The following is a 265,199-nucleotide window of genomic DNA, read 5'->3' on the forward strand; positions in this document are numbered from 1 at the left end:
GAATTGTTATAATAGCTGAATATAGTACTAAGGGTGTCTGCATGGTTTAACAATGATTGATGTATGGGATATATAGAAATTTTAGTGCATCCATGTCATGTTATAGAGACTCATTGCTTTCTTCATTCTGTCATGATGTATTGCAGTGACTACATTATTCTGCATGAAGGTCACATCAGTACAGTATGAGATGTTTTGCTTTCAGTTAATGAGGTAACGATTTCCTAACACTGCTTTGTACCAAAATATCCTGTTGCATTACAGGTGGTCAGTTGGTGGATTTTCTGTGCAAGGATGCAACACTGCCCTGTGATCAGGTCCTGCAGATATGCTATCAGACCTGTAAGGCTGTGCAGCACATGCATAAGCAGAACCCACCCATTATACACAGGGATCTCAAAGTAAGCTTATATACACACACACATATTAAATATTAAATTTACCATGTTTACAGAATTTAAATGTATGCTTACTGTATTAAGCTTAAGCAGTGATTGTTTGGAATGCAGAAGATAAAGTATTGTCTCAATGCTTTCAAAAAAGTTGTTGTTGTTGTTGTTGTAGGGTTTAACGCCATTTTTCAGCACAAGATAGGCTAGACATGGCGGCCAGTATAATTGGTGGAGGAAGAACCCTGGAAAACCCCGGGAAGAACCACCGACCCACGAGAAGCTACTGGCAGGCTTTCTCATGTACCAGCGCTAGCCGAGGCTGAGACTTGAACTCACGCAGACAGAGGTGAGATGACAGTGATCTGTAATGGCGAGCGCTTTAAACCACTCGGCCACTCGGGGCCCCTCAAAAAAGTTATGAGAATTATTTGATACAGTATGTATGTAGGTATATACATTAAAACTATACACATGGAATGTGGGCTTATGATAGTCCCATAGGTTTAGATTATGCCAACACTTTTTGGGGGTGGAAGTTAGAGTGATTTTTACATACAATATTTATTCTAATAGAAGCCCCCTTTTTCTAATAAATGCCCCCCCCCCCATTTTTCCACCAAAAAAAGAAGAAATTCCTATCTTATTTATGCTTATAGATCCGTATATCTGCATTATGATATGTCCAAATCATTAAAACAGTGCATGAGTAGTCCAGCGACTGTCAGAAAAACCAAAACAACTAAATTTACAAACATTTTCAGTAAAGGAATGGTGTATAGTATTAAAAAAATAAACAAAATCAATACATTCCCCTCATTGAAAATTGCACTGCCCTCAGGGCATCTATTAGAATAACTATGGTAAATTTTTTTTACAAAAACTCCTGAATCATATGTCTTACGTGCCTGTGAAATAATTTCTTGGAAACTATTGAGATCCGTTATAACCATGTATATACTTACAGCACTGACAAGGCAAATTTATATATGCAAATGTAATGTTCCCTTGGGTCCATTTTTGCCCCTAGACTCTCAACTTGTCTGTCAAGGCTTGAAAACTATCAAGATTCCCTTTTCATAAAATGTACATACTTGATGGGCATGCAGAAAATGCACATCTGAAGTTTTACTCATGATTTGGACCTTGCCTAATGGGCATGAGGTCCAAACTTTGGGTTTTTGATCAAAATGGGGAAACACAGAGACACATTTTACAAATGCAGAATTCTGATTTCTATGCATGCCAGTTAAGTGGGAGCTAAGTGCCTTTCACAAGGATATATAGGGTCAGCTGCCTTGGTGTTAAATGGGAAAGGCATTTAGCATTCAGCTTGATGTAACCAATAATGTGTTAAAAAGTTATGTTTACCCACCCTATCCCCATATAACATATTTGTACTTTAATACCCCTCCCTCATTTGAAAAGCATTTGAACATAAAAGGTAAGTAAACCGTATTTTCTACATAATAATGTCATAAAGATTTGTTGTGTTTTTCTGACCTTTTTATTATATTTAATTTTTTTAATAAAAATTGTTAGCAAATTCTGTGTTCTTGTGGCTCATTTTGTAGTAAAGTGTGATAATACTGAATGACATGTACATATTGGTTTATTCATATTTGTTATTCTCAGGAGAAGACAACAGTTAAGTGATCTTGTCCATTCTTTGTCCAAGCAATCTTCATGGGTGTGTACATCTCATATTGGATTGTATCTTCACTTGTGTTATCTTTGAAATAGACTTGAACATTTTTAATTGTTCTATTGGAATGTGGTTGTAGATTAGCCCAAGGGTACCAAAAGATAGGCTTGAACATGTCCTCTGTGAGATAAGGTGGGGGGATGTATGTAAGGATGGTGTAATAGCAGTCCTGCCAACCCTTACGATTTTACCTTAAAACTTGCAGAAAGGGCCTTTATATTACAGACTTACAGAAAAGTTTTAGCCTAATATATGAAGTTGCAGAAATTTAAGCCAAATCTGGATATGGACTTAACAGTGTTTTATCTATAGATCCAGATTTTTTAATTGGGGGGTGGGTCAGGAAACCAAACTAACTTGGCAATAGGTACCTCACATGCTTTCATTTGCCTGTGTTGTTTATGCAGAATACCTGGATAGATCAAGCTTTTGCTTTTTCATTTTAGCATTATCTGGAAATGTCATCCAGCATATGAAAAACCTTGTAGATGATAGAATACATCAGCCTCTTGAAATGTCCAATCAGTTTGAACAGAAGTATTAAAAAAAATATTTGAATACTTGGCCGTGCTTGAGAAATAAAAAAAATAGGAAAGGTGGTAATTTCATTTATCGAATATTGTATCACTTCAGTTTCAGTATTGCCTGTGGCAGGATAAATGATTGCCATCATCACATGAATAATAAGAGAGAAAAATAAAGGTTGTATTGAGTTGAGAGGTCCAACAAGATGTAATAAACTTTCAGGGGATTGGGACAACAGTTTCTGAACTGAACTGGAGGTCATTGTGACCCAACTGTTCTTTACAAACTTTTTTGTTGACCATAATTTTACCATAATTAATTCAGACCCCATTTATAAACTTTTCAAGTGGATGATTTCCAGTCAACAATAGCAGTACATATTTCAGTGCACCTTACTGAAAATTGGACTAACATGTGACAAAAAATGACTGCATTACTGAGGTCTTTTTATTGGCAGGTTTGCACAGGAAGAGATTAAATACAGAAAAAATGCATTTCTTTAGTGTAATATGTCCTGGCATATCAGCGCAATACTGGCAGTATAGTGCAGATTAAAAGTGGTGTTCCATATACATAAAGGTACAAAATTTAAAATTTAGGAAGATATGCCTGTCCAAATAACATAAACATGTAAAAGGTTCTCTTTTAATGATTTCTGTTTCAAGGATGTCTTTTTCGTTAGAGCATTTCATATTTCTTACTGTTCAAATGTGCATGAAATTTGTGTATAATGATAAAGTCTTGCACCTATTTTTAGGTTGAGAACTTGCTGATTAGTGGTAAGGGTGCCATAAAATTGTGTGACTTCGGCAGTGCCACAACCACCACCTACAACCCAGACAACTCATGGTCAGCTATCAAACGCAGTCTCCTAGAGGATGAAGTAAGATGAGATTATTTGATTAGCTTCATTTATTTTAGATATAGTTAATGGTTGAAAGAAACATGATCACCAGTCTAAAAAAACACATTCCACAAGTAAAGAAAGAGAGGAGAATAATATTTTCATGAACTCTTGTTACAAACCACATTAATTTTATATTTAGCAAGAAGCTGAGAATGGAACTCTTTGCATCACTACTGGCATGTGATCACCACTCCAAAATGCTGTCCAGTGATGTAGGTAAATAATGCCAGTACCTGCAAAGACCATATGACCCTGGGGTCAGTCTCAGTTTAAGTTATCATTTCTGTCATATTTATGTTGTATTTTGGCCAAAAAAGATATAAAAAATTAACTATACAAGTACTAGTGTTGCTTATTTTCTGTTGTGAATCCAATGAAAAATTACATAAAAACAAGAGCATTTGACTGAACATGGTTCTGTTTGACAGAAAATGAACCATGTGTCAGGCAGGTGCTTACAGTAATGCTGAAATAAAAAAGTAAGCATCTTCTAGACTTATACTAATCAACATCAGTTAGTGTTTTAGGGCACAGCAACACAAGTAGGTTATTTAGTGCTTGGGGAATTATTGTTGTTGATTTGGTGCAATCTTATTGGATGAATTTTCACTGATGGAATACAGTAATAAATTATAGTACTTTTATAAAAGACTTTTTGAAAATCTAATTTTGTAGGCTGCAATTCCTGTACAATTGAATAGCAAAAGATTGCTTTTGACTTTTGTTTGGAAACTCCTGCAGATAAAAGCACATAACTAAACTAGATATATAAAAGTTGTTGCTTGAAAAAATATAATGCCAAGTGCTTGAATAGTTTGATCTAAGACAAGATGCAGTTCTAAAGTTTAGATCGATTTTTAATATTAAAATAATGGTTAAGTACAGTTCAATATCAAGCACATGCATGCAACTCAATCAGTGTTTTCCCATGGTTCCACCCTTCTGCCTTTTTCCCTGTAAAAATTTGAAAGGGTAAAATATGGGTAAAGTGCTTTAAATACACAAAAATAATCTTCATCATCATTTGCTGTCTTGTGCTCTGTGTCCCAACTATTAGGCAGTTCACTTCCATCAGAGGGTATTATTTTTATCACTTGGCCAATGTAACAAGCTTCTCAGCTCTGACAGAACACTTAAAATTATAAAGAATTAAAGAATGTCTTGCTTTTTCATGCTAAATACTCGTAGTTAAAGGCAATAATGACTGATGGTCTTATATAAATGCAAGTACTATGAATTGAAAGATTGTTTTAAAAAAAACAATGGATATGAAATTACTGATAATGAGAGTGTGGATTTTCCCCCAGCATTTGATAGCACTACTGAAAATGGTAATTTTGACAAAAAGGCATGAAGAATGCACGCGAAAATGGAGTAATCATGCTGCTAATATCTGTTATTAAAAGATTGGCTTCAAAATGACCTTTTATCAAAAAAAAGATTTAATTTTGTTAACAACTCTGTGGTACTGTAAAATAAAACACCCATAACAGCTACTGTGTTATTATTTTTTCACCACTGATGTATCCATAGTGTAGAAATCGCTTATTGAATAAGAACATGTAAATAATTTAAAAAATATGCAGTCCCCTGAAATTGCAAATGTACTTTATCAAGGGGACCTTTATAGACCCTTCTCTTAGATAACTTTAGAAAACTCTGCCAAGTCCAATTAATTTTATTTCAGCTTGCTAAACACACCACTCCAATGTACAGAGCACCAGAAATGTTAGATCTATACCAGAACTACCCTGTAAATGAAGCTGGGGATATATGGGTAAGATTTTCTTACATTTAATTTATAAGATTAAAAGGAACTGTAAATAGAAAAGCAGGTAGGTAAATGGATAGATAAGCAAACAGATGTGAGATGTACATGTTATTAAATAAGAGTTTCTTCAATTGTATTTTGCCAGATGGAAGAAAGAGCGTACAAGTTCAAACCTACACATGTTTCAAGATGATCTTAATATTGTAAAAGTAAAAAAATTTGAAAATTAGTAATTATTCTGAGTCAGCATGTCATTTGAAGAATTGTCCAAAAGTACAGAAATATCAGGATCATAAAAATCTGCAATAAAATACAGTAATTGGGAGACTAAAGCTCTCGAGTTTTTTCAAGAAAATTGGTTATATATTTCTCCTGTCAGGTAGAGGCTCACCGAATGCATTTAATATTTCTGTTTAAATATTGACTGGCTATTTTAATTCTGATCCATAAACATTATACATGTTTCAGGCTCTTGGCTGTGTGTTATACTTGCTGTGTTTTGGAGTACATCCATTTGAAGACTCTGCAAAACTTAGAATTATTAATGGGAACTACAGCATTCCAGAGAATGATACAGAATACAGAGTTTTTCATGATCTTATACGTAAGGACATATTTTTACACAATAAATCCTGTTTTCATGTAAGTCATACTGTCCCTGAATTTTTAGGTCTGAAAAAGTGCAGTTGAAATTTAAAACTTGAGGCAGTTTAAGGGATTTTCTACTGTTTATGAACATGAATACTTGTTAAGAATCTATATACAACATCATTATTTGCCCCATATTTAGTTAAGAAGCATGGGATCCACAAGTTATAAATATTCAAGAAACAGCTGCCACTCAATAAATCCATTTTTCTAAAAAAAAAGCTGTTGCTATGTCCTTTGTGTTGTTTTAGCCAAAAAGTGTTAAAATTCAACTGCTTGCTGAAGTGAAGGTGCTTCCACCCCTCCCAGTGTTTGATGCCAGATCTGTTCATTTGTCAGTCACAGCATATGCTCATGCCTTGTCAGTACAGTCTCAGAAACTCACAAATTCCAAATTTATTTATGCTTTCTTGTCGTTGAGCATTTCTTTGTAATTTGTTTATCACAAGAGAGTATAGTGCAGCTGTTTCTCCTTTATATATATTCCCCAATCACAGTGACATTAGGAAGAAGCTCCACTGTCTCTCAAATTTAGTATTAAAAAAAGGATAAAAATTTCCTCGTTACTATCTATACGGTTAAACCTGTCTTGAACGACCTCTGCTATGACCAACCACATGTCAACCACAATTGTAATGCATGCATTGATTTTATTGTATAAACACACTGTTATGAGCTACCACCTGCTGAATGCAACCAGTGACCACGATGTCTTGGCAGAATATGCATTTTGACACTGCTATGAACAACTGCATCGCAAAAATATAGATACCATCACTGACCTTTATTTAATAATTTATAACTATGACTCCTTAGACTGTTCTAAATAAAACCACATAGGTTGGCTACCAATTGTGAAATTTTGTAGGTCATATATGTAGTATTTTATATTGTAGATTGGAAACCAGACTAAAGTACATGCTGATTGTTCCAGCACTATGAATGTCCATATCGCAAAAACACAAACACCACTGACCTAATTTATTCCCTTGTAACCATGATCACTTGAAAAGTAAAAACTTATGATTTTAAAAAATGAGAAAAAATAGAAGAGAAAGCAAAACAAAAGAAAAAGTAGCCTGTCCACTTTTTGTAATTTGGCAGGTCAAGCATTTAGTCTCATATGTTACAGACTAAAGAACATGTCACAAACTGCCATAATAGTGCCAAAGTCAAGGTAGTGGTTGTGTACATTGTTTGTATTTGGAGTTAGTCCATATTGCCTGGGGTGAATTGGGTCTTTGTCTATTAAACAACCATAGGAGTTCCAATCAACTATTGTACAGAAAGGTTTCATCAACATTTAGTTGATTACATGACTCATGTCCAGAAGTCATTCCTCTACTGAAGGCCATACTATAAGGTCAAAAGCTAAGGAGTCATAAGCTATTATTCTACAGAAAGGTACCTATTCTTAGTTTCATAGACTTCACATGGCTGTAGCAGGTAACAATATTCATTCAAGAATACTCTAGCTTTTACCTCAAGAGACATTTCATCCTAAAGGACTCAGTTGCACCTGTATGGATCAGTTGTTGGCAGCAGAACAGGCTGTCTTCCCAGTTTGTTGAGTAACTGCTGAATTTACAAAAGTAAAAAGAAATTTTTTAAATCTGGTCCATGCACAAACCATGCGTTAAGATGAGTTTGTATCTGGTATGACTCACAGCTGCTTCGTGTTATTAGGAGACTAGAGACAGTGCCATCTTAGGGGTAATGGGATGCAAGTGTCTTCTTAAAATATTTTAAGAAGAAACCAAGTTTCTGAGTTTAAAAGAATGTTTTTGCCAATGTTTATTCAGTAATAATAAAAATATTGGATGATCTCTAAAAAGCTGCGTTTGCAACACCTAAATTTTTAAAAATAGAGTGTAATTATTTATCATTTTCAATTCAAACCTTGTTATTCTCCAGCTTCAGATGGTTTTTGTGACTTGATGTACATGAATTTATTGGTGTATCTGTTGGATCTCCTGTCAAGAGTTTTGCTCATAGTTCTCCACCAAAATGTTTAATGGTGTGGCAGTAAAGTTACATTCAGTCAGTGTGTTATTATCACTGCAAAAGTGTTTAGTTTACAATTTATATATTTTTATTCAAGCTATATATATTTTATGGAAAAAAGTGAAAATATTTAAGGAATACAGTTATCGATGAAAGTGATCACATTCATAAAGTCAGGTCAGGCTTATTTAACATTGATTAAAAAATATATATTTTATGAATAAAAAGCAGGATATCTTATGACCTTTTGTATCCTTAAACTTTAGCTTTGAATGTGTATTGCAGGTGGAATGCTGAAAGTGAACCCTGTGGAGAGATTGACAATATCTGATATAGTGGACAGACTTCAGCAGATTGCAGCTGCCAGGAATGTCACTCTGAAAAACTGCCTCCAGTTTGGAGAAATGCCTCCATCACAACCAGGTATGAAGATATTCACCACCCACATATGCTACATTTAATATGTGTAATCTAGACTTGGAGTGTTCATAGTGTCTGTCCAGATCAGCTGAAAATTGAGGCAGTTCATGCCTGCATTAGCAGATATACCGAGAATAAGCTTTTTTAGAAGAGGCAACAACATAGTTTGTCAGCTTTAAAATTATGTGTAAAATTTGTTTTGAATTTGTATATGCCTGCCTTAAGGCAGAGGGTATACTGATTATTATAATAAGCAATAATTCAAGTTCTCCTGCATCTACTGTTACCATACTTGGTAATTTGCATTTGGGCAAGGTGAAAACATTGGTTTCTCGCTCAAAGAGCCATAAAGAAAGATCACAGTAACTGAAAAAATGAAATGTTTCTACACAATAATATGACTTAGATACTTCATATCTTTCAAAAAAAAATTGAATGGCTTGCATTTGAGATAAGAAAAACACATTGATTTTGGAATCAGTGTTTAAGGTCAAGGTGATTTTAAGATAAAACATCATTTTTGCACACTATCTTTAATTTTTGTCTCCTACTTTCTGTGTTCAGTCCTTTTGGTTCCTACAAAACAAATACAAAGTTTGGATGGAATCATATAATTTTTTCTTGTATTGCTTTTTGAATTTGGCATTTTAGTCATTTTGTTATCTTTGGTATTTTGTATGTGAGCTAGTTTCATTGTTCCACACCATTGAGTATGTGGTTTTCTTTACTGATGTTATGTTACAGAGTTTGCCTGTGAATGAAAAATATGTGCAGGTTAGAAAAAACGCAAAAAATTTAACTTTAGTATCAGTAATGACAATAGCAGTTTGTTTTCTTCTTCATACCATTATAATATGAAGTACATTATTTTTTTCATACCTTGGCCAGTATACTACAAAGTACTTTTTTTTTTCATACCTTGGCCAGTATAATACAAAGTACATTGTTTTTTTCATACCTTGGCCAGTATACTACAAAGTACATTATTTTTCTCATACCTTGGCCAGTATACTACAAAATACATTTATTTTTTTCATGCCTTGGCCAGTATACTACAAAATACATTATTTTTTTCATACCTTGGCCAGTATACTACAAAGTACATTATTTTTCTCATACCTTGGCCAGTATACTACAAAATACATTATTTTTTTCATACCTTGGCCAGTATACTACAAAGTACATTATTTTTTTCATACCTTGGCCAAGTACATTTGTTAAGTTATAGCAGACTTGAAACTTTTCATCTTTTTGTACATTTAGTCTACAAAACTGAATTGTATATGGCCCCTTCTGACATCAGTGATTAGAATTGAATATAATTTTGCATGTCAGAAATAAGATTCTAACAGTTGTAATATTTCATCTCTAAGGCTCGAAATGAATATTGTTTGAATGATTCTAATGAAGAGTTACAGTGACAGTCTACAACAAAAACTTGGAATTTGTATTTTTTTAATGCTGTCACCAATCTACATTTATTCAAATGTTGTGGATGTCTTGCTTGTGGAGTAAGGAATAAGCTTTAAAGATTAATTAGAAGAATGAGCAAGTTCAACTGTGGCTGAAAAATAAAATTAGTTTACAGTTACATTAGTTCCACATCACAGACCTTGACCAAAATTTGAATTTCTCGTGTATTCTATGTATTTTGGATCAACATGTCACTGTTGCACAAAAAAAAAAAAGGGTTTTGCTGAGAACATTTGTTGTAGATTAAGTTCATTGACCTTCACCAAAGTTTATGGATGGCATGCATGTTTGGTATGAAATGGATCCTTTGAATTTGGGGTCCAAAAGACAAAGACTATGAAAGAAGAAAGTGGTTTTTGCAGAACTTTAGTTCTTGACCACGTACATTGAACAATGTTTATTGGATGCATGCACTTAAGGTATGGAAGAAGCTTAATGAGATTTCATTTTTGCATATGATGGATTCTCTTTTTCCAGGGATGAGTTTTCCACGAATTCATGGATTTCCAACATTTTCATGGTCATCTGGGTCATTTCTGAGATCGGTGTAAATTTATTGAGAAAATTGTGGGGGGGGGTAGGATCAACTGATTCAGTGTTGATTTACTGGATGGTTCCATGTCTGGCCAAGTCTTAGACATATTATCAGTTGTGCATTTCCTAGTAATGAATTTCTTATACGAGTCTAATCTAATCAAAATAACTTTGTTTTTTCGACGATTTAGACATATTAGTTACACGAATGGCTTGACAATTTAAAAAAAATTTGTTTCCTGATAATGAATATTCAATATCAGTCTAAAGTAATTGGAATCACTTTGTTTTCTCTTATAATATCAGTTAATAACATGGCTGACAAAAAAAATGTTCTTTGTAACTCTGATTGCATCAAATGATGCCAGGATTAGGGAAGTGGACGTTAATGTGAAAAACAAGTTTTCATATGTTTGGTTGGATTGATATGTTGTTAGCTTAATAAATCACAAAGTGAAGCCATTCAAGTTGTCAGATGGATTTAGTTGAAGTTTGAGACTTATCTTTGTTTTTGCTTGACTGCTCTCTAATTAAGTACTGAAGTCATACAATATTAGTTCTATTTTAATAATTTCCCCCACCACCACCCAGTTAATAATTCCCTAGTCTATCCATCCGTTCATCTTCCTGTCTTCTGTCCATCCTGACCTGACACAAATCGGATGGTATATCTTTGCTAGTCAAGGTTCCAATGTGTTAACCCAATCTACACCTTGGTGGACCATTCAGATATTTCAGAGCTTTATCAAAGCAACATCTATTGGTTTTTTTCTCATAGTATGTAATCCGAACTAACCAATGGCTTGCAACAGTGGTGCATGGTACGTCTGCCAAAAATGGTGGAGGCAATTCACTTTCAAAAGGATACTTTGTAAGTTTAACATCAAATATATGACTGTATTCCAGAGAGAAGCCATTACAGGTGTATTTGAGGGAAAGGATGTATTTGTACAAACACGGACTGGCAGTGAAAAATTGCCTATTTATGAATCCATTCCATTTGTGTACTCCCCTTGTCTTGATCTTGTAGGAGCAGTGTTCAAATTTGAACAGCTTGGTTTTGATTGCATACATTGAATGAAATTCTCAGCTAGCAAATATGTGGATCGTAGTACATTTCAATGTATAAACACACTTAAAGGATATTAAAAGACCAATTTACCGATGTAAGTGACATCGACCTTGGGGTCCACTCCTACCACCAGGGACTTAATTCCTAGGTCACAACTTGGAAACTTGAGACCTGCACCCATTGACCATTGTACACTTGCTGGGCATGAAAATACAAAGACTAGACTTGTACATGTCACTGACATTGGGTTGAAGGTCCATCCATAATGTGCCTAATGGACAATGCCTCTGGGTCATCACTTGGAAACAGCCGTGATCTCCATCTTATTACCACATACATACTGGGCAGGACTAACACCCACATTAAACTGACATTTGCCAATGGGGCAGTTCTCACCCAAGAGGATCTAACTTTGGGGTGAATGGGGAAGCATGGGGATGTGTTTTACAAACACAAAATTCTGACTTTGATATTTTTTGAGGAATCGTGTCTTGTTATGAAAATCAGTGTTCTGATGTCAAAAGAACAAAGATAGTGTAATAAGCATGGCTATAATCCGTAGAATATATATATAAATAGCAATTTACACACACTAAAAATGATCTTAATGAAGACATCTCTGCTGCATTGTGCTAATGAATGTATTTCTTTGCAGTTTTGAACAACAGCCCAATGAGAGAGCCACAGGTACGAGAAGCACAGAATGATTACAGTGGTTACAGAGACGTTTCATCAGCCAATCAGGCTTCTTCCACTGCCAGTGCCATTTTTAGTTCCTTTAAGATAGGAGCCAGCTCTCTTATGAAAAATGTCAAAGATGCCTCAGCCAAAGTGATAGAAACTGTCTCCTCGTATGTATAAAGAAATGTTTAATGTTTCATATATAATAGGGAGGAAAATGCAGTGATCAATTTATGAATATATGATGATAAGTTTTGTATAACCTTTTATGACAAAGCTTTACTATTGCTGCTTACACTTCTCTTTTAAAGGCAATGAATAGTGTTTTGTAAAACAGATACTTCTTGTTGACCTTTATTTGTACTGATATGTCACTAAACATGTGGAAGAATCATATTGGAAAGGGATGTGTGTAATACAGAAATATGAGGTAAATGAATAAAGACAGTTTTTTAAAAAATAGAAAAAAAATTCAGTTAAATATAAATAGAAAAATGCCTTGTTCATTTCTTCCGAAAGATTATATATTTTTGCTATGCAGAATTTGGAGGAAAATTCCTCACCAGCCTGCAGAAATAAGATCTTTCAAAGGGTCCAGCATTAAGATATGGGACCCCAGCAGTAATTAACAATTCTGTCAGTCCAGCTCTCTGCCCATCATTAACTCTTGTAGTCCTGAAAGCTTTGCAAATATCAGACATACTTGGATACCATTTGATAGTCTAATTGCCAGTCACATTTAGATATGCTTTTAAATTTTCATCTTTTCAGCCCAATTTTGATGGAGTTATTGCCCAGTCTCCACTAAAGCAGTTCCTTTAACTAGCATAACATGGGAATCATTCAACATATCCTGTTGCCATTTTAGGATTCACATTGTGTCAAGTGCCTTTTATGGATTTTTCCTTTATTTAGAAGCATGATGGTCGCTGAATTGCTGTCCTGATTTTAAATTGGTTCACAGTAGTGGGGCCTATTAAAATGCACTCACTGCTGATAACTCAACTTACATATTTTAATTTTCATGTGTAAATGCTCGTGTTCCTACACAGTTGAAACCTATTCTTTTGTTTGGCTGTTATGCCTTTGACATTTTTAAAAAAAATATATTCTGCAATCACTTAACAATAGGAAAATTAACTCCACTACTTCCTGAATAAGACGAAAGAATTATATATGTTAAATTTATTAGTTTTGGATTAGATCAATAATTATTTAATAATTTATTCATGTTGACAGCATGTATTTTCATTTGTTGAAGTAATGAGTGTGGTTATTGTCCTATTTTGAGAAATGTGCCAAGTGCAAGAATTTAAATCAGCACAGACACACTTGATATGTGTTTCTCTTGCTCAAAGTGTTTTCTACTGTTGGTATTGCTAGTAAGAACACTTTTAGGTTGTTACTGCCAATGTTTTGTCATTTGTGTCATTTCAGATTAATAATCTTTTAGGTCAGAATCAACAAGGATATGTATACGGTCAAGGTTTCAGTGGGTCTGGAACACAAGGATGTATATCCCTCCTTCTGTTTACTGCCACATTTGGTGACAATAAAGGAAATATCAGACCCTCATTCTGACAAGATATGTGAACCAGGCAAATCTAAGGCATTCCTTTCTGAAAGCAATCTACCAGTGATAACCTCATCAAGTTAGTGTCAAACAAGCTGGAGTTGTTCAGATACTTGCCACTGAGCTTCTGACATTCAATAACAACATAATGGTGGTGAATTTGATGACCCTGCTGTTTTGCAAGGTAGATAAGAATGCGTTCCATGCCACCTCTAAGTTGATGAATAACTTTGTAGCAACATCTTCCATGTTAGATCTAGTATTGCTAGCCATCTTTTAACTTGCTAAAAATTCTGGCGGCAATAATGCATGGGAGTACCTTTAGTGATTGTCACTAAAGGCACATTATTTCTTGGCTTTCTTTGCTGCATTGTTCGGGTTGTTGTTACTACTTGACAGTAGAATAGAAGATGCACATAGGCAGGCAGCACATGAACTGTCTCTCCAATTTGCCTTCCCTGCATCGCATTCAGACCAAATCAGGGTCAGCCTCAATGGAGTGATTGTCATTGGCAAAGAGATAAGAGGCTGAATACTTCCCAAAACAACAGTTGAAATCTCTTAAATTTCAAATGGCATCAGGCCCATCAATACAGGAGGCTGTTCAATAAAAGGTACAATAAGTAAGGTTTCTCTTTCTGCAAGTTTTGCAACAGCTGTTATTGACATGCCATGCAGATAGCCTAAGACCAGACTCCTTCATTTTCACTAATATTGGATCAAACTACTTTTGCAAAAATATCTGAGTTATCAGATTTGTTTCAGAGGAGCTTCAGATTTAATTTATCCAGTACTATTTCCTTCTATCTTCTTTTCAAGATGAAGTCTGTCATATTTGTAGGAAGTAAACCTTTGCAGATCTGGATGTTACTTGACAGACGGATGCATTTTACTCCATAATTGTTCTACTGCACAAAGCCAGTAGTAAACTCTGGCAAGTTATAGACCTAAGTTGATTCAATAAATACATTGACATGCTGAAGTTAAAAATGGTTTCCATTAAAAAGATGAAATTGCGGTCAGCTTAGACATACAGTCGAACCCACTTATCTCGACCTCGGTTAACTCGCCAACCCTATTAAGTCGACGTTTTTGAAGTGGAACCGCCAAATTCTCTCTTTGTCTTAGCATTTTCTCATCGGTTATGTCGATTCTTTTATGTCGCCTAACCCTAATATCTCGAGCACAAAAGAGGGCCAAATTTGCCACTTAACGTCAGTTATCTCGATCCCCATGACCAATCACCAAGCAGACTGTTAAAGGCAAAAAGCAACAAAGCATTTTAGACTTTGTAAAGAAACCATAGTAACCGCGTGTACAATACTTTTCAGAGCTGTGTCAGAGTGAAATGACTCACGAATTTAATTTTGACACTGGTTAGCTTTTTGTAAAAACGAACTACACCCCGCACGTTTTTTGTGATTTTGTGAGCGATCTTTGTGTTTGCAATGTTGGAGAATATAATAAAGGTTTGTATCGAGAATCGACGGTGGTTTGTATTGTATACTGGTAAATCTCTGCTGTTAGTTGGTGCACATATGCCTTTTGTTGTTAGCAAACATGTATGTACATTTTTATAGCATGCCAATCGCTTCATCAAACAAATCGCGGCGACGCTGTTGTGTAAAAAAACCTCCAAAAACATGTGCATGTACGTTCTCATTTAGTAACACACATCATGTACATAAAGAAATGTCAATTTTAATATATTGCTGCCATATTGGTTTTCGTTTATCTCGATCATCTGTTATCTCGACGCTTTTTGGCAAACCCCTAGGCCGGTGACATAACCGGGTTCAACTGTAATTGATGCACATTTTCACATCCCTATTCACCCAGCTTCACACAAATTTCTTTGCTTTGCCTCACAAGGAAAATGTTCCACTTTGTGCATTCACAATTGTTCTCAACAATGGCAGTCACAAAAATCAACTCTTTCATCACTCTGTTCAGACAACTTCATTAACAGTGACTGTGGTGTGTCTGGACAAATATCTTCCAGTACCATTACAATGATAATTTTAATTCAGTGTTGGAGAAGGGAAGGAATTTAGGGCTGTTCCATTTAAACATACATGGTACCCAGGGAAGGCAGTTTTAAAAAATATATGCCAGGGTACTTTGATTTCACAGAGTTCATATTAAAATTATAAGAAAATTCTAAATTGCATCTATGGGTGAGTACCCCACTTTAAAAGTGCCTTCGCTGGGTCCCATGTATGTTTTAATGGAACAGCCCTTAGATTATACAGGCTTTTTAGTGAACTGGGAAAAGTCAGATCTCAACCCATTCCAGCATTGTGTCCACCTGAGCATGGAGTTGCAGACCAGTTGCAATCTTGTCAGTGTCCCTTGTGTAAGTTTGGCACAGATTATAGAACTCATGAACGGATTTCAGTAAGATACATTTCAATCCTGGCTGACTCACTGCCTAGAAAGATCCATATCCTTCACAACAAGTGGTGTGTTGATTAGTTGGTCTTTCATTTGTGCATTTTGGGAGCATCCATTGATAGACCAGGAAGAATCACAAAGTGCCTACCTTTGGCTCTCCAGTCCTGGACCCAGAAGCCTGTGCTGTGGATGCACAATATGTTACCACCCACCTACCCCAGTTTATGGTACAGAAAATAATATAGAAAATTAGCAGTCAGAACTATAAAGTGATTCAAATAAGCCCTCTCAGATGGGACAAGTCCCGGATGAATGAGTTTTGATAGACCTTTCCAGGAAAGTCCCAGCTCAGACTGCTGCAGTCACAGGTGTTTCATTCCTGCCCAGACAGACTTCTTCCATGCCTGGCTGTTGTGAGGAGAGTGTTGTGAAGAAAGGAATTTCAGCTTTTAGCTGTGGAGAGAATCTCATGAGCTAGAAAGTTCTCCATTTTGAAGGCTATAAAGGGAAAGTTGTACACTTTCAGTTATTGTTGCAAGGTCAGCAGCATCATCCCATTGAATAGAGCAGGCCTGCAGTTGGCTGACTTTTTTTTTTCTGGCTCTTTCAGGAAAGTTAGTTAGCTCCAATTACTGTCAAAGGCCACAGGCACTTTCAGTCATCATGGCAGAGGAGATACTGGGGTAGAATAAATTGTCTGCGAGCTTGAGACAACTAAAAATTCATGCAGGGCATCTATTTTTGCCAATTTGAAAACCCAGTTGGCAACTGAAAGTGTTATTGAAAAGTGAAGAAGTTGAACATTATTTTGAACCTTTATATATTTTTCAGCAGCAAACATTCAGTCATTTTATTGTCCCTTTAGGTAGGAGGATGCCCAAATATCCCCATAAATTTCTATAGTTGAATGTTGCTGATGGCTGTCAGTAATAGGCCACACTAATCCTTATGTCAGGATCCATCGAAAAGCCAACAAACAAACATATGGTAGTGGTATCATTCATCTTTGGTGTGACATGATTGATACCTATGATCTGGCATTATGGTTCCTTTTTAAGGTGTTGAAAATATGGGCACCCTCTGTGACACCTGCTGCTTTTGGTTAATTTTAGCTAAAGGAATATCACAAGTTGAAATAGTCAAACCAATCACAATTGTTGTTGCAATGGTTAAACAATAATCTAATATGGATAGTTTATAGATCCCTGACAGTCTTGACACAGGAATAATAGTATTGTATTAAAGATAACAAGAACTGTAAGGATGTAATTTCATTATTTTCTTGTTATCTGTGTATTGTTGTCACAGGTTATTTGACCATTGGTTATGCTGCTTTCATGTTAGTAATGTGGATTTTATCCCTCATATTTGGAATCCAGCCATTCTTCCCCTGAAGGATACCTATGGTAGATGTATGCTAAAACTTTTCTCATCCTGTTACCATTTCTAATAAAATTAATGTGATCAATGAATTTATTTAGGATTACATTAAAAATAAAACCCTTCTTCACTGTCTTGCAAATGAGTGGAGTGACCTGGCAGTGTTATGGGGAGGTAATCGGTAAGAGTTTCTTCTCAGGGTCTAGATGGTACATAGATGGAAGAGACAAATTTCTCATCTTTTCGGGATTGCTGGATTCAGGAGGTAGTGGATTTTATTTTTCTAAGGCTATTAAATCAGGTAAATATGCTTGGAGAAACAGAATATTTAAAAATTCACCTTTTCTTTGGTTCAGAAATGTAATATACAAGTTAGAATTCACTCGTATGTCAACTTGAAAAACATGATTTTCATTTTCAGAACAATGGGTAAAGCAGATTTGGACTTAAACTATATAACTTCAAGAATAGCTGGTAAGTTATGCATGTGACATCAATATATTTGAGTTATGCATGTACAGTTGACATTTAGTTATTCATATACAGTTGATGTATTCCAGTTATACATGCACAGTTGTCATATTTAGTTATTCATATACAATCAGTATATTTAAATTATGCATGCACACTCGACATTTAGCTGTACATTTGTTTGAGTCTATGCTCTTAAAATAATTAACAGAAAATAGTGAAATTCAACAGACTTTGAAAAATTCAACAAATAATTTATTTCCCTAGAATACAAAGGGATGAATAAAATAAAAATCTTAAAAACAAAATAATCCTAGAATTACAGACACAAGGCCTAATAATAAAAGTTCTAGATAAATCTTAGTGGAAATCCAAATTAAGTCCAATGCTGAAAGTGTTGATGTGCCTGTAATGGCTTGTAAAGTTTTGATGTGCCAACTGGCTTTTGTTGGACCACAATAGTACAATCCAAGACTTAAACCCTTGTTTCAAATTTCAGTGGTAAATTCAGGTCTCTACTTCCAAGAATGTTATCAAGGCACTTTTGCATTTCCAGAGAAGAAGTAATCTGAATAATTCCAAATCAAATACTGTACACAACAGTAACTTGATTCTGCTTGGATGTTAAAACAAGAATGAATAATGTTTCCAGTGACAAGCTTTATAGTCCTCTACTTGACCTCAGGTCACAGTTAATATTTTCTATATGTAAAAAACTAGAATATAACCTTCTCAAAACCTCTAAATGTTTACACAATAAAATGTTAGTTAGAAAGTCCATCACCAAAGTTACAATAAAACATATAACAGTCATCATGTTGGTCTAACTAAAAAATATGTCAAGGTCAGCCACTAGATGCAATGTTTCATAACCCACAGCATAAAATGAAACAAAGAAAAGATATTTTTGTGGAAATCCAAATTAAGTCCGATTATAAAAGTGTTAATGTGCCTGTGACAGCTCGTAACAAACAATTTAAATTAAATATACATAACACATTTACAATTGGTACATTTTGTCAGTCATGAAAAACTGATGATTACTCAGCAACAAAGTGGGTAGAAGAGTTATGCCCTCGAAACTCTTAGTGTATTATATATTTTCTTTTTTTTAAGATATGGGGACTGAAGTCTTGAAGAAAAGAAATAAAAAATATTTCTACCTAAACCCCCCACAAGTCTTAAGATTTTGACCAGTAATCATTTATTTTTATTTTTTTAAACCACAAAACCTGATATTCATAATTTTTATTAGAAATCATTTGATAAAAAGTAATTTGTTTTATTTGTCTGCCTTTAAAATGAAACCAGCATCTTTCCCTTATAGGTGTATAGACCCTGAAATAAGTACTGTTACCAAATCTACATTTCATTTGCATTCCATTCCTGTTTGCAATTCTGCAACCATTTCATCAGCTTTTTATGGTATCAGATTGTATTTGACTTTTGGAAATATTGCTTCCATTCATAATTTCCTTCCATTTTCTTTAATTGGAGTGCATTTACCACCAAATGCATAATTTACATATTCAGTAGAATTAACTGGAACTGTTGCTTTTGCTTCTTGTCATAATAACACAGAAAATGTATAAAAGTCAAAAGATGGCATTGAAATATAACTGCATTTGGAATAAATTTAAAATTATTTTGGTAGAATATTTGTCAGGAAATTTTGTTTTTTTATTTTATTTTGTTTGAATAAACAATGTACAGATACAACTAGTGAATTATTATGCAAAATGTCTTCTGACCATGGAAATATTTCTACATTTCACTTGTGTTTATTCTGTAGTTCATTTTGCATTCTTTTTGCATTTTGTTTCCATACCTTTTTCATTATACTGGTAACATTGATTAGAGTATGTAAGTCAGGAATCAGATTATGATTCGTACTGATAAACTAAAGAATGAAATTAACATCATGTTTCTCCATTATTTAAAATCCTGACTCACTTTCTTTCAGTGATGTCCTTCCCAGCTGAAGGAGTGGAATCAGCCTTTAAAAATAACATAGATATTGTTCACAACTATCTTGAAAGTCGGCATAAAGGGTCTTATGCAGTATACAACTTGTCACAACGTACCTACAATCATCTGAAATTTGAAAAAAGAGTAAGTGCCTTGGTTTTGGTGCCCTTTTCATATAAAAACCATCTTGTAGCATTGATTTTGGTGCCTTTGTCATAGAAAAACCATCTTATAGCAAGATTTAACTCCATGCACATATATATGTGCTTAGTACTATTATAGAACTAAAGTATAAATCTTGTTTTAATGATAGTAATACATTATATGCTATTATTACATTGCTATTTCTTTTCCTGGTGCTAGTCTCCATTCCAAGGTTAAAATTCCCTCCTCCAAGAATTAAACCGGGGTCTAGAACAAAACCAACAAAGTCCCAGTTAGATGCCTTTGTTATTCTGTTCATTTGGACTTGTTGATAAAACATGTCTTGGGATGCTCAGGATTTTCATTAATCTGAGTGTCTTTTACCATTATTTCATTCAGTTGCAGCCATTTCTGTATTGCATTTGACCTTTTATTGCCTCTGCTTTGGACTCTGTTTGACAATCTTTGTAGCTTTAACAGGTCCTTAAATGGTCGCTGGTTACTGGTTCGAGCCACCAGGCACCGGGCAATGTGAGAGATGCTGGTTACTGAGCACATGTCACTGGTCAAAGTAACACCACCTAACTTAGTGGGTGAATCAAATATCAGTCACTAGCATTTGTTGTAAGTATTCCACCTCTTCTGAGGACCGGGTCGATACCCAACTTCCCCCCTTTGCCTTTGTTTACCTTTAGTCCCAGTGGAACATGGTGACTCCCACCACTAGGTAGTCAGTCTGTCTCTTTTCCAAATATTGCCCCAGGAACTATGTCCACAACCTTCCAGGTCTTTAAACATGAGAATTCTCTCTTGTTAGAGACACTCTCAGGGCTACAAAAAATAGCCTGTCTTCTGTTGATTCCCCATTCTGTGATGGTAAGTTGTATTGCACAGAGACTGGCACTAAGCCAAGAGGCATCAAGACAATATAGGGTTTGTGGTCAGTTCTCTTCATCACTCTATAGCCACTGATTTCAGTGGGTAGTTGCAAGGCTCACTGACTCACTTGGCCACTTAAGCCTTTTGACCTGGATTCAGGGGTGTCTCAAGTTGGGATGTCCATGGGGACCTGGCTCATAAGTTAAGATGCTTGGAGCTATGGAACTTAAGTCACAGACGTTAGTTACCATATGAGGAGCCTTTTAGGGAAGAGACATTATCAACATTTGCCTTTCCTGAACTCCCTTTCACCTTGGATTCTGTTAGGGCCCAAATTTTTCATCACCGCAGATGTAGAATCATTCAGGATAGGTGTCTGGCCAGAGTTCCAATATATGTCCCAGAACGTCACTTCCTCCTGTATATCAACGCCACAGATACTAGCTGGGGCACTTGCCTTGAACCAGATAGGATAGTTCATCAGTTTCTTTCATCCAGGTTCTCAAGGCAAGGATATACAGCCCAGACACATAGATCCTTGTTTCATTCAGTAGCAGAGTCTCTTAATTGGTCCAAGTTGTATGAGGATATTTGAAATGAATTAAAGTGACAAAGGCATCTGATGAATTGAAGATGATAATTTTAACCTTGGACTGGCTCTAGTGCCAGGTTAAAAGATAGCAGTGGAATAATAGCTGGTAAATATTACTTAATAAAAAAAATTATATCCAATAAAACTACATTTTAATAGCAGTAATACATTTTCTTGGTAGCCATTTGCTCATGTATCTGGTGTGGTCTTTTTTTGTCTGGTGTGGTTTTACCTTGTGTGGTTTGGTTTTTAAACAAAAAGAAGCTCATGCATAAAAACATCACAGATAAAAATGAAACATATATTGTTGGAGAAAAGGGATAGTTTTGGAGATATATTACAGTGACAACAGAGATGCATATGAAAAATTAATCATTTCATTTTTGCATGCCCACCCTTTGACTGATCATATTATGCAGTGACCCTATATGTCTCTCCATTTGTCCATCAACTTTACTGCATGATAACTAAAGTTCTATAGCACATACCTTCACCAAACTTTGTGGTTTGCTTGCTCTGGAAGTAAGGGTAAAGACTATCAGTTTTAAGGATAAAATGCCAAATGTTTAAGTCACCAACTAAAGAAGTAATATAGTTTCTGTAAAGTAAAAATACAGTTGTGGACCAAACATTGTCAATAACTTGCACTTGGTGCAAGGAAGAAGCCTATTGATTTTTGGGTTCAAAGATTAAGGTCGCTGACTTAGAGAAAACAGTACAGACAGGGTCTGAAAATTATGGTGGTCTGAGGGCAGGGACCAATGTTATTTTAGTGGAGCAGTCCTATATAAGCATCTCTAGCCCATCAGACCTTTACTATTTCATTTTTGTTCCTATAAATTAAAAAAATGTGCTTTTTAACCCTTAAAAGATCTGAAAAAAGCCATTAGAGTGCACTAATACAAGCAGTAGTTATTCAATAGTGACTGGTAGCATAAAATTTGAATGGAAATTTTCAAATTTAACATATCCACTGATCACCAAACCTTGAGTTGCATAAATCAAATGTTTGTCTGTTCTCAGCCATAGCTAAAACTAAGAATCCAAAGTGTCAGATTACTATATGTTATAGGTGTATGAGTTTGTTTAAGCATGATTGAAGGCAAGAATCAGCCACAGAGAATTGTCTGCTACAAGACAAGTTGCACTGCAGGGTTTGAAACATCCCAAGTCTGAAAGAATGGAAATTAGGATAAAAATAAACCTGTTTGGACTTTCCATGATTACTGTATAAAGGCTTGCACATGGGTTGAAAATGGTGACAAGAGGTCATTTACTCAGCGTGTATGACATACCCAGCATAAGCCAATCATAAATATTTGCCTGTCATACTTTGCAGTTCAACAGGTGCTTGGCTGATTTGAACCGGGGCAATTTAGGGTCATACAGCTCCTTAATCAATGAGTCAAAAGTGAAATTTTCAGGCCCTGACAGATCTGAACCAAACTTTGTTGGTAGCTTGCACATGGGGTAAGGAAGAAGTCAGTCATTTTGGGGGACAGAAAGGGGGAAAATCATAGTCAATGTGAATGAAAGAAGAAACAAGTTCCGGCAAAAAAGACTGAAAAAGAATAATGGTTTCCACACAATAACTTTTGTTCAACATCACAGTCCTGGACCTTGACCAAAACTTTGTGGATAACTTGCATACATGGGATAAGGAAAAAGACTATTGATTTGTGGGAATCAATGTTCAAAGACCAAGATCACTGTGACTGAAAGAAGAAAAATTTAAGTAGAACAAACAACACAGACCCTGATCTGCAGGTGCAGTATGCTATGGCAGATTGGAATCTTTTTTTGTTTACAGTTTAACTCAACTTATAAGCTAGTATATATGGTATAGGGCAGGAATATAATGTGCAGTACACAGTATTTGTATTACGTCATACTGTCTTATATTCTCCTTCTGTGTAACTAAGGACCTACCTGACCTTCATATGGACGTTTTGATTTTTTGTTTCTGTTTTCTTTCCACAGGTATCGGATTGTGGATGGGATCCAAGAAAAGCCCCATCACTTGTCACACTCTTTGCTATATGTAAAAATATGCATCTATGGTTAAAACTGAATCGCAAAAATATTTGTGTTGTTCATTGCCTGGTAAGTTTATTTTAATATTTGTGTAGTTCATTGCCAATAAGTTTATTTTAATGTTTGTGTAGTTCATTGCCTGGTAAGTTTATTTTAATAATTTCAATTAAATTAGCACCATTGTAAAATTTTATTCATGATGAATTTATTGACTTTATTTCATAAAGTGTAAAGGAGTATTGATTATCCTTTGAACTAAATTCTGAGAACTCATCACAACATCAAAACGTTGCCTTGCTTTGAAAACATGGCATCATACGTGACAACATTTTGCTATACACACACACATGTTAAAAATATGAAATGAATGAAGGAAATGTCATTGATTTTGTTAGATAATATAATTAAACTCTAAAGTTGTAAATGATAAATATAGACAGATGATCATTGCTGAATGTTTGATGGTGTGCCTGTAATAATTATTACATTTATTTCTGTTCAGGTTTTGTTTTTGGTTTATGGTTTAATTATTGGTAGTAATTTGAAATCAGATGTGAGCATTTAATTTGTGTTAAATTTGTGTTAAATTGGAGCTTATTCTCATTTGTTGTCTGGAAAAAATGCTGAAATTTAATTTAGACTTGGAAGTAGTTTGATTCATCAAAACTTACGGCTTAATATGTTAGAAAGGACATATCAGGGTTGGAAGGCCTGTAACAAAGAGTCTCGATTTTCCAGTAATTCTCATCACATAAATGAGTACCTTCTGCATAAAAACAACAATCCATAGATATTATTTAGGCATGCCATCCAACCCTGTTACATCATTTTATATAAGGGTCCTGTTTAATTGTAATTTGATAAGAATTATTTTTTTTAACAATGCTTAATATTCTTAAAAGATTTTGAAAGTCTCAAAATTTGCATATGCATTGATGGATGTATGTGACTGAAACTTTGATAAAATGTGATGTATCTCTTAAGACTACCCTGATATACATTAATTCCTGTCTGACTCACAGAAGGCATCATCATTATAACAGCATTTATAGATCAGTGTTCACAAGAACAATTGCTTGATAAATATAACAGTCGTATATTATGTTTTATAACAGCATTTACAGATCAGACAGACCGCTCTGGTGGCCTAGTGGTTAGATTGTCCACCTTGGATGCAGGAGGTCGTGTGTTCAACCCAGTCCGAGTCATACCAAAGACTTATAAAAACTGTACTAAGAGCTGCCTCGCTTGGCGCTCAGCATTAATAGGTTAGTGTTAGGACCGGTCGGCCTGGTGTCCGGATAATGTGACTGGGTGGGACATCATGTTACATGTCTGCGGTATGATGCCTCAGTGCTAGACATCACTATAAACTGCCACATCATAGTGATCTGACTGAAAAATTGTTAAAGCTGCATTAAAAATCCAAATCACACACACACACACCCAGATCAGTGTTCACAAGAACAATTGCTTGATAAACATAAGTCTCATGTCATGTATCGATTTCTTTTTATATATTGCCAGAAATTGGATGGATTTTTAATGTTCACACAACATTAAATATATATATGCTAACACTTTGAATAATCATAACAGTGTAATGAACAGAGCTTTTGTTGCATAATTAAGAAAACCTTGCCATTAAGAAAAATTTCTGTAAAATATTATTCCCAGCAACGAAATGAAACTTCCTAATGAATGAAAACTTACTTAATGTCTTGTCTATGAATGATGAAGACATATATTTTCACCTCTCTGGATGTAATGGCAGTATGAAAAATGGTATGGTCCCAAGTTAAATTGTTTCAGAATCATATGTCTTTTACAACTAATTCTGTATTCGGTTGATATCTTGGTACAGTATTACTTTATGCCTAAGGTTTTATACTGATATTGTCTCTAACAGAAAGTTAATCATTATAATGACTTTCACATACAAGACACCATTTTCAGTGGAAGCCACATTTGCATTATTCATTTGTTTCAATTTTAGGATGGCAAGGCTGCATCCGCTACAGTTGTTAGTGCTTTCTTGGTATTTTGCCGCCTGTTTGAGTCCCCACAACAAGCTATACACATGTTTAGTAGTAGACGATGTTCACCAGGTGTGCTGACATCCCAAAGAAGGTCAGTTTGAACTTTCCCCGTTATAAAATTTACCACAGTTGTCAATAGATATATATATATATATAGTAGATATATATATAATACTATAGAAGTTCTAAGGTAAGAAATTGAGGTCACTGGACTTTTTCCTCTTGGCCACCCACACAGGCAGTTTTTCTTTTGTTGGATGGTTAGGTTATGCTTTAGTTATATTCCTTCAGATGACATAGCCTAAACTGTGAAAACTTTGTTTAGTTCTTTATGCATAATTGGAATTAGGTCTTTTAATTTTGTTCTCAACTAAATGAAATCACAAAACATATTCCTTTTACATGACTCCATTGGTGTAATATGTGGGTGCAGTGCACAGTCATTACGTCTTCAGTTTTATACATTCCTTTACCTTTTGTTTCATTAAATATTTGCCTATTTATTTCTTCTGCAAATACATTTTCCAAACATAATACCTTGGGATTACTACCTCATCCATGCAAATCCAGCCTTCGTAGCTAAAATTTTTGACTGTGGGAATTAAATGTCTGGTCACATATGTGGCAGTCCGACAGAGTTATCTCCCCATGAGTGTTGGCATGAATCCTGCATATTCCTCACCTACTGTTTTTAGTTGTGCACTCTCTCCTGTTGAGAGACCTCACAATCGATCTTCAAGAAAATTTGAAGGTATTTAACATTAGAGCAAGTTGGAGGTGTTTCTCTTAGGGAAGTGAACTAAATCTGTATTTCCAACTCCTCCTTGCTCCTTTCTTTGACAGATAAAGTAATTCTATCTGTCTTAACTTTCCCATGAGTGTGTATAGCTGCAAGGCAGCCAAGGTTTGGATTTGGAGTTTTCCTTCTCCTAGATGAGCTACCATCCAAGGTTTACGAGTCCCATCTACCTGAAGTGACTGGTTTTAAGGCGCCAGTGTCCCATCTTCACCCCTTCTCCTGTTAGTGGAAAACATGGTCCACCTGATTTCGAAGCCAAGCCACTCGTGAAGGCCAGGAGCTGGATTTTAGTTGACAGAGGTGATAAAAGATGCAAGCCATTTGGGGCATTTCTGGAGGAGTGGGGCGCTTGTCTCCCACTCCCACCCCGGCAATGTCAGCCTTGGACCACAAAGTTAAAACAGATAAAACTTTGTCATTAACATAATTGCCCTTCCGTACTTATCTGTATGGGTCTCTGGTGTGACCTCTTGGTTTGGGGCATTCATATAAATAATAGCATTATTGTGTAGTGCAGGTAATGTTTGTGCTTAGAAAGCTATGGATTGTATAGGTTATTTAAGTTAATTCTGGATGCTGTTTAATTCCCTACATTGGTCAGATACCTGCTGGTAAGTTTTCTTAAGAGAAGATGTAGTCATAGCATCTACTTCATAATTATTAAAACTAACACTTTGTTGACATTACCTGTATGAACAATCACTTGAGACCTTTCTTACAGGTAAGTTTACACCACATATTTTACATAATAACATCCACTTAGTAGTTGCTGTTGTTGCTGAAAGTGATGCTTCTCTCTTGTTACTTGTATATGTATTAGCCCTCACAGGTAAATTTACACAGTATTATGTATTAGCCCTCACAGGTAAATTTACACAGTATTATGTATTAGCCCTCACAGGTAAATTTACACAGTATTATGTATTAACCCTCACAGGTAAATTTACACATTATTATGTATTAGCCCTCACAGGTAAATTTACACAGTATTATGCATTAGCCCTCACAGGTAAATTTACACAATATTAGGTATTAGCCCAGTAACATCCATTTTATTGTTACAGATTTTGACCAAGTGCAAACAGTGTAAGTAGTGGAAAGATGTGGATGACAGCAATAGGACATGTCTAGCATATGTGGGTTGCCACTTTGGGAACACATCATATATGCTTGGGCTGAATTGAAAGTCGTTTACCCTAGTACTTTTAGCTCAGTGAAAACAGAAAGGGAAAAATGCAGCAGTGTGCTTTGAGAGAGGCCGCAATTATTATTCATGCTGAATTCAAGTCAATCACTGATTTCCTGTTGGTTGAATGTTGCACTTAGAGGGCCTCCCAGACAAGGATATCCCTTTTGATGACAGCTACAGCACCAGCTCCATCTTTACTGCCTCAACCCAACAAGCCTGTTTCTGGTGGAACCAGTAGATCTGTTATTATTCAACAGCCAGTCATCTCTAAAAGCTACATATAAATAAATAAGATTAAGATCAAATATCAAGCTTACTGAGATTAAAATCTAATCAAGCTTACTGAGATTAAGATCAAATCAAGCTTACTGAAATTAAGATCAAATCAAGCTTACTGAGATTAGGATCAAATCAAGCTTACTGAGATTAAGATCAAATTAAGCTTGCTGAGATTAATATCAAATCAAGCTTACTGAGATTAAAATCAAATCAAGCTTTCTGAGATTAAGATCAAATCAAGCTTGTCTCACACCCTGCAAGTAAGGAATGGTTCTGTGGATTAAATATCCCCTAACCCATCCCACCATAAAGAACTAAACAGCATCATGGAAGATAAAATGTCATACAGTTCAGATCACAACCAGTCAACACCACAGTTGATCTTACCCTTGAAGTCAAAGGTGGGAATGTTTTAGTCCAGTTTATCTATTCAACACCAGAACACCAGCACTGTTATGGATCATCATACCCACTTGAACACAATGTGTCATTCGTAAAATATGATTTTTTACTCCCAAACCCCTTGACACTGTTGTGTTTGAAAAAAGATGATTTTCAGTAATCTTCAGCTAATTTGAAAATCCTATTTTCACTGAAGAATATCAGAGATGGTTTCAAGAATGAGCAGTTTTAAAGGATAAATGGTCTTATCTTATATTCATTGGAAATTCTTTTTGCACAGTTGAGCATCAAGAGACTGTCCTTATTCCTAAAAGTTAGTGGCACTCTTGTAGACCTAAGAGTTTTCTGACATTTCATCCATGCACCATGGTTCATAATGTAAAGTTGGCAGATTTTAAATGCTGCTCAGGAGGGTGACTTTTCTCTTAGTGTATATCTGCAAAATATCTGGAAGAAAGTTCCTGCTGTTTGCCTTGAGGGAGTCAGTTTACCAGTTCAGGGCACTCCCTTTCAGACTCAACATCAGTTGCTGGATCCTCACAACATATTTTGGAGAGTAATAGCTCACTTCATGACCATCTCCGTGTCTGTCACTTCCATTGAGACCGCTCCAGTGGCCTAGTGGTTAGAGCATCCGCAACAGATGTGGGAGGTCGTGGGTTCGATCCCCGGCTGAGTCATACCAAAAGCTTACAAAAATGGTACTAACAGCTGCCTTGCTTGGCGCTCAGCGTTAAGAGGTTAGTGTTAGGACTTGTTGGTCTGGTATCAGGATAATGTGACTGGGTGGGGACATCATGCTACATGTCTGCAGCATGATGCCCCAGTGCTATAAACTGCCACACTGCAGACATCGTAGCGATATGGCTGAATTTATTTTAAAGTTACGTTAAAAATCCAAATCACACACACACTCATTTTTCAAAATGTATTGAGGCTCTCCACCATAATTGCAGTGCTTATGCATTAATAAGAAGTCAGTTGTGGGTTTTTAAAGCAAAATTGACACTATGCCGAGGAATAAGCTAAGCACAAGTCTTTGAAATTCTATCACCATGGTAAGAACATGCTGGAATATCTGAAGAATTGTTTTCAAAACTTTGGATTATATATATCTAAATAGGAATTTATTTTTTTTAAATTCAGATATTCAGATATGATCCTAATACCATGAAAGAGTTTCAAGGGCACGAGAGCTATTGTCTGAAATAATAAATAAGCTTATAACTTGATGGAGGGAGTCCTCTATTTATATTTAGTTTGCAAGGGCTCTTTGAAGTGGAATGACATGAGACAAAGAAGAATATTTACCAGCTGAGCAAACTGAATCCCCCTCTTAAGAAAATTTCTGCCAGCATCTCTGCATATGATTCTGTATATTATAATTATTATTATTATTATTATTATTATTATTATTATTATTTACTTGTTTCTGTTCCAGATACATTGAGTATATATCGAAGATGGTGGCTGATACCCCTATGATTCCTCACAGTAGAGCAGTCCTCATTAAGAACATCATTCTCTCCCCTGTTCCACTCTTCAATAAATTGAAGTGAGTCAGCATTTGAGACTTTTGTCTACTATAAACATTGTGTATGATTTGACAAAAGTAGTTTTGCAGTATATAACACTAAATGCTGAGCTGTGATATCTTGATGATTTGAACATTTGGTATTAGCACTGAAGCTCATGATATTACAATATATAACACTAAATGCTGAGCTGTGATATCTTGATTTGAACATTTGGTATTAGCACTGAAGCTCATGATATTACAGTATATAACACTAAATGCTGAGCTGTGATATCTTGATTTGAACATTTGCTATTAGCACTGAAGTTCATATATTACATATCTTACAGGATTTTCATAGTGTTCGGTTCTGACGGTTTATGATGCAGTTGAAATGTTTAAATAATAAGTATCACCAAGAAACTTCATTTACGTTTTTCATCCATTTCTAACCAGGGTGCCTGGGTGGCCCAGTGGTCTAAGGCACTCAACTTTATCAGTCACTGCAGTATCACCTCTGTACGTGTGGGTTCGAGTCTCTGATGCGGATAATGTGGGCATGTGAGAAAGCTGTCAGTAGCTTCCCGTGGGTTGGTGTTCTTAAACGGGTTTTTCTGGATTCTTCCTCCACCAGCCATGTATAGTCTATTTTGAACTTAGTCTTACAATGTAAGACATCGACCTTAATATTTATGATTTGGGGGTTTAGGTCTTACTGCATAAATAACAGCTCTGTGTAGCATGTTTCATTGTGGACTGACACTGGAACAAGAAGTCAAATTTTCAGGAGCACCTTACACACTTGCAGTCCATATTTACACTTTTCTACAAATTGTCGCAATGTTTTAGTTAGACTTTACTTACTGCGATGTCTTTTTTTTTATAAAGTCAGATTGTCATGTTCTGTTGACCTAAATTTCAATTGGCTGGAATGTGATGGAAGCTGGAAATGCTGAAATTGGTTAAAAGTATGATAAGTGTCTTGAATCAAACAAAGTTATCGAAACACCTTCTTCAATATTAATATATATTTATTCATTTCATTAAAGAAACATACTTCAACTTAATCCAATTTTGGCTTTCCCAGCTTCCATCGCAACCCAGCTAAGTGTGTGAGATATTCTTGAAAATCTGACTCTTCTTTCTGATGTTTGTAATTTAGGCAATAAGACTTGACCCCCAAAACAAATATCAGAAATAATGTCTTACATTGTACAACCGTCTTGAACTGATAAATGGCTTTAAAACCAACACAACAACAGTTTCTCAGCACATTCATTAAATGGAAATATCATAAGAGCTTACTTTTGGACTATAGTTGGGATAATAGAGCTTTATTGTCCCCTCAACCAAAAGAGAGGAGATAAAGTGATAACAGGTTGATTTGTCTGTCCATTCATTTAAGGACAAGCTGGTTACCACAACAATTTCAGTTGGGTGCAATCTTTTTTTTCTTCTTCTCAAACCTGTTATGTGGCTTACCCATGGTTAGAAAAACAAGCCTTTCAACATTGGCACTGTAAAGTGAGGGACAAGTTTCCTCTGCCTAATTTTCATTAAACTCGATAGTTATGCTGCATTTGAGTAAGGATAGTTGCCTTTACCTATTGATTCTGAGGCAGAGGGGTAAATGGGCAAGTTAACTGGGGCCTACATTGTAGTCTTTGGGTTTTCCATTTGATAAGTCAGATTTCTAGGTCCCTGTTTTCATCAAATTACATCAGTAGTCTAAACTTTGGCAGAGATACCATCATATTGATTCTTGAGCACAGAGGTTAGAGGTCAAGGTCACATAAGCTACAATTGCTGTTTGGGGTTCCTCACAATAAAACTAGTTTCTATATGCTTCCTGCACCCATTCTTTTTTTTTATCTGCTTGAGCTGTTCATTGTTCCATTACAGTGAAGGTCCATCACAAAAACCACTCCAGCAACCTAGTGGTTAGAGTGTCTGCCTCGGATGCGGGAGGTCGTGGGTTTGATCCCCAGCCGAGTCATACCAAAGACTTACAAAAATGGTACTAACAGCTGCCTCCTTTGGCGCTCAGCATTAAGAGGTTAGTGTTAGGACTGGTCGGCCTGTGTAAGGATAATGTGACTGGGTGGGACATCATACTACATGTCTGTGGCATGATGCCCCAGTTCTTGACACCACTATAAGCTGCCACACTGCAGACATCGTAGCGATATGACTGAAAAATTGTTAAAGCTACGTTAAAAATCCAAATCACACACACATATGTTCCATTACATTTGAGTTAGGGCATCTGCCTTTTGAATCTTTAATCAAGAGGTCAGAGGCCAAGATTATTGAATGTGAAATTGCAGAATTGTGTAAATCTATAGTCATTTGGGGTATTAGCCATTATTATAATGGCAGTTGTTACTCTGCCTGTCAAAGTTTGTGCAGATTTGAGTTTCCCAAAGTAAACAAACTTTGCCATCATGCCTCCTTATTTGGCAGAAATAATTGGAGAACATAATTATAGTTTCTTGGTGGTATGTGATATGTCATAAGTGCTTTCCTCTTAGACTCTTCCAAATCTGGGAATCTTGGAAGATTTTATTACATCATTTACCTTTAAACCCATTTTAAAGTCAAAATCAGGAAGTGAAAGATCAGCTCTATATACATTTGATTATGTCTGTGTTTTACAGTGAATGTCCAGCAAGTTTTTTTCAGTTTTAGTATAACAATCTTCAGATGAGATATAACTTCACTGGGGGGGGGGGGGGACATGGACATGAAGGAAACCTTAGTTGTCAGAAAAAGGACTAACCTAATAATACACAAAACACTAGTATGAATGAAGTGCAGTTTATTACTTAGATTTGTGAAGAAAATGCTTAAATTTTATTGCTAAAGAAAATCTTGATATAAAGGTTTTATGGTACTTAGCCTGTTGTGACTCTCATTTGTATATACAGTTCACAAAGATTAGAAGGAACTTAGCCTGTTGTGACTATCATTTGTTTGGTACTTAGCCTGTTGTGACTATCATTTGTATGGTACTTAGCCTGTTGTGACTATCATTTGTATGGTACTTAGCCTGTTGTGACTATCATTTGTATGGTACTTAGCCTGTTGTGACTATCATTTGTACATACAGTTCACAAAGATTAGTATGAACTTAGCCTGTTGTGACTATCATTTGTGTATACAGTTCACAAAGATTAGTATGAACTTAGCCTTTTGTGATTATCATTTGTATATACAGTTCACAAAGATTAGTATGAACTTAGCCTTTTGTGACTGTCATTTGTATATACAGTTCACAAAGATTAGTATGAACTGAGCCTGTTGTGACTATCATTTGTATATACAGTTCACAAAGATTAGTATGAACCTAGCCTGTTGTGACTATCATTTGTATATACAGTTCACAAAGATTAGTATGAACTTAGCCTGTTGTGACTATCATTTGTGTATACAGTTCACAAAGATTAGTATGAACTTAGCCTTTTGTGATTATCATTTGTATATACAGTTCACAAAGATTAGTATGAACTTAGCCTTTTGTGACTATCATTTGTATATACAGTTCACAAAGATTAGTATGAACTTAGCCTTTTGTGACTATCATTTGTATGTACAATTCACAAAGATTAGTATGAACTTAGCCTGTTGTGACTATCATTTGTATATACAGTTCACAAAGATTAGTATGAACCTAGCCTGTTGTGACTATCATTTGTATATACAGTTCACAAAGATTAGTATGAACCTAGCCTGTTGTGACTATCATTTGTATATACAGTTCACAAAGATTAGTATGAACTGAGCCTGTTGTGACTATCATTTGTATATACAGTTCACAAAGATTAGTATGAACAAAAATGTTTTGCATGGTTGTGTATCAGCACTGTAATATTCATTCATTTTGAAAGAAAATAGTTTACGTAAACAATTTAACTCTTTCAGCACTAAATAACTATAAAGGAAAGACTACCATTCAAACATTAAATGACTTTCAAGCTGTTTAATATATGTAGGTGACATATTTTTAATGACTTGTACCAATTTGATTTCTTGTAATAGAATAAATATTTGGTACTACTGAAAAGATTCAGGTGCCTGATAATATGTGCATAAACAAATTGTCTTGAGTTGTGATAATTCAGCTCTGTTTCCCATCTGTCCATTAACATAAGCATCTTATCGTTACTCCTAATAAACTATTTGGAGTGTTGCTGTGAAACTTTACACACACATTTATCTCATGGCCTAGTTGGTCCCAAATGAAAATGTTGCTATTTGGACATCCATTATGGCCACCATGGTAGCCATCTTGAAAATCATGTTATCACTACTCCTCTCAAATGAATGATCATATCAAAATGTGATTTTCACAAAATCTTATAAATTCTTGTAAATCTTATTGCATTTCCTCCTGAACAGATAGTTATATTAACATGGGGTTTTCACTGAAAGACTTCATATAATGTCCTTTTGGCCTTAGATAACCATGGTGCCAATCTGACATACAGTATGGCTGCCACAAACTGGACTTCATGAAAATCTTGTTATTGCTACTCATTTACCATCTTTGCTTTGCAGAAATGGTTGCACACCTTTTGCAGAAATTTTTGTCGGAGAAGAAAGAATCCTAACAACATCTCAAGAATACGAAAAAATGAGGTTTGTTTCTTCACTTTGTCATTTAACTCCCATAGGTCTTTTCATTCTAACCAGGATCTGAATTTTGTTTTGAAGGGTACTATATATACGATTCTGTTAGATATCCAATTACTGGGTATTATACATACAATTCTGTTAGATACCCAATTACTGGGTATTATATATACGATTCTGTTAGATATCCAATTACTGGGTATTATATATACGATTCTGTTAGATACCCAATTACTGGGTATTATATATATGATTCTGTTAGATACCCAATTACTGGGTATTATATATACGATTCTGTTAGATATCCAATTACTGGGTATTATATATACGATTCTGTTAGATACCCAATTACTGGGTATTATATATGCAATTCTGTTAGATTCCTAATTACTGTAACCAGCTTTAAGATTTTTGTGTGTGCATTACTTTTAGAACTGCACTATCCTTTGCAATCTAAGTCAGGTGCAGTGTTTTGAAGTCAGATACAACTTTGAGGTTTGCATTCAGATCATAAACATATTGAATATACCAACTGTAATTGTTAATGTGTTTTGAAAGAGTATTGAATTATGTGACCTCATCTTTTTATGATCAGATGGACATTTTTCACATATTTATTTGTAGTGTCTCAGTGCTTACTGTGCAACTCAGAATGGTGTGATCATTACATGATGTCACTTTTTACTGAGGTGTATTGTAGCACTGTGAACACTGATAGAGATGAAATGTAAAATGACATGATTGCAATTTTTGTCTCTTCATAAAAAATGAAAAGAAAAATTATTGTACAATTTTTATGACAGTGACAACAGTAGTCATGTGGGAACAAATGAAGTCAACAAAAAGTATGAGAACTTGGAAAACTTATGTAGTTTATGAACTGCTGTCAATTGGCTGCTTAGGTTTTCTGTTGCAGAAAACTCATTCAGCTATAATTTTATAGGCAATATGACATGGTACTTCCCCCCCATACTCTACTGAGTATTCTCCCTTACTTGATCCATATTCAACTAAATGTAGAACAGGAATATGCATGCCAGTGTACAAGTCATTTTTAATGAGGTTTTTTTCGGGAGGGGGGGACATAAGTTGTCAGGATTTTACATGTTCCCCTACATCACCACCTGACCAGGTGTATGATGCATTACCTTTTGATTATTTTCCATCCTTATCTATTTTATTCTTTAATGCTTATGTTGAAAAAAGGAATAAATGATAAGAACACAAGGTTAGTTTCTTTCTTTTTATTATCAATTAGGCGTTTTATTTAGCAATTTTATTGCAGTGTGCGGTGGAGGGCAAGCACAAATGCAATACAAATTTTTTTCAGTTCTTAAGTCTTGGGACATACGACTAAAGTGAAAAAAATGTTTCACCATAAGTTCAGGGACAGGAAAAAAATAATTATTTTATTGTAAATACAGTAATCAGTTTTGTGTCTTTTGTATAAAGTTCAGCCAAAACAGAACAGTCGGCCCATTCATTTATACCAATTACACACCCTAGTTGTCTGGATCAAGTTTCATATTTACCATTTGGCTTTTGTATCTTGGTTTTGATTAGATCTTTATAAAAAAATATATTCTTTGCTTTTACCCTAAGGAGTGAAGTTTTGTTGAGTATTACATGGAGAGTATTTCCACTTTCTATATGGGGTGGAGTATTTGAACACAGCAGCATAAAGATAAATACATTTTGGCAAAATCTAGGATTTTATCAAAGTAATTTTCCAATAAGGGATAAATTTCTTCTGCTCCACCAGCCAAGCAATTTCTTTACTTCCTTCAACTTTGTCAGATAATTAAGTTTCAGCCATATCTTCCAAATTCATAGAGAAATCTACTCAGAGTAATCCAAAACTGGCAACTGACCAGTTAAAATCAATTTCAAGACATGCATATTCTTTAGAATTTTTTAAAATTTTCAATCCGGTATCTTTTGATTTAAAAACATTGCAGTGCAGACTTCATGCCAAGGCAAAGTCATTTACCATTTGCATGGTTGTCTTCAAGGACAAAGGTGAACTGTCTAATAATAAAAAAGCATCATCAGTGTACTGCTCTAATTTGAACTCCATTTTATTATAGAAAATGCCTGTAATATTTGTGTTCTTACTTAGTTCTTTTGCAAGCAGCTCAATTCTTATTATAAATAAGTAGGGTGCTAAAGACTCCCTGGTGACAACCTCTCTCCAAATAGAAACAAATAATGTTCATTATTAATAACACAACTTTTTGACTTCATTGCAAAATACTTTATGCCATTGACAAACATTCCCCATAGTTAAAGGATTTCAGGGCATTCTCCACAGAGTCCCTTTCAACCGAGTTGAAACATTTTCAAAGACTATCGGCAAGAGAAGATCAGACTAATTTTTTTCCTAAGGATACTACATCAGGTGATACAAAATTCTTGTATTTTCACCAATAAATCTCCCTTCCATGAAACCCATTTGATTGTCAGCAATAATAAAAGGGAGGACTTTCCTCACCCTAGAAGTAAATGATGCTGAATAGTCTTGTAATCTACATTAAATAGCGAAATTGGTCTCCAATTTTTGATGAATCTTTTGACTTTATTTTCCTTTGGAATGCAAGTAATAATATTTGAATGATTTTGGATTTTAAAATTTTATATTTAAAAAGAATTTAAATACTCCAACATTTCAGAAGTCATTATTCTTAAATAGCAATCCATGTGTTCTTGATATTTAGAACATATGGGAGTCTTAAGTATAATTTGTTTTCTAGATGTTGAAATAGTATTCTTCCTTTTTTGTTTCAGAGGTTTCACAATAGAAGATGGTAAGGCTGTCATTCCTGTAAATGTATCAGTCACAGGAGATATCACTGTTGTGGTGTATCATGCCAGATCAACATTCGGGGGGAAAATTCAGGGAAAGGTAAGTCTTAAAACTTATTCAGGTAAACCATATAAGTTTCTGTTGGAAAAGGCAACGACATCTGGATAGTAGCAATTACATTAAAGATGCATTCTTTCAACAAGAAAAAAAATTCAAAATTGAGATGATGAGATAGCATGAATCTCTCTCTCTCTTTCACGCGCACGTGAAATTATACATGTGGGTGAAGAAAAAATGGGTATCCAAACAGAGGCCTCATTGTTGAGCAAATGAAATATGTAAATAAGCCAGGGTTATATCCAGTACATTGTTTGTTATGCATGCATGTCACTGTTGTTGTTGTTGTTGTAGGGTTTAACGCCATTTTTCAGCACACGATAGGCTATACATATCAGCCAGTATTAATGGTGGAGGAAAAACCCGGGAAAACACTGGAAAGAACCACTGACCCTCGGGAAGCTACTGGCAAGCTTTCTCACATACCCACATTGGCCGAATTCAAGACTCGAACCTACACAGATAGAGGTGAGATGGCAGTGATCTGTAACAGAGAGCGCTTTAGACCACTCGGCCACTCGGGGCCCCCGCATATCACTGTATACACCACTGAAATGGTCATCATGCTGCATACAACTGTACACAGCCCATTCATTATTAATTCAAGGGATAGCAGAGCCAAGTGTAAAGCATGTGCTTTCGCCATCCAAGTGTCACTACCAAATGATTTGTGATCAATCTAAAATCAGAACTTCCTCAGGAAGTTTATAAGACTAAAATGCCCAAACAACATAATTAAATAAGGACAGTGCACGTGTACAATCTATAGAAAATAAGTCCTTTTTTTTCTCTTCAGATACATTACCCAATCATTATACATCAGGAGGATGTCCACTGTCATGCAAATCCAGCCCTTCAAACCCAGAAAGATGTAACTGCTCTGGTGGCTTAAGTGGTTAGAGCATCCACCTTCGATGCAGGAGATTGTTGTTGTTGTTGTAGGGTTTAATGCCATTTTTCAGCACAAGATTGGCTATAAATGGTGGCCAGTATAAATGGTGGAGAAAGATCCGGGGAAAACCCTAGAAAGAACCACCATCCCACGAGAAGCTACTGCCAAGCTTTTTCACATACCCACATTGGCCAAACCCGAGACTCAAACCCACTCAGACAGGTGAGATGGCAGTGATCAATAACAGCAGACGCTTTATTTATACCACTTGGCCACTCGGGGCCCATGTAGACATCATAGCGATATGACTGAAAAATTGTTAAAGCTATGTTAAAATTCCAAATCACACACACACACTTTACAGATTAGCAAGACCTCAGTTGGAGAGGAATACCTTATTATAGTTACACTTAAAATCCATAGAAGAATCTTTCTGAAACTTACAGATTTTTACAAGCTCCTTTATATAGCCTGTCTGTCTTTAATTAATAGGGAGATAATTTTCTTTCTTAGTGCATCCATTTTGTGGAATGTCATGATCTTTCATCAAGTTTTCCATGAATTTTATGCGGATTTGAGTTACAGTGATGGGCAAATCAGAAGCACAGTAATAAACTAACATAACTGGAAGTATTGTCAACGCTTACCATTCAGGCAAATAGTGACAATTTCTCAGGACCAGTGATCATTCAAAACACCTCGTTTTTCTGCAAACAGCAACACTTCAGATGTGATTGTCCAAAGTCCAAACTACTTAGTTAATAGGTTGTGGTGATTTATTTGTGATTTAATACACTGAATGCCACCATTTTCTTCCATTATATATGCAGGCTGATTATCAGAGTTTATAGTGGAGATGTACGTTATTTATATAAACCTTGTGAACATTCTAACATTATGCAGAAGATGTTTAAAATTATTACTTCTGACATCATGTCATTGTCATACATGCCAACCATTACGCTTTTGGCGTAATCATCATGCTTTTTGTCACTAAATTACGCCTCACGTGTAAATGTATTCATATTATGTGTTTTCTGTATTACCCCCTTCCAAAATTATTAATGTTTTCTCATTTTTATTAACATCCCGTTAATCCTACAAACCATATTGTAGAAAAGATGGCTTCTGTGTAACTATGACATAAGAGTACGCTTGTCCGTAAACTTGCATGCACTTTCCTAACAGCATTATGTTCTATTTATAGCAGCTGCCCTGTTTCCAAGAAACAGCTTTCAAACTTTTGACCTTGGTTTCTATTTATAGCAGCTGTATGGGTTAGTTAGGAGAGAACAGACTGGTTTTCTAACTTTTGATCTTTGCTCTCAGATTCTTTGTCCTAATTCATATCTGGTACAGAACCAGTCTGGAGGTATTTGGTGCTAAAAATCAAGCTAGATTATTCTAGTCTATGCGTGTGTTGGGCCATTTAGTATTGCAACAGACAGGAGTAGTGATTTTGATGACAAAATGTTGTACCCAGTCTGTGTAAGAGACAACAAAAAAGGGCACAGTCAGAGTTCTGTTCTTTCATTACCAGAATTAACAGTAGATTCCACTGGAGAAAACATTTTTTTATTTGCTTGATAAAGCTTTGAATAAGCATAAGTTGGCAGAACTGTATGGGGTTTTCAGCTGATACTTCATCAGTGATGACTGGAATTCTAAAGGAGTTTCATTCTATATTTTGAAAAATGTCTCAATCATTGTACATGCCAGGTTGTCTTTGTCATATGATGCACCATGCTGCAGGAAAGGCAGCTGAGAAATTAGAAGGAGAACTCCTGAAGTATCAAGTTGGCACTCTACCTGACAATGTACTTCATGTGGACAGAGTTGATTTTTTTTCATCTTATTTCCCAGCTAAAAGACCCAATAACTGGAAGATATAAATGTCCTCTTCTTTGTCAGGTTATGAAAGGAATATTGGTTCTTTACCATTCTAATGCTGACTGTGAGAGATTGTTCTGTATTGTTAACAAAAATAAAACTGAATTCAGATCCAAGCTCAGTACCCCAGCACTTAGTGCTATACTGGTGTGCAAAATGTTCATAGTCTCAGCTGATACAAAGTGTTTTGAAATGCAGTATGAGAGTCTGTTGCTTTTTAAAGCTCAAAGTGTCATATATGAAAACTTGAAGCAGTAATTGATGTTAAAAGTCCAGAGGGATAAATAAATCATTTTGTACATATGCTCATTAAATTTTTATCATGTTATATGTAGATTACTCTTTTCCTGCTCAGATTACTGTTTTTGTCCACTTGGATTACACTTTTTCCTTGCATGCATTATGCAGTTGTTTTGAATCTAATACAGTATCAAAACTCCATTGCTGTAGTTTACATACACAAACTTTCACAACCTTTATCATAAACTCTTGTTGTAGTGTTCACATTTTGCAACCATATCTTGACGATATATGTTCTTAGCATAGTGTTCATTTTTCACAACCATACCTTGACAATATATGTTCTTAGCATAGTGTCCATTTTTCACAACCATATATTGACGATATATGTTCTTAGCATAGTGTTCATTTTTCACAACCATATCTTGGCGATATATGTTCTTAGCATAGTGTTCATTTTCACAACCATATCTTGACGATATATGTTCTTATTGTATAACACTGCTGAGGGTATTCAGATAGCTGTTTTTTATGCTTATCCAACAACAACATCAGAGGTAGCTATTTTTTATGCTTATCCCAACAACAACATCAGAGGTAGCTGTTTTTATATGCATATCTCAACAACCACATCAGAGGTAGATGTTTCTATATGCTTATCCCAACAACCACATCAGAGGTAGCTGTTTTTACATGCTTATCCCAACAACCACATTAGAGGTAGCTGTTTTTATATGTTTATCCCAACAATCACATCTGAGGTAGCTGTTTTTACATGCTCATCCCAACAACCACATTAGAGGTAGCTGTTTTCATATGCATATCTCAACAACCACATCAGAGGTAGATGTTTTTACATGCTTATCCCAACAACCACATTAGAGGTAGCTGTTTTTACATGCTCATCCCAACAACCACATCAGAGGTAGATGTTTCTATATGCTTATCCCAACAACCACATCAGAGGTAGCTGTTTTTACATGCTTATCCCAACAACCACATTAGAGGTAGCTGTTTTTATATGCTTATCCCAACAACCAAATCAGAGGTAGCTGTTTTTACATTCTCATCCCAGCAAACACATTAGAGGTATTTGTTTTTATATGCATATCTCAACAACCACATCAGAGGTATCTGTTTTACATGTTTATCCCAACAACCACATTAGAGGTAGCTGTTTTTATATGCGTATGCCAACAACCACATTAGAGGTAGCTGTTTTTATATGCATATCCCAACAACCACATCAGAGGTACATTTGGCCACAAGAGAAAACCCAAAGTTGTTCCAAATGGGCTAATGATGTATCATTTTCCAAACAAATATTTTTCCTTCAGATAACCTCCATCAAGATGTTGCAGCTACAGTTCTATGGTGGTTTTGTAGCTCCTGAGAAGACAAACATGAAGTTTACTCAGTAAGTGATGTTTTAGGGGATTGCATTGGTGCATGGACCTTATTTATTGTGACCCTAGCTTAATTAAGGATACTTAATAAATAAAGAACATACACTGTATTTAAAGATACTGACTGTACATTTTATTTATTTAAATCAAAGAATAACAAAAATCAAATTTGTTTCTATTTCAGCTCTTGTTAGACATCATAGCAATGTTAGCTTTGTTCTTTCTGAATATTAAACAGCCATAATCTCATCACATTGTTATTCAGTTCGATATGTACCAAAAATCTGTCAGACAAGTAGTCATTTGTTGTTGTTGTTGTTGTTGTTGTAGGGTTTAATGCCATTTTGCAGCACATGATAGGCTATACATGGCGGCCAGTATTAATGGTGGAGGAAGAACCTGGGAGAACCCCGGAAAGAACCACTGACCCACGAGAAGCTACTGGCAAACTTTCTCACATACCCACATTAGCCGAATCCAAGACTCGAACCCACGCAGACAGGTGAGATGGCAGTGATCTGTAACAGAGAGCGCTTTAGACCACTCAGCCACTTGGGGCCCCTAGTCATTTGTAATCACAATTTAAAAATATCACAATAAATACTGTATATACTTCTTTATCAGATGAGTCAAACCGCAAAATGCAGAGGCATATCTGGGTCTATGAAGTTTGTTAGGAGTAATCAGTAGAACAAACAGCATAGACCCTGATGTGCTAGTGCATATTGCAATTTAACCATCTCTTAGCCCAAGTTTGTTTGCTGGACTCATCCTAAACTACTTGGAGGATTGCCATGAAACTTTAGACATATTTGTCACATGGTCTAGTTGGTCCTAAATAAAAATGGGGGTTGCTTGGGACATTCAGTATGGCTGCCACAGTGGCCATCTTGAATATTTTGTTTCAGTTCTCCTTCTGAAAGGATAGGCATATCAACATGTTTTCAACACAAGACTTCTTATGATGTCTAGTTGGTCCTAAACAAAAATGGTACTAATCTGATGTCCAGTATGGCATCCATGGTAGCCATCTTGAAAACTTATTGCAACTCTTCATGAACAGAAAGTCATATTGACATAGGAGTTTCAAAAGACTTTGTATGATGTCCAGGTGATCTTAAATGCGAATGGTGCGGATCTGACACTCAGTATGCCCACCGCACAGTGGATGTCTTGAAAACGATATTCTAACTACTCAACCTGAATGAATGGTGGTATCATCATGAGGTTTTCTTTAAAAGACTCCTTATATCTGGTATCATCATGAGGTTTTCTTTAAAAGACTCCTTATATCTGGTATCATCACGAGGTTTTCTTTAAAAGACTCCTTATATCTGGTTGGTCCTAAATGAAAATGCTGCTGACATGATGTCCAATATGGTCATCAGAGCAGCCATCTTGAAATTCTTGTTATTGTTATCACTACTCCTCCTGAATGGATGATCACATCAACAAAGAGGTGTTCAGTAAAGACTGCTTATGATGTATATTTGTCCTAAATGAAATGGTATTAGTGAGATGTCTATTTCTGGCCACCATATCAGCTGTATTGAAAATGTTCCTATCATTACTTCTCCTGACTGGAAAATCATATTGACATGGTGCATTCACCAAATGCCACTCAAGGCATATAAATCTTGTGTGCTACTCCAGTTCCATTCCATTGCCTTTTTTGATGTGTTATAATTCAGCAGACATTGTCATGAGGTGAACTTGTGCATATTGCTTGTTTTTTTCATCAGGGTGTAATATGTTTTTCAGAACTTATGCAACTTCAAAGTAATAATTATGTATAAAGTGTGGGATAATTCTTATGTATGCAGCATGTCCCATGGCATTGCATGAATTGCCCTGAAACTTGATAGAGAGTTGCTATTTCAGCTTCTCATAAACCACCAGTCCAGTTACACCCAAACTTAGCACAGAGTATCATTGCATAAAGGCTTTTGAAGTTTATACAAGTAATACTGATCTGCTGTCAATATAGACACTATTTCTAAAAGTAGAAATATCTTTTAAGTTTATACAAACAATGTGTTGATATGCTGTCAAATATAGACACTGTTATTAAATGTAGAAATATCTTGGAAGTTGATACAAATAATGTTAATCTGCTGTCAAATATAGACACTGTTATTAAATGTAGAAATATCTTGGAAGTTGATACAAATAATGTTAATCTGCTGTCAAATATAGACACTGTTATTAAAAGTAGAAATATCTTTGAAGTTTACACAAATAATGTTAATCTGCTGTCAAATATAGACAATGTTATTAAAAGTAGAAAAATATTGGAAGTTTATACAAATAATATTAATCTGCTGTCCAGTATAGACACTATTTCTGAAAGTAGAAATATCTTTGAAGTTTATACAAACAATGTTGATGTGCTGTCAAATATAGACTGTTATTAAAAGTAGAAATATCTTGGAAGTTTATACAAATAATGTTAATCTGCTGTTGAATATAGACACTATTTCTGAAAGTAGAAATATCTTTGAAGTTTATACAAACAATGTTGATATGCTGTTAAATATAGACTGTTATTAAAAGAAGAAATATCTTTGAAGTTTACACAAATAATGTTAATCTGCTGCCAAATATAGACTGTTATTAAAAGTAGAATAACCTTTTAAGTCACTACTTCACTCAATAGAATGTGACCAAACTTTTGAGAAAGCACGCTTGCATAAAGGCATTCTAAACTTGTACCAGTGATGGAAATCTACGATCAGATATGATTGTTATTACTAACAATATTTTCAAAACCTTGAAATAACTTCTCAGAAACTACTCAGCAGAAATTGATCAAATTCAACAGAATTCTGGTAATAAGGGCTTTCAAATTGAAACATATGATGCTGATTTGCCATCAAATATAGCCACTGTTACTAAGAATGGACAATCCTTTAAATGATGAATTTGTAAAAAAAAGTAAACAAAAGATTACAAAATTTTACAGTAAGATTTCTGGTATAAAGGACTAAGTTTGTACAAATAACGCTAGACTGCCATCAAATATGACTCAGGTTTCTAAAAATATATCTTTTTTCATGACTTGTTCTAATAGAAACACCGAACAGACTTTGATCAAATTTGGCAGGTTGTGTCCTTGCTTGAATGCATTTCACATGTATACAAAATGATCCTGTTCCACCATCAAATATGGCTACCATTACTAAAACAAGAAAAATATTTCTATAACTAGAGAAACCTAAAACAGCATTGCAAGAAATTTCAACAGAATGTATCATACTGACCCAAATTTCTTGACCAACTTCTTTTGCTTATGAGGCAGATCTCAGCCAGGTAAGCAATCTCATGCCAATTTATTCATGTTCAAACTGTTATTGTAGGTTTGATTTAGACCAGTTAGACACACCAGACAAATACCCTGAGATGTTCAATGTCACCATGGATCTCCAGGTGGCAAGGACTGAGAGAAGTGACCAGAACTACCCCTGGGACAAGTTTGACACCCAGAAGCTCACTCCCAAGACTCTCTTCTCCACTAGAGAGGAAATGCATCAGATTTGCTCAGAATTTGGTAAGAGTTTTTGTTATATATCAGGGATCGTTTTGCTATATTAGGGACACCTGGCAGCTCCAGTTTCCACTGGCAGCCCTAGAATTTTTATTTTGAAATGTCCCAGTTGAAAGTTGGTTAAACTAGCATGCCAAACTTTTTCCCTTATTCCATTCATATGTTACTGGATTCTCCAAAATATGTGTATCATCAAAGACATTATTGCAGAATGCTCCTCCATTTTTGTAGTGATGAATATGTATTCCTGAATTAAATGGAATGACTTTGAATAGTTGTCAGTACATAATGGTAATGACATTTTATGCTTTTAATGAAGTCAGGGCTTGAGATTGATCTGCCAGTGTATGCTTGGAGTCCTATGGTCTGACAGGAAACGCTAAATGACCTTTTCGACTACTTTACTTCTGATGAACAGAATTGTGTTCTCTTATGAAATTCTATTTTATTCTTTTTTTTAAAAAAAAATAGGACTGGAGTTTTTAAGTGTTCAACATCCTAGTTTTGTATGTTGAATTGTGCCTGCTTGGTAAATTTCCCACAAAAGATTCCTATCCTTCAGAAGAGAACAATTTTAATTGAGTGTTAAACTGACTAAAGATGCCATATGAGCATGGAACAAATGTGAGAAACAAGCAGAATTATTATAATGCAGACTAAGTTTATATTATATAAATTAGAGCTAATTAGTTGGCTGCAGATATTCAGTATCATATTAAAGTCTGTTTTAAGCAGTGTATCTGCTAGGGGTGCAAGATTGAGTGTCAGAAATCCCATTGGCTTCATAGCTAGGTATTCAGATTGAGTAACAAACAAATTTTATATCAAAACTGGGGCGTCAAATTAAAATTCAGCGATCTCTGAAACACAAATGAGGGTAGAGGGAACAATAAATGTGTTTATAGATACTCAGTCTCGTATTAAAGTCAGTTTTAAGATAGCTGTATTTATAGAACAGAACAAGTGTAAGACTATTACTGCTAGAACAGCGCATCTCTATGAAAAGAGAAACAAAATTACATAACTATTTTTGGTTGACATTATACACAGACCTTTAAAATAATAATTTTTTAGACTGTTATAAATATGAATCTGAAAAAAAGTGAGTGATGAAGGTTAGGAGATCAGAAATAGAATCTTTTGTGTTAAATCTTTCCAGGTACTCATTCTGCAGTAATAATTCCCAAATTCAGGGGATGAGGGCCCCAGATTTGTATTGCTGGAATCAACCCTGTTTATGAATATTTTCACTTACTTGCTAAGGTAGCTTGTGTTAAAAATACACTTTTGTTATTGTGATATTCCACAGTCAAAAGATTACATGTACTCCTTCCAGTTTCTCCTTCAAGTCACATTAAATTAGGGAATATTCGCCTGCTACCTAATCACATTACACTAGGGAATATTCACCTGCTACCTAATCACATTACATTAGGGAATATTTGCCTGCTACCTAATCACATTACATTAGGGAATATTCACCTACTTTCTAATCACATTACATTAGGGAATATTCACCTGCTACCTAATCAAATTACACCAGCGAATATTTGCCTGCTACCTAATCACATTACACTAGGGAATATTCACCTGCTACCTAATCACATTACATTAGGGAATATTTGCCTGCTACCTAATCACATTACATTAGGGAATATTTGCCTGCTACCTAATCACATTACATTAGGGAATATTCACCTGCTACTTAACCACATTACATTAGGGAATATTTGCCTGCTACCTTATCACATTACATTAGGGAATATTCACCTACTTTCTGACAACATTACATTAGGGAATATTCGCCTGCTACCTAATCACATTACATTAGGGAATATTCGCTTGCTACCTAATCACATTACATTTGGGAAATTTGCCTGCTACCTCACAATTACAGCCCTACTAAAAGACCAAAATTATCTTTTTCTATTTCAATAGACAAAGGGCAATAACTCTTTTCAGTTATCTCCTCTTGACACCGCCAGGTTTTTGCTAGCTTTTTGCTTCACTGCTGTGCTGCAAACATCAGTGTAGATGGGAGGCAACAGCTGGGATTGCTAGGGTCTTTGACCAGGGCTGCTTACCATACCATGGTCAATACTTTGATGGCTTTGGCCAATTTACAACCTGATATGCATCATGTGTCTGCAATCTACATTGCCCAAACTTTGCCATACCCTCCCTTTCTAGATGACCCTGTCTTGGTGACCATTGCTTTTACTGGAAGAACAGGAAGTTCGGAAGCATGCAGCATAGGAACTGCCCCTCCTCCTTACTACCCAACCCACACAGGCTTTTGGAACCACTCAGCCTCTGCCAGTGTGAAGGAATATTAAACGGCTTCAGGACGGGGGATCATCTCAGTCACACCTGCACCAATATCTATCCATAGGAGGTAATCATACAGAGGGAGTAAGAAACTGAATTTGGAGCTCACTGGATCTCCCTATTCCCCAGAAACAAGGGGAGGGGTTCGATACAGGTCATTTATGAGGGGTTTCAGATTTTGTTCATCAACAACACCTCCCCTCTCCTTCTGCACCACACATCATGGATGCACCATTGAGTCAGGAGAAGGAAACCCTTCTACAACAAGATACAGGGCCACTCATCGCAAAGAAAAGAGCTTGTGCAAAGACCACAATCCTGGTTTTTTTATTTAAGGCTGTTAATTATTTGGAAAGCAGACGGCAAGTTGAAACCCATCATTGACTTGAATCTTTTCAAGCAAATGATTGTGCCTCCAATACTTAGATATGGTGACGGCAAGATCGATCTGCCTTTCTGTTTAAGAGGTTGAGTATGCCATCAATCAAGAGCTGACCAATGCATATTTTCATGCCCCTATCCACCCCTTATCACGAAATTTTTTCACAGCACAGTTTATCAGTTTAAAAAAATCTCCCCTTGGGGTTCAACATCAGCCCTTGGGTTTTTACCAAGATTATTGTGTTGTCACCTTGTTCCAGTCGGCGTTGTCTACTCCTCAGTTTATTCAATCTGGCAGCAGACTTGATCCTGATGGCTGTTTTTCTGCACCCCTTACCAATGACATTGGGAGCACAATGGCACCCTTTTCAAGTCCTCATGATGAAACAGTCATGATCACACCTGAGATTTGATCATTCCTGCGTCAGTGGTTCAGCCCAGGTTGGCTGACCATGGAGATCCCACTGGAGAAGCCCCAAGCATAAATAATTTTATGTACTGACGCCAGTGTGCATGGTTGCCAGACTTCACTTCCATCATCTGCACATGAGAGCCAGGGGAATGGCCTTTACACATCAACATCCTAGAAATGACAGCTGTCATCAATGCTTTTCACTTCTGAAATGATCTGCTCTCAGGCAAAAACAGTCCTCGATCTGGCAATAGATCTGCTTGGGAAGTCGATCTAGCAATAGATCTGCCTGTGAAGTCGATCTAGCAATAGATCTGCCTGGGAAGTCGATCTAGCAATAGATCTGCCTGGGAAATCAATCTAGCAATAGATCTGCCTGGGAAGTCTATCTAGCAATAGATCTGCCTGGGAATTCTATCTAGCAATAGATGTGCCTGGGAAGTCGATCTAGCAATAGATGTGCCTGGGAAGTCGATCTAGCAATAGATCTGCCTGGGAAGTCGATCTAACAATAGATGTGCCTGGGAAGTCAATCTAGCAATAGATGTGCCTGGGAAGTCGATCTAGCAATAGATCTGCCTGGGAAATCGATCTAGCAATAGATCTGCCTGGGAAGTTTCCAGTCAACTGAATCTTGTCAAGCAACCACAGTCATGGGTGTTCCATTCCTGCCGTATTGTCCTCTTCGCCACGATTATCTCTTGTCAGCACAGCCTTGTGAGACAGAAAATTTAAACCTCCTATTGTGGAGAGAATCTTGAAAGAAGAAGGCCCTCCACTCTGAAGGTTATGAGGGAATGTGACATGTTTTCAGGGATTTGTGCCAGACCAATAAGATTGTCTCTTTGGTGTCTCCATTCATCAACTGGCCAGCTTTTTACACTGGCTCTTTGAGGAGCAATGGCTGGCCTCAATGTCTATCAAAGGCTACCACCCCATGATATTGGGCATATTCCGACATCGTGGCAGACATGATTTTGGGCATGATACAGACCTATCAGATCTTTTAGCTCTTTTTGGTCTCAATCAACCAAAATCCCTCACTCTGTGTCCAAATGGAACCAGTCCTGGGTTTTAACCTGGCTCATTTGATTCTGTTTGTGCTTCCAGTCCACAAATTGCTGAAGTTTCTATCATGCAAGACATGTTTCCTGATAGCTTTAGCTTCTGCATGCAGGGGTAGTGAATTGCATGCCATTTTTGTCAACCATCACTCTCTTCAGTTCAGATTGGATGGTTCAGGCGTTCTCGGGACAACAGCAGGATTTGTAGTCAAAATCGGCTACTGTCCATTGGTCATCAAAGAATCATCACTCACTTGCTCTCTTCCATAATCAGGTCAAGAAGAGCAGCCATGCAAGATCCTGTTTGCGCTCTTAAGCACTACTTGAAACAGAGAGAGACAAAGTCATGGCACATGCAGATGCCTCTCTCTTCCGATGAGAGCCATGACATAGGATATCACCCCTCAAACCTATGCTTTGTGGCTAGAGTGGATTGTTTATTTTGTGTGCTCTAACACCTCACCAGATCAGAGTGACCTCACAACGATCACAACCTTGAGCCATCTCAGTGAACCTCGTGTTCAAAACATAACATTTGATCCCAGATATAATAGAAGCTGTTGGCTGGCATGCAGAGTCAATCATCTTGAGTTTTTATCTCAAAGATTAGCGTCACAGAGGAAAACCTTACATCTGGTCAGTCCAGTGGTGGCAGCACAGATGGCCGCCAGATCCATCTAGATCAATCAACACAGCTTGTTAGCTTTATTTGTAGGTAAGAAAATTTCAGTATTTGTCTTCTTAACCATATGTTAGGGTCACAGGTCAAGTGACTCCAGGCTGTCTTGCTTATGTAATTAGAAGATCAGGTTATTGTTCACATGGGGAATCCAGCTATTCTTCCCTATTTGGATACCCGAGGTAGATGTCGGATGTTCAGCATCCCCTTCTCCTATTATTCTCCTTACGTAATGTGATTGGGGAACATTTTCAAAGGAAGAAGCCAATTTTTTAAAGTAAATTATGTTTCTTAGAGAAAATCTTACCCAATCACATCACTTAAAAACCCTCCCAACCACCCCATCATGCAAATATCTTCATCAGTATCTCACTGACCTAAAATGTAGCAACACCTGGCAGTGCCAAGGGGAGGTAATGGGCAAGAGCTATTGCCGTTTGCCTAACAAAATAGACAGGAAACGATTTTTGTCTTTTAGTAAGCTAGATTCACAAGGTAGTCGGATAATATTCCAAACATAATGCGATTGGATAAGTATTCTCGGAGAAACATAAATTACTGAAAAAATTTGCTTTCAGTAAGAGATTGTACACAGTAAATGTACTCATTTGAATTTTATTGTTTTGTGTTCATAATTTTTTTTCAACAGGCGATTTTATACAGTACATGTTACTCCTTTAAATTTCATTGTGTTTTGTTTTCATCAAACTCCTTTGAACAAAGGATTGTTAACATACCTTCCATCCATCTAAATGTATCCTTTTGGGTCCATATGGATGTTGGTTATAATACAAAATTTGTAGTGAAACCTTTTGTTACGTGTAACACAAGAAAGAGTGAAAACACCAGGCTTTGAAAACTATAACAAATTATTTATTAATTTCCCTGGAAAAATACTGTAAAAATAAAAAATATGAACTTAGTGTTTTAAGAATCAAATCCAAAAATAATCCAAGAATAATCCACGAATAAAAATTTTAAAGTCCTAATTTGAAATGTTCTAATGATTCCAAGTTCGAGTCCCGACAAAGAATCCAAGATGGAAGACGATGACATATGCTGTAGCCTGTATTGTGTTGACGTCTAAAGTTCCTTGTAGAAACATAATAATTAATCCTCTGGTTTCTTGGAAATCCCAAGTAAAATTTTCAAGAAATGTCCTTGTTCAAGAATTCTATCTGAATACAGTAATATTTCCAGAGAAACGAATTAATCTTCAAATAGACAAATAATCTGAAGAAAAATTAACGTATAACTCAAAAACTCAAAAATTCAATACTGGTTACAACAGAAGAAAACAAATTGACATCAAGTGTTTAAAAGCCCGCACTCTCCCATCTCTCAATCTCTCTCTCTCTCTCTAAACATCACTATTAATACTAAGTATTTTGCAATTTTGGAAATGCCTAATTGCAAAATAGAGGATCACATGATCATGTTTACATGTAAAAGTCACATAGCTCCTGTTTGTCCTTGATAAGAACCAATAAATTTTACTCCGAGAAAAAAATTGTTTACTTGACCCTCAATCAAAGCCATGAGCTATGTCAAAAATAGAAAGAAGTGTTTCTGTTGTTAGTTATCTAAGGAAAAATAGGTCAAACTGAATTTTCTGGAAAATATCAAATTCCTGGGCAAACAAAATTACATTGCACTGACATGTAAAGAAAATAAAAAGACTCCAGAACCCACAAACAATCAAATCAAATCAAACACAACTTAAATTAAATATAAATTAAATATATGTAACACTTCTTCCATTAAGAAAAAGAAAGCTTTATATGATAAAGCTTTCTTTTTACCACAGATTAAAGAAAAACATAAGAATAACTCTCATGAATTACACACAGTGTACATGAAATAATACATTGTTATATCTGGGAGAGTGCATCTGCTATTAAATTATCTTCTCCCTTGACGTGCCTGATGCCAGTATCATATTCCTGTAACAACAAACTTCACCTTAGCAGTCTTTGATTTTTATTTTTCATCTTGCCGATGAAAGTAAGGGGGTTGTGGTCACTAACCACAACAATTGAAGAAGGGGCTGAATTAAGGTAAACTTCAAAGTGCTGTAATGCTAATATCAGAGCCAAACATTCCTTCTCGATTGTAGAATAATTTCTTTGGTGCTTATTTAATTTCTTGGGAAAATAGCATACTGGATTGATCAATACCACTTTCGTCTTCTTGAATTAAAACTGCTCCAACCCCAACATCACTTGCATCAACAGACAATTTAAATGATTGGTTGAAATTTGTATCTGTAAGAACTGGAGCCCTTTTAAGTATGGCTTTCAACTTGTCAAAAGTCTCCTAACATTTTTCAGTCCAAAGGAACTTGTTTTTCTTACTCAGTAAATTTGTCAGGGGTTCAGCAATTATAGAAAAATTGGAACCAAATTTTCGATAATATCCGGCCATACCCAAAAATCGCATCAGTTGCTTTTTATTTACAGGCACACGGAATTCAGAGATAGTCTTGACCATAGCATCTATATGTTTAACTTGTCCATGTCCCACGATGTGTCCTAGAAAAGTTAAACTAGCACAGCAGAACTCACTTTTAGATATATTCATTTTCAAACATGTATCTGTGAGTCTTTCAAAGAATTTTTGAATTGTTGCTAAATGTTCTTTCCAGGTGTCATTGTAGATGATGACATCATCGATGTAAGCATCACAGTTGTCTAGACCAGAGATAATCATATTCATGAGACGTTGAAATATATTTGGCAACCCTTTCATCCCAAACGACATTACTTTATATTGGTAAAGTCCATCTGGAGTCATGAATGCCAAAATTTCCTTTGCTCTTTCTGTTAGTGGAATTTGCCAAAATCCTCTCAGAAGGTCAAGTTTGGTGACATGCTTGGCACTCCCAATCTTATCAATACAATCATCGGTTCTTGGTAATGGGAATGGGTCTGTTTTTGTCACACTGTTCACCTTCCTATATAATCAGTACACATACGGAAAGTTTTATCTGGTTTTGGAACAAGTATGCATGGTGAACTCCAGTCACTTTTACTGGGCTCTATAAAATCATTCTCCAGCAAATATTGAATTTCCTTTTACAAGTATTCCTGTTTGAGAGGGTTCATCCTATACGGGTGTTGTATCTCAGGTTTGGAATTTACAATTTCAGCGTCATGGAAAATTTTGTTTGTTCTTGTAGGAACATCTGGAAATAAGTGTTCATATTCAAATGATAACTGTTCAAGTTCATTTCTTTCTTGCTCTTGAAAATGTAAATGTTTCTGGTCTCAGATCTTTCATAATTTCTGAATTCTGAAGATTTGTCACTCCACTATCAGTAGAATCCGATGATATTCCTTCACATAAATCTTCACTGAGTGGGACAGGTACAACTAAATTAATTGTATGTTTAACCTGGCTATCTCTTTCAATATACTCTTTTAGCATGTTTATGTGACAGAGTTGCTTTTGTATACATCTTCCAGGAGTATTTATGATGTAATTTAAATCACTTATTTTCCTGTCAACTGTGTAGGGACCATAATACATGTACTTGGCCTGAAGAGGATTTTGTGGTATGGGCAAGAGAGCAGAATTCTATCACCAGGCTGAAAGCTCCTTTCCTTAGTGTTTTTATCATATCTTCATTTTGGATTGAGTAAAGTGCAGATTTGCTCTTGCATCCTCACAAGCCTTTGGCAACTTACACTTAAAATTAGAACCATAATCAAGAAGATTAATTTCAGAATCTTCATTAGAAAAAAGTTTCTCTTTCAATAACTTCAATGGACACATGCACAGTGTGTCCAAAAACCAGTTCATAGTGACTGAAACCAAAAGATTCTTGAACTGATTCCCTAATGGCAAACAATAGTAAATGAATGCCTTCATCCCAATCTTTACCCATATCAAAACAATATGATCAAATCATATTTTTCAAATCTGGAATCTTTCTAATGTCCCTTGGCTCTCAGGGTGATGGGCAGAACATTTGAATTGTTGGATGCCTAATTCATACATAAGTTGCTGGAAAATTCCAGATATGAAATTTGAGCCTTGATCAGACTGGACAGACTTGGGAAGGCCAAATTGAGTAAAAAACATTATCAAAGCCTTTACTATTGTTTTAGATTTTATATTCCTCAAAGGAATTGCCTCAGGAAACCTTGTTGATGCACACATAATGGTCTACAGGTATTGGTTACCTGACTTGGTCTTAGGTAAGGGAGAGACACAATCTACCATTATTCTGCTAAATGGTTCGTCAAAGGCAGGAATAGGTTGCAGATGAGCCATGGGAATTTTCTGATTTGGTTTTCCTACCATTTGACAGCTATGACAAGATCTACAGTATTTACTAACATCACTTTTGATTTTTGGCCAATAGAAGTGAGTTAAGATCTTGTGATAAATTTTATTGATCCTTAAATGACCAGCCAATGGAGTTTCATGGGCCAGACTAGTATTTCCTGTCTGTAAGGTTTTGGAACTACAGTTTGATAGTTCATTGACCATTCATCGCCAGCATGTTTTCCAGGTTAATAATACTTTTTTTTCTCAGGCAGTGATGTTTATACATCAATTTAGTGGAGGGAATATACACAGATTTCCACATATGTATGTCCATATAGTATATTTATCTTTTTTCACCGTGGAACATGGCATTGAAATGTGGCTTGTGTGGAATATCTAGCATGACTTATAAAATTGAGAAACTACAGGTGCCCAATGATCCTAGTACGGGATACAGAAGCAGATTATGTCCTTCATGGATTATGTGTGTCCATTCATCTCACTTTCATTTCTAAAGTAAAACTCCAAAATCACTATATATCTGTATGGAACTTGGTACTTATTTTGGACTTACAGTTTAGATGTGCCTTTTGCTTTTCACACAAATTCAAATTCAGTATTATTAATGCTTTCAGCCACTTATCCAACCATTATCTGTTTTATCCGTTATCCATTATCCGGGGCAAAACTTCGCTTTTTTTTATACACATATTAGACTAGCAGCATAGATTAACCTTTTGCTATTCATAATTCAGCATTTTCAATATTTTAGCATTTTCATCCATTTGTTCTTCCATCCATCAATCCATCACTTACACTTTCGTTAAAAATTCAAATCACACCAACACACACAAACACACACTTTTGTTTTCAGGGCATAACTCCAAACCCATTCAAACATATCTCTATGAAATCTGCTTCACATGTTAATCTAGCAGTCCAGTTGTGTCTCCTGATATTAACAGTTCTTCAGTTTTAGTATTTTTAATGGTTTTATTCATTTATCCATCCATCTATCCATCCGTCATCAACATTTCATTTCTAGGTAAAATTCTCCAAAACTGTTCAAGATATTTCTATGAAATTTGGTACACATATAAGACTAGTGGTTGAGAAATGCCATTTGCTATTTGTAATTCTTCTGCTGTGCAATAAAACACCAGATCAAACCATTTTGCCTGTTTATCCATCCATCCATCTTTCACACTTTCATTTCCAGGGCAAAACTCCAAAACATTTAAAATATCTCTAAAAAATTTGGTTCATATTTTAAACTAGTGGTGTGCATGTGATTTTTGCTATTCATGATTCTTCATTTTCAGTATTTTTTAATGTTTTCATTCATTTGTCTATTTATCCACCATTCATTTTTTTCTGGAGTAAAATTCATGATGCCTTTCACTTCCATGTATAATTTGCAATATGAACTTCTGATATATATAATCTTTGGCAAATTCTTGATTTCTTAGTGGACATATTGGCATGGCATGGAATATAGATGATTTTTCCATCTTGTTTAATTTGAACAGTATTAGCCAATTAACAATCTTTGTTTTATGCTATTAAAGGTATATCAGAAGCAGCACGCAATAGATTGAGTAGATCATCTAGTCAGAGCTCTAATGAAAGCCCTCAACATGTACCAAAGTCAGACATATCTTCAGAAAGTAGTGAAAAGAAGAGCATTAATCAGTTGGGTTCAAAAAACAGCTTTTTTGACACTTTAGACTGGCAAGAAGATTCTGATAATTCAACAAGAAAAACTATTGAACCCCCAAAAGAAGAGAAGAATCTGCCTCAGTCAAAAAGTGGAAATTTCTTGGACACTTTATACTGGGAGGAGGGTGCAAATAAATCATCTGTTAATAGAGATAAACCCACAATAGGACAGAAGGCAAAGAGCCAAAGCACTTTCTTTGACATGAATTTTGAGGACAATTCTTCAGGAAATACTGCCTCAGACAAGGTCCCTGAAGCCAAACCTCAAGGGGAATCGGAGGTTGGCTTGTTAGATGATACAAGCGATGCTGAGGATGACTTTGCTGCATTATCAGCACAGAGAGCTCAAGGAGATAACACGACAGATGGAAAACAGTTAAAATCTGAAGAGCTGATTTTGACAGATGTTGGAAATGCTCCAACACAGATAAGAATTAGCACACCTGACTTCTTTAGCAGTGATTCTCAATCAGGCAACGGTGTTTATAATCAAGAAGCAGACTTACTTAATATAGATGGAAATAGTAGTAGCACATCAGTTAACAATCTGGCCAAAAATATTGACCTATTGGGTTTCAATAGTGAGCCATCTAATTTTGATCTCCTTAGTGGTACAACTCTGACTGGAACAAGTGCATCTCAGACGATAAATAGTGATTCATTTGATCCATTTGCAAATTTTGATTCAGCAAGCACAGCCAAGACAGCACAACCAGTTGGAGCTAGTCAAATGTCAAAGAAGTCTTATAATTCATTTGATCCATTCCAAAACAATGATGACTTGTTAGGATTTGCAGAAAATCGTCCAAAGTCAGAATCCCCTAATCCACAGGCCAAAATCACCAAAATTGGTGTCTCTTCAAGTCCTAATGTTTCTAGAAACAGCTCTTCCACAAATCTTAGTGCTGGGTTCCAAATGGGAAATGGAAACATTCCCAGGAATAACAGTGGAACATTCCAGACCACAAACATGAGTCAGGGTCAGGGTGGATTTGGTCCCACACGAGGAGGAAGCCCTGCTTTTGGAATGTCTCAGATGGGAGGGATGGGACAACCTGCAGGGATGACCTCCAGTAAGAAATCAGACCCATTCGCTGATCTAGGTGAGTTGTAGCTTCTCAAGTTTTTTTTAAGTGACATATAATGTTATCAATAAAAGGGAAACAATTCAGTATCTCTCTCTTTGGTCATCTTTATTTTTCTATGTAATTTGAGGTTTTGATGATAGAATATAAAATATAAATAGGTTAGTTTTACAGCATTTATCATGGTCCATGCTTAGGGGTGTTTCAAGGTTAAACAGCCACCTATAAATCATCCTTCTCATCTGAACACATCCAAAAAGTGAAATTTCCTTACCTTTATTTCACACCATTATCCCAACCTCCATTTGTTTCAATACATTACATTTATAATCAAAGCAAACTGTCAGCTTTTATATCAATGTTACCTTGCAAGAGGAAGGTGGAAAGTTAGAAACAGATATTGTATGCTCTGTAGTCAATTCTGGCATTAATCATAAATACCAAAAATTACTTCGCTATACATGTTTATAGAATTCCCACAAAAAAACCTTAACAAGATCCTTTAAAAAAAAATAGTAAAAAATCAAATGTTTATAGTCTAATTGGATGGAAATTATGACTGTGATAATATCCCAAACCATTTATTAATACAGTTAATCATTGTATCCAATATTGTGCCCTGTAAACATATAACTTAAGTTCTACTTTGGAAACAGTTACTAATTTTCTACTCTGACCTGTTTTCAAGGTTGTTGTTTTATACTGTAACTGTTATACAGCAACTGGGGTCAAGCAAAAAACCCATTTTTAATGTTTTTATAAAGGTTTAACAACCTTTCATCAATATTTTAATCATCTGTCTTGCAAATATGCAAGAACAGAAGTTGAAAGTGAACATTTTGAACATTATAAATTCTGAACTCTATATACTCTTCTGTCCCAACTTTTGACCAATTCTGGCTGGAGAGAATTAATTTGCTTAAATATCAGTCCAGCATGGACCTGGCATTATAGATTGGTTAGGTCAGAGCTTTTTAACTTCAGAATTGCCTGTTACAAAATAGTTTCCCTTTTACACTGTACACAATAAATGTCACATCACAGATTAAACCATTTTGATTATGCCTAATTTATTCTGACATGAACAGGACATTGTCATTTACTAAAGTTTGAAAATTATTATGGAATATAAAGCAAAGAAAATAATTTTTCATACATAAATTTGGGGCATTGTTTTAACAAAAAGAAATATAGGACACAAAAAATTCATGTAATTTGAATTTGGTATCCACTTTTAATTTTCAGATTGAACAGCTCAGTAACAAATTTAGGTTTTTACTTTTTAAGAAACTAAAAGAATGACCTATCCATGAAAATTTAAGCAGATATTATTGTATTGTCTGCAGGGAGTATTAGTGGAATAAAGGTAGGAACTGGAGCCCAGAACAAACAGCCTCAGCAGCAGCAGCAACAACAAAAACAGCCATGGCAACAACAGCAGTCATACGGTTACTTATTTTTTCAACTTCAATATTATTTATTTATTTATTTATTTATTATTATTTTTATTTTATTATTATTATGATTATTGTTATTATTATTATTATTGATGTAGCAGGCAGATCTTTGAAGTCATTACACAGTTACATCTGTTTACTTTATCGTGCTGCTTCAACATCAAGATCAATTTTTATCTCCCTTGCCTATATTGCATGTCTTTGAGATTATTGAAGTTGGTAGGTCAACAAGCTATGACACAAGTTGGATATTAGATAAAATTGATTCAAATGGGTAATATCTTTTAATTACTTGATAGTTGGACTGCGTTTCCTTTCTGTTAGTTCCATTTCTGAATCAAGTCATGATGAAACTTGGTGAATCAGCTAATATTGAGAAGATTTCAAGATGATAATTCATGTTATGTATTATGCATAGAAAACTTTGGTCAGATATTCAGGATGAACAAGTTCTTTGACACAAGACTATAATGATATCTTTTTTTATATATTATTTACACTGGCAATTCATTGTCACACATTAGATTATTGATGTTACAAAATACGTAATTTGTATGCTCTAGTTTTTATAGCTTGGGAAAAATTAATTTTCAAATTCTAATAAAGTGAATGTATGTGTAAATAATGGGAAAAACAATGTTAAATTGTTTACAGGTGCACAGCAGCGTGGAGCATCACCCCAACCCTCCCAATCACAGCCCCAGGGTCAGCAGAACCCAGCTGCTCCTTCCCAATCACAGCAGAAACCCAACTACAACAGCAGTGTGTTTGGGACCAGAGATGAAAGGGGAGTCAGAAAACCATTTGGTAAGTCATTGGCACGTTCATATAAATACCTATTATCATTCCTACACCATTCATTCATATATATATTTAGAGCATTCGAAACTGCATGCATGTATATTTCATTGGAGACAGTGCCTTGTATCAGATATAAAAGAAGTTCAGCTTTCACAATCTGCATACAACTTGATAAACATTGTCATGTCTACAGACAGCAAACAATGGGTACACAAAGGAGTGGTTGGAGTTGATTTTCATCATCCATGCTATTGTGACAGTATAACTATAACAACTAAAATTTATAGAATTTTAGAATGTTCACTATAATGGGAATTAAGAGCTCAAAAGTGGGTACTTAGTGTCATGGCAGTTGAGCAAGATAATAGTGACAGGCAAGTATTACATTTTTAGAATTAATTTTAATGCCTCCCCCCTACTTCACCCGCACAGTACATTTTAAGATCAGTAGATACAGTTACTGGTAGCTGGGATTTCCCAGATGGAAATTAAAATGTATGTCATTGTGGTTAAGTGATCCCATTTACTCAAATATGGTTCTAAAATTGAATACTAATATAGTTTCAGCAAAGTCTGTACGGTCATGATTATAGAATGCTCTGCATCTTAAATGTATATAAAAACCTTTGGGACAAAAAGTATTGATCACTGATGACTTTTACAATGGTATCCAGTAATACAGTTTGCGTGGCATTGCAATTATGTTAATATTATGTACAGATTTGATTTAGCATTATATCTATTGCATGATCTTTGTTAGAACTAGGAAATATTTGTAATCAGCTGATAATGATGTAGATAAATCACCGCCTCTCCTTGAACCTCTAAAGAGCATGCTTACAGGGGTCATACAAAGTATACCATTTGATAGAGACAATGTCCATTTTGTGATGGTCATTCACAACAACTCTGCAAGCAGCGGGTGTGCAGAGCTGCCACGGCAACTCCTCCAGGATGCTTGGAGAGATGGTGTGGATGTTTGTTTCTTTTCTTAATCCTCTCCACTATCTCTCCAGCCCACCGTAATGCCAGGGGTTATTAAATTAAACGTGTGCTGTACTGTAAATATGTGTAATTGTATAAGAGACATAACCAGCATCTATTCACACAATTGTTACAAGTTCATGAAAGAATAAAAGCTAAAATTCAGAATATAGACTAAGATCATCGATCTATTTTAATTTTGTGTTTTTGGCTTAACAAAATCATAATTATCCAAACATTGGAAAGCTGAGTGTTTTGGCATCACCTTTGTTTGTAATTGGCAAATATGTCTTGTTTTCTGACAGCAGTCCAGACCAGTTAATCATTTAAACCCTGAATCTGGCTTGGTTGAAGAGGAAATTTTGTCCATAGCTATGCCAATACTTTGATGTTTAATTGCCTTTAACTCCATACTGTTAGCATGGTTACTGAAGCTGTGTAAATGTGGGTTTAAGATCATTTACACCAAATCAGACTGCAGCTGAGTGTTTACAGTATTACAATTATTATGTAAATATGCTCACTAAATGCAAGCATTGAACCAGTCACTATTGTTGTCATACTAGAATCACATTTTAATGAGTTAGGTATTTAAACTTCATGGCAAAATAAAAACATAATCACTGATGCATTGATACAAAATTCTAATGTAACAAGGCATAAACAATAATTAAGTATAGAGTCAAAAGGGAGAGGTTAGGCCTGTTGTTACAGCAACTAAATTCTTGTCATTTTCCAATCAAATTATACGCAAATCTGAATTAAGTAGAAATAATAAGTAAAGAGATGAAAATTAAATAAATTTATTGACAAAGTTGAAACAAATTATGTTAACTATATTAATATTTTCATGTAATAATTCATGATGATAGTCCCTTAACCATGACTTCATTTTTTTTTGTCGCATTACAATAGATAAAATACATTGATCAGTAAGTAGGAAACAATATCATTGGTATCCCAAGACTTGTACTACATAAAACAATATCATTGGTATCCCAAGACTTGTACTGCATAAAACAATATCATTGGTATCCCAAGACTTGTACTACATAAAACAATTTATATAATTTTGTGTTCCAACATTTATAGGTCTTTAAAAAGTTACTTTTCAAAATAATTTGGGGTGTCCAAGACTTAAGTGTCAGAAGATTTACACAGTCATTATGGTAGTTCTGGGAACTTTCTTCTCTGATAAGGATGCCCATGTGGTTTCACCAATTGAATCTGGTGCATTTAAAGGAAGAGGTGCATTCCTTGTTCCCAAAAAAGTGTGAGAAGTTCTGTCTTATTATTGTCCTTCCCATTCTAAAAATCTTTTTGCAGGAGGAACCTTTTATGATGAGATCAGTGCCTACCTACATCCAAAATGCCATATAGTCTGGCAACTGGGCAGTCTCCATCTATCTTCAGGATGCATACTTCCACATCCCAGTCTTTCCTCCTTACAGGCAGTACTTCCAGTTTTGCTTGGAAAGAGAAATTTTGGCCTAGGTTCCACACCCATTTAATTTACCACAGTCACAGGAGTAGTTGGCATCCACCTAAGGTCATCAGGGATCCCTATCCTCCAGTATTTCAGTGACTAGTTGATCCAGAATGGCTGATTAGAGTCCCTCAGACAAGATGACTCTTGTTTGGTCTGTAGTGACCAGACGGAGCCTTTTTCCCATTGTATTGAAATCAGGGCTGGTTTAAGATTTCTTTTGCACGAGGATGAATTTCCTCATGAACAGGGTAGTCCATATCCCATGCAACAGTAAATGAGATTCTGACCCTGTTAGAGGTGCACAGAGCCCAGACCACATTGTTGGCTCATCTATTTCTTTCTCCTCTGGGGACCTTGTACTCCAGAGCAGACCTGGTTCCCCTTGACAGACTGCACTGCACCTCCAGTTTCTCCTTCTGGCAAACTGGAAATTGCACAGGGATTGCTCTGATTTCTCTCTGTCATGATTGCTATCATCACCTGATTTAGGGTTCAAATTGGGACCTGATCCTGGCTGGAGTCCCTATGCATGTCCTGAACCCCACTTCTGTTTGTAGACTTATCAGATTCAGGGTTGGTCAGTGATTTGGAGCCTGAAGAATTGATCATTCAGGGTTAGTGGAAGAATCTGCCATCCACATCAACAATTTGTAAATAAAGGCACTGTTTTTAGCCCTTCAGAGTATGTCTATAAAATATCAGGTCGTTGCATGGTAGTTTCCCTGTGACAACACTTCAGTGGTAGCATACCTCAGAAGACAATGAGGCACATTTGCATCTCTCTGCATGGAGGTTTGGAACTTACCTTCTGAGTTTGCCCCATTAGGACCTCCACTGCTAAGATAGCCCCTCTGTGGCCCCAGTGATCATGATCCAGTGATCTTCTTGATCAGCTGGTAGACCAGCCTATTACACTACCCCAGAGGAGGGACATTCTGTCACAGCACAGGGTTCTCACCTAAGCAACAGTCCACAGATTCTCCACCTTCATGCTTGGTTCATCTCAAATGATCTCTCCACCGGAATGGTTTTTTTTAGCAAAGTTACTGAATGTATCATTTTAGCCAGGAGACACTCTACATCCCAGGTCTATGATGCCAGTTGGAGAATCCTTTACAATTGGTGCATTTGAAATTGTATTAATCCTAGCTATCCATCTATGAGTGCAGTGGCTGATTTTTCTTCTCATACTTTTTGAAGAGAAACAATACTTGGATTCAACCATCAATGCTTTAGGGCAGCCCTTTTCAACACACTCAGATCTTCTAATGGTCCTGCCATTGGTTTGAATTCTCAAAACATCAACTTCAATTAGGTATTTTGAGTTAGAGATACTGTTGTCTTGCTGTAGACGATTAGATGAAAGCTGTCATGTGTCTTGTTACTAACAAAATTCCCTTTGAAACTTTTAATGAATCTTCTTTTGAAAACCTTACCGTGAAGATGGTTTTCCTGACCTTCTTGGTGTCAACAATATAAAGTAGCAAGCTTTATGGCCTATTCTTAGAAACACTCTCTCAGCAAGCGAGTGGCGACTATGAATTGGTTCCTTTCCTTTACCAACCAGGCTTTCAGCAAAAGCCAGCTTCATCTGGTTGTTAACTTCCTTCACATGTCCCCGGTCTCAGCTGTATCTGTGTGGGGATGATCAAGATTGACTTTTTTATGCCCTGTGGGGACTTTACATTTTTTTTTGCAGTCTTGAAAGGGAGAAGAAAGGGTTGGAAGTGTAATTTTTTCTGTTGTAAGGATTCAGCTGATACTTCAGCTTCCACTGTCTCAAGATGGATTGCATTAGCTATCAAAGGTTTGTCATTCCCTTAGCAAGATGGACTTTTCCTTCATAAGCCTTCACTGGTTACCCTTCAGCAGAATGGTGTCCCTGTCCAGGACATTCATGCACTGTCGTTATTATTCTTGACAGTCTGTGAGCAACTGCATACAAACAGTAACATTCATTATAAGGTATCCTGTACATCTTGTTTTTCAGGTCCCAAGCCCAATTTGGCAGAGGATACATTTGAAGATCTTCTGGGAAACCATAGTTTTAGTGGCAAGAAAAATGAACCACAAAAGCTAGGAGACTTGAAAAAGAAACAAATGGTTGAAGAAATGGATCCAGATAAATTAAAAGTAATATTTTAATTTTGACTAATGAATAATTCAGATCTTGCAGGTCATGTTAAATTTTTTTATGTAAATAGTTTTTCACTTTTCTTTTAAAAATCAAATGTAATCCAAGATCTTATTTGGCAGAATATTTCAAATACAGGCCAATTCAAGAGGAACCATTGCAAACCTTTTACAGTTGCAGAATGTGTACAAGTTTAGAAAAGGATTATAAGTTGGGGTTCTTCCATGTGTCTTTTCTTTGTCAAAACAGAAATGTTAAAGCAATGAGCTGAATTCTGCTCATGATTATAGTATTTTTTTATGCATGTGGTTCAGTATCCATTGGTAATATTCTCTTTTGAGTATTGAGATTTGTTCACATGTTTACTAAACAACATGTGCTATTTATTTTCAAATATGGACTCAGTGTGTACAGATATGGCTTAAATATTTGTTATTGCTTTTAATGCCAGAAATTCGTTATGGTCTACTTCACAGTTTTGTAATTACCACCAAATTCCTGACTTGATGCATTAGACTTAAATGTTAGTTAAAGTCTTAAATTTTCGGTGACAGAACAGTCTCATTAGGGATTTACATTATTGGCAGGCAATTAGCAAATTACATTAGTATCATGCATTCTCTAACAGTTCTGTTGACATATAGAATCTCATGCATGAGTAGGATAGTGCAGTTTAGCTCTCACAGAGAAGATATGTCTCAAACAAATCTTTCTGAGTCTCTAATGCAAGTCCTATCCCTGAAGGTTAGTTTTCTACATGCTGTCACTACACGTTAGAAATAAGGTTCATATAGTCTCTATGCAAGTCCTATCCCTGAAGGTTAGTTTTCTATATGCTGTCCATACAAAGGTTAGTTTTCTATATGCTGTCCATACACGTTAGAAATAAGGTTCATATAGTCTCTATGCAAGTCCTATCCCTGAAGGTTAGTTTTCTATATACTGTCCATACATGTTAGAAATAAGGTTCATATAGTCTCAATGCAAGTCCTATCCCTGAAGGTTAGTTTTCTATATGCTGTCCATACACATTAGAAATAAGGTTCATATAGTCTCTATGCAAGTCCTATCCCTGAAGGTTAGTTTTCTATATACTGTCCATACACATTAGAAATAAGGTTCATATAGTCTCTATGCAAGTCCTATCCCTGAAGGTTAGTTTTCTATATGCTGTCCATACAAAGGTTAGTTTTCTATATGCTGTCCATACACGTTAGAAATAAGGTTCATATAGTCTCAATGCAAGTCCTATCCCTGAAGGTTAGTTTTCTATATGCTGTCCATACATGTTAGAAATAAGGTTCACATAGTCTCTATGCAAGTCCTATCCCTGAAGGTTAGTTTTCTATATACTGTCTATACAAAGGTTAGTTTTCTATATGCTGTCCATACACATTAGAAATAAGGTTCATACAGTCTCTATGCAAGTCCTATCCCTGAAGGTTAGTTTTCTATATGCTGTCCATACAAAGGTTAGTTTTCTATATGCTGTCCATACAAAGGTTAGTTTTCTATATGCTGTCCATACACATTAGAAATAAGGTTCATATAGTCTCTATGCAAGTCCTATCCCTGAAGGTTAGTTTTCTATATGCTGTCCATACACATTAGAAATAAGGTTCATATAGTCTCAATGCAAGTCCTATCCCTGAAGGTTAGTTTTCTATATACTGTCCATACACATTAGAAATAAGGTTCATATAGTCTCTATGCAAGTCCTATCCCTGAAGGTTAGTTTTCTATATACTGTCCATACACGTTAGAAATAAGGTTCATATAGTCTCAATGCAAATCCTATCCCTGAATAGTTTTCTATATGATGTCCATACACATTTGAAATAAGGTTCATATAGTCTCAATGCAAGTCCTATCCCTGAATAGTTTTCTATATGCTGTCCATACACATTTGAAATAAGGTTCATATAGTCTCAATGCAAGTCCTATCCCTGAATAGTTTTCTATATGCTGTCCATACACATTTGAAATAAGGTTTATATAGTCTCAATGCAAGTCCTATCTCTGAAGGTTAGTTTTCTATATGCTGTCCATATCTATCCATTTTGTTGAATTGGGAAATAAGTTTGTTTTCTTGGCAACATACACTATTTTATGCCGAATTTCATTTTTAAAATAAGCTTGTTGATATCTTTTAAGTTTCAGTAGGTGCATGAAAAACACAGTATAAGCAATATTTATCTAATGAAGGGTAACCTATGTGCAGTGGGTAAAAAAGATTGCTGTAAATCCAGATCTTTTTGTTCCAATAAAAGGCAGAAAATGGCTTTGTAATGTTCAGTGTTTTAAGTGATAACATATCTGTTTATATGTGATGTCATTCCAAGTAGAGTTTGCAGTATTATAATATAGCTTACACTGTATCATCATGTTTTGAATTCTTTCTGCCAATATTTCAATGTTTAACCAAACAGCTTATATTTGAATCAAACAGGTATTGGAATGGACCAAAGGAAAGGAAAAGAACATCCGTGGTTTGTTGTGTTCTATGCACACTGTCCTGTGGGATGAGGAAAATCGCTGGAAGCCTTGTAGTATGGCAGAACTTATCACTGCTGATCAGGTTAAGAAAATGTACAGAAAGGCTGTTCTCTCCGTTCATCCTGATAAGGTATACTATTTATGTTCTCATACTTGTCCACCTGTTGGATGAAATTATTTTTCTGCTTAAGTATAAATTATTACTATAGGCATCCTACCCATTCTTATCACTTTTCTTGAAAAGTAATCATTTTGTAATTTATATTGTGTGTTGTCTCCATCATCAGTTACTTTCATAGTAAGTTTGAAGAGATACAACCAACAGTAACTTGCAAATACCTTTATTCAGAAAAGCAGATTTGAATAGCAAAGAATCCATCTTGTTTACATTACTTTGCTTGGTAAAACATGTACAATAGGGGACCAATAAGGGGAAATAATCACAGACCATTATTTATTACATTATGTATTTGTATTGTGGACAAATAAATAAATGTACACTTTTAAGATATAAATGAGAGATAAATAATGCATAGGATTTCTTTATTTAATTTATAATGTCAACTTGACATTATTTTGAGATCTATCTGCTCAGAAAGATTTAGACGGCCATTGGCGAAGGTTGCAGTGTCATTTGTAGATCAACAGTGCATCTTGAAATGATTATCTCTATCAAGGTGTTAGATATAAAGATGTAAAAGGAAATGAACTTATGACAAAAACAAATCAGGTGAGTATAGTACAGTGCTGTAAAGACAATAGTTGAGAACAGATTAATAAGTGCAAGGACCTCTGCTCCAGTAGAGCTATTTTTGAAAAGTGGCTTATACTGCAAACTATTTGCAATTAAATGATTTAGTTTATTGTAGAGATAAAAGTAAATTAATTTTAATGTGGGTATTGTACTGGAAACCATCTTCAAAAAGTGAGAATTTTTTTTACTTTACTGATGAGAATTGGTAGGATGTCAGTAAGAGGACATATTTCTTCTTCTAATATGCTACTCGACCATAATAACTTAGGAGTATTGACCACTACTACCTTACAAATCTGCCTGTATGGAGCTAGTTTTTAACAATGAAGAAGCTAAAATCATCTGTCCAGATAGATGGGTGTCAGAAAAGTGATTTCTCCTTGGATAGATGAATTGGTGCTGAATCTTGTCTTGTCCAAACTTAAGTTACTACTTTACCCATGCTTGGAAGGAAACTGCCTTTTAGAGATGTCAAAAACCTGTTTTAATTTGGTGCCTTTTTCAGGTTTTGAGGAGGTTTTTCCATGTTGGGAAATAACTCCATCAATATTTCTATCCATTTCTTACTCTTTTCTATCCAAGATGAATTTTCAAGCTTTACTGGTCTAACTTCAATGTGCAATATACATGTTGGTGCCATTTAGATGACCTGCCCTAAGGTTGATAGTACGTTCATTCAAATAATGTGTACTTGTCCTAGTATATAAATTCTATAACAAATTGTCTAATACTGCAAACCAGATAACAAGATCATGCATATAATTCTTATAGACATTTGTGATGTTCATGTTCTCCTCTTTACAGTAAGTTTACAAGACTGGTTTCACAGGCATAGGCTATTGTTATGATATATGTATTTACGGGTATAGATAGATGCAAATACCTACCTGAGGATAACCAAGCTACATGCCTGAAATGTATGGGTTACGATTCATGTTGTACCTGCTACATTTAAACTATTTGGACAGAAAATCTGATGAGACGGTAAAGAAATGCACCAAACAGAGATGAGGATGCCATTAGCATTGTCACTGACAGCTTTCTTCCGGCAGATTTTTTCAAATGGATCGAAAGACTCTCAAGCAAACCATTTTAGCATAGCACAGTTCTAACTCAACCAAAATAAATCTTTGCCATGTACCATTTAGGACCAATTATAGATAGGTATTGCAGCCTATCTGGACCAGCAATGGTATTTGATACTGATTGGCAGCATTTGATACCAGCTTCAACGCAGCCTCAACTGATGCAGGAAGGGAAAAGTTACATTGATGTAATATCCTCATAACTGTCCCAGCATCATGAAGCCAGTACCAGAATGAAGGAATGAATGGCCCTGCTCTGTCATGAGTGGACTCTGCTCTGAGATCTGGATCAGTTACATTTAACACTACATTCTTTATGTATGCTTGAGGGGGCAGGTTATTGTGATCCAGTATCATGTGTCCTATTCCAGTGTCATAACAATGGTATCAGTATCATGTGTCCCATTCCAGTGTCATAACAATGGTATCAGTATCATGTGTCCCATTCCAGTGTCATAACAATGGTATCAGTATCATGTGTCCCATTCCAGTGTCATAACAATGGTATCAGTATCATGTGTCCCATTCCAGTGTCATAACAATGGTATCAGTATCATGTGTCCCATTCCAGTGTCATAACAATGGTATCAGTATCAAGGAGTGCAAGGCCTCTCAAGAATAGTGCCACAATAGACTAATGTCAGTAGAGTGCCATGGTATCCAGGTGCCAATACAGACACAGGTCAGTCCATAGCCATGATATGGTCCATGGCCATTAATAATCCATGTAGGTCCATTGCTGTCATGGAGTCATATTGATCCAGTGCCATGATATATCCTGATCGTTATGGCCCAAGTCAGTTTATTGCCATCATGGACATCTACTGGAGAGCTCCACCATAGTCTGTCACATCTTATTAGCCCAGCACTGGCTACATTGATGATCTTGTCCCAGATATCCAGTACCATTTTCAGACCATCAATGGTTTACACAAGGAACACTGGACAGCTTCGGCTCTGTCAATTCTCATCACAGCTTACCAATCAGGGACCAACTAGTGTGACAATACAGTCTTGGATCCCTGGTACCATCCCTGGATCATCATTTAGAGATCATTGAATCCTAGTATGGCCAGACTTGCAGTCTAGTTCACTGTCCATCAGGCTTCCCCAACTTTGTCACATATACTGAATAAGGTATCTATGTCACTCAGTTCTTCATTGTGCTTAGGTATGCTCACAAGCTTTATCTTCTTTCATCAGTAAGGTTATCTCTAGTAAAGAATTGGCCTTTCACTCATCAGTCAAGGAAGTTTTCTTGTTGTTGCTTCTGAATTTTGCATACCGCCTCCTGATCCTTTAGTAGAAGTGTACAAGTTTCTGCATACTTAGATCTTTTGGCCAAGAAAGACTACTCACCATTCAGCAATGAACACAGACTGGTCAAGTAGCTGACTTGTTACATTGATTAGAGAGGCCACTTCAAGACCCAAGTGTCTACAGGCATTTCTTCTCACAGCACAGTTCCCATGCATATGCCTGTTGTCCATACTGAGGTCTCAGCCATCAGCAGAGACACTGCAGCCTTGGGTCTGTCTAAACCTGCATCAGTTCGTATGGACCCTAAGTCCTTTCTCAAGATGCAACTACTGATTCAGAAAGTAACTGCAGTAGGATCTATGCTTGACCTGGAATCCATGACTATATTTCAGCAATCTCATCAGTCTAGCCTTGTCAATAGAGATCTCAGAAGGCAACAACTGATTTGATAAGTACTAGGACACTCGTTCCATGGATTTTTTTTCCAGCAATCCTGTGTTGACTGTTTTTGTTGTTGTTGTTTTTTTTAGACCACCACTGAGGAGTCAGTCTTGTCTTGTGCAGCATCATTGCAGCTGAACACTTACTTACCTAAATAAGAAATGCATTTCTCTCAATACCCTTTGTCCAGGCAATTATCATAAGATCAATTTTAGATCTCATGAAGCCACTTAAGAGGCAAAATTCATGGGCAAGCAATCCAGAGCCATGTCGTCATTTCCATGGAGAAATTTTAAAAAAAAACAGGAACTAGCATAACTTTGGACATACCTTCCAACATTTTTTATTCCATACCATGATTACACTTTCTTTCTAACATCCCATTTGGAGGAATTCAACTTTTCCATATAACAAGAGACAGTGCCCTGCTGTTCCATGGGTGAAAATAAAGATTGTTTTGGAGGGTAGTCAGACCTCTGTGCCCCTACCCCATATAACATTAATCATCATTATAGATGTCCTAAGAGGCCTGACAAAGCACACCTTGCAGCATAATCAACATTGGGCTTTTACTCAAACTGGCTCTTGCTGCAAAAGGCCAATGAGATGCCTTAGATAGTCATAGATCCAGCTCACAACCTTTTCATCTGGGTACCATGATTTAAAATGGAAATACCAAGATAGGTTGTCAGGGAGATTTCCCATTCAGGGACATGATATACCATTTTGGAACACTCCATTTTGTTGTGAAAATAACTGGGTCTTCATGAGAATTATGGACAGAGCTATAATGCTTTTCAGAGCATCCTTCATGTTGGTGACTGCCAACTACCTGGTTAATGTTCTGCAAAAGTGCCAAGTATGTGATAATCAAGGCATGAATCCCTTGCTTCACTTCTTCTCTGCCTTGGAGTCCTTGCCAACAAGGACAAATCCACTAGGGTACCACCTCAGCATTTTGCCCACTGTATTATGGAGATCCAACTCATGTGAATAGGATGTCTCTACCCCAAGAAAGTTCCTTGAATGATCTTGAGGGCCTTTTCTTTTGCCTCTGAGAATTGCATCACTCATGTTATTTCTTTGCATATTCGGTCTTTTCAGTGCAACAAGGGATGCCATCATCATGAGCCTCCTATATGTGAGACCACTGTAGGAATTATCTTGTCTCATGGACAACCAAAGATCTGCCGACATAATCAAGAGATCCTTGTTTAGGGATATTGATGTTCCGATACTATAAATCACTTTAAATTCTTGCAATACCTATTTACAGGGTTTATGCGGGTAAACTCGACCATGAAGTTAGTCACAATGAAATGTGTACCAAGCTGATATTAAAAGCACTTGCGTACCCCATATCTTCAGATAGTAAAGCATCACTAGATTGTGTGCTTCTTTCAATGCTGTGGTATTTATAGTGCTGGGAATCTGAAAGAACATGTATCCTTTGATGATAATTAATACTAAAACTTTATGCAGTCAAATAAAATTAGCAAACATCTGAGAAATGTGACAGTATTCAAGTTCCAGAAAATTAAGTGGCAATCAGAGCTTGCCAATTTTACAAGCACTTGTATTTCTTGACTTAAATTAGTATATTATTCCATGAAGATTTCCAACATACTGTATGAATCACAAAGCACTGTAAAGTTCCATATTTTAATATATATATATATATATATATATATATATATATATATATATATATATATATATATATATATATATATATACACATACATACATACATACAGTGGACATTTTATGTTCTGATAGTAGTCTTTAAGAACAGTGAATAAATTAACTGCAGGTCATAATATAAGTACATGCATGCAAATGGTTGTCTGCACCTTAATTTAGCTCTCTGAATTCATGCTATGTATTAGCAGTGAATAAAAGGCCTAATTAACCCAATTACTGCAGTAGACACCAAACTTGTTTGCATGAAAATGCATGGAACTCAATGTCTGTATTATCTTTCATAGAAATATATATTGTAACTCAATATTTTGCATTTTTATCCCGCAAATGATACTATTAAATTAAGCACCCACATCTATGCATTTTCTAACCAGATCACAAATTGGGAAAGCCTCATGGTTTATGGCAAGTGTTCCCATGCATATTCAACCTCCAGGAATTTTGATCTGTATAAATGCTAGCATTGTGAACTGAGGTACCTACCCTCTGCCCTCATTTTGGGAGGTTAATGATGCTTGGCCCCTTCAGAAGCATTTGTCACCTCATAATCTACTGGAGATGAATGCCATAGTCAATGCATTTCAATCTTGGCAGGAGACATTTTCAGGAAAGAGCTTTCTCATTCTTCCAGTGCATATATCCCAGATAAAATCAATGCAGTTCAAAAGAGTTCTTACAAATTTGAAATAAAGAAGCTCTCATGACTTTCTAAGTTTTAAATTCAAAGTTCATTTAACGTATAACCTTTTCCATGTTTCTGTTATTATTTCCTGTATATGCATATGTGAAGACAGGTTTTCATAAGGTGTTAAGCCCAAATGTTTATGAAAACTGATGTGTAATAACCATATCATTGATTAAAAGTGTGGATGATGTTATTTTTTTAGATTTTCTGGATATGATAATTAATTCAGTTTATTTGAATTAAAATAAAGTGACATTGATCAGCCCACCAATTGACTTTGTATTTCATTGTTGAGAACACCAGTAGCCAGGATTGGGTTCTCAACAGCTATTTGCCACAAAATATAATAACAAACAGTCCTCGTTTGGACTGTTTGTTATTATATTTTACCAGTCCTCTAGTGGTCCAAGTATCGATCACTGAGACACACCAGCCTCAGCATGTTGGTCTGAGTTACAACCATCTATAAGAACATTTTGCATTCTGTTTGAAAAATAAATTCTACACCATTCCAGTAGTATATCACTAATCCCAGTATTTCTTAGTTTATAAATTAAACCTTTATGCCAGACTTTGTCAATAGGCTTACTAACATAATAAAATGCCACTCTAATTTCCTTGCTTTCATCTACTGCCTTGAAAAATTATTATATGTATCACAAAATTGTGAAACAGCAGAATCATTTTGGGTGAAACCAGATTGAAGATAACTAATTAGGTTGATGGCTTTAAGATAGCTATAGAGATCCTTCATGACATTTTTCAAATATTTTACCCATACGGCTTTCTTGAGAAATAGGTCTTTAAGTTGAAATGACATTTTGTGCCTTTTTTTTAGAAAAGGAGTAACATTAGCTGTTGGAAAATATGAAGCTTGCTGAAAATTGTTGAAAAGTTCTGAAAAATATTTTGATTATATAAGAGTGCCTTCCTTAAGTAGCTTAAGGTAGATCTCATCAGAAGCCCTCAGCCTTACTAATGCTGATGTCAGGATCCCCAGCCTTGCTAATGTTTGCATCAAGATCCCCAGCCTTGCTAATATTTACATCAGGACCCCCAGCCTTGCTAGTGTTGACATCAGGACCCCCAGCCTTGATAATGCTAACATCAGGAGTCCCAGCCTTGGTAATGTTTGCATCAAGATCCCCAGCCTAGCTAATATTTGCATCAGGACCCCCAGCCTTGCTAATGTTGACATCAGGACCCCCAGCCTTGATAATGCTGACATCAGGAGTCCCAGCCTTGCTAATATTAACATCAGGATCCCCAGCCTTGCTAATGCTGACATCAGGAGTCCCAGCCTTACATTAGATGTGCGTACAAAGGATCATGTGGAAAATACTTATTAAATAAATTTGCTTTATCAAGACTAGTGGAAATAATGGTTGTTGATTTTCTTTTTTGCTTCCGAAATGTGGTGACTGTATTCCACCAGACCTTTGGCCCAGTATTGACATCTTAGAGTTGATTAGCTAATTTGTTAAAATACTCAAGTTTGGTGCTTCTTATAGTGCTTTTAATGAGGTTCATAATATTTCTGCATTAGAAAGCACAAAAGAAATTAATAATGGCATGTGCTTAATATTTATGTCTGAAAGAACTTAAATTTTTTTACAGAATATAATAAAAGATAACACTTGAGAAATTGTAGAGATTCACAGGGCAAAGTCAAATTAATTGTCATTCAGAATTATCTTTATCTCAGAACTTTGAAATTGATTCTTTTATATCAATATTAGTGTTTATTTGTGCTTCAAGAGTGTATTGTGGAACTGCTGAATCACAAATTTATAAATCCTGGTGTTCATTATATTGATATTTTTAAAACAATTTATTCACAACTGAAATTAATAATTTGATAAGATATTTTAGATTTATTGTTGAGTAAATATTTTCATTGAATCAGTGTAAGACAGTTTCTGATAGGACAATGTGACGATTTTGGACAGCAAACAGATTTTGCAGTCTGGCTGCTTATTGAAAATGTTTCCACCACAGGTGAAAGTCACATATTTCATGCAATCTCTGCATCTTTAATTTACAAAACTGTGGATAAATTAGAATTAAAAATTAAGGCAAAGTTATGAATACCACACACAAAAACAAAATCGGGTCACTGCCATACATTACAATGGCAGCACCTGGTGGTCAGGTTAGGGGAAATAATTTTTAATGGCTGAATGGAGCATTTTGAAAGAACTGTAGTCTAGAATGTTAATGTGTGACATTAATCATTCTGTCAAAGATAGACTTTACTGGTTAATTAAAGATTTGTTATTGTTTATTACTTGTTCAAATTTTTCTTATAGAAACTTGAGTTCCTTGAAACTTATGTTGCTCAGATTACCACTAGCATGAAATTTATGTTGAAGTTTTAGGTTAGTAAAGTTCTTAAAACTCATTTGCCTGAGACCTATATTTATGCCTAACCACAAATGTGAATATGGTGTTATTGATACATGACCACCATCTTTAAATTTTACATACTCTGGTCCAGTTTTTTTGTTCAGGTCATTTCCTCATGGACATTGGCTAGATGGCCATGCAACTTTGTGGCTGTCTCTAAGGGAATGCACCTCCTTACACCAAAAAAGCAGGTCACTTAGACTTATACTTAAAGCATCTGTGAGTATGGTTAAGTTTTGCATTGAAGTCACTTTCCCATCCATACATTTACGTATGCAAGATTGTGCAGTTGTTTGTAAGTCTTGATGAGTACAGTACTCTTATATTGCAAATGAGAGTAATCCAGGATATTCAAGTTCTGAAATTACACATCTAGCATAAATCAGTAAATATTAACTATATACAAGCATATTATTTGCCTCATGAAAGTTATTCAAGTTTGGCAGTTTTATTTTGTTTTATGATTAAATATATAAATGTTATTTCTTATAGTTGACTGAGTCTCCACACCTGCCCATTGCTAGACTGATCTTCATAGAGCTTAATGATGCTTGGGCCCAGTTTGAAGAGGAAGGAATGAAGTCACTGTACTAGAGATGCACTGAACAGGGATTTGCTGTACGGGAGGAGAAATATTAAAATCTCTTCATTGCTTGAGTGTTGGATTTAACTGTTATAATCCTAACTCTGTGAAAAAAGACTTGAATTCTAGCTCTCTCTTTCCCAGCATGCTCTGATTGCAGTTATTGCATAAGATTATATTTAGTGTATCAGCATTTGAAATTGAAGTCTCATGAATGAATTAGTATGTTGTTCACTTTTGTTTAGCTGATTTTAGTTTAAGTACAGACATTGCTTATTAAATTTGCATACATGCCAACCATTACGCTTTTGGCGTAATCATTACGCTTTTTTTTCACTAAATTGCGCCTTACACGTAAACGTGAATGGATTATGCTTTTTCGGTATATCCACCTTCCCCAAAAAATCAATTGTTTGTTTTCTCGTTTTTATTATCATCCCGTTAATCCCACAGACTGTATTTTAGAAAAGATGGCTTCTACGTAACTACACTATAAGAGTACGTTTCTCCGTGCACTTTCCTAACAGAATTATGTTCTATTTATAGCAACTATCCTATTACCCAGAAACATGCTGGTTCTACTTTCAAACTTTCGACCTTGTATTCTATTTATAGCAGCTGTATGGCTTAGTGAGGAGAGAACAGACTGGTTTTCTAATTTTTAATCTTTACTCGCAGATTTTTTCTTCTTCTAATTTATATTTAGTACAGAACCAGTCTATAGGTATTTGGCGCTAAAAAGTATAATTTATTTTAGTCGATGCGTGTATGAGAGCAAAAATATTTCCTTTCAGATAATTTCACAGATGGATTAGAAAAAGGCCAATAATAAACGAAACATAAAATAACGGAATCCTCCAAAGATGAGGTCAGCATAAGTGACGTCTATTGCAGGCCGTGTGGAAATAATTGTACTATTTGGCGCTAAAATTCTCGTCGTTGTTTGTATTAGAGCACATATATTTTTTCCAAGAATTTCACAGGTGGATCAGAAAAAGACACAAAAAAACTAAACAACAAATCCTTCAGAGATGAATACATGAATGACATAATACATCATTCCATTCTGTGGCACAGGGGCTCGCATCGTTGCTTAAAATTGACCTGTTATACATGTACTACACGACAGGTCAGTTTTAAGCAATGATACAAGTCCCTGTATTCTAGGGCAGCATCAAGCTCATTTTAATATTGGGCATGGTGGTTAATTTTAGGTGGAGAAACACTTGAAAACAAAGAAACATAGAATTAGCCTCGTCTTACGAACTCCAATACTAAGGTAACTTCTTATCTACAGCAGAACTAAATTGCGGACATGAATGTTATAAATGCAAAGGTGTTATTTACCGAGTTCTAGATAATGAAGATTTTGCTATTGGTGCAGAAGCAAGAGAATTAATAGAACACAATTCTACTCTAGTTGTGAAGGTGTTTGATGATAATGTTAGAGATTATTATGCTGCAGCCTGTGATTACATGCTCCAGAAATTCCCCTAAGGAGATGAAGTGCTTTTAAATGCTTCAGTTGCTGATGTACATGAGGGACAGTCAAAAAGCTTCAAAAGTGTTAGATTCTTTGTCAAGAGATATCCCTTTCTATTACCATCTTTGCCTACCTTGGCTCATCTGGAAGGAGAATTCCTGCAGTATAAAGTTGGGATTCTACCTGACAATATACTTAATGCAGATAAATTTGATGTGCAGTGGCACCTTATTTCCCAGCTAAAAGACACAATCATTGGAAGATATAAATTACCTCTTTTTTCGTCAGGTTATGAAAGGAATATTGGTTCTTTACCATTCTAATGCTGACTGAGAGATTGTTCAGTATTGTTAACAAAAATAAAAGTGAATTCAGATCCAGGCTCTGTAACCCAGCACTTGGTGCTCTACTGGTGTGCAAAACATTCATGGTCTCAGCTGGTACAAAGTGTTTTAAAATGCAACATGAAAATCTGTTGCTTTCGAAAGCTAAAAGTGCTACATATGAAAACTTTAAGCAGTAAATGATGTTAAAAGACGAGAGGGGCAAATAAATCATTGTGTATTGAATTTTTAGCATGTTATTTGTGGATTCCTCTTTTTCTGCTTGGATTCCTCTTTTTGTCCACTTGGATTACACTTTTTCCTCGTCAGGGGTTGGCATGTATGAATTTGGGACCAAGGCCTGTTTCTGGGAGACTGAGTTGAGAACATTTTGCTGTTGTTGCTTTTGATGATTCTAGAACTATAACAGGAAAAAATTCCTAAAGTTACTAATACCTATTTTGATGTAAAATAAACAATTAAGGAACATTCAATGTCGTGCTGCTGATACTTGCTTGGAACCTCAGGCTTGGCCAATATGGATATGTGAGAAAGTTTGCCAATAGCTTCCTGTGGGGTTGGTGGTTCTTCCCGAGGTTTTTGCAGGTACTTCCTCCACCAGATATACTGGTGCCTGGTATAGCCTATCAAGTGCTGAAAATGTTAAACCCACATCAACAAGAATTTATTTTCTTGAGTGGTTAAATGAAAAGATGAATTAAAAGTAAAATTTCCTTTGTTTGTTTAAAAATCTAATGTTATAGGGAATGATATTGAATTTATTAAACATGTGGAAGATATAGTACAATCTGTATAAATTCAGTGTTTAAATTTGGCCTAGGTAGGTTGATATATAGTGATGGTAAATGAAGTTGTCATTGCTGATGAGGCTCTAGTCACCATAGTTCCACTGATTTAGAATCTTCACGATACTCAAAGTTTCAACATAGTTTCTTTATTATCTTATTTATTACTTTTGAAGAAGAAAACAGAAACCTACATCAAAGCATACTGTGATGAATTTAGAAGTTGAATTTATATGCAAGTATCTAAACCACACCTACATCGCAAGGTGCTGCAGCATATAAACTGCACAATTTGACATTTATGTCTTTACAAAATGTGATTTCTCAGAACATTGCAATGGCATAGTTTACAAATAATGGTACTAATATCATGGACATTGCCATGGCATAGTCTACAAATTATGGCACTAATGTCAAGGACTTTGCCATGGCATAGTTTACAAATCATGGTCCAAATGTCAAGGACATTTCTATGGCATAGTCTACAAATTATGGCACTAATGTCAAGGACTTTGCCATGGCATAGTTTACAAGTCATGGTACAAATATCAAGGGCATTTCCATGGCATAGTCTACAAATTATGGCACTAATGTCAAGGACTTTGCCATGGCATAGTTTACAAATCATAGTACAAATGTCAAGGACATTTCCATGGCATAGTCTACAAATTATGGCACTAATGTCAAGGACTTTGCCATGGCATAGTTCATAAATTATGGCACTGCTGTCATATTTTGTTTGCCTGATTTAAACAATCTTGAATCACAGTTTATTTGCTTTGGCAATAATACTCTTTTCTGTTAATTCATTAATACAAGTTTATCTTGTTATTATAAGGTGGGTTTTCAAATATGTATACCTGATTATTATTGAAATTTTGAAATCTTTCCTATCTTTGTTCTCTAGAGTACATTTTGCAAGCAAAGAAACAAAATGAGATTATGCTTCTGTCATATTAAAGAAAAATATGTCAGAGATCTCATTTGTCTAGTATTTATGGTGTGAGTATACAAGAATCAATGTTTCTGATTTACTTCAGCTGATATTTGTTTTAATGAAATAAATGCACTGATTGTTAGATTCATGATTTTGTGTTTTAATATATTTGGTATCTATTGTGTAGTGTTCTAAACAAAAGCAGAAGGTTCACACACAGCACATATATTGTTTTCATATCCAACGGTTTTTGTCAAAAGTGTTATGGGAAGCTGCCATATCATTGAGAAGAAAATATCTTTTTGAAGGAAAAGCGAACTTTCGTTTATCATATAGAACAGGTGCTTTTGAAACCTTTCATAATTTTAAAGATCAGGCTTATTTGTGACTTGCAGTTGATTGTATTCCCATATATGAGATTTCTGTCTCATTACAGAAGCGGTTCCCAAGCCCCAGGTCACAACCCAAATCACTGTCGTGAGGACGTTCTGGAGGGTCTTGTAGGGTCACCAGGATTTTGTTTGAGGGTGGAAAAACTAATAACAATGTGGAAACGAGGTCATAAGGTTCAGAAAAACTTTTTTTTTAGGGTCGCTGACATAAAAGGTTGGGAACTACTGTGTTACATACCATTATAACATGTCATTTGAAATGACATGGTACTGTTATATTACAACATGTAAGACTAGTGTTATGTATATTTAATGTGTATTGTTTGTTAGGTTTTTAAAAAATTCATTTATATGCTTTGGATAATTGTATTTTGTACTTGACCTTGTCCAAAATCAAGTTTGCTGTGTTCCTGATTAGAAGCACTGATGATGTTTTTAATTTGGTAAACAAATAATACATAGCTAATATTTTTAAATATGTGTGGGTTACAGATTAGGATCATTATCAATAGAATAAATATATTTATTTGGGTCTGGGTCATGGTTATTGGAATTGCCCATAAAAATATGTAGCCCACCTGATACTTACCACATTCTGTCTTATGATTTTAGTAACAGATTGTTCTAGAATGGAAGTTTCCATTAAGGAATAGTTTTTTTTATATATAGAAAATGCCAATTGTGATCTAGGTCACATACATTACTTTATAACCTTGTTTAAGTAGAAATTATTCATTCCTGCAATAACATCTGAAACAGAAATCAGTCTTATTGCTGTGTTCAGTATTTCATTTGGGCTGGAATTATTTATTTGAATTATTATTTTCTGGAGTTACAATGTGCTCATTGATATTCTTGGACAGACATTAACTGGGAATCATAGTGAATTCAGACTATGACATCTTGGATTATCGTTACACTTAAGGACATTGGTTCATTAGTACATTTGAGACTACTTGCACATCAAGATTTTCAGTGTTCGATCTTATTTGGAATATGACTAGAATTTAATTAGAGCTCTATTCATTAGGACTGGTGATGAAACTTGTTGGACTATTTGGAATTTAATTTGCATTACTGTTAGTTGTTTTTTTATTATTTCACTATATACAAAACTTGTTGGTTTTCACTTGTTTCTGTTACTTAGTTTAATAGTCCTAATAGTAGATGAAAGTGAGTGACATTTTATGTGAGTTATCAATTTCACCTACCTGATAACTTATAAACTTAGTTGAATTTAGAGTCATATTTAGAGCTAGATTCAGTTCATGCTAAGATTTGTAGTCTTAAGTCGGCATAATGTAGTTTTTTATTTGTAAAATGCTTATTAGGGACATTCATGTAAAACTCATTCTGATTAGTGTGTTAATGGAATACAGTTGTAAGTGCAATATTTTTTATCAGATCATTAATATGCTGAATTTTGAATTGTAGATTAATATTTCATATTTGATAAAACAACTTTACATGAGGTAGAGCATATTCTGTTTTGATGGCGAATCATCTGTTCCCCCACTTCATTTCTGCACAATTGCTAGAAATCTGCTGACACTAAACTTTGTAAGCAGCATGCATTTAGGTCAAGAAAATAAAACAGTATGGATTCAAAAGCTCAAAGGTCAAAGAAGATGAAAGTGGGAAAACTGTTTCCATATAATAACTTACCATACATTTTGACCAGACTTTCATAATGGCTTGTATTTTTGATAAGATTTTGTGGTCTAGGTCACAATGACTGCAAGAAGAAACATTATTTCCACACAATATGTGAAGTTCTTTATTACTTATATATTGATATAATTTTGTGGATGTCTTGAATATGAGATAAGGAAGATTGATTTTAGGGTTAAAATGTCTGAAGGTCAAGGTTACAGTCACTGAGAGAAAGATAAATTATTTCCTCAAATCCTACTTAAGAAGGAACATTATGACCTATCATGTGCTGAAAAATGCTGTTAAACATACAACAACAACTTAAGTATTGCACCACTTACCTTGATTTAACTTTGAAGATGGCATGCATTTGAGAATAGGAATTGACATTAATTTGGGGGGTTAAATGTTTGAAAGGTCATAATCAGGAATTCCATGAAGGAAAGCAGTTTCCACAAGATACCTTGAGCCCATGACAAGACTTTGTTGATCGCTTGCATTTGAGGCAGCAAAGGCATCTGTTAATTTTGGGGTCAATATGTCAAAGTTCAATGTTACTGAAACTAAAAGAAGACAAATCATTTCAGCAAGATACCTTTGGTTAAATCACAAATCTCAGAATCTTACATAAATGTAGGAAAAATGCACACCCTCCCACTTACTGCAGGACACCTTTAAGTCTAGCACATGCCATGACATGACTGTGAAAACATTAGCTGATGTCATTAGCCATTCAGATATCTTGTTTTACTTTGTATTGTGTGGCTCTATCACTAAGCAATGGTGGCAAAAGTTAAACAGATACTACATCTTTCAGTACTTGAATATCCTACCAATGAAAACAGATTTTAGATAAAAGAAGTAAAATAAGGTGATGTCTGTTATGCATGTTGTATTTGAATTAATTATTGTATCCAATATTGTATTAAATAATCATGTTAATATATAGTTATTTGAGTAATGATGTTCATATATAATTATTTGAATAATCATATGAATATATATTTATTTGAATAATCAAGTGAATATTTATTTATTTTTTTGAATAATCAAGTGAATATATATTTATTTGAATAACTCTATCACTGGCAGGTCAGTAAGGTTGCATTTAGCTTTTATAGGCATGCAGTTTTAGACTCATGCTAAATAGAACTTCGTAAAATGACATTGAAGAAAATGGTTTCACTGCCCTTTATTTTTTCTGCCATATTTTATATTTTCCTTGCACATGCAGAGGCATGGGGGTTGCAGCCCCCACCATATAAAGATGTAAAATAAAGTGAATTTACTGCCATACTGCACAAGATTATCTAGACTGTCATCCAGACCCAGTCCTGTATTAACAATATTATCTAGACTGTCATCCAGACCCAGTCCTATATTAACAAGATTATCTAGACTGTCATCCAGACCCAGTCCTATATTAACAAGATTATCTAGACTGTCATCCAGACCCAGTCCTATATTAACAAGATTATATATACTGTCATCTATACACAGTCCTATATTAACAAGATTATCTAGACTGTCATCGATACACAGTCCTATATTAACAAGATTATCTAGACTGTCATCCATACCCAGTCCTATATTAACAAGATTATATATACTGTCATCCATACCTAGTCCTATATTAACAAGATTATCTAGACTGTCATCCAGACCCATTCCTATGTTAGTTTAAGGCTGCATTCACTAAACTACTAAGAACCATGACATTATGTTATATGCAGTTTGCGCTGAATACATTTAGCCAATGAAATCTTTTCTTCTATTTTCTGTAGAAAAAAAACTTTAAACTTGTCAAGATTCTTATTGAGTTTGAAATAAAATGAGATGATTTTTTAAAAAGTCTGGTTGATAATACTAGGCACACAAAGTGTAATTTTCTCTGAGTACTACTTAACTCATTTTAGTATGTTTACCGGTAGTCAGTGCTACCTTTAGAAAGCAGTCATCTTATCTGGGTATCATTTTTTATATGTTGCCCTGACACCTAATTTTAATCAAGCTAAGCCTGTTAGTCACTGTTGTTTGCAAGTTTAGTTGTAATTTCTTCTTATAATTCACAAGGTGTTCATGTGAATAAAATAGTGATACTAAATAAACCAAGTGTGGATTTGTTGCAAGTGGTCCAGTTGTTAAAGTAACAGTATTTACAGTTTGTATGCCATCAATACTGTGTGTTAAATCTGTTCTTTTTTTAGCTATATACTGGTCTTGGATCAGGAGGGCTTATGGGATGGTCTGTTGTCCATCATGCATCTGTCAGTTAGCACAAGTTTGTTATTGCTACTTCTCAGAAACCACTTACATGATTGCACTTAAACTTTACACACACACACACACACACGTTCATCATATGGTCCAGTTGGTCTCAGTGAAAATGGTGCTGTTCAGACATCTAATATGGATGCCACTTCAGCCATTTTGAAAATCTTTATGTCACTACTTGTTCTAAATAGATGGTCAAATTCATTAAAAGACCTTTCTATAATGTCTACTTGTTTATAATTAAAAATGGTGCTGGTCTGATGTTCAGTATGGCCACAACAGCAGCCATCTTGAAAATCATGTTAAAACTACTTTTGATGAGTGGATGATCTTATCGACATCAGGTTTGCACTGAAAGACTTCTTATAATATGTAGCTGATCCAAAATGAAAATGGTATCACTAGCACTACCAAAATGTCCAACCAAGCTGCCATCTTAAAACCTTGTTATCATTACATCTCCTGAATTTATGGTTGTATCAACCTGGGGATTTTACTGAAAGACATCTTATGATGTCTGATTGGTCCTAAATAAAATGGTGCCACTCATGCATCCAATTTGACCATCTTGTAAAAAAATGTATCCTTTTCTTAAATGAATGGTCATATTAACATGGGATATGTCACAGTCTTAGAAAATTTCCTTTAAGGTCTTAGTTAAAGCTTCTGATTTCCTAAAACTTGATAGATTCTCATATTTGGCATGAATCATTATAAAGCTAAAATAGTTAAGAACTGTATGATATGCTTGCTCACCCCTGTGACATTGTAGTCAAGGTCACAATCAGAAAATGTGCTTTACGGTTTTGGAAAAAGATTTTCCATTTTATTTATATCTACTAACATCTTGATCAATTATCCTCCTATTTGGGATGAATCACTCTGAAGACAGTTTGTTCTGTGACATGCACTTTCAACCATTTGACCTTGGCATTAAGGTCATTTGTTTTAAAGCAATGTTTTGATGATGGGCTTAACCTGTTAGGGCCTGGTCTTGTTCATAGATTGAAGGAAAAAAATGCCATGCTGAAACATACCCTCAGAAGTTCTTTATTTTCAGCTTAATCATCCTGCTTTTGTTACTGTTTGTAGAGGAAAACTTGTACAGCATATAGCAAATAAGTCTGCTATAAGGTACTGACCATTTAATTGGTGGGGGGCTCAGCAGTTTTCTTTCTTGCTATCTTATTTTCTTTTTTCTTAAGATAATTCTTTTTTTCTTAAAATAATGTAATGGTTATAACATGGTGTTATTTTGTAGTAAATCAGAGCAAGATTTTTCCAGCTACGTGAGAGCTGAACATTTTTTTTAAAAAGAATGCCAGGCCTCTGCCCCATAAAATCTAAATTGATAACTGGAAATTATAATGAAATAAACTAACTTGCTTTTGGCTAGAAATTCATTATTTTGATAAGATTTGGCAATATCATGTACAAGAGTATCTATTAATGAGAACATATTTATTGGATCTAGGATTCGATTGCCAATTCACCATTTTATAAGTGGCTATTTTATGTTGAATCATTCATTCATTTTTTCCTGTTTAGATTGTTATTCAAGTGTCATTTCATGTTCCTTTGGATATAGTATTTCAGTTATGTTGAATGGATTTGTAAAATAGTTTTGTAAAAAGTTAAGTATTTATTGTAGCCTTGTCAGTACTTGAAGCAGCTCAAGGTATGCATATGTAGTTTTATGTAGGAAAGAAAATGGACTGATAATAAGATGAGGGAAATTTAAACATAATTTCACCTAGCCTGTACACCAGGAATCACGAACATCTGATGGCTCTTGTCAGACATTTTTTTAAAAATTTATATGGTGGACAGATATTTGTGAAATTTAACATAAAAACATTCAAAGGAGGTATAAAAAGTTGTTAGAAATAAGAAAGCATTGATATACATAATTATTTAATGTACATGAAAATGTGTCATTTTCTGTTCCAGATTGTGCTGTTGATATATTTATTGCAATATCCGTACATATTTCACTAGTTTTCTTTCTTTCAAACTCTCGTTAGAATTATTTTCAGAAAACCATGCTATTGAATTTCAAGCAGCAACCGGTTTTTATGCCACTTAATGCTTTTAAAAATTATTTATTTTTGGACAAGAAGATCTACTACATAAAATATATGTAACATCTAATTGATGGGCATTACTGGTCAAATCCAATGGTAAATTTTATGTAGTCAGGTCCTTGGAAGATTTTCAGAATATGAAAATGAAGGTTAGTTGTTGCTAGTATCATTTTTAGCTAACAGCTTATGGGATGGCTCTTTGTCATCTATTGTCCATCTATCCATTATCACAAGTTTGTTGTAACTCCTCTGCTTAAGCTACATGCAGGATTGCCATGAAGCATGACACACATGCACATTCATCCCATGGTCTAGTTGGTCCTAATGAAATTAGGTACCATTCAGTCATCCAATATCACCACACAGTGGCCATCCTGAAAACCTTATCACTGCTTCTGTATTGATGGTCTTATCAACATGGATTTTCACTGATAGAATTCTTATGATGTATAGATGGTCCTAAATGAAAATAGGACTGATCTCATTACCAATACAGCCGCCACAATTGCCATCTTTAAAATCTTGTTATCATTACTCCTGGAATAAAGACACTTTGAAATGGAATTTGTACCAGAATTGTGATGTCTAACTGGTCATAAATGAAAATGGTGTGAATCTGATATCCAGTATGGCCATCAGAGTGACCATCTTAAAGATCTTGTTAATGCTATCCCTCCTGAATAAACAGTCATATTCAGCACTGGGTTTTCACAAAAAAAAACTTCCAATGATGTCAAATTGGTCGTAAATGAAAATGATGCACTCTGATTTCCACCACACTGCTCATCTGAAAAGAAAGTCAGATTGACATGGGGTTTTCACAAGAAGGCTTCTTATGATGTCTGGTTGGTCCTAAATGAAAATGGTGCTGATCTGATGTCCAGTATGGCTGCCACTATTTCTTCTGAATGAAAGATCATATCAGTTTGGGTAATTTTCTGAAAAACTTACTATAATGTTTAGTTGGTCATGATGACAGTCTGACTTCTAATAAGAGATCTTGAAAATCATGTCATCACTTCTACCTACTGGCTGGTCACATCGACATTGTGCTTTCAACAAAGTCTTTCTTTTTATGTTTTCTTAGTACTGAATAGATGTAGAACCATTCTGATATCAAATATGGACACCATGGCAGTCATCTTGAAAATCTTTTGTTATCATTGCTTTTCCATAACTAAAATTCATATCAATATGGGGTTTCCACCAGAAGACTTCTAATGATGTCTTTGTGGTACTTAATGACAATTGTGTCAAGTTGAGATTCAATATGTCCTTCACAGCAGCTATTTTGAAAATCCTCTTGTTGCTGAAGAATATCAATTATGGTATTAACACTGCACAGTCAAAAGGAAGAAATTTTCTAATCTTGAAATTCAGGAAATTTATTTCAACTTGTAGTGTGTCACTCCTTTCATGGGAATCTTGCTTTTTTCAGTTAAGGCCTAGGCTGTACATGTTTTGCTTTTAAAGGTCTGAGCTGTAGCTAGCACACTGTCACATTGATATACATACATGCATGGTGTGAGGGGCTTATTAAAGTCTGTTATCTATCTGAAATGGTCTAAAGTGCTCAACTCCGTTGATCACTGCCATCTTACTTCTGTCTCCATGGGTTCAAGTCTTGGGCTTGGCCAGTGTGGGTATGTCAGAAAGCTTTCCAGTAACTTCCTGTGGATCAATGGTTCTTACTGGGGTTTTCCAAAATTCATCCATTCACCAGTTATGCTGGCCACCATGTATAGCCTATTGTCTGTTAATAAATGGTGTTAAACTCGCAACAGTAACATTCATTCAAATGGTAAGTTTTAAATCTTTATTCTGTGAAAATAGGGTAGAAATTGTTTTTCCCAAAAGTTCTTGTTTCTTGATGTCCTTATGTTTGATGAGCCAAAATGCTCGACACATGTATAATGTTATGAATTTGAATTATCTAAGTACATGTTGCAAACTTGGATATGCACAGCAGTAAGCCTTTTGTTTAAAACAAAATTGTTATTGTTGAAACAAGAATGATTTATCTCTATGTGTAATTGTTCACTAGATGTAGATATTTCCTCTGCACTGTCCACAAACATAAATTGTATTATGTGTGTGTGTGTGTGTGTGTGTGTGTGTGTTGATTATAACCCATTTTAAAGTCACTTAGATAACAGATTAACTTGAAAATTTACCACACATATGAACATCTACCAAACCGAATATAAAAGTGACTGAAAATTTAACTGAAAGTTGAAACCTTTCACATTTCATTTGAAAATCTCACTGCACTGACACTGGAAGAGAGAATTTACCCAGGATATGATTTTTATAGTGCCTTGTATGGTATACACAGATCTGATGGTACATGCTGGTTCTTCACAAATGTGCCTACCATGTTTGATCCTGTATAAGTCTGGTAGACTGCAAACAAGATAAACCCTAATATGCTGTCACATAATACACTGGCATATCAGTGTATGTGTTTGTTCTGTTGATTACTTCCAACAGACTGCACAGTCTCAGTTCTACAGCATTATGTGACAGCAGATCTAGGGTCTATATTGTTTGTAAAGCAAGTATTGGCAGTATATCACCAAAACATGAATGCTCCAGAAACAAGATAATCAGTTGTCATAATACAGTACAACTTTGCACTGTGCATCTATACAGACCCAGGCTTCGCTGTTTGTAAGAGGCTCCTTAAGAGCAGCTTGCAATAGCAGTTTTTTCACTGTAAATCCTCAATCTCTCATGGGCTTATTCAGGTTTGGTGTGAAATTGGAACTATTGTGAAAACTAAATATCTGTATATTCCATGTTAAGAATAAGAAAGATTACATACAAGTGTACAGTGTTAACGTTATTTTGCAGATTAAGATCTGACTTTTAAGTCAGATAGTAATGTAAAATGATAGTATTGTAAATGCAATTCTTTCTGACATTTTCTTTACTGTTATTCAATTGCCTTGATGTAGTTGAGAACATTTACCAAAAATGTATATGGAGTGGGAGCTAATATAAAGACACAGGGAAACCCAAATGGTACCATGTGACCATATTATGAAAGCTTTGACTGTATTAGTATTTTGTAAGTATATAAAAAAATATTTACTTTTATTGACTTGTATAGAACAGTTATGTAATTTATTATAACATTTGTCAAGGCATTACAGGTATTTTTTGTAGCAAAAATGGGGCATGGCACTAATAGTTGTTCCTATATGTATAATTTAGTTCCAGGAGTTTTATGTATATTTAAGCATACAAATTTGTGTAGTTAGCAGCACCATTTTCTTGACCGATTCTGCCGTGTGGATCATAGGATTGTAAGCACCTTAGTGACCTGCATGTTACTGTTGGCAGGAGATAACGGGCAGAATTAATTAAATTAAATCAAGTATTAACAGCTGAATTGCCTTTTTTATGATATACTTGTTATGCACCCATTGTAAAGCAGATTGATTAGTGTTAGGATATCTCTCTATTCATCCATTTATCTAGGGAGCCACAATGTTAATGGTGTATCTCACTTCATCCATCTAGGGAGTCTCTTTGTTACGATGTCTCTCGCTTCATCCACCTTTCTAGGGAGTCACAGTGTTAATGGTGTTTCTCACTTCATCCATTGATCTAGGGAGCCACTGTGTTACAGTGTCTCTCACTTCATCCACCATTCTAGGGAGCCACAGTGTTAATGTTGTCTCTTACTTCTTCCATCTATATAGGGAGCCACTGTGTTATGGTGTCTCTTGCTTCATCCAACTGTCTAGGGAGGAACTTTGTTAAGGTGTCTCTCGCATCATCCATCTATATAGGAAGCCATTTCATTATGGTGTCTCTCGCTTCATCCAAGTGTCTAGGGAGCCACTTTGTTACGGTGTCTCTTGCATCATCCACCTATATAGGAAGCCACTTTCTATATGGTTTCTCTCGCTTCACCCAGCTGTCTAGGGAGCCACTTCATTATGGTGTCTCTTGCTTCATCCAACTGTCTAGGGAGCCACTTTGTTACGGTGTCTCTCGCATCATCCAACTGTCTAGGGAGCCACTTCATTATGGTGTCTCTCACTTCATCCAGCTATCTAGGGAGCCACTTTGTTACAGTGTCTCTCGCATCATCCAACTGTCTAAGGAGCCACTTCATTATGGTGTCTCTTGCTTCATCCAACTGTCTAGGGAGCCACTTTGTTATGGTGTCTCTTGCATCATCCAACTGTCTAGGGAGCCATTTTGTTATGGTGTCTCTCACTTCATCCAACTGTCTAGGGAGCCACTTCGTTATGGTGTCTCTCGCTTCATCAACTGTCTAGGGAGCCATGGTAACTCAGTTGGTGGAGCATCAGACTTGTAATCCAAGAGTTGTGAAATTTATACCAAGGCTACCTCGGGTCAACTACCTCAGTATGTCCTTGGGGAAGGCATTTAGCTGCCATGATATAGCCAGTATTAAAATTGCCATTGAAGCAAACAAACCATTGAACTCAGTCACCCATCTGTCCAGGGGCAGGGATGTGTAATAATTCATGCATCTTTTCTTCCATCCAGCACTTGTTAGTGCAACAAGTACCATAGTTTTTGTTTGATTGTCATGACATCGTAATTATTATGCTCGTTATCAGAAGAAATGAGTGTTAGCAAAGCACTTTGCTCCTGCATTTTCTGTTAGTCATGCCGTTTTTGATGGATTGCAAGGAAATTTGGTTAGTGTTATCTTATTCACATCAAGATGCACAAATCAACAAATCACTTTGCTGCTGCAATTTTTGTTTGACTTTTGGTCCTTTTTGTTGGTGGCTTAATGCAGCATATGACAATCTTGTCCTCCAAGTTTTGATGGATTGCAATGCAAACTTGGTAAATATTAGTGAAGATGCTCATAAAAAAAATCCATTTTGCTCCCACAATTTTTTTAGCTCTACTATCATAGTCTAGAAGTACATATGGAATGGTCCGTTGTCCAGCATCCATCCAGTGTCATCTGATGTCCATCCATCCATTAGCTCAAGTTTGTTACCATCATTCAGCCAAAACTGCTTGTAGGTTTGACATCAAGCTTTACACTCTTATTCATCCCATGGTCTAGGTGGTTCAAAATAAAAATGGTGTTGCTCACGCATCCAATATGACCAAAATAGCACCCATTTTGAAAATGTCATTACTACTCCTCCTACATAGATTATCATATCAGCATGGGATTTGATCTAAAAGACTTCGTATCAAAATATAGATGGTCTGAAACAAAAATGGTGCCAAAATCTGGCAGCCATATTGAAAATCTGCTGCTGCTCTTCTAAATGGATGGTCATATAAACATGGAGTTTTCACTAGAAGACATCTTGTGATGTCTACTTGGTCCTACATGAAAATGCTACTAATCGGAAGTCTAATATGGTTATCATGGCAGCCATCTTGAAAATCTTGTTATTGCTACAACTCCTGATTGGATGGTCGTATCAACATGGAGTTATTGCTAAAAAACTTCTTATGATGTCTAGTTGGTTCTTGGTGAAAATGTTGTTGATCTGGGGTTCAGTATGACCACCACAGCAGCCATCTTGAAAATCTTGAAAATGACTTTTAATCCTCCTACATGTATGATAATATCAACATGGGAACGTAAATAAAAATTATGCCAGTCTGACATCCAGTATGGATGCTGTGACAGCCATCTTGAAAATTTTTTTATCGCTACTACTCCTACATGGATCATCATATCAACATATATATTTCACTAAAAGACTTTTTATGAAGTCTACTTGTTCCTAAATAAATTATTATGGCTTTCACAGCAACCATCTTGAAAAGTTTGGTTTTGCTACTTGTTGTTGTTGTTGTTGTATGGTTTAACACCATTTTTCAGCATAAGATAGGCTATACATGGTCTACTTGGTCCTAACTGAAAATGGTGCATTTCTTACATCCAATATGGCCTCCACATAAGCCATCTAGAAAATCATTTTTATCGCTACTCCTAAATGTAAAGTCATATTGACATGTTGTTTACACCTAAAGACTTCTTCCTATATCTACTGGATCCTAAATGAAAAAAATAAGTGGGTCTAATATGGCTGCTGCAGTGGCCAGCTTGAAAATTTTGTTATCCCTACTTCAGAATGAATGGTCAAATCATTATAAAGTTTTCACAAAAATACTTCTTATAATGTTTTGTTGATCTTAAATTCAGATGGTGCAGATCTGACATCCAGCATGTGGCCATCTTGAAAATCTTATTTTAGCTACTCCTCTTAAAAGGAAAGTCATTTGGTATGCGGTTTTCATCATTAGAATTCTTATCGTATCTACTTGGACCTAATGGAAATGACTAACCCTCAGTATGGCCATCATGGCGGTTATGACATGGGATGGGGTTTTGACCAAATGACTGATAGCGATGTCTACTTTGTCCTTGTCTTATTATCACTGAAGAATATCAGAAATGGTTTCAGCACTCAGCAGTTTAAAGGAAGAAATGATCTTAAATTCCTGGAAAGTTTTTGCTTGCAGTAGAACATCAGTATCTTCAAGGGACTTTTGTTCTTAGAATTATTGCCCCTTTTTGTCTTCTAGCTTAATGCAGTGTATGACAGTCTTGCTAGCCCAACTAGTTCCAGTTTGTCTTCCATATTTTTGGACCACTGAGAAATGTTGTACATACAATGGTCATTATCAAAAGATGCACATATTGACATATCTTTGTGTTTCCATGATATTTCTAAGAGTTATTGCCCTTTTTTACTCATAGCTGGATGCAGTGTATGACAGAATTTTGTGAATGAAACTACCTTTGCAGCTTTCAGTGGATTGCTGTGAACCTTGGTACATATTATGGTCAATAAGATATGGATATCAACAAATTATTGTACTCTCTTTACAAAATAGATGTTCTTTTTTTTACTGTCCATCTCCATAATTGAGGTTGGGGTTGCAGGAATATATTTACATGAGCAAATTTCTCACAATTCCTCTAGTTTCCACACAATAACTTTAGTTTTTGTTCACAGTCCATGACAAACTTAAGAAAGAAGCTTTTTGATTTTGGGATCAAAATGAACTTGGGATTAGAAAGAAGATTTAACATTAATTTTGGAGTCGATGGTCGATGTTTTTGTGACTAACGGACAAATGAATAGTTTCTGCACAATAACTTTAGTTGTACGTATATCAGACTTTGAAGATGGGCTTACACTTGAAATAAGAAAGAAGACCATTATTTTTTGGGGTTCCAAGTATGTCATGCGCTGACTTTTGGTAAGGAAGAAGCCTACTGACGTTTTGGTTTGAAAGCTCGAACGTTATGGTTACTGTGTCTGAAAGATGAATAATGGCCGCACAATAAATTTAGAGCTTAACCAAAGAACTCAACCAAAATAAGCTAGCAGTTGGAATAAGGAAAAACGCAAAGTTTTGGGCTTCCAAAGGTCCAAGAACAAGGTTATAGCGATTTGAATCAGTTGCAAGTAGTGACCAATAATTAACCAAATCAGTAAATGAGATAAGTAGATTCTTCTTTTTTACATCTTTCTTACATCTTCAAGATTGTCACAGCCGTCAATCATAAATAACGTGTACACTGATACAAATCAATCAGCAACTCTAACCACTGTCAACTTTATGCTCAGGACTTATAAAAAATAACATTTTAATCTATGAATAACCACTTTATTAACATAGGTCTTGTACAGAACACTGATGAAATTATCAGGATGTAATAATTTTTATTTTGTTTCTTCAGTCTCTATCAGATTTAGTGCATTGTCACGGTCAAAATGTATTTATATCGTTTGTTCAGTTTTTCATATGATTGCATTTAAAGTATGTCTGCCTGCCACTGATCATCCAAGTGACTTGAATTCATGTTTTTTAGGGAAACCATTTCTCTTGCTTGTGTAATGTGTAGGTAGATTGTTCGGTTAATCATTCTTTTCGTCTCTTTTCATTTGTTCCCAAAGACAAAAGATATTGGCGGAAGCAACTAGACGTTTACAATTTACTGCTCTGCTTCAGTCATTTAAAATAAAACATCCAGATAATACTTTATGCTCGATATCTTGTCTTGGGGTTTTATGTCCAATTTACCAATCATATGGTTGAGTCTTAAACACCTGCTTCATATACTGAGTAACCATGCGCTTCTTCAAATCAAATTTTGTTCTTCATAAACTCTGTCAATTGTAAACTCTACCAGTTGGGTTATTTTATCGTTGTAGGCTGACTTTGCCAATTTTTCGATATCTTCAGGTTGTGCATTGAACTCAGACGAATACAAATCTGTTTATTTACCCACATGAAATACATAATATGCTTCATATTATAGTGTTTTAACCTTGTTTATGCTTATCGTTATTATGAGCAATCTGAAAATGTACCTTTTTTGAAATAATGAAGTCTGAATTTTTTTAATGTTTGATAAGACAAAATGGCATTTTTATTCGCTGGAATTTTATTCTTTAATACACCCAATGAAGCAAAGGAAGTTGTGGACCACTCTGATATGAACAGGGCAGATGGTATCAGCTCTGAGTACGATGTTGACATTTTAGTTTCCTGGTACATCCCATACAAGGCTTGAAATTAGTTTTTTTTTTATTGTATTATTTATTAGAGGAAAGGCAGATCAACTGCGCTTTATTGACAGGTGCAACTACGTTGACCTCTCTGCAATCGCTTCAGGCCTATGAATATTACGCTGCGCTGGAAAATGTATATATCACAAGGCCTGCGTTTTCTGACAGGCGAGATACTACTTGTGGGCACCCTCGCTGGGGTCGTGAAATTTTTGTACGGCGCGGTCCGCAGCGCGAACGCACTCGTGGCACTCTATGCGTTCAAGTTGGTGCTCGGCCTCCTCCTATTGTACCTCCTCCAACGCCTTCTGTAGCAGATGCGCTCCCCTTTCGCACCAGTATGTGTTACAGCTGAAAACGGGAAGTCCAGCTGAAAGTGAGGACGTTAACAACTATGGCCTCTTCGGCCATTCAGGCAACGATTATATTCAGGCGGCCTTTGTTATATTAGCGATAATTATTATCTGCTAAACCAGGATATCACGAGTCCAATGGCCAATGACCATTTCAAGGATAGCCTTGCCGATTTCCTCTAAGTGCAGCCTCTACCAGCCTCGATTTTAGAAGGCGCTTGGCCAACATTCTGTAGCCGATCACTAGCCTGCCTTCCACAAGACCGTGGTAAATTAGGTTGCTACGGCGCGACACTAGCTTTATTAATCCGTGTAAAAAGGGTGAATTTATGTTTTATTATTAATGCTGCCGGCACTGTGGGGGCATGGGTTACAGAGCCTGAGGAATGCGAGTTTTGCCATCGTCACCACCGATATTGGCAACGCCGTCGAAACTGCTATCTTTTAGTATGGATAAGATACTCATACTTTCTCAGAGAAAACAAAAACAAATACCCATTGCGTTGGTTACTAAGTGTGTGCGTTGGTCACTGATAACAGCCTGAAAATGTGTTTTATATATATATATATATATATATATATATATATATATATAAACATTTTAAACATTGTTTCATAATTAAAATAAAACTTAATTTGTCAAAATATTTTTCATTATTATCTAACGTATAATCTAGTTACTTTATTGTTCGCAAAAAAAATTAAATTTTTCAGTTATAATTGTTGGACAGTTTTTAAAACGCTACGTTAAAAAAGCGTTTTCATTTTGGGGGAAATTGCTTTGTAATCGACACTAAATTCCCTTTTAGTTCGACCATATTTTAAATTTACATTTTTCCAGTCTCTGCTCAAGTTCGCATGAGGTTCGGAATTTTATAATTATTTTTGTTTCGGCCAGTTTCATTTTACATTTTTTTTCTTAGGATTAGTTTGAGTGTCCGCTAAAGACTGGTACAATATTAGAATCTTAGTGCTACATTTCGTCTTGGTCAATTTTCGTTTTAAAAAAATTCGTATTTTTTCCAATTTGCGCTAAAGACTCATGTGCTTCGGAATTTCAGTAGAACTGTGTCTATGCCATTTTTGTTTTTTCCTTAGGGTGCGCTCTACAGATATGAACTTTTAAGAGAGTAACAGGTATAAGGTGAAGTTGTTTGCAATTGCAACATGCACAATGGAGAGACTGTTGGCATACCTCTTTATTACTTTCATGTACTGTGGCTGAACTTTCTTTGAATTTTGTGGAAACTGTACATAATCTTAACTCACCGTTAACCAAAATGGCCTGCCCTGTGCTCGAAAAATCAGCTTAAATTAGTGTACAGTACGTTACATTTAGCAGATATTAAAATAGGGAAAGCGAATTTTGAGAAATTAGAAACACCAGTTTGTGAGAGTGCAATGAATGAATTACAAAATGTATAAATGTGAACAAAGTTATCGGCTTTTTGGGGTGGGGGTGGGGTGACAATTTAGCTCCGAAGTCCAGGAAGCGAAAATGACCAAGCGGAGCTAACTGTTTTTTTTTTTTTGATAGATAACATCAGAAGTAAGGCCAAGCTGTATACTCTATAACCCAAATTACACCCGTCATTCATGCACCATAATAAAGAGAAAAGATCTTTAAACAATACTTAAGATATACGTGGTCTTTTTAAAAAGCCAGTTTTATCAGTGAGAAAACCTAGGAAATTATTTTTTTGTTTTTAAATCTAACCTTGTACATAACCATATTTTTGGGGACTTTTTCAGTCTCCGCTACAGTCCGGAACAATCATGAATTGTATTACTACTTTTAGACTAGGTCATTATTTTATATATGAAAAATTCTCGGTCATTCGACTATAATGTTGAGAATGTTTCTCAGTCTTTTCTAGAGTAAGAGACATTTTCATGCTAGTACAACTTTCAATCTGAATCAGTGTAATCTAATAGTAAGGGATTTTGTTTTAGTTTTTCTTAACCTTGAGACAGTTTATTCATTTTTAGCGTTACTTCTAGTCACATCCATTTAAGTTTTATTATGAGTTGGTTTCCTTGATTATAGCTATTTATAGCATCTGTACCATACGTGCAAATTTTCCAACATCGCCAACATAATTTGTGCAGTGTTATATATATTTAATTTATATTGTTTGTTAGGTTTTTTCATGATTATATCATCTATATTGTATTTTGGACTTGACCTTGTCCAAAATCATGTTTATTGTCTAACTGACCAGTAACTTTCATTTTGGTAAACAAATAATGCAAAGCTAATATTTTTATAGGAGTATGGGTTAAATACTATGATAATTATCTTGGTCTGGGGGAAGTACATTATGTTTGCCTTGATTTTACTAACAGATTTTATCTTGTAAACAGCCCAGAGTGTTCTAGAATGGAGAATTCCACTAAATTGACATAGTATTTTAAAAAATGCTAATTATGATTCGGGTCAGGTAGAGGGGTTTATAATCTTGTAAACTTTAGAAATTACTCGTACATGTGATAACCATTTGAAACAGAAATAATTTTTATTGTTGTGTTCAGGTTTTGATTTGGATGAAATTATTTATATATATGATTAGTCTCTGGAAATACAAATTGCTCGTAAATAATATTCTTGGACAGAAACAATAATTTGGAATTATAGTGAATTCTAACAAGGCCATCTCGGACTTTGTTATTGTGAGCAAATGGAAGACTGTTAGTACATGATCACACTTCAGGCTACTGGTACATTAGTACATTAAAGACTACATACGCATGAACGCCTTCAGCGCTGGATCTTAATTCGAATACCACTGGAATTTAATTAGAACTTTATTAATTAGGACTGGTGATAGAAGTGTTTGGACTGTTTGGGATTTAATTCTTAAGACTGTAAGTCCTTTTGAAATTTTAACGTTTATTATAGCTAAATAAAATATTTCTTGAATTTTACAAACCTTGTTGGTTTCATTCTTTTCTTTTACTTAGTTTAAGACCATAGAATCATAATATGAATAGGTTTTTCATTATATACAAAAATCGGATATATTTTTATAGCCACGAAGTAGCCGGTACTTACACGGCATGTTGGATAGTATGTGTGCCACCTCGTTTCAATCTCTTTTAACAATGTTTCAGTGTAGCCATAATATCAAATTTCCTTTCTGACCCCATAGTGCCATCTCAGTGTTACGTTCTCGTTAGACCTCGTAACTTGAGGTGAACTACTTCTAACAATTTGACCATTTACCCCAAGTACCACCATATTAAAAATATGCAAAAAATATGCATCATTTTAATACAGGATTTTCCGTTCGAGGCCATATCGTCTTCTGCATGTTAACCTATAGCGTAATGTTAATTCCCTTTTGAGACCCAATCCCCTCGTATAACGTCCCTGGGATATTAGTAAGCAGCAGTGCCGGATTACCAAATAGGCAGAGTAGGCACCGGCCTAGGGACCCCGCGACAACGGGTCAAAATAATATTGATAAAACGTATTAGGAGATAATTTGCGGCGGGGGGGGGGGGGGAGGGACAAGATTTCGACTGCCTAAGGGCCTCCACATGGTTTAATCTGGCACTGGTAAGCATGTATGCCTACAAGGTTATTCACGATTTTGAACATCATGATCAACTGGACCTTAATTCACCTGGACATTAGCTATCCCACTGGAGATGATCCAGCATAGCTACTAGTGTTCCTATATCTGTTACTACTGTATCTATCAGCCGTCCCTTGAAGGATCTCTGTCAGTGACCTTAGCAAACGCGGGATCCGATTTGGATCATTTTGGCTGCCCCCACCCCACCTCCCACCCCAGATTTACACGTGGGGCCCCCCGACATTTGGAAATAAACTTTTAAACACGTTTTATGTGAGATTGAACGTAACATTTTCTTCCATCGCTTTGAAATTACTTTCTCTCTTTAGATATATTTTTACAAATTACTAACGCGCGGGGCTTCTGTGTGCGCGGGTCCCGGTTGGGCCAAATCGGTCGAATCGTCCTAAGGCCAGCCCTGATCTTTGTCTTGTGTTTCTGGTCCTGATTTATGCTGGTTACACACAGTCGGGAACTACTCGAGGCCAGGCCGTAGAAGTGACAAGTTGGCCGAGCTTTTTACTTCCTCGTTGCTGACTAACAGGTTGCGCTGCAGAAATCAGTGGTGTTGTTCTATTTCATCACCATCATGTCTTTGTAGCATTGTAGCATTTCCAAGGGAGTTCTTTTGAGAGTTCCATCCGAAAATAATTTGTTTCATCCCCTGTGGCTATCTATGCCCCTGGAGTGTGTAGTCGGCCAGGATTAAAGACTTATTTCAGTAAACTCTAAGAATGATACATTTCCTTAGGTAGAAGTACATATCCCAGGTGTTTCCAAAAGAGCCATTCGATCCAGGTTTTGTTGCAGGATCTTGCATCCTTGGGACCCTTGATTTTCCCGGTACACTGTATAGTCGTCTGCAATTAGCTCTGTGTTGCACTCGACGCTAGATGGTATGTCATTGGTTAATACTGGGAAGAGGGTGGGACCCAAACACACCCATGAGTCAATCCACTAGCAACAAGTGACGAGTCCAATGTTGCTCCATCTACGACAAAACTCTGGGATCTGTCAGAAACTCTGTGATCCATTTCAGAGCATTACCCCTGCTGCCATAGCGATCCAACTTACAAAGGAATCGTGCGTTGGAGATACGGCCAAAGGAATTACTAAAGTCGAGGACTGCAAGACTGTGCTGCATTCCTCAGTCTAAGAATCTGGAAAACTCATCCACAAGGATTACCAATTGTGTTTCGAGAGTTTGTCTGATGGCAGACTGTTAGGATGATGAAATTATCCAGATGACGCATCATGTTGCTGACTATCTTGTATTCGAGAATTTTGGATCAGCTGCTTCCAAAGGAGAGGGGTTGATAGTTAATGTTAATTTGCTTATGTGCCCATATTACTCCTATTGTTTTTCATTTACGTTTTCGAGGGAAATAAGCGCAGCCATTTTAAAGTTTAGTTTGCAAGAAGAAGATAAACAAGTGTAGACTATTTTACTCAGTATTCATATTTGCTTTCATCTTCCCAGCACTACTTAGGAATATACCGATGGTAACAATAACCACGGTAGCTTCGCCAACGTCAGTCAAATCAACAACTCTTCCAATCATAGTTGCAGCCCTCTTCCGAAAATCCTTTTTGAAAAATCATTCTCCTCAGTCAAAGAGTGACTCTGAACAATTTTATTTAACATTATCCTGTGATACTTCTGTGAATGTGTTTCTCAGCAAACATTATATTGTTCCACATCGAAATTTCTTCCGACCATGTAACTGGATCAGAAAGATCATTCGGGAGTAGCTTTGGTTGAAATCCTTTAACCCACTCAAGTAAAAAAAAAAATGTGATTGGAGATCAAATCACTTTTCTCGTCGAAATATTTGACGAACAAGTCAAAGTTCACTTGGATAAAAATGATCATCTCATTTATGAACCCAAAACACCATCACTAGCGAATCCGCATTTCAGTATCTATTTCATGAGACCTTGATTTTGGAAATGGTGTCAACTTCATTTGTGTCTTGTTGGATCTACAATTTCTTTTTTCGGAATTATTTTGGAACTACCATCATTGTGATTACCATTCATTCTTATTAGGCAATTTATGATTTGTAAAATTATCTTGAAAGGCACTGAACACAATTGACGAAATTTTTTACTGCACATCCCAAAATGTCCTTGTCTGAATTCACTGTAATTCCAAATTAATGTTCCAATCCAAGAATATTATAGATAAGCACTTTGCATTTCATGCGGATAATAATTTGAATAAAGAAATCTACTCATATGAAAAGCAGAACACAACAATCACACTGATTCAGCTTCAAGGTGATAAGGCAAGAATGAGCAATTTTTCGAGTAAACAATGTTATATAAAAGACACAATAATAGAACCCTGATGTACGTCAGCCTACTCTAAAACGTTCAAAGTTGTCAACAAGTTTATGAATGTCTAATTGGAAATATGTTGTCCTAGACACGACCCAAATAAAAATGTTTATTTTCATTGATAATGATCTGAATATTTAATCCACACTCATAGAGAAATGTTATCTCGGTCTGATTAAATCAGATCTCCACTATCCTAAGTGAAGATCTGACACAGCGACCGCTACGGGGTCATGTTCTGGGGACCTATGTTATTAATATAATCACTAATTTTATTAGCCAATCGGATAAAGTCTGATACATTGTGTGTGTATATATATATATATATATATATATATATATATATATATATATATATATATATATATATATTGTCACGTGCATGATACGGTATAATTTCTAATACCGGAGGTGGACAATTAAAATTTAAATAGCTCCGAGCCCCCAGTCAGCAATGCTGATGACGGTCTATTTGTGTAAATAACTCAGGGTGAAAGGTATAACAATTTAATAAAATTTATCAAACGTATTAAATAATTCCATCGACAAATTACTCAATCGCTATTTCTTTCGAACAAACACAAGCAATGACCTATTCACAGTTGCCACTTCCGGTACTCTCTAGTTATTATGTACTTTTGAGAGAGTGACGTATGTAAGGTGAAGTTGTTTACATACTATACTTATGGAAATTGTACGTGATCTAAGCAGACTGCTAACTAAAATGACTGCTCCCTTATGCAAACAAAAATCAGCCTGAATTAGTCTACAGTATCTTTAGCACCTATTAAAACTGGGGAAATTAATTTTTCCCAACTAGACAATACCAGCTCCTGAAGGTTCAGTGGATGAATTACTACATATATAAAATGTAATTAAAAAAAAATTATCGGCTCTTTTTTGACAATTTACCTCTGAAGTCCAGGAAGTGAAAATGACCAAGAGAAGCTAGCACTTTTTTGAAAGGTGCACAACTGGAGTAAGGCCAAGCTGTATATACTATAACCCATATTACACCCACCAATCATACAGCAAAATAAAGGTAATTAAAGATTCTTTGAACAATACCCAAGACATACAATGTCTTGTTTAAATAGACAGTATAACCAGTGAAAACACCAGGGGAAAGTCTTTCTCTTTAAAATTCTAACTATGCAAAATACGAAACTGTAGAGCGACACCCTATCAGGTGGTTCTTCCGGCATTGCGCCTCCACACAAACTGCTGACGTCACATTAACGCATACAACGTGCTCTCCACGGGCTTTCCCTGTCTCCGATCCTCGGATGTCGACTCTAACACCCACCCCGAATGCTTCCTTTAGAATTATAAGGGACGTATATTCTTGTCTCTTTACCCTAATCTCAGGAGAATTAACCACACTCCGAGAGACTTTTCATCAGAATAATGGCGAATAAGTTATTAGGTCAGCTCACGCACTCACATCTAAATATTCCATACGCGCTATGTTCTATAATAATTATGCTACAACAATAATACTATTATTAACGAGTTCTAATACTAATAATTCTGTATGCACATCCCTAATTGTTAACTTTTCGAGATAGTAAACTATCATCTTCAATAACAATCATACGTATTTTCTACCCTATGAGTTACAAATGACACATAGGCCCTACAAATATACAAGGGGCCCCGAGTGGCCGAGTGGTCTAAAGCGCTCTCTGTTACGGATCACTGCCATCTCACCTCTGTCTACGTGGGTTCGAGTCTAGGATTCGGCTAATGTGGGTATGTGAGAAAGCTTGCCAGTAGCTTCTCGTGGGTCGGTGGTTGTTTCCGTGGTTTTCCACCATTAATACTGGCCGCCATGTATAGCCTATCGTGTGCTGAAAAATGGCGTTAAACCCTACAACAACAACAACAACAACAAATACCTAATTATGTGTGCATACGTCCAATAATGACTAACTCTGTATAATTTACAATCTATATATTCATATACTGTTAAAGAAAGTACAATTTCTAACAATCCTCTAATAAATGCAGTTATGCAACATAGTAGCAAATTACACAATCCACCAATCTACATACGTTAATCTTGCATGTTAATAATTCGCTATACGCTACGTTATGATATGTCGATAAATCAGCTATACATGGAAGATTCCATATCTAATAAATGAAATGTACATAACAATGCATCAATCTTACAACACCTAGTGATGAAAGTAAGACAAATTCGGGCGAAGAAATGTTACTTAAAGATGCCTTTGTTCGCAAATTCTAACCTAAAATTTCACTAGAATTCCTTCCCGCCTTATAATTTTTTATGTGAGGGTGTTCTCTCCTGTTTCCACTTTTGCAGATCAGTTAGGGATGGCCCTCCTGCCCTAATGTTAAATGTTGTGCTATATTTTATGAGTTGTTGTTCTTTATTCTTATAAAAGTATATATCTGTAATTTATTTTTCTCTTATGCACTTGTATATGTATATTGCAAACATTCATCTTCTGCTAGTAGGTATTCTTCAGCCATCCTCTCATCTTCTTCTCTCTTTCATCTTCTTGTTTCTCTCTTCCTGATACTGTCTTCTTTTTAAAAAAAATTATATTTTCGTCAGATACTTTGGTGACAAGTCATTTGGTTTTATCCCTCATGTTGTTGTTGTCTTGGGTACTCGTTTTTCCTTATGTTATTACCCTCGTGGATTTATCTCTTGTACTTTTGTTTGCTTTTTCATTTGCTGCTTCTTTTGTCTCTCTATTCTCTGTTACTGTTTGTCCTACTGTTTTTGTTGTTTTAGTTCTTGCCGGTGGGTTCCCTTTTGTTGTTTAGTTCTGATTATATCCTGCCTTTGTTGATGTTGGTTCTAACTGAATATTTTGTTGTTGCGGTCCCTGTTGTTGTTGTTGGTGGTGGTGCTTATACTTTCTGGTTCTTTTTCCCTTGCTGAGAGATTTCTTGCCCTTTTGTGTGTTTCTGTTTGGTTTCCTTTTGCTGTTGTTTTTGTTGTTTCTGTTTATCTTGTTGTTGTTGTTGTTGTTGTTAGATTAAGTGTTCCTGTCTAACTTGTATTTGTTCTTCTCTCTGATGTTGCTTCGGGATTTGCGTATCTTCGTCTAGTTTCATTTTTATGGAGTGGGTGGGTGTTTTCGTTTCGCCGTCAATATTCTCTGTTCATTATTCCCCTCTCTGTTCTCTGTTGGGGTCTCTTGGTTTTTAGGGCATTTATGTGGAGTGTGCCTGGTCTGTTCACGTCTTTTGCATTTTCTGCGGTAAACCACGATTTAGCATAAAACCCGTGTAGAAAAAACGCTCGTTTCACATCTATTAATTTTCTCTTTTCTATCTCTAAAATCCTTGTTCCTTTGTAGACTGATGTCAAGGGAATTGTTGCTAATCTTGATTAAATCACCTTTTTATTCAATTCAGTCTCGAACTTTTCGACCGTTGCTTCTAGAGGGATCTTAAGTGGTACGTCAGAAAGGTGTAATTCTCTAGTTTGTTTCTTTATTCTGCGCAACATGGGTTTGGGTTCTTTAACTGTAACTGTTTCACCTGCAATATTTAATTCTCCAAATGGTAGTACGGGCTGAGTTCCTCTAGGGCATACAATGTACCCTTGATACCCCGTTGGGTTGATTGAGTATATCCGTTGCAAGTATTCCGGTTGTTTTTACACTTTTATTGCAACCATCACAGCTGTCATCTCTGGAATTCTTTCTCTTGGTATTCCTGACATATCAAGTTCCTGTGTCCCTTTTCTGTATGTGCATTACAGGAAGGATCCTTCGTTCGTTTCTATCCGTCTTGTCTTAAAGTATTTTTCTAGTTATTTGACTTCTCTATTTGCTTTGTTGGCCGCCATTTTTCCTCGTGGGTCTCGTGTAACCTGTGCGTCATTTTCAATGTTCATTCTTTTGTAATTTTTCTGTCTTAATTTTGTATTCTTTTCGTTTCATATGATTCTTAACTCATCCTTTTTTTGCTGTATCATCGAAAGTGCATTGCTTGGTTCCTGTTTCAGAATCCGGTGGACTTTCTTGCTGTTTGCTTTGTACGTGCCATTGCCAATGATAAAGAAACGCTTTACTTCTCAAGAAAGAGTATGAGAATGCGTTTGGTGATTCACCTTTTAAGCACAACTCAGAGTAGTCTAATGCCTCTCAAATTTTCTATGAACCACTCCTGGCGAGGTTCACACATGTACTGATTGAAAAATGGATTTGGTCCGAACATATGCTGCTGCTTATTTAGACTCCGCCCTATATTTGAATATCTCAGTTTTGATTGGATACTGTCTGATCTCTGGAGTAATTTATTACTTACATGAAGCATCAGCAAATTTTTCCCACAACGTGAGATGTGTGTGTGTGTGTGTGTGACCTGTGACTGCTCTGGTGTCCTAAGTGCTTGGAGCTTCTTCCTCGGATCCGGGATGTCGGTGGATCGAATCCCAACCGAGTCATACCATAGACTATAAAAAATGGGTCTTGCAGTTGCCTCGCTTGGCGCTCAGCATTCAGAGGATATTGTTTGGACTTGTCGGCCTGGTCTCAAGATAATGTGGTTGGGTGAGACATGATGCTGCGGCATGAGGCCCCAGTGCTAGACATCACTATAAACTGCCTCACTAAAAGCATCGTCGTGATATGAATGAATTTTTTTGTACAAACTACGTTAAAAATCCAAGTCTCTCTCTCTCTCTCTCTCTCTCTCTCTCTCTCTCTCACACACACACACACACACACAGAGGCTATCAAACTTAAAACAGTATAAAAATATTGGGCACTGTTATGTAAATAAAATCATTTTGCATTAATTCTCTCCTTATTAATGTACAGATACACGCGCGCACACGCACACACACACACACACACACAGGCCTCACAGGTGCCCGACGCGAGCGTGATGTTGAGAAAGAAAAACAATAATCTGAAGGGGAAAAATCGTACAGTGACAAAAAATACCTTAGACTCGTTCTGAATTAGAACCCTCCATCATAATATATATATATATATATATATATATATATATATATATATATATATATATATATATATATATATATATATATAATGATAGAGAGGGTCCTAATTCAGAATGGGTCATGGCGGTAATCTAAGATATTTTTTGTCACTCCGTATGATTTTTTTCCTTCAGATTATTATTTTTTTTCTTTTTCATCTCAACATCAAGCTCGCGTCGAGCACCTGTGACAGGCCTGTGGTATTCCTCATAAGTTTGATTGCGCAATACTGCTTGCGCTATCTGTTTAGTTTGATACAGACTATAAAATTAACGAAAACGAGGCAGTTTGTTACTGTTTGGTATCCGCCATATTGCGATAGGGAGTAAGTGTCAAAAAGCACCGTGTATGTGTGGCGTAAATACGTTTCGTCTGTGTATTTTCAGTTACTCTTCGTTTATAGAGGAGAACAGAGAAGGTAATCAAAAATTCATATTGCACTAAATCATGGCATTTGTACCAAAAGATGTAAAGTTCAGTATTCAATCCATGGGGCGTGTGATTCATAAGCTCTGAATTCCCTCAATTTTGACTTCAGAACTTAAACTGGTTATTACTCAGCAAAGATTTTTATAATTTATCTTTGACATTTTTATGATTTATTATGCCTGTATAATACTGCATTTTTTTCTGTCTTGTTTTTTATGTTGAGAAACGGATCCACTAGCTCAAGTGGGTGGGGTTAATGTTCCACTTCCGTTTTTTTGGTTGCTACAGCTTCCTTTTCGAAATAAGAAACACCCCAGTCACATATAATTATAGGGTTTATAATCATGCTGTTTTTAAATTTGTATAATTTTGAACCAGGATTTCAGTATATAGATCAAAATATCGATCACTACACATGATTAGACCAACCAGTAGATCTCCCCTTCCTTGTTTTATTACTTGACTGGTAACGGAGACCAACCGTGGTTCGCTACAAAGAAAATTAGGCGTCTAACCTGCAACAATATAACAAAAGGGAAGACACGAGTCCGCACCCCGCAGTAGTTCAAACCTTGCTAGTTTATCCTAAATGCATCTGCTAATTTCCAACTTATACCAGTTGTAATCAGGAATAGTTAAATTTTCAAAACAGCTTGACACACTTCGTTCAGCTTGTGACATATTGAAGAAAATGCAACAATTGTTCGCCGATTTTGACATATGGACAAGAATTGGTCCAGCAGTGCCATTTGCATTCGGATAGTCTTGGGTTTCACCATTGACCGAAAGGTAATATTAGAACAACTTCAAGTCTGTTGTTCAACGCTAAATACAAGCAGACAGTAGCACGAAATTAAATGGATAATGTTATCGTGCCATGGTAAAATAATCATAGTGGCTCAGATAATGCTAATTATCAAAATGTTAAAATATGTTCTAAATTTTCCAAAAACAATATTTGTGTTTGCCACCAAAATTATAATGCATCACAATGTACATTAATGATATTTACTGCAGGGTTGGAACTACTGAGGGGTGCGGACTCGTGTCTTCACTTGTTTTATTGTTATAGGTTAGACTTCTAATTTTCTTTGTAATGAACCCCTGAAGTGAGGACTGTATCAATAGGAACTGACTAATGCTTGCAACAGAACTATGGTTAAGTCGTACCGTTACTCATGAATTGGAGTGATGCTCTTTTTCACCCGTGTGTCAGCAATTTTAAAAAGGTCAGTAAATGATACACACAGGTGCTTTCATAGAGATTAATAACTAAAACAGTTAGTGTTCTGAAAGATTTACTGGCATTGGTCAAAATAAGTGGGATTTTACTTAACATTTGCATTTTATGTCAGTCAAATTATATTATTACTATCAAGTGTCTCATAGAACTGATTGGAAGGGGAAACCTTCATGGTTGATCTCTGCTACCAGTAATGTCGGGGGAAAAAACCAGAAATCTACTTGTTTATCTCACAACATGATATGCTATTTGTTTTAATTTTAATCAGCGCAGCTTTAATCCATGTTTGCTCAAACCTTGTTCACACACCACATGTGTAAGATTGTGTTTTCCAGATTATGAATACTTGTGTAGGGTTACTCATTCATATCTCGCATAACTTTATCCTGACTTGTAAACTATTTTGACCTTGTACTGCACAAAATAAGAAAAAAAACTTGATTTCCATTATCACTTCAATACATTTGACTGTAGGCTAGTCCTACAGTGTTTTGGGGGTCGAGTTCTTGCTGCCTAATTAATGTCACAGCAAAGTCTGTTTTGATGTTTTCTGACGTCAGAGCAAGAAACCAAATGTTCGGGAATACTCACACACTTGGCAGCCCATATTGTTAGTTTTCTACAAATGAAATTCATAATGTTTTAGTCCGACTTTACTTACTCTGCCCTTTTTTTCTTCTAATAAATTCAAATTCACGCACAAGCAAAATGACATGTTTTCAAGTTCTGTTGGCCTATCTTTCAATTGGCTGGAATGTGCTGTACGCCAGGAATGCCAGAATTAGATTAAGTTGAAGTATTTGGGCTTCTGCAGATCCAGGAATTCTGGAGAAGTTTTGGAATTTAAAAAATAAATTTCAGGTGATTGAAAAGTCATGGAATTTCTCATTTGAGTTACCAAGTGACCTCCAGTTAAAAAGAAATTGATTTGAACACCACACAGTTAGGATCAATAATGCAAAATATTATGGTCCTTGAGTTTTGTAAAATGGCCATGGAAAAGTCATGGAATTTGTTTTTGTTAAGTCTACAAGAACCCTGAAGTATGTTTCTTTAACAAAATGAATAAAAAAATATATTAATATTGAAGAAATTGTTTAGATAGCTTTGTTTCTTTCAGGATACTTATCCGTTTAAGTGATTTCAGCATTCCCAGCTTCCATCGTATTCCAGCCAACTGATTTAGGTCAACAGAACGAAAAAAGATGTCCATTTGTTTGTGTGAGAATTTGAATTTATTATAAAAAAACAATATCAGAGAGTGAGTAAAGTCTGACTAAAATGTACGCACATTTATTTGTATAAGGCACATAACCATCATAATTTACATATTCACAAAGAGTGGTAATAATAAAGGCTAAAATTCTCATAGCGATCAATTAAGATCAACATCAATCAATTTTAGTTTTGTGTTTTAGCTGAACAAACATAACTTTCCACACAATGGAAAGCTTGATGTTTTGGAGTCTCCTATGTTGATAGTTAGTGAATTTGTCTTTCGAAATTTGTCTTTCGTTTTGCAACAGCAGTACAGGCCATTTAATCATTAAAACCCTGAAACTGGCTTTTGATAAGAGGGAATTTTGACCAGTAACTATACCAGTTTAACATTGGTATATATGGTATAAAAATGCCAGGTGTTCATTAGTGCAAGTTTCTTTTGTGGGAATGGAGCTATAGCAAATGGAAGTTAGAGCATTCGTAGTGATCATTCTTGGGATTTAAATTAATTGTGGACGATTTTATTGTTGTGGTTTATCTTTTTGTTCTGGTTTATTTTATTTTTGTATTATTGTAGAGGTAAAAATATATCATTAATTTACATGAATAATGTTCAAACTTAATATTCTATTTAGTGAAGAAGCGAATGTTTTATACGAAAATAATTATTTCATCACAACAATAATTCACAGGTGATACAACAGAGCATGTAGTACTTTTCTTGTTTAGAAGAAATGAAAATCGAAGACATAATGTAATAATCAGGAGTTCTCTACAAAAATCGGAAATATTATGAAATCGGGAGGTATACGTGAAGCGACCCCACAAATTGGGAGTTTGTATTCCTCCTGGCGTGAAAGTTGACAGGTATGGTGTAAGGTCGCTTACATCAAAACAAACTACAACTCTGCTTTTACGGTATTAGCATAATTTTTTGAAGCATTATTTCCGAAACTTTATAAGAAAACAAAATTAAATAAACTACTTTTAAAACAAGTTTATACCATTTCTTTTTAACAATCATGCATGCCAACCTTGAGATAATTATACATGTAATTTTTTTAAGTACATGTTTGACTAAATAAATGCATTTAGAGCTTGTGCATCTTGAGATGCCTCAGAGTTGCAAAAGTTGGCTTATATGCGGGTCATGCACTTTTTAGTGTTTATACCTGTTCAGTTCGGTGGTCATCTTATAGATGTACGGGCTTATATGTGAGTATATATGGTAATCAGACATACAAGCTTGTGTTAATGAGTTTATTTAAGATGTTTGATGATTTGTCTTTTGGTTGCTTTCAGTTTAAATTGAATGCACTCTAAACAGACCGGTTTTCAAAACTCTCACCAAAACAAGTTGACAATGTTCACTTATTTTTATAACAGATTCTTTTATGGAAGTTTTCTCTATGCCTTGGATTGGACCTGTTTATTTGTGTTTGATAGACTAATGCCACTTTAATTTCATGTGAAGTAAGTGCATGCATATGCTTGTATCTTTTGGTCATAATATCCTATAATTTTGTGGGGGGGGGGGCAGGGTTAAAGCTACTAAGGTTATGCCTGTTTATAAAAGGGTTCAAAATCAAATCCAGATAACTATAGACCAGTATCTTTTCTGCCAGCCAAATCCAAACTGTCTGAAAGACATTTCCAAACACCTGTTTACCCATCAAAATACCATTTAATTCATCCATCCCAATCTCGATTTAGATGAAACTGCTCTTGTCATTCTGCACTAACCAAACTTGTTGATGAATAGTTGCTTGCAGTGGACAATGGAGAATTGGCAGGAACCATATATCTTGATTTTAAGAAGGCCTTTGATGTAGTTGATCATAATATACTTGCATGGAAACTTGAAATGTACAAATGTTCTCACCTATCACTTTTTCGACCATTCCGGTGGCCTAAATGGTTAGAATGTCCACCTCAGATGTAGGAGGTAGCGGGTTTGAAACACAGCCGAATCTTACCAAAGACTTTTAAAATGGTACTTGCAACTTCCTCACATGGCGCTCAACATTAAGAAGTTAGTGTTAAGGACTGGTCGGTCTAGTGTCAGGATCATGTGACTGGGTGGGAACATGATACTACATGTATGTTGCATGATGCCCCAGTGCTAGATATCACTATAAACTGCCACACAGCAGATATCTTAGTAATATGACTAAAAAATTGTTAAAAGGCTAATTTCAAAATCCAAATCAGACACACACTTATATAACTGATTTATATGTTGTTGAGACTATTTTGCACAAGTCTTGATAATTCTAACTTTATAACAGTGAATAAAAAAACGAGGATTTAAATCAAGTTGAATACTGGTGCTCACTGAATAACATCTATCAATCACCTAAAAACCAATGCAATGTTAATTGAAACTAAGCAAAGATTATCAGTGAACAGAAATTCAAATCTTGAGCTTTATAAGTTTATATCTCCAATAATGAGATTGAAAATGTTGACACAGAAGAATTTGTGGGAGATAACATTGATAAGAATCTAGACCAGTGTAAGCATGTGAACCACATTTGTTCTGCATTTAATTCAAGAATTTACCTTTGACAGAGGATACAATGTTATCTACCACTCAGCTATTAGAAATTAATTTACAATGCATTCATTCTTTGTCCTTTGGACTACTGCTTTACAATTTGAGGAAATACATTTGAAAATAATATTAAAACAATCCATAAATGTCAAAAAATGGCAGCTAGAATTATCCACAATTTGCTGTTTGATTCACCATGCAAAAATCTAAAAAATTAAAATTGCTCAATCTTGAATACAGATTAGCCTACTGAAAGTCCATATTAGTGTTCAAAGTCAAGAATTAACTTTGTTCAGAATATCTGAATGGTATGTTTCATTTTAAGTTAGAAAAACAGTACCAAGGACCTAAATTGAGATCAGTTACAAATGATCTTAGCTGAATGCCATTTCCAGAAACAAATTCTTGTATAAATAAAAAGATATGTTTACTCTGCTGCTATTCTTTTGAAATCAACCTAAATGTGTTCAAAACTAAAACGTACAGCTACAATCTTGAAAGATAGTTTTCACTGTAAATATTGAAATACATTCACTCCAGTTTATTCTGTTGATGCATTTCGTGTACACTTTGTGCTTTCAAACTTCCTGTTTTTAGGCATGCTTTACTATTATTTTTTTCACATGTACTTAACGATTACTTTCTTCATCTGGAGGGCCTCAGGAGAGAATAGTATATTCAATGAGTTATCCTCATCAAATAAAGTATTTATTATTTTGCTTCAGAGAAATTTAACGTGTGATGAAAGAAAAACAATGGTTCTGTGAAAAATGAACATTCAAGCCCCATTGGCCTCATAATTCAACTAGTTTAAACTTTGGATAAAACTCACTGCAACCAACAGGTAGTCTGTTTGAAAGTATTGTTGATATCTTCTCATCAGTGAGAATTGCATATAAATATATGATAACTATATGTCTATCTGTAGTCTGCATACTGGATATAAACCAAGAATGTCAACATACATGAAAGGGCACCACCTACCTTCCAAAGATGGAAAGACCTTTAAGTTCATATGTGTATCGTTTCACCCCTACTGGCTAATAAAAATAAAACTTGGGGATTATCTCTCGTGTCCTACTTGGAAACTTTCTCTTCAGGATGAACTTTGCCTTGGAGGAACATTGAGAGCTGTCATCAACCTTAAAAACCCAGTCTTAGGAAAATGAAGATTGAGCTTTTTTTTGTCATTGCCACATTTGAATGCTGATATAGAGAAGATATTCTCCACTCTTCACAAAATAAGTGACCAGAGGGGAAATACAGTTGATAAGTTATAAGAAATCATAAGCATCAGTTTGCTCCATGAATAAGGAACAATCCCAGCTATGAGATCATGACTTGGAAACAAAGACTCTTGAGACAAGTTTTGATTCTCAAGATTTTCATTCTTACTCAGGAGATTTTGGTATCAAGGGTCAAATGACACTTCAGGTTTGAAATCTGTTGAGAACCCTGTTCGTGCATGGCATTGGTTCAAAAATCAAGTCTCAAGGGTGAATCTACATTGAGGTCAATTGTGTACAAAGGCCAGTTTGTGTTTTTTCTCCATAGGTGACACCTTTTCAAAGGTTTGAATGCATTTAATAAATCTGCTTATCCTTTTCAGGCATGCAGGTTTGATACCATGCTATGTAAATTGCTTCACTGAGTACAGTGCTAAAAAAAAAATTGGATACCCCATATGTTTGGAAATAATTTAATTCTAGATCTGGGTCCCTCCCTTTTTTAAATTTAATTTTCCTGTGAAAACCCAAGGAATGAAATATGTTTATTATGGACTTCCTGCTAAACACTGGTAAATATTAATATTTATCTTTGGTAGGATTCCATTCTTAAGGACCTCACCCATAAGGAGATCCCACATATTTGTAAATAGATCTACAAACTCTGCAAAGCAAAGCATGTGACACATCAATAGGGAATAATGCTATTTCTGTTTGCTGTATTCATTTGTCACCTCTTGGTAGATATATTGCTTATATTGGGTGCCACCATGTTTTTATCATCTTTATGGCAGATAATTTGTTTAATTAGTTTGAATGGACATAAAGTATTAATAAATCAATTCATTACAACGGAACAAGTTTCAATCATCATTTGAAATTGATTGCTAACCATGACAGTAATCCAGGTTATAATAAAGATAACACAGGTACTAAGTGGAGCGAGTTCTACTATTGTGATTGTTTCCTTGTGTAAAGTTTGTATGTATCACTAAAATTATATACATGTACTGCCATTCAGATTATATTGCCTTGATAGATTAGCCTTATTTCATTTACAAGTGCTTGAAATCAACTTGATATGTACATGGTACAAGATATTTGGTCCCAAAAGAAAGAGATGACATTAATTGAGATAGGTATGTTATGCTTAGGCGTTTCAATTTTTTATTATGTAAGAAAGGTAGTAGTGTAATGCACTTAACAGTTGTGAACGAACATAAAGGTAGAATGCAACTCTTTGTCTTTTTCAGATTTGATTGTGAAAATTGGATTTTCATCTTTGCCAGAAGAGGATTGAGAGCTTCAACCTGTCATTTACAGCTAGCTGCTCCTAATTTAGAAGGTGGTAAGAAAAATGGACATGCAGTGTTGTACTTAATAAGACTGAAGAATATTGTCTCCATTTTAAAAGTTTTGTTCGATTGCAATTGATCTATTGACAGCTGTGAATTAATTGATGCTTGTTAGTGATCCAAGGGGATCAATGACCAGTTATAATGTGTGCTGTGTGTGCAATAATTGCATCCTCATTTATTTTTCCTTAAGCCCTGGAACATGGAACTGGCACACTCAGGTAGATTTCAAAATAGAAGAGGCAAAAATATATTTGTTATACCTTAGAAAGTGCCTAGTGGCAGAATTTTTATCAATCCCTTTAAAGTGATTTTGAAAATAAAGTATGCAGATATTTTCAGAAAATGCATTGATTTTAAAATTTGTATGCTGTTGGGTTGATTGGTCTATAGATCAAAGGCAAGAAACATATCAGCATCTAAAATCTGTGCTGATAGTAGGTTGAATGTTTAGCGTGCATGAGCTTGAAAACATCTTTCCGGATTAATTTTCTGAGTTATCATTAGGCATGTACAGATCTTGTTGCACATCAAGATACTAATTACCTGTACATATTTGGTTTCGTTCTCCATTGTTAGTCAAACTCTGTTTTCATGAAATAGTGTAATCAGTCCAAGTTTTAAAATTTTGATCGAAGTCCAAAGTTTAACTCTAGGTTTGATTGAAAATCCATTCCCTGCTGTTCTGCCTTGTGGTGCAGGCTTATTTTTAATGGCTAGTGAATATTTTAGTTTTTCTGAAGACTAAAGTGTTTCCCCAGGACTTTATATGAGTACGTTTGTTGTACTCAATAGAGGGGACTTCAAATGTGTATCTCATGGTCAAAGGGGTATGTTATTTATTATTATTATTATTATTATATTGTGGTGGTTAAATTGAAAGATAAGCTTCTTAGAAAATTCATTTTGCTGCTGCAATTTTATTTTTTTTAGTTGTTAGCCTTTGTGCTGTAGTAGTATATGGCTCAAACAAACTTGTTAGTGCAACTAGTACCATATTTTTTATTCCATGACTGTGAAACTTAGTAAATATTGTGGTTATCACTTGAAAATGTGTTATGTTTACTTTTCTTTTACTTTTGATTCATTAGAGGTTGAATATAGAAGAGACTGGAGTATATTTAAATTTGTGCATTGCTAACCATTCTTGTAGTTGAGCGCTTTCCTCAGTATTAGATACATGCATCATTAATGCTTTGAAGATTAATATAATGTGTGAGTAGAGACGGTAACAAAATGAAAACCAGTAATAATTATCATCAGTTTTTATTAGACCTTATTTCATTTTTCTTCTTTCATGAATCATTTAAATTCATTGCATGAATCATAATTCAGTTTATTGAAGTGAAGTGTGTTTATATGTTCAGTAGATATGCCATGTTGAGCGCATGCTAGAACCCGTCAGTAGCATTTGTAATCTTTCGATTTTGCCCTCCAAGAAAGGAATAATACTACAGAAAAATGGCAGTGAAGATTTTCCATTTCATTTTCAGCTTTGATTTTCAGCTTTAATTTAGAGCAATAACATAATAAAAATCATTCAGTAAAGCTGTCAACATTTTGGAAAAAGTCACATGAGTACCCGTCAGTCTTGATGGTTACCTGGGTACCCAGTGAAAGGGAAATTGTATTAAATGTGAACCTGAACTGCTTTGTTGTAGGTTCACACATGCCAACCCTCAGAAGAGGTATAAACGTAATTTATTACTAATATAAGTGTCAGAAAGCGTAATCTGAGCATAAAAGAGTAATCTATATATTACATGCCATAATTACAGAAAACTGTATGAAAAATGTACATATTTATTGTATTTAACATAGATTTATTTTTGCAACTTACCTTTATCTGCAGTAAAATATTTTGTTACAAATCGGCTAAATCCATGTGGATTAGTTGTTAATACAAGAGTATAGATACAAAAGAATTACAGTAACTTTTGCGAATAGCCATAAAGTCTACAAATGATGACTATTGTATCCTCGACCTGCCATGGTTGGTCCCTTAACAATGGTCAGGTGCAACATGTTTTTAAGTTAAACAAAATCCCTCTCCTCTAACATTTTTCAGTCATATAACATCCAAGAATCACATCGATACAGCCCATTTTTTATGATATCAAGTGATATTTGTTTTCAGTTTAGACTGGCCTGCTTTGTATGTAGTATAAAAAAAGAATATATGACAAGTGGTTTCACATTCAAGAATCCCGTCTGTTTTCTTGAAACTGTTTCAAGTAAAATTAAAGCAAATAATTACCATATTTACACACATGGTTAATTTTTATTAGCTTTTTTCCCATGCTATTAAATAGCAAAGATTTCCCTTGTATTGAAATATTTCATTCTGGTATAAAAGTGCATGTACTGTAACCAGGTTGTTGTGTTGCCTTTGTCATGACAAATATATCTGCCTTGGGTTTCCCACTAATAAAAAAAAAAAAAAAAAGAGTCCAGTAAAAAAAGAGTCCAGTAAACAAACGTGTGAACAGCGGCCCTGATTTAAACAGCTAATAGTCACTCCAGGGCCACAAACTTAAGGCAAAAATGGCATTAGTTAAACCAGACATTTATTTTGTGCTTGCTTTTTTTTAATAATTGTGTTACATGTACTATTTGTAATTTTATTTTGTTGAATATTTCTTAACCAGAACTTACTGTCACTGTTGATGTGAGGTACAGTGTGACCCACACTATAACACCATAGAACCTGACTGTGTTATAAAATGAACTGTGTTATAAGTAACCTGGTCAGTTAGCTGAAGAAAATGATGTATGTACCCAAAAATAATGGGGGGGGGTTAAGTAATAGATGCGGGCAGTAAAATATGTGCTTCATTGGCACAGTTACCATCTTTAATCGATGCATATCAAATGGGAAGTACACCTGTAGTGAAAACAGAGAAGGCATATAATATTTTACTTTACTTAGAGAACCACGGATTGGTACATATACATGTACACTGTTCATATATACATGTCTTATGTATAGCATGAATAGAGTATCAACATCATGTACTCACCCGCAAATCTCATCACATACATTGAATCCACAATACAAGTAATTCCATCGAAAAAATGCACACAGATTTAAAATATTCCATAATTTTATCACAGGTCATTTAGGCCTGAATTAAGTGGAAAAACAGCACAGTCACGTAACGAATGATGAAGCACATTTACTTTTCATTATGTCCCAAGTTGGTAAAAGTTAGTTTGCATTTTACGCCACCATTGGTAGCATTCGTAAGCACAAACTTTTTCCCAGCAAAAAGGAAATTTTCATGGGACAGTAAACGTGTTCAGTCACATTGGAAAATGAAAAAAATCCATGAGATTCCATTGCTTTTATTTAAGTTTGGTACTGACTTCTTTGAAGAAATGTTCTTTTGTTTTTATTGAATATTGTATTCAGCTTTCTTTGATGAAAGGTGCATGTGTTATTGAAGTCACCGCTAAAGGCCTGCTTTGGAGAACCAAACAAATGCCTGTTTCTTATTGTGGCAGCAACATCAAATAATTGTATTGCATGATTGAGACTGATTTTGTTTTCTCCATTTGCTTAGTACATTTTCATAAAAGTTGGTGCTTCAAAGGTAATGTTTTCTTTGAAATTTCAGCAAATTATTTTATCTGGGTACATTTTTAAAAAAGGAATTTGCCGTCGTTTGGTTGATTCTAGTTACAGTTCCTCCCTGCCTGTTGAATTGACTAACAAGTCAGAATTTTTTCTTTGTTATTTTTACTTTTGTGGTGGCAGAGTGATGCTGCCTTCCAATTGTACATCAGAAATTTAACAAAAGAGTCAGCGGACAGTAGAGATGCAGGTGTTCTGGTCTCATGACAAGGATTAGTACGGAAAATGTGGGTGTTCTGAAGGATTTAATTCTGAGTGGAAAGAAGAGGAAATTTACTTAGCATCCACACACAAATGTCAGTTTATGTAGTCAAATATCCGACGAAAGATAGATCATGAGATAATGCATTGTCGAGTTGATCTCTGCTACCAGAAATGTCAACAACAAAAAAAGCCGATATCTCACAACATAGAGTACTCATCCTCGATGTCAACATAATCGAATTATGATATAACAGTGCACTGTTAAGATCGTTTGTTAATATGGACAAGGAAAGTGTTTATGTAACAATAGATAAATTTCAGTGGATTTTATATACTGTTTGCAGCTTCCTTTCATGGGGCCTTTGAATTTCTCCACTCCAAACCAAAAAAGGGTGCACGTACAGGCATGAAGTTAAGATGGTCTAGCTTTAAATATCAGCATTTATTCTAAAATAGGTCATGCAAGACAGGAGAGAAGTATCCTTCTTGTATTATTATATAGTACATGTATGACGAGTAAGCATCCATACGAGCCCCTGTGATGATGAATAAATGTGGACATGACATGAGCCACGAACTGTAATCTTTATTCTGTGTCTTGGTATGAACGTGGAATACAACGGGTACCCAGTTCTTCATTTTATTACCCAGGTTAATATTAACTGGGAGGGGTACCAGAGTAACCAGGTACCCATTGGCATCTATAATTTATAGTATTTTCAACCTGTATTTTATTGACTTCATAATATATGCTGATTGAAAACTGTTTCTCTCCAATTCACCCACAGCAAAACTGATTTTAGTAGATCATGTCAGTTTCAATAATATATTTACATCTCAGTTTTCTGTTAATATCAGACACATAACTAAAGTCCCAAATTTCAGCTCTGTAGGACAGAACAAGCAGTATCTTAAATATTATCAATTTCAAACATTAATGTATCTCTGGTTATCATTTTCTAAACCTAAACAATTTGTCTTTGAGATAATATCTTAGATGCCTGTTCAGGCAGGACTTTTTGGGCATTTATACCAAACACCACTTGACTGCTTCAGTGGCCTAGTGGTTAGAGCATCTGCCTTGGATGAGGGAGGTCACAGGTTTGAACCCTGGCCAAGTCATACCAGAGACTTATACAAATGGTACTTACATTGGTTAGTCTTTCGACTGATTGGCCGGTGTCGACATAATTTGACTCGACGGGACATCATGCTACATGTCTGCAGCATGATGCCCCAGTGCTAGACATCACTTTATACTGCCACAATGCTGACATCATAGCAATAGGACTGAAACGTTGTTAAAGCTATGTTAAAAATCTAAATCACATACACGCCCAAACACCACATGAAGAGAATACCAGCCCAAGATATTTATAATATGAAGCCACTTTTAATTTGTGATTCCAAAAATAGTTTTTTGTGCTTTTGTAGCTTCTTTCCTTTGCAGGAAAGAACCTTTAATCCCATTAAAAACAATAAGATTCAAGCTGATTAAGTTAACGCTGCATCTCTCAGCAAATGTAACTAGATCATCAGCAGATAGCATAACAGTGTTAATATGTCCACACCATAGCTGTCATTGGATAATACACTTTGATGGATCATCAGCAGATAGCACAACTGTATTAATATGCCATTAATGTCCACACCATAGCTGTCATTGGACAATACACTTTGATGGATCATCAGCAGATAGCACAACCATATTAATATTCCATTAATGTCCACACCATAGCTGTCATTGGACAACACACTTTGATGGATCATCAGCAGCTAGCACAACAGTATTAATATGCCATTAATGTCCACACCATAGCTGTCATTGGAGAAAACACTTTGATGGATCATCAGCAGATAGCACAACCGTATTAATATTCCATTAATGTCCACACCATAGCTGTCATTGGACAACACACTTTGATGGATCATCAGCAGATAGCACAACCGTATTAATATGCCATTAATGTCCACACCATAGCTGTCATTGGATGACACACTTTGCAGGAAATAACCTTTAATTTCATTAAACACAATAAGGTTTAAGTTGATAAGTTAACGCTGCATCTCTCAGCAAAAGTAACTGGATCATCAGCAGATAGCACAACAGTATTAATATGCCATTAATGTCCACACCATAGCTGTCATTGAACTACACACTTTGATGGATCATGAGCAGATAGGATAACAATATTAATATGCTATTAATGTCCACACCATAGCTGTCATTGGACTACACACTTTGATGGATCATCAGCAGATAGCATAAAAGTATTAATATGCCATAAATGTCCACACCATAGCTGTCATTGGACTACACACTTTGATGGATCATCAGCAGATAGCATAACAGTATTAATATGCCATAAATGTCCACACCATAGCTGTCATTGGACAACACACTTTGATGGATCATCAGCAGATAGCACAACCATATTAATACGCCATTAATGTCCACACCATAGCTTTCATTGGACAACACACTTTGATGGATCATCAGCAGATAGCACAACAGTATTAATATGCCTTTAATGTCCACACCATAGCTGTCATTGGACTACACATTTTGATGGATCATCAGCAGATAGGATAACAGTATTAATATACCATAAATGTCCACACCATAGCTGTCATTGGACAACAGTATTAATATGCCATTAATAATTAACAGTATTAATTAATATGATAGATTATCAGCAGATAGCATAAAAGTATTAATATGCCATAAATGTCCACACCATAGCTGTCATTGGACTACACACTTTGATGGATCATCAGCAGATAGCATAACAGTATTAATATGCCATAAATCTCCACACCATAGCTGTCATTGGACAATACACTTTGATGGATCATCAGCAGATAGCACAACCATATTAATATGCCATTGATGTCCACACCATAGCTTTCATTGGACAACACACTTTGATGGATCATCAGCAGATAGCATAACAGTATTAATATGCCATAAATGTCCACACCATAGCTGTCATTGGACAATACACTTTGATGGTCATATGAAAATATAAAAAATATAATGGTTACAGGATGCAGCTTTGATGTACCCCAAACAGACTAATTTAAGACTTCTGTCTGCCCGTTTCTGGTCCCTACATAGGCTTTTATAGCCATGTGTTGCATTAGGCATATATATTATTTTGCTGCTCATTTTCAGTTTATGAAGTTTATGCCATAAAGCATGTGTATTTATTCTGTCAGATTCTTTATCAAAATCTCTTAATTTTTAATAGAATGTGTCACTGTATCTTATTTTTGAAATATTTTCATATGAGTGTGTGTAAAACAAATAAATTATCTGTTGTACAGTATTCTTTTCTAAAATTTGTTCATCACCAGTTAAATTTCTTTGTTCAGACCGTTCTGTAAACCTCTTGTTGAGGATTGATGTGAAGACCTTAATTAGTTCAGGTAGCAGAGGGGCTTTCTTTGTCTCCTTGTTTTAATGCAGTGTTATAATTATTGCTGTTCACCAGTCCTTAGGGAAGTACCATGTATATATTCACTTATAAGTTGAGACCAGCTGCAAACTGCACAGACCCAGATCTGCCATCGCATAATGCGCTTACAGATGTGGGTCTACACCATTTGTTCCGAGTAGTCGGTAGAACAAACAACATAGACCCACATCTGCTGGCACATTTTGCTGCTGCAAACCAGGATCTTTGTTCGTTGCAATTTGTCTGGACTTACAAGTGAGTATAATATATACAGTAAGAGGCTTGACAAATTGCATTCAACACACAAGTCAACAGAAGTGCAAGATGATATTCAGCCGCTTTAACTCATTAACCCCTGGAGGTTTTTGTCATTTGCTCCTGAAATGCGAGTAGGAAAGACATTTTGGGGACTCTTTCTGAAAACATCCTAATACATGACTTCCAAGAGATTTCCCATTAACCTAATGCCTAGTTGTGTTAGAAACATCCAGACACAAAATCAGATTCCGACCATGGTCAATTTTTGAGTGGAAAAAAATATTAGGTTTATCCCACTGTATTTTGTAGTGCAACTAGAACGTCCAGATTATTTGGTATCATTGTAGAGCTACATCTGTCTACCTTTCTATAATACCACCCACTTCAGTGTATCCTACATGACCTTGATGCTACAGAGCTCAGCAGTAGGCTGCTACCTCCTGATGTGTAAACATGGTGATAGGGGTTATTGAGTTAACAAGGATTTAGGAAAAATTTTACAAATTGTAATGGAATGGCTAAATTTGTAATTTATGTGCAATGTTGATGCGCAAGTGAATAAATACCCAAGGATTGCACATGAACAGAAGGGTAAAAGTTGGAGATCTTTTTTTCTTTTTTTTTTTTACTTAACGGATCCATCATTTTTATATCGAGACCACTCTTTATTCCAAATGCCCATCTTATCCTACTTTTTGCAAAGGTTCGCCTGTCTGCAGTTCAGACTGGACTGCCTTATATTTGAGGCATCACAGTCTGCTGCTATCAGAGACTTAAAGTAATGAATAGCTGTTCTTACTGTATATACTTACAAGACTATTCAAACTGTAAACATAACTATCCTGATGTGTTGTACCATAACATGCCTGCAGATCAGGATGTATGTATTCTACTGACTAATCCTAACAATCTACACAGACCCAGATCTGCCATGGCATGTGAAATGATTTGACTGTTTAATATATCAAAATTAGATATAAATTTCATAATAGGATAATCTGAAAGAAAATAGTCAATCTTACTTGCCATTTTTTAGATGATACATACAATCAGTACTAAAATGGCCTTGGATGTAATTTTTGTTGTTTGTTGTTGCATTATTGCTTGCTACAGTGTGATCTGTCATTAGAATTCTTATTATCCTTAAGCTTCTTCTCCTCTCTTTGTTGTCCAATTTCTCATTTGGTTCTCCTATATATTCTCTGTACTAGTTCCTTAATATATGTACTTGTATTAGGTGTGCTTAACAATTGCAGGTCTTGGTGACCTATTTGTGTTAAGTCTTTGTGACCATTCAGGAGAGATTTCTGAATTGTCAGTCTTCATTTCCTCTTAAATATACGCATGATTATGACTTTTGTGTCCTGTCTTTTTTCTCTTTGAGATTTTTCTTGGCTAGCTTCCTGGTGCTTTGCTCAGCTTATTATCATTTTCATTATTTGATCTACAAACTGAATACTTTTAGCACTTTAAGGCTTTGACAACTTTTTTTCTCAATGGCAACTGAACATGATGTTTTCAAATTTGAGGAAAGACTTCTAGGCAGTTAGACCACTCAAAATTGTACAAATGATGCTAATCCATCTTTATATATGGTCAGTGCTACTAAAAATTTAGAAATCATGAAGAGATTTCTCCAAAACTATTGAATAGAATTTGACGAGACTGGACAGAAAGCATTCTGCCTTTAAGGCCTTTCAAGTGGGTACAAATAATACCTATCTCCTAGAACTGTGTACCATGAAAATGTACTAAGGTATGCTATGGTATTTCTGAACTACCTCAATATGTACCAACAATGTTTAATGTTATGTGGCATGGGAATGAAACTCTGGCTGACATTAGAGAGCCTGTTGATAAAAAAAAATGATATGTTGACACTGAATCCCACAATTCACTAGCTACACTGTTGATAATAATAACACCCAGGCAAGATATTTATCAGAGAAGGTCAGTAAACATAAAACACAGCAAACGAGAAAATATTTAGTGAACTACAGAAATTATATAAAATTCAAACAGAAAACAACTGCTCTTCCCAAAATTCTTACAAGGTTTCACAATCTTAAAAAGGAATATATTTATAAGACATTAACATTCAATAAAAATGACATTCTTAAAGCTAAATTTTTTTCCAAAGTTGGATTTGGTAAAAATAACTTTAACAGCATCCCATATGACCACTGCATTGACTTGCATGGCAAGCGCAAAATGTGTGATTAACCGATTCGGCCCTGATCCCGTCTGTAGGCGTGATGAGGCTGTACCCTACTTCCAAGCTCTGCAGCATCAAGGTCATTTAAGATACACCACCGTGGGTGGTATTAAAAAAAAGCAAACAGATATAGCTCTAAAGTGATATCAAATAATCTGGAAGTTTTAGTTGCACTACAAAATACAGAAAGAAAAACCTTATTTTTTGGACCCGGTTTTTTTTTCACCCAAAATTCGCTCAAGATTGGAATGCGATTTTGTGTCCAGATTTTAGACCTTTTGGCCTCAGATCTAAGGCATACCGGTCTTAACTGCACACCTTTGCAAAAACTAGGATAAGGTGGGCATTTGGAATAAATTGCAGTCTGCATACGAAAATGATGGGTTCATTAAGCAAAAGAATAAAAAATAAAAATAAAATCCAACTTTTACCCTTCTGCTCATGTGCAAGCAAAATAACCAATGGAAAATGATGTTTCTAATACAACTAGACATTAGTCTCATGGAAAATCGGTTGAAAGCCAATGTATTATGATGTATTCAGAAATACCCCCCCAGATGTCTTTCCTACACACATTTCAGGCAAAAACGACAAAAACCTCTGGGGCTGAATGAGTTAATGGGAGAATTTTGGAGACATAACCAAATCTGAATATTACTTATTTATTTCATCACTTGTGCATCAGTATTGCACATAAGTTACAAAAAGAGCCATTCTTTAACAATTTCTAAGAAATTTCCATTAACTTGATTAACCGATTCGGCCCTGATCCCGTCTGTAGGCATGATGAGGCTGTACCCTACTTCCAAGCTCTGCAGCATCAAGGTCATTTAAGATACACCAACGTGGGTGGTATTTAAAAAAAAGCAAACATAAGCTCAAAAATTATATCAAATAATCTGGAAGTTTTAGTTGCACTACAGAGAGAAAAAACTCATTTTTTGGACTCGTTTTTTTTTTCACCCAAAATTCGCTCGAGGTTGGAATGCGATTTTTAGACCTTTTGGCCTCAGATCTAAGGCATACCTGTCTTAACTGCACACAGGAGAACCTTTGCAAAAACTAGGATAAGGTGGGCATTTGGAATAAATTGCGGTCTCCATACGAAAATGATAGGTCCATTAAGCAAAAAAAAAAAAAAAAGAACTCCAACTTTTACCCTTCTGCTCATGCGCAGGCAAATGAACCAATGAAAAATGATGTTTCTAATACAACTAGGCATTAGTCTCATGGAAAATCGGTTGGAAGCTGATGTATTCAGAAATAGCCCCCCAAATGTCTTTCCTACGCACATTTCAGGCAAAAATGACAAAAAGGTCTGGGGCCGAATGAGTTAAAGGATTATAAATATAGCACTAATCAAAATTAAGTTGTGATGAATACCTGTCTTATTTTTAAAAAATTTACATAATTTATGGACTTATTTTGTCAGGAAAAATGAAAGTATGCTGTTAATGTCATTAAATTTGAAATAAGATCTCTCTACATTTCTTACTGATGGAAACTACTGAAGTACTGGTACAGTGAAAAAGAACTGCAGCACATACCAAGAGCAGAAATATGCTAAACTGGTATACTAGTAATACCATACACCTCTACAATCTACGAATGAAAAATGGCTGTCATTACTTTTTTTCTTCCTCTTAAAACCTGCTCAACATAAAATGACCAAATTTGATATTTAATATATTCAGTACCATTACTCAAAAACTATTTTAAATATTTTGTAAATTTGCTATAGCCTTCTTTCCAAATTATGACTACTTAAAAAATCAAATTTTGATGTTGAGCAAAAGAAAAATGTGTATTTCATATTGAACTGGTTTTAATATTATGGTAGGTAATGTAGTTTTAAAAAAACCAAACATTATAATGATTAGTATATATGCTGTACTAAGCACTTTAAATACTAAGCTAAACCGACTCGATTAGATACACAAATCAATTTTCAAGAATTTTGTAATTTAAAAAGAAATATAAACATATATGATGATTAGTATATATAATGTACTAAGCAGTCAAGTAGATGCACAACTCAATTTCGGGGTAAAAAAAATTGGGGGTTGGTAAATTTTTGTATAAAAAAATTTCCTGGGGAAAAAAGTGCTAGGGTCAACATAGAAAAACAGAGACAGATGACTTGAAATGCATATATATTTTGGGGGCCTTAAACATTTCTTGCTTGTCCTGTTGTATTCTTGCCGAGTACATGTAACTGCTGGTAACTGATAGAATGTATTTTCATGTTTTTAATTAATCAGGAAAGGAACTCCATTTCTGCCATAACAAATGTTACAAAATATATGATTTAGCAATAAAAATGAATGGTTATAAAGCTAGTGTTAATTATCTTGTTCTTCTTCTTTTTATTATTATTATTATTATTATTATTATCCATGTGTTTTTAAGGCAGAATTTAAGTCCTGAACGTAATGACTGGTAGTATGTTTTAACCCCATGATGAATTATTACCATTTGCAAAGATGATAGTCCATTACAGTGAAATGTGTTTGGATTTCACTGATTACAATTTTAGATGACTAAAAAAAAACAAAACAATAATCTCCAAGTTGTAAGGAAAAATAGAGTAGACTGTTTTCAATGTAAATATTGTCATGTGCTCACGACCTTTGTTTAAACTAAAATAGTATTAAATATACACAATCTGTCAACATTTGGTTGCATTATGGGCATGGACAAAATTAGACACAAGAAGCTCTTAATGTACATTTTTCAGCTTTTGTCATATGACATGTACTTGAACATGGCTAATTTTTTGTTATATGACATGTACTTAATGCTGTACCATCAGGATACATTTCAAGTATTCTTCCTGTAATCCTGCTTGTGTGGAAAACTAATTATTTAATATCTTGTGTAATACTTTGACTAATTAGTTAAAAATCACAAATATGACACTGCTACATTCAAGAGAATTTAGTCTTGGCATATAGTATAAATTATATACTCGTTTATAAGCCAAATCAAACTGCAAACAACAAAGTGCATTATGCCACAGCAGATCAGGATCTGTTTTTTTTATTCCATTGATTCTTCTTAACAAACTGTGCAGACCCAGATCTGCCAGCACATTATATGACAATAGAAGTTTGCAGTTGGAGTTGTCTTTTAAGCAAGTATATAATGTGTGTATCTTGTGTCATAAAAGCCAGTGCAGTAGAGGTTGTGTGGACTTGCTAGGAGAGTTGTCAGACCTAGATAGGCTGGATCATTATCAGAAGCACCATATTTTATAAACATATATTACAAGATTTTGATTTAATGGCTAGGTCCTGGTGTGATTCTCTTCCTAAACTGGCAAGTCCTTATCCTAGTGTACTATAACCTCATCTATTGTATTGTAGTCTTAAAATGCCCAGTTAATTCTGTACCCATTTTATACTTTTGTAATAATAGTATGTGTAGATCTTTAATTATGGTTTGTGTACAACCTTTAATTAGTTATTGCTTGAGGATCACCTTCCATCTAATAAACTGTATGTGCTTCTGAGTTTAGATGAATGTTAGATCTCTACCATGACCTGATACCATGAGCAGTTTGGAAGTATCATTATGTATTTAATGGGGGTAGCTTTTGATTAGATTGTTGCCAAGATGTGACTTCTGTTTCCCAGCAAATTTGGGAGTTGGTAGACATTGTTTGTGGACATATTTGTACACACGATTTTAGTTGGATTACTGATTACATTACAGATGGATTTATATCACAAAAGTATATAGATGACATGGTACTCATCTCAGCAAAGGATATAGTTTTTCTGTATTTTTAACGTCAGACTGGTACATTTGTAGCTCCCCTGACTATAATGTTAGATAAGCTATTGGTATGGCTCTTTATCCATCTGTTAGTCTACAGTTAATTGTTACCACTTGCAGACCATATATTTTACGCAGTTTTATAAATCTTGAATATGTTATGGACTTGTCATCAAGATCTCAGAAGATTTTTTTTTATTAGTGTGAGTCATTGACATTAATGAAATGATCTAGCATGTGATTGGCTGAGCATGTTATATGCACCACTCTAGAGGTCATTTTTCTGATTCAGTTTTGATCAAACTTGGAATATGGGTGTATATTGTCAAGTTCTCTGACAAATAAGATAATGAATGAGATCATTGCATTTTTATGTAGAGATAATCTGTTTGGCTGAACTTGTTAACACCCTAATTTTGATCAAGCTTGGAATTTGGAATGGACTTGCATCAAGTTCTCAGAAGATTTTGTTCATGACCAAGATTCATGGACATGAATAAATTGATCTTTCATCAGATTGGCAGAGTTTGTTACATGTACCACTCTGGAAGCCATATTTTTGGTCTGAGTTTAGTCAGACTTGGAATATGGGCTTATTTAATAATGAGTGTGATCCACATGTTAGTGAGGTGATATATAGGCTTATATCATTTAGTTTTCTCATGAGTCTTATTATGTGGTCATGGGCCAGAAAAGCCTATGCAGTGGCCTTTCATGTCCTTTTTCATCAATCCATTATGGCCACCACTGCAACCATTTATTACTATTACTATTAAACAGATGGTCAAGTTGACATGAGGTTTTCATGCTTATGAGGTATTATTGGTCGTGAATGACAGTCATGCAGATTTGATATCCAGGAGGACTGTCATGGCAGCCATCTTGAAAACCATATTGCCACCTTTCCTAAATGGAAAGTCATATCAGCATGGAATTTACTCTGGAAGACTTACTATTATATCATATGGTGTCTAATATGGGTGCAATTATATGTCCTAAACTATATTGTGATATACCAAACCCATATTTCAATACTTATTGCAAAACAGTAACACTTAATGAAAACAATAAAATAATCACTGTTACATTTACTGCTTGAACAATATGACATCTCTAAACTTGTCAGACTTCAAATTGTAGTCAAATGAACATGTAAAATTAAAAATTTTTTTTATCAAGTTGACAAACATCAGAAAGTAGTCAAATTATCAGTAAATAAAAATTTCAATGGCATTTCTATCCTGTTTTGATTAAAACTTTAAAGGAGTATTATTTTAAAAGTCTCAGCGCACTTTAACTATCATTTTAATTTTTTTTTTGCCTTTTGCTAAACATTTCACTGTATATTTTTCTTGAGGAAAGTTAACACATCGAAAACATCTGAACTTAGATCAGCCATCTTTGTGGTAACATTGTCTCCTGTTGTAAAAGACTACAGCTGTCCAAATTTTAGTAAATATCTATAGGGTACCCATGGATTCTATGATGGGTTTCTTGGGTTCCCGATTAAAGGGAATTTGTATTAAATATGTACAGACCTGAACTGCTTTGTTGTAGGATTACGATGGCATGAACAGCATGCAAAAGTGTATTTAGGTGGTCGAAGCATAAATAAAAGAACTGCTTAATTAGTATTTATTTGTATAAACTATGAAGTAAATGAACAAACGATGGGCCAGAAAATGGTGATGCTGTGTTTGCTGCATTGATGTGGCAGCAAACCACCGTATCAGATCAAAATTAGGTTGTTCAAATTTGAACACTGTTTGAGACAAATGCATAGCTGCCAACCCTCACGAATTTGGTGTGAATTTCACGACTTTTTCAGCAATTCACGAATTCACGCCGTAAGACAAAAATTCACGAATTTTCCGATCCTCAATTATTTTAAATCTTTAATAAAATAACTGATTTCCCGTTAAGCGCTAGTCATGATATTCGCAGTTGCCGAAACGGTCCAGTACTGCTGGTCACGATATTAGTAGATCTACAGCCGATTAGTACAGTTGGCCCGGTCACAAGCATTTTAGCCTATTTTACTCTATATGTATAAGAGTAGTTTTACAAATGCTTTTGAGAGAAACTGGGGCCTAACCGGAAATTTGCTCCATGCATGCGTCAAAACACTGATTCGAGTTACCGTTCAGCATCGCATGTAAGATTTTGAAAATGTCTTCACCACCAAGGAAAAAGAAATGTATTACTCAAAAAGTGAAGTTTAATTTGGAATATATCAAAAATTGGCCGTGCATTCTGCCATTAAACATTGATATTCATTCATGCTTTTTGCACTCAGTGTGCCATCGCAGAGACGATGTGAGGAAGAATGTCGGTTGCAAAAAACACGTAGAAGTTGGGAAAATTAAGAATTCGCAGATTTCAGCTCTGGAATATTTTAAACCATTGGCGGAAGACCCGCAGGCTACCAACGCTTAAGCATTATGTGTGAGTTTTCTTGTGTCGAACACAATCTACTTTTGTCAGCTGGAGACCATGCTAAACATTTGTTCTGACATATGTTCCCGGACTCGAAAATCGCTTCCAAATTTTCCTGTGGAAGAACCAAAAATGCTGCAGCTCCTGTGCATTCATCACAGCTACAGTGACAGCAAAAGAGTATTTTCTTTTGTGAGGAAAAATAAGACAGACTTTAGGGCCTCCTTAGCTGCAGAAAATTTGTCAGCAATTTTAGTCCCCATGATCAACCAGCAGGCAAGAAGTCGGAACTGTTTAGAAAACAAATCTACGATCAAGCAGTTGAGGAAGTTCAAGTCTGCCACAGTATCATGTCTTGATAAATAAATATTTCTGCTTATATGTAGTGTTTTATATTTATTTTGTGAACTTGATATAATGTATTATTGACGGTCGGAGTAGTCAGAGTGGATGGAGTTATTGTCATGGTATTTTTCACGAGTTCATGTCCAAATTCACGACTTTTTATCCCTATTTTCACTAATTGTGAGCCTGGAAGGTTGGCAGCTATGCAAATGGAGCACACAACTTGAATGGACTGATAAATAAACAATTTTCTAGTGCCAGTCCGTGTTTACACACATACCTTTCACGCAGATAAACCTGTAACGGCTTCACTCTGGTACAGAATTATACTTTTGGTGTTATACTTCCAGAGTATTCTTTTTAGGTCCATTGCCCCCACCATTTTCGGCTGATGTACGATGCACCACACTATTGGTTAGTTGGCATCACATACTAAGGGTGGCAACTTGTGAAATCCAGTGGATGTTGCTAGGATAGGGCACCAATATATGTTTAATCTGCCAAAGTGTAGATAGACTTTTCATATTGGAACCTTGGCTGGCTAAAATGTGCATGCTGTTGCATAGCTATTAGTGAAGTCCTCATCAGTGATGAGTTTTGAAGACTTGGTGTCACACAGTACTTGTGTTACCACTTTAGCAGACAATGTTATTTTAAACAGATTGCATTGAACAATGTTTTCGTCCAGTAGCTTAGCATACACCCACACTTTCAATGTTTTACCCATTTTTAATTGTAAAAAGTAATTAATTTTAACTTGCTGCACTATCCTCTTGGCAGGTCAATGTTATGTTGTGTGCACATGTGCAGGATCCAGTAGTCACATGACATAAGCCTCCAACTGTACTGTATTCTTTGTCTCGATCGCTCTTGATGTCACCAGATGTAACCATTGAGCTGAACCTGGAAATGTGTTTTTTATTTTTACATGAACTAAATGGGTACCTAGTGGCTAATTTTATTACACAGCTTATTATCAATGGGTCGGTACCCAAGTACCCGGTTACCCATTGGCAGGCCTGCTAAAAACTCTCTGAGGGCATGGAAGTTACAGGAATGCATAGCCTTTACCTGGCTATTTGTGTACAGAACGGAAACTTGTACTATTGACCTTTCTACTGCTTCTTCAAAGGATCCTCATCCAGCATTATTATGGCTTCATTCCTGAAGAAGTCAACCTCATGTTTCACTCTGTCAAGTCTGGAATGGGTGGCTTGTCCTCTTTGACAAATATCACATTACTTTAGGAAAAATTAAAGGCCTGGAAGACGGGGGTCAACTTTTTCATGGGCCAGTGTCTAAACTTGACAGTTTTTATGTCTTTTTGTTGATTACTGTAAAGGCTGTAAGTCTTGGGACACAAAAAAATAATATTTTGCTGTGTCCTAAGACATAGCATGTAAAAAAAACATTTTCAGTGACCCAGCACTTATTGAACTGTTATCAAGTACCATGATTGATTTTGTTATTTTTGCATGTGCATATTTTATGATTTCTCCAGCACGAATTTAAATAAAAGTAAATACAGGCTTCAAAATTCGCAGGCTGGTCGAGTTTACCTGTGAGACCAGGCTGAACTCTAATGTACAGTACTTACACAGTGCAAAGCGTCACTCAAATCCATCCCAAACATATTAGATGCAGGTTTTGTTTTAATCATTGTTTCGACCAAATTGCATTCTTCCAGATAACATTTCAGCAGGTCCTTAATCGCTTTTTTCATTTAAGTTGAATCACATGTTCATGAGTTACTCATTTTCAATGATATAAGCGATCCTACAGACTGAGGTAATATTTATAAAAAGGTACACACATTTAATTGTACAAGGCACATAACCAGCATAACTTACATGTTCACGAAGAGTGGTAATAATAAAGGCTAAAATTCTCATTATAGATCGACTAAGATCATCATCAATCTGTGTTTTGTGTTTTGGCTGAAAACATCAAACTTTCCACACAAATTAAAGCTTGATGTTTCAGCGTCTTCTTTGTTGATAGTTGGTGGATTTGTCTTTCGTTTTCCGACAGTGATACAGGCCAGCTAATCATTAAAACTCTAAAATTTGCTTGTATTAAGAGAGAATTTTGACCAGCAACAAGACCAGTACATTGATGTATAATTGCCTAAAATCGGGAGGTTTTTCATGGCATTTTTAAAGCCTTGTTTTCACTAAATATTGATCCATCTTCCGAGTAAGGACGCATGGTTTCTTCCTGTGACGCGCCTTATTTTCCCCTTACGGCAAAGCAAACTACAACTCAGTTTTAATGGTATTAGGATAATTTTTGAAAGAATTAACTCTGAAACTTCATTATTTTATTTTGGAGATATTAAAATTTAGTACAGTGGTGCCCATGATTCGACTCTAAAGGATGTACTTCATCCAGCAGAATCTACTTCATTCAGCACGTGTTCAAACCTATGATGTACATGAGGTGGCACCATTATGTAAATACGTTCAGTAGCGTAATTGCAAGCGTTGAATTTAACCATATTGTTATTAGTTGTGTTGTCATGCTGCGATCAAATTTTGATGAGTTAGGTATTTACAATTTCATGGCAAAATAAAAATCTAATTAATGGTGCACTGATATAAAATGTCCAATGCAATGATGCATAAACAAACAATAATTGAGTCAATAGGGAGAGGTACTGTTACAGGAACTCATGATTGCTCAATTCTTGTCATCGTTCAATCAAATTATGCACAAATCTAAATTAGGCAGAACCAATAAGAAAACAGAAAATTAAATAAATTACTTTTCAAACAAGTTTATACAATTTCTTTTTAATAATCATACATGCCATGCCCATGATAAGTATATGTGTACTTTTTGTTAATATAAGTTTGCCTAAATAAATGCATTTAGAACTTACCACATGCATCTTGTGATGTCATGGAGTTGTGGCTTGGCTTATACACGAGTCATGCACTTTTTAGTGTTTATACCTGTTCAGTTTGTGGGGGGGGTCTTCTTATACACAAACGGGATTATACACGAGTATATATGGTACCCAAAATTGAGTCAGAGGAGGGCTCATACAATCAGAGAACTGGTTCATCTGATTTAACATCAGCTGAAAAAAGAGATGGAATGAATTTCAGTATGCCAGCCCTTTTCAAGACTTTCATTCATATTTTCTTTAGTATTTGTTGTTGTTGTTGTTGTAGGTTTAACGCCATTTTTCAGCACACGATAGGCTATACATGGCGGCCAGTATTAATGGTGGAGGAAGAACCCAGGAAAACACCAGAAAGAACCACCGACCCACAAGAAGCTATTAGCAAGCTTTCTCACATACCCACATTGGCTGAATCCGAGACTCGAACCCGCGCAGACAGAGGTGAGATGGCAGTGATCCGTAACGGAGAGCGCTTTAGACCACTCGGCCACTCGGGGGCCCCTTTAGTATTTGTAATAAAAGCTTTAATTAATAAAATGTCACATTAAATATGGCTTTGTTCATCATAGAAACATTTTACTTGTGGGGGGTAAGAATACAAAATTTCAAGAAGGGAATCGTTTAGGAAGTGCAGAACACAGAGAAGCAAAAATGGCAGAATCAGTTTTAATAAATCTTTTCTGGGAGGGTAATGGAACTTGCAGTGCCTATCATACCTCCATGCAGTGCCCTAATTAGAACTCCATTTTCAGATGAAGTGTCTTGGCTCAGTAATACTAAATGACCAGTAAGTATAGCAACAAAATAGCAAAATTCATTAACTTACAAGAATCAGTGATTTCTAATAGGGATGGCTGAGATATCCCAGGCTCAAGTTTGATGGCTGTAGCCATTTCTTTAAATGTTTTGCTCTCTTTTTATTCACTGAAGCTAAAACGTCATTCATCACAAAAGATGTTGCATGCTTTGTCGTATGTACTTTCTGGACATTGGGTATCTAAATAAATGATTTTAGAGAATTCATTTATTTACAAACATAGACTCTTGAGTGCTGTTCAGTTAGCATCATTATAAACTGGACTGTTTGGTGTCCTAACTGTTAGAGTATCCTCCTCGGATGCTGGAGGTTGTGGGTTCACCCCCTCCCCCATCCCCCACCCCGGTCAAGTCATACCAAAGACAAATATTGTACTAACAGCTGCCTTGCTTGGTGCTCAGCGTTAATAAGTTCAGACAGGTTGACCTAGTGTCAGGATAATATGACTGGGTGGGACATTATGCTACATGTCTGCAACATGATGCCCCAGTGCTAGACATCACTATAAACTGCCACACTGCAGACATCATAGTGATATTGCTGAAAAATTGTTAAAGCTACGTTAAAAATCCAAATCACACAAGTGCACACACATGAACAGAACATAAATATCTGAGGCAGAGTTAAAATCTCTAAATTATTTTAAGTGGAGAAATATCCCCTGGTCTTGACATGTTACCCACAGTTACATTTTCTCTGAATAATGGCACTGTGCAGTGAATTTTACATTCTCTTGCAATCTCATGCTTAGCATGCATCTAGGAGAAAAAGAAAATGTGGTTCATGAATTAGAAAAAGTGTGAGGAATATACAGATTTTTGGATGAACTCAAGACCGTTGAAAATATCGCAGTTCAGAAAATCATATTGCAATATGTATTGCCAGAACAGCAAACCACATTATACTGGTATATCATTGCACCACTAGCATCTAGTTGGTTTTAATGAGACTGGTGTTATCTGGTATCAAATATTGTTACCATGGTAGCCATCTTGAACATTTTGTTACTTGCTGTTGCTACTCCTCCAGAATGGATGTTAACAGTGACATGAATTTTGAACAAAAGATTTTATATCTGATTGGTCCTAAATGGAAATGGTGTCATGATTTCATCCAATATGGCCACAATAACAGCGATCTTGACATTTTTGTTATTGCTACTCCTGAATGGATGGTCTTGTTGTTTTTTCACCAAAAGATTTTTTAAATAATTTCTTCATGGTTCTAAATGAAAATGGTGCTGAGCTTACATCCACTATAGCCACCAGATGGCTTTGGCCCTTGGCAATCAACGTTTTATTCCCTGATCCAACCAGCAGCAGTCCCCTACAGAGTACAGGTAGAGGGATCACCCAGGGCAGAGATAGTCATCATGTATCATGTATACTCCCTTATAAGATAAGTCAAACTGCAAAATGCAGAAACCCAAATCTGCTTTCACATAATACGCGGGCAGATCTGTTTCAATGCAGTGCAGTTAGGAGTAGTAGTTGATCCATCTTCTGAACAACAAACAACAAAGACTATGATCTGCAGGTGCATTATGTTAGAGCAAATCAGAATCTTTTTTGTTTGCAGTTTGATGCAAGTTATAAGCAAGTATATACAGTATGCACCTGTATACCCAAGACTCGCTTACAGTGCTTGAGTTGCAGACTTTTACAGAGGGAGCTACTTCAAAGAAATGCTTTATTTTTTGCTTTGTATTCCTTCCATGAAGCTGAAATTTGGCAGAGTTGTTCTCAATAATATTGTTGACATAATGGTATAAATCATGCAACATGCATCAAAAAAAAAATTATGCATAAAGGTAAAAAGAATGATTTACTTTCCTTATTGCATTGCTTGTCATAAACCCATTTATCTATGTATTCTGCTGTTTGGTGGATGTAGATCAGTGGCTTGTTCATTCATGCATAGGCTGTAAATACCTGTCACTACGTCTTGAACTGCCCTTGATCCTTCATGTTTTGCTTCTGTAGATGCTATAATCAGAATCTTTTTTGTTTGATATATTTTTGTCCTACATGCATGTATATCTTTATGAAGAAGCCTCTCATACCAGTCTCATTTTGTAGAAAAGTTGTCTACATTATGATGTAGTTTCTTTCCTGTGTTTCATTGTTTGTCCAAGACGATGTTGAACTATATGCACCATTATCTGGGCTTGAAACTAACAGTAACTAACGAGCCCCACACTTGTAAATAGTATTGGTTGGGAAGGTCTAGTGAAAATTCAGTAGGACTAGTAAATTTCTCAGTTCTTTTGGCTACAAAGACATTAATGTTAGAACTTGTGGTTATTTCTGAAAAATATTAAAATACTATTTTAGATGAGAAATAATACTCTGTTACGAGTTTAACTATATGTACCATTATCAGGGCTTGAAACTAACAGTAATGAGCCGTACACATGTAAATAGTATTGGTTGTCACCAATGAGTGTTCTTGGGAAGGTCTAGTGAATATTCAGTAGGACTAGTAAATTTCTCAGTTCTTTTGGCAACAATGACATTAATGTTAGAACTTTGGTTAGTTCTGAAAAATATTAAAATACTATTTTAGATGAGAAATAATATTCTGTCACAGTATAAATATCAGTATATACAGTTTATTTCTTTAAGGTGACAAATATCAACTGCCATGGCAAAAGGTCAAAATACAAGACAACCAGATGGCACAAATTGTTCTACTAGATATGGGTCAAGACCATGTTTTAAATTATTCTTGTAAATAATCAAGGGTAAATGGTATTTTACCTGATGAATTTTACATAAATATCAATCTTGATCATGATAGAGTATTCTTTAAAATAGACATGATCATGATAGAGTATTCTTTAAAATAGACACAGCAGCCACAGCAACAATAACAAACAACTACCATTACTGCTACAATGCCACTAAAACTACTAAAAAAACTTTTATACAATAGGGTTCAGTTGATCAAGTCTCCCAGAATGTTGCTCACTTCATTGTTTTGCAGTAAGGGTAAGCAAGTCCTCCCAGTTTTGGTCTCTCGGGATAGTCTTGGGTAAAATTAACTAATTGCAATTATAGTGACATTTCAAATATTTTTTATAAAAAAAATCAAACAATTTACATGCATTGATAGCAGAAAGACAAGATACATGTAACATCTCGGATTACACCCTGGGGGTTACAGTTGTGAGTTGGGAACATAATTTGAAGCATGAGAATTTGCCATAGTGAACAGTGGAAGTAGCTGTGGTTTGAGAAGTTCTTCCTGATATTTGAATGCAGCTTTTTTGTTGTCTGTAATTTTGAGAATTGGGACAGAAATCCCTTTAGACCAAGGTCCAGTATCCATCTTTTTTACCTTTGGACCATTGTTTTCTTCATGATGTATGATTGCACGAGTACCTTTGCAATATAACGAATTGCCCCTTAAAAATGTGTGAAGAAATTAAAATTGTGCGCTGTCAATTTGCAACGAGATTAACATATTAGTATTAACATAGCTCAAGGTAATTTTACCATCTGTGCTTTGCATGGTTGGGCAAAGGTGACATGGAGTTTTCTGTACTTTTATGTCCCTGCTGTTGTAGTTCTAATGCACATAATGTAGACTGATTGTTGTCACACACACATAACACTTCTTGCCAATGTGCTGATTATGAAGATAAACAACTGCAAGTTTGTTTATTCACTGAAAGTTATTTTGTGTATACATACTTGTTGAAAGAAACTGTTAGGGTCTACTGGTAATACTTTTCTAATATAAAAATTGACAATCAAATCTATGAAAAAGCCAGAGGGGAATTACCACTCTCTGGTGGAAATCAGGAAGAAAAATTACTATTAGACCCAGATAATTTGTGCCCCAGAGTCCTGTGCACTCTCTCACAGTTGAATCATAACATGTATATTGAACCATGTATGTGAAAATACATGCAATAATGAGAAATGAAAAAGTGGGATCTAACTTGGTGGTCAGGATTTTTTTTATATTCTACTCAATTTTCTTTTTACGAATGTCAGATAAACTTAGAAATGTATTTTTTTGTCTGTTTTTGCTTCCAAAATATTGAATGCTGCTACATTTCATTATTGACATAAAATCTTTTCATCACAGAAATTCCTCTTTGTTTAAAAAAAATGTCTAACAAAATATCTCTTTCCTTAAAATGCCTGCACTTTCCCTTCCCACTTTAAGAAATTCTTAAATTTTAGAGGGAACAAATACTGAAACTTATTTATATTGGATTACATGCCTGGTGTCACTTAAGTGAAATATATGGACTATTTTGCCACATTGTGGAACCAGGCATAAATTGAGTTAAAACCACTGGACCAAATATAAATGATTCAGTTCAAAAGGTTAAGACACCAAAGATCCGGAAAGAATTTATTTGAACCTGTAGAAATTGTGTTGTTTTTCATTATTCCTAGTATTTTTTCCATGATAAGACCAGCAGTCCAGCCTAATACTTTTCAGAAAGTAAAGAATGTACTTGTCAAACAAAAATTACAGTAGTGAAAATTTTTTAAAAAATTGTTAATTTGGAAAATGTGCTTATCATCGGATAAATACACTATGCCTTGATACAAATGTTTGTTGTTTTTATTAGCACGTGTTATGTTTGTTGTATATTTTATGTTGCATGCTTTGTTTGCCTGTCTTATTTAGTTTGTTTTACTTTTTGTATTCCCTGCACAGGTCCTAGTCACCAACTACCCACCCAGTGTCTGATTGCTTCCCCTCACAACCACCATGCCATACCAAAACAAATCTGACCAGGTCAGCAAGAAGCGTACCGAACTTGAAGGCCTTAGAATTAATGCTAAAATGGACCGCATGCGCTTGTCGAGGACATTAAGTGAACTGATTGACTATTGTAATAGAAACGCAGCAGCTGACCCTCTGATTAATCCAGTGAAGGAGAACCCATTCAAAGAGAAGAGGACATGCCAGTTGCTATGAATTTTACATCATCATCATCATAGAGAGTGCCTTTCCATTGTTCTAGACTATTGACTGTACAGATACCTAGTTGGCATCCCGGGCTGATAGTTAACTTTTCTCTCAAATTAAAATGACACTGAACAAAATAGAAAAGAAATGGACTGAACAATGAATAATGACTATGAACGTTAATTTCACCCATGGCTGAAGGATTTCCAGTTGACTTTATGGTCTGAGTCAAACATTTTTTCCTATTTGACTTCACGAGATGTTATTAATGCATTGATAGTAATGTATATGTTGTCTTGAATACCAAACTAATTCAGAATAAAAACCATGGCACATTGCTGATTTAAAAAAATAATGCCAAGAGGTCTTTTGCAGCTCTGTCCTTCAGGGATATAAAAGGTTTTGCTACTTTCAATTTAATTGAAATTTATTGTTTTTTAATTTTCATATTAGAAAATTTTTTCAATAGGTCATACTTCAAACTTAAAATAGAGCATCTGGTATGAGAATTCTCTAATTTTGTCAAGAAAAATGCCATCATTTCTCATGTAAACAAACATCTTTTGCTTTTTATAGTAGCTTGCATGTCAGCAGGTCTTGTTGGATGAAAAGGAATTTGAAACCCAAGCTTGACCATATGAACATCTCAATGACAATTTGTCTTGTATTCTTGTTACATTACAAGTGCATTTCGCAACTACCCGGAAATATGTACTTCCTTTATAGGAAATGAGGTCAGATCCACACAGCCCATTACAGGAAGAATGAGGCTGTCATATATTTGGATTGTAATACATCATCAGGCAGTTACTTTCAAGCACACGCTGCAAGAGACTAATAAAACAAAGTTGCATCTGTTTGCATGGGTTTTTGTCGTGTCGGTGTAGAGTACCTGTTAAATAGCATGCGCTTAAAATGTGTTGTGTACATGTATTATAGACCTACTGAATGTAACATTGGTCAGTTGGAAATGAGAGTAGTTTGGTAATAAATATATGGAAATAGACCAATTCTTTTGAGCTTACAAACAATGGATGCATGCGGTATTAGATATTTTCAGTGTTTCAGTTACTCAAGATTATGCACAGAGCCATTGTTGCCCACATTTACTGTATATACTCGCTAATAATTGTAACCAAATGCAAAAGAATGTGGCTCTGGTCTGCAGTCATAGCAGATCGGGGTCTGTGCTATTTTTTTGTAATACTGATTACTCAATAAACTGCATAGACCAGATCTGCCGGTACAGTATGCAACAGTAAATCTTGGTCTATCACTTTGATGTATTGATCTGACTTGTAAGCTAGTATCAATGATAGATGTTTTACTCATTAAAATTTGTGTTGGAATCTTAAAGCGATTGAATTGTGTCAGACAAAATCATCGCAACTATTTTTTAAATCAATCTGTCACTTTAAACCAAATATACTTCTCAGGGCTTCTGTGGATTCAGGTGAAGTTAGCTTACAGAGTTACAATTAGTGCAGACAATACATGCAAAATATTTTTTTTTTTAAACTAGTAACAAGTGACACAATTCAGATGAGCTTTGAAATACTTGCAGGGTTGCATCAATAGGATTCAAATAAGTTTAATAGAAGTTAATATTTACAAGATGAACAGTTTATATTCTTTCTTGAAAAATAATACATTTAAGGCAGCCACAGGAAAGATTTCTGGAGAAAACAAAACCCTAGTTTTAACATCTGTGTTACAAAGTGTGATATACATTTAAGGATCAGACTCAATTGTTCTTGAATTTGCTACTTGAGATTGTGAAATGGATGCATTAACTCTGCCATTGCATTGTTATCACATGTTCCTATTCACTTGGAATGCACATTCAAGCTACATTATGTTCATGCAAGTCTGTGGTTTGTATTTGTACTATTTATTATAGAAAACTTGATACAGTTTAACAATGAGTGTTTATGAATGCACACATTACACAGTGACCACACACAAGTAATGCATTTTGTCTGTAGCACTTCTCTCATTCAGGTCTAGCAGCCAGTGGAATCTTTTGTTTATTATGAGTTTTTAGCCCAATTTGTTTTAAAATACTATGCTTTAAATTGATGTTCAAACTTTTGTCCATTTATTCCAAACATTTTGATACTTGTTCAGGTTCTGTTGAAAAGGATGACGATTCTGAGCTTGTATCATTGCAGTGTGTATTGATTAGGAAATCAACATAATATGGATCTAAGATTTCAGTAAAGAAAAGAAAGTTTTGAATATATTTTGTTAATCCGTAATAAAATTGAGCAGAATGTTATTTTGCTTATTGTGTGAATTATCATCACAAGCCACAGACAGCATTCTGCTACATTTGTTTATCACCTGTGACAGATTTTCTCATTTTTCATGAGCTTTCATTAATAAAAATAAGTCATCAGCAATACAATGTTACGCTCTTGTATACATCAATGAAAGTACCCATTTTATCAATATACAAGTGTCAGTTTGGAAGAGAATATTTTACCTGTGCTTGCAGTGAATCAATGTATCCCCTAGGGGTGCAAGACTGAAAGTCAAAAATCACCTTGGTGTCAAAACTGGGGGTCAGACTGAGTTAAAAACAAACTTTGGTATCAAAACTGGGGGTCAAATTAAAAATTTGTGGGTCTTTGAAGCGCAGATGAGGGTAAAGGGAAACACTGCAGTGAATGGTTACCGGTAAGCAAGTTTATGCATGTTCATAAAAAATGAGGAATTCTCTGGACAGGCAGACAGGGATGATAAAGGACTGTAATGAATTGTCACCCATGTCTTGTGATGTGCATAAATTGTTAAGATTTATAAGTATGTGTGCAAGTGTCATAGAGAAGTTTGTGAAGTAGTGTTTGTTGAACTGATGAGATATAATTTAAGTTAATGAAAAGATATGGTGGTCCCCTGATGAAGTTACACACTTCTGACGAAATACAGCAGAGGGTGTTCGGATGGTAAAAATACAATATACCTATGCCAAGCTAAGTGATAGCTGATCATGGCTCAATATTCTTAATTAGCATTTAACAAGGTTAATGACTGCTGGTTTTCTTGTGCTTTGTTTTCATATTTCTAGATGTAAAATGTTATTAATGCTGTTGAAATAATGATATGTTTGCTCAGTACTGTTCCAGGGTATATGTAACCAAATGTTTCTTCTATGGATCATTGAGACCTTGTTTTTGTCCAGTTTGAACTTGTTCACTGAACAATGGATTGATTTCATGATGTATTATTATTCATATAGCTTGTTCTTCCATTCTTGAAATTTATGATGCATTTTACCAGTTAGCAGCAGCTCTGGTTACTAAACAGAGTTATAGACTATATTATATCAGTGAATTCATTTGGTATACAGCAGAGTAAAAACTTTAATGTTTAAAGGACAAAAGACAATTTGGAGTTCACCCCTTGGCTTACAGTTTTGTTAACAATTACATTTGGTAACAAACATTTGAATCATTATGTAACTGACAGACTGAAACAGAATACATTCGGTATGGTTTGCAGATTCCAGATTAAATGTAAGTGGATGTAAATGAACTGAGGGACCTTCATTGTATCTGTATATTTGTATTTTCAGTGGTTTGCTGGTTAATATCTCTATGTTGCAAAGTCTGATATTCATCTAAAATAAACTGTACAGAATGCATGTATGCTGGTTCCGAAAATATTTGATGGTGCTGACTAATTTTCTGTAACTTAAATATTTGAAAAGAAATCCTTTCTTGTGTTCAGTATAATTTGGTAAGAACTTGTTGCATATTAAGTTCTTCACCATCAGTAGATTCATTTTTTTAAAGCTTGTTTTTCATGTACAGGTGGTACTTAGCTAAAGCAGTTTAACATTGCTGTAATTACACCTCAAGTTACAAGAACAGCTTAACTTGGCATGATGGAAAAGGGTGGGATTTTTATAAATTAGATTACTTTAAACTATTTGCACAATACTGCTGTATATGTAAGACTTAAGCTAGAAAGTTGATAATTTTGCACATTTGAAATTATCTGGAGTACAAACTTGGCTCTTCTTTTAGAATCAATAGTCAGATGATACTCTCAAGATGCAGGCATTGCTCATAATTTGAAGATGTGTTGTTTGGAGACCCAATATTTTAAAACTGCAGTTTGGATGAATGCAACTTTATAAAGTTACTGGTAGCCAGGTATGATATATCACATTATTAATTGATGAGCAAGTAATCCCATTTTGTTGTATTTCTGAGTCCATGATACATTTCTAACACTGTGAATTAAGTTGTCAACACTGTATGTATTTTATTGTATTAAACTTTTAGATTTTATTTGGCTCGAACAAAAAGATCAAAAGAATGTAGTAAAATGCAACACCACTCCTTTTTGTTTTTGTATACACTACACTTTGTATATAAATTGTTCATAACTTTGTACTGGCAAGGGATTTATAAAGTACAGTCAGTATTTATATGAATTAAATGATTTTGTTATGCAATAAAGTTTATCTTTTCTCCAGAGTGTCATTTTTTATGAATTTTTCTGAATTTAAATCAGTATTTTATTTTCTGTTCTGTATGCACTGAGCAATAAAAGTGACCAGTAATTGAACCATTCATGATTTTGTTGAAGCATAATGCAGATAGAAGAGCCAGTCATATATTTGTAAAGGCCAATCCAAATGGAAGAATCTTTCATCGACATATATTTATAAAGGCCAGCTTGAATGGATGAACCATTCATGTACATATATTTGTATAGCCCAGTTGAAATGGAAGAGCCATTGTGTATTTGTAAGGGCCAGTCCAAATGGAAGAAATCTTCATAGTTATGTAAAGGTCTGTTCAAATGGAAGTACCATTCATATATAGTAAGGGCCAGTCTGAATGGAAGAACTGAATGGAAATGGTCTGTGCATATATTTATAAGGGTCAGTATAAATGGAAGAACTGTTATATTTGTAAAGGCCAGTCCAAATGAGACTGTTCATGTATTTGTTAAGGCCGGTCAAAATGGAAGAATCATTCATGTAATTGTAAAGGCCAGTCTGAATGGAAGAATCATTCATGTATTTTTAAAGACCAGTCTGAATGGAAGAACCATTCATGTATTTTTAAAGACCAGTCCAAATGGAAGTGCTGTTCATATATTTGCAAAGTTAAATCTAAATGTTCATGTATTTGTTAAGGCCAGTCCAAATGGAAGAATCATTCATGTATTTGTAAAGGCCAGTCTGAATGGAAGAACCATTCATGTATTTTTAAAGACCAGTCTAAATGGAATGTTTGTGTATGTGTAAGGGCCAGTATGAATGGAAGAACTGTTCATATATTTGTACAGGCCAGTCCAAATGGAACTGTTCACATATTTGTTATGGCCAATCCAAAATGGAAGAACCAACCGATTCATATATTTATAATTGCCAGTCCAAATGGAAGAACTATCCATGTTTTTGTAAAGGTTAGTCCAAATGGAAGAACTATCCATGTTCTTGTAAAGGCCAGTCCAAATGGAAGAACTGTTGAAGCATTTGTAAAGGCCAGACCAGATGGAAGAACCATTCATGTATTTCTAAGTGTCAGTCCAAATGGAAGTGCTGTTCATATATTTGCAAAGTTAAATCTAAATGGAAGAACTGTTCATGTATTTGTTAAGGCCAGTCCAAATGGAAGAATCATTCATGTATTTGTAAAGGCCAGTCTGAATGGAAGAACCATTCATGTATTTTTAAAGACCAGTCTAAATTGACTGTTTGTGTATGTGTAAGGGCCAGTATGAATGGAAGAACTGTTCATATATTTGTACAGGCCAGTCCAAATGGAACTGTTCACATATTTGTTATGGCCAATCCAAAATGGAAGAACCAACCGATTCATATATTTATAATTGCCAGTCCAAATGGAAGAACTATCCATGTATTTGTAAAGGCCAGTCTAAATGGAAGAATTGTTGAAGTATTTTTAAATCTGTCCAAATGGAAGGTTTATTAATGTATTTGTAAAAGCCAGTCCAAATGGAAGAACTATCCATGTTTTTGTAAAGGTTAGTCCAAATGGAGGAACTATCCACGTTTTTGTAAAGGCCAGTCCAAATGGAAGAACAGTTGAAACATTTGTAAAGGCCAGACCAGATGGAAGAACCATTCATGTATTTCTAAGTGTCAGTCCAAATGGAAGAACTGTTGAAGTATTTGTAAAGTCTGTACAAATGGAAGGTTTATTAATGTATTTGTAAAACCAGTCCAAATATATTTGCAAAGTTAAATCTAAATGGAAGAACTGTTCATGTATTTGTTAAGCCAGTCCAGATGGAAGAACCAGTCATGTATTTTTGTTCAAATAGAAGACTAATCAAATTATTTAAATAAAATAGCTCTTCATATTGAAGTAAGATTGGATCATAGTGAAAGTTGCAGACAGAAAATAAATGGCTTTAATCCAGGAAGAAATTTGATAACATTTTGTCATTTTTTCTTGCATTCTCATATTTTTCTTACTTTCAGGGTTTGAAATACAGAGAAGAAAGTAGCAAATTTGATGTTTTCTGGTTTTACTACTTGTGAAAAATATTGTAGAAAGTTTTCCCTACTGAAAAGATGATTGCTAGAGACACTTTTGCCTCATGACAAAATGTCATTTTGCTACTAGCAAAACTTGCCTACCAGCAAATGGCATCTTGTCAATTCTGATTGATAATACAAACTCTATTTCACTTTTTTCATAAATTGACAGTATATTTCCAATACTTAAGTACTAAATTAGTTTAATTCATTATCCTGAGAAACTACCCTCTATATTGTTTTAATGACAAGTTGCAAATTCATTATCTTGAGAAACTACCCTCTATATTGTTTTAATGACAAGTTGCTGTTTGCTTGAAATGGTCTGATTAGAGTAGACATCCTCACTGTATTGAACCATTTCTCATCATCTTGATGGTGTTGTAACATTTATTTGAGTGTTTTATTAAAGTGAGTGCTTTTCTTAACAATTGTATGCCTGATATCTTCATAGTGATAATCATTTCAAGATGCTCCATTGATCTAGAAATGATGTTAAGTTGAATAATCTAGGACTTGTATATTTGCTATCAGCCAATCAATGTGCATTTAACATGTCTAAAAGCACGAGGGAGGACATCCCCCACTTCAGTGAGCTATTTAAATGTTAGTACTGATATCTCAGTTTAGTGCAATAAAGTGCACTGTTTTCCGTTCAGATCTCATTCAACATAATGTCAAGTGGGCATGTTCATGACCATGTTGATGGGTAATGTTGTTAAATGCCAGTTTTCCTTTAAAGTGGGGAACTTTATCTAATTTTGTGTAGGCAAGAAAGTCAAACATCAAAATGAAACACTGATGCTAAATTTATTGCACTTCGACAAATTTAGTTTGAGATAATCAATGTCAGTATTTGAATAACTTGTCAAGTTGGTGTGAAATAAAAATTGTACAGACCAGATAACTAGTATAGTCACAATATTGGCCTTGAAGTCTTATTGCTACTCTTCCTCAATGGAAAGTCATGACGTTTGTTTAGAAATAAGCCTGAATGCTGCCATCACACATCCTAGAATAGATCCTGTTGTGTGTTTCTTAATATAGTAGTTTTCAATCAACAGCTTTACATCCATTTTGTTCATTTAAACCTAGCCGACACTGGGCATCAATGTTTATTATCTTTAGGCCTTACAGATATCAGTTTTTCTTGTACAGAGAAATGCTTAAGGACACACGGTACTAATTATACGGAAGAACTGTGAACCAGTCTAGAAATGGGTGAAGAAATGATAGAGCATTTACAGGTTTGGTGGTCCATAATTGGTTAATAATGAAAATTAAAATTTTAGGAAAAATATCTTTTGAGAGCTTGTCCTATATGTAATGTAAAAAAAATATTGACAAATTTCTACTGATACAATTTTAGCATTTTTACAGGCTTGACTCAGGAGTACTCAATACTGAAAGTAGCACCTGATTCATTTGGTGCAGAATCAATAACACGTGTTTCATGCACATGTATGTAAACAAATTGCCGCGGGTCATATGGTGTTCTCCACACATAAGCTTGCACCAAGGTTAGATGTGCACGAAAAATTATAGGTGTCATTATCAGCACCCATAAATTTTAAGTTATTGAATTTTGAATATGACAGTGTTTCCATATGTTTACCATTGGAGTGGAATTAGTACCGTGAGTCCTATATGCGACCTATACCATAATAGGAGCTTGTTGTTTCCATGGTTACCACGTGCATCCAGGGTATCAATTTGGTGGTTTTTACATATGACAATGATAATGGAGTCTTTTTATCATGGTTTGCATGTGATTTTGGAGAAAAATTCTATACAAAAGACAGATGGGGATGGTTTTATACACTGGAGAGTGGAAGTAGATAGCTCTGGCCATAGGGAAAAGAGCACAGTATGGCCTGATGGCAGAATTTCATATGATGGTACCCACAGATTGGCCTGTATGGTTAAATACCATTTAACACATGCAATAATTCCCCAAAATGGGGTGGGGTGGGGTAGATTTTATATGTAAGCCACTTATGTCACAATCACTTATGTATCAGTACTGATCATTTAACTTTAGAGACACACTCAGCAGATCAAAGCAGAGAACATTGTAAAAATAAGGACTGTGCACAAAACTGCACATGCTGCATTGCCTCAACCTGTAAATTGAATTATTATATGTCGAGTCACATTGAATATCAATTATACCGGTCTTATTTCTTATCCTAGAATTAAACTCCTTGACACCTATTCTATGTTCAGCATGTTTCTCATATTGGTACATTACATTTTTGGGCAAACAGTATTGGAACTTTTCTGCATTCCTTTTGCTGAGGGAGCAGGGAGGGACATTTTCACTTAAAATAATAGTTTTCAATCCTTCATTCCCAATATAAGTCTGCAAAAGTCCTATCTGTATTGCATTCTTTACACAGGCAGTTTTTCTTCCCCAACCTCCCTTCATACAGTTGAAACATTCTTGATGTATAACTGCATGGTGAACATACTGCTCTCTCCCACCAAACCAGATCTCTTTTTTCTTCATGTACCAAGTCCCATGATAGAAAACCTTTATACTCAGGGTGTTGCAACTTGTGGTCTCAGAACACATTATTCCAAATCTCAGCATTTGATTACTGCGTGCACTAAGTGATATGGGTTTTGTTCACCATATATGTTGTTGTGAATAAATGAAAACAAGCTTCATGTCAGAAATATGGTTTCATATTTGAAACAAAAGCTATTTATTAAACCTACATTGCTCTGTTCTTACCATCAAGTAATAGTAAGGAATCATTTAGCTGTAAATTAGAGCTTGCTATTTGGTTTGCCAAATCAAGGTGTATTACCTCCCCTTTGACTGTAATTGAGTGATTGCAATGTTTGCTTTGTTTCTCTTTTGTTCAATAATGTATGCATTTTTTCAGCTTTATATTAAAAAGTAAGTAATTTAACACTGCCTATAGTGGAAAGTAGCCACAGTAATGATTTTGAGACTTTTTCTTAACTTTTTATGAGCTTTGGGTAAATGTAGGTATATATTTATGTATTAGACAACTTCAATATGCAATTCAATTCTATTACTTAAATTTAACAAGTAGTGTATTCAGTGACAATTTTTATCAGTGTCTGCATATTTCATAGAGACATGAACTTGTCTTGGCATAGCAAAGTTTTTCACACATTTCTCCACCTCCAGCATACTTAATAGCTTGAGTCATAACAGTTTGTGCATACACTTTCTGTCTCCAACATCAATGTCAGCATTATAGGAACTTTGGATAGCTTTTTCAAATTTGTCTCTTGCTGTCCTTATTCCTTATGTAACATACCTCATGTTGATGTGTTATTTGGGTTGATACACATTCCCCCCCCCCCCCCCCCCCGTTGTGGGGAACATTACCAGGCTTGAAGAAATTACTCTGTCTATTCTTTGCTTATTCACCCTTCCCCATAGTTTTATACTAAAAAGTAGCACTATGTTATTTAATTATTAAGTATAATAAAGCTTATGGAACTCTTCCTCTTCCTTGGCTTTTATACCTTTTTATTAACATTTGGGGGTCATGAATCACATGTGATGATAGTTTAAATAAGTTTGGAATGTCAGCATCTCTTGATGCTTCATGGGTGTGTGTATTTGTTTTAGTCACAAAAGGGCAATGGCCTCTTATCATTTTGACCTGTCATGTGGCACACTTATTTGTTTTGTTTGATTGATGTGAATAGGGATGCACTGTATCTTATTTCTGTGAGAGTCAGCAAGAAAAGAAATGCAATTTTAAAATTTAAAACATTTAAAACTTGTCTTATAGCCAGTGAGAGATGAAAATACAATGCGTCATGTAATTTGATACCCTGTGATGTCATACTTGCTGATGTCAGCATGCTTGTGTTTCTTTTGTGTAGCATGCATGCCATAGAAAGACAACATGAAGATACAAAGGCAGAAAACAATTATTTTAATAACAAGAATAAGCCATTAATAAGTACAATACAACACAGCAACATGTGATGCGGATGCAATTTAACTATAGATATTGGTATCACATAAAATGCTATTGCACTATTATCCATGCACAAGCATGGCCAATTCTTTCTTACAATTATGCTCTAATATCAAGGAGTAAAATACAACTTTTTCAAAAAAAATTAAATCTGGTTATAGGACACACGGTGCTAATTATACGGAAGAACTGTGAACCAGTCTAGAAATGGGTGAAGAAATGATAGAGCATTTACAGGTTTGGTGGTCCATAATTGGTTAATAATGAAAATTAAAATTTTAGGAAAAATATCTTTTGAGAGCTTGTCCTATATGTAATGTAAAAAAAATATTGACAAATTTCTACTGATACAATTTTAGCATTTTTACAGGCTTGACTCAGGAGTACTCAATACTGAAAGTAGCACCTGATTCATTTGGTGCAGAATCAATAACACGTGTTTCATGCACATGTATGTAAACAAATTGCCGCGGGTCATATGGTGTTCTCCACACATAAGCTTGCACCAAGGTTAGATGTGCACGAAAAATTATAGGTGTCATTATCAGCACCCATAAATTTTAAGTTATTGAATTTTGAATATGACAGTGTTTCCATATGTTTACCATTGGAGTGGAATTAGTACCGTGAGTCCTATAATGGCATCAGATGCTAAAAATAGCCTGTGGTTAGCTTGCTGGACTCGTAACCAAAAGGATGTAGGTTCAAATCCTACCATCAGACCAGCCCGAGTCAGCTACTGTGGTGTGTACTTGGGCAAGGCATTTTACTCCAATCGCTTCATCTCTAAATCTATTTGTGTTACTGTACTATAAAGCACAAAATACATAAAAATAAGTCACCAAAGCTGAATTTTTTTTCTTAGGAACTGCTTGACCAGATTTTTTAAACTAAAATTTACTTGTAGCATTGAAAGTTGTAGAAGTTATGCTGATCTACCAACAAATGTGGCAGCTAATATAACAAATGAGACAAATTGAACCAAATTGGCTGATTTCAGTTTTGGTCAATAAGTAGAGAAAACTTTAAAATTGCTTACTACTTATCTGGTGTTAGGAGTTTTACCTACATTCACAGATTTGTCAACGACATCAGAAAGTTTATTCATTTAAGGGATTTTAAGGTTAAATTATACAATTTCATTCTTATTTGATAACATCAGTCAGGTTGAACTGAAATATCCTAATGACCCAGGTGTCACTTTAGGTGGTTTGGGAGAGAAGAAATCGGCGAAATCTAAGAATACCACAGACAATGGAAGGATTGGCAACGATTAACCTTTCTCATGACTGTAACATTCTACAGGAATTGAAGCCACAACTGCTTAGTCTTCGCCTGTCTGCATCACAGTTATGCCCGTCTACATCACAATTAAGTATTGGGTGAAAAACTTTAACATAAAAGCACAGATGGTAAAAACAGGTTGGATTCAAGAGGTGTCTACCAGTATTTCAGGTGTCACTATACTCACTAATTTGATTCCTTACACATTTCCAACTTTTTTAACATTTGATAAATGAAATGCATTGGTTACACTCAAAACTGTTTGTGTGGGGCACTAAATTGAAAATAGCATATCCAAAAATTGACATAGGTTATGTTGCATTCTCTAGAAATAGATGCATTTGAAAGAAATGGAATTTTTATTGAAAGTGACATGGGGACTGGCTAGTTTACTTTTTCATTCTGTGCAAAAGTTGAGAGGCTGAACTATATAAACATTTTACTTTCTGTTTACACATTGTGTTTTCAGTTTAGGTCATACTATTGCTTTTGATTAGTGCAAGTACCATTTTTCACAGCTTAGTGAATCTGCATGAAAAATCAGAGCAACAATATTAATGATTTTCTTTCAGGGTACAGTAGGATGCATTAGAGCTCATTGGCTTAATTAATATAGTAATACCTTTCAGGGAGGTGGCTAACCATTAGGGAAGTTTGTGTGTATATTTTATATTTTATATCACTTCATCTGCCAAATACATGTATCTTATCATTCCATATAATAATGCTTTTTTGAGGTTATGCAATAGAAAGTGTTTAGATCTGTTTAGTGCTATCTAAAATACATTTTTTGTTGGGGATTATTGGGTGTAAATATTTATTCATATAACAGCTCTGCCCATGAATAGACTTAGCATATATCATTGACATTTCTATTTTTTAATGCAACAACTTGATACTTGAATCAAACTTGAGATCTATTGGATTGTCAGATATGATTGATTTTTTTTATTATTTAAGGCACTACAGATGAGTACCAGTAAGCAAAAGAAGTGACCTAGTGTGATCTTAGTATTGGACTATAAGAAATGAGGTCAGACTGGAGCATAATTACCAGCAAAATGCTAGATACTAAAAGCATTAGTGAATATATCATAATATTGCTGCTGATTTTCTTAGCTCCACTGGTTAAAGAGTTGAACAACTTGGCATTTGTTCAGTGTCCAGCATCATTTAGCCATGGTTTGTTACCATTACTTTTCCTCAGCTATTAAGAAAAACATCATGACACTGATTTCTTACTTGACCTAAATGAACTATCTAGTGCATAAAAACTGTATCAAGCTTTTGATGTAATGGTGATTATAATTCTAGATATTTTAAAAGAGTCAAACTTGGAATAAGCAAAGATGGTTCAAAAATTGTTTTAGAAATATTAAATAAAGCAAATACTTTCTGAAGTGTGTTATTATATTCAGCATATAAAAATGTGAGGTAATCATTCATTAATACATTTACGATTCAGATGCATGATCTTAAATTGAAATTTAGTGCCAACCTGACATTCAAAAGTGGACATCATTATGGTTGTCATGAAAATCTTTGCTTTTGAATCTATGGTCACATTGAAAAGATTTTGATCAATCTTGCAAATGGATTTTGAACCTTGTTGCATTTCAGCAAAACATTCCATCATTGATTTGTATGTATGTATTTCCAACTGCAATATCTAACTTGAGAGAAAGGAGTTGCATATGAGAAAAGGACCAAAGCAGAGGAAGTGAACAAATAAACTATAATGTTCACACTATAGGTAAGTAATTATAGTGACCAAAAGAAGACTATCTTTACAGTGGCTTAAGTAATTAATGTTAATTGATAAAGAACAGATGCAGGACATAGAAAATGCTAGTACAGTATAACCCCTCTTGAAAGACCACCTTTTTTGCCAAAAAAAGTATGATCTCTCAAGACAGATAGTCTCTCATAACAGGTCACAATGCAACATAATACATTTGTGCATTGAGAATGTGGTCTCTCAAGACAGGTGGTCTCACATAGTGGTCTTTCAAGATCGGTTTTACTGTAACCATGGCAGTCTTGGCCAGTAAAAGTTCAATGTTTAAAGTTTCAACCTTCTAAATAGGCTCAAATTCAGCATGCTTGCTGTTGAAAAATGAAGTAAAATGAAGGGAAGATGAAACAAAACCTGTAGCTCTGTTGATTTAGAGTACATGTAGCTGGTAAAATCTGGAATGTTGTTCTAGCATCTACGGTGTAGTGAAAATGTACAACACTGAGAATATAGGAGCTGTAGTAAACATAGATATAAGGAACAGCAAAGGTCGACAGCATGAAAATACAGTTATTCCGCAAAATATACGATAGAAGCATTGTGTCGATTCATGGTTCACGTTCCTCATGATTTCAGAGAATCTGAACCAATGTCAAAAACACAAGTTTGGTCACATAATTACTGTATGGATTTTAACCGGACTGCTTTACATGCTTTCATATTAATAGGATTGAACACAGAATATTTCCTTGGATTACCATGATGTCAGACAAGTTTAATAATGGGTGAGATCCATGCTTTTTAATGAGATGATCTTGTATCAGATTGGCTGAATTTGTTGCCACACCAGAGGCCATATTTCTCAAAATTCACAAATAATTTGATCCTACAGCTTATTGGCTGAACATGTCTACATTGTTTACTTGTGATAAATTTGAATTAGAGTAAATAGTCTTTCGTCATAAGGATATTGGAAGAGATTGGTTGTAAGCATGATCTGTACGTATTTATGAGTTAATAACTTGAATCTGATGGGCTGGGGTTCTTAACCACCTTGGAGACTGAAATAAACATATTTTATCATGTTATTAGGTTCTATATCAAATGAGATCTTCCCACATTACTGTGGTGACCTTGCATCAAATTGGCTAAGCATGTTGCTTCTCTATTTCTCACCTGATATTGATAAAGTTTGGTAAAAATGTTTTTTGAATCAAGATCTTGGATATGTACACTTGTGAGCTGGAGCTCTGCATATTGATTATGCCTTTAGCGCTAAACATTTTTTATAAAAGTAAAATAGCCAGCCAAGTAATACATAAAGGTCAGGAGATAATTTGCATATTATATTCTTATAATACTAATGAAGCATGCTGATAGGTTGTGTAAGGCAGGAGAATGAAGTTTGGTCCTCTTTACAAACTTGGCATGTGGGTACATCTTGATGTTCTCAGAGGTAGTCAAGTTTCAGTGATCTTCTATCCATTAAATCAGGTTTAAGGTCAAATAGTTTTGTGCTGCACATATAGGTATCTTATGAATATGTTAACTCGAGCATGCAGGAAAATATTTTTGTAAATAAATCTGGTATACTGGAGTTTTTCAAGAATACCAAAGATTTTTTTTACATTTATTTGGCCAGAAGATCTGTCAGTCCCAATGAAAGAGTCTTGTAAAGATCTTTTGAGTTTAAGATCAGTGTTAAAGTGTTTTGACTTTCTAATTACATAAAAGGCATGTATATAATAGCTATGGGTACTTGACTCCAAATACACCTATTGATTGAAACGACTTATTTTCTTAAAGTGTTCAAGTCTCAAAAGTATGATGTCATAAAAGAGAAGCTATTAGAAAATCCTGTTAACATAGATTAAGCCTCCATCCATTTCAAAGATCAAAATTATGGAATTGGGTTTGTATAGATGCATGAATGCATAGATATAGGATGCTTGTTTGAAGAATAATGAAACAGCCATAATGGTGTATGACAATGTTTCCAACAAAAATCTTGGGAACTTTTAATTCTAATTTTTTTAAAAAAAATTTATGTACCCACTCGTTGCAACAGTTGCATCTTGAATGTGGGCAAAGTAAATTTGGTAGCAAATTTTATACAGTATATGCATATATGTTGAGGATTTGAATAAATTGTCAGGCTGTTACAGCAATTTTGAGCTCAATCAGTCATAGACCAGAAAATCTTACAGGATGGTCTGTTGTCCACCATCCATCAGTTCATATGCAGAAGTTTGTTAATGTTGCTTCTAAACTTCTTGGTGGATGGATTGCCATGAAACTGAAAATGCATTTGTTCATCCCATTGTCTACTTGGTCCTAAATGATAATGGTGGCACTCAGACAGTGGTCATCTTGATAATCTTGTTATTGCTATTTCTCTTGATTGGATGGTCATATCAGCTTTCACTAAAAGACTTCTTATTACATGTACCTGTATGTCTAGTTGGTCCTAATTAAAAATGGTACTTTATGTCCATCACAGCAACCATCTTGAAAATCTTGTCATTACTACTCCTGAATGAATGGTCATATTAGCGTTGGCTTCTGATGGAAAGTTCGCTTGTGATATCTAGTTGGTTCAAAATGAAAATGGTGACGTCATGACTTCCAATATGACATTCACAATGTCCATCTTGACAATCTTTTTTTCCTCACTTTGGTCATGTCTTAAATGTGCTTTCACTCAGCTTTTTGTGATGTCTAGTTCGCCCCAAATGGTGCCAGTCTGATATCCAATATGGTAACCATAGCAGCCTTCTTGAAAAACTTTTTACTCCTCAAAAATAGAAAGTCTTGTTGACATGGGTTTCTTCTACAAGACTTCTTATGATGTCTTGTTGGCTAAATGATGTATGGTCGAAAATGAAAATGATGCTGATCTGACATCAAGTATTTCCTGTACAGCAGCTAATTTGAAAATCTTGTTACTACTTCAAGTTATAATTATCTTGTCACTGTAAAATAAAATTAGTAACCTGGTAGACAAAACTAACTATGGACTTTGCGCTCTTAATGACAGTTATTTAGGAAATATTTGAATGTATTATACTACAACAAGTTGAAGTCACAATCTCTGATAGTCATTTTGGTTTTGGAAAACAACATTCAGCTGACTTTTGCCTCAATGCCTTTAAGAAGCTCAATTATTATGTAGAACATGGTTTGCATTCTTTTTTATGCCAGTCAGGAATGTGATAGGGTCAGTCATTGGACACTTTTAAATTTTGCTTGACAATCAAATACCTGCCTGCGTACTCAATAACTCTAGTTAATATGGCAAACAATCAGACTATGTAGTGATGGGGGAAGTTCAGTATCCAGTTCCATCCATATGTTACGACTCTAGGATCTTAAACTAAAGACCTTAATTTAAATTTGTTTGACATTTGAAACAGAGAAAATGAAAGAGTTCATTTTTTGAAAATTTATTCAGTAGAGCTGCATTAAAATCCAATCAGTCAGGTGATGAAGATATGATAAGACTTTACAGATAAATATGCTTTATGTCAATTTAAAAATTGTTATTTTGAATATCAGAATTAGATTATTGAAATTTTATTGCTGCACAAGGTACTGTGCTCCTCTGGACAAGCTTGAGTGAATGTATGAAAAGAAAACTATTTATTGTAGTCTTCATTTTCTGTTGAGCCTTCCAAGATGGAACAGTGAGTTCCTCTACCAGGTTTGTAAACTTTAATGAATTCATTTTTTAAGAAGAAATAGGAAAGTACTGTACGTGTTTTTAAGGATGACAAGAATATATAATAGTAAGAATTGTATCTTGAAATCTTTGTGGAACTATGATATTCATTTAAATTATGGGATTATTGGTAAATTACTCTTTAAATGTCTTATATAATTTTATTCTTAACAATGCCAGACATATTCTGTAGTTGTAGATGTCTCTGTATATTTGTACATAACTTTGATTTTCTGTTTAAAATAACTTTTATATTTTAATTTAGATATATGGCCTGAGCAGTCTGAAATAAAGAATTATTATCATATTTTATCTCGTGTCATTATCAGCGATGGTTTCAACATCAAGCAAGTAAAAAAAAAAGTTCTGGAAATGCTGTTTGGAACATAGAGCATCAGTCTTTTTGAGGAATTCTTGTTCAATATTTTTACACATTTAAAAAAAAAAAATGCTTGACCTTTAACAAAATACTTATCATGATTAAAGCAGAAAAATCTGACTGGGTCGTTAAGTCTTTTTTGGGTGACACTGTATAAAGTCACTTTGATTAACAAATAAGATTTTGGTGGCATGTTTGTTTGCATATAGATGAACTAATTAGATTTTCTCATGCAATTTAGTAATATATCCATTTTTTTAAAACGTTTGTAATATTTTGGCCTTGGATTTTTTCAGTCAGCTTATTGTCAGTGGTAGAATACATGCTTTATAAGCAAAAATCTAGTTTAAATATGAGACTCTCCTTTTTCTTGTAATTTTTTATTTTTAGAACTCTATTTTTGATCACATAGCCATTATAATGTTGATGTGCCATTAAACCCAAATACATGCATACTGAATACAGTTCAGCATATAATATAAGTCAGTTTCCATAACTGTTTACCTCTTCAAATCAGACCGTTTCCAACTTTTCACCTCTGTTTTACCTCAGATAAACATCTCTCTTGTAAAGAGCTGGAATTGTTCTATCCCACTTGTGCTTGGTAATGAGAGGTTGTGATATATTTGAAATTGTCCTTCATTTACAAATGCTGAATTTTCATGACATGTGGTAGTTTAAATAGTGTAATTGTGTATGTCTAAGATTCTTTGACATCACTCCTAGTTGAAGAACAATATCAAAAACTGATAGAGAGAAGATAATTTTGTCAACAGTTTAAGGAGGACTTTTTGAAACTCCTGAAAGAGTGGGGGGTTTTTTTATAGATAAAGCTAGTACATGTTGGGGTCACAGTTCATATTTTGCAATTGCAATACATTATTTATGGTTATTAAATAAGTTACCATTTACATGCTCCAATCACAAACATGTCCAGACCTTTTCTGGGGTTTTCCGGGTTCTTCCTCCACCATTAATACTGGCCGCCATGTATAGCCTATCGTGCTGAAAAATGGCGTTAAACCCCACAACAACAACAACAACCTTTAAAGTAGTTTAACCTGAACTGTATATGCAGACATGTAATTTGTAGTTTTTATTCATCAACTTTAGGGAGTACACTTAACCATTTCCTGCCTTTCATTTCCTGCAACAATGAAAGAAACCTTGTAATGGCCTCAATATGAACGACTGCATGACATGTTAAAAATCAGCAGTCTCAGATTTAATTGGTTGATATTTAACCTTTCATGCAGCAACATTAGTAACCCAGCTGAAAACTTTATTTACAGCTGTGTGTGCAGTTCTTGTGCTCCTATTGCAATCATAGAAGGGACCATTTTGTGTTGCTGTTGCCTGTCTGTATTTCCATGTGTTCATATATCTGTCCTGTAAGCATGTTAGCATGATAACAGAAAAGAAACTATTGGGCTTAAAGCCATGAAATTTGTACACACTTTATGATGATCATGAGTGGATGACCTGATCAGATATTTTAGTCAATTACAGCATTTTTTCTACTCATAAACCAGAAGAGCTTATAGGATATTCTTTTGTCCATCATGTTGTCCATCCGTCCATTAGAACAAGTTTGTTATCTCTGCTGTTCCTAAACTACATGGATAATCGGCCATGAAACTTTGCACACACATTCATCCCATGGTATTGCTGGTCCTCGAAGAAAATGACTACATGAAATGAAATATGTGGCAATCTTGAAAATCTTATTATAGTTACTTCCCCAGAATGGATGGTTATATCAAAATGGGGTTTTCATTAAAAGACATCTTTTTTGATGTTGGTCTTAAACGAAAATGTTGCTGATCTTAATCCAATATGGCCACCACCATGGCCATCATGAAAATATTGCTACATTGATGGTCATTTCAACATGGGTTGTCACATAAAGATGATTTATGGTATCGTGTTGATCCTTATTGAAAATGGTGCCAGTCATACAACCATTATGGCTGCCTCAATGGCTGTTTTGAAAATCTTAATACTCCTGAATTTATGAACATTATGACATGGGGATTTCAGCAAGATACTTCTAATGATGTCTGTTCTATCATTATTAAAAATTGTGCCAATCAGACATCAGATATATCCACCACAGCAGCTAGTTTAACAATCATGTGATTGTTGAAGAATATCAGAGGTGATTTCAACACAGCAGTTAGAAGGAAGAAATGGTCTTGAGTTCTGGAAAATTCTGTTCGCCAAGTAGAGTACAAGTCCCTTTGAGAGACTTGTGGTAAATTTTTCGTTACTTTTTTTTGGCTAAAACCTTAATAGCAACAAATGCCACAATTAAGTGACTGAAGCAGATGAATGGGATGGCTTGTCATCTGTCATTAGTGGGCACAAGTTTGCTAAGACATTTTCTCCTGAACTACTGGGAGGATTGCCATGAAACACAATTATCATTGGTAGCAAATGAAAATGGTGCCCCTTGGACATCCATTATGACCACCATGGCAGTCATCTTGAAAATCTTGTTATTGCTACTACTCTTGAATGGATTGATATCAAAGGGGGGTTTCACAGAAAGACTTGAAATATCAAGTTGGTCCTAAATACAAATGGTACCAATTTAAATTCCAGCCAGGCTACCATAGCATCAGTCTTGAAAATCTTGTTATCTATATCACAGACCTGGATAAAACTTTATGGATGTGGATGGGGTAAAACCCTGTTGATTTTGGAGTCAAAAGATCAAAGGTCATTATCAGTATGACTGAAAGCAGATGAGGGGTTTCTGCACTATAGCATACTTTACAATACATACTGCAACCAAATTTTGTGGATGACTTGCACATGGAGTAAAGATGAAGCCTACTGATATGGGGTTCAAAATGTCAAAGGTCAAGATCACTGTGACTGAATACATACAGACCAAGATAAAACTTTATGGATGGCAAGGATTTAGGGTAAGGAACAGGCCTATGTATTTTCGGACAGACAAGGTAAAAAATCGAGGGTTCTGTGACTGAAAGATGAAAATGGTATCTGTATCATTATTTCAATTATCAGCCTTAGAGGACAGTTAAACAAGTGGTGGGCAAATCGTGTTATTCGTGGCACTACTGTTTTTTTTGTTGTTGTATTTTTTGACATTTTACATAATTGGTATGACAAAATAGCATAATCCTGATATCTTCTCTACAGTACTATTACTTGTCCTTTAGCAGAAACAGAGGTTGATGTTGATACAGTTGTTACAGTGGAACCTGCCATAGCAGACACTACCATATATGGAACACCTACTCATGAAGAACATTATGGATCCAGTTTCTGAAGCTGAGTTAATGTTTCAGTCTCTACAAAAGATTAGTATCCATATAAGAGACCTGTCTATAAGGGAAACATGTCCTTCAAGGACAAAATTTTGTGGGTCCTTGAGTGTTGTTCCTATGAAGATTTCACTTTTTTATCCAGTCCCATGATTCCTGGTAATTGATGCAAACATGGTGGAAAACTAATAATACCATAAGATTGTCAGCAATAGAAAATTGAAGACACTGTTTTCAATCTTCACTTTTCCAGCTGCTAACTGTTACATCTGATTAGTCCTAACAAACTGCATCAACCCAGAACAGCTGGAGCTTTATGTAATGGCAGATCTGAACCTATGCATTTTTGAATTTGTGTCTGACTTGTATATTTCGATTTTAATTACCTTTTTTTAAGTAAATGTGTACACCCAGTATTAACTTATGGGTTAGCATTTCCATTTTTGTTAATATAAGTTTTTTATGTGTTTGTGGGAGCACATGCACACTGAAGAGCTGATGTTTTGATTGAGCTCTTTTTGCAAGTTGGCTATGTGGGATATGATTTAAGAAATAGTTTAGGGATACAGATTTTCTCACGTCAGTGGAGTTTTATGTTTTGTTTTCAGTGCTGTGATAATTGTCTCATTTATTGACAGATGCATCATGATTTCATTGCCATGATTATTGGCTCATTTACCAACAAATGCATCATGATTTCATTGCCATGATTATTGTCTCATTTACCGACAAATGCATCATGATTTCAGTGCTTGTGAGACTGTAGATAACTAACAAACCCATTTATTTTTTTAAAATTACAATACGTGTATTTTGCACCCATTATGCACTACCTCAACTTGAAACTACCAAATCTATCAGTGGAGTTCAGTGGGGAGTTTGCAAGCTTTTGTTATAGGAATGGTGTAACTTTTGTGTGAATGACAAAGCTGACTGTAGCCAATTGGTAGGCAGAGATGTTACGAACCTTTGATGTTGGCTTGCCCATTTATGTTGCTGTCAGCTAACTTAGCTGAATAATAAAATGTTTGTTACCATGGTTGCCTGACATCTTGTTTGTGCATGACAGAACACTTCACTTTTCTTAGTTCATTACCATTACTTTATTTTTCAATTCCTACATATAAATCATATGTACATTAATAAGGAGAGAATGAATGCCACTTGATGTAATTTACATAGAGTGCCATATCTGTATATTCCATGTTGTTTTAGGTGTGATAACCAGGACCTAGAAGTCTAAATTCATTTATCAAGACAGAATTTATTACAAATGTCAGTTTATTGCAAATGCTAAGTATCTATAATAATCTAGAAATAAAAACTCTTGAAAGTTGATTTTTTTTTAAAATAAAAAAATTGATGTCACGGTCATTTTGTCCAAAATACATGATTTTTTGAACATCTCTAAATTGTTTTACAACAAATGATGAAAGTATCCATCATAACAAAATTGAATATTTTTTGAACATTTTTGTTTTGATGGAAGTATACGGTTTTACTCCTAGCTTTAACATCAGTCATATATGACAAGTATTTGAATCTGATATGCTTACTTTCATTCAGTAAAATTTATTAATTTGCACACCAGCGACCTATTGTTTCACATTAGGGTATCATACTATGGATAATTTTACATAACGTTGTAATATCATTTGTGTATGAGCCCTGAAATCTGTCTTTATTATAGTGGAGGCCTGTATGTGAAGGGACTGGAAGTTAAAAACAGTATTTAACATAAATAAGGGGTAATAATGAGGAGGAAGGGAGAGAGAGATGTATGCACCCATTTTATGTAGCAGTTATGAAGGATTATACAGGTCTTGTTATCCCCTCGACAACAGAGTTGCAAGGGAATACATGTTTTTGCCTTTTCATTAATTTCTTTGTTTGTTGGTGATTTGATCATTATAGTTTCAGAACATGCTTGTAATTTAGACCCTATTTGACCTGCATACAGTAAAATTTGTGATTCTCTGGATGGAAGGCAAACTCAACTATACCAAAGGTAGATTTGTGGATTATTCTTGGGAAGACAAACTCAACTGCACCAAAGGTAGATTTGTGGATAATTCTTGGGAAGACAAACTCAACTGCACCAAAATTAGGTCTGGTCACTGTCACTTGTTTTTTATGCTCAAGCGACTTTTGTGTTTTTGAGGTTTGTTTGTAACACTCTCCATATCTCGAACCCTCTTTCACTCTATTCCTTAGAATTGGTATATGGATCTACATGGACCAAATTTTATGCATCGACTCATCTAAACAGCGCAATGGCTAGTTACCTACATTTTGTTGCATTTATATCAATAAATCAATTTTAAAACTATATTGTCAGAGGTGAGAGACGTGTGACCTCCCCACTCCTTATGGTTTATGGTTATCATTTTCTAGGAGATGACTCACCACAATTTTACTGCCCAGATCAAATAAACAATGAAATAAAACATAAAATTAATGGATGGAATAACAGAGATCTGAGCAGAAATATAGAATAGAACAACATGAGCCTCTGTATGCAAAATAAAACAATTTAATCAATTATATAAACAAAATGAAATGGAAGATGATATTTAATTGAATCACTGTCTCTTAGAAAAAGAGTTATAGATTTACGCCAATAAAACAAATTTCATTATATAATCGAGTGAATGATAAAACTCAAATTGCTTGCATGTCAGAATTGCTTCTGGTATTTTCCAAATCACTGTTTGTGATAGGTGGGTGTTGGCTTATTTCTTTTCCTTCTCTCTCTCCCCCTCTAACCTCTTCAAGTCATCAACCATCCTGGTTGTAGACTGCTCTTTTCCACTGTGCAGCACAGGTATGTAGCTATTTTTTTCTTCCTTAAAAGAAAAGATAATACCCAACCTAAATATGTGTCAGGTTTTTCCCTTCTGGAATCACACACTATTCCCGCTATTGTCTGTCGGAATTCAACAGCAATAAGTTATGGTCAGTTCGCAACCTAATACACACTCAGTTCGCAACCTAATACACATTCACAACCCTATTACTATAAATTAATGTCTTTTCTAGCAGCACCTCACATTCCATGACATTATTAAACCTTGATAAACCATTACACAGCTTTGGGATGTAAATTACTTGCTAGGTCAGTCAGTACACAGTCCAAATGATAATACTATCTGTTCTCAATGAAAACAATTAAACAGATGAATTAATGGAATTCCCTCTTTGTCCTAACAATGTTACTTTTCTAATTAGTGATTCATTGACATAGACATAGTAAAATCAATTCTTTGCATACATGCTACACATCATTCAAGACAAATAAATTTTTACAATTCGTATCAGAGTAATTCATGGAATTCCTACAATCCATGATTTTTATTATACACATACCCCTAAATCTGAACACATTCAGAAGTCATATAGCACTTAAGACAAAGGAAGGCAAACAATTCACTTCTGAACTCGAGGAAAATTGAAATGTAATTTAAAACTAATAATTTCAACAAATAATTACAAACTTACATCATTGAACATATTGGGGCCATCCATTTAGTACGTACAGATGGAGTGGGGAGGGCGGTTTACCCAAATGCATACATTTGCGTATGGGGGGGGTCTACTGATAATGTACATACACATAGGAGACGGGGTGGGTGGGGTGAAATCTCGATAATAATTTATCTACATTGGCCTTCAAATGAGCTACGGCTACCGGGAGAAGTAGGACTCTGGGAGAGGTGTTACTTGTATGCATCATACCCCTGATTGCTAGCTATCACAGCTCAGCAGTGAGTCTGACACAGCCTGGCAGCCTACCCCATGGATTACACATCCTTCAGTCTAGCCTCACTGTGGACTTCCGCTGGCTCAAGATTTTAGCTGCCATGGTGCTCAAGCATACGTACACAGGTGGGTGGGTGGGTATAAAAAGTATGCATGTGTATGGCGGGGGAGGGGTCAAGCTTTGTCAGATTTTTGCATATGTGCTAAATGGATGGACCCATATTGTATGCAACTGAGACAATATCTTTGTGCCTTCCCAAGCCCTTGATTGCTTATCATCAGAGAATTCCCTCAGTTTCTTCTTTTGTTCAGGTCCCTCAATCTTCCATACCCCCAGTACCTTGGACAATTTATTTAATGAGAGAAATTACTTATTAACTTTCCTCAGTTAAATTCTAGACTAATTTCACAAAGGGAATTTCTTAAAACCTCGAATTCTATCTGGGAACACACACACACACAGGTCATAATAACTCACACTAGACTGCCCTGTACTATTCATGAAGATATCATCTTATTACACCCATTTTCAAATGGTTCAAAATTTCCCAAAAGTTTTGCATTGGTTTGTCTCAACTGTTAATTTTCCACTATTTGCCCTTATGTTAACATTGGCCCTTCCATCTGTCTGACCTTTATCAAATGGACTAATTAAAATTCAGTTAATGCTCTAAACAGAGTATATCCCAACCTGTGCAGTCAGCAGTTTGTTGCAAGTCTAGCCAGTACATTAATCATAATGGTTACATGTCACACTGACCATGACAGAAAGTACTACAAAATTATCTCTTCAAAATTTTGCAACATTATATACGTCTTGAAGAACATTGTGTTTCCAATTCTCATCAGACTTGAAATAATTTAGTTGTAAGGCACCGTGTCAAAGATTAGGTCACTGCAGCCTATTCTTTATGGTTGCTTGGCATCATCACGTGATGGATTACTTGATAATGTGAATTTACTATTTGTCATGGATTTTATGGTTCGATTTGTGTTGAATTCAAAGACCCAATGAACAGTCTTTCTGTGGAAACTATAGGACCCCCTGCCCAATCCACAGACATAAATGGCTATAAAAATGTTGGTTTTTGAAAACACATAAAATTGAACCCACAAATATAAATGAACTCACATGATCTTTTCAACACTGTCAGTTTTACACTCATGAAATCTTGATATCATTATGCTTCTTTAATGAGTTGTATATTACAATACCAAAAGTAGGTCACTGCCTGCTTTATGTGCATAAGACTTAAAATAATACACATTTTAACCCATACAGTCTACACTGTATTCCTATAACTTGTTACTATTCAAAGTGACTAGTGCAGCTAGCATCTGTTCTAGGATATGTGAGTACAGGATTAATGCTAACTTTTCAAATATTGTGCTGAAAAATGAACTGAAGTGTCAAAAATTCATGCATTTGATTTTTAAAACCATATTTCTTTATTAAATCCCAGCACTATTTAGAAAATTCCCTCATTTCCACCCAAAAATGTTTAGTTCTAGACCCTGTAGGGACATCATGTAACATACACTTATCCTAGTTAAGGGACCAACTCTCTAGTGAGGTGGCATGGATTTATTTTAATTAAAATTTGCAGCCCACAAAAATAGTCATGCTTTAATTTAAAGAAAAAAGAGCCTATTATATCAATTATGTTAATTGAAAAAATTATTTATCTTCAGGTGAAAGAAAAGTGTTCCTGGTTTGAAATAAAATTTCCAAATTCCCTCCAGAAAATTAAATGGTCTGTCCCTTATATTGACAAAGAAAAGTGTAGTTGGCAATGAAATACTCTCACATCAATCATTTGAAAGTTTCCTTAGAAGTGCATAACATTTATTGATGGTGAGGGGTGGGGGTAAATTAAGATTGGCTGGTCCATCCCTTTGTTAACTATGTATATGGCCTGTTGAACAGAGAGGAATTACAGGGCTCAGACTAGCAGGTGACAAAGTTGCTAGTCATATTTTCAGGGTTCCCAGGGTGGTTGGTCTATGGCATTCACCTTCACAGTTCACTCACACATCTCACCTCCCTTCTCCCCAGTTTCAGTCTCAGCTTGACCAATGTAGTTATGCGAAGAAAGCTTGTCAGTAGCTTTCCATGTATCTTTGGTTATTCCCAGGTTCTTCCTCTACCAAAATATACTGGCTTCCATGTATAGTTTATTATGTGCTGAAAAATTGCTTTAAACCCCACAAAAACCAAACACTTTTGTGGCTGATGAGTTGCCTTTTTAAAGCACAAAAGTGATTTCCACTTCAATTCCTGATTTGGAGAAAATCCCTGGTGAAACATGTCTATGATTTATACTCACAATGTCATATCCTCTATCAGTTTCTCACTGATTAGAGATCCCAGGTTTCTGAGTCACTGTATCAGTGTTTTAGCATTTAACTAAATATCATCTAGGATCCTATTATGCCAGATATTCATAGCTGTAACCCGTGTTTATGGTGAGCAAAGTTCATAAAAAAGTTTTAATATATAGTTATCTCATAATCACCTAGTTTAGCAGGCAGATAACTTTAGCATTATCTTCAGACAATTAAATAGTGGTAGGTAATCTTTTTCTGAGAATTTGCATTACGTGATGCAAATACTATATATTTGGCTTATGACATTTTTTCAACGTTAGATTATACACAGATACTCAAGTAAAATTTAATGTATGTGCCTGGTGTCCATTTATTACATGACATTAATTTACATTATCTACGGCTAACTATTTATTGCTTGAAATTTTGTTGCAGGTTTGTATGAATTGTCTCAGATAAACTATGCTGCAGTGTAGATATTGCTAATTAAAATGCTAGCAAAATTCAACAAAATTAAGGTAATATATAGTTACCTCAGATAAACCTAATATATATATATATATATATATATATATATATATATATATATATATATATATATATATATTATTATTATTATTATTATTATTACCTGGGCATAACTCACTATTGGCAAACAATTATCAATCGCCCAAATTTGTTTAATTTTGTGACAGGTATATTTTAATAGCTAAACTAGGTTTCAGCAGGCAATGTTCAATAAAATTCTTGTAGTACATTTTTACCAGGACAACTACCAATATCTAAATCATAGTTGATCTTAACACATTAACCCCTGGATGTTTTTGTCGTTTTCGCCTGAAATTTGAGTAGGAAACACATTTTAAAAGCTATTTCTGAATTGATCCAAAAGCACCAAATCCCAGGTGATCTTTCAATAACATACTGCCTAGTTGTGTTAGAAACATCGTTTTTCATTGGCTATTTGGCTCATGCATGAACAGAAGGGTAAAAGTTGGATTTTTTATATATTTTTTTTTGCTAAACGGAGCCATTATTTTTTTATCGAGACCACTCTTTATTCCAAATGCCCATCTTATCCTACTTTTTGCAAAGGTTCATCCGTCTGTTTGCAGTTCATTTTGGTTTGCCTTTGATCTGAGACCAAAAAGTCCAAAATCCGGACACAAAATCAGATTCCTACAATGGGAATTTTGGGTTTAAAAAAATCAGGTCCAAAAATTGACGGTTTTTCCCTCTGTATTTTGTAGTACAACTAGATATTCCAGATTATTTGGTATCATTGTAGAGCTACATCTGTCTACCTTTCTATAATACCACCCACTTTAGTGTATCAGGCATGACCATGATGCTACAGAGCTCTGCAGTAGGCTACTACCTCCTGCCACATTAACTCGTTGCTAGGGGTTAATGTGTTAAGATGAGAGCTTAACATGAATTGTTAACAACATTGCAACATGACAAACTGCTTTAGCAAGTAAATACATTTTGAGGCATTTAAAAAGACAAGCTGACATTGGAGTCAGACAGTAACACTTGTGGAAGAGAAGTTTAAGTGAACTATTGAAATCTTCAGCAATTTATAAATCATGTATGTCAGAGATTAAATTGCAAAAAACCTCTTAAATCTTGAATTAACCACTTATTATTTGCCCTGAGTAGCCTGAACATAATTTTTTTTTTTTTTAAAAATTTGGTTACCAATGAGTTTTCAGCATGCAACCTTTTGTTTGACAAGTATTACACACTGAAAGAAAGACAAATGTGGGGGTATATATATATATATATATATATATATATATATATATATATATATATATATATATATATATATATATATATATAGTGTATTTCATATTATCCACATATTATTAAGCACAATACTTGGAGATGCATATAAAATCTTCAAATAGTACTGTACAATTATCTGGCTACCAAGATAAATAAAGGCAATTTTATAGCATCAATCAAGCAAAACTAGAGTAACAAAGCTTCCTTCAAATTAATGCCCTAAGTGTATCATCAATAGCTTGGCTAATCAACACAGGTGTCCTGTTGAGTATCTTTCATTAGGAGTGCCTGAATAGCTTGGCAGACGTATATTTATCAGCTATGATGTGTGTTCTTTAAAATTACTTCAAATTTGAAAAGTCAAAACTTAAAGTGTAACAACTCAGATCATTTTTAGTTCAATTAGTCATAGATCTGAAAAGCTTTTGGGATGATCAGTTGTCTGTCATCTATTCATTATGTGTCCATCAATTAGCATGATGGTCTTAAATGAAAATAGTGTCATTCAGCCATCCAATATGGCCATCACAGTCATGCTATCTTGAACATCTTTTTATCACTAATCCTCTTGAATGAATGGTCATATCCATAAAGGGTTTTCAGTAAAAGACTTCATATATCTAGTGGGTCCCAAGTAAAAATGGTGTTGATCTGACATCCAGGATGGATGCTGTGAATGCAGCAGTCCTGAATTTCTTGTTATTGTTATTTCTCATGAGCAGAAAGACATATTGACATGGAGTTTTCACTGAAAGACTTCTGATATGATGTATATAGGGTCATATAGGGTCATAAGTAAAAAGGTGCTGATCTGACCTCAAATAGGGGTAGCAACCCCTCCTTTGTCATATCGAATTGAGGGTTTTCACCAATATTCTTTTAGATATCTAGATATCTAGCTAGTCCTCAATGAAAATAGCTCTGATCTGATATCCAATATGATTGCTACAGCTGCTAGTTTGAAAATTTTGTTACGTTTCAAGAATATCAGAGCTGGGGGTGAAACCAGGGCCAGATTAATTACCCATTACTAAGCACAAGCTTCGGGCACCAACCCAACAGAGGCACCAGAAAAAAAATTCAAATTAATTTTGGATGATAAAATTGAATGAATTACATATGACCATTTTGATCTGCTTATATGAGTATTTTGATTTGGAATGATGGCAATACTAGTATATTGCCACCTTTTTTTAGCTCTTAATATTTTAATGTTTTTTTAGTTTTATATTTTGTAGGAGTGGGGTGGCCACCATAATATTTTGAGTGCTTAGGTCCCTGGAAGGCCTTAATCCAGCACTGTGTGAAAGAATACACCTCTACTGCATATTGATATGATTCATGATACACAGCCTATGATACAATACATTATCAATACACATATCAGCTTGTCTGTCTTTTAATCTCGAGAAGGTCTCAGCAGGATGGTGATACCATTTTATGCATCGACATTTTGGTTGCATTTCTCGTTTGCAGATTACAGACAGACATACTGGTAGGCTTGTCGTCTGTTCATATGCTTTTCTCATCCTTGACAACATAACAAAATACTTCTAAAAAGACTACATGTTATGTAACTGATTTTTATTCAGTCTTTTAGGCCATTTCAGGTTGCTCTATTTGATCAGGTGCAGGGCTCATCTTGGTTACATGCACTGCATGAATGCTTGTAAAACATTTTATTACCAATTTCATATCTTTGCTTAAATTTGGAAGTCATTATGCTGTTATCTTCAAAACAAAACAAATAGTGCTGTTTCCTTGTGCAAGGAAAATATTATCTATAATAAGTCAGAGTATGGGAGTGGATATCACTAGCAACCACATCCTTCACATTGTGCTTCCTGCAACTGCCACGAAATTATTAAAAACACCCACAAATTAGCAAGACTGCTGATTCTGTGTTAAATTTATTTGTATCCTGTCTGCACATTCAGCCAAAGATTACATATATCAGCGTTAAAGGAGATATTCCAAACTTGTTCCCCATCTAAGAGTTGATTCCTTAACAGATTATTTTTTTTGCCACTTTTGTGCAAAGTTTTACTGTTGTTTTATTTCTATTTCTTCTGAGTTTGCATGTCAATATTCATTGTGTCATGTTGCGAATAAGCTACGGTTAGTTCTAATTAGTGGTTATTGTTTTACTATGGAGTTGAATAAAGATTTACTATCAACTGTGTGACATGCTGGCAATTTGGCTCTTGTGTTCAATATAAATGGACAAAATGTGAAGCAACAGCGAAATTATGAGTAAAAGTGTTTATAAAATGACTGCTAAAGTTCTTAAATCACACATGGGGCTTGCAGTATATAATGATCAGCATGGAATTGGCAGGAGGGGGCAGATTTCAAAACATTTGATTTAGTAACCTTGTGTTTGCTAATTTGCGCAAGGTGAGTAGGTGTTGTCAATAGTTTTTCTTTGTTACTAACATAAATAAGTGCATCCTCAATTTAAAGAACAAAAAGTTGATTGACTATTAATTATTCACAACTCCTGACAATTAGGGTAGCATGTATTGGGTAAGTATCCTTTTGTATTGATTCCTCACCTCTTGTATCAAAATGAGTACATGTATTAATGTAGAAAAGATATTGATTATTGGTTAATCATTTGACCCCTATTTTTAGCATTCAGCAGTTAAAAAGAAGGTATGGTCTGGTCTTGGAATGTGGACATTTTTTTTTTCAGACATTAGAGCATGAGTCCATTTGAGGGACTTTTGTCTATTGATCAGTTTTAAACTTGGTATATATTACTGTCAGTATCTGCCTACATTATTCTATGCCTTCTTTAAGGTTGAACATGTTATGTTTTGATGTCTGGTCATGTGTCTGTTACCAAGGTGATTCCTGCACAATACAATTAGTTGCCACTATCTTGATTTGCCAAACTTTGCGGATGGCTTGCAGTTGGGGTAAGGAAGAAACCAGTCAATTACAGGCTCAAAAGCTTAAAGGTCAAGGTCGCATTTACTGAAAGAAGGAAAATTGTGTATGCAGAATAACATCACAGACCTGACCTAAACTTAATTGATGGCTTGCACTTAGGGCAAGGAAGAAGCCAATCATTTTCAGGGTCTAAAGGAACAAGGTCACTGGACTGGAAGAAGAAAGATGGTCTCTACCAAAATTTCAGTTAACTACATAGTAACTGTTAAACATGGGGTGGGTAGATGATGTGCAATTTACAGTACCCTTGTAGGAGTTTTTGCCCCATTTGACTTATACAAATGGTGAATGCAATGTATAACATAATTTGCTAAGTGCAGCCTCTCTTGCAGTTTTTAGTGAATTGCTATGAAACTTTGTGTATACTATGGTCATCATCAAAATATATTCATGTTAGCAATTGACTTTACTCACGCTATTTTCAGAAGAGCTTATGTGATGGCCTGCTGTCCATTGTCTTCTGATATCTCATTGTTTCTTAGCACATTATTGTTATTGCCACACTTCCTAGAACTACTTGGAGAATTGCCATGAAAATGTACACACATATTCATCCTTAGGTCTGGTTGGTTCTAAATGAAAACTGCTTCTCAAACATCAAAATTTTGCAGCCACAGCAACCACCTTAAAAATCATATTATCTTGACTCCTGGATGGAATGTTGTATCAATTGGCCTTTTCTTAAGAAGATTTCTTATGATGTCTAGTTGGTCATGAATGAAAATGGTTCTGCTCAGACATCCAATATGGCCACAAGTGGCCATCTTGAAAATCTTATTGCAACTACTTCTGAATGCATGGTCATGTCAACAAAGGGTTTTCACTAAGAGGCTTTTTTTATGTCTACTTGGTCCTAAATGAAAACTGTTGATCTGACATCCAGTATAGTCTCCTAAACAGTAAAGCATATCATGGATTTTTTGCCAGAATATTTCTTATGGTGTCTAGTTGATGTTTAAAAAAAATTGTGCTGATCTAATATCCAATAATTGGCCACTATGGGAGCCATCTTGAAAATTGTATTGCTACTCATCTTAGATTGAAAGTCATATCAACATTGGGTTTTCACCAGAATGGTTCTGAGCTGATGATCTGGTCTCAAGTATTGCTGAATCAATGAACAGAATGAAAACCTAGTCATTTCTTCTCCTGAATGGATGGTCATATCAGCATGAGTTTTTTTGCCAAAAGTCTTCTAATGATGTCTGATTTGGCCTAAAGTGAAATGGTGCCGATCTTAACATCCAATTTGTCTGCCACAGTGGCTGATTTGAAAATCTTGTCACTTGAGAATAATTAGAGGTGGGTTCAACACTCAACAGTTTAGAAAGCAGAAATGGTCTTATTTTGAATTCCTTGGAATTCTTTTCATTTAGTAGAGCATTAGTCACTTCAAGGGATTTTGGTTGTATAGATTCCTATTCATCTTTGGGCGGGTATGGGATGCAAAATCCACATTAAAAAGATATATGTTTGCTTATATTTATCAGAACCAGTAATAATAATTAATAATAATTCTTTTATTCAAGTTGGTAACCCAGTTAGTTTTGCTACTATTCTCTGTTGAGGTCCTTGGTGTAACCTAGCAACAAAAGGTAGTTTTAAGCAAGAGAATAAACTGAAGACTAATTCCACTTCATGAATATGTATGTTGACAGATTAGCATATAAACATAAAAACCCATCAATACTTTTTATTCTCTTGAGCAGTTTTATGACATATCATGCACACACACACACACATGCATATTTTAAATTATACAGTACTCTGTAACCGTAACGGGGTTCTTACGGTCTTTGACAATTTGGGAAAAATGAGGTAGCATTTTCAAGGCCTTGAAAGTTTGGGAAAATCTAGCAGGTTACCCTGAAGTCTTTAAAAGTCATTAAAAATTTAAGTAAACACAAACATTTAAATTTCTTTCCATAATCACAAATAAAATTGTCCAAGGTTGTTAGATTCAGATGTAGTTGAGTTTTCCTGGTTTCTTTCTTTTGATTAATTATATAGTTTTTAATTTCACCATTAAACAATACTGTAGTATTTTGCATTCGTTGTTTTCTCATATATCATTACTTGTATACAAAATGCTAGTGAAAATAGGTTATGGAAATCTATGTTTGTGTTCTTTGAAAGTTTGGGAAAAGTTTTTGAATTTGTCATTCAGAATTCTGTATGAACTTCAACCCTGCACAATACTGTTTATGCAAGCCATAAAAGAGATCCTTTTGTACTGATGTATTTGTTACAGAATATTGTAATATAATGAAAGGAATCCTTGATCAAATCTGTCTTATTATAAAAAGGTACTGAGGTGCCTTAAAGTGAGAGATTGCTGTATATACATAGCAAATTAGGGAAATTACATGTGTATTGTATGTAAAGAATATATGTGTACATCTAATTGCACAGATTTCACTTGAAAGATGGTTCCAGATTATAGCTCTAGAGTACTGAAGACTTAGATTAAAGTGTCTGTTTTAGGCTTTGGTGGTTTTAAAATATTGGCAGCTGCAAACTTTACTATATATACTAATTATCAGTCCAGTCAAATTGCATAAAGCACCAGTAGATCAGAGTCTATGTTGTTTGTTCTGCTGATTGCTCCTAACAAATTGCATAGTCCCAGATCTGGACAAGTGCAGTTTTCTGTATTACTCATCTTATAACCAGGTATCTACTAGATACTGATAATTATCACACCAGACAAAACACGAAGTTTTCTTGATCTTTATTAGACTGAAGAATGCATTTAACCATCGTATTTAATTATATAATAATTGATATGTCACACTTTATTCGTTTTCAGACTTTTTAGTTTAGTTCATCACCATCCTTAACAGTTTCCATATCTACTATATATACTCATGTACAAGTCCAATCCAACTGCTAAACAGCATTGACCCTGATCTGCCGTTGAATTATGTGCAGCAGATCTTGGTCTGTGCTGATTGATATTGGACTTGATTTATAATAAGTATATGTTATTTCATCCATTGCATTTCAGCCCTCAATCAGTGGTGACAGCTTTAATATACCACCACCAATTACCCACAATCTGCCGGCAAACCTTCCATCTTAAGGTACAACCTACAGACTATTGCTTACTTCCTTGCTGAGTCATCCATGATAGAAGAAATGGACCATTAAACCTAAATACTAGGGAAAACACTTACTGATCATCAGAGTACAGTATATTATCAAAATGATAAGTGTGTATGTCTATAATATTAATAGTAACAGCTTTGAGAATGCTCTCCATTCTAGACAATTAGTATCAGTTCATCCTGGTCTGCATCTTGAGAGGTACAAGCATTGTAATGTGTACATGTACTAATGTTTCTCATCTAAACTATTGATCTTGAAGGTGGGATTGCCATTATGGTTTACTCTAATCAAGTAGGTAGATTTTGCTGCAGTAGCTTTGAATTAGCTGTAAGGCCGGACTTAATGGGCTGGCACATTAATCTTATATACAAAGTTGTGTGTACTAATAATGTAGGGCTCAAATTGTGTACACTTTTTACCTAGAATTAATGGTGCATCATGAATTGATCATTCAAACTCTACCAGAGCTCACACAGGCAATGTATAGGCCATGATCTGCCTTCAGATTTTGTTATTGCATCTCTGTGTCTTTGCTATTCACAGTTTTATTGAACATAAACAAAGATGTAACAACAGTCTAGTAATTTGTTCATTGTTCCAGATTTATAGATATATCAAGGTGGACTTGGTCAGCTAATGTCACATGATGCCAGAAGTCAGTGTATGATGCTTTAGTTCAGAACATGATCTCATTAATTAATACAGTATACATTAATGGGCAAATATAGAGTTCTGTCCACATCCAAAATTAATTAACTAATATGGCTTTCTAGAAATACTTCATTATTCCCAAGTTTGTTCTTCATACACCCAGTAATAGAGAAAAACTTATTATCTTTTTGTTGTAATCTTTGTGGAAGTAAGACAATAATTTCAACGATAATTAGGGACCCAAATTGAGCTGCATGTGACCTACAGTAATTATTTTTCCATCTGTCCATTTGACTGTTGATATACGCATCTTGCACACAAAAAGCACTACAACACTTGTGCATAATTGAATGTCATTTCGTAGGTGAATTGCTTATTACATGTAAATGTGCCTTTTAAGGGTTCCATCATTTTAGGTCCAATTTTGGTGGAGTTATTGACCTTTTTCAATCAGTTTTACATGTCTGAAATACTTGTAACCAGCATAGCTCAGGAACCATTCAACATGTGCTAATGCAGTTTGGTGTGTGTATAGTCTCACATGCCTAGTTGTGCCTTTTTGGGATTTTGTCTCATTAGCTCCATTTTTGGCTCTACTGGTCATGGACCAGGAGAGCTTATATGATGGTTTGTTGTCCATCCATATTCTGTCATTCCATTGATATACCCATTAGTTCAAGTTTATTATTACTAATCGTAAACTGCATGGTGGATTGCCATGAAACTTTACACTCACATTCAGCCCATGATCTAGCTGGACCTCAGTGATGATGGGTCTGCTCAGATACCCGATCTGGCAGCCACAGAGGCCATCTTGAAAATCTTGTCATTATTTGACCTGAATGGATGGTCATGTGAACATGGGGTTAACACTGAAAGACTTGTTGTAATAATAATAATAATAATAATAATAATGACCTTACATAAAGAGGGTAACACAATTAGCTAAGAACTAATCTACCTTGAGGCCCTCATACAAATGAATTTATTTATTTTAGCTGCATCTCTGAAGCCACTGGATATATTGGGTTTGGAAGAAGGAAATAGAGTGGGCATTTCTAATCTCAGCTGGAATACTATTCCAGAACATAGAAGATGTGCCAGCTTTTCTATGTTTTTATTTGAATTACCCCATACTGTATTACAGTAGTCTAAATAAGGTTGTATGTAACTGTTATAAAATAGTTTTCTTTGCCTTTCAGGGAGAAAATGTCTTATCCTACTGAGAAGCCATAAACTTAAATTGACTTTTTTACTGACATGTTTGATATGTTCAGTCCATGATAGGTTATTATCTACCAGAACACCAAGTAGTCTATCATGACAGACCATTTGCAAATTTTTAACCTTCCATGTTAGACATAGTTCCTCACTATCAAGATTTGTCCTTTTTTGCCGTGTTGAGATAAGTAATATTTTAGTTTTACCAGTATTTACCACCATGCCATTGCATGTGCACCAGTTTTCCAGTTTGTTTAGGGCATTCTGTAAAGAAATTTCAAGTTCATGCATTGTGTTCTGGATGTCTGACAATGTTGTGTCATCTGCATAGAGATCTGTAGATGATATTGAGTCTTCTAGTAAAAGTGTAGGTCATTGTGATTTCTAAATGGTTCTAAAAGAAAAATATTGGCAGTATGGTGTCCAATATGGTAATATAAGCAGCTATTTGGAAGATCTTGTTATTGCTTCTCCTCCTGAATGGAAAGTCATATTGATATGCTTGGGGTTTACATCAAAAGACTGATATTTTATTGGTCCTAAATGCAAAAATGTGCTAATCTGATGTCAAATATGGCCACTATGGTAGCCATCTTGTTTTAACTACTTCTCCAGAATAAAAAGTAATATTGCTTTGCAGTTTTCACCAGAAGACTTCTTATGATGGCTACTTGGTCCTAAATAAAAATAGCACCACTTGCACGTACACAAAAATGGCCATCTTTAAAATCTTACTATCACTGTCTCTCTTAAATGAATGGTCATATCAGCATGGGTTTTTTACTTAACAGCTGGCTTATGGTGCCTAGCTGACCTTAATGAAAATGGTACCATGCAGACATCCAATATGGCAGTCAAGTGGCCATCTTGAAAATCTAATTCTCACTACTTCTCCTAAATTAAGCCTAGTTGGTCCATCATGGAAATAGTACCAGGGCTCAGAAAAAGAAATGTTCCAAGCACTCATCATTGGGACAAGTATAGTTGCAAGTGATACTTGTAACTGTCTTCACTTTACTCAACACAGTAAACTTGTCCAATATACTACTTAATACAGAAACACAGGCATTGGATGCCGGCTTGATACTACAATGAAACTATGAAAATCATATGTCTTGAGTGGAGGCAGCAAGTTTAAAACCCTTCTAAAATACGGTCCCTTAGATAAACATATAACAAGAGACAAGGTTTGTAACTCAAGGGGGCCCCGAGTGGCCGAGTGGTCTAAAGTGCTCTCCGTTACGAATCACTGCCATCTCACCTCTGTCTGCGCCAGTTCGAGTCTCGGATTCAGCCAATGTGGGTATGTGAGAAAGCTTTCCAGTAGCTTCTCATGGGTCGGTGGTTCTTTCTGGGGTTTTCCAGGGATCTTCCTCCACCATTAATACTGGCCGCCATGTATAGCCTGTCAAGTGCTGAAAATGGCGTTAAACACAACAACAACAACAACAACAACAATTGTAACTCAAGAAATTGTAGTTTTTCTCTTAGTCACACCAAATTGTAGTTTTTCACTTAGTCACACCAAAGTGAAGATGGCAGCTGATATTGTTATCAGTAGGTACTACTTTTCACATGTTGCTAAGTTACATATAAAAAAGAAAGACTCTCTGCGATTTAACTTTTTACTCCATAATCAATTTCAGTCAACCATTTCTAGAAAATCACTCAAGGCATTGATCAAACTCAAGATTGATTGTCCAAAAGTGTTGGAAGGTTGCTACATTGTGGCCCCACTTAAATTAAGGCCAAGCAGCTGTTATCTCAACATTATCTGCTTTTTAAATACATTATAATAGCATGCATTGTGTAAAACTAAGTGGAAATTGACAGAGACACTTAAAATGCTTCTTGAAATGCAAATTAGCATATTTTCTTATGTTTATAAGGATGTCTAGCACTGGGGGATCATGCTGCAGACATATAGCATCATGTCCCACCTAGTCACATTATCCTGACACCAGGCTGACCAGTCATAACACTAACCTCTTAATGCTGAGCACAATGCAAGGCAGCTGTTAGTAACATTTTATGTAAGTCTTTGGTATGACTTGGCTGGGGTGGACATTCTAACCACTTAGGCCACCAGAGCGGTCAAGAAAACTTATTCTCTTGTTCTTGTAAATGTGTTGAAGTGTACTTCAAGTGTATTTCACTTACAGGGAGTGTCTGGACAGTTATCATGTACAATATTGAGAAAGGCTAATGAATATGTATGTACACTGTAATAGCATAACGTAATGAAGGAAAGCTTGTTGTATGTTACGATATCATCAGGAGCCAATGTGTCACCATGTACTTAAGTGTCTTGCTGATCTTGGCTATCTAGTACATGAAATACTTGAGGACAATTCATATGTTCAACCAAAAGTAAAGTACTCATCTTGTTATGATTTTTTGTTTTATATGCTTAATTTTTATGATGTAAATTTATTAATTTCTTGGAATACATCACTCTCTCACTTCAGGGCCTTTCATTATAACAAAAGTTCTTTTTCTCAAGGTGGATATATAGTATTAAAATTATATGTACATGTATAATGTACTTTATTTTAAGGCAGTGTTTTGAGTCTATGCTCTTAAAATAAGTAACAGGAAAGAGTAAAAGACAACAAGCTTTGTAAAATTTAACAAATAATTTATTCCTCTAGAATACAAAGTGAAAATGAGAAAAAAGAACTTATGTTACTGCGAATTAAGTCCCAAAATAATCCAAGAATTATAGACACAAGTCCTAATAATTTAAAGTCCTGAATAAAACTCTGTGCAAGTCCAGACTAAATTAAAAAAACTGACGGCGACGATGTGTCTGTTATAGCTCCTAGTGTGTTGATGTACCAACAGTCTTTTGTTGAATCACAGAAACATAATTCCAGGTTTGAAAATCCATTATAAATTCCAGTGAATGTTTCTAGGCAGTAATTTTGTCAGAGCACCTTTGTTGTATTTCCAGAGAAAATAATCACTTGAATTCAGTAATTTGAAGAAATAAAATTTATCCCAACTGGACACAACATAATACGACTTGAAAGTACTAGATGTTAAAGCACGAATGATAAAATCCTCTCAGCTAAAATCCTCTCAGTAACAATATATATAGTTCAGTACTTCAAATCATAATTAACATTTTCTAAAACAAAACATTACATAATGAAAAATAATCATCTAGAACAGTGCTGTCCCACGGGCTGATTTTAAATGGCCCGCCAGAGCTCGAGCAGCGATATAGTCATTGCTTTTCATTTTTCTGCTGCAGCCCTCGGCTTCAAGAAAAACATTTTTCAGTGGCCCATGGTGTCAAAAAGGTTGGACAGCACTGATCTAGAATGATCCTGATGTTTACAAAATCTAAACCATGACCAAAATAAACATATCTAGTTCTAAAGTAATAATAATCCTGATATTAAACCCATACACATAGAGAATAATTTAGCTATGTATTAGTTGTTTACAATGAATAAAATAACAAAGTCAATTTGGGTCAAGCAGAAATGAACTCAGTTTTGGACAAGGTCAAGTCCAACGTACAGTGTTGTATTACAATAGCATGTAATAAAATAAAATAAACTAACAAACAAAGCAAATTAAATATGCATAACAGCAGTCTCACTATAAGATGGAATACTTTATAGCTCTTATTGGATAGCATTATGAAGGAATGCTATATTGTTTTATTTTGAAAAAAGGTCTGAAATGCTTGTGTGTAGAAGACTTCTGCTGTAACACATTTGTGTTTTATCAGGTGGACATGGAATTTATGAGTATTTTTAGATCATATCCAGTCCTTTATAATTGTGTGCTTTTTTGTGTAGAATATTACATTATCAGCACATTTGCAACATAAAACTGCCATAAATGAATTGAATAATTAGATTCAAAGTAGCCTTAAACCTTGAGAAACAATGACAAAATACTATGATACTGCTCCAGTGACCTAAGTGGTTAGAGTGTCCACCTCAGATGCAGGAGGTCACTCAGCATTAAGAGGTTAGTGTTAGGACTGGTCAGCCTGATATCAGAATAATGTGACTGGGTGGGACATCATGATGCAGACATGTAGCATGGTGCCTCAATGCCAGACATAACTATAAACTGCCACACTACAAGCATCATAGCGATATGACTAATAAAATTTTTAAAGCTACCATATAAATGCAAATCACACACATATACACACTATTTTGCTTGTGAAAGTGTTATTTGCGGTGTTTTTACTAATTACTTGTATGAAATACAGAAAGCTAACATGAGCGAGAGATTCTTTTAAAAAGCTATACAAGTCCATTTTCAGGTGTCTTCAAGGGAGGAAATTCAACTCCCAAAAATCAGCAAAGCATCATCATTCATACTTTTATTATATTTTAGTTGTCATTGTATGATAGCACTGACAAGTTATATTGAAAGAGACGATTGGGAATTTTTCTAACTACTGAATAAATTTTGGATTTGGGAAGAGTATATTTTAAAGTTCCAAAATTGGAATCAGTTTCAATTTAAAGTAATACTGTCTTTTTTTATTTTATTTAGGAAAGTTGAACATACCACATTGCTCACTCATTATAATGCTCTTCATGGAATCCATAAAAGTGACCCATATAAGTGAATACCATATATACTTGATTATAACATGTGTCCAACTGCAAACAACATAGACCCTGATCTTCCATCCCATAATCTGCTGGCAGATAATGGTACATATGTTTGTTCTAGTGATTACTCAAAAGAAACTGCATAGACCAAGATTTGTCAGCACATTATGCAACAGCAGATCTGGATCTATGCAGTTTGCAGTTGGGTCCAACTTACATGTGAGTATATACAGTGAGTGTGGGGGGCCGAGTGGCCAAGTGGTCTAAAGTGCTCTACGTCACTGATCACTGCCATCTCACCTCTGTCTGCGTAGGTTCGAGTCTCGGGCTTGGCCAATGTAGATATGTGAGAAAGCTTGCCGGTAGCTTCTCGTGGGTTGGTGGTTCTTTCAGGGGTTTTCCCTGGTTCTTCCTCCATCATTAATACTGGCCACCATGTATAGCCTATCTTGTGCTGAAAAATGGTGTTAAACCCAGTAACAACAACAATATACAGTGAGGGAGTCTTGTGCTAAGGTATGTTCCAACAAGACTGTTCCTTGATTAAAAAAAAAAAACGTATGTGAAATCATGTATAATTGGTTATCATAAACCAAGATTAAAGTGAAGTCAATAATATCCGAAAATTTGACCATTTTATTGTGATCCGTAACCATTATAAGAGGACCAGCCTTTATTATTAGGAAATGATATTATACTGTATGTAGATGTGGAGGTATTACAGATGCAGGATATCATGCAGCACTGGTTAAAAAGTTTTCTGTTTTAAATACCAGATATACTCATAAGTCAAGTCACATTACAGAAAAAAATCCTGATCTGCCATAGCATAATGAACCTGCATATCATGGTCTATGTTGTTTGTTCTTCTGATTACTCCAGCAAACTGCACATATCCAGATCTGCCTGAGCATTATGCAATGGCAGATCTGGGTCTATGCAGTTTTCTGTTGGGCTTGTGCTATAAGTGAGTATATATGGCAATATTTACCAAGATTAAACAGATTCATCATAATTTAGACCAAGCCAGACATTAGATAAATGAACAATCTAAGTGTCCTGTATGTCAAGACAGCCAGACATTAGATAAATGAACAATCTAAGTGTCCTGTATGTCAAGACAGCCAGACATTAGATAAATGAACATTCTGAGTGTCCTGTATGTCAAGACAGCCAGACATTAGATAAATGAACAATCTAAGTGTCCTGTATGTCAAGACAGCCAGACATTAGATAAATGAACATTCTGAGTGTCCTGTATGCCAAGAGAGCCATGCATTAGATAAATGAACATTCTAAGTGTCCTGTCTGCCAAGAAAGGTTTGGTATTAGATGTATACATGATATGACAAATGACTGTATTATGGTTGTTTCTGATATCTCATATCTTGGGCTAGATTATGGATTACACTAATATGTGTTTGAGTGTTTCAGATTGGAAATACATCTTGTAATACATGTACTATCCATATTTTTTAATTTATATATGGACATTAAGAACAAAAGCTATAGAAAAATAATATTTATTAAGGTCTGGCTAAATAAATTTTTGCCATGAATCTTGAAATCACATCTGTAAGGCTTCATCAGCTTAAGGTATAGGGATATGTTCATCATCCGTCAATCTACATGAGCTTATTACCACTCTGGAGGCCATATGTTTAATCTGATTTTGATCAAACATGGAATGTAGGTTTATGTCATCAGTATCTCTGAAGAGTTTGAATATGAATGATATATATGCATAATATTGATGTGACTTTTGCACCTGAATGACCAAGCATCTTACCACTTTCTAGAGTGTATTTCTGATTCAGTTTTGATCGTAAGTTGTAAAAGTCTTAAATGATCAAGATCTTGGTTGAGTACAATTACGAGCAAGATCCATCCATATTAATCATGTGATTTTGCACCAGATTGGCTGAACTTGTCAACACTTTATAAACTCTATTGCTACTGGTAATCATATTTTTTCAGACCTGGTTAATAGGTTTATAAAGTAAAGATATATCATGTGTTTTATTTTTTGAGTATGATCTATTCTTTTATATATATTAATGATACAGTCTTGCATATGATTAGTGAAACTTCTTATCTGACTTTGGATTCTGTATTTCAGATCCAGTTTTTATCAAACTTGGTAATGTTGGATGATTATTATTATGAGTGAGACCTATTTTGGGGATGATCTTGCATCTGCTTGACTGCTTTTTTTCTACTCTGGAGACGGTATTTTTAAAGGATTTTGATCAGACTTGATAAGCAGGCTTATGCCATCAAGATCTTGGTTAAATGTGACTTTTTGTTTTTAACACATTATTGGCTTTATCATGTTGAGTAAATGAGAGCTAAGTGCCCTTTCCAAGGATGCACAGATCCTGGTAACTCTGGCTGACCTATACAAGTGCTTGGATAACAAGTCTAATGCTGTATTGTATACGGTATGCTACTGTAGTTGTGTCATGGACCCAGTGCAATGGCAAAAGGTGTATATTGCTTGACTGCTCTAACACATCCCAAATTTGTTTTTTGGCAATAGCACCAGAATTATTAAACACACAGGCGTGACATTTATACACTTTATAGGCATAACTGAACAAAATCTACGTGTGGTAGATTAATGAAATTTGGCAGACATATTTGCATAGAAAGATGACCTGAATACATTTTAAAGCTTTCACAGCAAATTTTCTTTTCTTTACATATCTGAAAAATATTCACTTAAATTTCTTAGCATGATTGAGCAAAAACCAAAATAGTATTTGGTACACATATTTAGATGACCTCATTATATTTTAAGACCATTAATTTCTCCTTTTGTCTTTACTTTTTTAAAAATCGTTTTGGAACATGACTTTTTCAGCATTAAGCTTCTTTAAACACGATTGAACAAAAGCCATTTTTGTTAAATGAAATTCAGTAGGCATGCATGTATTTGTATTAGCTTTTTGAGCCATTACAGAGATATTTCAAGTTTATCTTGACATATTTTTAATCTTTTTGGAATTGGACAATTTTGGGGATGAAAACCTTCTGAACACAATTTAGCAAACTACTTTAGGTAGACAAATAAAATTTGTATATACATCTTTGTATTTATATGTAGCTGGCCTGGTGCCGTATATTTAAAACACTCATCAACTTGAGTGTGCGGACAGTTTTTAATATAATGAAAGAATTGGTACACATACAAGAGGCTTGAAAGTCATGATTTATTCAGTTGAAGAATCTTGTTAAATATGTACAGTAATTTTATGAAAATAAACAAGTATGCTGGAATCCGAAAATAGGAAAATTTTAGTCTGAGTATGCAGTTAAGTCTAGAAGTTTAATAAATATGTTGCATGATTAGATTTTCCTGTTGTGATAACAATGTTTCAAGTTATTCAATTTTGTTGGATTTGTTTGGACTGCGTTATAAACATAAATCTATTTGAAGACTTTAAAAAAATGAACACAACTTCTTAATTTGATTTAAGTTTTTTGTTTTTGCTGCTGTAGGAAACCTTACTGATGGCGAAGTGGAGTGATAAATGTTTTCCAGTTATGTGGTATAGTGCAAATATTTAGTAGGCATCAGTAAAATTATGAAGTCATTTGAAGGATCCATGTATCTGATTTACTAGACAAGTATATCTCCAGGCATCAGTAAAATTATGAAGACATTTTAAGGATCCATGTATCTGATTTACTAGACAAGTGTATCTCCAGGCATCAGTAAAATTATGAAGACGTTTTACGGATCTGTGTATCCGATTTACTGGACAAGTGTTTCTCCAATAGCTGCACACAGTATTTCTCTAAGATAAGTCCATTGGGTCAGCCTAATAAAAATTTTCCCAAAGTATTTGATGCATATATAAATGGATAAATGTATCTTTAATAAACGTGCAGGTTGGACTTGTCATCAGGTATGGGGCTTATTATCAGATAGATTTAGTGCCTAAGCTCAATTAGAATGAATCTCTGGAATTATGATTGCCAAAATGGCATAAACCTGCAGTGTTTGTCTCATCATACATCTACCCACTGGGCTTGCAGCTTCTTTATTATAGGGCAGAACTCTACATGTATATTGGCACTGCATTTCTACATTGTAATGCTAGTATTACAACATCTTGGTTTAAAGCTTTTATTAGTTGCATGTATTGTTAGAATTTTGTTTGTTTTATTTGTTAAGAATATTCTAACATAAACTACAAATATTAATTTTCTCCCTAACATAAATACACTGGAACACTCGGTGAGTAATGATTATGATAGTTAACTGTATGACAACCTAGCAGGTACAAACCATATGGTCTCACATAGAAATGTTTCAGTATTGCTAATTCAGACAGAAAGTAAGGCTTAATTGGATTGGTGCCATCAAACAATGGTTCTAATTGCATGATGATATTTTCATCACATAATAAACCCAGAACAGCTGCTTTGATGCTGAAATTGGATGACTAAACTAATGTGACCCTGGCTCAAATTTTGTCAGCCTGAACTTGTATTGTTTTTACAGTTAGATTGGTTCTTGTCATCAACCTGGAGTTTAGCTTCATACTGGAAATTACTCACTGGGAATCATAGTTTCAGTATTGTCAAGTAAGTTTCAACATCATCAATCACAACAACAATGCCAGTAACAAAACAGTAACAACAAACACACAAGCAAATACTGTGTGTATTATAAGAGATTGTTGTATACCACTTCAGAAAGAAGCGATACATACTCATCTTGTGCATGCCCATCTGCATGGAAGTACATACAGTCTATAAAATTGTCATCATTATTTCTGAACATATAACGGAAATGTATTCAATGTTTGTTACGGAGATGATACTTACAGAGATTCAGGATACTGTCAAGGATCTATGCAGGATATTGTGAATTTTCTGTTTAGGAAATTGCAAATTGTTTTTTTTAGGATATTACAAATGGTCTATTTAGGATATTGTGGATGGTCTACTAAGGATATTGTGAATGGTCTGTTATGGATATTGTGGATGGTCTGTTACGGATATTGTGGATGGTCTGTTGTGAATATTGTGAATGGTCTGTTGTGAATATTGTGGATGGTCTATTGTGAATATTGTGGATGGTCTCTTGTGAATATTGTGAATGGTCTGTTGTGAATATTGTGGATGGTCTGTTATGGATATTGTGGATGGTCTGTTATGGATATTGTGGCTGGTCTGTTATGGATATTGTGGATGGTCTGTTGTGAATATTGTGAATGGTCTTGTGAATATTGTGGATGGTCTGTTCAGAATATTGTGGATGGTCTGTTATGGATATTGTAGTTGGTCTGACGGATATTATGGATGGTCTACTTAGGATATTGTGGGTGGTCTATTATGAATATTGAGAATGGTCTATTATCATTATTGTTGATGGTCTGTTTATGATAAGGTTTATGGTCAGTTTAAGGTATTATGGATTGTCTTTGTAGCATCTTTGGATGATCAATTTAAGGTATTGTCGATGGTCTATTTAGGATATTTTGCATGGTTTGTTGGGGATGTTATAAATGGTCTATTTAGGATATTATGGATGGTTTATTGTGGTATAGTTTGTTTTCTTTGCCCATCATCCTTCCATCCATCTGTCCAATTGTTAGCACATTTGTTATTGCTACTCCTCCTAGGCTACTTGCAGGATTACCATGAAGCTTTACATACACATTCATCCTATGGCAGGGGTCTCAAACACGTGGCCCACAGGCAACATGCAGCCCACCAAGCAGTATGTGACCGCAAAATGATTGGCATCACAAGGTGTCATGAGAGATGACAAAGGTGGTACGGCCCTAGGGCCATCGAAAATACCCTCATGCAACCCCCAGGGTACATTGAGTTTGAGACCCTGTCCTTTGATCGAATTGGTTCTAAATGAAAATGATGCTACTTGGACAGCCAGTATGGCTACCACAATGGCCATCTTGAATATTTTTTGTTATCACTGCTCCTCTTGAATTGATGTTCATGTATACATGGGGTTTTCACTAAAAGACTTACGATAGGTAGTTGGTTCTAAATCAAAATAGGCTGATCTGATACTCCTTCATATTCACATGTGGCTTCACTAAAAGACTTCTTAAGGTGACTAGTCAGTCCTAAGTGACAATGGTTTTAATCTGATATCCACTGTGGTGGCCATCTTGAAAATCTTTTTATTGCTTCTTCTCCTGAATGGATGGCCACATCAACATAGATTTTCATTAAAAGACATCTTATGAAGTATAGTTAAGTCTTGTTGGTACTCAGTGAAAATGGTTCCAATCTGATGTCTAATATTGCCACCACACTAGCCATCTTAAAAATTTAAAATGGTGTCAGACTGATACCTCTTGAAAATATTGTTATCACTACTCTTCCTAAATGATTGGTCATATTAACATGGGGTTTTCTCTAAACAAATTCTTATGATGTCTGCTTGGTCATGTTGGTTCAGTATGCCAGCCGAAGTGGCCTGCTTGAAAAGGCTTTTATTACCATTTTCCTGAATGGATGGTTATGTCGGCATGGGTTTGTCACTGAAAAACTTTGTGTGATATCTAATGAAAATGGTGCTAACCTGATTTTTAGTATAACTGTCACAATGGCCATCTTGAAAATCTTGTTATCACTTCTTCACCTTGATGGATGGTCATATTGGTACGCATCCATCTTGAAAATCTTGTTATCGTTGCTTCTCCAGAATGGAAAGTCATATCAACATGAGGTTTCCACCAGAAGACTTCTTTCTTATGATGATACCTAGTTGACATCCAATATGTCCACAGCAGCAGCTAATTTGAAAATCTTGTTATTACTGAAGAATTTCAAAGATGGTTTCAAGACACTGCAGTTAAAAAGAAGTCTTATCTTGAATTCCTGGAAATTCTTTTCAACCAGCAGAGTATCAGTCCCTTTACGGACTTTTATTAGGGATACTGTGTATGGTCTGTTTGGGATATTGTGGATGGTTTCCCAGAGATATCTTGGATGGGGTATTAGAAGAGGTATTATGGATAGTCTGTTTAGAATATTGTGGATAGTGGGCCTGGGGTATTATGGATAGTCTGTTGAGGATATTGTGGATGGTCACTTGGGGGTATTATGGATAATGTGTTTAGGCTATTGTGGATAGTCAGTTAGGGGTATTATGGATAGTTTGTTTAGGATATTGTGAATGGTCAGTTACCGATAGGGATATTATTAATGGTATATTTAGGATATTCTAGATGGTTTGTTAGGTATATTATGGATGGTTTATGTAGGGTATCATGGCTATCTGGGTATTGTGGGTAGTCTATTAGGGTTATTGTGGATGGTCTGATAAAGGTATTGTGGATGGTATATTAGGGGTATTGTGGATGTCTGTTAGGGTATTGTGGGTGGTCTGTTAGGGATATTGTGGATGGTCTGTTAGAGGTATTGTGTATGGTCTTTTAGGAGTATTGTGGATGGTCTGTTAGGGGTATTGTGGATGGTCTTTTACAGATATTGTGGGTGGTCTGTTAGAGATATTGTGGATGGTCTGTTAGAGTTGTTGTTGTTTTTGTTGTTGTAGGGTTTAACACCATTTTTCAGCACAAGATAGATTATACATGGCAGCCAGTATAACTGGTGGAGGAAGAACCCTGGAAAACCCCAGGAAGAACCACCGACCCATGAGAAGCTACTGGCAAGCTTTCTCACATACCAACGTTAGCCAAGCCTGAGACTCAAACCCATGGCAGTGATCCGGAACGGTGAATGCTTTAGACCACTCGGCCACTCGAGGCCCCCAGTCTGTTAGAGGTATTGTGGATGGTCTGTATGAGGTATTGTGGATGGTCTGTTTCAGGTATTATGGATGTTTTATTGGGCAGGTATTGTGGTTGTTCTGTTAGGATATTGTGAATAGTCTTTTTGGACAATTTGTTCGCAAGTTCCATTTTATTTTCTGTGTAAAAATACAATACAAAGTCTGAAATATTAAGAAAGATAGCAGAATCATGTGTATTTTCAAATATGCAGTCTAGAGAAAATAGGATTCGTGTGAAAAATTGATTGTCTTGTTAACTATTAATGATCCAAAAAAAAAGCAAAGCTGGGTTCTTGGAAACTTGACTTGTCTGTAATGATTATTGTTTCAGTTGGTACTTGATTTGGTCAGTTCTAGCTGGTTTTATAATGTTACGTAATATCATCTGTACTCAAGCAATCGACTTGTATGAGACACTAGAGCAGTTTTTTAATCCCTATATGAATGTCATTGCATTCAACAGTCTTAAAAAATATTAATGATTCAGGTAAAATAGACTATGCCTGCTGGCAAATTCCATTGAAAGTTCTTCAATAAGAGATGATGATTGTCGTCATGGTAATCATGATATATCTCAGTATTGAGTTATATAAATAATTACTCACTCTGAAAAGTCTATATACAGAAGTGATTGACAGGATGAAAATTTAAATCTTTCCATCCATTTTTGTTTCAAAATAGGAGCATTAATTTAATTTATGTATATAGCAGAGGGTTAATCATTTACTGGGTATGATTTACGAAATTAATATTTTGATTTGGAAACAGAAAAAGGGCGATCTTTATTATCGAAAGAAAACAGGCTGTCTCCCCATACGAAATAAACCAGCTGGCTAAGGCATGAATTTGCCATGGATTCTGGTTATTAAAAGCCATGTGTTTTAAATCCCATTTTTATATTTCAGTCTTTGAAATATCCATACAGAAATAAGAAATCCGCACAGCTTGGAGGTGGGTTATTAACTGAAATATTTAAAACCCATGTCTTTTTATCTGCAAAGAATAATGACACGGTTTCTGTTTGGACATGGATTCTGTGTGAACACAGATTCCATGTAGATATGGATTCTTTGTCATGAGATTTTCTTGCAGACACAGGTTATTTGTGAAGGCAGAGGTTTCTGTAGCTGGCATAATGGATTTATAGTAAACCTGGAAATATTTTGGACAATGCCAACATAATAATGTAAGTTAACTAATTCACCTATATTCACCCTCAAAAGAAATTGTCAAGATTTGACATCACAAAAATCAATACAGTATTTATTTTAAAAAATGTATAAATGAAAACTGAACTACAGAAATCTTAATTATGGATATGTATTAAACATAATGACTCAGCACATAAGATAAAAAGTTCATTTGCATTATTCTTTCTGCAGATGCTCTTTAGCTATCTTTCTTGCATAATTGACTCATTCTGTTATTGCCTCATTTATTTCTGTATCATCAGGGAACATCAGGTTGTTAGTTTTGTACCAACATCTTACATATGGAATATGTTGCAATATGCATGTAATTTTGTGTAGATCTACATGTACATGTATCATAATAAGCAAGTCCCTAGTGAAAATGTGACTGAACTAATATTTCAGCAAAATTTCATGAAATTTCACTGAAATGTTTGGTCAGAATAGTGTGATTTTACTGAAATTATGGGCAAGATCTCATGCAAATTTGTATTCATCATTCCAAGTACTGCTCCTTCACAACTTATCCTCATTCGGTTAATCCAGATTTTCAAATAACTGATCACATTTGCATGGCTTGTTTGTTGAAAGGTTGTTTAAGTTTTCTGGGCCTACTAGTAAATGGATATCCCATGCCACCACCATGCCGTGATTGGTATGAGCGAATTCCAGTGTTTAGAAATTCCAAGGTTGTAAAGCATTTATGTTAAGCAGTGTAGGATGAAATGTGAAAACATTTTATAAAGCAGTGATTTTCACATCCCCACCATAAAGAGAACTTGTCATATTATTACTTCCATTTTCATTTCTGCATAATAATTCAATTTCTCCACCATCTACCATTACCGAAGTTTTAAACAGGTTGCATCTATGCTAAGGAAAAAGCCAATTGATTTCAGGGGCCAAAAGGCATAAACAATAACATTAATCAACATCACAGAACCTAACCAAACTCCTTGGATGGCTTGCACTTGGGGTCAGGAAAAAGTCTATTGACTTTGGGTCAAAAGGTCAAAGGTCATGGCCACTGTGACTGAAAGAAGACAATGATTTTTGCATAGTAATTTAAGTTCTAGATACATACTTTGACCCCCAAAAATGGAGAGTTTGCAATTAAGGTAAATAAGAGGTCAAAGATCAAAGATCGTGATCATTGTGACACTTAAGAAAAATCTTTTGCACAAAACCTTTTGTTTTAGAGTAAGTTCCTTGATTAAACCATTTGGATTGCTTGCATCTAGGGTAAGAAAGAAACCTATCAACTTTTGGATCTAAATGTCAAAGGTCATGGACACTGTAAGTCTTGTTAGAAAGTAATGCTTCTGCACAGTATGTTTAGTGCAGTAATAAATGTTTCACCATAGGTAAAGGTCACTGAAACCCATTTGTTCAGTAATCTCCAGAATCAGTCTTACTAGTGCTACATGGAAGACTGAAACACCAGGCAGGGGTAAAATGTACTATCTATGGTACTTTTGATGATGGTTGTGTTTCTTATTTCAATATTTAAAAAATTCTAATTTATAACATGTCTTAGGCATGGTAGCATGGTATATGCAAATAGAAAAGTGACATTGTGACAAACATATATTATGTTCTTGCATATAAGTTAAGTCAAGCTGGCACTGGCAGATTAGAGTTTATGTTGTTTCTTCTACTGATTACTCCTAAGAAACTGCATAAACCAAGATTAACCAGTGCATTATAGTTCTGATTTTGTGGGTTTAAGACAAGTTTTCAGCACATGACAGTAGTCTATATAATGGCTGCCAGTATATTTGGTCGAGGAGGAATCCAAGACTATAGGAAGAACAACTGGCCCATGAGAAGCCACTGGCAAGCCAAGACTTGAACCCACATTGACAGAGGTGAGATATGAGTGCTCTGCAAAGGCAAACAACTTAGACCACTTAACCCCCCCCCACCTGTGGCTCCCTTCTGCATTGCATGACAGCAGATCTGTTAGGTACTGGCATTTATACTTTACTTATAAGCATGTATATCTGGATGTTAGCTCCTCTGTGCAAAAGCATGTCACTCATTATGATTATGGATGAACACATCAGGGTTATGTGGTATTTATCTGTAAAGAACTTGCATAGACCCAGATTTGCCATCAGTTAATACACCCACAAATCGTGGCCATTGCTGTTTAATTTATTTATGATTTCAAGTACATGTAAATAGTTTATATTCTGATGTGCATGATGCGATGACAGGTTTGGATCTATATTGTGTGCAGCTGGGACTTCCAATGTACATGCATAAATAAAGGTTCTTATTATCAAAGATCTCAGTACCATACATTTTTCATTCTGTTTATGTATTTAAGGTAAGTTTATTATATGGTCATGACAGTTTTTAAAACTACTTTCACTTTTGTGGTTAATTTTGTTTTTCTCTTGCAGTTGCTGAACCCTGCTTGCTGGCTCAGGTTATGATCATCTCTGCAAACAGCTAATTGAAGAAAAGTAGTGTCAGCCAGCTTGTCCTAGCTGTTGTTAAACATTATTTGCATAGTGGAGTAATTCAAGTAGGAAAGGTAATTTGAATTAAATAAAAAGCAAAGTTAACAAATGCTGGTAACTACCATATATAATCACTTATAAGTCAAATCCAACTCCAAAACTGCACAGACCCAGAGCTGCCTTTGCATAATACACTGGCAGGTTTGGATCTATGCAGTTTGTCAGGACTAATCAGTAATGCAAAAATATGGACCCCAATCTGCTGGCACATTATGCACCAGCAGATCAGAGTTTATATTGCTTGCAGTTGGACCCAACTTATGAGTATATATGGCATCTTACCCAGGAAACAAGTTATACTGAACTTGATGATAGATATTTTACAGTTTTCAGGTTCCATGATAAAAGGTATTGTGAGAATGTCAAGCCTGTTGAGTATTGAAAAAGTGAATGATCGTTATTATACGGCACAACTAGCTTATGGATGAGCATGCTGCTTGTAAACATCATTTTTTGCTGATCATGATTAAACTCGAGTCAGGATTAATTTGAGATATATTTTCCCATAATATTTCATTGCAGATGAGTCCAAATTTATATTTATATTTATATTTTTATATTTAATTTTATACTATTTGCTGGACATTATTAGGGATTTGCATCAAGATGTGGGAACCCTATGGTAATCACCTTTAATATATACTCTTCTGTCCATCCATTCACACATCTTGTAACCAGCATGGCTTTGCAACCCTTGCACATAATTGAATTTTATTAAGTAGGTGAGTTGCAAATTACATGCAGAAATGACTTTTGAAAGTTTTATCTTTTTTGGGCATAATTTTAGTGGAATTTTTTCCCCTTTTCTCATTTGTATGTCATCTCAGTCCAGCTGATCCTTGTAACCAACATATCTCAAAGACCAATCATCATATTCTAATGCAGTTCGGTGTGCACATTCTAAGGTTGAAATGATATGCTGGTGCCATGTTTCAATATGTATCATGATAAACAATGTACAGCATGATACATATCAATACACATTGAAAGAACAAATAGGTAAATGACTAATAATTATTTGTAGCGATTGACGATTAAAAGTAACATTTATAAGGTATCATTTTTGTTGATTTTTCTCCTTTTTTTATAAGTGTGTTTATCAAAACATTAAAATTATCTATGCATGAGTGAATTGGTTCACCCCTAGTACATTGTCTCATAGTTCTACAGGTGTCTTTTGTGTGTCTTATCTGTATCAGCTCCACTTTGGATTTTGGATGCAGTTATGGCTCTTTAATGCCTATTAAATGCAGATGTGTCTTTTTTCAGAACCATTCAAAATATTTTGATGCAGTTGGTTATGTACCATGTTTCAAGAACCATTCAAAATATTTTGATGCAGTTGGTTATGTACCATGTCACAAGTACCATTCAAAATATTTTGATGCAGTTGGTTATGTACCATGTCTCAAGTACCATTCAAAATATTTTGATGCAGTTGGTTATGTACCATGTCTCAAGTACCATTCAAAATATTTTGATGCAGTTGGTTATGTATCATGTTTCAAGAATCATTCAAAATATTTTGATGCAGTTGGTTATGTACCATGTCACAAGTACCATTCAAAATATTTTGATGCAGTTGGTTATGTACCATGTCACAAGTACCATTCAAAATATTTTGATGCAGTTGGTTATGTATCATGTCTCAAGAACCATTCAAAATATTTTGATGCAGTTGGTTATGTACCATGTCTCAAGTACCATTCAAAATGTTTTGATGCAGTTATGTACCATGTCTCAAGAACCATTCAAAATATTTTGATGCAGTTGGTTATGTACCATGTCTCAAGAACCATTCAAAATATTTTGATGCAGTTATGTACCATGTCTCAAGACTCAGCTATGCCTTGAATAGTTTTGTCTGTTTAACAATGGCACCAGAATGCCCATCTTCTTGAGTCAAACTTCAAACAACAAAGATCCTAATCTGCAAATGTACCTTCAGATCAGGGTCTGTGTTTGTTTTTCTGATTACTCATAACAAACTGCACAGACCCATATTTGCTGGCATATTATGTGACAGCAGATCTGGGTCTATGCAGTTTGCATCCGGACTTATAAGTGAGTTTGTCTTATATGTGAGTTCATACAGTATGTGGCTGTGTATAGAAATATTTCAGGTGATAAAATATAGTAAAAATTCAAGGGGTATTCATATTTTACTGTTTTAGCTCCCTTGCTTTACAATTTTTCAGTCAGAGCTTGGTTTGATCAGAAAAGAGACACACATCTCTCCCTTAGACTGGATAGTTGAAATTTCCGGCGTAAGTCAGGCTTTGTGTTGTATGATCAAATATTGATCCCCTGGAATGACTATCAAGGAAAGAAATTATTTTGGTAGAAAACTCTTTGGAAAAAAACAGGCTTTATTTATTACTATCAAATATTGCTTTTTCAATGTTAAACACTCCTCCACATCTTTTTTAAAAAAAAATTTTTTTCATTCTTTGATGACTTGTGCTTGCTTTGGCTAGTCAGTATTTATTGGTAATAGTTCATATTGAATACTCACAATGATTGAGATAGTTACAGTTGGAAAGTAATAACTGGAATTTTGTCTGTTTTAAAATTAAATATCATTAATTAGTTAGTTTCTTTTGACCTTTTATTTTCTTATTTTCAATAAATAATTGAATAATAATGATTACTTCAGAAGGGTTACATGTACCAATTGTATGGATGTGTAATGAACTGGATTTAAAATATATGGTGTCCAGTTGAATTGGGCACATATTTTACAAGGGGACAGAATTGTTTATCAGTTTAAATTCATTCTGTGGTGTCAATATTTGATCTGATGCCTGGATACTGCATGTGGTTGAATCATAGAGATTTACCACAATCCCAATCTCTATACTCACTCACCTTAAATAACTTGACAACATGTGTTATGCCCATCAGTGTTTTAGCACTCTGCTTGTTTAAAAAATCCACATCTCATTGCTCTTGACACAGCTGCCATGAAACTTCATTCATGCATGTGTATGTATCCCAAGTGGTATTGTACCACTGTACCAAAAGTAGGTCACTCTCAACTACATTATTGATGTTACTGTGACCTACTTTTCTTGCTTGTTTTATTTTATTATGCATCATAACCTTCTTAAGGATATTGCCCAATATTAATTTCTTCTGATTTCTTACACGCATGTAAGCTTTGCTGTTATTTTTGAGGTACATTTACTGAATTTTATTCAGAATATTTAAATGATAGCTGTTTGAAATGCTTACAGTGTATATGGGTGTACATTTTTCCTTGCATATAGTCTGCAATCCCACAGTACTTAAATAAAAGTGATCAGTTTTGAAAAACACCAGAAGCTATAAAGTTTGGATGTGCACCTGGACAGAGTTCATAAAAGTTGCTCTTGACATAGGAAAGAGATGAAAATTGTCTAAATAATTATATTTTACATTGCTAATTTCAGTTCAACCTAGTACCAGGTACAAAAATGTACAACTGCAGACCTTTGTTGATATAAATTTGAGGTTTCATGAACCACTTAACTTGAAATTGATTGTGTGGAAGTTGAGGTTGATATGATACTGTAATGATTGTAAATTTAGAGTGATTTATTCCATATAAAAGACACGAATGCCAATTATTATATTAGGCACAAACATGATCAAAGAATATATTAAGCACATAACCATCAAATATTCCATAAAGAATTTCCATAATGAAACATGGGGCATGCCGAATAAAAATCTGACTGTATTGTCATTGATCCACTGAAGTTTTGTTTTTTTTGACTGACAAAATTTGTAATTCCAACACACTAAAAATTCCACTTTTGATTTTGGCAAGCTGTTTGTTTTGACACCTCCCTTTTGATTATAATTGGTGGATTTGTCAGATGGTAATATGTCTTGTGTTCCGATCCAAAACAATGTATTATACCTTGAAAATGGTTTGGGTGAAGAGAAAATTTTGTTATACAAACATTGTTTTACAACATTAGTAGGAACCAGTTAATTGTTTATTAGAATTTGAACCAGCCACTAGCAAGAACAGAAATTCTGCATGTTATTGATGACATGGAAAGTACATGCCCTTATAGTAATTGATGGGAACACATGTGAAAGTCAGAATATTTCTATTTGAATTTAAAAGTGTGCATTGTGCAGACATTACTGGTTAAAACTTAGCATTTAAACACAATGCACACTTCCTCTCCCTCTCTCTCTCTCTCTCTCTCTCTCTCACACATGCACACACAAAGTCCTCTTAATCCAGCTTTTCCCTCCCCTCTACCTCTCTCTCACTCACTCTTTTTAAAGATCTCATAAATACACCCTACCACTGTGCTGTTATTGCCATTATTTTCAATGCATTAGTATTGTGACTTTTCTATTGTTTTAATGCATAAATTAAATTTAGTGTTACACATGATCAAAACCATGATTTTTTTTCTCATTTGGTACCAATTCAAAAGTTTCAGTGTATCTACAAGGTCACGCAGTGTGAGCAATGAACCATACCCAGGTGCTAGATATTTAAACTTTCACAGCAGAAAATATAATTGGTGACTTATTGCAACTTTAATAAAGTAATGCGCCAGGAAACTATTGTTAAAAAGGGAAACGTTATTGTTAATATAGGTACTACATTGTGGTTAAGCTAATGCTTTTAGTGTCAAAAGAATTGATACACATTTGAAATAGAAATAAGCAGAAAACATGAAGATGTTATATATTTATTACTCAAAAACAATTTACATCGACACAATTTATAAAAATCCCATCTATTCATTAATAGGGGTAGTCCCTTACAGCTGTGAAGTCATGTATTGTATTTTTAAAATAATACTATGATTGATAGAATGTGCTGCTTGGCAGGTTGGAAAAACAACAAGTTCTCAGGTGTCCCGAAATATGACATTACTAAGATTTACAGTCATAACTGTAGGCTTCATTGGGGTTTAGATCACCTCATTGTTTGTGTCTGCGCAGATAAAAACATGAACATACATAAAACTTCATTGCCCTTGAGCCATTCTTCTTCCTAGGCACACAGTGTGGAGTAGGTTTCATAGCACCTACCCAGTGGATGGGGGCTAACTTCATACATATTTGTACATTACCTGTACATTATTGGTTTATGGTTTCTGCATATAGCTCATATTTGTTTGCTTTCTGTATAAATACTGTTTTAGCTGTAATCATGAAACTTGATGAGGGGATGCATCTTGATGAGTAAGTAGTACAACCTTATGACAAATATAGGTTACTATAGCATGTATTTCATGCTTTACTGACTGGTTAAATTTTGTGTTTAATTTCTCAAATTGTTGATGCTAGAATCATTAAACTAGATGAGTGTATGCATTCTGTTAGTACAACAGCCTTACAACAAAAGATCACATGACCTATATTTAACATTTTACTGGTTTAGGTTACATTTTATGTTTGGCTCAGCACCAAAAAGGTTTTTGAAACCTTTATATATGCTGTTATACCCAGGTTTTTTAATGTTTGGTGAGGGTGTTTCTTGTCATCATAAACCTAGGTCACTCTCACCCATATTTTACACATGCTATCTTCTGTTACATTTTTTTATTTTAAGATTGTTCCTCTAGCTCTGTTCATGCAGGAATCATCAAACTAGATGATTGTATATATATGTTAGTGTCACACCATTATGAGAAAAGAAAGTCAATGCCACCTACATTGCACAATGTACTGGCTTGGGTTAAGTTTTTGTATTTGGCTAATTACCAGATAATTGTAGTCATCCTGTATATATATTATTGTTATTAAAATGAAAAAAGTTGGTGGGGGTTAAATCTTTATGTGTATCACACTTTTATCACAAAAGTAGGTTACTGTGATGGTTATTTTATGCTTCATTTGACTTGGGCTAAATCTCAACCAATATCCCTGTCAGAAACATCAAACTAAGATGATTGCATACAAATGTATTAGTAAAGCACCCTTAGAATAAAAGCTCACTGTAGTGAACATTTCATATTTTATGCACTTGTGTTCTTTTTATATTCAGTCATTTACCACAAAGGATTTTTCTTCTTCTTGTATAATACTGTTATACTGGAATCTTGAAACTTAGTAACTTATGCATTTTGATGATTACTAATTACTCATCTTATTAGTAAATCACTGCAACCCGTATTTCACACTGTAATGACTTTTTGTTATATGGTATGTTTTTAGGTCTTTTGTCTTTCATCCATTATCCATCATCTGTCCATCTATTAGCACAAGTTTTGTTGTCACTTCTCCTTTTAGACTGCCATGAGATGTTACACATTCATTTCAGGATCTAATTAGACATTCAGTATTTCTGCCACAGTGGCCATCTTGAAAATATTTCTATCGCTAATCCTTCTGAAAGGATGGTTGTATCATCCACAGGGGTTCATATCATTGCATACAATTGACCTGTCATACATGTACTATATAATTACAATAACTACAATGGAGGACACTTGTTTCCATGCTTGTGTGACCTATTTTAGAATAAACACTGATATTTCAAGCTACGCTTTGTGTAGCATAATAAATTTGGTATTAATATTTAGCTCAGGCATTCGACTTTGTATCCCTATCAATAGTTTGGCTTAATATCATACCTTTAAGGAATGCCAAATCATTTTCCCATGCTACTGCTTGACATGGCCCTCATTGCGCCTGCTTAATTTGCAAGAACAACACGCTGAATGGAATACTACCTTCTCATTGGCCAACTGAAAATAAGTTATAAATAAATACAGGACATCATTTTCTTTTAACTAATGAGAGGACATTATTCCATTCAATGAGATCTCACTTGAATATTAAGCAGGCGCAATCAAGGCCATGTCGAGCGTCTTACTGCATCTTACTGCTACTCCTCCTTGATGAAAAATCGTATCAACATTGGTTTTCGTGAGAAAAATTCATTCGATGACTAGTTGGTACTAAATGAAACTGTTACCATTCTGACATACTTTATGGCAGGCATGGGCATTCCTCCTGGGCATAGTTAGGATATGTGATTTTTAAGCCACCCCCTTTCATGTTAATAAGCAGATGAAACCTGCTTTATGGCCATGGCAGCCATCTTGAAAATTGTATTAGTGCTACTTCATCCAAATGGATGTCATATCAACATGAAGTTTTTACTGAAAGACTAATTATAATATCTAGTTAGTCCTGAATGAAAATGGTGCAATCCAATATAGTCACCAAGGCAGCCATCTTAAAAATCTTGTCTCAGCTCTTCCTGATTTGTTGTATCTTGTTTGTTCTGAATGAAAATTATGCCAAACTTACATTTAATATAGCCACCATGGTGGTCATCTTGAAAATCTTGTCATCACTACACCTCTAGAACTGATGATCATATCAACGTAAGGTTTTCATCAAATGAGTACTTTAGATACCTAGTTGATCAAAATTAAAAGTGGTGCTATGCAGACATCCAGTATGGCTGCCACAATAAATATATTTAAAATCTCATCACTAATTATCCTGAATGGATGTTCATATTGAAACCGGTTTTTATCAAAAGTCTTTAGATGGGGTCTTGTTTGTCCTAAATGAAAATAGTGTCAATCTTACATCAATTATGGCTACAACAGTGGGTAATTTCGAAAATCTTTTCACTAAAGAATAATAGAGATGGTTTAAACACTCAGCAGTTAAAATGAAGAAAACGTCTTATCTTGAATTGCTGGACAAGTAGATCATCAATCATGTCGAGGGACTCTTGCCTTTAGCTTGAAAACAAAAACATTTGGTTCTTTTCTTCTGTTTTAGGCCTAATAGACAATGTGGCAAATAAGTGTTATAACTTTTTCTTTCCATACCAGAGTTTCACTACATGCATGAATTTGCTTTCACAACCTTACAGTTGTCAGTTGCCCAAGTGAGCAACATCAGGCTCACTTAGGTCTCAAGTGAAACCTCTAGTTTGATATCATAGAATATTCTTTTTTATTATCTTATGTCATTTATACCTGGTAGGTATGTAGGTAAGTTGTTCATAAAATTAAAATAGAGAGTAAAGGTTTAAAATTAAGAAAAAATGCAAATTTTTATTAGAAAATAGGCAACATTTGATTGTGAATATCACTTTTGTCTGAACTTGTTTTCTGCATTATAATTGATGTTTATTATGATTCCTGGAGAATACTAAAAACTTTTGAATAGATGAACTACTCCTCAAGGACCAAAAGCAGACCCAGTCCCAGTGTAAAATATTTCACATCATATAGAATTCCCATTTACAGCAATTTACTCCTAAATATTGTATTCCCAATTGATCAGATTTTTGTTCCCAGATTGATGGGCCCAGGCCCTTAAATTCCCAATCAGCCAAGAAAATGCCTGGATTTACTGGTTCATTAAACTACATGTTCACCAAAACAAAGGTCTGTAGTTATTTTGTTACCTGATTTGATGAAACACTTTGAAATTGGACTTGTTTTAGAATTGTGAAAATGCTATTCTGTCTGCTGCAGGAACCCAGCAAATATTATATAAAAGTCTATTGCACCATCACAGCACAAAGTAATGAAGTTTTGGAAATCATGTGACATCTTGTCATCCATTGAAAAAGCATCATTCATAGGAATCATAATAATACACAAATTATTACAAATTATTATATACATATATATATTTCAGTTCAGTTTTATCATACATCTCCTATGCCTTTAAAAGTCAGTGAGAAGATACAATATTGGTCAAAAGTCAAAATATACCTCACTGGAGTTTTGCCTCAAAGCTCCTCACCAGGCTGTAGTATGCATTTACAGGGCCAATAAGAGGGGGGCAACCAGGGATATATCCCTGGGGCCTGGGCCCATATGGAGGCCCAGGCCAAACAACACGTTTTAATTTTATGAAAGAAACATTTTGTTTGAACAAGAACTAGGAGAGGCCCAGGTACTTCTTACCCCAGGGTCCGTGATTGCTTTCTACGGCCTTGTGCATTTAAGGCCTTCATAAGAAGGTTATATTACATTGATATCATTACAAGGTTATGAATGGAATTGGGACCATTAAATGAAGATAAATGTATTTTACTCATGATCTTCTGACAAGGCCCCCTGGTTTGATATGATTTGGACAACATTAGGATATATAATTTGGTCATGGATCAGAAGAGCTTACTATGGGATGTCCTGTTATCCATTGTCCAATGTCCCTCACCTGTCTTTTTGCACAAATTTGTTATTACTTCTCTGAAACTTTTTGGAAGATTGATATGAAATTGTACACACACATCAATCCCAAGGTCTTTAGTTGGTGCTAAATAAAAATGGTGCTGCTTAGACATCCAATATGGCCACCACATCAACCATCTTAGGGTGCGCTCACCAGTTAATATGTACTTTTGAGAGAGTGATGTATGTAAGGTGAAGTAGTTCGCATTTAAAACATGCACAGTGGAGAGAATCTTGGCATACCTCTATGCTACATTAATGTAATGTGGATGATATTTCTTTGGATATTGTACTTTTGGAAATTTTACATGATTTAAGCACACTGCTAACTAAAATGACTGCTCCCTTGTGTTAAAAAATCAGCCTGAATTAGTCTAAAGTACACTATACATAGCAGCTATTAAAATAGGGAAAATGAATTTTGCCAGACAAGACAATACCAGCTTCTGAAAGTGCAATGAATGAATTACCAAATATGTAAAATGTAAAAAAAGTTATTGGCTCATTTTTATACAATTTACCTCTGAAGTTCAGGAAGTGAAAATGACCAAGTAGAGCTAGCACTTTTTTGAAAGGTGCACATCTGAAGTAAGGCCAAGCTGTATACTCTATAACCCATAGTACACCCATCAATCATACACCAAAATAAAGGGAATTAAAGGTTATTTGAATTAAACCCAAGATATACAAGGTCTTTTTTAAATAGCCAGTATAACCAGTGAGGAAAGCCAGGGAAATTCTTTTTCTTTAAAATGCTAACCCTTTGCAAAATACGAAACTGTAGAATGCCACCTTACAAATCTTGTTATCATGATTCCATTTAAACGGATAGCCATATCAACATGGATTTTTCACTAAAATACTTCATATGATGTCTAGCTGGTCCTAAATGAAATGCGAGTGTAACATTTAATATGGCTGCCATCTTGAAAATCTCTTTGCTGCTACTTCTTTTAAAAGAGAAATGTGAACAGGGGATTTTCACCAGATGATTAATTATGATATCTAACTTGTTATTTATGAAAATGGTAATGATTTGACCTCAAATTTGGCTGCCACAATGAATGTTTTGAAAATCTTGTTGCTGATTATCCTGAAATTATGGTCATATCAACATGTGGTTTTCACCAAAATTCTTCTAATGGTGTCTGCTTTGTATTAGATGAATATGGTACTGATCTTTTGTCCAGTATGCTTGCCACAGTGGCAGAATATTTGACATCTTATGTAAGTGATAGTTTCAACTCGCATCAGTTAAAAAGAATGAATGGTCTTATCTGAAATTCCAGGAAATTCTTTTCAGACAGTAGAGGTCATTGCCAGTCCCTTCAAGGAACTCTTGATAGGTGATTGTCAGGATAATATGTGACACAAATATTTGCAATGTGCCATCCACAAGAATAAATTCTAGCTCAGCATGTCATAATACGAGACAGACTAACAGATTTTACCTCAATAAAGAATATATCAGTGAAAAATTACATAATTGTAAATAAACAAAATGGTTTCACACTAGACAACTTTATGCATTATCAATATTGTACATGTTTTGGGATTGTATTAGGCTATCATGCTACAGGCCCCAAAACCAAAACAAGCTTCATTTTACACTCCAGAATAATGCATGTGCACTTTGCTGAATTTACTTTTTGAATGAGTTTTACTAATGACTGGAAAAATTACACTCACAACAATCTGCAAGAGCCTGATGCCTTAACCTGCTATTTCAACAATTAACTCTCATTTTCCATGTATGCAAGCTTTCAGTTGAGACATGATCTTGGAATACTCCAAATATCGAATCAGATTTGCAAGTCTGGAGCCTGAGCTTTAGTTTATTAGAGAAAATTGTTTGAAAATTGGAGGCCAGATTAGATATTAAGGCCATTACTGTAACGTCTTTCTAAGACAAATTCAATACATAAGACAGGGCTGTACTCAACACGTTTAATCACTCTGCTCTAGCACATGTTGCACCATTCTATGTTTTCAAAAGGAGAGCACAACAGTAAGAAGGGAAATAACTCGTATGAACTTACTTTGAACTGGAGTAATACATGTACGTAAACATTATGTTACATCTCCCTTCTTAAAATAGATTTTCTCGATTAACTTGCTTGCTGGCACATAATGTTAATATACAAGTCCTTTGTCATACTTTGCACACTTTCTTTCAGAGTCCTAACTTTACTACAAAATAAAATCTGACTAGAATTTTCAGCTTTATGCATACAGAATCAATAATGAAACAAATGAAATTATTCTTTAATATTGGAATGGTCAGCTTTCCTAGGTATCACTAGCAAATGATTTACTAAAATGAATTATTCAACGTTCTGTCTGTCTTGAATCAATTTTTATCTACTCTTATTTATCTCTGCATCAGTGTCCTATACATACATTCATATTTAGGTGATTAAGTCTTTCAAGTACACAGGTTTCTTTACACTTCTCCCTCTAGATGTCTGATAGTTGTCTGGAGATCCACCATTATTATTCAACAGTAGTTGCCTGCTCATCTTTGGTCTAGTTTTGCTCTGAGATATAATCTTTGCACCACTGTTGGTTCTTTCAAATTCTTGTGGTACATGAATTTCTGTTTCTGTTTTGCATGTTTTAAACGGCATGAGTCTATCTGGTGTTCATGATTCCACGGGTGCTGGGTGTAGGTCCTGAATATCAGAGTCTATGAAATTTCATTTGTAGCTCACAGATGCTTTCTGTTCCTGCGATACACACCACTATCTTCTGTCCAAATCTTGTAATAGCAAATGTCAGCTTTTTCCTCTATATATGCTTTGTGCCATGGACCATGTTTGTCACTGGGTTTAACCCTAACAACATCTCCAGTGTATAATGGTTGTGACTCCTTTGCACTCCAATTGTAGTATTTTTCTTGTTTTCTTTTGTTTACCAACAACTTAGATCTGGTACTGTCCTGTGACTGTGACCTTGACATTAGGAATCTTTTTGACAATTGCAGTAAAGTTCTTGTATACCTATTGAACATGCATTGTGCTGGTGACAAATGCAATCCTTCCATTGGTGTATTTTGGAAATCCGGTAGCTTGAGGTAGGAATCTGATCTAGACTGTACTGCTTTCATCATTAATCTCTTCACTGTTTTCACCATGTTCTCCACTCTTCCATTTGATTGAGGGTATCCTGGTGAGCTAGTTTTGTGTTTGAACTCATAAGTACGTGCAAATTCTGCAAAATCTTTTCCTGTGAATGGTGGTTCATTATCTGATACAAGTTTATCCGGTATTCCATACCTGGCCATGTGAGCTTTCACTTTTATGATGACTGCTTTGGCAGTCTTATTATAAAGTCTTCAACAAAAATGGAATAATAGTCTACTGTGACCAAATATGCTTTGTTGTCAAAATCACATAGGTCTAAACATATCTTCTCCCATCATGACTTACGAGTAGCTACTTCTTCTGCTAAGAAGAATATGCATTGCATGTTTCACACTTTGCAATATAGTTTAATATTTCACGATTTTATGTTTGGCCAACATATAGCTCTCTGGCACTCTCAGACAGCCTTGTATTCCTATATGACTGGAGTGCAGCCTTTCCATTATCAAACCTTTCAGTGTGGCTGGGATCACTACATGGTCACTTTTGAAATCAGGCCATTCTGTAATGTCAGTTTCTCTCGGAAAGGAAAGTAATTCTTTAGTTCTTGTGGAAGTACCTTTTTTCATTTGAATGACTTTTTTCAACTGTCTTAAATGAAAATCTGTTCCAGTTTCTCTCTGAATCTCAGTGATGCACTCCATAGAAACTGGTAGATACTCTGTGAATGAGCAGGTATCAACCTAAAACACGCTGTCGCTATCCCATACTTTCTTGGTGCTGGGCAAATATGCACGACTCAATGTATCAGCCATGTACATCTGTGTACCTTGCTTGTAGACTACAATGAAGTCTAATTTCTGCAGTTTTAATAGCATTCTTTGCAGCCGCTTTGGTGCACTAGCTAAAGTTTTCCTGCAGATTATTTCAAGTGGTTTGACATCAATTTCTATGACTACTCATCTCCCGTAGACGTAGTTCTCAAACCCTTTCTTTCCAAGAACTATTGCTAGTAGCTCTTTCTCGATTTGTGCATAATTTACCTCGGTCACTGTGAGTACACATGAGGCATAGGCAACTGGGTGTCCCTCTTGAAGCAAACAAGCCCCTAGCCCTATTTCCGATGCATCACATTGAAGAATAGTGTCCTTCTCATGGTCAGAGTACCTGATCACTGGTGCTGATGTCAATATCTCTCTAATTTCATGAAGGCATTTGTCATGAATTTGATCCCAGTAAAACTCTACGTCCTTCTTGATCAACTGTCTTAATGGCTCTGTCACTTCCAAAAGTCTTGGAGGAAACTTCTGCACATAGTTCACCATATGATACCTAACAGTCACTAGACTGCCTGCTTATCCATAGATGTACGCATTTCCCTGATTGCCTCTACCTTAGCACTGTCAACTTTCAACCCTTCTGCAGAGATCACATGTCACATGAATGTGACTTCCTTCTGCATCAATTTGATCTTATCTTTCATCAATTTAACATTTTTCTTGCGACATCTCTCACTAATCTTCTGTCATGATCCTCTATGGCCTTAGCATCGTCTTCACCGCTTCCCCAAACTAGAATATCATCATGAATTGCTTTCACACGTTGAATCCCTTCCAAAGTTTCATCAAGTTCTCTTCTGCTATACCAGATGACATTCTCCTCCATCTGTATCACCCCCATGGCATTCCAAATGTGGTGAGTTTGCTAGATTCCTCATCTATGCCAAAACCCATTTTTTGCATCCACAACAGTAAAAATTCTTGCCCTGCTCAGGTCTGGGAGAACATCTTCTGTTGTTGGAATTAGGTAATGGTTTATCTTCAAGACTTTATTTAAAGGTTGTGGGTCAATGCACAGTCGTATTTTCTTGTTGTTCTTCATGACCACCACCATGCTAGAAATCCAATATGTTGGTTCTTTCTCTGGAGTCAATATTCCAAGTTTCACCAGTCGTTGAATTTCTGCCCTCAACTGTGGCTTAACAGCTAATGGAATTGGCAATTTTACTGGTTTGGCTTGTTCTGTCAGTTCAAGGTGGAGTTCTCCTTCCAAGAGACCTTCTCCACTGAATATGTGTCTTCATATTCCTATATGAGGTTTTGTGTTTTCTCTACTGCCATGATATGTTGTTTATTTACAGTAATAAGTTTCATTTTCTGCACCGCTTGAGCTCCAAGTAGGGGTCTTTCCTTCCCTTGTGCAATCACAAACTCTAAGATGTAAACTTTCTTATTCTTTGGATTTGTAATGTGTAATTTATTTTAACCCAAGGCACTTGTTTCACTAGTGTTATACATAACATGTATCACATTGTTCTTTTCAAGGTGCTTCAGTTTGTCATCATGGCATACTGTCTTATAATCTGTTTCAGAGATTATGTTAACTGTTGAGTCACAGTCTAACTGGAAATTTATCTAACTCTAATCTTAAGCCATTTTGGCAAATGATTTCTTTCGGTATGTTTTTATCCTTTTCACTTCTTTGACTGTCAGTACAAATTCATCACTATCAGTGTCCAGACTTGAATCATTATCTGTAACTTTTACCCCTTCTTTCTGCTTGTATTTCTTTTTGTGTGCTTTCCACTTTGGAATTTTCTGTTCTTTAACCCACACTTTGCACAGATTTTCCCCACGGCGAGGCAAACCTCTTTCTTTGCTTCATGTTTTTTCCCCAAAGTAGTCATACTCTCTTTGCAGCTGACTTTGCTTTTTCGACTTTTCACTCTTCCTTTGAGCTAATGCCAACACTTCTTCCTGAATCATAGTTTTCATCTGTTCTTGCATTTTTTCATGAGCTCAACAAATATCTATGCAAGTTCTTACGGTTAACTTCTTGTCTTGCAACTGTTTTCTCCTTTCTTTCGATGACCTGTTATGGCATTCCACCCAAACAACAAGGATGTGTTCTCATATTTTCTCAGTTACTTCCAGCTTGCCCTAACAACTTGAGTTATTATTGGGAGAAAAAAACATGGCAGATCAACAGTCAGTATGTTCTGCTGTCTTTGTTCTTAACTGCTCACACTTTAAAAGTGGTGTGAGTTCTCAGTCTGAGAACATGGTTCTTGTCAGTTCTCAAACAAGGTTTTTCATCTTAGGGTGAGAAAAACCACATGAACATTGTTCACATGTCAATAACCTTGTTCTCATGTCTCTCCCAAAGACAGTCAATATATGCTAAGGTCAGTCATTGTGTCACATGGACAGTCATTGTGTGCTAAGATCAGCCATTATGTCCCAAGGACAGTCATTGTGTGCTAAGGACAATCATTGTGTCCCAAATAGCCATCACATACTCAGGACAGTAATTGTGTACCAAGGACAGTCGTAGTGTGCTAAGGACAGTCATTGTGTTCCAAGGACAGTCATTATGTGCTAAGGTCAGTCATTGTGATCCAAGGACAGTCATTGTGTGCTAAGGACTGTCATTATGTGCTAAGGACAGTCATTGTGTGCCAATGACAGTCATTGTGTGCTAAAGACACATTGTATTCCAAGGACAGTCATTGTGTGTTAAGGACAGACAGTATATGTCAAGGACAACCATTGAGTACTAAGAGACAGCTATAGGTAACATTTTTTTGCCATGGTTGGATATTGATTATTTTCTACTGTTGTCTAATCTTTGTTTCCCTTCCATTATTTATATTTTATGCAGTGTTGAGATCTCTAGCATTATTTTCCTACTTAATTTTTTGCCTGTATAGACTACTGATAGTTCCTCTTGCAAAACGTGTCATTAGTGTTTCATTCCAGGTTTTGGTCTTTTGTATGCTAACAACAAACAGTGATTTCAAAATGTGCTGTTACCATTTGCAAACCACCTTAAATCATTATTTTACAACCACCATAAATCATTATTTTGCAACCCACCAAAACTCATTATTGTTAGCCTAATTATGCTGACTTGAAGAAAATAGAGCTGATTTAGTGAAAATATCCTATCTGCCAACCACCTGCCTTTCCTCCTGTATTGAAATACAGTAAAACCTGTATATGAACAAGCTATTCTTACAGGTAGTCTTTACATAGTATAATTTATTTATTTATTTACAAATATCCACACAGGTATTAACTTCTGTATTTAAGGGGCCACTTTTCCGTGAACTTTCTGTACTGGTGATTGTTAGATTCAGTTGATATACAAGTTTGACAGGATTCTGAAAGCTTCAAAAGAAAATGGAAGTCATTGGCTTGCTCTTAGTTTTTCATATAGTTTGAATTGTATTGGGTCATTATTTGCTGATTTTTGAAACTGTCAAAATATAGTTTTGCATGTTTTTCGCAGATAACTTTTGTATGCCCCCACTGCTTGCAGCATTGTCCTTTTGATTTTGTCTTGACCATCTAATGACTAAAGAGCTTGTTGGCACAGTGGCATAAAAATCTTGAAACATATAATACTGAAATTTGGCAGGCATATATGTAAGCATATGTAGATATCTGATTAGACTTGTAGACTAATAAAATAAGTTTTTGGTCCCCCTGCTTGCAGCTGGTATCATGATTTAGTCTTTTCATCCCTCTGTTCATTTGTCCAGGTAAGCATGTTAGCACAATGGCACAAAAAAATGAGTGTGATCCAATGAAATTCAACAAGCATATTTGCATGCATGCATATGCCAATGACTTTACTAGATTTTCAGATCATTTGATCTTTTTTAAAAGTCGACACACATCTTAAAACTCTATTTACTTAGTTTCTTTTTTACACAAACCTTAATTAACATATTTAAGCAAAAACCATGTAAGGTACAAAAATTAAATTTGGTGGGCTTGTTTGTTTGTAGATGTGAATGACATGTTTAGATTTTCAGGCTGTTAAGCATTTTCTCCTCAGTTTTTATCTCTACTGGTCATGTGATGGTCTTTTGTCTGTCATCTGTCTACTTCTCCTGAACTACGTGGAAGATTGCCATAAAACTGTACACATGCATTTATCCTATGGTCTAGTTGGTCCTTAATGACAATGGTGCTGCTCAGGCATATGGTATGGCCACCACTGTAGTCATCTTGAAAATCTTGTTTTCACTAATCCTCCTTAATGGATGGTCTTGTCAAAATGGAGTTTTCACTGAAAGACTTCTTATGACGTCTGGTTCATCGTAAATAAAAATGGTGCCAATCTGAAATCCATTATGGCCACCACAGTGGCCTTTTTGAAAAACTTATTATTACTCCTCCTACATGGATGGTCATATCAGCCTGGGGTTTTCACTAAACGACTTCTTATGATGTCTGTTTGTTCCTAAATGTAAATGTTGCTGATGCAAACTCCATTATGACCATTGTCTTGAAAATCTTGTCATGACTACTCTTCGTACATGTATGGTCATAGTAACATAGGTTTTTCTCTGAAAGACTTCTTACAATGTATAGTGGTCCCAAACAAAAATGGTACTGATCTGATGTCCAAATGGTTCTTAAAATTCTTGTTATTATGACATGGGATTTTCACCAAAACACTTCTAATGATGTTACTTTGTTCTGAATGAAAATTATGCCAAGCTGACATCCATTATGTGTGCCACAGCAGCTAATTTGAAATTCTGTTATCACTGAAGAATATAAGAGATGAACACTTGACATTTAAAAAGAAGAAATAGTCTTATCGCCAATTCTTGGATATTCTTTTCGTGCAGTAGTGTCAGTTCCCTTGAGAGATTCATGTTTATATGTTGTTGAACATTTTATACTTAAACCTGTTTTAAGAAACCTTGTTTGCATGGGTTGCAAATAACACTTGAGGCACATGAATCACATTTATTAGACATGTCTCTTTGTGGATAATTAACATGATTAGATTTTCATACCAAGAAAACAATTTTTCAAATGTTTCAAATATTTTATAATTTTTGGGGATTGTAGTTGTGGCACAGTCTTCTCATCAGTCAGCTAAATTCCACATCAACCCTTGGCAGAGCTATTTGACTGGATGTACTGAAAGAAATGGATCCAGTTAAATTGCTTATACAATTACCTTGGCAGAGCTATTTGACTGGATGTACTGAAAGAAATGGATCCAGTTAGATTGCTTATACAATTACCTTGGCAGAGCTATTTGATTGGATGTACTGAAAGAAATGGATCCAGTTAAATTGCTTATACAATTTACCTTGGAGGATAGTTGGGGATTTCATTGCAGTTTCAGTAGACAACAACACACCTGTCATACATTTGTCTTTTGAGTCAATGTAGGTGGATGTCATTGAAATCATCATGTTGAAAACCTAACAGGTCAAATAATGAGCTCCTGATTGGTCAGTTGATTTTGCTTACAGTAACATCTTGATTCACAAGAAGGCTCTTGATCAAAACAGTGTTTTTGGCAAGCTACTGATACTAATTGGTGATGTGGAACTTAGTGGATTGGTGACTCTTGACTACCTATGGTAAGTTATGGGGATTTGTATTTTACAAACACAAATCTAGTTCTATTTTTTCAAAACATTAAAAAAATTTACCCCAGCTTTGTTAGACTATTGAGCAAAAACCACTTGATGTAAACAGTTAAAATTTGGTAGGAATGTTTGGATGCATGTGTACATGTAGATTACCTGATTAGTTTTTAATGCCATTATAGCAATTTTCCAAATTAAAAAAAAAGGTTTTACACTTTTGGGATTAAGACTGTTTGGTCTGCATTGGGGACATATATTTTCCAAACACAAATTGAGCTATTTCTAATCAGATAGAAAAGTGCCAGTTACAAGGTTTGTTCAGAATGACCCACCCACCACACAACTTCTGGACTCGGGGATACTGTATAGTCTCAGTGCATCCAGCATGCTATAAGAGGTGTCTGATGGATGCAACCTGTTTGCTGGGATGGTTCCCATGTCAGTTAGAAGTATTTTGATATCAAAACATCTATGAATTACAATATTTACATTGGTGATAGTGCATTATGCATAATACAGACTCAATCGATTGAATCAGAACAATGGAACAAATGAAACAGAAATTAAGTGATATAATCTGTCTATAGGTAAATATTTTCTTGTCATCTGTCTGCCCCTTGGAATGAAGCAACAGCTACTCAGCTTACAAAATGTATACAGTTTTCCTTGTGCCTTGTATATCTACCTAATTACCTGCTACACACACAATTTTAACATTCAAAGAGATGGCAGTGATTAATCATTGAAAATAAAATCAAATAAAATTAAAATAAAAATAATGCCCTATAGACATTTTGGTTTCTCATGGTAAATATTTGTTCCACTTGAGTGTTGTTGTCATTATGTATGCTTAACAAATCCTACAGGCTATTAATCTACCTTTTCATATTTTGCTTTGTATATTGAACAGTCAAAAGAAAGAAAAGGAAAGCACTTTGGTTTTGTTTGTTCTGTGAATTTATGATGTCTTACTGGTTGAATGGATCTGTGCAATGAGACAGGTGATGTTTATTTCCAAACAAGACTCATTTGTTATAATTTTCAGTTTATTTGTATTGTATATGTGATATTAGCATAATATACAGTATATTGTATTGAAGATAGTCATCATAATTTTCTGGTCCTGACAACAACACACACACTCACACACACGCGCGTCATAAGAGCAGCATGACCAGATGATGTCATAACAGAACAGCAGGACTGAATGATGTCATAACAGAGCAGCAGGACCAGATAATGTGATAACAGAATAGCAGGACCAGTTGATGTCATAAGAACAGCAGGACCAGTTGATGTCATAACAAAGCAGCAGGACCAGATGATGTCATAACAGAACAGCAGGACCAGATGATGTTATAACAGAAGAGCAGGACCAAATGATGTCATAACAGAGCAAAAGGACCAGATGATGTCATCACAGAGCAGTAGGACCAGATAATGTGATAACAGAATAGCAGGACCAGATGATGTCATGAGAACAGCATGACCAGTTGATGTAATAACAGAATAGCATGACCAGATGATGTTATAACAGAACAGCAGGACCAGATGATATGATAACAGAACAGCAGGACCAGATGATGTCATAACAGAACAGCAGGACCAGATGATGTCATAACAGAACAGCAGGACCAGATGATATGATAACAGAGCAGAAGGACCAGATGATGTCACCTTCTGCGACTTTATCATCTAATACAGATCTCAAGAAACTAATAAATATTTTCGCTAAAATATGGGAAACTAGCAAATTTTGCTATCATGGCAGAAGCAACAGTGAAGTCAATATATGGAAAGAACAATACTGATACTTCTGACTATTGTCCCATAGCAATAATAAGCTGTATTTCCAAAACCATGAAACATTGTGATAAATGATAGAGACCTGGTATCTTGAATACAGCATACTACTATCAGACGTTAGTGTGGATTTGGACATCAGAGAAGCACAATTGACTGCATGGTCAAAATTAAAACGTGCTTGAGAAGCTTTAAAAAGAAAGAACATATATTTGCCATCTTTTCCAGCTTTAAAAAAATCTTATGAGACAGCATAGAGGAATGATGTAATGGTTGACCATTCAACCTAGTTTTTCTTTTTTCTTTTCGTTTAAGAAAGTTTTTGATACTACCACAATGAAGAATGGCATAATGAGTCATCATTCATCCTAGGAAGCTTAAAACACCTCATAGAAGATTGGTGTAGTGAGTGACCATTCATCCTAGGAAGCTTCAGACACCACATAGAAGAATGGTGTAATGAGTGACCCTTCATCCTAGGAAGCTTAAGACACCACTTGGAAGAATGGTGTAGTGCATGACCATTCATTATAGGAAACTTAAGACACCACATGAAAGAATGGTGTAATAAATAACCAGTCATTCTTGTTTTTTAAAACTTGGAACAAGTTTTTGACACCACAATGAAGAATGACATAATGAGTAACCATTCATCCTCGGAAGCTTAGGGCACCACACGGAACTTTGGTGCAATGAGTGAACATTCAACTTAGTTTTGTTTTACTTTAAGAAAGCTTGTGACATCACATGCTAGTATAATAAATAAACTACTGTATTTATTCATTTATAAATCGAGTCAAACTGCAAACAGTAAAAATCCTGATCTTTCTTGGCATAATGAACCTGTAGATCAGGTTGTTCTAATGATTATTCCTAACAAACGAGCACAGACCCAGATCTGCCAGCACATAATGCAATTGCAGATCTGGGTTGGTGCAGTTTGCAGTTGAACTCAATCTTATACATGAGTATAGATGATATTCAAACTAGGTCTATGTTGCTGTTTGCACATTTTATATCCATTTTTCAGAAAGTCATATTCCCATTGTGCAGGACTTTAGTAAGATTTAAACTTGATTGTGGCCTGACTATGTATGGATCACCTTGCAGATCTTACTTGGTCATATGCTCTGCTAGGAATGGAGACTTCATCTATGAGTATTTAGAACCTCCCCTTCAGAAAGCCTCAATGCAGAATTAAATGAATCAACACCTTATCTCAGACAAATGAAATTGGCTCATAAATATACAAATTACCACCAATCCATCTAACCCAGCATTTGATGTTGTCTTAAGTATACAAATTACCACCAGTCCATCTAACCCAGCATTTGATGTTGTTTTAAGTATACAAATTACCACCAATCCATCTAACCCAGCATTTGATGTTGTCTTAAGTATGCAAATTGCCACCAATCCATCTAACCCTGCATATTATGTTGTCTTAAGTATACGAATTACCACCAATCCATCTAATCCAGCATTTGATGTTGTCTTAAGTATACAAATTACCACCATCCATCTAACCCTGCATATTATGTTATCTTAAATATACAAATTACCACCAATCCATATAACCCAGCATTTGATGTTGTCTTAAGTATACAAATTACCACCATCCATCTAAGTCTGCATATTCTGTTGTCTTAAGTATACAAATTACCACCAATCCATCTAACCCAGCATTTGATGTTGTCTTAAGTATACAAATTACTGCCATCCATCTAACCCAGCATAATATGTTGTCTTAAGTATGTAATTACCACCTATCCATCTAACCCAGGATAAGATGTTGTCTTAAATATACATGTACCACCAGTCCATCTAACCCATCTTATAATGTTGTCTTTAGTATACATGTACCTCCAGTCAATCTAACCCAGTATATGTTTTGACCCAGATACCAAGCCAGGTACAACTGAAAGCTATATTAAATGCCACATTTTAGCATACAAGTTCATCCTTGTAAAAAAGTTGCAAAAAACAGTCTTCCCCGTACTGCAAAATTATGCATTCCCAGATTACTACTTGGGTTATTATACACCTCAGATATGATATTTTTCATTGCATTTACAAAAAGTCTTCCGTTAAATGAAATCTGAGCCTCCCTGTTATGACCAGATATCAGTGCATATATGCAGAAGGTTGCAAAAAGAGACAAGATTGCAGCTGCCATGGCAACACCCACATCATGATCTGAAGCTGGTTACCAATTAAAGCCTCCATTTTTATAGCAGAAATTGTAGTTACTCAGATCTTTGAACTACCTTGAAACCTTGCAGAAGAAAATTAATTACCATATGTACTCACTTTAAGTCAAGTTGAACTGCAAACTGCACAGACCCAGATCTATCATCACATAATGTGCTGGCAGTTCTGAGTCTGTGCAGTTTGTTAGGAGTAGTCAGAAGAACAAACATCATAGACCCTGATCTGCAGGTGCATCATGCCATGTCAAATCAGGATCTTTGTTGTTTGCAGTTTGACTTGATTTATAAATGGGCATATACAGTATCTGCTCTGATTCTCATTAAACACTGAAAGCCTTGCAGACCTTAAACTGGAATACTTATTAATATCATGAATCTTTTTCAAATTTGCTCATTAAATAAGAAAAAAAGTTTTGTACATTTGTCTTTCTAGTCACATTACTGTATATACTCATGCATAAGCTAGCTTGCATATAAGTTGACCCTCTGAATAGGCAGAACTTTATAAAGTGCATGACATGTGTATGAGCCAACCCTTAAGTCCAGTCATTTTGAAAAATTTTGGTATAGCTACTCCGTCTGAATGGACGGTCTTCTTCACATGGAGTTTCAGTACGTGCCTGAATTTTATTATCAAGTTTAGACCTTGTCCCACAGATAAGCCAACCTCCCAGGTTTTTATTTTTTCCTAAATTGTTTGCCTTATATGCAATAATACACGGTAGTAATAAGGGAAATGAAAGTTTCTGTATGGAAGGTTTCAGGTACTGGTTATAAATAGTACATCAAATTGGCATGCACGTTATACATGACATGATATATGGAATGAAACTCCTGGCACTTCAGAACATCAAGTCCATTAGAGTAGTGTAGCATGATACCTCAGTGTTTGACATCACTATAAACTGTCATGCTGCAGACATTGTAGCGATATGACTGAAAAAAATTGTTAAAGCTATGTTTTTTAAAAAAAACCATAACCAATCAAATCAAAAATGGCAACAGAAACCATGAGGCTTTACCCTTTTGGATATCACTTGCTGTTTTGTATTTGCTGATAATTTTTAATACCCAGGGTCCTATTGGAGGAATAATGATTTGTTCATTTAAGATGGAACCTTTCTGAAAATTTGGCAGTACTAGTGGTTGTCTTGAACAAGCTTTGTGACTGGCACTTTTCTAATAGATCACAAAAGAAGAATCATGTGAAATCTCAGACACAAAGTAATTCATATACAGTGTAACACAAATATTAACATACTTTGCATTTTTGTTGTTGAATTTTTGCACATTTGTAAATTACTTTAATCAATTATTGTTCATGAAATACACAAAGAAAAGAAGAAAAATATTTGCATATTTACAAAATATTAAGCAAAAAGTGTCTTACTAGGCATTTGTTGATTGCAGGATCATCAGATATCTGCCCAAAAAGCAAGAAAATGAATTGGAATGGTGAGTAATTATTTACACATGTATCAGTTTGAATTAAACTGATAGCATTTGCAAAGAATATTCCTCATTCCATTCCAAAACAGAGTTTAATCAAGATCAGCACTTTTTTTTACTAAAATGATGTTCACAAATGCTTCTTTTCCAGGCTTATTTGTAGATGTTTTGTTGTTGTATCAACCATTAATTATAAGCCACTGTTTTATTTTCCAGGAGACTAGTGTGCTTTATTAGTACTTTACAGTAAACCCCCGATTTTTGAGTATTGCATTCATGAGAAACCTTATGTATGTTGAATTTGAGTGTCTCAAGGTGAATTTCCCCCCAAGAAATATTAGAAAAGTGAGGGGTGGTGTTCCTTATACCTCACATTAATGACACCAAAGTTACCAAAATAAAACCTTCTTCAACCAATACATTGTTTATTATGTTACAAATTTGTAAACATATTTATTCAATTACATTACATGTATAAGCTAAGCACACAAAAAATACAAAATGACCAATGAACATTTTTCAATCCATCCATCCATGGGAAGCCAGATTTTCATTCTGTTGAACACATCAAAAGATGGCAGTGATATCTCTCAAAATATGGGTGGATTCTGGGCAAGCTGGCTCTCCCTACTAATTGGTGGGCTCCGGTTTAGCTGATTGAGTTGAGATGGTGCTATCCTGCTTCCTGAAAAGCTTGTCCAAGTAAGACTGGACCAGTCAGTACAGCTTATCCCTGTAAAGCTCATATCTTGAACACCTAATGAAGCACAAGGGATTAAGAGAACTCTTAACTGAGAGTGTTAAGGGGTGATGCTGCTTCCACAATAGCAGTACTGAGAATAAGCAAAGCTTCCAAAATCCTGCTTGGGAACCCATGCTGCACATTCATGTATATCCTCAAATGATACAAGTCTCGGGAGGTAATTTTTTGCTTATTTGTTGATAGTAATTCTTGTAAACATAAGACAGGTAAGTCAAATAGGGGTAAATCAAGGGTTTACTGTATTATACAGGTTTGTGCATCCATTTGCCACTGTTGCCTGAAGTTTGGTTTGGCTGTCAAAATTTGTGGCAGTGATACAAGAGTCGTATGTAATATACAATTGAAGGCAATGGGTGTAGTGAAGCAATACACTACCACTATTATTTCTGGTGCTTGTCCCCAGTTCAGGGTGAACATTTCCTCCTCCAGGTATAATTGGAGGTCTAGACCAAAAACAACACTGTCATAGTCAGATGTACTGTCACTTTTTTTTTATTCAGAATATCAGCCTTCTTTCCTTGGTCTTGTTACAAAACAGGTGTTCTAGATCTTCATTTAATTAAGTATTTAAGGTGCTCTAGATCTTCATTTAATTAAGTATTTAAGGTGCTCTAGATCTTCATTTAATTATTTCAGGTGCTCTAGATCTTCATTTAATTATTTCAGGTGCTCTAGATCTTCATTTAATTAAGTATTTCAGGTGCTCTAGATCTTCATTTAATTATTTCAGGTGCTCTAGATCTTCATTTAATTATTTCAGGTGCTCTAGATCTTCATTTAATTATTTCAGGTGCTCTAGATCTTCATTTAATTAAGTATTTAAGGTGCTCTAGATCTTCATTTAATTATTTCAGGTGCTCTAGATCTTCATTTAATTATTTCAGGTGTTCTAGATCTTCATTTAATTAAGTATTTCAGGTGCTCTAGATCTTCATTTAATTATTTCAGGTGCTCTAGATCTTCATTTAATTATTTCAGGTGCTCTAGATCTTCATTTAATTATTTCAGGTGCTCTAGATCTTCATTTAATTAAGTATTTAAGGTGGTCTAGATCTTCATTTAATTATTTCAGGTGCTCTAGATCTTCATTTAATTAAGTATTTCAGGTGTTCTAGATCTTCATTTAATTAAGTATTTAAGGTGCTCTAGATCTTCATTTAATTATTTCAGGTGCTCTAGATCTTCATTAATTGACTTTTGACATTATTTTCATTCCGTAGTATGCATTTTTGTACCGCAACTGACCTTTTATCCCATTTGTCATTATCTAAACCTCCTTATAAATGTCTGAGTCAGACTTCAGTTATGGTTTTCTTCCTTTATTGGCATTGGCTAGGAGAAGGAGTGATATTCATTCCTTATCAGTGGAATAGTTTTGTCTTCATTTCAATGGCAACTACTTTTCAGTCTCTCCTTTGCCAAGCTGGTTTTCTGGCCAAGAATTAGCTCCTGAAACAATTCAGATTCATTGTCTCAGAGATAATGGTACTAGATTTTTCTATGATAGACTTCCTTGCCTGGTCAGAGCTGTACTTTTATGTTTGCTTCAGTTAAAATAGAAAAAAAAATGGTCACAGTATCAAACATCTCTTTATCACTTCCAAAGGTACTTCTTATACCTCTGCAGCAGCCAGCATGAATAGGTGAATTAATTTGACTATCGAAAAAATTATCAGTCTCTCACAGAGAGAGCACTTTCCTTCATGAGAATGAAACCCAATGAGGTTCAGACTAATGCTACATCTTTGGCCTTTATTACTCATTCCTTTCTGGATGATGTCATGAAAGCCACCATTTGTTGTTCTCATTCCACTTTCATCTCATTTTATCTCTTTTCTGTGGTACAGCAGAGTGAGGGCAATTACACATTAGGCCCAATTGTTTCAACTCCTCAGTTGACAACAGGTCATCTTCCATTCTGCAACATCATCATGCTGGAAAGAGATTTTAATTTTTCTTTACAGCTGTTATGGGGCCAATAACCATTCTCTTGGCTGGCAAAATCAGCAGTGTTTATAGAAGGGGTCAGGTATTGGAGGGGAGATGGAAAATTAATTCAGATTTTGTAATACTCACTTGCTCACATCTGAGTGGCACCATGTTATTTTTGTCTTAGACCATCAATTAGTAATTGTCACCTTAAACTGGGGACTAGCACTCAGAAAAGAGGTACATTTTTGTACCAGTATAATAACTGCAGCTTAGTATTACCTAATTGAAACTGGTTCATCTTGCCCCCCCCCCCACTACATTTTGCCACACATTTACAAAAAAACTGTTCTTTTTTTTCTCTTGTACATTTGCTATTAAAATAGTGGCTGGTGCACTTTATGCAAATTGCTATGAAAGTACTTTGAAAATTTGATTTAAAACAATGCATTAGTATGCCGGTCATTCATGATGATGTATTTGTGCATTTCATATTTGCATTCTGTATGTCTGAAAAACCATTTGTTACTTAGTCCATCTGTCCATGATATTATTCATGTCCACTTTATAACTTTAAAACGGTTTGATTTATTGGGATGATATGGGATTAATTAAAGATCATAGCAAAACAATATCAAATGCAGTCTTCATTCTCCTCTCTTCAAGAACAGTGTCAAGGTTAAGTGTCACCAATGTACCTCCTTTATGATGAAATCTTTAAAAATCAGAAATTAAAGAAATGAAAGTTAAAGAAAGACACCATACATCTTAGTGCAATTATAGAGGATTAAATTAATAATTATTAATTTGATAGGTCTCAATTTTTTAGCTCTGGTCATAGATCAGAAGAACTTATGTGATGGCTTTGTGTAAGGCATCCGTCTGTTTGTGCAAATTTGTAATCACTACTTCTCCTAAACCACTTGGAGAAATGCCATGAAACCCTAGCAACTTATTCACCCTAAAGTAAAGTTGGTCCTAATAGAAAATGGTGACCCTAGCAAATCAAATATGAGCAGCCAACTTGAAAACAGTGTTATCGCTAATACGTTTGAACAGATGGTCATTTGGACATGGGGCTTGCAATGAAAGATCTGATGTTTTGTTATTCTTGAATGAAAAAAGTGCTGATCTGACATCCAGCATGGATACCATGGTGGCCATCTTGAAAATTTTGCTATTACCACTTCCCTTTAATGGATAGTCATATCACTATGGGTTTTCACTAAAAGAAGTATGGTAATGGTCCTAAATGAAAATGGTGCTGATGTGACATAATATGACAACCACAATGGCTGGCTTGAAACTCCTGTTGTCACTGCTTATACTAAAAGAATGGTAATACCATAATGGTTGTATTCATAAAAGACTTCTTATGCAGTTTGGTTAGCCTTAAATGAAAAAAGTGCTGATTATACATCCAATATGGCTGCCTTGGTGGCCATATTGGACATTTTTTTAAACCTTTTAAAAAGATTGGCATTTGTTATACTTAAAAAATTTATGACATCTACTTTGTCTCAAATGAAAATGGTGCCTATCTGACTAGTATAGCTGCCATGGCAACTATCTTGAAAGTCTTATCACTATTCCTCGTGAATGGTGGATAATATTATCACAATTTTCTCAAAAAGATTTCTTTAGATGTCTTATTGGTCCTATATTAAAATATTACCCCTAGGATATCCAGTAAGACTTCTATAATGTCCAGTTTGACTAAATGAAACTGTGCTAAGCTTTTGGATGACTTTTCATCAGATGGTAACAGATTACAGAAAAATAAGAATAAATTCTACATTAAAGAAATTTTTAAAAAATAAATATTTCTGTGGAAAGCATCTTATAAGATTTTGATTAGGGTAGTCAAGTTAATTCATTGTGCAATTTATCTCTTTTATACTGAACTCACTACCTCCAATCCCTCTTTTGCAGTTTTTATTTCCTCATTATAGTGTTCATTTCCCTTTTGTAGTGTTTATTTCCAGCAATAAATGGCTATTTTGAATATTTTTCTGTGACAAGGTGGCTCAGACAATCAATATGGGCCTTATGCATGATTAAAGTTTACAGTTATTAATAACAAAGTGGTACTTGTCTCATCACCGCTTAAAATCACGATTTTGAGTTATTTTTGTTTGTCCAAGACATACATAAACATGTAAACCAAGTTAGCTACTTGTTTAAAACAAGGTTACACATACGCTCTACTGCACTAGTCTAACTGTGAAAGGCAGACACCAAAACAAGCCATTCCATTTTCAAGCAAAACTGAAAGGTAAACCAAATTACTGATTTACTTTCTGTGTGAATATATATTTGCTCATGCTTATTAAATGTATGCCTTCAACCTCAAAAATTGGATGGTGGGTGGGGAAAAATACACACTACTGAATTTAGTAAAGTCTGAGCAGCCTTTCAGTTTATTGCTGTGGTGGCCATCTTTTTATATCTTATTAGTGCTACGGCAAGATGGCTACTTCTCAAGAATTGATAGGTGTTATGACATGGAGCTTGCATTCAGAGACTTTGGATCTGTATTTCATTCTAAAATGAAACTGGTTCTGATAAGAACTTCATTATGGCCACCAGGTAGCCATGTTAGTATCATGTTATAGCTACTTTTTCTGAACAGTGAAAATTTGTACAATACATGTATATAGTTGTTTCCAATATAAAAATAGTGCAGAAAAATGGTGGCCATTTTTAAATTTTTTTCACTACTCTGTCTCTGGGATAGATGTATTGAAATGTGTACCATCTGTATTAGCTTATAAGTTGTGCTAAACTGCAAACAACAAAGATCTTGATCTGCCTTAGCATAATGCATGTGCAGATCAGGGTCTGTGTTGTTTGTTTTACTGATTCTGCTTTACAAAGCTGCACAGATAACAGATCTTCCGGTGCATTATGTGATGGCAGATATGGGTCTGTCCATTTTGCAGTTGGTCTCAACTTATAAGTTAGTATGTATGGTATTCACTGGACCATTTCTTAAAATATATATGCATGGTAGAATAAAAGATTTCTTCAAAATTTAATTATCTCTGAACGAAAAATGTATAAATCTGACCAGCAATGTGTCCTCACATTTGTGAAGGAATTTTGAAAATTACACCTAATTTACATTTGGGTTTATTCAATGAAAATTTAATTATGTTTTTGGTACCTTATTGAGCTTATGAACACATGAAGTTTGACAGTGCTTTGTCTTTAGTTGTAGTCCAATGGACAAGTTGATATTCACCACTCTGATTTTAAGATCAAAGGTCTCGACTCTAGCTTTTATCTGTCTTTGCATCACAACGCAAGCAAATATGAATGGATATGTATCAAACCCAGTTTGTGGACATATAAGATAAATATGCAGAATGGTGCCACTTATTTAGCTTTGTTTTATTTTTTAACAATCTTAATTATAGATTTAACCAAACTTGTCTTATGGGTATATCTAGACATTGTCTGAGACAGTTTTCTGTCTATAAAATCATATTTTAGATCCAAGGCCAAAATAAAGAATTTTGTCCTCTACATACAGGTATCATGTGAACATGTTAAATTAAATTTCATATGTATATTGGAGTTTGTCAACAATATAATATAAACAGCGCTTAAAAAAACAAGACTGTAGAAACAGCCATGTCTTAGATTCCTGCAAATTATTTTCATACTGTATAGCATAACTTCCTCTGAATGACTCTAGTTTAGAATGTTAATTCTTTTACTCACCTTCCTTTAAAGTTGCTCTCTTATTTGTTCTATTTGTTTTTAAATCTTTATTTTTTTATAATTGTTTTATATACTTTCATTTTTCCAGTGCACATAAGTTCTTAGAAGGCCTTACGTTATTCTTAGCCATTCTCACCACTGCTCTTGTCATTATGTCAGTCATGATTTTCCTTCTTAAATCTTCTAATCTTTTTCCCATTATTTTCCAACTCCTCAAGAACATGATTATTACCACTTGAAGCTTTTTGTTTCATTTTTTTTTAAAATGTATGATTCAAAATTATTTTCCTGCTTTTGACACTCTTTTTTGTTTTGCAGTGAGTATTTATTAGTTTCCACCCTAATATCTAGCATTCAAGTCTCAAACTATTCATCTTTAGAAAACTTGAAATCCTTCTTGTATATTTCAGGTGTGTAATCTTGCAAATCATGCAGAAATATTGATTGATACATTTAGTCTCTTTTGATGTGTCTTTTTATTATTTCAGTGTATGATGTATCCATTAAAAGTGAACTGCTAAAGTGACGTATTCCTCTTTCAAAATATGATAATTTAAAGTTACAATTTATAATTAAATGGTAAGATCAATTAGCAGGCTTTATTTTAACAGTATCAGTGATGAGTAAAAGTCTTTCTGTTGTATCAAGTCTAAAGTTTTTCTTTTGCTAATGGAGTATTTATTCTAAAATTCACATCTTGGACCAGATTCCAGTTGCCAGGGGAATATGAATTTTGGAGTTAAGGTCCAATGTACATGTATAAATGCTATTACAGAATAAAGCAGGATTGCTGTGTGGATCAAACACATTACGAGATGTTATGTTATTGTTAATTAAGGAATTCAAGTTCCAGAATTAAACTGTACTCCTGCATCACACATAATCTTTTTAATTTCTATTCAAATATATTTTAAAATGATACTGCTATTCCCCTTCATTGCATTCTGAAAGATGAAAAATAGCATATAAAACCCAATTCTGCTCTCATAATGCATCTTTGTTTTGTACATAGTGTTAAACGCTTTTCTGTTTAACTTTATCTTCAAGACCATCTGAGTTTATTGATATTAAAACTTTTTTCCTGATGAACAGAATTATGATCAGTGCTGTGGTTAAAGATATAAAGATCGAAAGAAGAAAGAAACACTTATTGTATTTGAGAAACTGCCAAAAATTTGAGACCAATCAGTATTTGGCTGGCTTTGATCAAATAGCTGAAAGCGTGTAAAGCCAGACTAGTTGAATAACCTGAATAATTTTTTCAAGTACCAGTTTGCATTGGGCTGGCTTAGATCAAATAGCAATGCCAGACTAGTTGAATAAACTGCATGATTTCAAGTACCAGTTTGTATTCTGCTGGCTTAGATCAAATAGCAATGCCAGACTAGCTGAATAAACTGAATGATTTCAAGTACCAGTTTGTATTTGGCTGGCTTAGATCAAATAGCAATGCCAGAGTAGTTGAATAAACTGAATGATTTCAAGTACCAGTTTGTATTTGGCTGGCTTAGATCAAATAGCAATGCCAGACTAGTTAAATAAACTGCATGATTTCAAGTACCAGTTTGTATTCTGCTGGCTTAGATCAAATAGCAATGCCAGACTAGCTGAATAAACTGAATGATTTCAAGTACCAGTTTGTATTTGGCTGGCTTAGATCAAATAGCAATGCCAGAGTAGTTGAATAAACTGAATGATTTCAAGTACCAGTTTGTATTTGGCTGGCTTAGATCAAATAGCAGTGCAGACTAGCTGAATAAACTGCACAATTTCAATTACCAGTTTGTATTTGGTTGGCTTAGATCAGATAGCAACACCTGCCTAGCTGGATAAACTGAATGATTTCAAGTACCAGTCTGTATTTTGATTAAGGACAGCTAACTGTTCTCAAATTGTGAATGTCTTGTTTTAGCCAGTAAATTGTCCCACATAATAAAACCACTCAGAATAAACATGGGTGTGGGTATAGATCATGTTAACATTTTATTTTACCATTGTTACTTAATTTATTGCACTTTACACAATGTAAAATATTGTATTTTTGTGTTTTCAAGCACATTCAAGACATGACCTTGTTCAAGACTCCTTCACTAATATGGGTCACTGCTATGAATCCCTGAACAGCTGTAATATTAGTATAGAACACTGAATGTTTTAAACTGCATGTACATTTCTTTTTCTTTTTTTCCAATAGACGATCATGTATATAATTTGCTTAAACATGTTTCATTACAAGAATGATCAATTACTTGCATTAATTGCAGAGATTAAGATGAACAAGTTCCAAGAAGGCTTGCAGCAGCAACGCAAACTTGTAGAGCAGCTTAGGAACGAAGCTGCTATTCCCCGTGTCCGTGTATCTGAATGCATAGAGGACATCATGAAATACTGTGAACAGCATGCAGATGAAGATGTGCTTATTAAGGGATTTGCCCGTCCAGGGGATAATCCTTTTAAAGAAAAAGGGGGCTGTGCCATTTTATAGATATAGATTCAGTGATTTGTATGATTTTCTTGTGAGAGAAATATAAAGGAGGAATGTGAAATGTGTCTTTTTTACTAAGATTTTTTTTTAATGGAAGTATAATGCATTGCATCCTTACTTGACAAAGCCTTTTATTTAAAAAAAACAAAAACATTACAAATGAAACAGTTTTTAGTACATGACAAAACCCTGCTTAATTCTGAGATTTTCAGCTTGGAGGGATTTATCCTGCTCAAGCATATGACATTATGTGTACCTTCACTTGCTAAGAGCAGTTTATATTTTAAACAGTGGGTACTTGGGTATATTTAGTTCTATTGGTCTTTTGCCTTGAACAAGTGAGTTTAGTCATGTATTGGGACATAACTCAAATAGAGAATAATTCTACTCAGAATAGTTACCTCCCTTGACAATATTTACTAATATCATTTGATTACAGAATGTTCATAAATAGAATTTTCTATTTAAAGTTGTTTATGACTTTTATTGACAAGTTCTCTTTACAGGAGATGGGGGAAAATCTTAAATTCAGATTGCGTATGCTTTGAGGGACATCATTATTTACCTATCATTGTAAAAATGAACATAATACAGTATGTAAATACATATTTATTCCTTTCATCCTGTATAACATAATGCGTATCTCCCCAACCCTCCAAACCATCAGCATTTTTAATCCCTTGATTACATCTTAACATTAGTCTTTAAATTGTATATAATAAATTGATGTAAAAACTATTTTTGTTCATTCCATTATTTTTAAAAGACTCTTTGGAAGATACAAAATTTAACAAAATCTTTACATAATAAAAGTTACTGCTCCGAACTCTCATTTGCTGATCGAGTTTCTTCATTATAGATATTTCTTTATCTAATTTTATCAGATGTTTAAGAATAAAATCTGAAATTAATAGTCCACTGCTGTTTTCTTTGTCATTAAGGTAAATGTTCTGGGCATCAGTAATAGAAATTGCTTAGTTTAACGAAAAAACAAATTAGGTGCAAATATAATTTAATTTCTCACAGAAACTGTTTAGATTTTTTTCCCTAATGGATACAGAAGTTAAATCTTTCTAATAAAATTGGTATAATTTTTACAGGAAATTATCTTGAGATTCAGTTTTAATACACAGTTTTTGTCTAATCCCGTGTAAAATATTTATGTTACAGTCAAACCTGTCCTAACAGTAACCTTTGTGTAGTGGTCACCTGATCTCAACAACCATTCCAATTTCTCCAGTGAAATTTCCTCCTTAAAAGTCATGCATTAAACTGTTACCTGCTTTCCAATGTGAACAGCTAAGTGTTTCCTAACCAAACAATGGTTTCCAATGTGAACAGCTAAGTGTTTCCTAACCAAACAATGGTTTCCAGTGTAAACAGCTAAGTGTTTCTTAACCAAACAATGGTTTCTTACACCTTAAAGTTTTCACTTGAATGTATCAACCATTATTATGACTCTTTGGTCTTAAAATAAGTTACAAGAAAGCACGAAGAACAAGTTTTGTACTATTGAAAATCTTAATTTATTTCCCTAAATTACAAAGTGAAAGAACTAAAAATAACTTACAGTATGTATGGTGGATGAAATCCTGAAGTCCTAAATGTTCTATCAATTCCAAAAGTATCAAGTACAGTAATACCTTGTGCATTCGTGTTTCTGGATTCGCGAATTCATGGATTCGCGAAATTTTCATTGGTACCCTCTACGTACATGTTTTCTTTATTTTATTGAATTGTGCCTTCGTTATATGACTTCTGTGACATATGAAGTTTACCTAGTTTACCTTCCTGACAATGACAAAGAAAACGTCAGTCATTTTACAGTCCCATTCGTTACTTGGTTTTACCTTACTGTGAGTGCAAAAGAAAACGGCAGCCAATGAATTAGTATAGGGGTAATATTAGTATACATATACCATACTGTAAATGCGCTAGTGTGGCAAATACCCATTAGGCGATACTGTACTCTATTTTTACGTCAACCATTTATTTCTCTTTTTAAGGGTAATATATTAAGCTAACTTTTAAATGAAATTAAAGTGCTTTGGGAGCATGATTTGGGTCATATTTAGGGTTTAAACCCTAGAAATAAGCATTTATTAGCATTTTTAGTGACTCGTACCAAACATTCGCGATTCCTCCTGATCCGCGACTGGTTCTGGAACCTAACCTCGTGAATGTTCGAGGTATTACTGTAATCCAAATGAGTTCCAAGGGTATTTCAAATGGTGGTCAGTAATGTACTAATGTATCAACAGTACAGAAGAATCACTGTGGTATAATCTGAAAATGTTTTTAAATTAATTCACAGTATTTCTGATACAGCTATAAATGCAAATGTCTTTTAATGTAAGCACAGTATTTTCATGACAGCTATTATTCCAATTAATCAGAATTATTTCAAGCACATTAATTCCAGTGAATAATTAAATAAAATAAATGAATTCCTCTCAAAATCACTGAATAACTTCTAAGACTGGTGGTACTGCTAAAAATGCCTAATTCTTTATAATAATTCTATAATATAGATTACCAATACACAATAAATAGTGTCTCACATTTATAATCTAAACTGTAAACAGGGTCACGTTGGTTACACTAGCTAATCAAGAATTAGATCAGCCTAAGCCTAACCTTTTCAAAGAAACCATCACCTCAATTCACATCATGTGATGTTTAGCTTGATTCAGCCATGGAACTTATGATTGGATCTATGCACTGTTAGAATGTCTCATCCTACAGTATAAAGCCATTCATTTAGAAAACCAGTATTTAAAATATTATTAATTAAATAAAACTTACTAACTATAATCATAAATGATAATGCACATAATATAGATATACATAACACCATACAAATTAAGCATTTGTTTGGCCTAAATTGGTGTTGTTTTGGTTAAGATAGGTAGTGTGAATTGATGTGAAAACATGCTGTATTTTGCTTATATTCACTGTGCTTAATCTGTCAGTGTGATTTTAAATTGGCTAATCTCTCCATTCTTACTTATATTCACTGTTCTATGTCAATCTGTCAGTGTGATTTTAAATTGGCTAATCTCTCCATTCTTACTTATATTGACTGTACTTAAGTCAATCTGTCCATGTGATTTTAAATTGGCTTATCTCTCCATTCTTGCTTTTATTCACTGTACTATGTCAATCTGTCAGTGTGATTGTAAATTGGCTAATCTCTCCATTCTTGCTTATATTCACTGTACTCAAGTCAATCTGTCCATATGATTTTAAATTGGCTTATCTCTCCATTCTTGCTTTTATTCACTGTACTATGTCAATATGTCACTGTGATTTTAAATTGGATAATCTCGTAAGACTTTTAATAAAGCTTTAATATTGCTTAGAAATTCATGGGGTAAACACTTGAGGTAAATCTTCTTTCTCATACCCCCACACCTATTGTCTGGGGAAGTGGGGGGATACAATGATGAACACGCTAAATGTAATCATAAAAAAGAATAATAGAACCATTTTACCCCATATTTGCTTTACTTAATCAAATATGACCTGTTCAACAATTTCTATTAATATATACTGCCTAATAAACAGTTTGGGGATCATGATCATGGTAAGATTTTCAAATGCATTGTATATATTGCCAAAAATGTAATTCAGTTCTCAAACACTGCTCATTTCTGTAGATTATAATTAAAAATGAAGCTTATGATAGCATGGAAAAGTCTGCACTGATCTGTATGGACAAAATGCATTGTAATCAAAGGAAGAGGGCTGTATCAATCTTGTGTGCACAAAATGTATTATATTAAATATCCAGGTTTGATATTCAACAGGCATTTAGTCATTAGGTAACTCTTGTTAATCAAAAATAGATGTGCTTATTTTGAGGTAAAAAAACATTGATGGGAACTGTTTCAACTTAAAAGGCATCAGTAGTCATTGACCAATGGTGACCTGTCAATGTTTGGGTTGACACTCTCTTTATTTGGCCTATGTCTGTTCCTTCAAAGGTAGCTGACATGAGCAGCAGTGTAGAAGCAGCTGAGCTAACCACTTCCTAACCATATATATATAAATGTACTGCATGAAATTCAGACAAAGGGAAATCTTGAAGAAATGTGTGAATGAAACCCTTTTCCACCAGAATTTATGAATGATACATTTACATGGTAAATTCACTGAATAGGATATTATGTCAGTTATCCAAAGTAATCATAATAATAATAATGGTACACATATTTTTTGTATGATATTTGTTCAAGAACCAAGTTTGAAAAGTAAACTTGCATTCACAGGTTACCTGTGTACAAAGGCCAGTTTGACATTTTCCATTGGGTGGCTGCACTTGACAGGTTTGTCTGAATATGCTTTTAATTCTTTTGTCTTGTAGACTTTTTACTTTGAGAACTTTTGTCTCATGAAAGGAATTAAACACACTAGTTTGGATCAACCATTGTTTTATTATTTAAAAATATTTAATCCATGGATTTAAACATCAAAAAGTAAAATTTTGTATTTTAGCAAACCTTTAAAATTATGTCATTGATGACATATCATTTTTTATATTGAAAGACAAGTAATCTTTTAATTTCATATTTAATAACAAAGTTCAGATTAACTCACACAATTCCACTTTGACTTGTGTATGACATTATAAACTAAACTTTATTCTTTTATGTTGTGCTTTTTTCTGTGAATTTTTGGTGTTCTTATTCTTTTTAATAGCACATATTTAGATAAGATGGTCATGGATAATTAAATGTGCAGATAAGTGGTGATAAATATAAAAGATATTTATAAAGAAAAATAAGATGCAAACATTTGAAGAAATATATAGCAGGATTAAGCTGGTATAATTAGGTGTCTGTGCTTGGATGGATTTAGTGATTTGCATCATTACAAAATAACCATAAATGTTTTGACATCTGGAGACTTTCTACTGGAGGGCAGGAAGGTAGTCATGTATTAAAACACGCACATGCACACACACACACACACACACACACACACACACATTGCAATTCTTTTGGACTGTAAATGACTACTCTAAGTTTTCAGTAATGTCCTGTCACTTAAACATGTAATTTACCATAGTACTTAATACTATTCTTTATAATGAGCTCAACATAACATGTTTTAGAATAATGAAATTGACTTTTATGTAATAGAGCAAAAGAATATCCTGATTCAAAGAAAGCTGCCTCAGGCTGAAAGGCAGACAACTTTAGAATGTTTTATTACTTCATTTTAGACTCATTATTATATTGTTGTGATATTGCCCAATCATGTTTGTTTGTTAGCAATAATAAAATTAAGTCGTCCACTACCTACAGATACTGCACTTTGTAGATGACTTGAACTTGAGGTAAATAAAAATCCTATTGATTTAGGAGTCAAGGTTACTGTGACTGAAATAAGAAAATAGTTTTCATTCAATAATGTTACTTCTACATCATGTAAATGAACCACATATTCTGAGTGGCCTGTATTTGGGGAAAGGAAGAAGACTAGTTATTTTAGGATGGAAATATCTCAGGTTGAGGTCATTGTGGCTGAAAGAAGAAACCTGAACCATCCTTTGTTAATGGCTTGCACTTGGGATAAGGAAGAACCCTATCAGTGTCAGGGTCAAAAGGTCAACTGTGAAGGTCATTGTGACTAACAGAAGAAGAAAGGTTTATTTTTGAAATTTTTTGTTATTGACTATGTTCAGAGTTTTTGAGTCATTGACATGCATTCATAGAGGATTACTGAACATGGGATGTGCCATTTTTGATACTATTGGTTTAGATATCTTGAAAGACTTTGTAGTAAACTTGGTAGTTACCGGTACCATACTTAACCAAATTTTAGCTACACACTTCTCCCTCAATAACTCATGACATGGGGATCTATAAATATTGACTGCACTATAAGCAACGGTGAATCAGAGATCTAAACAGTGGGCAGTTAATTAGTTCTCACAGAAATGCTCATGGACATAGCTGTGACAGCAAATTGACATTTATCACTTTTGAATGCTAGAGGGCATACTGAAATTATGATGATTACATTGAAACCAAATTAAAACAGAACTAAAACATGAATTTCACTTGACAAAACTTATTATTACATTGGTATTTATTTCTGTAAGAAATGTTGGCACACTTCAGTTCTATTTTCATGTCCTTTGACTGAAATTTCATTATATGTGGTACTAGAGAAGCATCACACTGCGCAAATCAGACAGCTGATCAAAATTGGTTGCTCCCATGAGCTTGTGAAATGAACCTGATCCAGTCCAAAGTACCACTGTACTTGGCAATGGGAATTTTGCCAGAGTAGACAATATTAACATTTGAAAGAGCAATACACAAGTTATAAAATATAAACGGCTAATAAACGTTGTTTTCCTTATTTACATCTGAAGTCTGGGATTTGAAAATAGCCTAGAGGACCTATCATGCTTTTGTGAGGGTAACATCTGAAGTAAAGCCAAGCTGTATACTCCATAACCCAAATTACATCCTTCAATAATGTACCAAAATAAAGGGAACGAAAAGTTTATTTAACAATACCCAAGTTACACAAGGTCTTTTTTGAAATGCCAAGATAATCAATGAGTAAAACCTGGGAAATTAATTTTCTGTAAAACCTCAAATTCTGTGCACAATACAAAACTGATGAGTGGAACCAAATGAAAATGGTGCCAAAATGACAAACCAGTATGGCAACTGTAGCAGCAATCTTAAAAATCTTGTTATATTTAGTCCTCCTGAATAGAAAGTCATATTGATATGTGGTTTTCACCCAAAGACTTTTTATGATATCTAATTTGTCCTGAATATAAATTGTACTAATTTGAAGTCTGTCTTGAAAATCTGTTTATTATGTTTATTACTACTTCTTCTGTATGGATGGTCATATCAGCATGGGGTTTTCATTAAAAGATTCTTATGGTGTCTAGTTGGGGCTAAATGAAAATGGTGCCGGTCTAATGTCTAGTATGGTCACCATGGTAGCCATCTTGAAAAATCTTGTTATTGCTACTTATTCTGAACACGAAGTTAAATTAACATTGGGGTTTTCACCACAAGAATTATTATGATGTCTGTCTGGATCTTTATGAAAATGCTGCTGCTTGCACAACAAGTATGGCTGCCATTTTTTAAAATATTATTAATAGTACTCCTCCTGAATGTATCGTCATATATGGCTTTATTATTTCTAGTTGGTCCTTAATGAAAATGGTGCTGCACAGATGTCCAGTATGTCACCAGACTGGTCATCTTGAAAATCTTGTTATCACCACTTCTCCTGAATGAATGATCATATCACCATGAGGTTTTCATTGAAAGCCTTCTTATGATGTCAAGTTGGTAATAAATGAAATAGGTGCCAATCCGACCTGCAGTATGGCCACCACAGTTGCTGTTTGGAAATTATTATTATGGTAACTTCTCCAAAATGGCTGGTCATATCAACATTTTGCTTTTACCAGAAGACTTTCTTATGGTGTCTAGGTGATCCTGCATGAAAATGGCGAACAATGTTTTATCCGACTGTATGGGTACCATGTGAAACTTGTTTAAAATGTTACTTCTATTACTGCTTCAAAATGGAAAGCCATATCAACATGTGGTTTTCACCACAGACTTCTGATGATGTCTCTCTGGTCCTAAATTAAAATGGTTCTGATCTATATGACCAGCATGGTGGCCATCTTGAAATTCTTGCTTTTCATCCTAAATGGAAAGTCATTTTGACATGGGTTTTCATTACAAGTGTTCTTATTGTGGCTGGCTTGTCCTAAGTGAAACTTATGCAAATTGCCTCTCAATATGGCTACACCAGCAGGGCATCAAGATATTTTTATGAAAATAAACTTAGTTCTAGACCAAATAACTTGAACAAACTTTCGAAAAGAAAATGGTAACTTCACAGCAAGTTTTGTTCAAGACTGCACATCTTGACCTAAAATTACATGTCACTGAGACATGTATAGAAAACTATTGTATGGGTTTGTTGTATCCTTATTTATTTGAAATATTTTAAATGATCATCATGTATCACAATGGATTTACTTCAAGTCTTGGAAAAATAAGATGCCACCTAGATTGGTACAATTTTCAAAAAAAGAAAAATTGTTAACTTAATTTCAAGTTATAAAGATGTTACTTTGTCCCCGGTGAACTCTAAATGAGTAGATTGACCTTGTGATTAATAAACATAGGAAATTTCATTGATCAAGGGTTGAACTCTAAGTCTACAAACATTTAATTTGTAATGTGTACCCTGAAAATGCAGCAAATCATACAGGATATCTAAATTTTAAGTAGACTATGAACCATCTTGATAGAAGTTTCATCTCCTCTCATTTCAGCATACTCTATTTATTATTTATCCTATGATAAACCCATCCTTGATGATAAACCCATCCTTGATGATAAACCTATGTTAGATGATAAGCCCATGTTTAATAATAAGTTCATGCTTGATAAGACCATGCTTGATGATGGGCCCATGCTAATGACAAGTCCTTGCTTGATAATGAGCCCATGCTTGATGACAAGTCCATGCTTATTCACAAGTCCTTGCATGATGATGAGCCCATGCTTATGACAAGTCCTTGCTTGATGATGGGCCCATGCTTGATGACAAGTTCATGCTTATTCACAAGTCCTTGCTTGATGATGAGCCCATGCTTGACAAATCCATGCTTGCTGATAAACAAGCTTTATAATAAGCCCTTGGTTGATAATAAGCCCATGTTTGATGATAATCCCATGTTTGTTGATGAGCATATGCTTAATGACAAGTCCACGCTTGATAATAAGCCCATGTTTGATGATAAGCCCATGCTTGATGATGAGCCCATGTTTGATTATAAGCCCATGTTTGATGATAAGCCCATATTTATTGATGAACCTATGCTTGATGATGAGCCAATTTTTGATGATAAGCCCGTGCTTGATAACCCCATGTTTGATGATGAGCCCTTGCATGATGATGACTCCTTGCTTGATGATAAGTCCTTGTTTCTTGATAAATGTACCCCAGTTATGTTTTTAAAAATTTTGATAAAAATTTTGCTACAGATATTTTTGTCTGAAAATGAGCGCACCCCCTAGCAAAAGACCATTTCATGAACTGGTCACCTGATCTTATAAGAGAAACATTGAAGGTTTTTCCACACATGTTGTGCACCTTGATTTGGTACATGCGGCATTATTATGATTATGATTATGTATCAGTTATTCAGTATATTATGTGTATATATTTTTGAAGAATATAATTGTTCTGTATTCCCTATTCATTAGTCTAGCATGTGGCTATTCACATGCAAAGTGTACCCCATATCTAATGTATAAATCTGGATATTTGTCTTGAATGATGGAAATTGTCTTGGCACATAATTCCTTTAAAATCTTTACATATTTAATTTATTATCTACAATATATACTCGTGTATAAGTTAAGTTCAACTGCAACCAATATAGACCCTGATCTGCCATCGCATAAAAGGCTGGTAGATCAGGGTCCACATTGTTTGCATTTTTGATTACTCTTTTAAAAAAATGCATAGACCATGATATGCAGGTGTGCCATGGACTCAACTTATCTGCGATCATACACAGTACAAGACGTACAAGTTCAGAGTTATAAATGTATTAATCTTACATAAATCTTATGTTTTAGGAAATTAGGCATTTTCAGATACTTTTGAAGAATTCATCATGCTATGTAAGGTTGTCACTTTTTTTTTTTAAATGAGAAATTTATGATAAAGTTTTTTTAAGATGTAAGACTTCAGATTTTAGAGATATCTGCATGATTAAGAATGGATAATAATATTCATCATTAACTTTGTATTTGCTAATTAATATTTTCAACAGCTCAATATATATTGGCTGTAAAAACCCATTTCTAACCATTAAGTAACAGAGATGTGCATTGTCTGCTTAGTTGCCATGCAGTCCATACCAAAATGCTTGGATTGCATCACAATGTATATCATATGTATCATACAGTTATTAGGTGATACAGTACATACAAAGATATGTATCATACAGCTGGCAGTGATACAGTACATACCATGATATATAAGTTCATGGGTGATACAACACCTGACATAATATGTATCAATCAGTTAGTAGATGATACAGTACAAACCATTACATATCATACAGTTAGCAGGTGATACAGTACATACCATTATATTTATCATACAGTTGGCAGTGATACAGTACATACCATGATATATATCATAAAGTTCACAGGTGATAAAACACATGATATTATGTGTATCATACAGTTAGTATGTGAGAAAATGCATACCTTAACATATGTATCATATCTTACAAATGATAGAATACATACCATGTTATGTATCATATAGCTAGCAGGCAATGCAATACATACCATGATATGTATCATACAGTTAGGTGATACAGTACATACCAAAGTATGTATCACTCAGTACATATTGTGATACAGGACTGATGATTAAATATGATACAGATTCTCACCATATTCCTTTTTCTTTGCACTTAATGTCTACATCACTATGTTGGCATTGTAAGCCTGCAACAAGGTTATTACCTGAATACATCATAACCTTGTAGCATAACCTGCATATGGTTTTGTCGATAACTGCACATTACGACTGTAATTATTTGACCTCTGAAACCCAAAATATTTCCAGAAAGGAGCTTCACGATTCATGCTACCACTTTAGACACTGCATCAGGTATTATGGTCTTATCACTGTATATACTCCCTTAGAACTCCAACTGCATACTGCACAGACCCATATCTGTCAACACATAATGTGCCAGCAGATCTGGCTTTGTGCAGTTTGCTAGGAGTAATCAGTAGAACAAACAATATAGAACCTCATCTACAAGCGCATTATACTTGGGCTCATCAGGTTTTTTGCTGTTTGCAGTTTGACTCAACTTATTAGTGAGTTGGTACTTTAAATGAACATGGCAAAAACTATACATTGTAGCGAATCAAACGAATTTTTTTAAAAATAGATTACATCATGGTAATTGCTAACATGTCAAATATTTAATAAACTAACACTAGAACAAACAGTCTATTTTTTGTTTGTTTTTAAAATTTGACCAAAAAGTTAACCAAATCCAAAACATTCCCATAAACTTTAGAATTTACCCCACATGCAATTGCAAGGTTCAGGTTATTCACCCATGACATCAGTGACTATTATGGTCTGAATACATGACCACAATTCGGTAAGGACAGTGTGTGCCATGTGACTATTATGGTCTGAATACATGACCACAGTTCGGTAAGGACAGTGTGTGCCATATGACTATTATGGTCTGAATACATGACCACAATTCAGTAAGGACCTTGTGTGCCATGTGCTCCCCTGTATATTTACAGGAGCCGCTAAACTTGTAAAAGTTTGGGACTTTATCAGTTTCTGGTGAAGTGTATTATTTATGTTCTTTCTGTATTTTCAGAACTTGAATTCATGTGTACCAAAAAACATCACCTTCAAGTATTGTGCATTGATGTAAATGTACTGGGATATTATAGCAGCAGTGCATATATCAGTGGAGTATATCAATGTGGTGCCAATCCATATCAATAAATCATTATGCTTTTAGTAAAATGCCATATCTTCATACTTGAAAATATGCAATAATATTAACCACAGCTAACATTTAATGTTCAAGTATGATTCTGTCATAATTAAAAATTTTTATTTCAAAACTGGATAGAAAGGTAATTAGAGCCTACTATTCTTTGCAAAGATTTAAATGACCATAACCCTGGATGTGCAGCAAGGCAAGAAATTAATGACTGAAGCAATCGTATTAAATTGATACAGTACTATCTTGTGCATACAAACCTGCCTTTCTTGAGAGTTGGGATTTATGTGTCTGATGTGTACCCATTATAAGTCCCATGAATGCAGATCATCTGCCATCACATAATTTATAAGGAGATTGGGTCCTTCATTGTTTGTTCTATGTATAATTTCAAGTGAACATAGTCAACCCTAATATTTTGGTGCATTATGCAATGTCAGATTTGGGTCTATACTTTTTGCACATGGGGACATGATATATATGAATATGGTATTTTAAAAACATTATCAGCCTGTTGTATTTTTCTGAAAACATGCTGTTGTACAATTGCATTGTTTGCCTTAGAAGCTTGAGAATGTATACGACTTTTAAGACACGGTGATTTAACTACTTCCAGCTACTCTGTGGAAACAAGGATCACTACGTAAAAATATAAAATTTGAATATAAATTTATAAGGAAGTTTCATTCCTTTGCGATTTTTTTGGTTTGAGATTTTGAATATCTTAGATAAGAATTTCAGTCAGAGACGGTAATTACATGCATCATATTTAAGATTTATATGTAATATAATTACATGCATCATATTTTAAGATTTGTATGTAATGATTTCATAATCATTTATTCTTCAGTGTCAAGTATTGTACCTTCATTTTAACTAAGATTTACGTTTTGCCTTACTATTATTATTATTTTTGTAGTGTACTCACAATGATTTGTAAGTATACCAGTCTGTCCCCTGAGATCTACCACAGGGATTGGTCAGCCATTAATATGAGAAAAAAATATATACATTGTAAACACATACATGTGTATCTAAACTTAATAGTAATAATAAAATAGCTACTAGTATTGCATTGCTTTCCTTTCCAGGGACTCCTAGTCCCCAGTTCAAGCATAATATTCCCTCCTCCAATTAGTATTGGAGGGTGAAATTAACCTGCTCCTAGCATGGAATATCTTACTCCTTTTTCCTGGACTACTGTGTAGAACATGAGCCAGATCACTCACTGAAATTTGCATTTGTTGTTATCCTTATGCATTTCTTTTCGTCCAGTCACACACACACACACACACACATTTGTGTTGATTGTCTTCCACCTCAATCCATGCTTTCTCTGAGTAGTATCTGGTACCTTTGCTAATTTTTAAGGGCAGTGCTTCAGTAAATTGGAATCCCTGTTATAGTTCAATTGATAAGGTAAGTATTGCCTACCATGTTTGAGTTTCTGATTTTTGTGTTTTGTGTGATTTTCTTTCTTTTAGTGCTCAGAATGTCTCAGGATGTGGGTAAGTACTGGAATAGGAAGGCCCTTTTGGGCACACACCCTCTTGCCAATAATGCACTGGTTGTGAATGCATGGACCAATGTTCAGTTTGTTTTCTCTGAACAGATCTATTGTGGGACTTCAAGGAAAGTCACTGCACATACAGAAGGAGAAAGAAACAACTCATTTCCTCGTCTTCAGCACAGGAGGTGTCTGGATTTGTTTCAGTAACTTCTGTTATCTCTGTGGTTCAGAGATTATGCAAAAGGCCAAGGATCTCTTATGTTACAAAGATATCAGTGCCAGTGATGGATTGACTCCTGGTCTTTCCCAAGGGAAGGTAAATGCCTGAGAGTGTGTCTCCCGGTTATCGACAAGCAGCGCCCTCTCAAGGCCAGTGTTTCGGTGGCAGAGATAAGCAAACCACACCTTCATATCACAGTGAACCTGCTCTGTTGCCTTGAGAGCTTGTCTATCAAAAATATATCATGCTGCAAGTCTTCTCCCATGTGGAGAAAGGAGCAGCTGTCTCATTCACCTAAAAGGACAGGTAGTAGGATTAGTCCCATCACCCATGTAATGGAAGAAAAAGATACCCTTCTGAGAGTCTGGAAAATGACCAAACACATTATTTCTATTCTTTCTGCTGTTGAAAAAAGGCAGAAAGTTTCAGCTAATAAACCTTTCCACCTTCAATAAATTTCTAAGGGAGGAACAGTATCAGGAAAACCATAAGGCCCTGTGACTGGGTGGTCTTCTTTCGATCTTCAGGATGCATACCTTCGTATCCTGTCTTCCCACAATACTGAAAGTACCAAATGTTTTATCTTGATCTGGAGGTATTTCAAGCTCTTCCTTTTAGCCCTGCTTCTGTCTCGCGAGCCTTTCACAGAGTGGTGGGGGGTGGGGTGATGAGAGTATCAGCTCTCTTAATGCATTGTTATGTTTTGGATGTCGCAGATAATATATCAATACATTTATATAGTACCAGGAGGTACACATCCTCTTCTCTTTGGGTAGAAATCTGGAACGACTTTCAGTAGGCAGCCTCAGAGGAGGTAACCCCTTGAGTTTGTCATATTCTGTTTAAAATGAACTAGTTGGTAGCAGAGTCACTTTTACAACTGGAGGGGGGGGGGAACCCATAATTAGCCAGGCTTATTTGCAACGAGACTGAACAGCATGCTCCTTCTTTATGAATGTCCAGTACCAGGTCAGATGAACCTGGGCATTGGATGCTTTCAATCTAAAGTGGAATTGTCTGTCTGTGTATGCCTCCCCACTTTTCAAAATAATTCTGCAGGTGCTCCATCAAGTCAGGGTCTACACTTGTCAGCTCATTCTGGTAGCTTCCCTGTGGCTCCATCGGTCATGGTTGAACAACCAATGTAAGCTATTGTTCAATGGTCCTGGGAGATTGCCACAGAGGAGGGAGCTGCTGTGGCAGCAATGGAATGTCTGTCATCCACAACAGCTCACAGGTTCTCCAACTTAATGTTTGTCTCATTTCAAGGGAGCGATCTGCCAAGACATTTTTTGAGTATGGTTGCTAACTGCATCGTCCAGGATAGGAAGCGATTTACTTACAGTTTGGAGACATCATCCCTCCTTAAATGCATTTGTAGACTTTCTTCCCTTCATTTTTGTGGAAATTGAATGTTTTGTCTCCACTATTAAGGGCTAAAGGAGAGCCCTTTCTCACACAAATCCTCTAGGAGTTCCACCATTGGATTGGCCCTCATCTGTATCATCTCATCAGTTATTTCGAGCATCTGAGACTGGTATCTTTGCCTGGATGGAATCTATTTACATGTTCTTTGGGCATTGTTAACCAATCCTTATGAATCTTTAAGTGAAGCTCCCTTTGAGAGTGAGGAGAAGGAGAGAGCTTTTTCAGTGAAAAAGGTTTGTTAACAGTTCACGTCCGCTATGATCTGGCTTCTCTTCTTTGCCAACCTGGGTTTATAGCTGAGAAATGGCTACCGTTAGTAGCTCCACTTATTACTGAGGCCCCCATTCTCAGTCACATCTGCACTGGGGATGATCAAAATTGGCATCGGGGTTTCTTTTCCTTCCAGTAAACGGAGAAAGATGGTTTGGAATTCTTTCTCTCTCTCTCTCTCTCTACCTGCCAACAGTTCCTCTGATATTTTGGCAGCCAACATTTCCAGGTGGATTGCCTTCACTATCAAGAGATCCTCAGTCTCTCACCAAGAAGGACCTTTCTTTCATGCAAACTAAAACCCATTAAGGGGATGTTGCTACATCTTGGTCCTACTTGATTAACTCCTATTTGGACAATATTGTCCTTGTCTTTCATTATTCTTTGATCTTTGGCATACCAGGGAGAATGCATTATTTGCTTGGGTCTTGTAATGTTGGCACATCATGTAGCCCAACCTTCTACCAGCCCACAATAGTGAACACTCCTACACTAATGTAAGAGTAATTGTTTCCTATACCAGTTTTGTTGCTGACATAAGCTTTCCTCCCAAGTGGCAAATTCAGCAAGGCACTAGTGGTAGGCAGGGTACTACTGCTAGTACAATGTAGTTGTAAACTAATTTGGTTATGTGATGTACCTGTTACAACTGCAAAGATTCAATACACTCACCCTGCCATGATGTTATGTTGTCTCATTCCAAGTCAAATGTGTTGGGTATTACTAAGGAGTCAGACTCTGACCATGTTCTTTTCAGTTTCTGGCCTTCCAGTACAAAGTAGAGGATGGAATAATTAGCTTGGACTGAGGACTAGAAGACCCAGAAATGCAATGCATTAGCAGCAGGTGAAGTATTATATATTTAAAATTACCAACACCATCAAAGGAAATTTTTTGATTACAAGTATAAAATATGATTACCATACATTTTGTACTTAGCTTTAATCTTAACAAGTTTTAAAACTCCATATGTCTAGTTAAGTTATTTGTACAAACTTGAAAAATGTACTTTCAATTATTGTGGACTAAATGGCAGATATGTTATTTATTGAGTCATACTGTCATTGATATTTTTATACATAAATATTTATATTTGTTGTCTTATAATATACTCATTATCAAGCTTTTATACTTAACACAGTCACTGAAATATTTATATATATAGAAATATTCTTCTGTAATGTATGATCAGATAATTCATTCACGGAGGGTACAGCTATTTTGGGGGGGGGGGGGGGGTAAACAAAAATTATTCCAAAATCAGACAAAATGTATCTGGTGTGTAAAGAAAAACAATCAAAAGTTAACTATTCAGATTTAAACCAATGAATACCTATTATATGGTTTGTACAACCTCAAATAAATTTAATTTGAAGTATTTCCTTGAACTAATTTATTTTGAAAACGTTATCCACATAAAGCCATTGAATTTCTTGAAAATTACTTTAACTTTGCTCCAGATGCCTTGCATTTATCGAACTAAAGCAAACTGTTCAAAATAAATCGAATACATGTTACTTTTTAATTAGGAAATTTTGTTGATAATATATTTCATAAAAATTATAACTACTAATATGGGAGAGAACTGGCTGAATGAAATGATACATGACACAGAGAGATACCAGACAGAGTAGCATCCCATTGCCGTAGTGCCATGCTAAGTGCTAAGTAATTCCATTGAACCTAATTATGTTATGATAAACTAACATGTGTAAAACAAATGTAATTTCATGGATAGAAAGAAATACTCCTTGAAATCTTTATGAAGTCCTTGAAATTAGACCATTCATACCATGACCACACCGTTCAAAAGAAGGGGGCTGGGTTGGAGCTGTGTCAATGCACTCGATTCCAGTTAGAGATAACACGCAGTTTGTACCACTGAAACTATTCTCAGATCTCTGAACTGCATTGAGATCTTTTGGAAGTCCTTGACAAAAATTTCATGGGCTGTACAAACCATGTATGAAGCAACTTTACGTTTGGGGCTTTACAAACCATGTATGAAGCAAATATGCGTTTTGGGCTGAAGGAACCATGTATAAAGCACATTTACTTTTGGGGCTGTAAGAATCATGTATGAAGCTCGTTTACGTTTGGGGCTGTAAGAATCGTGTATGAAGCTCGTTTACGTTTGGAGCTGTACAAATCATGTATTAAACACGTTTGATCTGCTGCTTATGTATTTCTGTGAATAACATTATTTAGCTTTTTACCTTTTGTGTTCATATACCTCTGTAAAATTACGTGAGAAGTATCAAATACATTTCATTTGTATAGTCACTGGTCATGGTCATTTCTATCTGTCTTTCTGCGTCTGACTGATACTGATTGCGCTATTTGTATGATGTATTCAATAAAACCATGGTACACTGCATTTGCTTGTTTTATTCTTATTCTAGTTAGAACTGCCTTCAGTTTTAACGAATACGATTAGAGGTTATGTTATATATATATATATATATATATATATATATATATATATATATATATATATATATATATATATATATATATATATATATATATATATATATCAATCACAGAATGGATTTAGATAAATAATTAACACCAGTAGTAAATAGGGCCACCTTACGTACAATGGGAATTAGCATTAAAAACACCCCTATGCCACTTTACGTACAATGGAAATTTAACATGGAGGAAAATCGTGTGCCACTTTACGTACAAGGGGAATTAACATGGGAATAAATTGTGGATCAATATACGTACAAGGGGAATTTAACATGGGGAATAGAGTTTGGGCTTGTTTAGGGACAAGGGGATTTTTTTTTTTTTTTAAAAATTTTTTTAAAAAAAAGGGGTAGGCAATTGAAAAGTCATTCTCTTTTCGAGAAATATGGCTGGCCCTGAAAAGGGCCTTTGGTTTTATGTTAATGTATTCATTAACATAAATGGCACCGCATTGGTCTTCTTGTTCTTAGGCTGCGTCTCACTGTTGGCCCGTAAATCAGCACTCTTTTCAGGCATCCTTGTCTTTCAATGTAGATCCTACGTATCCACAGACTGTTGTTTGTCCTGTGGACAACGGTCCACTTGGATCGGACATACATGAGCATGTCCGTCCTAAACATCATGGAAGACACAAGGGTGGATGACTCAACTGTGGTCCACATCTTGAAGCGACGAGAACAGGTGAATCAATGCAGTGAACTGCGCTTATTTATAGGTAGAGGTAGGATTGAAACGGATTGAGTTCATTCACCAATCCAAACACGCGTTACAAAATTCAGTCAGCTCGCATCCAATCCGAAGAGAACAGTCTGTGACGTCACGTGGTCTATATAGATTCGTTAGCGCTTGTGTGCAGTCAATCTATGCGACAGTGATTCAACATGACGGAAACTCAGAAAACGATCCATTGGGGTGCACCAGCAGGGGAGACTGCCCAAGGGAACCCGGACTTACTTTCAGAAGAGGTGAATTGGGATTTTGTTGATTTTCTTACCTCGCAAGAATTTGTTCCGGAACCTTCGTTACCGCAAGTGGAGAATTTTAGACAGAAACAGAAAGAAGAATTGGAGAAATTTATACAACGACAAAAGGAAGCGGAACAAGCTTTTCTCCTACAGCAGCAGCAAGAAGAAGAGGTAAGAAAAAAACAACAGCAACAACAGCAAGAAGAAGTAGCAGCAGCAAAGAAACAAGAGGGTGAAAATCAAACCGTCACGGTACTGTTGGACATTTTAGCGGAGTTAAGAAGTCTGAAACAAATGTATCAGACTTCTTTATTACGACCGAAGAGAATACGACCTTCCCGAGCTAAACACGTTAACCCTGTGACTAAGCCTACCGTACCACCCTTAGTGATTTCAACCCAATCATCATCAACATTACGCAGTCCAGAAGTAGGCCTTGGCCGTGGCAAAGGCTTAAGGCAGTTAAAGTTGATTAGTTAAACTTACCCCTCCACCAAAATAAAAAGGCCCTTTTCAGGGCCACCCACATTTCTCGAAAAGAAATACAATTTCAATTTGCCAATAACTCAAAAAAAAAACAAACACCCATTTTACCCTTATAGTACGTGTCTGTGTATGAGTGCGTGAGTGTAGCTTCTTATTTTAAAATCAAAACTCAAAGACACTTACCTTGTATCATTAATTTATTCTTTTCTCCATTTTTTTACAATCCAGTTCACAATTCACAACAGAACACTTTAATTAAAAGTTCATTGACTTCTTCTTTCTCCTTGTTTAGTCTCTCTGTTTTTTTGAATTTCTTCACCGTCACACTCTTTTCCTCTTCTTCCTCCTCGCTTTCTTCCCTTCTTTTCTTCTCCTGTTTCTTTTTCTTCACCTGTCTTCTTTCTTCCTCAGAAGAATCCCTCTCTTCCTCTGAAGAATCCCTCTCTTCTTCTGAAGAATTCCTCTTTTCTTCTGATTCCTCTTGTTTCTTTTTTGGGCAATCTGGAGACCAATGTCCCTTTTCTTTACAATAATAACAGGTATCTTTACTTTTGTCTTTTTTAGCCCCTGTTTTTTTTCTTTTTTGACGGTCTGGACACTCTGAAGACCAATGCCCTTTCTTCTGACAGATATAGCAAGTATCTTGACTTTTATCTCGAAAGGAAGGAGAGTAGTCCGTCGGCTGGTCTGAAGAGAATTTTCTAATGACCCCTCGCAAAGCTCTGACGAAACGTTCGATTTGGTTAGTCTCTTCCATCGTTGTGCTCGGCTTGAGAGTGAAATGAATAGTGAAAGGACAAGACACACACCCTTTTATATACGCTGGTCTGCCATGACTATAAATTAGTCTATGGTGTTTAAACTTGAGTCATTTGACGTTTTGCACTCAAGATGAAACGATCCTATTCATTCGAGAAGAAAGAAGAAGAAAGTAAGAGGCAGAAACGTGATCTATCGCCTCGTACCAGGGCTGAAATCTTGGCACAAATTCATGTCAGTGATTTTGAAGAGGACATGAGTGAACCAGAATTTGAAACCTCTAAACCAAGTTCACCACCCTTAGTCAACCCTGAAAAGTACTATTCCATTCGAGAGACGGAAAAGCGCTCCTCTAGAAAATTTAGAACCACGGCTTACAAATACACGGTGAAGTTTAAAGATTTCAAGGCTGAAGTGCCGTTAGAGAAAGCAGAAGTGTTTATCACTGGGGTGTGGGATTCTTTGCTCACTGCACTCAAGCGACAATGTCAACCCAAAGAAGACGATCGCTTGAGACTTTCCATACAACACGACGGTTTGAAATCCCCTGTTTGGATCGCGTTTAGCACCCCTGCAGAATTGACTGCTTCCAAAGTCATGGACAAGATTCAACACGTACAACAATCTAATGATCAGTTTGACATCACCGATGGAAAAGCCACACTGGACATGACCCACGTCTCTCCTCCTCAAGGAACTGGACGCAAAAAGATGTTATTGGTGGACGACCTTCGCAACACCAAAAAGAGTCTCGTCCGAATTAACAACACTCATGACCAGATGTGTTTAGCCCGTGCCATCGTGGTGGGACGAACCTATGCCAACAAGAACGACACGGTAGAATGGAAAAGAACCTGGAACACTATTCAATGTTCCCATCGAGCCAAACAACGAAACGAAGCAGAACTCCTGTTGCAACAAGCTGGCCTGTCTAAAGACGCACCCTGTGGCATTCCTGAGATGCAGACATTGCAAGATGTCCTAGCTCCACGCTACACCTTGAAAGTGCACCCTCAAGAAATGCGCGGGCCTCTGTTGTTTCGAGGCCAAGATTTTAAGGACGGAAAATACATTCATGTTTATTATCACGATGACCATTTCGATACCATTACCACCATCACTGGATTCCTGGGATACAGATATTACTGTGAGAAATGTGATTATGGTTATAACAATCGAGAGCAACACAAGCATTGTGGAATGAAATGCCCAGGATGTTTGGCCTCTCCACCCTGTCTGAGCGAAGAACCAGTGCCTTGTTCAACTTGTCTGCGCACGTTTGTCAGTCCTACCTGTTACCAACAACATTTGAAAACGCAAGGTTCACAGAAGAAATGTGCTTGTCAACTGCTGAGATTGTGCCCTACCTGTGGACAAGGCATATGTACCAATATTGCCAAGGCACACGTATTTCGAGGAAAGAAAAAATGTCACATTTGTCACCACATCGTGGACTTGGAACACCAATGCTACGTGCAAAAATACCAACCCCAACCAGAGAAAGAGGACGGTCACAAGAAGAAAGGCAATTTCATCTTTTTCGATTTCGAATGCATGCAAGAGACCGACATTCACATTCCTAATTTCTGCGTGGCTCATCGAGCGTGCGAGAAGTGCATTCAAGAACCTATCTTCAGTCATTGCCCTCACTGCAGCAAGATTCCTGGAGGACGTGAAAAAATCTTTCGGGGACCGAACACGTTAGCCGATTTTGCCCAATGGGTCTTAGACCCCATCGACAAGACGTGGAGCCAAGAGGACGTCGAACGTTACGGAGATTGTCATCGTCATGCCACGGTGATGGCTCACAATTTCTCCGGATACGATGGACAGTTTCTTCTCAGATACTATACGGAACATGGCACCGAATGTCCTAAAGTGACTTTGAACGGAGCCAAAATCATTTTCATGCAAATGGGACAAGTACAGTTTAAAGATTCGATGAGCTATTTGGCCATGCCTTTGAGCCGAATGCCTAAAACGTTTGGAATGACAGAAATGGCTAAAGGGTACTTTCCACACTTTTTCAATACGGAAGCCAATCAACACGCCGTTCTACCCCATTTACCTGAGGCTCACTATTACGACCCCGACAACATGCGTACCGAACAACGAGAAGCTTTCTACACTTGGTACCAGGCTCACGCCTCGGACCCTTTCGACTTTCAGGAAGAAATGCTAAAGTATTGTCGTTCCGACGTGGACATTTTACGACGTTGCTGTGGAAAATTTCGAGAACTGTTCATGGAACACGGAGGGGTCGATCCTTTGAAAGAAGCTTGCACCATTGCCAAAGCGTGTTCCTTAGTGTATCGACAACGATTCATGCCTGAAAACACCGTGGCTGTCATCAGTCCTCAAACGACCCACTATGTCAAACGTCAATACTCGGTCAAAGCCCTACGTTGGTTACATTACTTGTGCGACAAGGAAGACAAATGGATTCAGCATGCCCGCAACGGAGGGGGTGAAAAGACCATCGGAACGTATTCGGTCGATGGCTGGGACTTAGAAAACCCCAAGATCGTGTACGAGTTTAACGGCTGCTTATTTCACGGATGTCCCGTCTGTTACCCTGATCGTAGCACTAAAAATCAGTTTTTACAACGAACCATGGAAGACTTGTACCAGGCCACTTGTCAGCGACGCCTAAAGTTAGAACAGCAAGGATACCAAGTGGTGGAAATGTGGGAACACGAGTACGATCACCGTATGAAAACCGATCCCGAGTTTAAACGCCTCGTGGAAAGTTACCAGTTCTTGGACCCGCTGAACCCGAGGGATAGTTTGTACGGAGGAAGGACCAATGCAACCTGTTTGCTGTACCAAGCCGACGAAGAGAAAGGAGAAGAAATCAAATACTTGGACGTGTGTTCGCTGTATCCCTACGTGTGCAAATATTGTCGCTTTCCTGTAGGGCACCCGCAATTGCTGACGGAACACATCGACCTGAAAAACATTCGACAATACGAAGGCTTGATCAAGTGTAAAGTTTTGCCTCCCACGAACCTATACCATCCCGTCTTACCTCACCATTGTCAAGGCAAACTGATGTTTCCATTGTGCCGTACTTGTGCCGAAACGTGCAACCAAGACCAACCTTGTCAGCACACCCAGGAAGAACGTGCCTTGACGGGAACCTGGGTCAGCGTAGAATTGTTCAAAGCTCTGGACATGGGATACCAACTGTTAGAAGTGTACGAAATTTGCCACTTTCCCAAGACACAACAATACCACAAGGGTGATCCCAGTCAGAAAGGCATTTTCGCTGACTACGTGGATGCCTTTTTGAAACTGAAACAAGAAGCTAGCGGCTATCCTTCCTGGTGTCACACTCCCGAAGACCAAATACAATTCAAAGAGAAATACTATGAACAAGAAGGCATCTCTTTAGACCACATCGAGAAAAACGAAGGCAGGCGATCGTTTGCCAAAGTGATGTTAAATTGCTTGTGGGGTAAAATGGCACAACGACCGTGTTTACCCAAGACGGAATATTTGACAGAACCTTCCCGCTACTTCCAGATGATTCACGACAAAATCAAATACATGAAACACGTGGACGTCGTTCGAGAGAATTTGATCTTGGTCAATTACGAAGAAGATCTGGACTTTGTACAAGACGACCCTTTTGGAAATGTCATCATTGCGGCTTACGTGACAGCTCATGCTCGCTTAAAATTGTACGAAGCTTTAAAACTGTTAGGGGAACGTGTCCTGTACTTTGACACGGACAGTTGCATTTACATCCATCACCCGATTCAACATCACCCTGACATCGAAGGAGACCGTTTAGGAGCCTGGACAGACGAGCATCCCGACGACAAGATTCTAAGTTTCGTCAGTGGCGGTCCCAAAAATTACGGCTACGAATACCGTGACAAACAAGGAGAAGTGCACACGACGTGCAAAGTGAAAGGACTGACTCTGAATTATCGTACCAGTCGAGTGGTCAACTTTGGGGTATTGAAAGAAGCCTTGCAATCGGGAGAGGATGGAAACTTTAAAGTGACCACCTATCAACCAAACAAGATTGTACGTTTACCCACTCACCACATTGTCAGTCGGCCCTTGGAAAAAGTCTATCAAATCGTGTACCAGAAGCGAGTGCGACTTCCCAATCATTTCACCTTACCGTATGGACACGTCGGTATTGGTCTGTATATAAAAAGGAACCCTAGGCAAGATCGATAGTTCATTGTGACTACCAAGACCGAGCGAACAAGATGAATACTTTCAGAGAAACACGAAACAAGTTGTTTAGAAAGGCACAATTCAAGTGTGAGACTTCGGAAGTGGAATGCGATTGTGAGCCTTGCGATGGGTACGATGCTGTACCTTGTGACCTGAGCGATGGCGTAAAGCATCATGGGAACTTTAGTGTCCCTACCCCTATCATGGAAAGTGATGCTGTGCGTGTCAAACCTGTGGGATGCGAAAGTGATGCCGCTCGTCCTCTTGGACATTTTACTGGGTTTCGTTTTAAAGGGGAATGTTCACCTTCACGTCTACCCCCCTACGGATGTCATCCAGCCCTGAGCAAACTCCTGTTCATGTCACCCAGCCCTCATCGAAATGAACCTGTGAAAGACGAATATTCGTTTCCTGTGCGTTTGTCGGAATACTGTGACTTTGAAAATCGTCTTCAATCGTTCAAAGGAAAATGGCCTAAGTATCTGGGAGGACCGACCCCCGAAGAATTAGCCAGAGCCGGATTTTTCTACTTGGGCGAAGGAGATAAAGTCAAGTGCTTCAGTTGCGGTGTGTCACTTCACCACTGGGAACCGCAAGATTCGGCCTACGTAGAACATGCTCGATGGTCACCGAATTGTCATTACTTACCCTTAGTGGGACCGAAACATTGAAGTAACTTACCATAATCTGTTCATGGATACTTTACAAGAGAACATTCGTGCTTTGCCTGTGGAGTTGAGAGAACGCATTTACCGAGAGCTGGTCAAAATACAAGTGAAACGTAAAGAACAATTGCATCCGTTACGTCACCGGTGTTTGAACCACTGGTACCTGAAGGCTATACAAGGATTGATTCAATTGAAAGTGTTCCATCGGACAGACATTGATGAACGATCCTCTAGTTTTAAAAAGGATTGGTTTGTTATGGACGATTCTACCTACATCATTGTAAACTTACTGCACCGAATTCTAGAGGAAGAGTTAACGAATTACCAACATCTTGAACACAATGTCAACTTAGTGAAAGAGGAAACTTCTGAACGAATTGTAATGTGCAAATTAGTAACTAAACGATTTAAATTCGACACTGAAGTAAAACCATGTTTGTGCAAACAGTACATTTCTTGTGTCAGAGCAAAGAGGATTTAGTATGACCTATTCATGGATACTTTGCTAGAGAACATTCGTGCTTTGCCTGTGGAGTTGAGAGAACGCATTTACCGAGAACTGATCAAAATACAAGTGAAACGCAAACTCAAAGTGATTCATCCGTTTTTAAATTATGCTCTGTTCCAAAGTACAAGAAGACTGATTATGAGTGGATATTACATTAGGCACAAAGTTAAACGAGGCTATTGGCCACCACCCAAGGATTCCAAAAACAGTGTATATACTTATGGATACTTTACAAGAGAACATTTTGGGCTTGCCTGAGGAGTTGAGAGAAAGGATTTACCGAGAGCTGGTGAAAATACAAGTGAAACGTAAAGAACAATTGCATCCGTTACGTCACCAGATCTTTAACCACTGGTACCTGAATGGTATAAGAGGACTGATTCGTCAGAAATTTTTTCAGTGGTCAGACCTTGTTGAACACTTTCAGTTTGGGGATGATGATGGACTAGACGTTCGTAATTTTGGTTATTTCGAGATTCACTTACTGCAACGTATTGAGGAAGACGAGTTAAAGGATTACCAACATTTGTTACATGGAATCTGCTTAGAAAAAGACGAAACATCTAGACAAACTCTGGCGTTTCAGTTACAGTATGTAACATTTAAATTCCCTAATGGAGAACGAACATGTTTGGTTAGAAATTACCTTTATTGCTTCCGAAACAAAGACACTATAAAATCAAGTTGCCATGCCACGGATTATGTCACATATTATTGAACAGATTCCGTGGAAGGAACTCAATGACCATATTCAAACCGTGGATCATTACCATCGATTATTACAAGAACTGTATCCATTCAATTTGGGACGACAAGTGGTGTGTGTCTTAGTGACTTGTTTTCTGGGATTTCGTTTACCAGCCGATTCTTTGTGGACTCTTTACGATCAGTACTTACCACCTCAATGGCCTTAAATGGTCACGAAAAACTCCTTTTGCTCAAAGCCTTGCGTTTTCATCTGGATACTTCTCGACCTCAACAGGAAAAAAAGATTCGTCAACTTTTAGCTACCCAAGACGTGTATGACGATGTGTGTGTAGCTTGTGACTTACATCCCCATTGGACAGATGTCCGTGCCTGGAAAAAAGGGGGTTTTGAGGCTTGGACCCAAGAAGTGGCCCAGTATGCACGAGAGTTGTTCAAGGAAAAAAGTTACTTTTCAACCCGTGTTAGTGACGGTGCCAGAAGAACCCGTCACCCAGGACGGGACTGTCGTGGACAGGCCTGAAAGACCCTTTCGGGAGGACACTTGTGTGACCTTACCCCCTACTATAGAACTGGTTAGAACATTACCCAAAACATGTTGTTGTACAGACACTTGTGTTTATTCCACGTTCATGGTTATCATGTGCCTTTTATTCTTGTACTTAAGCCTTTGGCTTTTATGTATTTTTGTCTTTCGTATTCATGTTTGAAAAAAAACATTCAATAAACGTGTTCTGAAAAAGTATATAAACTCTTGTCTTGTTTGTTTTCGTGTCACAAGTGACATTTCTCACACAATGGCTACCTCTGCTGTCTCTGCTCCCTCTTCCTCTACTGTCAAAGTCATCGACGAACACTTAGATCGTGCCAGTTGGGAGGCTTTGTATCTTCGCCATCCCTTTAACATGCTCATTGCTGGACCTAGCGGTTCAGGCAAAACCGAATTCGTCAAACGTTTGATCGAACATAAACATCATTTGATCGATCGGCCACCTCAACGGATCTTGTGGTGTTACAAAGAGTGGCAATCGGCGTACAACCTCTTGCGAGAAAGTCAAGGCGATTCCATCGTGTTTGTGGAAGGCATTCCTAAAGAAGACGACAGCATCGTCTCTGACTCCCGTCAAACCCATTTGGTCATTTTCGACGACATGTTAGGAGAAGACGAAGAAGAAATTAAATTGTGGTTCACGCGTAAAGGGCATCACCGTAATGCCAGTGTCGTTTACATCACCCAAAATTTGTTTCAACAAAGTAAAGCCCATCGCACCATCAGTCTCAATGTGCATTACGTGGTCTTGTTTAAAAGCCCTCGAGATAAATCGCAAGTGCAAGTCTTAGCCAAACAGTTAGGAACGCCTTGGCTGACTCAGGCGTACGACGATGCCACTCAAACACCACACGCCTATTTACTCGTCGATTTGAAACCTACGACTCCCGAGGATTTGCGATTTCGTACCCACTTGTTTCACCACTGGTGCCAAGACGGAGGGCCTGTCCTGTACACGTCTCCGTCCTCGACTTCATTTCACTCCCCATAAAAAAATCTATAAAAACCTCAGACCCTTTTTCGTCTGTCTCACACAGTGTGAACATGACGTCCCTTCAGTCGCATCTTCCCGTCAAATTGATTCGTGCCTTGTATGGCATCAGTCGAGAAAAAAATCCACAAACACGAGCCCGTGTCTTAGAAGCTAGTCTCAAAGAAGTCTTACGATGGTTCACGGTGACGGCACGTCAAATACTCCAAGGAATCATTCAGATTCCTCATCAAACCAAACGCTTTTTCGATCGAAACAAAGTCGCTTTGGTCCAACTGGCTGATCTCCGCATCGACACTCAAACCAAAAAACAAATCATTTTGAAACCTGGAGGGAGCGGTACTCTAGGAGGGGTCATCATTCGCTCTCTCTTAAGATGGGATCCTAATGCCCCCAAAGTTATCCCCAAGAAAAAAGTCCAACGAAGTCCCAAGAAGAAAAAGAAAAAGACCAGGTCCCCAAGGAGAACTTCTCCAGTGGCAGGACCCTCCTCTTACCAGACACCACCCCGGAAAAAGAAAAGAAGCCCCCAGAAAAAGAAACAGAAAAAAAGTCCCCAGAAAAAGAAAAGTCCACAGAAGAAAACTAGTCGCAAGAGAAGTACTTCGGCCAGGACGCAACCTTACACTCGCAAACCACGACCTGCCACAGCGGTGACTGCGTCTCCGGCAGCCTCACGTTTATCCACTTCTCCGTTAATGACACCAAGAACTGAAGAGTACTTGGAGACGTTGATCACACCAAGAACTTCTCCGTTGATGACCCCCAAAAGAACTTCCCCAGTGGCAGGACCCTCCAATTTAGTGGCAGTGGCTGCTGCTCACAAAGTACCTTCTCCCAAAATCAAAGTCCATGAAAGATCGGGCATGTTACAAAGTTTACTGGATTTGTCCAAGCAAGAACTGGCTCGATTTAGTCCGTTACGTACCCCTGCACGACGTGTCATGCCTGTCCTCAAACTGATAGGACGTAAAGACAATCAGTGGCGACGCGTTCCAGTATAAAAAAGGCCTGTGACCAAGTAGGGTATCAGTGTTTTTTTTGGTGCTCCTGAAGACTCAAAGATGTCACCCTCCAGAAAACCCCAAGGAAAGAAAAGGAAAGGACTGCCACCACGTTTAGCCAAACATGGGGACATGTTATCTGTCCTGTCCAAAGCTTCTCCACCCCTACGAAAAAAACTCATTCAAACGGCCTCCAAAGAGGTCATCGATACCGTGTGCGAATGTTGTTTGAACGTTTTGAAAGGCACGATCCCTTTGTCCAAACACCAGAAACAATGCTTAGGCAAACATCGTCACGTTCTTCGCCAAATGGTTCAAAAGAAAATTCCCATTCGTCAAAAAAAGAAGATGTTAGTGCAACGTGGAGGTATTTTACCTCTCTTGTTAGGCCCCATACTGAAAGGAGTCTTGGGAACCATGGTGGGAGGACTGGTGGGAGCAAGATAAAAAGGCCCTCGGAAGTCCCAAGATCTCAGAATCGACCGCTGACAACCCCATGGAAGGACGAAAACTAGCTTTAGTACCTTACAAACGATGGATGGCATACCATCGGTGGCAAGAACAACGCACCCCGCATTTACCTCCCAATCCCAATTTGAGCGAGATGTCCCAGTTACAACACGAATTGCAGTCCTTGATGGATCGCCAAGATTTGTCCGAAACAGAAAAATCGCAAAAGTACGGTCAACTCTTGTAACGACTGCAACTCTTTCACCAGAAAGCTTTAGACGAAACAGCTTTACCCACTCTGAAAGATTTTAAGACCTTGATGAAAAGTCCAGCACCATCACCAGTACCAGTACCAGTACCACCAGTACCCATGACCAAGACAGAAAAAGGAAAAGAAGAAGAAGAAGAAGGGTTTCAAACTCCACCAGAAAAAGTACGCAAGTTAACAACACCACCTACCTCCAGAATTGGATGGATTAAAAAGATGATGGCCACCCCTTCTTCATCACAAGAGAAAAAGAAAGTGAAGACAGAAGTGAAACAAGAACCGATATCCCCCGCTCAGACATCCTCCTCTTCAACACCTATTGCCGGTCGCACACGCAAAGCATTGCAATCCAAGAAAATACCCCAAGAGAAAAAGAGTAGCATCCTCCAAGAGTGGGTGTCTTATTAACACACCAACCAACACACCAAAAAATGGAAAAAGTCTTAGCCAGCATTTACTACGATCCCTCGCATCCTGCAGGTTACGCAGGAGTTCAAAAATTGTATCGTGCTGCCAAAACGCGACTGAAAAGTCTCCGTTTACCTCAGGTGCAACGATGGTTACAAGAACAAGCTACCTACACTTTACACAAACCCATTCGACGCAAGTTTGCCAGAAGTCGCACCCGAGTGGAAGGCATCGATCATCAATGGCAAGCCGATTTAGCCGATGTCTCTCATTTGGCCAGCTACAATCGTGGCTACAAATATTTGTTTTGTGTCATCGACGTCTTTACCAAATTTGCCTGGGTCGTGCCCTTGACTTCCAAATCGAGCAGCGAGTTAGTGCGAGCCCTGCAATGGGTGTTGAAACAAAGCGGTCGTCACCCTCTTCGATGGCAAACGGACAAAGGCACCGAATTTCTGAACCAAGCTTTCCAAAAAGAATTAAAGAAACGTGACATTCATTTTTTTACCACCGAGAATCCCGAAACCAAAGCCAGCATCGTGGAACGTTTTCAACGCACTTTGAAAGAACGCATGTGGAAATATTTTACGCATCACCACACTCTGAAGTACATCGACATCTTACCGCACCTGGTGCAAGCGTACAACCAATCTTACCATCGAAGCATCGGACGTGCCCCGCAAGACGTGACTCCCGACAACGAAGTGCTGGTGTTTGAGCGCCTGTTCGGTACGTCCCCGACGAGGGCTGTCCCCAAGAAAAATGGAGAGTTGACCGTAGGAGATTGGGTGCGCATTGGCAAAACCAAACGCACTTTCGACAAAGGTTACTTACCTAACTGGACGACCGAATTGTTTCGTGTCACTGGACGAGTGCATGGCCGTCATCCTGCCGTCTATAAATTGGAAGACATGAACGGAGAAGTGCTCAAAGGAACGTTTAATTTGCCAGAGTTACAACGTGTCACCAAAAAAGAAGACGACGTGTACGACATCGAAAGCATTCTCGAACGCAGAACCCGTAAAGTGGGCAAACGACGTGTCAAAGAAGTCAAAGTACGTTGGAAAGGATATCCACCCAGTCTTGATTCTTGGATCGACGCTTCGCAAGTCATCGACTATAAAAAGAAGTGACCATCATGCCCTTTCACACATTAGACGCAGCTACGTCGACCACTCCTTCTTCACCTAGTTCTTCTGTGCAAGATTTACAAAAACAACCCTTGTGGGTGTGGTGTGGAGAACGTGTGCCTAAAACGCAAATCGTCTTTTTCTGCCAAATCTTCGTGGTGTATTGTGTCATCGGGGCAGCCATCGCCAATTTGAGTTTGCAACAAGGAGACAAACAATTGTGGACCATTTTATTGAGCAGTTGCATCGGTTACCTGCTTCCCAATCCCTCCCTGAAATTCTCCTCGAACGGGAACCTTGTGTCCAGTGCCAGTGCCAGTCACCACTCCAACCACAATCAGAACCCCATTTTAGGCGGAGACACGCTTCTGACGTCCAGTAATAACCCCTCGGACAGCCACAGAACTCTGGAATTATGAGTCACGAAAACCAATTTTACTTAACCTTACCCAGTGACAGTTCCATGGAGGTGTTTCCCAACAACACGTTGTGCTGTTACACGGCCAAATTACCTCAGGCCATCCCCTTAGATCACGAAGCCCATTGGGAAGTGGCTTTAGTAGAAATGATTCACCCGACCCAAGTCCTCAATGTCCTTCCCAATCAAAATAAATTTGATGTGGAAGTTCATGACGAGCAATTGCAACAGGAATTGAATAAGAGAACAACCATATCTGACATTAAAACCTATAATGAGAAAACTAAAAAGTCCACCTACCACTTCTCCATTCTCCCAGGCTATTATTTTAGTGGTCATCATTTGGTCAGCACCATAGCCTCCAGGTTTAATGGCGTGTTTGGGAAAGCTTTTGAGATTGTCAAGAACAAAAGTGTCACCATGGAGTACCACAAAGGAACTCGTCGCTTCTTGATGAAATTTGAGCGGAGTAAAATCATGTCCATTGTATTTTGTCCTGAATTGTTTGACATGTTGGGCGGAGACATGGAGCTGAGGAAGAAATTAGAACAAAATGGACAACCCGAATTATCAGTCATTTACGACAACGAGACTTTTGCCCAGTATTTTCGTACCCCGGTAGAACTGAACCAAGGACTGAATTTGATATTTGTGTATTCCAATGTGGTGGAGTACAACGTGGTGGGACACACCTCCGTGCCGTTACTGCGTGTCATTCCTTTCAAAGTGGATTCTGCCACGAACGCTGACGAGGAAGGTGGAAACACTTACCACGTCCACCGCGAATTTGTCCATCCTCACTATATGCCTGTCAGTAAGTCGTATTTGGACACGGTCAACATTACTATAAAAGGAGATTTGGGACAAAATATTCCATTCACCAAAGGAAAAGTCACGGTGAAACTCCATTTTCGAAAACGGTTTTCTCACGATTCGTAAGTAAGTCATGTATCAAGTGTACCGAGGGGTTGCTCGACAGCGAGGACACGGTTTAGGAGACATGTTAAAATCGGCCTTTCGTTCGGTGGCCCCAGTGTTGAAACCGATGGTGACACGCGGATTGCACGCCTTGAAAGATGCGGCACTGACGCAAGGCAAAGAATTTCTCCAAAATGTCATCATCGACAAACAAAACCCTAAAGAAGCCTTCATGAGGGCAGGCAAAAATGTCTTGCTGCAAACAGGCAAAGACATTTTGGGCCGACGCGAAACACCTATAAATGCCCTGCACGCTACCGAGTCAGGCATTCAGCAAGGACCAGGCAGAAAGAGACGACGAAGAAAACACGCTTTCACCAGACTTCAAGCTAGAAAGGCCAAGAAAAGAAGAACCGTTCGAGACTTAGACGTTTTCGATTATTGAGAAAGAACAAAAAAAAAAAATGATGCACCGAGAGTCTTGCGCTTGTTCCAAGACGGAACTGGATCTGTTTGCCATGCCCCCCACCATGATGACCATGCAAGAATCCCAATGGGTGGAATTTCACCCCGTCTCCTCATTGACCGATTCCGCTCCCATCGAGTTTGAAATCAAAGGACAGCCCGAAGATTACATCGATCTGAATAGCAGTTACTTGTACTTGAAAGTCAAAGTTCTAGATAAGGGAGGAGATTCTATAAGCGGCGAAGAGAAAGTAGCTCCCGTCAACAATTTCATGCATTCCTTGTTCAGCTCAGTGGACTTGTATTTGAATAACAAACTGGTCAGCAGCAGCATGGATACTTACCCTTACCGTGCCTACCTGGAAAATCTCTTGACGTACGGAATAGATGCCAAGGATACTCATCTCAATGCCTGTGTGCTGTGGGAACCTGACGAAGCGGGCGAATTTGATAAAACAGGTCTTGAAGCTGACCCCAAAACAAAAACAACCACCAATGAGGGATTTGTAGAACGAAGAAACAAAATCAAAGATGGAAAGAGTTTAGAACTGATGGATCGTTTGCATTTGGACATGTGGTTGCAAGAGAAATATTTTCTGAACGGAGTCAATGTCCGCTTGAGACTGAATCGCAGTAGTGCCGCTTTCCATTTGTTGGCTGATGATGATGCTACTACTGGTGGCAATCCCAAAAGCAAAATCGAGGAGGCCAAACTCTACGTACGACGCGTGGAAGTGTTACCTAAAGTGGGAAACGACATCAGTCAGACGTTGAACAGAACGACCGCCAAGTATCCCATACGACGTGTGGAAGTGAAAACGTTCACCATTCCCGCTAGCCATCATTCCATGATCGAAGATCATCTGTTCCAAGGACAGTTACCCAAACGTTTAATCCTTGGTATGGTCGAGAATTCAGCCTTCAACGGAGCCTTCGCTGAAAATCCTTTCAACTTTGATCACTTCAACGTGAAGAAAATCGAAGTCAGTCGTGATGGCAAGACCTTGTGTACCCGACCTTTCGAACCTGACTTTAGTGACACGAAGATGAATTACTTGAGATCGTACTTGTCCCTGTACGAAGCCACCGGTCAGTTAGGAACCAACACCAGTCACGGCATTACGTACGAGGATTACGCAGGAGGCGATGCTTTGTGGGCTTTCGATTTTACTCCAGACCAAGGCAGCGACGAGGGACATTTCCACCCTATAAAATCTGGCCAGATTCGTGTGGAACTTCTGTTTGCAAAGCCACTGGACAAGACAGTGAACGTCATCCTGTATGCAGAATTCGATAATACCATAGAAATCAACAGCTTGAGAGAAGTCATTCTAGATTACTAGAAACCATGGAAGACTATTATCCCTCTTTACCTAGTGGAGAAACTTTGGAGATGAAATGTGAGGAGACCGTGGAAGAAGAAGAAGTGATCATGATGAAGTCGAGATGGCCAGAACAAGAAGCCCATTTAGTCTGCTGTTTTGCCAAACACTTGGTCGAAAAAATGACGGAATTGATCAAGAAAAATTGTTATGGATGTCAAAACGATCATCCCAGTCAAATTCAACACGATAAATGCGTGATGTTGAGTCAAGAAGAAAAATTGGACGAGTATCTGGACGCAGCTTGGAGTCTCATCTCGAACAAAGACGTGTTGCATCAGTGGTATAAAGACTTGCGTGAACATTCTTGGCCACCATTAACCACTCAAGAGATCCATCGTATCGAAGCTCTCCTGAATCAGAGTGAGGAAACAGAACGAATAACCGTCTATTCGTCAGACATTTTCAAGCAAAAAGTCAGGATCGAATTGACGACTTATTATTACCTGTGAAGAAGAAGAAAAAAAGCACACACAAAACATGGATACCTGGGAACTTTATTACCTTTTGAACCACAGTTCGTATACAGCTTCTTGGAATCCTGTCGTCTGTGCTAAAGATGAACTCCCTCATCGCAAACCTAAAGACCATCAAGCTTACGAGATCAACACGGACGACAGTCATCTCCCAGGAACCCACTGGGTAGCCGTCTACTTTCCTCAAGAAGGATGTGTGGAATATTTCGATTCGTACGGATTGCCCCCTTTGGAAGACGATATCATCGACTTTATGAGAAGAAATGCTCAGACTACCCGATATAATAACGTGAAATTACAAGGCACAGATTCCTTGGTGTGTGGACAGTATTGTGTGTATTTTCTGCATCATCGCAGTCTGGACTATTCCTTAGAACATTTAGTACTCATTTTGATCCTCGTTCTTCTGCTAGAAACGATGTGAAAGTAGATCGATGGTTTTGTGACCATTATGCTTATCTTTTGTCTCAAGCTAGGAAACGTAGTGTCCATCAATGGCCTAATGACTTCCAACAGTGGAAATCACAATTTCATTCACAACGTTGTCAGCCCTGTTTAAAGTAGATTGTAAATTGAGAAAAAAAATGTTTGGTATTTGAAAAAATTGTTTGATGTTATCATGTTGGATTATTGTTAAAAAATGTTAGAGTTGTTGTTTAGTGTTAAGTGATTATTGAATAAAAAAATGTTGTGTTTGGAAAAAAATGCCTTTGTCTTTTGTTTAGCCATAAGAATGTTGGATTGATGCTCTTTCATTTCTTACTATCCCTCTCATGACACTCACTGAACGTTGCGGCTCGAAAACCGTGTGGGGGATGTTTTCCTTCACGTCCGCGCTTTGACTTTAAGAACCGGGGTTGTTTCCAGTCTAACCATCCATTGTCGACTCATCCTCCTAAGAAGATGTGTTCCAAACTAGCTAAGCTCAACGAAGCCTACGTGAATTTGCATAGGGTCAGACACAGTCTGATACCGAAGCCAGAAGAAATAGAGAATGTGAGAATGTTAAAAGTCACTGAAGACCTGATAGAAGAACTCTTCAGAGAAGAAATGAACAGGGAAAAAGAAGAATGGACAGAGAAGTACAGACTTCAGAGACAGCAGCAACAGCAGCAACAGCAGCAGCAGCAGCATCAACCTGAAGCTGACAGAGGCTTTGTCGATTGTCGTATCGACACCAAAGAGTTCTTCTTCTCTTTCCGAAGAAGCAGACCTATCGCCAGAAAGTCTATCCTCAGAGGACATCGCATTCTTAGAAACTAAAAAAGATTGCCATAGCAAACAAAAAAACAGCCCTTTTCAGGGCTACCCCAATACTCTAGAAAAGAAATAACCATCGATTTGCCAATGTGTGTAGGTAGAGTAGTGTGAATATAAACACTAACTCTTTCTTAAAAAATGTGAGGGTATGTGTTTGTGTGTTTGTGTTTGTAAGTGCTCACGTAGGTTGGTGTGGATAGTAGATTAAAATCATGTTTTTTTGGTGTTTGAGGTGTACATTTGGGGTTAGATTGCTTTGCGTATGTAAATAGTCTATTGAAGTGATTTATAAAAAATTTTAAAATAGTGATGGGTAGCATTAAAAAAGTGAGTGAGTGTTTCTTTTAGGTCCGCGCATTGTTTTTTGGTCATGATCTAGGTAAGATCAATTTTATGTTTTTTAGGGGGATGTTTTCCTTCACGTCCGCGCTTTCACTATAAATTGAAACTCGTTCGGCAGTCTAACTACCCTTGTTGATTGATCAACACCAAAAATGAATAGCAGAATAAGCAAACTTCTTGAACTCCAGATACATCTGGAATATGTCAGGCGCCTGTTAAATGAACTGGCCGCGGAGGCTATAGTAGAAGAGGAAAGAATAAAGAAGGAAGAGGAGGAGAGAAGACAGAGGGAAGAGGAGGAAAAGAAAATAGGAGAGAGGATGTCGTACAATATTCCCGAGACAGAGGATTGGGGTGTTGAAGCGAATCATCCTCCCTCTGCGCTCCCCAGAAGAAAGGTGAAAGGAGACTGGGGAATAAGATGCGTGTGTGGCGCCAGGCCAGGAAGGTGCCATCATTAGATAGGTGAATCTGGAGTTTAAAAAAAACAGCCCTTTTAAGGGCTACCCAATACTCTAGAAAAGAAATAACGATCGATTTGCCAATGTGTGTAGGTAGAGTAGTGTGAATATAAACACTAACTCTTTATTCATAGTGAGAGTGTATGTGTTTGTGTGTTTGTGTTTGTAAATGCTCAAGTAAGTTTGTGTGAATAGTAGTTTCTTTTTTGTTTCTTAGCGTATGTGGAGAGTATAGTTTGGGTTTTATTATATGATATGAGAAAAAGTGGGGACGTTTTCCTTCACGTCCGCGCGTTGTTTGGTCATGATCTAGGTAAGATCAATTTTATGTTTTTTAGGGGGATGTTTTCCATCACGTCCGCGCTTTCAGTATAAAACTAACAGTGTTGACCATTGGAGCCCATTCTACGGAATAAGCAAACAAGAAGATGCCAGCAGCTTCAGCTTTATACAACGATCTTATGGGAAGTTGGTATTGGATGGTGGATGGAATGAGTGTAGCAGAAAGGGTTGAACAGGAATGGAGGTATGCAGTGACCAAAGACTTCGTCTCAAGACAAGTAACCAGCCTCCACTTATCCGTAAATATTGTAAAAGAAATGATAGAGGATGAGGAGAAGAGAATCAGAGGTTTAATTAACCCACCGTATGTGAAAGTGGGTAAGTTAAAAGAAGCAATAGTTCATGTGACGAGTGCAAGGTGCTTTCTAGAAGACATTGTAGAATGGACAGATTGGTCTTTCGCGAAGTGGGGGTTAGACAAACTTAAGAAAGCGGAAGAAGTAATGAGGAATGTGCTGACCGAAGAGGTCAAGAAGATCAAAGAAAAGTGGTCAAAGGAAAGAAAAGAAGAAGAAAATAGAAAAAAAAGGAAGAACTAGAAAAACTAAACGCAAACTGGATGAAAATCCAAGAGAAGTTCCGGGCTATGGGTCACCCGGACTGGATGCCGGAAACAGAAAAGAAGAAGAAGAAAGGAATGATGGACAAAATAAGAGGATGGTGGAAGAAGTTAAGAAGTTAGAAGAAGAAGAAAAACCCAAAGGCCCTTTTCAGGGCCAGCCATATTTCTCGAAAAGAGAATGACTTTTCAATTGCCTACCCCTTTTTTTAAAAAAAAATTTAAAAAAAAAAAAAAAATCCCCTTGTCCCTAAACAAACCCAAACTCTATTCCCCATGTTAAATTCCCCTTGTACGTATATTGACCCACAATTTATTCCCATGTTAATTCCCCTTGTACGTAAAGTGGCACACGATTTTTCTCCATGTTAAATTTCCATTGTACGTAAAGTGGCATAGGGGTGTTTTTAATGCTAATTCCCATTGTACGTAAGGTGGCCCTATTTACTACTAACACCAATATGTAAAATTATGTTTTGATTTCAAAACTGCAATTACTTGTAAGCAACCATGATACTGTAACCTAACCTAACCAACTTATTTTAATTTATTCGTATATTAAAGTATATAGTGCCAATTCAATTGAATCGTGAATCTTTGATAGCCTGCCAAACTGAAGTCGTGCTGTTCAGAATAATGGGCCATGTCGTTTGCGTCACTTGACCAAAATCAATAGCATATAACAAATGAATTATACGGGATGGCTTCAGCATACATCGATAGCTACAATGTACATATACCTTCTGCTAATGATAAAAATTGTTTTTTATTCAAAACTAATAATGTCGAGATAGTGATGTTTCTATATTAAATTTTGGCATGGACATCCATCTCCGGACTTACTCTTACAGAGTATCAATATTCTAATTCAAACATATTTACAGGTACATAAGTTTCTTGTCAGGTAATAGCTTATTTTAATATAATATATTTTGGGATGAAATATACTATAAGCTATTATTATCACTTTAATAAAGAGGTCGAATTATACGGCGCTATGGCAACTGTATTTCCTTGCATGTATGTCAAAGCCCTTACTTACGCATATATGCTTTCAAAACTGTATAGAATGAACACTCCTGGGGACAAATTAAAAAGTTTGGTTTTAAGAGGTTTGTCGATTTACTGAGATAATGATACTCAAAGCGGTCAACATTCACAACCAGAAAAGTATTCATTGTTTTAGTTTCAAAGGAAATTAGATTTACTTTATTTTTGTTATTGCTTTCGTGTACGTGACGGTATATTTGTAGTACAAGCTGTTTAGAAACATGCAGCCAGAACGAATTATTTCGCTATACTCGTGTATTACTGCTATGCAGACAGACATAGGTATGTGTTCCAGCATGTACAAACGTTAATTTCAGCAACTTGTCAGCACAATAAGTAAAACGTCTATGTAGATTTTTATGAAATCTTATCTTCTTAGTTGAACTTTTATTAACACACATTCACAGAAAAGTCAGTAGTTTTTGCTCACAGTTTGCTTTTTAAGTACTGATTAGTTCTTTATAAGTTAGCTTACAACAATTTCTAGCACAACATACCCATCACAGCAGTTGTAACAAGAACAATGATTCCATGAATACAAGGCCAAGTGTCAATAAGCATAAAGATATATCCCTGTTATCTCCTTACAAATTTAATTAGTAGCACAACTCCCTTAGACATGCAGCTAAAAGTCAATTTAATACTTATCTTAGTTAATAATACTAGCGTGTTTATGTTTTAACCCACCCACCCCAATCAACCAATAATTTTGTACTGCTTATTTAATACTGATTGCTACCAAAATTTATAAAATTCTTGGATTCCACTCTTGCTTATTTAATACTGATTGCTACAAAAAATTACAAAATTCTTGGAATCCACTCTTGCGTCTTTAATACTGTATGCTACAAAAAGTTATGAAGTTCTTGGAATCCACCTAAAATAAAAAAGGTTCAGAGCACTACAAGAAAATAAGCGTGTTGCGTGTATTTAATTTATATTGTTTGTTGGCTTTTCTTAATGATTGTATGTTAATATATCTCTAGTAGGCGCTCGACCTTGCACAAAATCAAGTATCATTATTTTGTAAATATTTTTACATATAACTAAATATTTATTTTTGATTGTGGATTAAATATTCAGATCATTAATAATGATAAACATGTATATAGTCTTGATTCTGACCTTAGAAACTTCTTGAATGCAAAATTCCATTAAGTTGATAGAGTATTTCCAGATAATGGTTTTTTATGAGCTAGGTCAAGTAGAACGTTATATAATCTTGTTTACTTGAAAAATTTAGTAATTCTTGCCTTAACATTTGAACAGAATCAGTCTTATTGTTGTGTTCAGTTTTTAGTCGGGGTGGATTTATTTATTCAAATTAAAATTCATTATGATTACAAAGTGCTCAGTGATATTATTGGACTGGAACTGTAATTTGGAATTATAGTGAATCCAGCAAGGACGTATTGGATTATATTATTGTAATATGTCAAAATACTGTTAGCACTTTGTCACACTGCAGGGCACTGTCACATTAGCACGTTCGAGACTATAGGCACATCAATACATCCAATATCGGAATTCAATTGTAACTTCATACATTTCGACTTTTGACAGAATTTGTAGGACTATTTTGGATATAATTCACAATAGTGTAAGTTCTTTTTAAATTTTCACTTTGTATTCTGGGGAAATAAATTATTATTGAATTTTACAAAACTTGATGGTTATTGCACTTTTCTGTTTACTTAAACTAATACCATAGAGTCGTATGCAAATGAAAGACGACAATTTGCACCTAAGGTTCAAAATTTTAAATGGAACAAAATCAGAAATGTATTTACTTTGCTGAAACTTTCAGAGAGAGAGAGAACAAATACAATTTAAATATGCTAACGTCAACATTTCAGTAAATTGTAACCATTTCATCAGCTACTTTACTCACCTAATCGAATTACAGCCTTTTGATCCTGTAACTTCATTTTACATCGCTGAGGTCAAAATAGTAGGCTCATCAAAAAGCTCTCTACTGCCATTCTTGTTCCTTTTCGTCAAGTTATCTTCACGGACGAATTTTATAATGTATTTTCCACTGTCCGCATTAAACATGACTTTATGTTCCTATTTTGGATGCCTTGATTTTACATTACCCAAAAGTGTTACATTGCTTTTGCTATACAAGTTCCTGGTTATTCAGATGGTTAGGAATTTAGATCTATAAATTCAACAGAGTTGCCAAATCTCTGCGATCTGGTACTTGGGGCTAATTTTACAGGAGTGGATCAAAAAATGTCTCTTAGGGGGAACGTTAACAAGTAGGTGAGGAGTTTAGGACGGAACCCACAGGACCCGGGGGCGAATTCTTCCAGAAGTACCTGCATTTCAAGCGTTTTCAATGCATAATTGTAGCCATCTAACTATAAAGAAAACTTACTCTTGGAAACGTTCTGTTTGTTTCTAGCTGATTGTGTGTGTGTGTGTGTGTGGAGGGATGCTCTTGCTCATTTTGCCCCTCTCGCCGGATCCGCCCCTGTTCCGTGGTATTTCTTCATCTGTGTTAACCAAATAAAATATAGTACTGCAAATACTGTATTTTACTATTTTGTTTGTTTCGAGCGATTTTAGGTGTACGAGGACAAGAAACCTTCCATTTTGATCCTTGCATTTTCGATTATAGTCGCCATTCGTACCGATTGCGGTATCCCTTTAGATTTAAGGAACAAATATAACCTAAGCATGGGCTAACATTTACCTTTGATGGTTTGATTTCTGGTTACTGGCAATTTTGATTTATAACTATTTTTCATCCTTCCCATAGTTAGAGAAAGTCAGATTCGTATCACTTGTCTCGTGTAACGTTAAGCTGTTTTTTTGT

The 265,199-nt window shown here is 35.7% G+C and overlaps 2 protein-coding genes across 22 annotated transcripts in view; both read left to right on the forward strand.

Moving 5' to 3' along the window:
- Positions 1-88,877, forward strand: part of LOC149806553 (cyclin-G-associated kinase-like) — a 111,495-nt gene extending 22,618 nt beyond the window's left edge. Inside the window, exons 5-26 of the mRNA XM_089954408.1 lie at positions 265-401; positions 3,377-3,502; positions 5,214-5,303; positions 5,766-5,901; positions 8,235-8,372; positions 12,104-12,299; positions 17,898-17,950; positions 19,911-20,059; positions 23,511-23,633; positions 25,561-25,694; positions 29,714-29,827; positions 34,346-34,426; positions 37,205-37,322; positions 41,700-41,779; positions 45,125-45,315; positions 56,017-57,270; positions 58,599-58,700; positions 59,364-59,516; positions 63,974-64,116; positions 66,567-66,743; positions 75,441-75,566; positions 79,517-88,877. Coding sequence (XP_089810534.1) covers positions 265-401; positions 3,377-3,502; positions 5,214-5,303; positions 5,766-5,901; positions 8,235-8,372; positions 12,104-12,299; positions 17,898-17,950; positions 19,911-20,059; positions 23,511-23,633; positions 25,561-25,694; positions 29,714-29,827; positions 34,346-34,426; positions 37,205-37,322; positions 41,700-41,779; positions 45,125-45,315; positions 56,017-57,270; positions 58,599-58,700; positions 59,364-59,516; positions 63,974-64,116; positions 66,567-66,743; positions 75,441-75,542 — 3,797 coding nt within the window. The 3' untranslated portion in view covers positions 75,543-75,566; positions 79,517-88,877. The remainder of the gene's footprint in view (positions 1-264; positions 402-3,376; positions 3,503-5,213; positions 5,304-5,765; positions 5,902-8,234; positions 8,373-12,103; positions 12,300-17,897; positions 17,951-19,910; positions 20,060-23,510; positions 23,634-25,560; positions 25,695-29,713; positions 29,828-34,345; positions 34,427-37,204; positions 37,323-41,699; positions 41,780-45,124; positions 45,316-56,016; positions 57,271-58,598; positions 58,701-59,363; positions 59,517-63,973; positions 64,117-66,566; positions 66,744-75,440; positions 75,567-79,516) is intronic.
- A 16,685-nt stretch (positions 88,878-105,562) lies between these two features.
- On the forward strand, positions 105,563-241,521 carry LOC149806554 (guanine nucleotide-binding protein subunit gamma-1-like). 21 transcript variants are annotated; one of them, XM_089954427.1, is made up of 7 exons: positions 105,563-105,711; positions 113,220-113,311; positions 190,995-191,128; positions 193,313-193,381; positions 209,654-209,764; positions 215,197-215,241; positions 223,918-241,521. In XM_089954427.1, exons 6-7 carry the CDS (start codon positions 215,229-215,231, stop codon positions 224,136-224,138), a joined length of 234 nt encoding a protein of 77 aa, XP_089810553.1. In that variant the 5' UTR covers positions 105,563-105,711; positions 113,220-113,311; positions 190,995-191,128; positions 193,313-193,381; positions 209,654-209,764; positions 215,197-215,228; the 3' UTR covers positions 224,139-241,521. The 21 variants fall into 21 exon arrangements, 19 of the variants coding, with proteins under 19 accessions (XP_089810553.1, XP_089810549.1, XP_089810649.1 ...); XM_089954423.1 differs by lacking the exon at positions 209,654-209,764 and having other exon boundaries at positions 113,220-113,314; XM_089954523.1 differs by lacking the exon at positions 215,197-215,241.
- The last annotated feature ends 23,678 nt before the right edge of the window (positions 241,522-265,199 follow it).

The sequence above is a fragment of the Sinohyriopsis cumingii genome, chromosome 1 (assembly GCF_028554795.1).
Source record: "Sinohyriopsis cumingii isolate HCF-2022 chromosome 1, ASM2855479v2, whole genome shotgun sequence".
Lineage (NCBI taxonomy): Eukaryota > Metazoa > Mollusca > Bivalvia > Unionida > Unionidae > Sinohyriopsis > Sinohyriopsis cumingii.